The sequence below is a fragment of the Scyliorhinus torazame genome, chromosome 16 (genome assembly GCF_047496885.1).
Source record: "Scyliorhinus torazame isolate Kashiwa2021f chromosome 16, sScyTor2.1, whole genome shotgun sequence".
Lineage (NCBI taxonomy): Eukaryota > Metazoa > Chordata > Chondrichthyes > Carcharhiniformes > Scyliorhinidae > Scyliorhinus > Scyliorhinus torazame.
This window is the reverse complement of record NC_092722.1, coordinates 28,813,782-29,058,781: the sequence shown is the minus strand read 5'-3', so window position 1 is coordinate 29,058,781 and position 245,000 is coordinate 28,813,782. Positions and strand designations below refer to the sequence as shown.

The 245,000-nt window shown below is 51.2% G+C and overlaps 2 protein-coding genes across 2 annotated transcripts; both read right to left on the bottom strand.

Annotated features, from left to right (window-relative positions):
• Window positions 1-2,380: 2,380 nt before the first annotated feature.
• Window positions 2,381-71,340, bottom strand: LOC140392653 (uncharacterized). Its single transcript, XM_072478132.1, has 9 exons — window positions 35,452-71,340; window positions 31,791-31,912; window positions 28,166-28,230; window positions 19,595-19,794; window positions 18,647-18,809; window positions 17,359-17,523; window positions 8,402-8,472; window positions 4,383-4,534; window positions 2,381-4,229 (listed from the first exon to the last, which is right to left on the bottom strand). Exons 1-9 carry the CDS (start codon window positions 71,252-71,254, stop codon window positions 4,179-4,181), a joined length of 36,792 nt encoding a protein of 12,263 aa, XP_072334233.1. The 5' UTR covers window positions 71,255-71,340; the 3' UTR covers window positions 2,381-4,178.
• On the bottom strand, window positions 71,284-202,345 carry LOC140392493 (uncharacterized). The gene is made up of 3 exons (XM_072477729.1): window positions 202,124-202,345; window positions 71,360-89,364; window positions 71,284-71,322 (listed from the first exon to the last, which is right to left on the bottom strand). The coding sequence occupies exons 1-3, from the start codon at window positions 202,206-202,208 to the stop codon at window positions 71,284-71,286; spliced, it is 18,129 nt and encodes a 6,042-aa protein (XP_072333830.1). The 5' UTR covers window positions 202,209-202,345.
• Window positions 202,346-245,000: the final 42,655 nt, after the last annotated feature.

Genomic DNA, 245,000 nt, shown 5'->3' with positions numbered 1-245,000 from the left:
GGCTCCCCCTTTCCGTAGCCTCATTATACATCCTCACCAGCAGTGGCCCAAGTCCCCCACAAACTTCTTATAAAACTCCACCGGGAACCCATCTGGGCCGGGGCCTTCCCTGCCTGCATTACCCCCATGTTCTCCATCACTCCCGCCAACCCAATGGGGGCCCCCAGCCCCTCCACCAGGCCCTCCGCCACCTTGGGAAACTCCAACCCGTCCAAAAACCATCGCATTCCCTCCCCCCCGGCTGGGGCCTCCGACTTGTATAGCTTCCGATAAAACTCCTCTAATACCCCATTCACCCCCACCGGGTCCAGTACCAGCCTCCCCATCCCATCCTTCACTTTTCCAATCTCCCTCACTGCCTCCTGCTTCATAAGTTGGTTGGTATTGCCTTCTCCCTGTACACGCACACTGACCCTCTTTGGCCCTCCGCAATGAAAACTTTTAAATGGCAACAATCGAAAGATGGGTCTTGAAGATTTCCATGACGGAACTATAACTGTTTCATATGCAGTAGAATTTGGATAAGTGTGAGGTTATTCACTTTGGAACCAAAAACTGGAAGGCAGATTACACCCTGAATGGTTGTAAATTGGGAGAGGGGAGTGTGCAGCGGGCCCTGGGTGTCCTTGTGAAACAGTCGCTGAAGGTAAGCATGCAGGGGCAGCAGGCGGTAAAGAAGGCGAATGGTATGTTGGCCTTTGTTGCGAGAGGTTTCGAGTATAGATGTGTTGTTGCAATTGTACAGGGCCTTGGTGATGCCACACCTGGAGTATTGTGTGCAGTTTCGGTCTCCTTCTCTGTGGAAGGGATGTTCTTGCTCTCGAGGGAGTGCAGCGAAGGTTTACCAGACTGATTCCAGGGATGGTGGGACTCTCATATGAGGAGAGATTGACTGGGTTGGGATTGTTCTCGCTGGAGTTCAGAAGAATGAGGGGGGATCTCATAGAGACTTATAAAATTCTAACAGAACTAGACAGGGTAGATGCAGCGAAGATGTTACCAATGATGGGTGTGTCCAGAACCAGGGGTCACAGTCTGAGGATTCAGGGTAAACCATTTTGGACAGAGATAAGGAGACATTTCTTCACCCAAAGAGTGGTGAGCCTGTGGAATTCATTACCGCAGGAAGTAACTGATGCTAAAACCTTGAATATATTCAAGAGGCGGCTGGATATAGCACTTGGAGCGAATGGGATCAAAGTCTATGGGGATAAAGCAGGATTAGGCTATTGAGTAGGATGATCAGCCATGATCGTGATGAATGGCGGAGCAGGCTCGAAGTGCCAAAAGGCCTCCTCCTGCTCCTATCTTCTATGTATCTATGTGTATCTATTTCTTTTGGCAGCTTGTTCCATTGTGGGATTCTCCTTGGGAGAAATGATTGTTGATACACTATCTTGGAAACAAATGGGGTGATATTCTCCATGCCGCCAGCCCCGTTTTCCAGTGCTGCCCACGCCAGCAGCGGGATTCTCCTTCCTGCAGCCGGCCCAATGGGGTGCCACCCCAAGCAGGCGGGAAATGCGCGGGTGTCGGCGCTTTGCTGGAGGGGAGGAGGATACCGCCGACGCAGAATCCCGCAGATGGTCTTTGCAGTTTGTGTGGAGTTCATTGCCGGAGGGCACACGGTCCTTGTTTCTGTCAATTCCCTCCAGCCATTCCATATTTTGTGCCACTTGATCTGTCTGTTTTCTCCCTCCCTTGCTGTGGTGATCCCCATTCCAATTATTTGATCAGGATTGTGACACTGGTGTAATTCCCTTCCTGATTTGTGCAGGATCATGCACAGCGTCTTTGATTGCCTCAATCTTATTGATATATCTTTCATATAAGAATCCTGAACACAACTTGCATACTCCAGGGTCAGAATTGTATGTTGCTTGGGCGGGTGCGTGCCTGACCCGGAAATTGTGTGCGAAGGCGTCGGGCGCGCGTCCCTATGTCGTCACGCATTCACGCAATATTTCCATCGGGAGCTGCGCAGGCGTGTCAGAAGTACGTCCGCTGACAATCAAGCAGGCAAATTAGTCCCTTGATCGGCGAATTGAACACAACTTCGGCCCATCTGCTTTTACAGTTGGCGGTGGGCCAATCGACCGCTTCCAGCCCTCCAAGTGCGTGCGCCCAACAGGCGAAAAGGTCAGGCCCAGGATTGGATGAACAAATGTTTGGAAGCTATAACTCTGATATGTTTGTTGTAATAGCAACAATTCCTCCTCCAAAATTGCCTCATTTAACCCTTATATTCCAAAATCTAAGAATGTCAGGACGAGGTATTCCCACTTTATCAATCCATTGATAATAGTATAATTGTGATACTACTAAAAGTGAGAAAACTGAGGCAGTCACAATGTTCTTGTGAAAGAAGAAGCAAATGCAATTATATAAACACATATTTTATTTATATGTAAACAGTGCAAATGGGAACGTAATAATATTTAATTTATAACAAACATAATGTAATTCAGATAATAAAAGGGTTCAATATTAAATAGATCCTACTTCACCTAAATTTACATAATTTAAATATGCACATTCTGCTCCAGCAGTTGTAAAGCTAAAATCTTTCTGATCCTAAATAGACAATTGATGTACTTTCCCTCAAGCATTCTGCAAAACTGATCGAAAAAAAATTATCATAGAAATTAAATAGACTTCAAAGATATTACTGTAAAATCAAGGGTTTAAATCTCACCCGCCATTTATATAGTCAGATTTCTCCCCTCCTCTTTTGCCCAATTATCCTCTGGTATCTCACCTAAGAGGTAATATTTTGCACATGCATTGAAGCAAAATTCTTTCCTTTTCTTTTGCTGTCCTATATTAAGCAAACTGGGTGAGACCACTTCGGTCCCACATGACCAGTGTCCACATGCTATTTGACTATTGGAAACATCTCGGTGAATCCGATAGTGTCCTTGCTCGCAGAGTAACGATCCTAGCGTGAGGGCCGATTTTTATTTTGCCAGGTACATGGGGCGTCATTCTCCGCCGGCGGGAGTCTCCGTTTTGCCGGCGCCCGGGGGTTTCCCGACGGCGTGGGGCTGCCCCACAATGGGAAACCCCATTGACCGGCCGGTGTTACGGAGACTCCCGCCGGCCGGTCGGCGCAGAAATGTGGCGGGGCGGGTAGGAGAATTTCGCCCATGGTGGCTGACTGTCTTGTGGCAACTGCTGCTCAGTTGGGATCAGGTAAAGAAGCGCAGACTGCGTATAGGATCCAGGGTCCTGATATAACTCAGTATTGCTGAGTTGTGCCTTACCCACTGAGCTACCAGCGAGTGACATTCCTGTTTACTTGTGAATAAATTCTTTTGGGTTATGTTGGATGTCAGTGCACCTATTATTCCCATGAATATTCTCTTACAGCACTGTAGCACAGTGGTTAGCACTGTTGCTTTACAGCGCCAGGGTCCCAGGTTCAATACCGGCTTGGGTCACTGTGCAGAGTCTGCATGTTCTCCCCGTGTCTGCGTGGGTTTCCTCCGGGTGCCCCGGTTTCCTCCCACAAACCCTGAAAGACGTGCTGTTAGGTAATTTGGGCATTCTGAATTCTCCCTCTGTGTTCCCGAACAGGCGCCGGAGTGTGGCGACTCGGGGATTTTCACAGTAACTTCATTGCAGTGTTAATGTAAGCCTACTAGTGACAATATTATTATTAGTCTGTTGAAACTCAGTCTACTGACCCCGACCATATGTGTAGAATGAACTGGAGTTTACAGTAACCAAGCAGTTTTCTCATGGAGTGGTCTATCACCATTACCGCTCTAATGTTTATTATGTACAGGGATTTCAAACAGTCTCTGTTCCCCTTCTATCTGCTTCCAAACGTTGACCATACATTGAATCTCTAACACTCCCATCTACCTAAACATCTATAAGTGCATTATGAAAAGCTAGCAGGCTATTTTGTAGAATTCTGAACTGAGAGAGCCTTGTAACATTCAGTAACAGGAGCCCTGTGTGAATCTTATCAAATAATCACTGAGCTTTCTGTAACTATATAACCCTGAAATATATTTTAGAAGGCTAAATGATAGCAAGTTGCTGAGCAGTAGAATCTTTCTTATTTCTTCGAATAAACAGAAACATTTTTGAACAATTTGACTATGTCCATGTTTTCTAGTTCTTTCAATTCCCTGCAACTAAAACATGTCCTAATCCAGCTGTGTCAATTGTCACTGTTCATTGGGTGAAGGAACTACCAATTCCGGACGCTTGGCTCGTATCTGGCAGGGAGGAAGCACAGCATCAAATGATTGATTTCCATAATAATCCAACTTAAATTCTCACCAATGACCTGGCCAGCATTTAATCCTCAACTATCATCAGTAACATGGGCTATCTGGCCATTAGCCTGTTACATGCATTTTTCAATTTACCTCAGCCCCTGTGTCCACCTTGTCTAAGTTTGGTCTCCAAACACCAGGCCCGAAATCATCTTCAAATGTAAGGTGTTCATCTAGGCTGTATTTTCCTCGCCTCCTTCCCAGGGGCTTCCCAGCATTTAGTGTTGGAGTCACTGCAGTTAGATCTGGAGGATGTGCGAGGGGGGGGGGGGGGGTGGGGGGGGGAACGGATTAGACACATTAATGGTTTTACACAACTTATATAAATGACAAGATAAGACTAGTGAAGGGGAGTTTTGCTTCCAATAAAATTGCATGCTAATAAAAAATAATCAGTTGCTGAAATATGCATTGGCGACAATTAGCTAACACCCAAAACCCCATTTATTGTAACTGAGATAGTGACCCATTGCAAACAGCATCGGTGACAAGGTCTGAGGGGGACCCCCGGACCCCCCACCCCCTGCATTTCACTGAGGCTTCATCCACTGTATGTGGGGTGGGGGAGGGGGTCGCAATTTCTGTCCAACCTCGGAGGCAATCCAAAGTTGCTCAACCTTAGAAAATGCCTGCTGGGTGTAGAGTGTATCAAAGTACCTTTATTCACCGGGACTGCTCCAGGTTGGAGTTCCTCATTCACATACTGCAGCCAAGACTGGTTACATCAACAGGCAGATGCAGTGCACAAGGTATATTTGCACAAAGTGTACTGATGGCTCATTTAAGGCACAACTCTCTGAAAAATGTGTTCCAAATGTGCTAGCGAACGGGAATTGCCGTGAGTTTCCCGGCACTCGGCACAGCGAGGCCAGCAACGCAACTCAATGGTAATTGGTCCACTTAACAAGGCCTCACAGGCTTCTTGCCACAAATGCTGGCTCGCCAGCTGATTCGCCGGGACCCGCGCTCGCCAGCCCCCCGTTAACAAAATCGAACAGCTTTTAAGCTGCACTTGCTCAGCCAACCCAGCCAGCTCACAACAATGGCGCCCAGGAGATGGCCCCAAGATTCGGGGACGCTGATCTGGGGAGGCTCCTGGACTCGGTGGAGGCCAAGAAGGATGTCCTGTTCCCCCGAGGGTCCCGGAGAATGAGCCACAAGGCAGCCAGTGCTGCATGGAATTAGGTGGCGGCGGCTGTCAGCTCGGGGAGTGTGACCAGGAGGACTGGCCTTCAGTCCCAGAAAAAGGTCAATGACCTACACCGGGCAGCACGGGTAAGTAGACACCAATGTCCCCCCGCAACTCCCAAGGGAGCATCCACCCCCCCCAAACCCCCAGGTGACCCCAACCCCCTTAGCGATCCCTAGCACACACTCACCCCCCTCCCCCTCAATCCCCCCCAACCCTCCCTTCACGCCCCCTCTCCCACCTCTGTGAGACACGTGTGTGGCTAATGATGCCCTCTCTTTGTCTCCTCGTGAAAAGCTCTCCCATAATCGGTGGGAGAGGGCCCAGACTGGTGATGGGGTGCTGGACATAAGGATCCTCACTTCATAGAACATTGAACGTAGAAAAATACAGCACAGAACAGGCCCTTCGGCCCACGATGTTGTGCCGAACCTTTGTCCGAGATTAATCATAGATTATCATTGAATTTACAGTGCAGAAGGAGGCCATTCAGCCCATTGAGTCTGCACCAGCTCTTGGAAAGAACACCCTACCCAAAGTCAACACCTCCACCCAACACTAAGGGCAATTTTGGACACTAAGGGCAATTTATCATGGCCAATCCACCTAGCCTGCACATCTCTGGACTGTGGGAGGAAACCGGAGCACCCGGAGGAAACCCACACAGACACGGGGAGGACGTGCAGACCCCGCACAGACAGCGACCCAAGCCGGAACCGAACCCGGGACGCTGGAGCTGCGAAGCAACTGTGCCATCCACAATGCTACCGTGCCGCCCTTAAGAACAAATTAATCTACACTATACTTCCTTTTAGGAGCGGATCCTGGAGGTGACTGGGGTGGCCGAGTACAGGACGGCCATGAACACGAAGACTGGCGGACGCAGCAGAAGTGAGAAATCACTGTGCTCCACCCGGAGGACTTGTCAAACGGGAGTAGTGATTGCCTTCCTGACTGACCCATCCCTCCCACTGACCACATGCCCATTCTCCCACAGGTCTTCCAGCCGACGGCAACGGCTCATCCCGGGCAACACCCTCTCCTGACTCCGAGGGGAACACCTCGGAGGGGAGCTCCGAGGATTGAACAGTTACAGTAGCGCATCCCCGCCCTCCACCAGCGCAGATACACACACCTCGAATTGTAATATTAGTGGCCAGGCTTCTGGGACAGACTGGTGAGCACCGCATTGCTGCTGATGATGTACATCAGGTGGAGGCAGGAACCCCCAGGCAAGACAGCAGTCGGAGGGCTGCTGGATCCCAGGACCCAGCTGGGTCCCAGCCTGATGCTGAGCCTCTGGAACAGTTACCCGGAGCTGATGGAGACGTTAGGGAGCGGCCGGGTTATTCAGAGGGAGATGTCAGCGTCACTCCAGCAGATCCATAGCCACTTGGAGGAGTCCCAGAGGCTACGGGAGCAGGAGATGGCACCGGAAATGATTGGCACTGAGGCAAACACGTAGGGTAGCGACCATAATGCAGAGCTTGGTGCACGACGCAGCACCATGATTGCCGAATCAGCAGTCAGTGGGGGGTCTGGATGATCGGTGGGGAAGGCTGGCAAGGAGAAGGGTTGCCCCCGGAACGGGTAAACACGATCCAGGGTTGACATAGTGGCGTCGCACGAGGTTGCCCCCCCCCATCGCCTATCCCCCACCCCTCCCCTCCATGGATGCCCATCCCTGCGGAAAGTCCCCATCCCAGCTGAGGGACCCCGCCCCCGCTGAGCACTGGGGTGGCAAACCCAGCACCCCCGGGCTCTTTCCCTGTGGGCAAAGATGGCTACTCACCTCCCTGGCTCCCCACAGAAGCCCTTCCACCGGGTTCATGTTATTAAAAAGGAATACTAATCGGCGCCACCGTGAGTGCTTGCTGGGGAGGCCGCTAAATGAAAATCACTTATTTTCACAAGTAGGCTTCAAATGAAGTTACTGTGAAAAGCCCCTAGTCGCCACATTCCGGCGCCTGTTCGGGGAGGCTGATACGGGAATTGAACCGTGCTGCTGGCCTGCCTTGGTCTGCTTTCAAAGCCAGCGATTTAACCCTGTGCTAAACAGCCCCAATAATGATGGGAGGCCGATGGATATGGGATCACTCCCTTTGATTGCATGGAAATAGGGCTTAATTGGTGATAATTAGTTTCTTGCCACGCTATGGCGAGATCCCAATTTCGGCAACGGGAGCGGGCTGGTTGCATCGCAAACTGTTTGGTGCCCGGCGCACATCTAATTTTTAAAAATAAATTTAGAGTACCCAATTATTTTTTCCAATTAAGGGTCAATTTAACATGGCCAATCGACCTACCCTGCACATCTTTTGGGTTGTGGGGGTGATACCTACGCAGACATGGGGAGAATGTGCAAACTCCTCACGGACAGTGACCCGGGGCCGGGATTCGAACCCGGGTCCTCAGCGCCGTGAGGCAGCAATGCTAACCACTGAGCCACCGTGCTGCCCGCAGATCTCATTTTTGGCCTCAACCGCTATTCACCGGCCTCGTTACGGTTGATCGGGAGCGCAACGAGGCTGGAGAATCGGGCCCTATGTGTCTGTATCACCCACTGAGGCACAAAGACACAGAGAAGATAAAGGTCTCTGGCTCAGACCCTATTTGAACTGATTTAACCAATCACTTTCAGGCCGACAGGAGGAAGCCTCGATCTCCCATGGCTGTGACACCTCACAATATTGAAACGTGTCCTTACACACACCGTCCTGGCACCCACTGGGAGAACAGTCAGGTGGGCAAAGTGGCGGAGGACAAACAATAATTACAAAACTGCGGATGAGAGAGGAAAATAAATTGGCGGCTGATAAAACACATACATATAAAGTTATGTACCATCAGACCACCCGGATGATAGGGAAACCATTAAAATCTATTTTCTACATGTCAAACCGAGACACATCTAGGCACAAACCTGTTTGCGGAAATCTGAAATATTCTTCATCTATTGAATACCACTTGACTGAGTCACGATGGTCAGTACGCCTAAGGAGAAAGAGAACAGCTTTTTTAATGACTTTTTCATTCGTTCTCAGGAAGCAGGTATTGTTGGCAAGGCTGGTATTTATTGCCCAGACTTAATTACACTTGAAAGGTGACGGTGACAGTTGCCTTCTCTTTGAACTGTGAAGAACAATGTGGTGAAGGGCGACTACTACAGTGCTGTTAGTTTGGGAATTCCAGGATTTGAACTCCACTATGGTGAAGTAACAGCGATGTATTTCCAAGCAGGATGGTGGTTGACATGGAGGGAAACTTGGAGGAGGTGATGTTCCCATGTGCCTGTGGTCCTTGTCCTTCTAGAGATCACGGGCTGGATTCTCCGTTTTGGAGACTAAGTCCCCACGCCATCATGAAAACTGTGGCCTTTTACCCTAGAAAAACTGGTGTCAAAAGGCCACCGATTCCCCGTTTTGCTGGGAGCTAGCAGGGAACCGTCGTGGAGCTCGCAGCTCTCGCTGCCGATACGGCCCCCCAGCGCTTATGGGTCAGAAGCCCCGCATGTGCACGGTGGCAGCCTGCAGCGGCCGCGCTGTGCTCCATGGCGGACTCAGCCCGCGGACCTGGACCGCTAAAGTAGTGCCACGCATTGGCCGCTCATGCCCACATTGCCCCCAGCCCCAAATGAAGCACCCCCACCCGCCAAAAGGCCCTCCCCCGACTGGACTGAGTCCACAGCCGTTGTCACGCGAGGATCCCGGATGGTGTGAGCACACGTAAGCCACGCCGTGTGCTCGCACCGTCCAGGAACCACGTTGCCGTTGGCAATGGAGCATCGCGTGGTGGGCTTCAGGCAATGGCCTGAGGCGGTGGATACTCGCATACTCCACGAGTACGCCGACTTTCGGGGGGGTGGAGAATTGAAAACTTGGCTCCACTCCCGATTTTGGCGCCAAAATGGATTCTCCGCCCGGTCGCCGAACGCAATTTGGGCGTCGGGAAGTGGAGAATTTGAGCCCTGCAGGTTTGGGAAGTGTTGCTATTCTCCCAATATTGCACATTGCAGACACTGTGCATGGGTGGTGGAGGCAGTGAATTATGGGCTGCCAATCAAGCGGGTGGCTTTGTCCTGGAGGGTGGTGTCATTCTCGAGTGTTGTTGAAGCTGCACTCATCAAGGCAAGTGGGGAGTATTTCATCAAGGAGCACGGTAGCACCTGTTTCCCAGGTTCGATTCCCCGCTGGGTCACTGTCTGTGCGGAGTTTGCACGTTCACCCCGTGTCTGCATGGGTTTCCTCCGGGTGCTCCGGTTTCCTCCCACAGTCCAAAGATGTGCAGGTTAGGTGGACTGGCCATGATAAATTGCCCTTAGTGTCCAAAAAGGTTAGGTGGGGTAGAGGAGTGGGCTTGAGTAGGGTGCTCTTTCCAAGAGTTGGTGCAGACTCGATGGGCCGAATGGCCTCTTCCTGTACTGTAAATGCTATGATCACATCCTGGGGAATGTCTCCTCCATGAGCCGATTTTTCTTTTTTTAAAAAATATTTTTATCAGGGTATTTGCAAGTTTTTATAATAATAACATTAACACGACATAAACATGGTCCAATAAACATTTCCACCCCCATCACAATCTTCACACACCCCAACAATACAACAACAATCCGGCCCTCCCCCCCTTTGGAATTCTGCTTCTGCTGACATTTTAATTTCCCGCGACAAAGTTGACGAACGGCTGCTACCTCCGGGTGAACCCGACCATTGACCCTCTTAAGGTGAACTGTATTTTCTCGAGACTGAGAAACCCAGCCATGTCACTAACCCAGCTCTCGACACTCGGGAGCTTCGAGTCCCTCCACATTAACAAGATCCGTCTCCGGGCTACCAGGGAGGCAAAGGCCAAGACGTCGGCCTCTTTCGCCCCCTGAACTCCCGGCTCTTCCGACACTCCAAAGATCGCCACCTCCGGACTCGGCACCACTCGTGTTTTGAGTACCGTGGGCATTGCCTTAGCGAAACCCTGCCAAAACCCTCTAAGCTTCGGGCATGCCCAGAACATGTGGACATGATTTACTGGGCTTCCCGCGCACCTCGCACACCTGTCCTCTACCCCGAAAATCTTACTCACCCTAGCCGCTGTCATGTGTGCCCAGTGGACTACCTTGAATTGTATCAGGCTAAGCCTGGCACATGATGAGGATGTATTAACCCTGCTCAGGGCATCTGCCCACAGACCCGCCTCTATCCCTCCTCCTAGCTCGTCTTCCCACTTGTCCTTAAGCTCCTCCACCGGAGTTTCCTCCGCATCCAAAAGTTCCGGGTAAATATCTGATACTTTCCCCTTTCCCACCCAGGTACTGGAGAATACTCTGTCCTGTATCCCCATGGCGGCAGCATCGGGAAGGTCGGAACCTGCTTTCTCAAGAAGTCTCGCAACTGCAGATATCTAAACCTGTTGGCAATTCAAATTCATCCTCCAAGGCTTTCAAGCTGGGGTCGCTCCCGTCTATAAATAGATCCCCCATCCTCCTAATTCCTGCCCTTTGCCATCTCCGGAACCCACCATCCAGCCTACCCGGTACAAACCGATGATTATTATAAATCGGGATCCAAGTGGGTTAGCCATGTTGCATCACGGCGCCGAGGTCCCAGGTTCGATCCCGGCTCTGGGTCACTGTCCGTGTGGAGAGTGGTTTCGCCCCCACAACACAAAGATGTGTAGGCTAGGTAGATTGGCCACGCTAAATTGCCCCTTAATTGGAAAAAATTAATTGAGTACTCTAAATTAAAATAAAATAAATAAATCGGAGTCCAAACCGATGCTTCCTCCACTCTCTTATATCTCCTCCATTGGCCCCAGATTCCCAGAGCCGCCACCACCACCGGACTTGAGGAGTATCGGGCCGGTAAGATCGGCAGAGGTGCTGTGACCAATGCTCCCAAGCCTGTGTCTTTACGTGACGCCGCCTCCATCCGCTCCCACACTGACCCCTCCCCCACTACCCACTTCCTAATCATGGCTATATTAGCCGCCCAGTAGTAATTGCAAAGGTTCGGCAGCACCGACCCACCCTCCCCCCGACTGCGCTCCAGCAACACATTCTAAACTCACGGGGTTTTAGCCGCCCACACAAAGCCTGCAATAACCGTATTCACCCGCTTGAAAAAGGTCCTTGGGGTGAAGATGGGGAGGCACTGAAAGACAAACAGAAATCTGGGGAGGACCGTCATTTTCACGGTCTGTACCCTCCCTGCCAGTGATAGCGGGAGCATGTCCCACCTCTTAAAGTCCGAAGAGCCGGGATAGGTTTAACCTGTGAAGTGCCTCCCATCCCCGGGCCACCTGGATTCCCAGATACCAAAAGCTCCTTCCTACCATTCTAAGCGGCAGCTCTCCCAGTCTCTTCTCCTACCCTCTTGCCTGGTTCACGAACATCTCGCTTTTCCCCATGTTCAATTTATACCCCGAAAAATTACCAAATTCCCCAAGGATCCGCATTACTTCCCCCATCCCCTCCGACGGGTCTGAAATATACAAAAGCAGGTCATCTGCGTAAAGCGAGACCCAGTGCTCTCCTCCCCCCCACACACACACACCAAACCAGCCCTTTCCAGTTCCTAGAGGCTCTTAACGCCATGGCCAATGGCTCTATGGCCAGAGCAAACAGTAACGGGGAGAGGGGGCACCCTTGCCTCGTCCCTCGGTGTAGTTTAAAATACCCCGACCTCAGCCGGTTCGTACGCACACTCGCTACTGGTACCCGAGAGAGCAACCGCACCCAGTCAATAAAGTCCTCACCAAACCCAAACCTTCTCAGCGCCTCCCACAGGTAATCCCACTCCACCCGATCAAAAGCCTTCTCCGCATCCATCACTACCACCACCTCCATCTCCCCTCCTTCTGAGGGCATCATAATAACATTTAAAAGCCTTCAAACATTGGCCTTGAGTTACCTGCCCTTTGCAAATCCAGTCTGGTCTTCCCCTATCACCCCCGGGACACAGTCCTCTATCCTTGTGGCCAGTATCTGAGCCAGCAGTTTGGCATCCACATTCAGTCGAGAAATCGGCCTGTATGACCCGCATTGCTCCGGACCCTTCTCCCGTTTCAGGATCAATGAAATCGAGGCCTGCGACATTGTTGGGGGGAGGACTCCCTTCTCTCTTGCTTCATTAAATGTCCTCACCAGCAGTGGGCTCAATATCTCTGAAAACTTCTTATAGAATTCCACTGGGTAGCCGTCCGGCCCTGGGGCCTTGGCCGACTGCATGCCCTCCAGCCCCTCAATTATTTCCTCAATTTCAATTGGGGGTCCCAGCCCTTCCACCAGATCCTCATCCACCCTCAGGAACCTCAACTGACCCAAAACCTGCCTCATCCCCATCACCCCCGCCGGGGGTTCCGACTCATATAATTTGCTGTAAAAGTCCTTAAACACCTCATTCACCCCCACTGGGTCCGGGACCGTGATCCCACCTCTACTCTTTATTCTCCCTATCTCCCTGGCCGCCTCCCTTTTTCTGAGCTGGTGCACTAACGTTCTGCTTCCCTTTTCCCCATACTCATCGATCGCCCCCCTTGCCTTCCTCAGCTGTTCCACCGCTTTCCCTGTAGTCAACAGCCCAAACTCCGTCTGTGACCTCCGCCACTCCCTCAGTAGCCCCGCGTCCGGGGCGTCTGAGTATCTCCTGTCCACCTGGAGTATCTCCTCAACTAACCTATCCCTCTCACACCGTTCCACCTTTTCTCTGTGGGCCCGTATCGAGATTAATTCCCCTCTGACCACTGCCTTCAAAGCTTCCCAAACCGTTGCTGCAGAGACCTCCCCCGTCTCATTTGTTTCCAGGTAGTTCTGGATGGACTTGTTCACCCGCCCACAGATCGCTTCATCCGCTAACAACCCCACATCCAGCCTCCATAGCGGGCGTTGTCCTCTCTCCAGACTAACCCGTAGATCCACCCAATGTGGGGCATGATCCTACACTGCGATTGCCGAGTACTCAGTATCCACCACCCCCGGTATTAGCGCCCTGCTCAGAACAAAAAAGTCGATGCGAGAGTAAACCTTGTGGACATGGGAGAAAAAATAAAACTCCTTCGCCCTTGGCCATGCAAACCTCCATGGGTCTACTCCCCCCCATCTGTTCCATAAACCCCTTCAATTCCTTTGCTGCGGCAGGCATCCTCCCTGTCCTGGATTTTGAGCGGTCCAATTCCGGATCAATGACTGTATTAAAATCTCCCCACATCATCAAGTTATGTGACTCTAAGTCTGGGATCTTACCTAACACCCGCCTCATAAATTCCACATCTTCCCAATTCGGAGCATATATGTTCACGAGTACCACCGGCACCCCCTCCAGCTTCCCACTCACCATTATGTACCTACCCCCCGTGTCTGACACGATTCTCCCTGCCTCAAATTTATTGATCAAGATCGCTACCCTCCTTGTCTTTAAGTCCAGCCCTGAGTGGAATACTTGACCAACCTACCCCTTTCGCAATCTAGTCAGGTCTATAGCCTTTAGGTGTGTCTCTTGTAACGCTGCCATGTCCGCCCTCAGCCCCTTCAAATGCGCAAACACGCGAGCCCTCTTGACCGGCCCATTCAACCCTCTAACGCTCTATGTAATCAGCCTGGTCGGGTGCCCCCCCCCCTCTTCCCTTCCCCCCCGCCGACTAGCCATCACCCTTTTTAGGCCAGCCTCCAGCTCGCGCCCCCGGCCTGCTCGAGCGCCGTCCCCGACCACCCATTTGTCCCCTAGTAACAGTTCCTCTCCTGTCAGCAAAGCAGCTCCCCCCGCTCCCTCCCCCCCCGGTAACAGCACTAGAAACCCAACCCCTCCCCCATATCAAGCTCTAGCTTAACACCTGCTCGCCCCCCACTGTGCTTCCATGAGTCAGCTGACCAAGCTGACTTGATAGCTCCCACCCATAGCACCAAACAGTCTGCCACCCCATTGATATCTCCCCTCTCCCCCCACTTGGACAAACATATTAAAGCATCACATTCCCCAGTAAACAAACATCAGAAAACACAGAGGAAAAACAGCCACAGAAAAAACAACCACAGAAACCATCCCCCCCTCCAACCAGCTCCCAGTAAGACAAAGGTTTAAAAAAAAAATAATTTAGAGTACCCAATTCATTTTTTCCAATTAAGGGGCAATTTAGCGTGGCCAATCCACCTACCCTGCACATCTTTGGGTTGTGGGGGTGAAACCCACGCAGACACGGGGAGAATGTGCAAACTCCACACGGACAGTGACCCAGGGCCGGGATTGAACCTGGAACCTCGGCGCTGTGAGGCAGCAGTGCTAACCACTGCGCCACCGTGTTGCCTCCAGTAAGACAAAGTTAACTTTAACCATTGAAACAGCCTCTTATTGCACATAACACTACTTATTCAAACCAGCACAAAAGTGATTTTCAACAAATCGCCACCACAATACTCTCCAAGGATTCAGTGTCTTTGGTTCACCTCCAGTCTTTTTCCTTGATGAAAGTCCATAAATCGTCTGGTGTTTTGAAGTAAATGTCCTGTTCCTCATATGTGACCCACAGACGGGCTGGGTACAACCTCACGAACTTCACCCCCTTCTTAAAGAGGGCCGTTTTGCCCGATTAACCCCAGCTCGCCTCTTGGCCAAATCCGTGCCCAGGTATTGATAAATGCGCAGCTCACAATTCTCCCACTTGATGCTCCATTCTTTCTTGGCCCACCGCAGAATGTGTTCCTTGTCCAGGAATCGGTGTAAACATACCACCATCGCCCTCGGCGGCTCGTTCGCTCGTGGCTTCTTCGCGAGGGCTCTGTGTGCTCTATCCACTTCCGGGGGCCGAGGGAACACCTCAGCCCCCATCAACCTCTCCAGCATGTTCGTCACATTGGTCCTCGCATCCGATCCCTCACTGCCTTCAGGGAGGCCGACAATTCTCAGATTCTGCCTCCTGGACCTGTTCTCCAGGTCCTCCAGCTTCTCCTGCATTTTTTCTGCCGGTCATTCATCGTCTCCACCTTGGTCTCCAGTAAGGTTAGGTATTCCTCGCGCTCGGACACCTCGTTCTCCACCTCCTGGATCGGTCCGTGTGTTTCTTGATTCTGCACTATCCGATCAATCGAAGCCTTGATCGGGTCCAGCTTGTCCTTCTTAAATTTGGCGAAGCAATCTTCAAAAAACTTCACCAGCTGCTCCGTCGACCACTGCGCCGTCCCCCGCCCTGAGACTCCGCCATGCCTTCCCGCATTGCCAGCTCTGCTCACGTCTTCCTTATAGGACTTTGTCTTCTCACACGGCCACATCTGGTCCAATTCTCCATACACTGGAGGGGGATTTCTCCTCACTGTCTCACTCTTCACCGATTTAAAATCCGGAAATAAACAGGGGAAAAATTCCAAAGGTCTGTCACAGGCGGGAGCTATCAAATGTGTGACCTACTCGTCCATGGCCACCTTCGGAAGTCCCATGTGCCGATTTTCCAACAACCAAACACCTGAAAGCATCAATCATGTTAACCAATGATCTCTTTCGAGATGAGCCACCAAGGTTATTGGTCCAGAGTCTGCATTTCTAAACCCTCCAGAGATTGAAGATCCCTACAAGAGTTAAGTGTGAAACCTTGTTAAGGGAACTTAGAATGTAAGTGATTGGCATCTTGCCATCCCCAAAAACCACCCACGGGAACCCAATCCATACTAGATGCAGATCCATGGAATCCACAAGATATCATGCCAATAACAATGCAAATATGGTTTAGCTGCATGTATCCAGGCCAACCTAATCACCAAAGAAATGTGAAGATATCCTACCAGCTGACATCTCACATTTCTTCGTAACAATCAGAGTGGGCGAACTGACCATTGTGAATGTTCACAAGTTGCAGGGCAGCACGGTGGCGCAGTGGGTTAGCACTGCTGCCTCACGGCGCCAAGTTCCCAGGTTCGATCTCGGCTCTGGGTCACTGTCCGTGTGGAGTTTGCACATTTTCCCCGTGTTTGCGTGGGTTTCGCCCCCACAACCCAAAAGATGTGCAGGGTAGGTGGATTGGCCATGCTAAATTGCCCCTTAATTGGAAAAAATTTAATTGGGTATTCTAAATTTATTACAAAAAAAAATGTTCACAAATTGCCATGTGATCACCAACCATCAAACACCTACATTGGCAATTTCAACAGCTACCATTAAATGTGGGCTTATCAAGAAGCAGACCGAGTGGGCAAACAACTAGAACACTGAGACTAGTCAGTTAATATAACATTGAGGCGGCACGGTGGTTAGCACTCACAACGCCAGGGTCCCAGGTTCAATTCTGATCTTGGGTGACTGCGGAGTTTGCACTTACTCCCCGTGTGTGCGTGGGTTTCCTCCGGGTGCTCCGGTTTCCTCCCACAGTCCAAAGACGTGCAGGTTAGATGGATTGGCCATGATAAATTGCCCAAAAGGTCAGGTGGGGTTACGGGGTTAGGAGTGGGGGATTGGGCCTAGGTCGGGTGTTCTATCGGAGCAAGGGCCAGTGCAGACTTGATGGGCTGAATGGTCTCCTTCTGCACTGTAGGGATTCCATGATTCTATGGTTCCATGATTATAATAACCAAGTCTGTTCGACCTGGGCGCAAATCCAGTTCAGGAATAATGGGATGGAAATCCTGGCTGTAAGGATTCCAAGTTCAATGAGTTGGGCAGTCTCTGGATTTATTTGATGGGACCATGTAGAGAGAACTTTATTCTGTATCTAACCCTTGCTGTACCTGCCCTGGGAGTGTCAATACGACAGTGTCAAAGGAGTTTTACTCTGTATGTAACCCATGTTATAACTGAGCAGGAAGTACTTAATGGGTGCTTGAATGGAACCTTTCCACTCCCCAACATTGATATTCCTCATCAAAATGAACATGAAATATAACTCAAAAAAAATCTCAAGATGAATACATACCAGGATCTCTTTCTCCGACAGCAGAATATAATAGCAATGATGATGACAATTAGGAGGAGCAGGCCAGCTGCTAACACACCAAACAGCACACCATAGAATCTTGAATTCCTTATGAATGTTTCACAATATGTCCCTGTATATTGGTAAAAGGTTTGTGGATAACACCTGTCAGAGCAATTCAGAATGAAAATGGATAAATTATTTGTGGATTTGATTGTCCAATAAATAGAAGATAATCCCAATAACCAGCCTGTGACATCGATGACAACTAATTGAGTAAATAAACAAACAATAGACAGAGGTCAGACTCCACCAATAGTTTCATTGATAAAGGTCTCCCCGGTAAGTTACACAGGCCAAGAAGATCTCCTTTTGATTTTCTGTATTGCGCCGAGTTAGCTAAACCAGACAGTGTGATAGTTAGAGTGTCAGTTTGACATGGGAGCATTCTTGTCTCTGAATCTGAACATCATGGTTCCATTGCCCATCCCTGAGACTTAAACACATAATCCAGGCTGACACATCAATACAGGACTGGAGCGTGCCGTAATGTTGAAGGAGCAGTATAGAGGGACTGCTGCATTGCCGAAGGAGCAGTACAAAAAGGATGTTGGGTGAGCAGGACTAAGGGAATGCTGTACTGTTACAGGGTCAGGATTGATATGTCAAGCTATTAGAGATGTCACCTGCTGAATGAAATATTAAGCCAAAGGACCATCTGACCTTTTGGGCCAATGTTAAAAATTGTACAAAAGAAAAGGGAAGTTCTCCCAGTAGACTGGCCAACATTTATCCCTCAATCCACATTGCGAAGATAGATCAATTGGTTATTTCTCTAATATGCTGTTTCTGGAACATTGGTTGTCAAAGCTTCCCTACATTACAAAATGGTCTACAGTTAATATGTGCTCCATTGACTGTGAAGCACTTTGGACAAGGATGTGAAAGACAATAAAATACATAGCTGCAAGTTCCTTCTTATCAGCCAAGATTCCCATTTCTGGTCAGTCCCTGGTAATGCTTGTTGGAAAGTAAGTGCGTTTGGATGTAAAGTCTCAGGAGGGGTACTCGTGACCTCCTGATCTGCACAGCCCATGCCTGAGGCCAATGTCAGACTCAAAGACTCAGTAAATTACCCATTCACTGCCTAGGTGCACATATGAAGAATGGGCAAATATACCATGTGCTGGAGGATAGTTAGTGCCAGTGGAATCCTATCCCAGGAAGAAATATCACCTTGAGGAGAGGAGGGAAACTCACTGCAAAACAAGGTACAATAGCTACTTACTCGCAAACAGAGCCACCAGCTTGATTGAAACATTGCCCATTATGGCTACAGATTCCGAGATTTCTTTTGCAAGGCCCTTCACATATACAATGATTTCCATTGCTGCAGTTCGCTCTGTATTTGTCAAAGCTGAGAGCACACGTAATATTCAATTCTGTGATATCTAAAGGAGATAATAAATATGGAATATAGCAAGATCAGGAATTTGCACAGTCAGCATGTTGTCTTCTGGTGAGAAGCAATAGTCATGTCCTAACTCTTTACTGAGAGATCCTAGCGAGAGCAGAGGCCCACAGAACATGGCACCATCTAGGTTGAAAAGAATTGAAAGACAGACTAGACAGGTCGGTAAGGTGACACAGTGGTTAGCACTGCTGCTTCACAGCGCCAGGGACCCGGGTTCGATTCCAGCCTTGGGGGACTGTCTGTGGATGTCTGTACGTTCTCCCCATGTCTGCGTGAGTTTTCTCCGGATGCTTCAGTTTACTCCCACAGTCCAAAGATGTGCAGGATAGGTGGATTTGCCATGCTAAATTGCCCCTTAGTGTCCAGGGATGTGCAGGTTACATTATGGGGATAGGGCAGAGGAGTGTGCCTAAGTTGGATGCCTTTTCAGAGGGTAGGTGCAGATCCAATGTCCCTCCTTCCGCACTATAGGGAATTTATGGAGGTCATGGGGCAATGGCTTAGTTAGGCCATGCCACTTTGACCCCTGATTATATTATCTCATTGCTAGGATGTAGTTCCAAAGACAATACCTTCCCGTTCTCCCTGTGTAATCCTAGACCGTGACCATAATCTGGCCGCTCAAATGTGGAGGGTTGCAGGATCCTGCAGGGAGATGTACTCTAGCATGAATCAGCACTTTCAGGAGAGAGACATGGAAGAAAAGGGTAAAAGAAATTCAGTAAGTTTTGCATACTCCATACCTGTGAGCGTAGTACCTACTTTTGATGGGTGGAACTGGAGCATAAACACGGGTGAGAGTCACAGTGTTACCCACCGACTCTGTGAGATTCTTCAGTCTTTCTGACGTGTTAACAATACTGAGCAGCGTTGTTGTTAGGTCATTGTTTAAATAGTTGATTTCTGCCTGATTGTTGCTGTAGTTATACAGTCCACTGCTGTTTGCTACAATGCTTCCTTCTCTATGGAGGAAAACAATCCAGGGTTAGATTACAGGATCTCTTCACCTCCTAGATATCCACAAGGCAGAGGCCCCTGGATCAAAGAACAACATAACACCCTGAGACACAGTAAGGAAAGGAGACCCTGGAGGAAAGGGAATGCAGACCAGCTGGGGATGGGACAGCAGGGCGATGGGAGAGTTAGAAGCAGCCAGAGAGGATAACATCGTACAATTGTTTAAAAAGTGAGAAAGTGATAGACCAAGTTATTTATGGCCAGTCTGTCTGACCTCTGCGGTGAGTAAATTATTGGAAACATTTCTGAGAACTGATTAATTAGAAAGGCATGGATCAATCAAGGACAGTCGGCATGGATTTGTTGAGGGAAGGTCATAGGAACATAGAAGCAGGAATGGGCCATTCAGCCCATCGAGCCTGCTCCACCATTCAATACGGTCATGGTCGATCACCCACTTCAATGCCTTTTCCACCACTCTATCCCCATATCCCTTTACGTGACTAGTATTTAGAAATCTATCAATCTTTGCTTTCAACATATCTAATGACTGAGCTTCCACAGCCCTCTGGGATAGAGAATTCCAAATATTCACAAAGCTCTGCTCATCTCAGTCCTAAGTGTCCTGATTCTATCCTGCACCTGCACCCACCCTTTCAATTATTTTGTAGGTTTCAATGAGATCACCTCTCATTCTTTGAAATTCTAGAGAATACAGACCCAGTTTCCCCAATCTCTCTTCATAGGGTGGTCCCACTATCCCCATCCACCACCTTCAACATTCACTCCCTCCACCACCGATGCACAGTGGCTGTAGTGTGTACGGCGGACAAGATGCACTGCACTTTAAAGAGTTTCAAAATCATGAGGGTTCTGGACAGAGTGGTTTGGGAGAAACTGTTCCCACTCGTGAAGGGATAAAGAACGCGAGGGCACAGATTTAAAATAATTCACGAAAGAAACAAAAGTGATGTAATGAGACTTTTTTCACAGCGAGTGGTTAAGGGCTGGGATGTACTGGCTGAGAGTGTGAAGGCAAAAGGTTCAATCAAAGCATTCGAAAGAGAATTAGACTTGTGATCTGAAAATTAAGAATATGCAAGGTTCTGGGGAGAAGGCAAGTGAATGACACTATGTGAATTGCTCATTCAGAGAACCAGTACAGGCCCGATGGGCTAAATGACCTCCTTCTGCCTATAGCAATTCTGTAACACTGGGAAAAGTCTTGTGAACCTTCATCGCCCTCCTTCTATGGTAATAATATCTTTCCTAAGGTAAGGGGACCAATACTGCACACAGTACTCCAGGTGCAGTCTAACCAAGGTTCCATACAATTGAAGCAAGACTTTGCTACTTCTGTACCCAAATCCTCTTGCTATAAAGGCTTACATACCATGAATAATAATATTCGCTTATTGTCACAAGTAGGCTTCAATGAATTTACTGTGAAAAACCACATTCCGGCACCTGTTCGGGGAGGCCGGCACAGGCATTACAAGCCCGCTGTTTAGCCCACTGTGCTAAACCAGCCCCTATAGCCTTCCTAGCTGCTTGCTGCCCCTGCATGTCTGACTAATTTGGTTGATTGTTTTGAGGAGGTAGTGTGGCTGATGAGCCTGCTGGAATTTTAGAAAGGCTTTTGACAACACCCCACATCACTGACTGGTAAGAAAAGTAAAAACCCACAGGATCCACAGGAAAGTGGCAAGTTTAATCCAAAATTGGTTCAGTGGCAGGGAATAAACAGTTATGGTGAATGGGTGTTTCCAGTGGGGCCCACAGGGATCCATACGCAACCCCTTTCTTATATATATCAATGACTTAAATGATCAAGAACTTTGAAGATGCTACAGAAATTGGCCATGTGATTGATAGTGAGGATGAAATCTGTAGATTGCAGGGAAATATCAGCAGGCTCAGGGTGGAAAAGTGCATATCATAGAATTTACAGTGCAGAAGGAGGCCATTCGGCCCATCGAGTCTGCACCGGCACTTGGAAAGAGCACCCTACGCAAGGTCAACACCTCCACCCTATCCCCATAACCCAGTAACCCCACCCAACACTAAGAGCTATTTTGGACACTAAGGGCAATTTATCATGGCCAATCCACCCAACCTGCACATCTTTGGACTGTGGGAGGAAACCGGAGCACCCAGAGGAAACCCATGCACACACGGGGAGGATGTGCAGACTCCGCACAGACAGTGACCCAAGCCGGAGTGCCAAGTGGCAACTGGAATTCAATCCAGGGAGGTTTGAGGATATGCATTTGCAGAGAACAAACAAGCAAAGGGAATGAACAATAAATGTAGGATTCCTCGAAGTGTAGAAGAACAGAGGGACTTTGGAGAGCATGTCTGGAAAATAACAGGGCAGGTAAAGGCGGTTAAGAAGACACATGGGATATTTGCCTTTATCCGCCGAGACATAGAATATAAGAGCAGGTAAGGAATGCCGGACGTGTACAAATTGTTAATTGGGCCACAGTTCGAGTGCTATGTACAGTTCTGTTCACCACATTACAGGAAGGATGAGGTCAAACTGGAGAGGGTACAGAGAAGGTTGGCAATGTTGTCACCAGGACTAGACAACTTTAGTTATGAAGAATGATTGGATTGGGCGTTGTTTTCTTCGGATAAAGAACAAAGAACAAAGAAAAGTACAGCACATGAAAAGGCCCTTTGGCCCTCCAAGCCCGTGCCGACCATGCTGCCCGACTAAACTACAATCTTCTACACTTCCTGGGTCCGTATCCCTCTATTCTCATGTATTTGTCAAGATGCCCCTTAAATGTCACTATCGTCCCTGCTTCCACCACCTCCTCCGGTAGCGAGTTCCAGGCACCCACTACCCTCTGTGTAAAATTATTTCACCATCTGTAGTGGTGGGATTTGAACCTGGGTCCCCAGAACACCTTGGTTTACTAGTCCAGCGACAATATCACTACGCCACCGCCCCCCACCCCCCCAGGAGGCTGAGGAGAGAGTTCATTGATTTGTATAAAATTATAAGGGGCTTAGATAAGGTGGATAGGAAGGACCTATTTCACAATGAGACTTGACTGAGTACCCAGAAATCCATTATTCTTGTGGGAACACCTGAGCCCTAGAGAAAGCATTATTTGATTGACAGCTCTAATCTCCGATGTTAATTTCACAATGTTTCTTTACACAAGGTTAAGTGGTTTCAAGGGATAGCTGTTTCTGTTCTTGATACTTCAAAGGGCCTGGATGATTGACACTTTTATTGCCATTGTAGTGAAATGACTTTTTAAAAACTTGGTGGAAAGTAATGAATGAATGACTTTAAGCATTTTGTTTTACACACTATCACTCTGGGGTTCATTGGTTCCACACAACGTATAGTGGATCAATGGGCATGGAAGTGCCATAGCATGGCATAGCGGGCATGAGGAGCCATGGTAGAGGCAGGAGTGCTAGCCTGGCACAGAGGTTATGAGGGGCCATGGGGTGTGGAGTGCCATCACTTGGAAATGGGCACATGAGGGGCCATAGGGTATGTGTGTGATGGGGTCCTTGCCTTGACAAAGGAGGCATGAGGGGCCATTGAAGTTGCGTGAGGATCACGAGGCATGGAGAATGCATGGGTGTGTGTGAGGGGTGAGGGCATGATGACGTTTTGTTTAACTTTTAACTAGGACGAAGTCCCACACTGTCAAGGCAGGATTTTTTAAACAGGCCAACGCGGCACCCAGCAGCTTCTGTGACTGTCTCTGCCCTCTTCCCCAGGTTGGCTGGCTCAACTCTAGCCTGCACCCAACTTCTGGCAATGAAGATCCCATCTTTGTGGCCACCTTCTCCTAAGGTGGGCTGGCAGAGCCTGGAAGTTTCTTGACTCCAGTGATGAAAATCCAACCTTATATTTCAAAAGAGTTGGTTGCAAACAGTTTGGGATGTTCTGAGGTTGTGAAAAACTATGTGAAAGTAAATCTTTTTTTCCGTCTTATACCTCTTCCTGCTATCATCTGTCTCCCTTATACCTACCACCTACAGTCATCTCCCCTGACTTGGGCTCTTCATGTGTAAAATATGACTCCCTGGCTCTAATATCCCAAGTTTAACAGGAGTGCCATTGAGCCCAATCCAACCGCACCCAATGTGGGCACAAGGCAGTAGAGAGGGGTGCACAAGGCAGTAGAGAGGGGTGCACAAGGCAGTAGAGAGTGGTGCACAAGGTAGTAGAGAGGGGTGCACAAGGTAGTAGAGAGGGGTGCACAAGGCAGTAGAGAGCGGTGCACAAGGCAGTAGAGAATGGTGCACAAGGCAGTAGAGAGGGGTGCACAAGGCAGTAGAGAGGGGTGCACAAGGCAGTAGAGAGGGGTGCACAAGGCAGTAGAGAGGGGTGCACAAGGCAGTAGAGAGGTGTGCACAAGGCAGTAGAGAAGGGTGCACAAGGCAGTAGAGAGGGGTGCACAAGGCAATAGAGAGGGGTGCACAAGGAGGTAGAGAAGGGTGAACAAGGCAGTAGAGAGGTGTGCACAAGGCAGTTGAGAAGGGTGCACAAGGCAGTAGAGAGGGGTGCACAAGGCAGTAGAGAGGGGTGCACAAGCCAGTAGAGAGGGGTGCACAAGGCAGTAGAGAGGGGTGCACAAGGCAGTAGAGAGTGGTGCACAAGGCAATAGAGAGGGGTGCACAAGGCAGTAGAGAGTGGTGCACAAGGCAGTAGAGAGTGGTGCACAAGGTAGTAGAGAGGGGTGCACAAGGCAGTAGAGAGGGGTGCACAAGGCAGTAGAGAATAGTGCACAAGGCAGTAGAGAGGGGTGCACAAGGCAGTAGAGAGTGGTGCACAAGGCAGTAGAGAGGGGTGCACAAGGCAGTAGAGAGGGGTGCACAAGGCAGTAGAGAGGTGTGCACAAGGCAGTACAGAAGGGTGCACAAGGCAGTAGAGAGGGGTGCACAAGGCAATAGAGAGGGGTGCACAAGGAGGTAGAGAAGGGTGAACAAGGCAGTAGAGAGGTGTGCACAAGGCAGTTGAGAAGGGTGCACAAGGCAGTAGAGAGGGGTGCACAAGGCAGTAGAGAGGGGTGCACAAGGCAGTAGAGAGGGGTGCACAAGGCAGTAGAGAGGGGTGCACAAGGCAGTAGAGAGGGGTGCACAAGGCAGTAGAGAGGTGTGCACAAGGCAGTAGAGAAGGGTGCACAAGGCAGTAGAGAGGGGTGCACAAGGCAGTAGAGAGGGGTGCACAAGGCAGTAGAGAGGGGTGCACAAGCCAGTAGAGAGGGGTGCACAAGGCAGTAGAGAGGGGTGCACAAGGCAGTAGAGAGTGGTGCACAAGGCAGTAGAGAGGGGTGCACAAGGCAGTAGAGAGTGGTGCACAAGGCAGTAGAGAGTGGTGCACAAGGTAGTAGAGAGGGGTGCACAAGGCAGTAGAGAGGGGTGCACAAGGCAGTAGAGAATAGTGCACAAGGCAGTAGAGAGGGGTGCACAAGGCAGTAGAGAGTGGTGCACAAGGCAGTAGAGAGGGGTGCACAAGGCAGTACAGAAGGGTGCACAAGGCAGTAGAGAGGGGTGCACAAGGCAATAGAGAGGGGTGCACAAGGAGGTAGAGAAGGGTGAACAAGGCAGTAGAGAGGTGTGCACAAGGCAGTTGAGAAGGGTGCACAAGGCAGTAGAGAGGGGTGCACAAGGCAGTAGAGAGGGGTGCACAAGGCAGTAGAGAGGGGTGCACAAGGAGGTAGAGAAGGGTGAACAAGGCAGTAGAGAGCGGTGCACAAGGCAGTAGAGAGGGGTGCACAAGGCAGTAGAGAGTGGTGCACAAGGCAGTAGAGAGGTGTGCACAAGGCAGTTGAGAAGGGTGCACAAGGCAGTAGAGAGGGGTGCACAAGGCAGTAGAGAGGGGTGCACAAGGCAGTAGAGAGGGGTGCACAAGGCAGTAGAGAGGGGTGCACAAGGCAGTAGAGAGGGGTGCACAAGGCAGTAGAGAGTGGTGCACAAGGCAGTAGAGAGGGGTGCACAAGGCAGTAGAGAGTGGTGCACAAGGCAGTAGAGAGTGGTGCACAAGGTAGTAGAGAGGGGTGCACAAGGCAGTAGAGAGGGGTGCACAAGGCAGTAGAGAATAGTGCACAAGGCAGTAGAGAGGGGTGCACAAGGTAGTAGAGAGGGGTGCACAGGACAGTAGAGAGGGGTGCACAAGGCAGTAGAGAGGGGTGCACAAGGCAGTAGAGAAGGGTGTGCACAAGGCAGTAGAGAGGGGTGCACAAGGCAGTAGAGAGGGATGCACAAGGCAGTAGAGAAGGGTGTGCACAAGGCAGTAGAGAGGGGTGCACAAGGCAGTAGAGAGGGGTGCACAAGGCAGTAGAGAGTGGTGCACAAGGCAGTAGAGAGGGGTGCACAAGGCAGTAGCGAGGGGTGCACACAGCAGTAGAGAGGGGTGCACAAGGCAGTAGAGAGGGGTGCACAAGGCAGTAGAGAGGGGTGCACAGGACAGTAGAGAGGGGTGCACAAGGCAGTAGAGAGGGGTGCACAAGGCAATAGAGAGGGGTGCACAAGGCAGTAGAGAAGGGTGTGCACAAGGCAGTAGAGAGGTGTGCACAAGGCAGTAGAGAGGGGTGCACAAGGCAGTAGAGAGGGGTGCACAAGGCAGTAGAGAGGGGTGCACAAGGCAGTAGAGAGGGGTGCACAAGGCAGTAGAGAGGGGTGCACAAGGCAGTAGAGAGTGGTGCACAAGGCAGTAGAGAGGGGTGCACAAGGCAGTAGAGAGTGGTGCACAAGGCAGTAGAGAGTGGTGCACAAGGTAGTAGAGAGGGGTGCACAAGGCAGTAGAGAGGGGTGCACAAGGCAGTAGAGAATAGTGCACAAGGCAGTAGAGAGGGGTGCACAAGGTAGTAGAGAGGGGTGCACAGGACAGTAGAGAGGGGTGCACAAGGCAGTAGAGAGGGGTGCACAAGGCAGTAGAGAAGGGTGTGCACAAGGCAGTAGAGAGGGGTGCACAAGGCAGTAGAGAGGGATGCACAAGGCAGTAGAGAAGGGTGTGCACAAGGCAGTAGAGAGGGGTGCACAAGGCAGTAGAGAGGGGTGCACAAGGCAGTAGAGAGGGGTGCACAAGGCAGTAGCGAGGGGTGTACACAGCAGTAGAGAGGGGTGCACAAGGCAGTAGAGAGCGGTGCACAAGGCAGTAGAGAGGGGTGCACAAGGCAGTAGAGAGGGGTGCACTAGGTAGTAGAGAGGGGTGCACAAGGCAGTAGAGAGGGGTGCACAAGGCAGTAGAGAGTGGTGCACAAGGCAGTAGAGAGGGGTGCACAAGGCAGTAGAGAGGTGTGCACAAGGCAGTAGAGAGGGGTGCACAAGGCAATAGAGAAGGGTGCACAAGGCAGTAGAGAATGGTGCACAAGGCAGTAGAGAGGGATGCACAAGGCAGTAGAGAGGGGTGCACAAGGCAGTAGAGAAGGGTGCACAAGGCAGTAGAGAGGTGCGCACAAGGCAGTAGAGAGGTGCGCACAAGGCAGTAGAGAGGTGTGCACAAGGCAGTAGAGAGGTGTGCACAAGGCAGTAGAGAGGGGTGCACAAGGCTGTAGAGAATAGTGCACAAGGCAGTAGAGAGGGGTGCACAAGGCAGTAGAGAGGGGTGCACAAGGCAATAGAGAGGTGTGCACAAGGCAGTAGAGAATAGTGCACAAGGCAGTAGAGAGGTGTGCACAAGGCAGTAGAGAGGGGTGCACAAGGCAGTAGAGGGGGGTGCACAAGGCAGTAGAGAAGCCTGCACAAGGCAGTAGAGAGTGGTGCACAAGGCAGTAGAGAGTGGTGCACAGGGCAGTAGAGAGGGGTGCACAAGGCAGTAGAGAGGGGTGCACAAGGCAGTAGAGAGGGGTGCACAAGGCAGTAGAGAGGGGTGCACAAGGCAGTAGAGAAGGGTGCACAATGCAGTAGAGATAGGTGCACAAGGCAGTAGAGAGGGGTGCACAAGGCAGTAGAGAGGTGTGCACAATGCAGTAGAGAATGGTGCACAAGGCAATCGAGAGGGGTGCACAAGGCAGTAGAGAGGGGTGCACAAGGTATTCGGGAGAGGTAAACAGGTACGGGGCAGGAAGCTCGGCTGATTTTCTCCCTACACTGAGACTAATTGTTTCACCTAACTGCAGCAAGCCCCGATCAACAAATCTAGCACATGGGTAATCAAATTTGCACCCTCCAGCATGTGAAGTGAGTCATTCATTTCCTTTATTTACTGAGGCAGGAGCCTAGATAAACTTCTCTAAATTAGGTCTTTACATGAAACAAAGTATTGGACTGTGAAGTGAAACTTACAGAAGTTGGTAGATATATTAGTTAATTTGTTTAGGTCTTTGTTAGTCCATCGGAAGCACTTCACTGAGGAACTCATTGTCTGAAAAATTGAAAAGATTTTCCAAAACATACCTGAGTTCATTTATTACCACTTTGTGAAAGTGTCTCGGTGAAGCCTTTTTGTACAGTGGGGTCAGCTGTGAGAAACAAAGAAAGAGATTAATTCCAATTAAAACTATGAATATTTGACAAAACTACTGACACTGTAAGAATTGTAATTGATGATTGAATTTGAAAACAAATATAAACAGAAAGTGGATATGGGAGTGAGTTACATGCTGCAACCTAATTGAAGGATTTGTGTGGCCAGTTTAGCTCAGGTGGCTGGACAGCTGGTTTGTGATACAGATCGAGGCCAGCAGCGCAGGTTCAATCCCCGTACCGTTACTCCCGAGGTTATTCATGAAGGTCCCGCCTTATCAACCTTGCCCCTCGCCTGGGGTGTGGTGATCCTCAGGTTAAATCACCACCAGTCAGCTCTCCCCCTCAAAGGGGAAAGCAGCCTATGGTCACCTGGGGCTTTGAGGACTTTATCTGTATAGAACATCAGATACCTGGGAGTGTGTTACATAATCTAATTGAAGAGTTGAAGTGCCTTATATACAGAATAGCAGAAACCCTTCTAATTGAAGGGTTTGAGTAGTCTATGTAGAGAATAGCAGATACCCGGGAATGAGTGACGTGCTGTATTCTGTTTGAATGGTTTATATATAGAACATAGGCATTAGGAGCCCTTCGAGCCTGCTCCACCATTCAATCACATCATGTCTGATCACTTCCTGGTCTCAATTCCACCTCCCCACCTGTTCCCCATATCCCTTTAACCTGATTTTTAAAATCAGAAATATATCTCTCTCCTTCTTGAAACCTTTTAACGACTCCGATTCCACCACAATATGAGGCACCGAGCTCCACAAATTCACCACCCTCTGCGAGAAGCAGTTCCTCCTCATCTCAGTTCGAAATCTACTGCCTTTCAACCTAAAACCATGACCTCTCTTTCTAGATTGCCCCACAAGGGGGAACATTTGGTCTACATTTACTTTATCAATCCCTTCTAGTCTTTTATATACCTCGATCAGATCCAGTCATGCGAATGTCACTTTAAGAAGTGTTTGGCTGCTCATGTTACTGCAGTGATATCAGAGTGTGGGTGGAGCTAAGCTCTGGCTCTACTTTTTAGTTTCACTTTGAGAAAAGCTTGGGTGTGTCTGTGTCTTTTTGGTTTTGTTTTCAGTGTTGGAGCTGAAGCCAGACAAAGCAGTGTACTGCTGTTCTCTCTGCCATGAAAAGACTATCTCTTGATCATTTGGTGAATTCAGAATTATAAATGTTCTCAGTAATGGCTTTAACCTGATGTGCTTCTGTTAAAGGTTATGTTTTTTGTAAGTCTTCTGGATGTTAAAAGGACAGCGTACGCATTACTTAGTGTTGTATTCTTTGGGGGTTGTATTTGAATTGATGGTTGCTAAAATGTTCACTGTATGTTTTATAAAGGTTAACTTGAGTTCATAGAATAAACGTTGTTTTGCTTTTAAAAAATACTTTTCCATTTCTGCTGTACCACACCACAATCTATTAAAAGTTGTGGGTCAAGTGAACTCCATGATACACTTTCGGGTTCTCTAAACCCTGGCCCATAACAATCCCCTCTCGTCCTTCTAAACTCCAGAGAGTATAAGCCCAAACTGTTTAATCTCTCCTCATACGTCAACCCCTTCATCCCCGGAATCAACCTGGTGAACCTCCCCTGAACTTCCTCCAATGCCACCGCATCCTTCCTCAAATACGGAGACCAAAACTGGACACAATACTCCAGATGTGGTCTCACCAACACCCTACATAATTGCAACAACACTTCTCTACTTTTATATTCCAGTCCTTTTGCAATAAACGCTAATATCCCTTTTGCCTTTTTAATTACATGCTATACCTGCAAACCGACTTTCTGCAATTCATGAACAAAGGCACCCAGATCCCTCTGCCCAGAGGCATTTTGAATCTTCTTAACAATTCGATAATAATTTGACTTTCTGTTTTTTCGTCCAAAATGGATAACCTCACGCTTATCGACATTAAACTCCATCTGCCAAATTTTGGCCCAATCTCCTGGCCTATCTATATCCATCTGTAAATTTTTGTTCTCCTCTTCACTGTCTGCTTTCCCACCTATTTTAGCATCATCCGCAAATTTTGCTATGTTACACTCTGTCTCTGCTTGCAGATCATTTATATAGATTGCAAATAGAATAGCAGAATAACAGAATTAACATAGAACACAGAACATAGAACATAGAACAGTACAGCACAGAACAGGCCCTTCGGCCCTCGATGTCGTGCCGAGCATTGTTCGAAACCAAGATCAAGCTATCCCACTCCCTGTCATTCTGGTGTGCTCCATGTGCCTATCCAATAACCGCTTGTAAGTTCCTAAAGTGTCCGACTCCACTATCACAGCAGGCAGTCCATTCCACACCCTAACCACTCTCTGAGTAAAGAACCTACCTCGGACATCCCTCCTATATCTCCCACCCTGAACCTTATAGTTATGCCCCCTTGTAACAGCTACATCCACCCGAGGAAATAGTCTCTGAACGTCCACTCTATTTATCCCCCTCATCATCTTATAGACCTCTATTAAGTCGCCTCTCATCCTCCTCCGCTCCAAAGAGAAAAGCCCTAGCTCCCTCAACCTTTCCTCATTAGACCTATCCTGCAAACCAGGCAGCATCCTGGTAAATCTCCTTTGCACCCTTTCCAATGCTTCCACATCCTTCCTATAGTGAGGTGACCAGAACTGCACACAATACTCCAAATGTAGTCTCACCAGGGTCATGTATAGTTGCAGCTTAACCCCACGGCTCTTAAACTCAAACCCCCTGTTAATAAACGCTAACACACTATATGCCTTCTTCACGGCTCTATCCACTTGAGTGGCAACCTTCAGAGATCTGTGGACATGAACCCCAAGATCTCTCTGTTCCTCCACATTCCTCAGAACCCTGCCGTTGACCCTGTAATCGGCATTCAAATTTTTTCTACCAAAACGAAAATTGCAGATAACCAAGAGTATGTGAAAAATTTAAGGGGTTTGGGTGTTTTATATATAGCAGATACCTGGGAGTGGGTTACAAGCTGGAATTTAACCAAAATTTCAGGACGTACTGAAGAATAAATTCCTGGCAATGAGTTACATGTTGGAATCTAAACCCAGAGCTCAGGTGGATTTCATACAGAAGAACAGATAGCTAGGTGTGAGCTACAGGATAGGGTGTAATTGAACAATTAGTATGGTTTATATGTAGAATAATGGATACTTGGGAATGAGTCACAAGATGAATGCTATAATGGTTCATGGAATGACAGACAACTATCTAAGCCTAGAAACAAACAACAGATTTACTAACAGGTTAAGTTTGAAAAGTTTTTAGGAATCACGACTGCTGTTTGCAGTTTAATATAAAGTTTAGTGATAATGATTATTATTTAAGATGTTTATTCTCAAGGGGCAGTTTTTTTAAGAGAAGTAGCTGTCATGCTTAATTTTTCTGAACAATGTAACATGACAATGTCATCCAAGTTAAACCTGGTCACTGAGTTACAAATAGCATCTCTTTACAAAATTTTATTCATATATATCTGTATATATTTGCAAGAAATATTGGTGAATCTATTTGCAACACATATCGAGACTCACCAATGAAGTTAGGGAACCAGTGAGATTTTTATAGGCCGCAGATGTGGTATTTTCCAGCATTTTATCCCAGGTCTTGTTTATCCAGAATGACAAACTGACTTCCCTCTGTGGTGTGTTTGGGCCTGAAGCAGGAGGGGAACAGGCAAGGCATAAGGGCATTGTATTAATGTCACTGACCAACACACAAATTGGAACATTCATTAATGAACGGCTCAGCTGACTTCAAGTTTTTATTTCTGGGTGGAATTTTCCATTCTGGAGACTCTTGGGTGAGTTTCCGCCTTCCCCCCACCTCATGTTTCTCAGTGGTGGGACGCAGCCCGCCATTGACCGACGACAGGATCTTCTGGTCGCGCTACTGTCAATAGGATTTCCCATTGAATCCACCTCCCACCACTGGAAGACCCCAATTCATTATTTCCAATTAAGGGGCAATTTGGCCACGTTAGTAAATTTGCACATCTTTGGGATGTGGGGACGAAACCCACGCAAACACGGGGAGAATGTGTAAACTCCATACTGACAGTGAGCCAGAGCCGGGATCGAAACTGGGACCTCGGTGCCATGAGGCAGCAATGCTAACCACTGCGCCACCTGCTGCCTTCTTTCTTGGCATGTTGAAGATGACAGTGAAAGTGTTGATGTGTCCCCTGCTTCAAATCATGAAGACAACTGTGTTCATTACAACTTGTCTTCACCTTATTCCTCCTGCAATCTCGTAGATATGAAGCTGTGATGACCACATCTTCCATGTCATTCCCATGCAATGGTCTCCCCACGTGGCTCGTCTGAATCCTCGCTCGCTTTGAATTCAATGTTCTCCTGATCTGAGGGGACATTTTGCTCATCCATGTCTCCCTGTGGCAAAACATTGCCCTTTGCAGTGTAAGTTGTTCAGGGCATAGCAAACAACCAGGATGTGGGACACCCTCGATGGTGAAAGTTGGAGAGTCCCGCCTCATTGGTCCAAACATCGGAAACGTATCTTCGGAGGTCACTAGTCTGCTAAATTACATACCTTATGGCTAATTGTGCTCTTTGCCGATCTGACCTCATCCCTTTTTGAGGCCACCTGTACTCTTACCTTCTAAGTCCCCTGTGGTGATTGTCCCTTTAAGGGCAACACAGCTCATGTGGGGCAGCACAGTGGCGCAATGGTTAGCATTGCTGCCTCACGGCGCCGAGGTCCCAGGTTCGATCCCGGCTCTGGTCACTGTCCGTGTGGAGTTTACACATTCTCCCCATGTCTGTGTGGGTTTTGCCCCCACAACCCAAAGATGTGCAGGCTAGGTGGATTGGCCACGCTAAATTGCCCCTTAATTGGAAAAAATGAAGTGGGTACTCTAAATTTTTTTTTAAAAATTAACACAGGTCATGTGACCCTTACTCTGCTGGTTTGCCGTTAAAGGAACAATCACCACATGGTGATTGCCCTTTTAATGGCAACACAACCCTCCCACTCCAAGAGGACGTGCAATATGCCCTCATGACCTTTCATGTCCCAACTTATAGGCTGGAGATGCCCTGACTGTACCATCTACCTCACAGTACCATGCCTCTAACTCCCAAGACCAAAACTGTTAGGTGACTGACCATGACCTGGACACTCTGCTGTGCATGACCGTCACTGCTCAGAGAGGTCTTCCCCTGTACTAGACAAGACCAAGCCATACATGCTCTGCAGAGGCCTCTAACTTACCAAGTACAGCCCCACGACAGTCCTTTCAATCTGACAGCGCAGCTTCAGCCCCAGGTCATTCTGTTTGACATACCCTTAACAGTGCAGTAACTTATGGGCGCACAGTGGCACAGTGCTTAGCACTGCTGCCTCACGGCGCTGATACCTGGGTTCGATCCCGGCCCCGGGTCAATGTCCTGGTGGAGTTTGCACATTCTCCACGTTCTGCGGGGGCCTCGCCCCCAAAACCCAAAAAGATGTGCAGGGAATTGGCCAAGCTAAATTGACCCTTAATTAGAAAAAAAAGTATTGGGTACTGTAAATTATAAAAAGAACATTGCGGCCATGGAACCAGGATCGTCTCTGACTCTTCCATCGGCAGTCTTACTCTTCCCTTCATTAGTCAACTCCGTTCATTGACCAGCTCCGAGTCCTGCCTTTGTCCAGCTCCTTTCCTCCCCTGTCACACCCAACCCCCAATCCTGCCTCAGTGTTCCCATCTCCAGTGTCCCCCCCTCCCCCCACTGCCCCCCCCCCCCCCCCCCCGCTGTATTGCCTCCTGTGTCGAGTCTTGGTGCCGCTTGTGAGGCAGGCACACTCTCTCAGCAACACACTTAAAGGTGCGCAAAAGCAGCATCTACATACATCAAAGTCTTTGATGAAGTGAAGCTAGCCAAATACACACCACTTAAACACTGTCAAAAGAGGCCATTCTAATTATCTGTTTGTGGGGCACTACATTTGGCGGGGAAACGTGATTCCAGCCAGGTAACATTTTAATGAACATTCATGAGATGCAAAGGAATGGAAGTGTGGCTCCCGACATAGATCAGTGAGAAATCCGACCCGTCTTTAACCCACCATTGAAGTTGTAAGAACAAAATTCCAAACTAATTACCCACCGGCAGGTATGCCAAATCTAGTCCCTGTCTGCCACGATTCCCACCAGTGGAGGGAATGGAAAATTCCACCTTCAATGTCCTCTCCTTTGCCACACCCTTTATCTTGGGATGGGCTACACCTCCAACATTACTTACTGAAAGACCTGGGGCTAAATTCTCCGTTATTGGGACTATGTCCCCAGGCCGGCGTCAAAACTGTGGACTTGCACACCAGAACAACTGCCGTGAAAGGGCCACATATTCCCAGCCCTGCAGGGGGCTAGCACGGACCCAGTGTAAATCTAGCAGCTTTTGCTGAAGATATGGGTGCCCCGCACTTCCGGGTCGGAGGCCGAGCATGCGCATGGCGGCGGCCTCTAGCGGCCGCGCCACCTCCATGGTGGACTCGGACCGCGGAGCCGGACCCTGAAAATTGACCCCCCCGATCGGCCACGTACCCGACCCTGTCTACCCGCACAAACATTTCCTGGCCGCGTAAAAGGCCCCCCTGCCCTCCGATCGGCCCGCCCCAGACCAGGTCTGAGTGCAGCCGCCACGCTAGTTTTCCAACCGGCTAGACCACATTAGATCCACGCCGTCAGGACTTCGGCCGGTCGATGGCGGAGTGGGTCTCCAGCAATGGCCCCAGGTAAGTCTGAGTATGCCGCCATTCGGGACCCGCAGAATCGGGGAACCGGTCCCGATTCCGTGCGGGAAGATGGATTCTCCGCCCCCGCGCCGGTCGCGATTTCAGCATCGGGGTGCGGAGAATCCAGCCCCTGTTCTTCATTTGTGAGCCCAATTAATGATATTGGACAATGGGCAATATCACAAATCCAATCCTCAGCATTCCTGACATCCACACATACAGAGCGTAGCAAAGATCATCAGACAGCAACTAAAAGCAATTCAGTTGGCTGAATTTGGCCCTCCCTACTGCAGAAGCATTGAGACAGTTATATTGCTCCAAGGTTATCCTATAAGTATAGTTAGCAACTCATCTATCAGATTAAATGCCTGTTACATGTTCCACTGTCAGAATATAAAAAAACAACAGAATCAAAACAGTGAAATCCCACAATTTGTAGCAATAGCAACATACTTAGCAAAGCATGGGTGTTATTGTCTCCATTTTGACAATGTTCTCCAAAAGTAAATGGCGGACAATGGCACACACAATGATCTTCTGTTGTAGCACTTGAATTACACATTCCTCCATTTAGGCATGTGCATTTGCTACAGTAGTCCATTGTTGGAGACAAAGTAGAGTTTGTGGGCATTGGATGAGATGTAATTGGCAATGTAGAATTAGCAGAGCTGACAGGATGAATTTGAGCTGAAGTAGTTTCAACGGATGGATACAAAGTTGTTGATCTTTTCTTTTTGAGCGTGGTGGATGAAATAAGGGGTTTGGTAGAAGATCTATCAGGCTGAGACTGAGTGCTTTCTTTCGGCTTGGAACTGGTGGATCTTTGAGGTACAGAAACACTGTGTGATGTCGATTGGGCTAGGGAAGAGCCTTCCTTTGGGGTGGTCATCAAATGTGATTGAGATGGGCTGGTTCTGTGAGCCGGGAAGACTGAAATAGGCATGGAAGAAGGTTTTTGGCTGCCAATAGTTGAATCAAAGGGGGAGGTTGAAGAATGTGAAGTAGCCATATTAGCAGTGACATTGGATGAGGTGCTGGTCACTGCAGTGGAAGGTTGCTGAGATGGGAATGTGGCTTCAGATGTTATAGTTGATTGAAAAGCAGAGGGAGAAAATTGCTCAGTAACAATTGGCAGTTGCTTTGAAGTGAAACCAGAAGAAAATGATCTTGATGATGAAACAGAGCTTGAAATTTTAGTTGCTGTGATGGATGCTACTTGTGTAGATTTGACATAGACACCTGCTGAGGTCACTGTTGGTTGAATGGGTATTGCTGTGGTATGTGATGTACTCTCCTGTATTGAAACATCATGGGGTGCAGATACAGTCTGAGGTACTGAGGATATTTGTGAGTGTGTAGGTAGATTCTCTGATGAAGAAGCACTGTTGGATGCTACTTGCGTTGTCATCCGATTGGCTACTGATGAAGTCTCAGTGATTAATGATATTTGTACAGAGTGTGGCATTGTGTGTGCTGAATTCTCAGTGATGAATGGTAGAATTGTAGTTTGATGTTGTTCCGATGAAGCCTCAGACACTGATGAGACATGTGATGGCAGTGTACCTGTTTCAGATGAACTCGTGGTGCCAGCTGATACATTTGTTGATGCTAGATCGGTTTGAAATGAGGTCTCCGTCACTGAGGACAACAGTGTTGAAGGTGTTTGCATTTCTGATGAAGACTCAGGTGTTGAAGGTACTTGCGTTGCCATTGCAGTTTTTGATGATCCGCGTGTCATTGTTGGATGGGATTGTGAGGAATAATTTGTTACTGATGACAGCTGTGAGCTTCCAGAACTGGTTTCTGAAGCAAATTCAGTTTGTGATGATACTTGTGTCACGATTGGATGGGATTGTGAAGAAGACTGAGATAAAGATGTGTGTGTTGTTGTTGGACTGGGTTCTGGTGAATTCTCAGTTATAGATGACACTCGTGCTGCTGTTGGAGTGCTCACTTCAGAGGATTCAGTGACCAATGATACTTGTGTCATTTTTGTACGCGTTGATGAAGAAAATTCAGATTTCAATGATACTGGTGTGTTTATTGGCTGCGTTTCTGCTGAAGATTCAGCTACAGATGATAGTTGTGTGGTGACTGGACTGGTTTCTGAAGGAGACCCAGTTTGTGATGATACTTGTGTCACAGTTGGATGGGATTGTGAAGGCGACTGAGGTACAGATGACAGTGTTGCTGGTGTATGACTGATTTCTGATGTAGAAGCACTTATTGATGATCCATGTGGTGTTGAAAGGGTTTCTGATGAGGATTCTGCTATTGATGATGGTTGTATTGTTGTTGAATGTGTCTCTGGTGAAGACATTGTTGTTGCTGACACTTGTGTTGGTGTGGAATGCATTTCTGATGTGGCTTCAGTTGTTCTTGATATGTTTGTTATTGTTGGATGGGTTTCTGATGAATGCTCCGTCATTGATGACATTGGTGATGTTGGGAAAGCAGGCTGTGGTGAAGATTCGGTTCTGGATGACAACTGTGTCATTGTTGGTTCTGTTTTTGATGACGATTCAGTTATCAGTGAAACTGGAGTGTTTGCTTGTTCTGTTTGTGAGGATGTCTCAGTGTTCGGTGAAACTTGTAAAATGGTTGGCTGATGCTCTGATGAAGACTGAGTTACAGACGACACATTTGCTGTTGTGGAAATGGTTTCTGAGGAAATCTCAGTCATTGATGACTTTTCTGTTCCTGTTGCAGTGCTTTCAACTGAGGACCCAGTTAGCGGCGATACTTGTGTCATTTCTGTATGTCTTGCTGATGAAGGTTCAGTTACCAATGATACTGGTGTGTTTGTTGGCTGTGTTTCGGCTGAAGATTCAGCTACAGATGACAGTTGTGAGGTTACTGGACTGGTTTCTGAAGGAGACTCAGTTTCTGAGGATACTTGTGTCATTGTTGGATGGGATTGTAAAGAAGACTCCGGTATGGATGAATTTTGCACTGATGTTTGACTGGTTTCTAATGTAGATGCACTTATTGATGGGCCATGTGGTGTTGAATGGGTTTCTGACGAGGATTCTGCTATTGATGATGGTTGTATTGTTGTTGAATGTGTCTCTGGTGAAGACATTGTTGTTGCTGACACTTGTGTTGGTGTGGAATGCATTTCTGATGTGGCTTCAGTTGTTCTTGATATGTTTGTTATTGTTGGATGGCTTTCTGATGAATGCTCCGTCATTGATGACATTTGTGTTGCTGTTGCTGTAGTTTCGACTGAGGACCCAGTTAGCGATGATACTTGTGTCATTTCTGTATGTGTTGCAGATGAAGGTTCAGTTACCAGTGATACTGCTGTGTTTGCTGGGTGGGTTACAGCTGAAGATTCAGCTACAGGTGACAGTTGTGAGGTTACTGGACTGGTTTCTGAAGGAGACTCAGTTTCTGAGGATACTTGTGTCATTGTTGGATGGGATTGTAAAGAAGACTCCGGTATGGATGAATTTTGCACTGATGTTTGACTGGTTTCTAATGTAGATGCACTTATTGATGGGCCATGTGGTGTTGAATGGGTTTCTGACGAGGATTCTGCTATTGATGATGGTTGTATTGTTGTTGAATGTGTCTCTGGTGAAGACATTGTTGTTGCTGACACTTGTGTTGGTGTGGAATGCATTTCTGATGTGGCTTCAGTTGTTCTTGATATGTTTGTTATTGTTGGATGGCTTTCTGATGAATGCTCCGTCATTGATGACATTTGTGTTGCTGTTGCTGTAGTTTCGACTGAGGACCCAGTTAGCGATGATACTTGTGTCATTTCTGTATGTGTTGCAGATGAAGGTTCAGTTACCAGTGATACTGGTGTGTTTGCTGGGTGGGTTAAAGCTGAAGATTCAGCTACAGGTGACAGTTGTGAGGTTACTGGACTGGTTTCTGAAGGAGACTCAGTTTCTGAGGATACTTGTGTCACTGTTGGATGGGATTGTAAAGAAGACTCAGTTATGGATGAAATTTGCACTGATGTTTGACTGGTTTCTAATGTAGATGCACTTATTGATGGGCCATGTGGTGTTGAATGGGTTTCTGATGAGGATTCTGCTATTGATGATGGTTGTATTGTTGTTGAATGTGTTTCTGGTGAAGACATTCTTGTTGCTGACACTTGTGTTGGTGTGGAATGCATTTCTGATGAGGCTTCAGTTGTTCTTGATATGTTTGTTATTGTTGGATGGGTTCCTGATGAATGCTCCGTCATTGATGACATTGGTGATGTTGGGAAAGCAGGCTGTGGTGAAGATTCGGTTCTGGATGACAACTGTGTCATTGTTGGTTCTGTTTTTGATGACGATTCAGTTATCAGTGACACTGGAGTGTTTGCTTGTTCTGTTTGTGAGGAAGTCTCAGTGTTCGGTGAAACTTGTGAAATGGTTGGCTGATGCTCTGGTGAAGACTGAGTTACAGACGACACATTTGCTGTTGTGGAACTGGTTTCTGAGGAAATCTCAGTCATTGATGACTTTTCTGTTCCTGTTGCAGTGGTTTCAACTGAGGACCCAGTTAGCGGCAAAACTTGTGTCATTTCTGTATGTCTTGCTGATGAAGGTTCAGTTACCAATGATACTGGTGTGTTTGTTGGCTGTGTTTCGGCTGAAGATTCAGCTACAGATGACAGTTGTGAGGTTACTGGGCTGGTTTCTGAAGGAGTCTCAGTTTCCGAGGATACTTGTGTCACTGTTGGATGGGATTGTGAAGAAGACTCAGTTATGGATGAAATTTGCACTGATGATTGACTGGTTTCTAATGTAGAAGCACTTATTGATGGGCCATGTGGTGTTGAATGGGTTTCTGACGAGGATTCTGCTATTGATGATGGTTGTATTGTTGTTGAATGTGTCTCTGGTGAAGACATTGTTGTTGCTGACACTTGTGTTGGTGTGGAATGCATTTCTGATGTGGCTTCAGTTGTTCTTGATATGTTTGTTATTGTTGGATGGGTTTCTGATGAATGCTCCGTCATTGATGACATTGGTGATGTTGGGAAAGCAGGCTGTGGTGAAGATTCGGTTCTGGATGACAACTGTGTCATTGTTGGTTCTGTTTTTGATGACGATTCAGTCATCAGTGAAACTGGAGTGTTTGCTTGTTCTGTTTGTGAGGACGTTTCAGTGATCGATGAAACTTGTGAAATGGTTGGCTGATGCTCTGATGAAGACTGAGTTACAGACGACACATTTGCTGTTGTGGAACTGGTTTCTGAGGAAGTCTCAGTCATTGATGACTTTTCTGTTCCTGTTGCAGTGGTTTCAACTGAGGACCCAGTTAGCAGCGATACTTGTGTCATTTCTGTATGTCTTGCTGATGAAGGTTCAGTTACCAATGATATTGGTGTGTTTGTTGGCTGTGTTTCGGCTGAAGATTCAGCTACAGATGACAGTTGTGAGGTTACTGGACTGGTTTCTGAAGGAGACTCAGTTTCTGAGGATACTTGTGTCATTGCTGGATGGGATTGTAAAGAAGACTCTGGTATGGATGAATTTTGCACTGATGTTTGACTGGTTTCTAATGTAGATGCACTTATTGATGGGCCATGTGGTGTTGAATGGGTTTCTGACGAGGATTCTGCTATTGATGATGGTTGTATTGTTGTTGAATGTGTCTCTGGTGAAGACATTGTTGTTGCTGACACTTGTGTTGGTGTGGAATGCATTTCTGATGAGGCTTCAGTTGTTATTGATATGTTTGTTATTGTTGGATGGGTTCCTGATGAATTATCCGTCATTGATGACATTGGTGATGTTGTGGAAGCAGTTTCTGGTGAAGATTCCGTTCTGGATGACAACTGTGTCATTGTTGGTTCTGTTTTTGATGACGATTCAGTTATCAGTGACACCGGAGTGTTTGCTTGTTCTGTTTGTGAGGATGTCTCAGTGTTCGGTGAAACTTGTGAAATGGTTGGCTGATGCTCTGATGAAGACTGAGTTACAGACGACACATTTGCTGTTGTGGAAATGGTTTCTGGGGAAATCTCAGTCATTGATGACTTTTCTGTTCCTGTTGCAGTGGTTTCAACTGAGGACCCAGTTAGCGGCGATACTTGTGTCATTTCTGTATGTCTTGCTGATGAAGGTTCAGTTACCAATGATACTGGTGTGTTTGTTGGCTGTGTTTCGGCTGAAGATTCAGCTACAGGTGACAGTTGTGAGGTTATTGGACTGGTTTCTGAAGGAGACTCAGTTTCTGAGGATACTTGTATCATTGTTGGATGGGATTGTGAAGAAGACTCAGTTATGGATGAAATTAGCACTGATGTTTGACTAGTCTCTAATGTAGAAGCACTTATTGATGGGCCATGTGGTGTTGAATGGGTTTCCGATGAGGATTCTGCTATTGATGATGGTTGTATTGTTGTTGAATGTGTTTCTGGTGAAGACATTGTTGTTGCTGACACTTGTGTTGGTGTGGAATGCATTTTTGATGAGGCTTCAGTTGTTCTTGATATGTTTGTTATTGTTGGATGGGTTTCTGATGGATGCTCCGTCATTGATGACATTGGTGATGTTGTGGAAGCAGTTTCTGGTGAAGATCCAGTTCTGGATGACAACTGTGTCATTGTTGGTTCTGTTTTTGATGACGATTCAGTTATCAGTGACACCGGAGTGTTTGCTTGTTCTGTTTGTGAGGAAGTCTCAGTGATCGGTGAAACTTGTGAAATGGTTGGCTGATGCTCTGATGAAGACTGAGATACAGACGACACATTTGCTGTTGTGGAAATGGTTTCTGTGGAAATCTCAGTCATTGATGACTTTTCTGTTCCTGTTGCAGTGGTTTCAACTGAGGACCCAGTTAGCGGCGATACTTGTGTCATTTCTGTATGTGTTGCTGATGAAGGTTCAGTTACCAATGATACTGGTGTGTTTGTTGGCTGTGTTTCTGCTGAAGATTCAGCTACAGATGACAGTTGTGAGGTTACTGGACTGGCTTCTGAAGGAGTCTCAGTTTCTGAGGATACTTGTGTCACTGTTGGATGGGATTGTGAAGAAGACTCAGTTATGGATGAAATTTGCACTGATGTTTGACTAGTCTCTAATGTAGAAGCACTTATTGATGGGCCATGTGGTGTTGAATGGGTTTCCGATGAGGATTCTGCTATTGATGATGGTTGTATTGTTGTTGAATGTGTCTCTGGCAAAGTCATTGTTGTTGCTGACACTTGTGTTGGTGTGGAATGCATTTCTGATGAGGCTTCAGTTGTTCTTGATATGTTTGTTATTGTTGGATGGGTTTCTGATGAATGCTCCGTCATTGATGACATTGGTGATGTTGGGAAAGCAGGCTGTGGTGAAGATTCGGTTCTGGATGACAACTGTGTCATTGTTGGTTCTGTTTTTGATGACGATTCAGTTATCAGTGACACTGGAGTGTTTGCTTGTTCTGTTTGTGAGGACGTTTCAGTGATCGATGAAACTTGTGAAATGGTTGGCTGATGCTCTGATGAAGACTGAGTTACAGACGACACATTTGCTGTTGTGGAAATGGTTTCTGAGGAAATCTCAGTCATTGATGACTTTTCTGTTCCTGTTGCAGTGGTTTCAACTGAGGACCCAGTTAGCGGCGATACTTGTGTCATTTCTGTATGTGTTGCTGATGAACGTTCAGTTACCAATGATACTGGTGTGTTTGTTGGCTGTGTTTTGGCTGAAGATTCAGCTACAGATGACAGTTGTGAGGTTACTGGACTGGTTTCTGAAGGAGACTCAGTTTCTGAGGATACTTGTGTCACTGTTGGATGGGATTGTAAAGAAGACTCAGTTATGGATGAAATTTGCACTGATGTTTGACTGGTTTCTAATGTAGATGCACTTATTGATGGGCCATGTGGTGTTGAATGGGTTTCTGACGAGGATTCTGCTATTGATGATGGTTGTATTGTTGTTGAATGTGTCTCTGGTGAAGACATTGTTGTTGCTGACACTTGTGTTGGTGTGGAATGCATTTCTGATGTGGCTTCAGTTGTTCTTGATATGTTTGTTATTGTTGGATGGCTTTCTGATGAATGCTCCGTCATTGATGACATTTGTGTTGCTGTTGCTGTAGTTTCGACTGAGGACCCAGTTAGCGATGATACTTGTGTCATTTCTGTATGTGTTGCAGATGAAGGTTCAGTTACCAGTGATACTGGTGTGTTTGCTGGGTGGGTTACAGCTGAAGATTCAGCTACAGGTGACAGTTGTGAGGTTAATGGACTGGTTTCTGAAGGAGACTCAGTTTCTGAGGATACTTGTGTCACTGTTGGATGGGATTGTGAAGAAGACTCAGTTATGGATGAAATTTGCACTGATGTTTGACTAGTCTCTAATGTAGAAGCACTTATTGATGGGCCATGTGGTGTTGAATGGATTTCTGATGAGGATTCTGCTATTGATGATGGTTGTATTGTTGTTGAATGTGTTTCTGGTGAAGACATTCTTGTTGCTGACACTTGTGTTGGTGTGGAATGCATTTCTGATGTGGCTTCAGTTGTTCTTGATATGTTTGTTATTGTTGGATGGGTTTCTGATGAATGCTCCGTCATTGATGACATTGGTGATGTTGGGAAAGCAGGCTGTGGTGAAGATTCGGTTCTGGATGACAACTGTGTCATTGTTGGTTCTGTTTTTGATGACGATTCAGTTATCAGTGACACTGGAGTGTTTGCTTGTTCTGTTTGTGAGGAAGTCTCAGTGTTCGGTGAAACTTGTGAAATGGTTGGCTGATGCTCTGATGACGACTGAGTTACAGACGACACATTTGCTGTTGTGGAACTGGTTTCTGAGGAAATCTCAGTCATTGATGACTTTTCTGTTCCTGTTGCAGTGGTTTCAACTGAGGACCCAGTTAGCGGCAAAACTTGTGTCATTTCTGTATGTGTTGCTGATGAAGGTTCAGTTACCAATGATACTGGTGTGTTTGTTGGCTGTGTTTCGGCTGAAGATTCAGCTACAGATGACAGTTGTGAGGTTACTGGGCTGGTTTCTGAAGGAGTCTCAGTTTCTGAGGATACTTGTGTCACTGTTGGATGGGATTGTGAAGAAGACTCAGTTATGGATGAAATTTGCACTGATGATTGACTGGTTTCTAATGTAGAAGCACTTATTGATGGGCCATGTGGTGTTGAATGGGTTTCTGACGAGGATTCTGCTATTGATGATGGTTGTATTGTTGTTGAATGTGTCTCTGGTGAAGACATTGTTGTTGCTGACACTTGTGTTGGTGTGGAATGCATTTCTGATGAGGCTTCAGTTGTTATTGATATGTTTGTTATTGTTGGATGGGTTCCTGATGAATGCTCCGTCATTGATGACATTTGTGATGATGTGGAAGCAGTTTCTGGTGAAGATCCAGTTCTGGATGACAACTGTGTCATTGTTGGTTCTGTTTTTGATGACGATTCAGTCATCAGTGACACCGGAGTGTTTGCTTGTTCTGTTTGTGAGGAAGTCTCAGTGTTCGGTGAAACTTGTGACATGGTTGGCTGATGCTCTGGTGAAGACTGAGTTACAGACGACACATTTGCTGTTGTGGAACTGGTTTCTGAGGAAATCTCAGTCATTGATGACTTTTCTGTTCCTGTTGCAGTGGTTTCAACTGAGGACCCAGGTAGCGGCGATACTTGTGTCATTTCTGTATGTCTTGCTGATGAAGGTTCAGTTACCAATGATACTGGTGTGTTTGTTGGCTGTGTTTCGGCTGAAGATTTAGCTACAGATGACAGTTGTGAGGTTACTGGACTGGCTTCTGAAGGAGTCTCAGTTTCTGAGGATACTTGTGTCACTGTTGGATGGGATTGTGAAGAAGACTCAGTTATGGATGAAATTTGCACTGATGTTTGACTAGTCTCTAATGTAGAAGCACTTATTGATGGGCCATGTGGTGTTGAATGGGTTTCCGATGAGTATTCTGCTATTGATGATGGTTGTATTGTTGTTGAATGTGTCTCTGGCAAAGTCATTGTTGTTGCTGACACTTGTGTTGGTGTGGAATGCAATTCTGATGTGGCTTCAGTTGTTATTGATATGTTTGTTATTGTTGGATGGGTTTCTGATGAATGCTCCGTCATTGATGACATTGGTGATGTTGGGAAAGCAGGCTGTGGTGAAGATTCGGTTCTGGATGACAACTGTGTCATTGTTGGTTCTGTTTTTGATGACGATTCAGTCATCAGTGACACTGGAGTGTTTGCTTGTTCTGTTTGTGAGGACGTTTCAGTGTTCGGTGAAACTTGTGAAATGGTTGGCTGATGCTCTGATGAAGACTGAGTTACAGACGACACATTTGCTGTTGTGGAAATGGTTTCTGGGGAAATCTCAGTCATTGATGACTTTTCTGTTCCTGTTGCAGTGGTTTCAACTGAGGACCCAGTTAGCGGCGATACTTGTGTCATTTCTGTATGTCTTGCTGATGAACGTTCAGTTACCAATGATACTGGTGTGTTTGTTGGCTGTGTTTCGGCTGAAGATTCAGCTACAGATGACAGTTGTGAGGTTACTGGACTGGTTTCTGAAGGAGACTCAGTTTCTGAGGATACTTGTGTCACTGTTGGATGGGATTGTGAAGAAGACTCAGTTATGGATGAATTTTGCACTGATGTTTGACTGGTTTCTAATGTAGATGCACTTATTGATGGGCCATGTGGTGTTGAATGGGTTTCTGACGAGGATTCTGCTATTGATGATGGTTGTATTGTTGTTGAATGTGTCTCTGGTGAAGACATTGTTGTTGCTGACACTTGTGTTGGTGTGGAATGCATTTCTGATGAGGCTTCAGTTGTTCTTGATATGTTTGTTATTGTTGGATGGGTTCCTGATGAATGCTCCGTCATTGATGACATTGGTGATGTTGGGAAAGCAGGCTGTGGTGAAGATTCGGTTCTGGATGACAACTGTGTCATTGTTGGTTCTGTTTTTGATGACGATTCAGTTATCAGTGACACTGGAGTGTTTGCTTGTTCTGTTTGTGAGGAAGTCTCAGTGTTCGGTGAAACTTGTGAAATGGTTGGCTGATGCTCTGGTGAAGACTGAGTTACAGACGACACATTTGCTGTTGTGGAACTGGTTTCTGAGGAAATCTCAGTCATTGATGACTTTTCTGTTCCTGTTGCAGTGGTTTCAACTGAGGACCCAGTTAGCGGCAAAACTTGTGTCATTTCTGTATGTCTTGCTGATGAAGGTTCAGTTACCAATGATACTGGTGTGTTTGTTGGCTGTGTTTCGGCTGAAGATTCAGCTACAGATGACAGTTGTGAGGTTACTGGGCTGGTTTCTGAAGGAGTCTCAGTTTCCGAGGATACTTGTGTCACTGTTGGATGGGATTGTGAAGAAGACTCAGTTATGGATGAAATTTGCACTGATGATTGACTGGTTTCTAATGTAGAAGCACTTATTGATGGGCCATGTGGTGTTGAATGGGTTTCTGACGAGGATTCTGCTATTGATGATGGTTGTATTGTTGTTGAATGTGTCTCTGGTGAAGACATTGTTGTTGCTGACACTTGTGTTGGTGTGGAATGCATTTCTGATGTGGCTTCAGTTGTTCTTGATATGTTTGTTATTGTTGGATGGGTTTCTGATGAATGCTCCGTCATTGATGACATTGGTGATGTTGGGAAAGCAGGCTGTGGTGAAGATTCGGTTCTGGATGACAACTGTGTCATTGTTGGTTCTGTTTTTGATGACGATTCAGTCATCAGTGAAACTGGAGTGTTTGCTTGTTCTGTTTGTGAGGACGTTTCAGTGATCGATGAAACTTGTGAAATGGTTGGCTGATGCTCTGATGAAGACTGAGTTACAGACGACACATTTGCTGTTGTGGAACTGGTTTCTGAGGAAGTCTCAGTCATTGATGACTTTTCTGTTCCTGTTGCAGTGGTTTCAACTGAGGACCCAGTTAGCAGCGATACTTGTGTCATTTCTGTATGTCTTGCTGATGAAGGTTCAGTTACCAATGATATTGGTGTGTTTGTTGGCTGTGTTTCGGCTGAAGATTCAGCTACAGATGACAGTTGTGAGGTTACTGGACTGGTTTCTGAAGGAGACTCAGTTTCTGAGGATACTTGTGTCATTGCTGGATGGGATTGTAAAGAAGACTCTGGTATGGATGAATTTTGCACTGATGTTTGACTGGTTTCTAATGTAGATGCACTTATTGATGGGCCATGTGGTGTTGAATGGGTTTCTGACGAGGATTCTGCTATTGATGATGGTTGTATTGTTGTTGAATGTGTCTCTGGTGAAGACATTGTTGTTGCTGACACTTGTGTTGGTGTGGAATGCATTTCTGATGAGGCTTCAGTTGTTATTGATATGTTTGTTATTGTTGGATGGGTTCCTGATGAATTATCCGTCATTGATGACATTGGTGATGTTGTGGAAGCAGTTTCTGGTGAAGATTCCGTTCTGGATGACAACTGTGTCATTGTTGGTTCTGTTTTTGATGACGATTCAGTTATCAGTGACACCGGAGTGTTTGCTTGTTCTGTTTGTGAGGATGTCTCAGTGTTCGGTGAAACTTGTGAAATGGTTGGCTGATGCTCTGATGAAGACTGAGTTACAGACGACACATTTGCTGTTGTGGAAATGGTTTCTGGGGAAATCTCAGTCATTGATGACTTTTCTGTTCCTGTTGCAGTGGTTTCAACTGAGGACCCAGTTAGCGGCGATACTTGTGTCATTTCTGTATGTCTTGCTGATGAAGGTTCAGTTACCAATGATACTGGTGTGTTTGTTGGCTGTGTTTCGGCTGAAGATTCAGCTACAGGTGACAGTTGTGAGGTTATTGGACTGGTTTCTGAAGGAGACTCAGTTTCTGAGGATACTTGTATCATTGTTGGATGGGATTGTGAAGAAGACTCAGTTATGGATGAAATTAGCACTGATGTTTGACTAGTCTCTAATGTAGAAGCACTTATTGATGGGCCATGTGGTGTTGAATGGGTTTCCGATGAGGATTCTGCTATTGATGATGGTTGTATTGTTGTTGAATGTGTTTCTGGTGAAGACATTGTTGTTGCTGACACTTGTGTTGGTGTGGAATGCATTTTTGATGAGGCTTCAGTTGTTCTTGATATGTTTGTTATTGTTGGATGGGTTTCTGATGGATGCTCCGTCATTGATGACATTGGTGATGTTGTGGAAGCAGTTTCTGGTGAAGATCCAGTTCTGGATGACAACTGTGTCATTGTTGGTTCTGTTTTTGATGACGATTCAGTTATCAGTGACACCGGAGTGTTTGCTTGTTCTGTTTGTGAGGAAGTCTCAGTGATCGGTGAAACTTGTGAAATGGTTGGCTGATGCTCTGATGAAGACTGAGATACAGACGACACATTTGCTGTTGTGGAAATGGTTTCTGTGGAAATCTCAGTCATTGATGACTTTTCTGTTCCTGTTGCAGTGGTTTCAACTGAGGACCCAGTTAGCGGCGATACTTGTGTCATTTCTGTATGTGTTGCTGATGAAGGTTCAGTTACCAATGATACTGGTGTGTTTGTTGGCTGTGTTTCTGCTGAAGATTCAGCTACAGATGACAGTTGTGAGGTTACTGGACTGGCTTCTGAAGGAGTCTCAGTTTCTGAGGATACTTGTGTCACTGTTGGATGGGATTGTGAAGAAGACTCAGTTATGGATGAAATTTGCACTGATGTTTGACTAGTCTCTAATGTAGAAGCACTTATTGATGGGCCATGTGGTGTTGAATGGGTTTCCGATGAGGATTCTGCTATTGATGATGGTTGTATTGTTGTTGAATGTGTCTCTGGCAAAGTCATTGTTGTTGCTGACACTTGTGTTGGTGTGGAATGCATTTCTGATGAGGCTTCAGTTGTTCTTGATATGTTTGTTATTGTTGGATGGGTTTCTGATGAATGCTCCGTCATTGATGACATTGGTGATGTTGGGAAAGCAGGCTGTGGTGAAGATTCGGTTCTGGATGACAACTGTGTCATTGTTGGTTCTGTTTTTGATGACGATTCAGTTATCAGTGACACTGGAGTGTTTGCTTGTTCTGTTTGTGAGGACGTTTCAGTGATCGATGAAACTTGTGAAATGGTTGGCTGATGCTCTGATGAAGACTGAGTTACAGACGACACATTTGCTGTTGTGGAAATGGTTTCTGAGGAAATCTCAGTCATTGATGACTTTTCTGTTCCTGTTGCAGTGGTTTCAACTGAGGACCCAGTTAGCGGCGATACTTGTGTCATTTCTGTATGTGTTGCTGATGAACGTTCAGTTACCAATGATACTGGTGTGTTTGTTGGCTGTGTTTTGGCTGAAGATTCAGCTACAGATGACAGTTGTGAGGTTACTGGACTGGTTTCTGAAGGAGACTCAGTTTCTGAGGATACTTGTGTCACTGTTGGATGGGATTGTAAAGAAGACTCAGTTATGGATGAAATTTGCACTGATGTTTGACTGGTTTCTAATGTAGATGCACTTATTGATGGGCCATGTGGTGTTGAATGGGTTTCTGACGAGGATTCTGCTATTGATGATGGTTGTATTGTTGTTGAATGTGTCTCTGGTGAAGACATTGTTGTTGCTGACACTTGTGTTGGTGTGGAATGCATTTCTGATGTGGCTTCAGTTGTTCTTGATATGTTTGTTATTGTTGGATGGCTTTCTGATGAATGCTCCGTCATTGATGACATTTGTGTTGCTGTTGCTGTAGTTTCGACTGAGGACCCAGTTAGCGATGATACTTGTGTCATTTCTGTATGTGTTGCAGATGAAGGTTCAGTTACCAGTGATACTGGTGTGTTTGCTGGGTGGGTTACAGCTGAAGATTCAGCTACAGGTGACAGTTGTGAGGTTAATGGACTGGTTTCTGAAGGAGACTCAGTTTCTGAGGATACTTGTGTCACTGTTGGATGGGATTGTGAAGAAGACTCAGTTATGGATGAAATTTGCACTGATGTTTGACTAGTCTCTAATGTAGAAGCACTTATTGATGGGCCATGTGGTGTTGAATGGATTTCTGATGAGGATTCTGCTATTGATGATGGTTGTATTGTTGTTGAATGTGTTTCTGGTGAAGACATTCTTGTTGCTGACACTTGTGTTGGTGTGGAATGCATTTCTGATGTGGCTTCAGTTGTTCTTGATATGTTTGTTATTGTTGGATGGGTTTCTGATGAATGCTCCGTCATTGATGACATCGGTGATGTTGGGAAAGCAGGCTGGGGTGAAGATTCGGTTCTGGATGACAACTGTGTCATTGTTGGTTCTGTTTTTGATGACGATTCAGTTATCAGTGAAACTGGAGTGTTTGCTTGTTCTGTTTGTGAGGATGTCTCAGTGTTCGGTGAAACTTGTGAAATGGTTGGCTGATGCTCTGATGAAGACTGAGTTACAGACGACACATTTGCTGTTGTGGAACTGGTTTCTGAGGAAATCTCAGTCATTGATGACTTTTCTGTTCCTGTTGCAGTGGTTTCAACTGAGGACCCAGTTAGCGGCGATACTTGTGTCATTTCTGTATGTCTTGCTGATGAAGGTTCAGTTACCAATGATACTGGTGTGTTTGTTGGCTGTGTTTCGGCTGAAGATTCAGCTACAGATGACAGTTGTGAGGTTACTGGACTGGCTTCTGAAGGAGTCTCAGATTCTGAGGATACTTGTGTCACTGTTGGATGGGATTGTGAAGAAGACTCAGTTATGGATGAAATTTGCACTGATGTTTGACTAGTCTCTAATGTAGAAGCACTTATTGATGGGCCATGTGGTGTTGAATGGGTTTCCGATGAGGATTCTGCTATTGATGATGGTTGTATTGTTGTTGAATGTGTCTCTGGTGAAGACATTGTTGTTGCTGACACTTGTGTTGGTGTGGAATGCATTTCTGATGTGGCTTCAGTTGTTCTTGATATGTTTGTTATTGTTGGATGGGTTTCTGATGAATGCTCCGTCATTGATGACATTGGTGATGTTGGGAAAGCAGGCTGTGGTGAAGATTCGGTTCTGGATGACAACTGTGTCATTGTTGGTTCTGTTTTTGATGACGATTCAGTTATCAGTGACACCGGAGTGTTTGCTTGTTCTGCTTGTGAGGAAGTCTCAGTATTCGGTGAAACTTGTGAAATGGTTGGCTGATGCTCTGGTGAAGACTGAGTTACAGACGACACATTTGCTGTTGTGGAAATGGTTTCTGAGGAAATCTCAGTCATTGATGACTTTTCTGTTCCTGTTGCAGTGGTTTCAACTGAGGACCCAGTTAGCGGCGATACTTGTGTCATTTCTGTATGTCTTGCTGATGAAGGTTCAGTTACCAATGATACTGGTGTGTTTGTTGGCTGTGTTTCGGCTGAAGATTCAGCTACAGGTGACAGTTGTGAGGTTATTGGACTGGTTTCTGAAGGAGACTCAGATTCTGAGGATACTTGTGTCACTGTTGGATGGGATTGTGAAGAAGACTCAGTTATGGATGAAATTAGCACTGATGTTTGACTAGTCTCTAATGTAGAAGCACTTATTGATGGGCCATGTGGTGTTGAATGGGTTTCCGATGAGGATTCTGCTATTGATGATGGTTGTATTGTTGTTGAATGTGTCTCTGGTGAAGACATTGTTGTTGCTGACACTTGTGTTGGTGTGGAATGCATTTCTGATGTGGCTTCAGTTGTTCTTGATATGTTTGTTATTGTTGGATGGCTTTCTGATGAATGCTCCGTCATTGATGACATTTGTGTTGCTGTTGCTGTAGTTTCGACTGAGGACCCAGTTAGCGATGATACTTGTGTCATTTCTGTATGTGTTGCAGATGAAGGTTCAGTTACCAGTGATACTGGTGTGTTTGCTGGGTGGGTTACAGCTGAAGATTCAGCTACAGGTGACAGTTGTGAGGTTACTGGACTGGTTTCTGAAGGAGACTCAGTTTCTGAGGATACTTGTGTCACTGTTGGATGGGATTGTAAAGAAGACTCAGTTATGGATGAAATTTGCACTGATGTTTGACTGGTTTCTAATGTAGATGCACTTATTGATGGGCCACGTGGTGTTGAATGGGTTTCTGATGAGGATTCTGCTATTGATGATGGTTGTATTGTTGTTGAATGTGTTTCTGGTGAAGACATTCTTGTTGCTGACACTTGTGTTGGTGTGGAATGCATTTCTGATGTGGCTTCAGTTGTTCTTGATATGTTTGTTATTGTTGGATGGGTTTCTGATGAATGCTCCGTCATTGATGACATTGGTGATGTTGGGAAAGCAGGCTGTGGTGAAGATTCGGTTCTGGATGACAACTGTGTCATTGTTGGTTCTGTTTTTGATGACGATTCAGTTATCAGTGACACTGGAGTGTTTGCTTGTTCTGTTTGTGAGGAAGTCTCAGTGTTCGGTGAAACTTGTGAAATGGTTGGCTGATGCTCTGATGACGACTGAGTTACAGACGACACATTTGCTGTTGTGGAACTGGTTTCTGAGGAAATCTCAGTCATTGATGACTTTTCTGTTCCTGTTGCAGTGGTTTCAACTGAGGACCCAGTTAGCGGCAAAACTTGTGTCATTTCTGTATGTGTTGCTGATGAAGGTTCAGTTACCAATGATACTGGTGTGTTTGTTGGCTGTGTTTCGGCTGAAGATTCAGCTACAGATGACAGTTGTGAGGTTACTGGGCTGGTTTCTGAAGGAGTCTCAGTTTCTGAGGATACTTGTGTCACTGTTGGATGGGATTGTGAAGAAGACTCAGTTATGGATGAAATTTGCACTGATGATTGACTGGTTTCTAATGTAGAAGCACTTATTGATGGGCCATGTGGTGTTGAATGGGTTTCTGACGAGGATTCTGCTATTGATGATGGTTGTATTGTTGTTGAATGTGTCTCTGGTGAAGACATTGTTGTTGCTGACACTTGTGTTGGTGTGGAATGCATTTCTGATGAGGCTTCAGTTGTTATTGATATGTTTGTTATTGTTGGATGGGTTCCTGATGAATGCTCCGTCATTGATGACATTTGTGATGATGTGGAAGCAGTTTCTGGTGAAGATCCAGTTCTGGATGACAACTGTGTCATTGTTGGTTCTGTTTTTGATGACGATTCAGTCATCAGTGACACCGGAGTGTTTGCTTGTTCTGTTTGTGAGGAAGTCTCAGTGTTCGGTGAAACTTGTGACATGGTTGGCTGATGCTCTGGTGAAGACTGAGTTACAGACGACACATTTGCTGTTGTGGAACTGGTTTCTGAGGAAATCTCAGTCATTGATGACTTTTCTGTTCCTGTTGCAGTGGTTTCAACTGAGGACCCAGGTAGCGGCGATACTTGTGTCATTTCTGTATGTCTTGCTGATGAAGGTTCAGTTACCAATGATACTGGTGTGTTTGTTGGCTGTGTTTCGGCTGAAGATTCAGCTACAGATGACAGTTGTGAGGTTACTGGACTGGCTTCTGAAGGAGTCTCAGTTTCTGAGGATACTTGTGTCACTGTTGGATGGGATTGTGAAGAAGACTCAGTTATGGATGAAATTTGCACTGATGTTTGACTAGTCTCTAATGTAGAAGCACTTATTGATGGGCCATGTGGTGTTGAATGGGTTTCCGATGAGTATTCTGCTATTGATGATGGTTGTATTGTTGTTGAATGTGTCTCTGGCAAAGTCATTGTTGTTGCTGACACTTGTGTTGGTGTGGAATGCAATTCTGATGTGGCTTCAGTTGTTATTGATATGTTTGTTATTGTTGGATGGGTTTCTGATGAATGCTCCGTCATTGATGACATTGGTGATGTTGGGAAAGCAGGCTGTGGTGAAGATTCGGTTCTGGATGACAACTGTGTCATTGTTGGTTCTGTTTTTGATGACGATTCAGTCATCAGTGACACTGGAGTGTTTGCTTGTTCTGTTTGTGAGGACGTTTCAGTGTTCGGTGAAACTTGTGAAATGGTTGGCTGATGCTCTGATGAAGACTGAGTTACAGACGACACATTTGCTGTTGTGGAAATGGTTTCTGGGGAAATCTCAGTCATTGATGACTTTTCTGTTCCTGTTGCAGTGGTTTCAACTGAGGACCCAGTTAGCGGCGATACTTGTGTCATTTCTGTATGTCTTGCTGATGAACGTTCAGTTACCAATGATACTGGTGTGTTTGTTGGCTGTGTTTCGGCTGAAGATTCAGCTACAGATGACAGTTGTGAGGTTACTGGACTGGTTTCTGAAGGAGACTCAGTTTCTGAGGATACTTGTGTCACTGTTGGATGGGATTGTGAAGAAGACTCAGTTATGGATGAATTTTGCACTGATGTTTGACTGGTTTCTAATGTAGATGCACTTATTGATGGGCCATGTGGTGTTGAATGGGTTTCTGACGAGGATTCTGCTATTGATGATGGTTGTATTGTTGTTGAATGTGTCTCTGGTGAAGACATTGTTGTTGCTGACACTTGTGTTGGTGTGGAATGCATTTCTGATGAGGCTTCAGTTGTTATTGATATGTTTGTTATTGTTGGATGGGTTCCTGATGAATTCTCTGTCATTGATGACATTGGTGATGTTGTGGAAGCAGTTTCTGGTGAAGATTCCGTTCTGGATGACAACTGTGTCATTGTTGGTTCTGTTTTTGATGACGATTCAGTTATCAGTGACACTGGAGTGTTTGCTTGTTCTGTTTGTGAGGAAGTCTCAGTGTTCGGTGAAACTTGTGAAATGGTTGGCTGATGCTCTGATGAAGACTGAGTTACAGACGACACATTTGCTGTTGTGGAAATGGTTTCTGGGGAAATCTCAGTCATTGATGACTTTTCTGTTCCTGTTGCAGTGGTTTCAACTGAGGACCCAGTTAGCGGCGATACTTGTGTCATTTCTGTATGTCTTGCTGATGAAGGTTCAGTTACCAATGATACTGGTGTGTTTGTTGGCTGTGTTTCGGCTGAAGATTCAGCTACAGATGACAGTTGTGAGGTTACTGGACTGGTTTCTGAAGGAGTCTCAGATTCTGAGGATACTTGTGTCACTGTTGGATGGGATTGTGAAGAAGACTCAGTTATGGATGAAATTAGCACTGATGTTTGACTAGTCTCTAATGTAGAAGCACTTATTGATGGGCCATGTGGTGTTGAATGGGTTTCTGATGAGGATTCTGCTATTGATGATGGTTGTATTGTTGTTGAATGTGTCTCTGGCAAAGTCATTGTTGTTGCTGACACTTGTGTTGGTGTGGAATGCATTTCTGATGTGGCTTCAGTTGTTCTTGATATGTTTGTTATTGTTGGATGGGTTTCTGATGAATGCTCCGTCATTGATGACATTGGTGATGTTGGGAAAGCAGGCTGTGGTGAAGTTTCGGTTCTGGATGACAACTGTGTCATTGTTGGTTCTGTTTTTGATGACGATTCAGTTATCAGTGACACCGGAGTGTTTGCTTGTTCTGTTTGTGAGGAAGTCTCAGTGTTCGATGAAACTTGTGAAATGGTTGGCTGATGCTCTGATGAAGACTGAGTTACAGACGACACATTTGCTGTTGTGGAACTGGTTTCTGAGGAAATCTCAGTCATCGATGACTTTTCTGTTCCTGTTGCAGTGGTTTCAACTGAGGACCCAGTTAGCGGCGATACTTGTGTCATTTCTGTATGTCTTGCTGATGAAGGTTCAGTTACCAATGATACTGGTGTGTTTGTTGGCTGTGTTTCGGCTGAAGATTCAGCTACAGATGACAGTTGTGAGGTTACTGGACTGGTTTCTGAAGGAGACTCAGTTTCTGAGGATACTTGTGTCATTGTTGGATGGGATTGTGAAGAAGACTCCGGTATGGATGAATTTTGCACTGATGTTTGACTGGTTTCTAATGTAGATGCACTTATTGATGGGCCATGTGGTGTTGAATGGGTTTCTGACGAGGATTCTGCTGTTGATGATGGTTGTATTGTTGTTGAATGTGTCTCTGGTGAAGACATTGTTGTTGCTGACACTTGTGTTGGTGTGGAATGCATTTCTGATGAGGCTTCAGTTGTTATTGATATGTTTGTTATTGTTGGATGGGTTCCTGATGAATTCTCCGTCATTGATGACATTGGTGATGTTGTGGAAGCAGTTTCTGGTGAAGATTCCGTTCTGGATGACAACTGTGTCATTGTTGGTTCTGTTTTTGATGACGATTCAGTTATCAGTGAAACTGGAGTGTTTGCTTGTTCTGTTTGTGAGGATGTCTCAGTGTTCGGTGAAACTTGTGAAATGGTTGGCTGATGCTCTGATGAAGACTGAGTTACAGACGACACATTTGCTGTTGTGGAAATGGTTTCTGGGGAAATCTCAGTCATTGATGACTTTTCTGTTCCTGTTGCAGTGGTTTCAACTGAGGACCCAGTTAGCGGCGATACTTGTGTCATTTCTGTATGTGTTGCTGATGAAGGTTCAGTTACCAATGATACTGGTGTGTTTGTTGGCTGTGTTTCTGCTGAAGATTCAGCTACAGATGACAGTTGTGAGGTTACTGGACTGGCTTCTGAAGGAGACTCAGTTTCTGAGGATACTTGTGTCACTGTTGGATGGGATTGTGAAGAAGACTCAGTTATGGATGAAATTTGCACTGATGTTTGACTAGTCTCTAATGTAGAAGCACTTATTGATGGGCCATGTGGTGTTGAATGGGTTTCTGACGAGGATTCTGCTATTGATGATGGTTGTATTGTTGTTGAATGTGTCTCTGGCAAAGTCATTGTTGTTGCTGACACTTGTGTTGGTGTGGAATGCATTTCTGATGTGGCTTCAGTTGTTCTTGATATGTTTGTTATTGTTGGATGGGTTTCTGATGAATGCTCCGTCATTGATGACATTGGTGATGTTGGGAAAGCAGGCTGTGGTGAAGATTCAGTTCTGGATGACAACTGTGTCATTGTTGGTTCTGTTTTTGATGACGATTCAGTCATCAGTGACACTGGAGTGTTTGCTTGTTCTGTTTGTGAGGAAGTCTCAGTGTTCGATGAAACTTGTGAAATGGTTGGCTGATGCTCTGATGAAGACTGAGTTACAGACGACACATTTGCTGTTGTGGAAATGGTTTCTGAGGAAATCTCAGTCATTGATGACTTTTCTGTTCCTGTTGCAGTGGTTTCAACTGAGGACCCAGTTAGCGGCGATACTTGTGTCATTTCTGTATGTCTTGCTGATGAACGTTCAGTTACCAATGATACTGGTGTGTTTGTTGGCTGTGTTTCGGCTGAAGATTCAGCTACAGGTGACAGTTGTGAGGTCACTGGACTGGTTTCTGAAGGAGACTCAGTTTCTGAGGATACTTGTGTCATTGTTGGATGGGATTGTAAAGAAGACTCAGTTATGGATGAAATTTGCACTGATGTTTGACTGGTTTCTAATGTAGATGCACTTATTGATGGGCCATGTGGTGTTGAATGGGTTTCTGACGAGGATTCTGCTATTGATGATGGTTGTATTGTTGTTGAATGTGTCTCTGGTGAAGACATTGTTGTTGCTGACACTTGTGTTGGTGTGGAATGCATTTCTGATGTGGCTTCAGTTGTTCTTGATATGTTTGTTATTGTTGGATGGCTTTCTGATGAATGCTCCGTCATTGATGACATTTGTGTTGCTGTTGCTGTAGTTTCGACTGAGGACCCAGTTAGCGATGATACTTGTGTCATTTCTGTATGTGTTGCAGATGAAGGTTCAGTTACCAGTGATACTGGTGTGTTTGCTGGGTGGGTTACAGCTGAAGATTCAGCTACAGGTGACAGTTGTGAGGTTACTGGACTGGTTTCTGAAGGAGACTCAGTTTCTGAGGATACTTGTGTCACTGTTGGATGGGATTGTGAAGAAGACTCAGTTATGGATGAAATTTGCACTGATGTTTGACTGGTTTCTAATGTAGATGCACTTATTGATGGGCCATGTGGTGTTGAATGGGTTTCTGATGAGGATTCTGCTATTGATGATGGTTGTATTGTTGTTGAATGTGTTTCTGGTGAAGACATTCTTGTTGCTGACACTTGTGTTGGTGTGGAATGCATTTCTGATGAGGCTTCAGTTGTTCTTGATATGTTTGTTATTGTTGGATGGGTTTCTGATGAATGCATTGATGACATTGGTGATGTTGGGAAAGCAGGCTGTGGTGAAGATTCGGTTCTGGATGACAACTGTGTCATTGTTGGTTCTGTTTTTGATGACGATTCAGTTATCAGTGACACTGGAGTGTTTGCTTGTTCTGTTTGTGAGGACGTTTCAGTGATCGATGAAACTTGTGAAATGGTTGGCTGATGCTCTGATGAAGACTGAGTTACAGACGACACATTTGCTGTTGTGGAACTGGTTTCTGGGGAAATCTCAGTCATTGATGACTTTTCTGTTCCTGTTGCAGTGGTTTCAACTGAGGACCCAGTTAGCGGCGATACTTGTGTCATTTCTGTATGTCTTGCTGATGAAGGTTCAGTTACCAATGATACTGGTGTGTTTGTTGGCTGTGTTTCGGCTGAAGATTCAGCTACAGATGACAGTTGTGAGGTTACTGGGCTGGTTTCTGAAGGAGTCTCAGTTTCTGAGGATACTTGTGTCACTGTTGGATGGGATTGTGAAGAAGACTCAGTTATGGATGAAATTTGCACTGATGATTGACTGGTTTCTAATGTAGAAGCACTTATTGATGGGCCATGTGGTGTTGAATGGGTTTCTGACGAGGATTCTGCTATTGATGATGGTTGTATTGTTGTTGAATGTGTCTCTGGTGAAGACATTGTTGTTGCTGACACTTGTGTTGGTGTGGAATGCATTTCTGATGAGGCTTCAGTTGTTCTTGATATGTTTGTTATTGTTGGATGGGTTCCTGATGAATTCTCTGTCATTGATGACATTGGTGATGTTGTGGAAGCAGTTTCTGGTGAAGATTCCGTTCTGGATGACAACTGTGTCAGTGTTGGTTCTGTTTTTGATGACGATTCAGTTATCAGTGACACTGGAGTGTTTGCTTGTTCTGTTTGTGAGGATGTCTCAGTGTTCGGTGAAACTTGTGAAATGGTTGGCTGATGCTCTGATGAAGACTGAGTTACAGACGACACATTTGCTGTTGTGGAACTGGTTTCTGAGGAAATCTCAGTCATTGAGGACTTTTCTGTTCCTGTTGCAGTGGTTTCAACTGAGGACCCAGTTAGCGGCGATACTTGTGTCATTTCTGTATGTCTTGCTGATGAAGGTTCAGTTACCAATGATACTGGTGTGTTTGTTGGCTGTGTTTCGGCTGAAGATTCAGCTACAGGTGACAGTTGTGAGGTTACTGGACTGGTTTCTGAAGGAGTCTCAGTTTCTGAGGATACTTGTGTCACTGTTGGATGGGATTGTGAAGAAGACTCAGTTATGGATGAAATTTGCACTGATGTTTGACTAGTCTCTAATGTAGAAGCACTTATTGATGGGCCATGTGGTGTTGAATGGGTTTCCGATGAGGATTCTGCTATTGATGATGGTTGTATTGTTGTTGAATGTGTCTCTGGCAAAGTCATTGTTGTTGCTGACACTTGTGTTGGTGTGGAATGCATTTCTGATGTGGCTTCAGTTGTTCTTGATATGTTTGTTATTGTTGGATGGCTTTCTGATGAATGCTCCGTCATTGATGACATTTGTGTTGCTGTTGCTGTAGTTTCGACTGAGGACCCAGTTAGCGATGATACTTGTGTCATTTCTGTATGTGTTGCAGATGAAGGTTCAGTTACCAGTGATACTGGTGTGTTTGCTGGGTGGGTTACAGCTGAAGATTCAGCTACAGGTGACAGTTGTGAGGTTACTGGACTGGTTTCTGAAGGAGACTCAGTTTCTGAGGATACTTGTGTCACTGTTGGATGGGATTGTGAAGAAGACTCAGTTATGGATGAAATTTGCACTGATGTTTGACTGGTTTCTAATGTAGATGCACTTATTGATGGGCCATGTGGTGTTGAATGGGTTTCTGATGAGGATTCTGCTATTGATGATGGTTGTATTGTTGTTGAATGTGTTTCTGGTGAAGACATTCTTGTTGCTGACACTTGTGTTGGTGTGGAATGCATTTCTGATGAGGCTTCAGTTGTTCTTGATATGTTTGTTATTGTTGGATGGGTTTCTGATGAATTCTCCGTCATTGATGACATTGGTGATGTTGTGGAAGCAGTTTCTGGTGAAGATTCCGTTCTGGATGACAACTGTGTCATTGTTGGTTCTGTTTTTGATGACGATTCAGTTATCAGTGAAACTGGAGTGTTTGCTTGTTCTGTTTGTGAGGATGTCTCAGTGTTCGGTGAAACTTGTGAAATGGTTGGCTGATGCTCTGATGAAGACTGAGTTACAGACGACACATTTGCTGTTGTGGAAATGGTTTCTGGGGAAATCTCAGTCATTGATGACTTTTCTGTTCCTGTTGCAGTGGTTTCAACTGAGGACCCAGTTAGCGGCGATACTTGTGTCATTTCTGTATGTCTTGCTGATGAAGGTTCAGTTACCAATGATACTGGTGTGTTTGTTGGCTGTGTTTCGGCTGAAGATTCAGCTACAGGTGACAGTTGTGAGGTGACTGGACTGGTTTCTGAAGGAGACTCAGTTTCTGAGGATACTTGTATCATTGTTGGATGGGATTGTGAAGAAGACTCAGTTATGGATGAAATTAGCACTGATGTTTGACTAGTCTCTAATGTAGAAGCACTTATTGATGGGCCATGTGGTGTTGAATGGGTTTCCGATGAGGATTCTGCTATTGATGATGGTTGTATTGTTGTTGAATGTGTCTCTGGCAAAGTCATTGTTGTTGCTGACACTTGTGTTGGTGTGGAATGCATTTCTGATGTGGCTTCAGTTGTTCTTGATATGTTTGTTATTGTTGGATGGGTTCCTGATGAATGCATTGATGACATTGGTGATGTTGGGAAAGCAGGCTGTGGTGAAGATTCGGTACTGGATGACAACTGTGTCATTGTTGGTTCTGTTTTTGATGACGATTCAGTTATCAGTGAAACTGGAGTGTTTGCTTGTTCTGTTTGTGAGGATGTCTCAGTGTTCGGTGAAACTTGTGAAATGGTTGGCTGATGCTCTGATGAAGACTGAGTTACAGACGACACATTTGCTGTTGTGGAAATGGTTTCTGAGGAAATCTCAGTCATTGATGACTTTTCTGTTCCTGTTACAGTGGTTTCAACTGAGGACCCAGTTAGCGGCGATACTTGTGCCATTTCTGTATGTCTTGCTGATGAACGTTCAGTTACCAATGATACTGGTGTGTTTGTTGGCTGTGTTTCGGCTGAAGATTCAGCTACAGATGACAGTTGTGATGTTACTGGGCTGGTTTCTGAAGGAGTCTCAGTTTCTGAGGATACTTGTGTCACTGTTGGATGGGATTGTGAAGAAGACTCAGTTATGGATGAAATTTGCACTGATGATTGACTGGTTTCTAATGTAGAAGCACTTATTGATGGGCCATGTGGTGTTGAATGGGTTTCTGACGAGGATTCTGCTATTGATGATGGTTGTATTGTTGTTGAATGTGTCTCTGGTGAAGACATTGTTGTTGCTGACACTTGTGTTGGTGTGGAATGCATTTCTGATGAGGCTTCAGTTGTTATTGATATGTTTGTTATTGTTGGAGGGGTTCCTGATGAATTCTCTGTCATTGATGACATTGGTGATGTTGTGGAAGCAGTTTCTGGTGAAGATTCCGTTCTGGATGACAACTGTGTCATTGTTGGTTCTGTTTTTGATGACGATTCAGTTATCAGTGACACTGGAGTGTTTGCTTGTTCTGTTTGTGAGGAAGTCTCAGTGTTCGGTGAAACTTGTGAAATGGTTGGCTGATGCTCTGATGAAGACTGAGTTACAGACGACACATTTGCTGTTGTGGAAATGGTTTCTGAGGAAATCTCAGTCATTGATGACTTTTCTGTTCCTGTTGCAGTGGTTTCAACTGAGGACCCAGTTAGCGGCGATACTTGTGTCATTTCTGTATGTCTTGCTGATGAAGGTTCAGTTACCAATGATACTGGTGTGTTTGTTGGCTGTGTTTCGGCTGAAGATTCAGCTACAGATGACAGTTGTGAGGTTACTGGACTGGCTTCTGAAGGAGTCTCAGATTCTGAGGATACTTGTGTCACTGTTGGATGGGATTGTGAAGAATACTCAGTTATGGATGAAATTTGCACTAATGTTTGACTGGTTTCTAATGTAGAAGCACTTATTGATGGGCCATGTGGTGTTGAATGGGTTTCTGACGAGGATTCTGCTATTGATGATGGTTGTATTGTTGTTGAATGTGTCTCTGGTGAAGACATTGTTGTTGCTGACACTTGTGTTGGTGTGGAATGCATTTCTGATGAGGCTTCAGTTGTTATTGATATGTTTGTTATTGTTGGATGGGTTTCTGATGAATGCTCCGTCATTGATGACATTGGTGATGTTGTGGAAGCAGTTTCTGGTGAAGATTCGGTTCTGGATGACAACTGTGTCAGTGTTGGTTCTGTTTTTGATGACGATTCAGTTATCAGTGACACTGGAGTGTTTGCTTGTTCTGTTTGTGAGGAAGTCTCAGTGTTCGGTGAAACTTGTGAAATGGTTGGCTGATGCTCTGATGACGACTGAGTTACAGACGACACATTTGCTGTTGTGGAACTGGTTTCTGAGGAAATCTCAGTCATTGATGACTTTTCTGTTCCTGTTGCAGTGGTTTCAACTGAGGACCCAGTTAGCGGCGATACTTGTGTCATTTCTGTATGTCTTGCTGATGAAGGTTCAGTTACCAATGATACTGGTGTGTTTGTTGGCTGTGTTTCGGCTGAAGATTCAGCTACAGGTGACAGTTGTGAGGTTATTGGACTGGTTTCTGAAGGAGACTCAGTTTCTGAGGATACTTGTATCATTGTTGGATGGGATTGTGAAGAAGACTCAGTTATGGATGAAATTTGCACTGATGTTTGACTAGTCTCTAATGTAGAAGCACTTATTGATGGGCCATGTGGTGTTGAATGGGTTTCCGATGAGGATTCTGCTATTGATGATGGTTGTATTGTTGTTGAATGTGTCTCTGGCAAAGTCATTGTTGCTGCTGACACTTGTGTTGGTGTGGAATGCATTTCTGATGTGGCTTCAGTTGTTCTTGATATGTTTGTTATTGTTGGATGGGTTTCTGATGAATGCTCCGTCATTGATGACATTGGTGATGTTGGGAAAGCAGGCTGTGGTGAAGATTCGGTTCTGGATGACAACTGTGTCATTGTTGGTTCTGTTTTTAATGACGATTCAGTTATCAGTGACACCGGAGTGTTTGCTTGTTCTGTTTGTGAGGATGTCTCAGTGTTCGGTGAAACTTGTGAAATGGTTGGCTGATGCTCTGATGAAGACTGAGTTACAGACGACACATTTGCTGTTGTGGAAATGGTTTCTGGGGAAATCTCAGTCATTGATGACTTTTCTGTTCCTGTTGCAGTGGTTTCAACTGAGGACCCAGTTAGCGGCGATACTTGTGTCATTTCTGTATGTCTTGCTGATGAACGTTCAGTTACCAATGATACTGGTGTGTTTGTTGGCTGTGTTTCGGCTGAAGATTCAGCTACAGATGACAGTTGTGAGGTTACTGGACTGGTTTCTGAAGGAGACTCAGTTTCTGAGGATACTTGTGTCATTGTTGGATGGGATTGTAAAGAAGACTCCGGTATGGATGAATTTTGCACTGATGTTTGACTGGTTTCTAATGTAGATGCACTTATTGATGGGCCATGTGGTGTTGAATGGGTTTCTGACGAGGATTCTGCTATTGATGATGGTTGTATTGTTGTTGAATGTGTCTCTGGTGAAGACATTGTTGTTGCTGACACTTGTGTTGGTGTGGAATGCATTTCTGATGAGGCTTCAGTTGTTCTTGATATGTTTGTTATTGTTGGATGGCTTTCTGATGAATGCTCCGTCATTGATGACATTTGTGTTGCTGTTGCTGTAGTTTCGACTGAGGACCCAGTTAGCGATGATACTTGTGTCATTTCTGTATGTGTTGCAGATGAAGGTTCAGTTACCAGTGATACTGGTGTGTTTGCTGGGTGGGTTACAGCTGAAGATTCAGCTACAGGTGACAGTTGTGAGGTTACTGGACTGGTTTCTGAAGGAGACTCAGTTTCTGAGGATACTTGTGTCACTGTTGGATGGGATTGTGAAGAAGACTCAGTTATGGATGAAATTTGCACTGATGTTTGACTGGTTTCTAATGTAGATGCACTTATTGATGGGCCATGTGGTGTTGAATGGGTTTCTGATGAGGATTCTGCTATTGATGATGGTTGTATTGTTGTTGAATGTGTTTCTGGTGAAGACATTCTTGTTGCTGACACTTGTGTTGGTGTGGAATGCATTTCTGATGAGGCTTCAGTTGTTCTTGATATGTTTGTTATTGTTGGATGGGTTTCTGATGAATTCTCCGTCATTGATGACATTGGTGATGTTGTGGAAGCAGTTTCTGGTGAAGATTCCGTTCTGGATGACAACTGTGTCATTGTTGGTTCTGTTTTTGATGACGATTCAGTTATCAGTGAAACTGGAGTGTTTGCTTGTTCTGTTTGTGAGGAAGTCTCAGTGTTCGGTGAAACTTGTGAAATGGTTGGCTGATGCTCTGATGAAGACTGAGTTACAGACGACACATTTGCTGTTGTGGAAATGGTTTCTGGGGAAATCTCAGTCATTGATGACTTTTCTGTTCCTGTTGCAGTGGTTTCAACTGAGGACCCAGTTAGCGGCGATACTTGTGTCATTTCTGTATGTCTTGCTGATGAAGGTTCAGTTACCAATGATACTGGTGTGTTTGTTGGCTGTGTTTCGGCTGAAGATTCAGCTACAGGTGACAGTTGTGAGGTTACTGGACTGGTTTCTGAAGGAGACTCAGTTTCTGAGGATACTTGTATCATTGTTGGATGGGATTGTGAAGAAGACTCAGTTATGGATGAAATTAGCACTGATGTTTGACTAGTCTCTAATGTAGAAGCACTTATTGATGGGCCATGTGGTGTTGAATGGGTTTCCGATGAGGATTCTGTTATTGATGATGGTTGTATTGTTGTTGAATGTGTCTCTGGCAAAGTCATTGTTGTTGCTGACACTTGTGTTGGTGTGGAATGCATTTCTGATGTGGCTTCAGTTGTTCTTGATATGTTTGTTATTGTTGGATGGGTTTCTGATGAATGCTCCGTCATTGATGACATTGGTGATGTTGGGAAAGCAGGCTGTGGTGAAGATTCGGTTCTGGATGACAACTGTGTCATTGTTGGTTCTGTTTTTGATGACGATTCAGTTATCAGTGAAACTGGAGTGTTTGCTTGTTCTGTTTGTGAGGACGTTTCAGTGATCGATGAAACTTGTGACATGGTTGGCTGATGCTCTGATGAAGACTGAGTTACAGACGACACATTTGCTGTTGTGGAACTGGTTTCTGAGGAAATCTCAGTCATTGATGACTTTTCTGTTCCTGTTGCAGTGGTTTCAACTGAGGACCCAGTTAGCGGCGATACTTGTGTCATTTCTGTATGTCTTGCTGATGAACGTTCAGTTACCAATGATACTGGTGTGTTTGTTGGCTGTGTTTCGGTTGAAGATTCAGCTACAGATGACAGTTGTGAGGTTACTGGGCTGGTTTCTGAAGGAGTCTCAGTTTCTGAGGATACTTGTGTCACTGTTGGATGGGATTGTGAAGAAGACTCAGTTATGGATGAAATTTGCACTGATGTTTGACTAGTATCTAATGTAGAAGCACTTATTGATGGGCCATGTGGTGTTGAATGGGTTTCTGACGAGGATTCTGCTATTGATGATGGTTGTATTGTTGTTGAATGTGTCTCTGGTGAAGACATTGTTGTTGCTGACACTTGTGTTGGTGTGGAATGCATTTCTGATGAGGCTTCAGTTGTTATTGATATGTTTGTTATTGTTGGATGGGTTTCTGATGAATGCTCCGTCATTGATGACATTGGTGATGTTGTGGAAGCAGTTTCTGGTGAAGATCCAGTTCTGGATGACAACTGTGTCATTGTTGGTTCTGTTTTTGATGACGATTCAGTTATCAGTGACACCGGAGTGTTTGCTTGTTCTGTTTGTGAGGAAGTCTCAGTGTTCGGTGAAACTTGTGAAATGGTTGGCTGATGCTCTGATGAAGACTGAGTTACAGACGACACATTTGCTGTTGTGGAAATGGTTTCTGAGGAAATCTCAGTCATTGATGACTTTTCTGTTCCTGTTGCAGTGGTTTCAACTGAGGACCCAGTTAGCGGCGAAACTTGTGTCATTTCTGTATGTGTTGCTGATGAACGTTCAGTTACCAATGATACTGGTGTGTTTGTTGGCTGTGTTTCGGCTGAAGATTCAGCTACAGATGACAGTTGTGAGGTTACTGGACTGGCTTCTGAAGGAGTCTCAGTTTCTGAGGATACTTGTGTCACTGTTGGATGGGATTGTGAAGAAGACTCAGTTATGGATGAAATTTGCACTGATGTTTGACTAGTATCTAATGTAGAAGCACTTATTGATGGGCCATGTGGTGTTGAATGGGTTTCCGATGAGGATTCTGCTATTGATGATGGTTGTATTGTTGTTGAATGTGTCTCTGGCAAAGTCATTGTTGTTGCTGACACTTGTGTTAGTGTGGAATGCATTTCTGATGTGGCTTCAGTTGTTCTTGATATGTTTGTTATTGTTGGATGGGTTTCTGATGAATGCTCCGTCATTGATGACATTGGTGATGTTGGGAAAGCAGGCTGTGGTGAAGATTCGGTTCTGGATGACAACTGTGTCATTGTTCGTTCTGTTTTTGATGACGATTCAGTTATCAGTGACACTGGAGTGTTTGCTTGTTCTGTTTGTGAGGACGTTTCAGTGATCGATGAAACTTGTGAAATGGTTGACTGATGCTCTGATGACGACTGAGTTACAGTCGACACATTTGCTGTTGTGGAACTGGTTTCTGAGGAAATCTCAGTCATTGATGACTTTTCTGTTCCTGTTGCAGTGGTTTCAACTGAGGACCCAGTTAGCGGCAATACTTGTGTCATTTCTGTATGTCTTGCTGATGAACGTTCAGTTACCAATGATACTGGTGTGTTTGTTGGCTGTGTTTCGGCTGAAGATTCAGCTACAGATGACAGTTGTGAGGTTACTGGACTGGTTTCTGAAGGAGACTCAGTTTCTGAGGATACTTGTGTCACTGTTGGATGGGATTGTGAAGAAGACTCAGTTATGGATGAATTTTGCACTGATGTTTGACTGGTTTCTAATGTAGATGCACTTATTGATGGGCCATGTGGTGTTGAATGGGTTTCTGACGAGGATTCTGCTATTGATGATGGTTGTATTGTTGTTGAATGTGTCTCTGGTGAAGACATTGTTGTTGCTGACACTTGTGTTGGTGTGGAATGCATTTCTGATGAGGCTTCAGTTGTTATTGATATGTTTGTTATTGTTGGATGGGTTCCTAATGAATTCTCCGTCATTGATGACATTGGTGATGTTGTGGAAGTAGTTTCTGGTGAAGATTCCGTTCTGGATGACAACTGTGTCATTGTTGGTTCTGTTTTTGATGACGATTCAGTTATCAGTGACACTGGAGTGTTTGCTTGTTCTGTTTGTGAGGATGTCTCAGTGTTCGGTGAAACTTGTGAAATGGTTGGCTGATGCTCTGATGAAGACTGAGTTACAGACGACACATTTGCTGTTGTGGAAATGGTTTCTGGGGAAATCTCAGTCATTGATGACTTTTCTGTTCCTGTTGCAGTGGTTTCAACTGAGGACCCAGTTAGCGGCGATACTTGTGTCATTTCTGTATGTCTTGCTGATGAAGGTTCAGTTACCAATGATACTGGTGTGTTTGTTGGCTGTGTTTCGGCTGAAGATTCAGCTACAGGTGACAGTTGTGAGGTTATTGGACTGGTTTCTGAAGGAGACTCAGTTTCTGAGGATACTTGTATCATTGTTGGATGGGATTGTGAAGAAGACTCAGTTATGGATGAAATTAGCACTGATGTTTGACTCGTCTCTAATGTAGAAGCACTTATTGATGGGCCATGTGGTGTTGAATGGGTTTCCGATGAGGATTCTGCTATTGATGATGGTTGTATTGTTGTTGAATGTGTTTCTGGTGAAGACATTGTTGTTGCTGACACTTGTGTTGGTGTGGAAAGCATTTCTGATGAGGCTTCAGTTGTTCTTGATATGTTTGTTATTGTTGGATGGGTTCTTGATGAATTCTCCGTCATTGATGACATTGGTGATGTTGTGGAAGCAGTTTCTGGTGAAGATTCCGTTCTGGATGACATCTGTGTCATTGTTGGTTTTGTTTTTGATGACGATTCAGTTATCAGTGAAACTGGAGTGTTTGTTTGCTCTGTTTGTGAGGAAGTCTCAGTGTTCGGTGAAACTTGTGAAATGGTTGGCTGATGCTCTGATGAAGACTGAGTTACAGACGACACATTTGCTGTTGTGGAAATGGTTTCTGTGGAAATCTCAGTCATTGATGACTTTTCTGTTCCTGTTGCAGTGGTTTCAACTGAGGACCCAGTTAGCGGCGATACTTGTGTCATTTCTGTATGTCTTGCTGATGGAGGTTCAGTTACCAATGATACTGGTGTGTTTGTTGGCTGTGTTTCGGCTGAAGATTCAGCTACAGGTGACAGTTGTGAGGTTATTGGACTGGTTTCTGAAGGAGACTCAGTTTCTGAGGATACTTGTATCATTGTTGGATGGGATTGTGAAGAAGACTCAGTTATGGGTGAAAGTTGCACTGATGTTTGACTGGTTTCTAATGTAGATGCACTTATTGATGGGCCATGTGGTGTTGAATGGGTTTCTGATGAGGATTCTGCTATTGATGATGGTTGTATTGTTGTTGGATGTGTCTGTGGTGAAGACATTGTTGTTGCTGACACTTGCGTTGGTGTGGAATGCATTTCTGATGTGGCTTCAGTAGTTGTGGATATGTTTGTTACTGTTGGATGGCTTTCTGGGGAATTCTCGGTCAATAATGACATTTGTGTTGCTGTTGCTGTAGCATCTACTGAGGACCCAGTTAGCGATGATACTTGTGTCATTTCTGTATGTGTTGCTGATGAAGGTTCAGTTACCAGTGATACTGGTGTGTTTGTTGGCTGTGTTTCGGCTGAAGATTCAGCTACAGATGACAGTTGTGAGGTTACTGGACTGGTTTCTGAAGGAGACTCAGTTTCTAAGGATACTTGTGTCACTGTTGGATGGGATTGTAAAGAAGACTCAGTAATGGATGAAAGTTGCACTGATGTTTGACTGGTTTCTAATGTTGATGCACTTATTGATGAGCCTTGTGGAGTTGAATGTGTTTCTGATGAGGATACAGCTACTGATGCCAATGGTATTGTTGTTGGCTGTGTCTCTGATGAAGATATTGTTACTGCTGACATTTGTGTTGGTGTGGGATACTTTCCTGAAGAGGTCTTAATTTTTGCTGATATTTTTGTTATTGTTGGATGGGTTCCTGATGAATGCTCCGTCATTGATGACATTTGTGATGATGTGGAAGCAGTTTCTGGTGAAGATTCAGTTCTGGATGACAACTGTGTCATTGTTGGTTCTGTTTTTGATGAAGATTCAGTTATCAGTGAAACTGGAGTGTTTGCTTGTTCTGTTTGTGATGAAGTCTCAGTGATCGATGAAACTTGTGAAATGGTTGGCTGATGCTCTGATGAAGACTGAGTTACAGACGACACATTTGCTGTTGTGGAACTGCTTTCTGAGGAAATCTCAGTCATTGATGACTTTTCTGTTCCAGTTGCTGTGGTTTCCACGGAGGACCCAGTTAGCGGCAAAACTTGTGTCATTTCGGTATGTCTTGCTGATGAAGGTTCAGTTACCAATGATACTGGTGTGTTTGTTGGCTGTGTTTCGGCTGAAGATTCAGCTACAGATGACAGTTGTGAGGTTACTGGACTGGCTTCTGAAGGAGTCTCAGTTTCTGAGGATACTTGTGTCACTGTTGGATGGGATTGTGAAGAAGACTCAGTTATGGATGAAAGTTGCACTGATGATTGACTGGTTTCTAATGTAGAAGCACTTATTGATGAGCCATGTGGTGTTGAATGGGTTTCTTTTGAGGATTCTGCTATTGATGATGGTTGTATTGTTGTTGGATGTGTTTCTGGTGAAGACATTGTTGTTGCTGACACTTGTGTTGGTGTGGAATGCATTTCTGATGTGGCTTCAGTTGTTCTTGATATGTTTGTTATTGTTGGATGGGTTCCTGATGAATGCTCCGTCATTGATGACATTGGTGATGTTGTGGAAGCAGTTTCTGGTGAAGATTCGGTTCTGGATGACAACTGTGTCATTGTTGGTTCTGTTTTTGATGACGATTCAGTTATCAGTGAAACTGGAGTGTTTGCTTGTTCTGTTTGTGAGGAAGTCTCAGTGTTCGGTGAAACTTGTGAAATGGTTGGCTGATGCTCTGATGACGGCTGAGTTACAGACGTCACATTTGCTGTTGTGGAACTGGTTTCTGAGGAAATCTCAGTCATTGATGACTTTTCTGTTCCTGTTGCAGTGGTTTCAACTGAGGACCCAGTTAGCGGCAAAACTTGTGTCATTTCAGTATGTCTTGCTGATGAAGGTTCAGTTACCAATGATACTGGTGTGTTTGTTGGCTGTGTTTTGGCTGAAGATTCAGCTACAGATGATAGTTGTGAGGTTACTGGACTGGTTTCTGAAGGAGACTCAGTTTCTGAGGATACTTGTGTCACTGTTGGATGGGATTGTGAAGAAGACTCAGTTATGGATGAAATTTGCACTGATGTTTGACTAGTCTCTAATGTAGAAGCACTTATTGATGGGCCATGTGGTGTTGAATGGGTTTCTGATGAGGATTTTGCGATTGATGATGGTTGTATTGTTGAATGTGTCTCTGGCAAAGTCATTGTTGTTGCTGACACTTGTGTTGGTGTGGAATGCATTTCTGATGAGGCTTCAGTTGTTCTTGATATGTTTGTTATTGTTGGATGGGTTTCTGATGAATGCTCCGTCATTGATGTCATTGGTGATGTTGGGAAAGCAGGCTGTGGTGAAGATTCGGTTCTGGATGACAACTGTGTCATTGTTGGTTCTGTTTTTGATGACGATTCAGTTATCAGTGACACTGGAGTGTTTGCTTGTTCTGTTTGTGAGGACGTTTCAGTGACCGATGAAACTTGTGAAATGGTTGGCTGATGCTCTGATGAAGACTGAGTTACAGACGACACATTTGCTGTTGTGGAACTGGTTTCTGAGGAAATCTCAGTCATTGATGACTTTTCTGTTCCTGTTGCAGTGGTTTCCACTGAGGACCCAGTTAGCGGCAATACTTGTGTCATTTCTGTATGTCTTGCTGATGAACGTTCAGTTACCAATGATACTGGTGTGTTTGTTGGCTGTGTTTCGGCTGAAGATTCAGCTACAGATGACAGTTGTGAGGTTACTGGACTGGTTTCTGAAGGAGTCTCAGTTTCTGAGGACACTTGTGTCACTGTTGGATGGGATTGTAAAGAAGACTCAGTTATGGATGAAAGTTGCACTGTTGATTGACTGGTTTCTAATGTAGATGCACTTATTGATGGGCCATGTGGTGTTGAATGGGTTTCTGACGAGGATTCTGCTATTGATGATGGTTGTATTGTTGTTGAATGTGTCTCTGGTGAAGACATTGTTGTTGCTGACACTTGTGTTGGTGTGGAATGCATTTCTGATGTGGCTTCAGTTGTTCTTGATATGTTTGTTATTGTTGGATGGGTTCCTGATGAATTCTTCGTCATTGATGACATTGGTGATGTTGTGGAAGCAGTTTCTGGTGAAGATTCGGTTCTGGATGACAACTGTGTCATTGTTGGTTCTGTTTTTGATGACGATTCAGTTATCAGTGACACTGGAGTGTTTGCTTGTTCTGTTTGTGAGGAGGTCTCAGTGTTCGGTGAAACTTGTAAAATGGTTGGCTGATGCTCTGATGAAGACTGAGTTACAGACGACACATTTGCTGTTGTGGAACTGGTTTCTGAGGAAATCTCAGTCATTGATGACTTTTCTGTTCCTGTTGCAGTGGTTTCAACTGAGGACCCAGTTAGCGGCGATACTTGTGTCATTTCTGTATGTGTTGCTGATGAAGGTTCAGTTACCAATGATGCTGGTGTGTTTGTTGGCTGTGTTTCGGCTGAAGATTCAGCTACAGGTGACAGTTGTGAGGTTATTGGACTGGTTTCTGAAGGAGACTCAGTTTCTGAGGATACTTGTGTCACTGTTGGATGGGATTGTGAAGAAGACTCAGTTATGGATGAAAGTTGCACTGATGTTTGACTGGTTTCTAATGTAGATGCACTTATTGATGGGCCATGTGGTGTTGAATGGGTTTCTGAGGAGGATTCTGCTATTGATGATGGTTGTATTGTTGTTGGATGTGTCTGTGGTGAAGACATTGTTGTTGCTGACACTTGCGTTGGTGTGGAATGCATTTCTGATGTGGCTTCAGTAGTTGTGGATATGTTTGTTATTGTTGGATGGCTTTCTGGGGAATTCTCGGTCAACAATGACATTTGTGTTGCTGTTGCTGTAGAATCTACTGAGGACCCAGTTAGCGATGATACTTGTGGCATTTCTGTATGTCTTGCTGATGAACGTTCAGTTACCAATGATGCTGGTGTGTTTGTTGGCTGTGTTTCTGCTGAAGATTCAGCTACAGATGACAGTTGTGAGGTTACTGGACTGGTTTCTGAAGGAGACTCAGTTTCTAAGGATACTTGTGTCACTGTTGGATGGGATTGTAAAGAAGACTCAGTAATGGATGAAATTTGCACTGATGTTTGACGAGTCTCGAAAGTAGAAGCACTTATTGATGGGCCATGTGGTGTTGAATGGGTTTCTGATGAGGATTCTGCTATTGATGATGGTTGTATTGTTGTTGGATGTGTTTCTGGTGAAGACATTGTTGTTGCTGAGACTTGTGTTGGTGTGGAATGCATTTCTGATGAGGCTTCAGTTGTTCTTGATATGTTTGTTATTGTTGGATGGGTTTCTGATGAATGCTCCGTCATTGATGACATCGGTGATGTTGGGAAAGCAGGCTGTGGTGAAGATCCAGTTCTGGGTGACAACTGTGTCATTGTTGGTTCTGTTTTTGATGACGATTCAGTTATCAGTGAAACTGGAGTGTTTGCTTGTTCTGTTTGTGAGGAGGTCTCAGTGTTCGGTGAAACTTGTGAAATGGTTGGCTGATGCTCTGATGAAGGCTGAGTTACAGACGACACATTTGCTGCTGTGGAACTGGTTTCTGAGGAAATCTCAGTCATTGATGACTTTTCTGTTCCTGCTGCAGTGGTTTCAACAGAGGACCCAGTTCGCGGCAATACTTGTGTCATTTCTGTATGTCTTGCTGATGAAGGTTCAGTTACCAATGATACTGGTGTGTTTGTTGGCTGTGTTTCGGCTGAAGATTCAGCTACAGGTGAGAGTTGTGAGGTTACTGGACTGGTTTCTGAAGGAGACTCAGTTTCTGAGGATACTTGTGTCACTGTTGGATGGGATTGTGAAGAAGACACAGTTATGGATGAAAGTTGCACTGGTGTTTGACTAGCCTCTAATGTAGAAGCACTTATTGATGAGCCATGTGGTGTTGAATGGGTTTCTGATGAGGATTCTGCTATTGATGATGGTTGTATTGTTGTTGAATGTGTTTCTGGTGAAGACATTGTTGTTGCTGACACTTGTGTTGGTGTGGAATGCATTTCTGATGTGGCTTCAGTTGTTCTTGATATGTTTGTTATTGTTGGATGGGTTTCTGATGAATGCTCCGTCATTGATGTCATTGGTGATGTTGGGAAAGCAGGCTGTGGTGAAGATCCAGTTCTGGATGACAACTGTGTCATTGTTGGTTCTGTTTTTGATGACGATTCAGTTATCAGTGACACCGGAGTGTTTGCTTGTTCTGTTTGTGAGGACGTTTCAGTGACCGATGAAACTTGTGAAATGGTTGGCTGATGCTCTGATGAAGACTGAGTTACAGACGACACATTTGCTGTTGTGGAACTGGTTTCTGAGGAAGTCTCAGTCATTGATGACTTTTCTGTTCCTGTTGCAGTGGTTTCAACTGAGGACCCAGTTAGCGGCGATACTTGTGTCATTTCTGTATGTGTTGCTGATGAAGGTTCAGTTACCAATGATACTGGTGTGTTTGCTGGCTGTGTTTTGGCTGAAGATTCAGCTACAGATGACAGTTGTGAGGTTACTGGACTGGTTTCTGAAGGAGTCTCAGTTTCTGAGGATATTTGTGTCACTGTTGCATGGGATTGTGAAGAAGACTCAGTTATGGATGAAATTTGCACTGATGATTGACTGGTTTCTAATGTAGATGCACTTATTGATGGGCCATGTGGTGTTGAATGGGTTGCTGACGAGGATTCTGCTATTGATGATGGTTGTATTGTTGTTGAATGTGTTTCTGGTGAAGACATTGTTGTTGCTGACACTTGTGTTGGTGTGGAATGCATTTCTGATGAGGCTTCAGTTGTTATTGATATGTTTGTTATTGTTGGATGGGTTCCTGATGAATTCTCCGTCATTGATGACATTTGTGATGATGTGGAAGCAGTTTCTGGTGAAGATCCAGTTCTGGATGACAACTGTGTCATTGTTGGTTCTGTTTTTGATGACGATTCAGTTATCAGTGACACTGGAGTGTTTGCTTGTTCTGTTTGTGAGGATGTCTCAGTGTTCGGTGAAACTTGTGAAATGGTTGGCTGATGCTCTGGTGAAGACTGAGTTACAGACGACACATTTGCTGTTGTGGAACTGGTTTCTGGGGAAATCTCAGTCATTGATGACTTTTCTGCTCCTGTTGCAGTGGTTTCAACTGAGGACCCAGTTAGCGGCAAAACTTGTGTCATTTCTGTATGTGTAGCTGATGAAGGTTCAGTTACCAATGATGCTGGTGTGTTTGTTGGCTGTGTTTTGGCTGAAGATTCAGCTACAGATGACAGTTGTGAGGTTACTGGACTGGTTTCTGAAGGAGACTCAGTTTCTGAGGATACTTGTGTCACTGTTGGATGGGATTGTGAAGAAGACTCAGTTATGGATGAAAGTTGCACTGATGTTTGACTGGTTTCTAATGTAGATGCACTTATTGATGGGCCATGTGGTGTTGAATGGGTTTCTGATGAGGATTCTGCTATTGATGATGGTTGTATTGTTGTTGGATGTGTCTGTGATGAAGACATTATTGTTGCTGAGACTTGTGTTGGTGTGGAATGCATTTCTGATGAGGCTTCAGTTGTTATTGATATGTTTGGTATTGTTGGATGGGTTCCTGATGAATTCTCCGTCAATGATGACATTGGTGATGTTGTGAAAGCAGTTTCGGGTGAAGATTCCGTTCTGGATGACAACTGTGTCATTGTTGGTTCTGTTTTTGATGACGATTCAGTTATCAGTGACACTGGAGTGTTTGCTTGTTCTGTTTGTGATGAAGTCTCAGTGTTCGGTGAAACTTGTGAAATGGTTGGCTGATGCTCTGATGAAGACTGAGTTACAGACGACACATTTGCTGTTGTGGAACTGGTTTCTGAGGAAATCTCAGTCATCGATGACTTTTCTGTTCCTGTTGCAGTGGTTTCAACTGAGGACCCAGTTAGCGGCGATACTTGTGTCATTTCTGTATGTGTTGCTGATGAAGGTTCAGTTACCAATGATACTGGTGTGTTTGTTGGCTGTGTTTCGGTTGAAGATTCAGCTACAGATGACAGTTGTGAGGTTACTGGACTGGTTTCTGAAGGAGACTCAGTTTCTGAGGATACTTGTGTCACTGTTGGATGGGATTGTGAAGAAGACTCAGTTATGGATGAAAGTTGCACTGATGTTTGACTAGTCTCTAATGTAGAAGCACTTATTGATGACCCATGTGGTGTTGAATGGGTTTCTGATGAGGATTCTGCTATTGATGATGGTTGTATTGTTGTTGAATGTGTCTCTGGTGAAGACATTGTTGTTGCTGACACTTGTGTTGGTGTGGAATGCATTTCTGATGTGGCTTCAGTTGTTATTGATATGTTTGTTATTGTTGTATGGGTTTCTGATGAATGCTCCGTCATTGATGACATTGGTGATGTTGGGAAAGCAGGCTGTGGTGAAGATTCCGTTCTGGATGACAACTGTGTCATTGTTGGTTCTGTTTTTGATGACGATTCAGTTATCAGTGACACTGGAATGTTTGCTTGTTCTGTTTGTGAGGACGTTTCAGTGACCGATGAAACTTGTGAAATGGTTGGCTGATGCTCTGATGACGACTGAGTTACAGACGACACATTTGCTGTTGTGGAACTGGTTTCTGAGGAAATCTCAGTCATTGATGATCTTTCTGTTCCTGTTGCAGTGGTTTCAACTGAGGACCCAGTTAGCGGCGAAACTTGTGTCATTTCTGTATGTGTTGCTGATGAATGTTCAGTTACCAATGATATTGGTGTGTTTGTTGGCTGTGTTTCGGCTGAAGATTCAGCTACAGATGACAGTTGTGAGGTTACTGGACTGGTTTCTGAAGGAGACTCAGTTTCTGAGGATACTTGTGTCACTGTTGGATGGGATTGTGAAGAAGACACAGTTATGGATGAAAGTTGCACTGATGTTTGACTAGTGTCTAATGTAGAAGCACTTATTGATGAGCCAAGTGGTGTTGAATGGGTTTCTGATGAGGATTCTGCTATTGATGATGGTTGTATTGTTGTTGAATGTGTCTCTGGTGAAGACATTGTTGTTGCTGACACTTGTGTTGGTGTGGAATGCATTTCTGATGAGGCTTCAGTTGTTATTGATATGTTTGTTATTGTTGGATGGGTTCCTGATGAATTCTCCGTCATTGATGACATTTGTGATGATGTGGAAGCAGTTTCTGGTGAAGATTCAGTTCTGGATGCCAACTGTGTCATTGTTGGTTTTGTTTTTGATGATGATTCAGTCATCAGTGACACTGGAGTGTTTGCTTGTTCTGTTTGTGAGGCAGTCTCAGTGTTCGGTGAAACTTGTGAAATGGTTGGCTGATGCTCTGATGACGACTGAGTTACAGACGACACATTTGCTGTTGTGGAACTGGTTTCTGAGGAAATCTCAGTCATTGATGACTTTTCTATTCCTGTTGCAGTGGTTTCAACTGAGGACCCAGTTAGCGGCAAAACTTGTGTCATTTCTGTATGTCTTGCTGATGAAGGTTTAGTTACCAATGATGCTGGTGTGTTTGTTGGCTGTGTTTCGGCTGAAGATTCAGCTACAGGTGACAGTTGTGAGGTTATTGGACTGGTTTCTGAAGGAGACTCAGTTTCTGAGGATACTTGTGTCACTGTTGGATGGGATTGTGAAGAAGACTCAGTTATGGATGAAAGTTGCACTGATGTTTGACTGGTTTCTAATGTAGATGCACTTATTGATGGGCCATGTGGTGTTGAATGGGTTTCTGAGGAGGATTCTGCTATTGATGATGGTTGTATTGTTGTTGGATGTGTCTGTGGTGAAGACATTGTTGTTGCTGACACTTGCGTTGGTGTGGAATGCATTTCTGATGTGGCTTCAGTAGTTGTGGATATGTTTGTTATTGTTGGATGGCTTTCTGGGGAATTCTCGGTCAACAATGACATTTGTGTTGCTGTTGCTGTAGAATCTACTGAGGACCCAGTTAGCGATGATACTTGTGGCATTTCTGTATGTCTTGCTGATGAACGTTCAGTTACCAATGATGCTGGTGTGTTTGTTGGCTGTGTTTCTGCTGAAGATTCAGCTACAGATGACAGTTGTGAGGTTACTGGACTGGTTTCTGAAGGAGACTCAGTTTCTAAGGATACTTGTGTCACTGTTGGATGGGATTGTAAAGAAGACTCAGTAATGGATGAAATTTGCACTGATGTTTGACGAGTCTCGAAAGTAGAAGCACTTATTGATGGGCCATGTGGTGTTGAATGGGTTTCTGATGAGGATTCTGCTATTGATGATGGTTGTATTGTTGTTGGATGTGTTTCTGGTGAAGACATTGTTGTTGCTGAGACTTGTGTTGGTGTGGAATGCATTTCTGATGAGGCTTCAGTTGTTCTTGATATGTTTGTTATTGTTGGATGGGTTTCTGATGAATGCTCCGTCATTGATGACATCGGTGATGTTGGGAAAGCAGGCTGTGGTGAAGATCCAGTTCTGGGTGACAACTGTGTCATTGTTGGTTCTGTTTTTGATGACGATTCAGTTATCAGTGAAACTGGAGTGTTTGCTTGTTCTGTTTGTGAGGAGGTCTCAGTGTTCGGTGAAACTTGTGAAATGGTTGGCTGATGCTCTGATGAAGACTGAGTTACAGACGACACATTTGCTGTTGTGGAACTGGTTTCTGAGGAAGTCTCAGTCATTGATGACTTTTCTGTTCCTGTTGCAGTGGTTTCAACTGAGGACCCAGTTAGCGGCGATACTTGTGTCATTTCTGTATGTGTTGCTGATGAAGGTTCAGTTACCAATGATACTGGTGTGTTTGCTGGCTGTGTTTTGGCTGAAGATTCAGCTACAGATGACAGTTGTGAGGTTACTGGACTGGTTTCTGAAGGAGTCTCAGTTTCTGAGGATATTTGTGTCACTGTTGCATGGGATTGTGAAGAAGACTCAGTTATGGATGAAATTTGCACTGATGATTGACTGGTTTCTAATGTAGATGCACTTATTGATGGGCCATGTGGTGTTGAATGGGTTGCTGACGAGGATTCTGCTATTGATGATGGTTGTATTGTTGTTGAATGTGTTTCTGGTGAAGACATTGTTGTTGCTGACACTTGTGTTGGTGTGGAATGCATTTCTGATGAGGCTTCAGTTGTTATTGATATGTTTGTTATTGTTGGATGGGTTCCTGATGAATTCTCCGTCATTGATGACATTTGTGATGATGTGGAAGCAGTTTCTGGTGAAGATCCAGTTCTGGATGACAACTGTGTCATTGTTGGTTCTGTTTTTGATGACGATTCAGTTATCAGTGACACTGGAGTGTTTGCTTGTTCTGTTTGTGAGGATGTCTCAGTGTTCGGTGAAACTTGTGAAATGGTTGGCTGATGCTCTGGTGAAGACTGAGTTACAGACGACACATTTGCTGTTGTGGAACTGGTTTCTGGGGAAATCTCAGTCATTGATGACTTTTCTGCTCCTGTTGCAGTGGTTTCAACTGAGGACCCAGTTAGCGGCAAAACTTGTGTCATTTCTGTATGTGTAGCTGATGAAGGTTCAGTTACCAATGATGCTGGTGTGTTTGTTGGCTGTGTTTTGGCTGAAGATTCAGCTACAGATGACAGTTGTGAGGTTACTGGACTGGTTTCTGAAGGAGACTCAGTTTCTGAGGATACTTGTGTCACTGTTGGATGGGATTGTGAAGAAGACTCAGTTATGGATGAAAGTTGCACTGATGTTTGACTGGTTTCTAATGTAGATGCACTTATTGATGGGCCATGTGGTGTTGAATGGGTTTCTGATGAGGATTCTGCTATTGATGATGGTTGTATTGTTGTTGGATGTGTCTGTGATGAAGACATTATTGTTGCTGAGACTTGTGTTGGTGTGGAATGCATTTCTGATGATGCTTCAGTTGTTATTGATATGTTTGGTATTGTTGGATGGGTTCCTGATGAATTCTCCGTCAATGATGACATTGGTGATGTTGTGAAAGCAGTTTCGGGTGAAGATTCCGTTCTGGATGACAACTGTGTCATTGTTGGTTCTGTTTTTGATGACGATTCAGTTATCAGTGACACTGGAGTGTTTGCTTGTTCTGTTTGTGATGAAGTCTCAGTGTTCGGTGAAACTTGTGAAATGGTTGGCTGATGCTCTGATGAAGACTGAGTTACAGACGACACATTTGCTGTTGTGGAACTGGTTTCTGAGGAAATCTCAGTCATCGATGACTTTTCTGTTCCTGTTGCAGTGGTTTCAACTGAGGACCCAGTTAGCGGCGATACTTGTGTCATTTCTGTATGTGTTGCTGATGAAGGTTCAGTTACCAATGATACTGGTGTGTTTGTTGGCTGTGTTTCGGTTGAAGATTCAGCTACAGATGACAGTTGTGAGGTTACTGGACTGGTTTCTGAAGGAGACTCAGTTTCTGAGGATACTTGTGTCACTGTTGGATGGGATTGTGAAGAAGACTCAGTTATGGATGAAAGTTGCACTGATGTTTGACTAGTCTCTAATGTAGAAGCACTTATTGATGACCCATGTGGTGTTGAATGGGTTTCTGATGAGGATTCTGCTATTGATGATGGTTGTATTGTTGTTGAATGTGTCTCTGGTGAAGACATTGTTGTTGCTGACACTTGTGTTGGTGTGGAATGCATTTCTGATGTGGCTTCAGTTGTTATTGATATGTTTGTTATTGTTGTATGGGTTTCTGATGAATGCTCCGTCATTGATGACATTGGTGATGTTGGGAAAGCAGGCTGTGGTGAAGATTCCGTTCTGGATGACAACTGTGTCATTGTTGGTTCTGTTTTTGATGACGATTCAGTTATCAGTGACACTGGAATGTTTGCTTGTTCTGTTTGTGAGGACGTTTCAGTGACCGATGAAACTTGTGAAATGGTTGGCTGATGCTCTGATGACGACTGAGTTACAGACGACACATTTGCTGTTGTGGAACTGGTTTCTGAGGAAATCTCAGTCATTGATGATCTTTCTGTTCCTGTTGCAGTGGTTTCAACTGAGGACCCAGTTAGCGGCGAAACTTGTGTCATTTCTGTATGTGTTGCTGATGAATGTTCAGTTACCAATGATATTGGTGTGTTTGTTGGCTGTGTTTCGGCTGAAGATTCAGCTACAGATGACAGTTGTGAGGTTACTGGACTGGTTTCTGAAGGAGACTCAGTTTCTGAGGATACTTGTGTCACTGTTGGATGGGATTGTGAAGAAGACACAGTTATGGATGAAAGTTGCACTGATGTTTGACTAGTGTCTAATGTAGAAGCACTTATTGATGAGCCAAGTGGTGTTGAATGGGTTTCTGATGAGGATTCTGCTATTGATGATGGTTGTATTGTTGTTGAATGTGTCTCTGGTGAAGACATTGTTGTTGCTGACACTTGTGTTGGTGTGGAATGCATTTCTGATGAGGCTTCAGTTGTTATTGATATGTTTGTTATTGTTGGATGGGTTCCTGATGAATTCTCCGTCATTGATGACATTTGTGAGGTTGTGGAAGCAGTTTCTGGTGAAGCTCCAGTTCTGGATGCCAACTGTGTCATTGTTGGTTTTGTTTTTGATGATGATTCAGTTATCAGTGACACTGGAGTGTTTGCTTGTTCTGTTTGTGAGGAAGTCTCAGTGTTCGGTGAAACTTGTGAAATGGTTGGCTGATGCTCTGATGACGACTGAGTTACAGACGACACATTTGCTGTTGTGGAACTGGTTTCTGAGGAAATCTCAGTCATTGATGACTTTTCTATTCCTGTTGCAGTGGTTTCAACTGAGGACCCAGTTAGCGGCAAAACTTGTGTCATTTCTGTATGTCTTGCTGATGAAGGTTTAGTTACCAATGATGCTGGTGTGTTTGTTGGCTGTGTTTCGGCTGAAGATTCAGCTACAGATGACAGTTGTGCGGTTACTGGACTGGTTTCTGAAGGAGACCCAGTTTCTGAGGATACTTGTGTCACTGTTGGATGGGATTGTGAAGAAGACTCAGTTATGGATGAAAGTTGCACTGATGTTTGACTAGTTTCTAATGTAGAAGCACTTATTGATGACCCATGTGGTGTTGAATGGGTTTCTGATGAGGATTCTGCTATTGATGATGGTTGTATTATTGTTGAATGTGTTTCTGGTGAAGACATTGTTTTTGCTGACACTTGTGTTGGTGTGGAATGCATTTCTGATGTGGCTTCAGTTGTTCTTGGTATGTTTGTTATTGTTGTATGGGTTTCTGATGAATGCTCCGTCATTGATGACATTGGTGATGTTGGGAAAGCAGGCTGTGGTGAAGATTCGGTTCTGGATGACAACTGTGTCATTGTTGGTTCTGTTTTTGATGACGATTCAGTTATCAGTGAAACTGGAGTGTTTGCTTGTTCTGTTTGTGAGGAGGTCTCAGTGTTCGGTGAAACTTGTGAAATGGTTGGCTGATGCTCTGATGAAGACTGAGTTACAGACGACACATTTGCTGTTGTGGAAATGGTTTCTGAGGAAATCTCAGTCATTGATGACTTTTCTGTTCCTGTTGCAGTGGTTTCAACTGAGGACCCAGTTAGCGGCAAAACTTGTGTCATTTCTGTATGTGTAGCTGATGAAGGTTCAGTTACCAATGATGCTGGTGTGTTTGTTGGCTGTGTTTTGGCTGAAGATTCAGCTACAGATGACAGTTGTGAGGTTACTGGACTAGTTTCTGAAGGAGACTCAGTTTCTGAGGATACTTGTGTCACTGTTGGATGGGATTGTGAAGAAGACTCAGTTATGGATGAAAGTTGCACTGATGTTTGACTGGTTTCTAATGTAGATGCACTTATTGATGGGCCATGTGGTGTTGAATGGGTTTCTGATGAGGATTCTGCTATTGATGATGGTTGTATTGTTGTTGGATGTGTCTGTGATGAAGACATTATTGTTGCTGAGACTTGTGTTGGTGTGGAATGCATTTCTGATGAGGCTTCAGTTGTTATTGATATGTTTGGTATTGTTGGATGGGTTCCTGATGAATGCTCCGTCATTGATGACATTGGTGATGTTGGGAAAGCAGGCTGTGGTGAAGATTCCGTTCTGGATGACAACTGTGTCATTGTTGGTTCTGTTTTTGATGACGATTCAGTTATCAGTGACACTGGAATGTTTGCTTGTTCTGTTTGTGAGGACGTTTCAGTGATCGATGAAACTTGTGAAATGGTTGGCTGATGCTCTGATGAAGACTGAGTTACAGACGACACATTTGCTGCTGTGGAACTGGTTTCTGAGGAAATCTCAGTCATTGATGACTTTTCTGTTCCTGTTGCAGTGGTTTCAACTGAGGACCCAGTTAGCGGCGATACTTGTGTCATTTCTGTATGTGTTGCTGATGAATGTTCAGTTACCAATGATATTGGTGTGTTTGTTGGCTGTGTTTCGGCTGAAGATTCAGCTACAGATGACAGTTGTGAGGTTACTGGACTGGTTTCTGAAGGAGACTCAGGTTCTGAGGATACTTGTGTCACTGTTGGATGAGATTGTGAAGAAGACACAGTTATGGATGAAAGTTGCACTGATGTTTGACTAGTGTCTAATGTAGAAGCACTTATTGATGAGCCAAGTGGTGTTGAATGGGTTTCTGATGAGGATTCTGCTATTGATGATGGTTGTATTGTTGTTGAATGTGTCTCTGGTGAAGACATTGTTGTTGCTGACACTTGTGTTGGTGTGGAATGCATTTCTGATGAGGCTTCAGTTGTTATTGATATGTTTGTTATTGTTGGATGGGTTCCTGATGAATTCTCCGTCATTGATGACATTTGTGATGATGTGGAAGCAGTTTCTGGTGAAGATTCAGTTCTGGATGCCAACTGTGTCATTGTTGGTTTTGTTTTTGATGATGATTCAGTCATCAGTGACACTGGAGTGTTTGCTAGTTCTGTTTGTGAGGCAGTCTCAGTGTTCGGTGAAACTTGTGAAATGGTTGGCTGATGCTCTGATGACGACTGAGTTACAGACGACACATTTGCTGTTGTGGAACTGGTTTCTGAGGAAATCTCAGTCATTGATGACTTTTCTATTCCTGTTGCAGTGGTTTCAACTGAGGACCCAGTTAGCGGCAAAACTTGTGTCATTTCTGTATGTGTTGCTGATGAAGGTTCAGTTACCAATGATGCTGGTGTGTTTGTTGGCTGTGTTTCGGCTGAAGATTCAGCTACAGGTGACAGTTGTGAGGTTATTGGACTGGTTTCTGAAGGAGACTCAGTTTCTGAGGATACTTGTGTCACTGTTGGATGGGATTGTGAAGAAGACTCAGTTATGGATGAAAGTTGCACTGATGTTTGACTGGTTTCTAATGTAGATGCACTTATTGATGGGCCATGTGGTGTTGAATGGGTTTCTGAGGAGGATTCTGCTATTGATGATGGTTGTATTGTTGTTGGATGTGTCTGTGGTGAAGACATTGTTGTTGCTGACACTTGCGTTGGTGTGGAATGCATTTCTGATGTGGCTTCAGTAGTTGTGGATATGTTTGTTATTGTTGGATGGCTTTCTGGGGAATTCTCGGTCAACAATGACATTTGTGTTGCTGTTGCTGTAGAATCTACTGAGGACCCAGTTAGCGATGATACTTGTGGCATTTCTGTATGTCTTGCTGATGAACGTTCAGTTACCAATGATGCTGGTGTGTTTGTTGGCTGTGTTTCTGCTGAAGATTCAGCTACAGATGACAGTTGTGAGGTTACTGGACTGGTTTCTGAAGGAGACTCAGTTTCTAAGGATACTTGTGTCACTGTTGGATGGGATTGTAAAGAAGACTCAGTAATGGATGAAATTTGCACTGATGTTTGACGAGTCTCGAAAGTAGAAGCACTTATTGATGGGCCATGTGGTGTTGAATGGGTTTCTGATGAGGATTCTGCTATTGATGATGGTTGTATTGTTGTTGGATGTGTTTCTGGTGAAGACATTGTTGTTGCTGAGACTTGTGTTGGTGTGGAATGCATTTCTGATGAGGCTTCAGTTGTTCTTGATATGTTTGTTATTGTTGGATGGGTTTCTGATGAATGCTCCGTCATTGATGACATCGGTGATGTTGGGAAAGCAGGCTGTGGTGAAGATCCAGTTCTGGGTGACAACTGTGTCATTGTTGGTTCTGTTTTTGATGACGATTCAGTTATCAGTGAAACTGGAGTGTTTGCTTGTTCTGTTTGTGAGGAGGTCTCAGTGTTCGGTGAAACTTGTGAAATGGTTGGCTGATGCTCTGATGAAGGCTGAGTTACAGACGACACATTTGCTGCTGTGGAACTGGTTTCTGAGGAAATCTCAGTCATTGATGACTTTTCTGTTCCTGCTGCAGTGGTTTCAACAGAGGACCCAGTTCGCGGCGATACTTGTGTCATTTCTGTATGTCTTGCTGATGAAGGTTCAGTTACCAATGATACTGGTGTGTTTGTTGACTGTGTATCTGCTGAATATTGAGATACAACTGACAGTTGTGTGGAGCCAAGACTGGTTTCTGACGGAGACTCCGTTTTTGAGGATACTTGTGTCACTGTTGGATGGGATTGTGAAGAAGACTCAGTTATGGATGAAATTTGCACTGATGATTGACTGGTTTCTAATGTAGATGCACTTCTTGATGAGCCATGTGGTGTTGAATTGGTTTCTGATGAAGATTCTGATATTGATGATGGTTGTATTGTTGTTGGATGTGTTTCTGGTGAAGACATTGTTGTTGCTGACACTTGCGTTGGTGTGGAATGCATTTCTGATGAGGCTTCAGTTGTTCTTGATATGTTTGTTATTGTTGGATGGGTTTCTGATGAATTCTCCGTCATTGATGACATTTGTGATGATGTGGAAGCAGTTTCTGGTGAAGATTCGGTTCTGGATGACAACTGTGTCATTGTTGGTTCTGTTTTTGATGAAGATTCAGTTATCAGTGGAACTGGAGATTTTGTTGGTTCTGTTTCTGCTGACGTCTCAGTGATTGATGAAACTTGTGAAATTGTTGGCTGGTGCTCTGGTGACGACTCAGTTGTAGACGATACATTTGCTGTTGGTGAACTGGATTCTGAGGAAGTCTCAGTCATTGATGACTTTTGTGATGCTGTTGCTGTGGTTTCTATCGAGGACCCAGTTAACGATGATAATTGTGTCATTTCTGTGTGTGTTGCTGATGAAGGTTCAGTTACCAATGATACTTGTGTGTTTGCTGGGTGGGTTACAGCTGAAGGTTCAGCTACAGATGACAGCTGTGTGTAGCCAGGACTGGTTTCTGAAGGAGACTCAGTTGTTGTGGATACTTGTGTCATTGTTGAATGGGATTGTGAAGAAGACTCAGTTATGGATGAAATTTGCACTGATGTTTGACTGGTTTCTAATGTAGAAGCAATTATTGATGAGCCATGTGGTGTTGAATGGGTTTCTGATGAGGATACAGCTACTGATGCCAGTGGTATAGTTGTTGGCTGTGTCTCTGACGAAGACATTGTTATTCCTGACATTTGTGTTGGTGTGGGATACATTTCTGAAGAGCTCTTAATTTTTGCTGATATATTTGTTCTAGTTGGATGGGTTCCTGATGAATTCTCTGTCATTGATGACATTTGGGATGTTGTGAATGCAGTTTCTGGTGAAGATTCAGTTCTGGATGACAACTGTGTCATTGTTGGTTCTGTTTTTGATGACGATTCAGTTATCAGTGACACTAATGAATTTGTTTGTTCTGTTTCTGATGAAGTCTCAGTGTTCGGTGAAACTTGTGAAATGGTTGGCTGATGCTCTGATGAAGACTGAGTTACAGACAACACATTTGCTGTTGTGGAACTGGTTTCTGATGAAATCTCAGTCATTGATGACTTTTCTGTTCCTGTTGCAGTGGTTTCAACTGAGGACCCAGTTAGCGGCAATAGTTGTGTCATTTCTGTATGTGTTGCTGATGAACGTTCAGTCACCAATGATACTGGTGTGTTTGTTTGCTGTGTTTCGGCTGAGGATTCAGCTACAGATGACAGTTGTGAGGTTACTGGACTGGTTTCTGAAGGAGTCTCAGTTTCTGAGGATACTCGTGCCGCTGTTGGATGGGATTGTGAAGAAGACTCAGGAATGGATGAAAATTGCACTGATGTTTGACTAGTTTCTAATGTAGATGCACTTATTGATGGGCCATGTGGTGTTGAATGGGTTTCTGATGAGGATTCTGCTATTGATGACTGTTGTATTGTTGTTGGATGTGTCTCTGATGAAGACATTGTTGTTGCTGAAATTTGTGTTGGTGTGGAATGCATTTCTGATGTGGCTTCAGTTGTTCTTGATATGTTTGTTATTGTTGGATGGCTTTCTGATGAATTCTCCGTCATTGATGACATTGGTGATGATGTGGAAGCAGTTTCTGGTGAAGATTCAGTTCTGGATGACAACTGTGTCAGTGTTGGTTCTGTTTTTGATGATGATTCAGTTATGAGTGAAACTGGCGATTTTGTTTGTTCTGTTTCTGCTGAAGTCTCAGTGATTGATGAAACCTGTGAAATTGTTGGCTGGTGCTCTGATGAAGACTTGGTTACAGACGACACATTTGCTGTTGTGGAACTGGTTTCTGAGGAAATCTCAGTCATAGATGATCTTTCTGTTCCTGTTGGAATGGTTTCGACTGAGGACCCAGTTAGCAACGATGCTTGTGTCATTTCTTTATGTGTTGCTGATGAAGGTTCAGTTTCCAATGATACTGGTGTGTTTGTTAGCTGTGTTTTGGCTGAAGATTCAGCTACAGATGACAGTTGTGAGGTTACTGGACTGGTTTCTGATAGAGACTCAGTTTTTGAGGATACTTGTGTCACTGTTGGATGGGATTGTGAAGAAGACTCACTGATGGATGACAGTTGCACTGATGTTTGACTGGTTTCTAATGTAGATGCACTTATTGATGATCCATGTGGTGTGGAATGCATTTCTGATGTGGCTTCAGTTGTCATTGATATGTTTGTTATTGTTGGATGGGTTTCTGATGAATTCTCCGTCATTGATGACATTGGTGATGTTGTGGAAGCAGTTTCTGGTGAAGATTCCGTTCTGGGTGACAACTGTGTCATTGTTGGTTCGGTTTTTGATGAAGATTCAGTTATCAGTGGAACTGGAGATTTTGTTGGTTCTGTTTCTGCTGACGTCTCAGTGATTGATGAAACTTGTGAAATTGTTGGCTGGTGCTCTGGTGACGACTCAGTTGTAGACGATACATTTGCTGTTGGTGAACTGGATTCTGAGGAAATCTCAGTCATTGATGACTTTTGTGATGCTGTTGCTGTGGTTTCTATCGAGGACCCAGTTAACGATGATAATTGTGTCATTTCTGTCTGTGTTGCTGATGAAGGTTCAGTTACCAGTGATACTGGTGTGTTTGCTGGGTAGGTTACAGCTGAAGATTCAGCTACAGATGACAGTTGTGAGGTTACTGGACTGGTTTCTGAAGAAGACTCAGTTTTTGAGGATTCTTGTGTCACTGTTGGATAGGATTGTGAAGAAGACTCACTGATGGATGACAGTTGCACTGATGTTTGACTGGTTTCTAATGTAGATGGACTTATTGATGGGCCATGTGGTTTTGAATGTGTTTCTGATGAGGATGCAGCTACTGATGCCAGTGGTATTGTTGTTGGTTGTGTCTCTGATGAAGACATCGTTACTGCTGACATTTGTGTTGGTGTGGGATACATTCCGGAAGAGGTCTTAATTTTTGCCGATATGTTTGTTATTGTTGGATGGGTTTCTGATGAATTCTCCATCATTGATGACATTTGTGATGTTGTTGAAGCAGTTTCTCCTGAATATTTAGTTCTGGATGACAACTGTGTCGTTGTTGTTTCTGATTTTGATGAAGATTCAGTTATCAGTGAAACTGGAGTGTTTGTTGGACCGGTTTCTGATGAAGTCTCAATGATCGATGAAACTTGTGAAATTGTTGGCTGGTGCTCTGATGAAGAGTGAGTTACAGGTGACACATTTGCTGCTGTGGAACTGGTTTTGGAGGAAATCTTAGTCATTGATGACTTTTCTGTTCCTGTTGCAGTGGTTTCAACTGAGGACCCAGTTAGCGACGATGCTTGTGTCATTTCTGTATGTGTTGCTGATGAAGGCTCAGTTACCAATGACACTGGTGTGTTTCCTGATGTAGACGCACTTATTGATGGGCCATGTGGTGTTGAAAGGTTTTCTGGTGAGGATTCTGATATTGATGATGGTTGTATTGTTGTTGGATGTGTCTCTGACGAAGACATTGTTGTTGCTGACACTTGTGTGTGTGTGGTATGCATTTCTGATGAGGCTTCAGTTGTCATTGAGATGTTTGTTATTGTTACTTGTGTCATTTCTGTATGCGTTGCTGATGAAGATTCAGTTAACAATGATACTGGTGTGTTTGCTGGCTGCGTTACTGATGAAGATTCAGCTACAGATGACAGTTGTGTGGTGACAGGATTGGTTTCTGAAGGAGTCTCAGTTTGTGATGAGTTTTGTGTGGGATTTGTACTGCTTTCTGATGAATGCTTGCTGGTGGAAGATATTTTGAAGTTTGTCAGTGCTGGAGAAGGAACTTCCATTGGAGCATAATCTTCTGCTGTGAACTCTTGTTGCGATGTGGCATTGGATATTATGGAGTGATCAGACGTCACGTTCATTTTCTGTGTACTATTTGTGTGGTGATTTTTTGGCAGCTGTGTCACCATGTTGTTTGTCGAAGTAGGTGGTGAAGTCTCTTTAAAGTCTTTATTTGTCGTCTGTTCTGTTGAGGAGGCTTCAAAACCTGTGGATGAAGCAGAGTTTACAGTCAGTTGCCATGTTTGCTTGGAATTGGTAGATGATAAAGACTCTAAGATTGGAACTATAATTACCAAAGATAAAATGCTGGGAAATCTCTGCAGGTCTGGCAGCATCTGTAGGGAGAGAAAAGAGCTAACACTTCGAGACCCTTTGACAAAGGGTCATCTGGACTCGAAACGTTAGCTCTTTCCTCTCCCTACAGATGCTGCCAGACCTGCTGAGATTTTCCAACATTTTCTCTTTGGTTTCAGATTCCAGCATCCGCTTTTATTGGAACTACATTAGTTGTAGATGAATATGTTTTCAATTACGTTTTCACTACTGTTACACCTGAGTACAAGGCATTAGTTGGAGAAACTATAAAAACATAGAAAAGTTATGGTGCAGAAAGAGGCCATTCAGCCCATCATGTCTGCATGGGCCAAAAAAGAAACTCGCCGCTCATTTTAATCCCACTTCCCACCACCTGGGCCGTAGCCTTGCAGGGGATACAGCACGTCAGATGCAGATCCAAGTACCTTTTAAATGAGTTGGCCACCAATTTAGGCAATAAATTCCAGATGCTGACCACCCTCTGGGTGAAAACATTTTTTCTCATTACCCCCCTAATCCTTCTACCCATCACCTTAAATCTATGTCCTTTGGTCATTGATCCTCAGCGCGGGGGAAACAAGTCTTTCCTGTCTACCCTGTCCAGGCCGCTCACAGTTTTGTACATCTCAGTTAGGTCCTCAGCCTCCTCTGTTCTTAGGAAAACAATCTTCGCCTCTCTGATCTCTCCTCATAGCTGCAATTTTCAAGCCCCAGCGACACACTTGTAAATGTCCTCTGCAAGGAATTTTACATTTCGCTGCTGTGAAAAATCTGAGTGAATGACCTTGCCCTTGCTGTTATATTACCTTAAGTGGTATTCGTGCTTCGAAATTTGAATTGCGTATTTATTTTTCTTACTAGATCCTCACTAAACTATCTAACTAGCTACAGTCGACACGCTGGTACCATGTTACATTACCTTTGGTGGTAATATGTCATTGTTCTTTGCCTTTTGATCCAGAATGGTCTGTTGAGTTGATGACAAAGAAACCACCAATCTTTAGATTGAATCAAAACTATTTATTGGATAACGATTAATTAAATGAAGTTCGCACACGCTACTGAGCTATAACTAGTAATAAAGTAATATTGAATCTGTCTAGCAATAATCAATAATCTAGAAGTCACTGCTGATATCCTCGTGTTAACTCTCTCGAATCTAAACTACTCCACGTGCTGTTATCAGTCTTTCTCCTTTGCTAACTACCCAGCATTCCCTGAGGTCTGATATTCACACTGAGAAATGATGGTGCCCTCTAGTGTTTGAATTACACTGAGATGTAATAATTAACCCTTCACTGGCGTACCTATATACATATCATTTGACTTGCTTTGCTACATTTTAACATTGGTAGAAAGGCGGCATTTAAGATTGAGGTTTTTGTTGGTCTTCAGCCCACAGTGGGTGAAGAAAGGTTCAGGTTATTTGGTCTACTCAGTCAGAAGTGTGGAAGATGTTCTCTGAAAAAGCAGAGAAGGAGAACCTGGAAATTTATGTTAGGAGAGAAAGTTTGAATTCTTTGGGATAATTGTGCTATTGACCCTTTGAGACACAGGAACCATGTGAGCAATTTTATGGGTTTCAGGGATGTTAGTTGGGAAGGTGAGAAACTGTCTAATTGGTAATTCGATACAAATAAGGGATTGCCCATTAAAGACAGAGATGGGGAGAATTATTTTATCTCAGAAGGTCTTGAGTCTTTGGAACCCTTTACCTCAAAAGCCGAGGGCGGGATTCTCCATTAGCAGGATCCTCCGCTTCGCCGGAAGCGCACTCACGCCCGCGGATTGCTCGACGTTGTGGGGGTGGCCACAATGGGTAACCCCATTGGCCGGCTGCCGGGATGGAGGTTCCCACTGCTGGCGGGGGCGCGCCACTCCAGAAAACGGATCTGGTGGGATGGAGCATCCCGCCCAGAACCTTTTTAAGTAATCAAGGTGGTGAAACGTTATTCAGAGTAGGCAGTAATATGGAGTTGTGGTTACAACCAGATCAGCCATGATTTTATTTAATGGCAGTGCAGGCTCGATGGGCTGAGTGGCCTACCCCTGCTCCTGATTGGTCTGTTGTATGTATATGATTGATATGAGCTACTTCTGTGAACTGAAGCGACTGCAACATGTGAGCTTCTGTGAGAATGGGTGTTCAGAAAGGTTGATGGTGTTAATGGTAATTGTGGTACAGTATGGATCAACAGTGTGCTGGAATGTGAAACGCATTTTGAAAAGAGTTGTACCATGAAGATGGATGAAGCAGTGTGTAAAGCCACTTGTGACAACTCTGAAGGTGAGATACACGTGTTTGATGTAAGATAAGATGAGCTATTTTCCGAGATGGATGTTACGTGTATTGGAAGAATTCATGATGTGTCGTCAGGGTTAACTGAAGACTCCTTTGTGAACTTGATTGAAGAGACAGAGCTTGTTTCCTGAGTTACAGGAGACATTGCGTTACAAGTTTCAACTAAAGCAGTTCTGTTCCTGAGGTGGTTTCCATTGGTATAGCACAGAGATGTGACAATGTGCCACACTGTATTGGAGAGACCATTGTAGGTGAACTGTGAAACTTTGAGCTGGAGGGGATAAAGGAATGACTGACTGAGTTATTTCTTCAGATGAAGCGGTCGGCACGTTGGCACAGTGGTTAGCACTGCTGCCTCACAGCGCCAGGGGCCCGGGTTCGATCTTCCCTTGTCTGCGTGAGTTTCCTCCAGGTGCTCCGGCTCCCTCCTACAGTCCAAAGATGTGCAGTTTAGGTGGATTGGGCATGCTAAATTGCCCCTAGGTGCAATTACGGGGATAGGGTGGTTATTGGGCCTAGGTAGTGTGCTCTTTCAGTGGGTTATGCAGACTCGATGGGCCGAATGTCCACCTTCTGCGACTGCAACAGGTGACCTTCTGTGAGAATGGGTGTTCAGAAAGGCAGCACGGTGGCACAAGTGGCTAACACTGTGGCCTCACAGCGCCAGGGTCCCAGGTTTGATCCCCCGCTGGGTCACTGTCTGTGTGGAGTCTGCACGTTCTCCCCGTGTCTGAATGGGTTTGCTCCGGGTGCTCCGGTTTCCTCCCACAGTCCAAAGATGTGCAGGTTAGGTGGATTGGCCATGCTAAATTGCCCTTAGTATCCAAAAAGGATAGGAGGGGGTATTGGGTAACGGGGATAGGGTGGAAGTGAGGGCTTAAGTGGGTCGGTGCAGACTCGATGGACCTAATGGCGTCCTTCTGCATTGTATGTTCTCTGTTCTATGTTCTGCGTGGGTTTCCTCCGGGTGCTCCGGTTTCCTCCCACAAGTCCCGAAAGACGTGCTGTTAGGTAATTTGGACATTCTGAATTCTCCCTCCGTGTACCTGAACAGCGCCGGAATGTGGCAGCGTTAATGTAAGCCTACTTGTAACAATAAAGATTATTATTATTATTATTGAAGACTTATCAATTGTAAATTAAAATGTGGTGTTGCTTTTAGGATTTGAAGATATATGTGTCAATGTTGAGTTTCTAAAGAGGTCTTGGAGATAGATGATTCTTCTCTTGAATACACTGAAGAGCAAATGATCCTCATAGATTCTTGAGAAAAAGAAACAGTGTAAGTGGGTGCATTAATTTTGTGTGTTAAATTATTTGAGGTTGTGTGTTTTTTATGCTCACATTGCTCTCCTTTGTTGTCCCAGTAAGAGAGGCAGTGGGAATAGAATTACCTTTTTCTCTGCTACAAGAAAATTGAGGTGGACTTGTAACAGTTTTCTCTGTTACTGTGGGTGGACTGTCGAATTGAGATTACAGAATGTTCCCGGTTGACGATGGGCACTTGGGAATTTCCTGACATTTCAGAACTTGGGGGAAAAGGATATCCTTAGTGTAACATAGGCAGACGTGCTGGTATCCGGAATGGAAAGTTGATGTGTGGAAGGGATTTGTGGAGGAGTCAGAGGAATATTTAATGACTTGAATCATGCAGAATAGGTCAAAAGGGGGATAAGGATATTTATCGGAGACTGAACGTTGGGAGCAGTTGAGGTTTTTTCACAGAAGTTCTACAGTGCAGAAGGAGGCCGTTTGGCTCATTGAGTCTGCACTGACTCTCTAGTCTCACTTCCCTGCCTTGTAACCTTGCACGTTTTTCTTTTCAGATAGAAAGCTAATTGCCTTTCGAATATCTCAATCAAACCTGCCTCCACCCACCCACTCACAAAGCTCATTCCAGACTCCAAAACCCTCTGGGTGGAAAATTTATGACAATGATGAGGATGAATGAGGAATTCCCACTATATGACCAGAATGGTCGTCCCACTAAAAGAGATGCTTAGAGCAGAACTCTAGACTTCTGTGTCAAGAGACATTTAAGTCATCGACAATGTCAATTCTTCTGATGTTAATTCTGAATGTGCCATAATGTTGGATTTGTTTGAAGTGGGTTGCGAAAATGATACTCCAGCAGGTTGTTGGCAGGTCATAAAAGGGATTGTGTCACTGAATCAGAAATAAGAAGCTGAACCTGATGTGACGGAGTGGAAGTTAAATGGATTGCTGACTCTGATGTGAATTATATTGGAGAGGTACCAGCTTAGGAACAACAGTTTTGCATGTTCAATATGGCGGTGAGTGGCTAAAAGTGAACCGTTCCACAGATGCTTTTGTCATGTGCGGCGCTGGTAGACTGCTTTTCTCACACAGAAGAGCAGTGGGACCAGTGATAGCCTTGCTATGTCGAGACTGAGTAATTGGCAGCATTGTTTCTTCTGATGTGAATGCTAAATCGGATGCAATGGAACTTGAAATTGGCATCACCCAGAGTTTTCTGTTTAATGTGGGTAAAATAGAGGAGGAAGAATGCTTTTTGACTTTGAATAGTGAAAAGAAGATGTCTTTGATGTAACGGAGTATGACGCACTGCTTTGGGCTCTGGAAGGTAGTCATGTGGAAGTTGAAAGTACAATTGTATTAGAAACAATTGTTACTTCTGATATATATCTGAGGAAAGAGAGTGAATGAGCTCTTTGACTGGTAAGAGAGAGGAACACCGTGGCTTGTTTGGTATGACCTTGGCTGAATCAAAGTGTGTTCCACTAGCACACGTGGTTTGTTTGGCCTCCTGTCGTTAGCAGGCAAAAGTTAATGTTTGGATTTCTGTGTTCTGAAAAATTGGGTTGTTGATGAATTTGTTGGAGCGTCTGACATTAAAACTGAACATGGTACTGACTTTGAACTTTCATGGGCAGAAGTTGAAATTAAGACTTTTTATTGGGTAATGAACAAAGCAGGCAAAGTGGTCACTTGTCCTGTCGAAGAGGTGGATCAAACAACATGGGGTGAAATATGAGCTCCTGGAGTGGAAGAGTGTTTCCCCTGAAAGAGTCCATGAGGACCTGTGAAGCCAATTGATGATTCTAATGGGGAATATAACACAGAGAAAAAGAGCTGATTTTGTGAGAGCTAGGAATATCATGGGAGATTTTATTGATATCATAATTAAGAGGAGAGCTTTTCATTTATAGTGGTGCAGTATCTGATAGTGGTGGGTGGGGTTAGTCTTCCTGGAGAGGAGAAGCTTGGGATTTGTGTGCTGAGAAAAGATGACATCTCAAAACCTTCTGATATTAATGCCAAGTGTGGAGTAGTGTCTCAGGATGTTATGGGGAACTTTGAAACTGACATTCTAAGTTCTTCTTGACTAACAATTGAATTGGAGGAGACAGATAATGGGCGGGATTCTCCGCCGGCGGGATCCTACGCTTCGCAAGCAGCGCACTCAAGCCCCCGGATTTCCCGACGGCGTGGGGGTGCCCATAATGGGGAACCCCATTGGCCGGCAGCCGGGACAGAGGATCCCACTGCCGGTAGGGGTGTGCCACACCAGATAACGGGTTAGGCAGGAAGGAGAATCCCGTCCAATGGTTTTGTTAACTCTGAAATAAAAGATTAATGCAGGATGAGCAGCTTGATTCTGGAACAAAAGATACAAAAGGGGAGGTTGAAGAAGAATTAGTAGGTTGCAGAGTTGGGAGAGCTAGAGCAGTTGCAACTACCGAAAGGGAATGGGTTTTGGTATCTGCAAGTTCGGCACTTTGTTAGGAAGGAGTTGGTCACATTTCCGAAGTTACCATCCTCGGAGCTGCAAGATAAAATTTTGTCAGAGGACGGGATTGGGGTGAGAAGGATTTCAGACATATATGGTTGACGGAGAGGGGGTGGTTTTCGGTGGAGGAAATAAAACGGAAATGTGGAGAGGAGCTGAGGGAGGTGGCTGTAGACGCCGGGCTATGGAGTGAGGCCCCGCGGAGGGTAAACGCGTCTCCCTCATATGCGAGACTGAGTCTCATTCAGTTCAAGGTGGTGCATCGGGCGCACATGGTGGTGTCAAGGATGAGTCGGTTCATTCCAGGAGTAGAGGATAGATGTGGGCGGTGCGCAAGGGGACCAGCGAATCACGTCCACATGTTTTGGGCATGCCCGAAGTTGGAGGAGTTTCTATGTCAAAGGTGCTGAGGGTGAAGGTGGCTCCGAGCCCGTGAGTGGCAATATTTGGAGTTTCAGATGATCTGGGAGTGCAGGTGGGGAGAGAAGCTGATGTGTTGGCCTTTGCATCCCTGATAGCCCAGAGGTGAATACTGTTAGGATGCAGGGGACCTGGAAAAGATAAAGTTTGCAATCAGAGGCACAGATGAGTTGTTCTTCTCAAGGGGAGATTGTTCATCGACTTCTTTGGAGAGTGGTGGAATGTCAGTGAGGGGGGGGCGTGTTCTTTAGTTATCATAATAGGCAGGGCTGAGACGGAAGGGTTTTGGGTGTTTGGAATATGATTTGTGAAGGTTATTTTTTTGATGTTATTTTTTCTGTATTAAATTGAAAATGCTTTGAATAAAAATACTTTGAAAAAAAATTAGTATTAGGGGCAGTTTTTATTTTTCCTGTGGAAAATATCAAATGTGGCGTTGATATTTGAAACATTTGGGATACAGGGATAAGAGGAGGAATTTTCTGTTACCTTGTTTGCTGCTGACAAAAATGGAGGAAATGGTTTTGGGTCCCTTTGGCCCTCGTACACGCTCCTCCAATGGAACATGTTGGATGAAGGTGAAGCCTTCCGGTATCGGAAAGTATGGAGTCTCCATCTGTCCAAAGTTCTGAATTGTTTTCCTGTAAAACTTTATCAAATAAAACCCCCCCTGAACTTGTAAAAAAATAAAAATAAAATGAGTTAAAAAAAATGAATAAACCCCCCCCCCGAACTTGGAAAATAAAATGAATAAAATAAATTTAAAAAAAAAAAATTTAATGAATAAAATAAATGAATAAATGAATAAAAACCACTACAGAACTTGAAAAGCAAAAAGCTGCAACCGTTTAAAAAAAATAGCGGCCGCACTGCGCATGCGTGCCAAATGCGCATGCGTGCCCAATTACCGGCGCGCATGCGCAATGGGGCCAAATTTATTTTTAAACATGTTTGCGGTCGGCGTTATGAAAAGCCGGCTGCTGCGCGGGGATTTGCGCGATCGGGAGCGCCGCGGACAACGGCTCCGCGACCCTCCCGACACCTGCCTGTGACCCACCCGCGGGTCACGCCCCCGACTTTGAAGAACACTGGTCTAACTAGCCCCATTCCCCGCCCTATCTCCGTAACCCCATCCCTAACCTGTACAACCCTGGACACTAAGGGCAATTTATCATGGCCAATCCACCTAATCTGCAAAATTTTGGACTGTGGGAGGAAGCCGGTGCACCCAGGAGAAACCCACGCAGCCACGGGGCGAACGTGCGAACTTCACACAGACACCCAAGGTTGGAATTGAGCCCCGGTCCCTGGCACCGTGAGGCAGCAGTGCTAACCACTGTGCCACCGTGCCCATATTATAGTATTAAATTATTACATCTTTTATTAAACAAGTAAAACTCTTGAGCCATTCCTCACAGCTTCATTGATTTATACAGATAGGAATGTTATAACGTGTAATACACAATGTATTATGGTGCTGCTAAGGTGTCCACTGATCTAACCCTTTAAGGCTAAAGCGTCATTCTAGAGGGACCTGTGAGCTGAATTTGAGGGTAACTATTGGTGCTGGAAGTTTTTAGATTGCGAAATTCTCCAGGTCAGGAAACACCAACAGGAGAACATTGTTTTGCATCTTTGACAGCCTTTTGGCGGGTGGGAGATGGCTACCATTTCTGGACAGAGAGGGATAGAATGAGAAAGAGAGAAGAAGGTGTACTGGACTAATATACACAATATAACAGCAGTCCAAAGCACAATGCCACTGTTAGTAACTTTAATATTATTTGCATTTTCTGATAACTCCTTTGTAAGAAACAAAACCCTCAAAGTAATTTTTTTAATATCTGAAGGAATGGAACAATATTTGTGTCAAGAGCTATTTATATCTGCATAAATATAAAGCAAGGTCTCAGCTTCATAATCACAACTTCCAATTGAATTCAAATTTCTATGAAGACTGGATGAAATGGAACAGAAAATTTAAATGCTCCCTAATGGGAATTGGCTTTACAAAACTATAGACAACACTTGACTGAAATTGAGGTTCACTGGTTTGTGGTGAATGAATCATATCTTGTTTCAATTACCTCAGGTTCCAGAATTTTGATCAGTGGTTCTCGGATCACACAGTGATTCTATTCACCTTTCCACAAAAAGCAGTGACCGTATTTCAACTGACCATGGGGGTAATTATGAGGAATATAATTAAACCAGAATGTTCAGACAATAGAGAGTGACGTTGAAATTGGGAATTCAACAGTGAAATCAAAACAGAAACTGCAGGAATAGATATGCAGGTCAGTAAATACCTGATAAGGGAAAGCAACAAGGTGACATTTCAGATTACAGTCTTTCATCAGAAGTGAAACGGAGAGGTAGTCACACCCCTTCCTAGGGAGGCAAGTGAAAAGCGAGGGAGAGCAGAAATTCCAGTCACAGGGAGGCACTTTAATGGGTTGAATTCCTGCAAATTGCTTCATCGGAGAGGCGCAGGTTGTTGGTTTTAAAGATTATTTCCCCCCCCCCTCCTTGTCTCCAGGAAATAAGTGAAACAAAATCTCCAACTTTGTCCGATTCTGAGGAAAGACCGTTGATCTGGAACGTTGACTCTGTTTCCCTCTCCATCGATGCTGCCAGCTTGCTGAATGTTTCAAGCAGTTCCAGTTTGTAATTGAACAATCATTTCGCGTTCTTAACAAACTCACTTCCTAAGTTGTTTCAACACATGGCGCCCTGCCTGGCTGACAGGTAACCCAAGCAGCACAGGGAAGGGCACTGACCCATGGCTGGTCAGAAAGGGCACCCAAAGTACCTTACCAATGGAGGGGGCTTCCCAGTCGAGCCTCTGGGTGCGAAATCTCCAAGAAGAAAGACCCTTCCTCACTGACTAGGGGCTTTTCACAGTAACTTCATTGAAGCCTGCTTGTGACAATCAGCGATTAGTATTATTATGGTGGCACAATGGTTAGCACTTCTGCCCCACAGCGGCGGGGTCCCGGGTTCAATTCCAGCCTCGGTTGACTGTCTGTGTGGAGTCTGTACGTTCTCCCCGTGTCTGCGTGGGTTTCCTCCGGGTGCTCCAGTTTCCTCCCACAGTCCAAAGATGTGCAGGTTAGGTGGATTGGCCACGCTGAATTGACCCTAGGTGGGGTTACATGGATAGGGTGGGGGATTGGGCCAAGGTAGTTGTGGTCTTTCAAAGGGCCGTTGCAGACTGGGTGGACCAAATGGCCGCCTTCTGCATTGTCGGGATTCTGTGAGCCTATGATGATTCAAAGGGGAATCTTAAAATCGTGTTCTTATCCAAATGTCCGGATGGATGGTTTCTGCTTGGCTACAATCACAATTAAACAGAAACACTTCATCCCAAAGATCACTCACTCTTAATGTGAAAATTCAAAAGACTAAACATGTGCAGCTGCTCAGAGTTCGATTTCACTTTCTGTAGATGCAAGACATCCTTGGAATTTGTCACCGGTTATGCTTTGCTGGACGTTTCCCTCACCGCATGCATTCTTTATTTTTCACCCCTTGCACTAAATGCTTGCTGCCAGAGGGTGGCAGCACTGCCTTCTCACTTGTCATTCCATAGCTGATCAGAACCAACAAAACTTTGTTATTCTGAAAAGACATTCCTTTCGCCCCCCCACCCCCCTCTCCCCGCCCCACAGCAGCGGGGTGAGTCATAGAATAGTCAAAGCTGACAGTACCAAAGGTAACCATTTGGCTCATTGGGTCTGTGTTATCCGGCCCAATTCCACTGTGTGGTCTGTGAGCTACCACGAATCCAGAGCATCTTCAAGTGTTTGTTACCTGTGATGACAGCTTCTGCCTGAAACCCAGTGAATTGCAGATATCCCCCACCCTTCCCTCTAATTCCCTCCAATTCATTTGAATCGATGACCCCTGATTATTGACCACTCTACTAAGATGAATCATAGAATCACTGCAGTGCAGAACGAGGCCATTCGGCCCATCCAGTCCACACCAACCCTTGGAAAGGGGACCCTACCCTATCCCAGCAACCCCACTTAACCTATTGGACACTAAGAGGCAATTTAGCATGGCCAATCCACCTAACGTGCACATCTTCGGAATGTGGGAGGAAACTGGAGCAGACACGGGGAGAAGGTGTAAACTCCACCAGCCACTCGAGGTCGGAATTGAACCCGGGACCCTGGTGCTGTGAGGCAGCAGTGCTAACCACCGTGCCGCCATGGTCCTTCCTATCTATTTTATCCAGGCACCTCGTAATTTCATACACCTCAATTAAATCTCCCCTCAGCCTCCCCTGCTCCAAAGAAAACAATGCCAGCCAATCTAATCTTTCCTCATAACTAAAATGTTCCAGTCCTGCCAACATCACTGTGAATCTCTGTACTCTCACCGCGGTGCGCAATCACATTCTGCCTGTAATGTAATGGCCAGAACTGTTTCAAATACTCCAGCTATGGTCTAATGAGTGCCTTATACAGTTAGAGCATAACATTCTTCCACTTATATTTTGTGCCCTGGTTAATAACGGCAAGAATCCCGCTTGCCTTCTTGACTACCTTATCTGTCTGTCCAGCCACCTTCAGGGATCTGCGGACTCACATTCCAAATTTTCTCTGTTCCTCGACACTTCTCAGTATCCCACTATTTATTGTGGATTCTCTTGTCTCATTAGTCTTTCCCAAACGCATTACCTCACATTTCTCTGGATTGAACTCCATTTCCCACTTACCCGCTCATCTGACCAGTCTGAAGCTTTCTTCCCTCAGTCTTCAGCTCTCTCTCACTCATTGTCAACCACACGAGTAATGGTGTAATCACGATCCCCCATTTAAGTCTAAATACTCGTCACACACCATGAAAAGCAAGGGACCCAGGACGGAGCTTTGCAGAATCTCAATTGAAAGGGTCTTTCAGTCACAAGAAGACCACATACCAGAACCTTTTGCTTCCGTCCACTCAGCCAGTTTTGGTCCAACTTATCACTTCCCTTGGCTCCCAGGGCCATTTATCTTTCTGACCAGTCTGGCATGAGAAACCTTTTCAAAAGCCTTACTAAAAGACATGTAGACTACAGTACATCAGATCCAAGAAAGGACCCTATTGGATAGTGATCTATAAACACAGATTCTCTCATCCGAGTGTTCATTTGTCACATGTTCTTTAGTCAGTGACTACTGGTGGATTATAATACCTTCCCATTCTGGTATAAAATAATTTACCCAGACAATTATCAATAGTCAGGTGTGTGTTACAGACTAGAACCTAATTGAGGAGTTAGTGTGATTTAGATATAGAATAACCAACACTGAGGAGTGAGTTACAGGCTGCAATCTGATTAACGGTTTAATTTTGAAATGAACAATACGAGGAATGAGTTACAGGCTGGAATCTGATTAATGGCTTAATATGTAAATGGACAATACGGGGAAGTGAATTACAAGCTGGAATCTAATTGAGGGGTTTATATACAGAATAGCAGATATCCAGGAGTCTAACTGAGGGTTTCAGACGACAGCAGAGTCTGCCAAACTCAAACTGCTTAAAATTTGAATGTACCTCTTGTCAAATGTAAACTCTTTCATTGAGGAAGCCTGAAATTCTACAGCTCTTCAAACCTTATTATTGATAATAATGATGAAGTTTTAAAATAGTTTGTTTCTGTGACTCTTGGCCTTCTTTCCTTCTCCTGAGGCTGTAAGTTAGGAACCAGGCAAGCAGGGGGTTTTGCAATTGTGGTTCAACCTTAAGCTGTACGTGTGTCAAGAATGGTTCCACAACAGATTTTCATAGTCCCAGCCCTCACTTCACCAACCTTCAGCCCCCGACGTGGGGTCACTCTTGATACAATGGCAGAGCGATGAAATCCTTTGAGGCACAAGAGGACAGAGTGGAAGAGTGTAGGGGCCTCAAAGAGTTTCAGGGCTGGAGGAGATTACAGAGATGGTGAGGCAATGGAGGGACTTGAAAACAAGGATGAGAATTAAAAAATTGGGGCGGAGCTTTTCGATTGACGAGCTCAGGTGAATAGGACTTTGATTGAGGCAGGATGCAGACCACAGAGTTCATGTTTATAATAATCTTTATTAGTGTCACAAGTAGGCTTACATTAACACTGCAATGAAGTTACTGTGAAAATCCCCTAGTCGTCTGTTTGGGTACACAGAGGGAGAATTCAGAATGTCCAATTCACCAAACAGGCATGTCTTTCAGGACTTGTGGGAGGAAACCGGAGCCACCCGGAGGAAACCCACACAGACAGGGGAAGAACGTGCAGACTCCGCACAGACAGTGACCCAAGCCGGGAATCAAACCTAGGTCCCTGGTGCTGTGAAGCAACAGTGTTAACCACTATGCCACTGTGCTGTCCTGATGGTGAACTGGAGGTGTGTGGTAGAGGGGTGGGGGGGGGGGGCAAATATCACACCCGGGTTGCAAACAGCTTGGTTCAACTTCAGTCAGTAAGCAGGGATGGAGTCAGTGGTTAGGGACTGGCAGTAACTGAAGGCATCTCGTTGAAGGACATTTCTGTTCATTCAATGCTGCAGAGTGACTCCTCACACAGAAATTCTGGGAAGATTTGCGCAACACTGAATGAATTAAATTTTCTCTGTTATCCCCATGGCAATTTTGCTGAAAGGCTGACCCAGCCCTACCAACAGGTTGATGTTGCCAATTTGACTTATTAGGTCTGGAATGAAGAAACCTTGTTTCCTGGAACTCGTCGATTGGGGGATCTTGCATAATTCATATTGGCACAGAATTACTCATTTAACCTGGGTACAGAGCTGGCTGACGACAGAGAAAGCTACCAGAAGAAAGCTCTCCCTGACCACAAACACAATGGAGTCTGACTCCAGAATCCCAATCACACATTGCAATCTACATTCTTCAACCGCAGCATTCAGTGAATGGTTATGCTGAGTGTGTGCGTGCCTCGGCACTCTTAGGGAATGTGACCATCATTGGTTACACAAGCTAACCAGGTTTCAATAGACCCATTGCCTGTGGTACCAGTGTTCCTAATTACAGGAACAAGTGCCATAAGCTTGGTTTATATTCCTTTGAATCTTCATGGTGGGTTGTTGTTGGTGAGCTTATCACGCTGTTTAAAATGAGAAAGGAATTTGATAGGGCTGATATCGAAAAATGATTTCCTCCAGAATGAGGAGGGGTAATCTTAAAATGAGAGCTAAGCCATCCAGAATCAAGATCAGGAAGCATTCCTTCACACATATTGGAAATCTGGAACTTGCTCCCCCAGACGGCTGTGCATCCAGGGAACATAATTGGAGCCATCAAGACAGGGACTGGTCTTGCTTCAGGAGACAAAGAATATGGAACAAAGCCAGGCAAAGGGAGCTGAGGCACAGCATGACATTCAAAGATATGGGCTGAATGGTCTCCTCTTGATCCTACACATATTGTAACAAATATAAGGTAAATGGTGATGGTCGCTTCTCAGCCTATTGGCTGATATCAAGCGTAGGATCAGGTGTAATGGCTGTTCTTGTCCGCTTGGATCTAGTTTGCCTCTTTTGCGAGGGCCATGAATTGGATTCAATTTGGATTTTAATTGTGTTTTTAAAATATATTTTTATTAGAGATTTTCCATGTTTACAAAGAACGCAAAAAAAACCCCAAGATTGGCACAGCGCAGCATAAATGCCTCCGCATCCATAAATACAGAAAAAGACAGGGAGCAACACCACAGCTTAATGAGGAAACCCTCAGAGGAATAATATGCCAAATCGGAGCCCGTATCAGCACCCAAGTAAGGAAAGGAAAACCCAAAAAGAGAGGAACTCCAGGATTAGCCAAAGAACGTTAGGCAAGGTCCGGTACCGTACACCTTCGCAAAAAGGATACCGGAGTGAACAATGTAGTCTCGCAAAAAACAGGACACTGCCTCCCCAGGGGAGCTCAGGCCTCAAGAAGGAGGGCAACCTGGAAGTCTCTAGATAAGACCACTTGGAGGAGGGTGCCTAACTCCCCCACTCAGCCTACCCTCCAATCGAAGAAAGATTCCCAACAACACTGACCCACAGCACTCAGAACCTGCAGCCCACAGGTTACTACCTCCCCAGTGGAACCCGATCTCGCGAAAGAGAGCAGGCCAGGAGCCCCCAAGAGGGGACAACTCGGAGAAGAGTAACCTACTCCTCCACCCAACGTACCCTCCACCCAACCCAGGTAACCACAGTTACAACTGCCTTGACCTACTCAATCAGGCGACCACTGCTACGACCCACGCAGCCAAGTTAATGTTGAAGACCAACCCAGGGAAGACTAGCCAATCAAGGATGAACTGACCACACCTGGGCGTGCACCATTATATATTTCCCCCGACCCTAACAACATCAGAGACATCAACCACAAAGAAGAATCATAAGCAACCCAGTCCTCGCTAGGATACATAATCTCTCCGCACTTCAAAGGAGGTAAGCATGGATTCCACAACCCCAAAATAACAAAAATACAAAAGAAAAATACTCTAATAGTTCTAACTGAGGGTGTTCCTCACCCACCATCAGGACTTACATGGCCACGTCAATCACCTCCACATCTACCGTCACCCAGCTGTGGCCCCACACACCTTCTCTGTAAACAAGGTGAAGGGCACCTGAAATGTTCTCCCTTCCTCTGCACGCAAGCATTACAGCACAAATAAAATAAAACAAAACTGGGTAAAGACTGCACAACCATCATGTCACACTACCAACTCAGTATGACTTTTGCCCTATAACAGGATAACACGTGGCAGCCGCCTCTGTGTTCATATATCGTACACCCTCATTTATCCTACAGTGTCACCTGGGCATTCGGGCAGTGCCAGGCTGGTACCCATGTGGCACTTCCAGGGTGCCCAGATGGCACTGTCAGGGTGCCAAGCTGTAAGTGCCAAGATGCCCATGTGGTACCAGCAGTGCCAGGGTGCCACCCTGCCCTGAGGCCAACCACCTGGGGGCCTCCGATCACCTGGAAGACCCCCCCCCCCTCAGGTACTGTTCCACCTGGTGCCCATTTGTGGGGACCAGTACTGAACGGTGCCTAGCTGGGGCGAGGCCGATAGATGCTGGGTGGCCGGTCGATCCAGCGTCAGCAGAGCTAAGTGGGTTCTTAAATCCACAGCCCTGTGAGACTGGATCCCTAACAGTTGCTGGGAATCCTGGGGGAGGCCTCTCCCGGGAGCTACTGGCTGCCCCACCCTGATTCCATTGTGTCTGTTGCAGTAATGTTATTAAAAGAATTTGGGTTACGGTATTGAGATTATATGTCTGGTAAAGCTGTGATTAGGTGTTAACAGCTAGGCAGGATGTGATGTCACTTATGGGAGGGGCTGGGTCTGTTTTTAGTTTCATTTTCAGCCCTGCCCCGTGTCTGTTGTTTTTAGTTTCATTTTTACAGTTCTGCCCTGGTTTCTGAGGAAAGAAGGTGTGTTTCTCAGACTGACTTCTGAAAGCTTCTCTCCCAAGGACTTTGTGCATAAACCTGTAAGGCACGGATTGTTAGCTTTCGGCACGATTCACCTAATTGGGAACAAAGTCCCATAGCAGCAACGTTTCGCTGTGTGTTTCCCGGCAGGGCACCCAGATGGCACCAGCAGTATCAGGGCACGTACCCTGCCCAAAGAGCAGACAGCCGGTGGCCTCCAATCCCACGAGTGCCGTTCCGTCTGTCCCCCATTTGTGGAGACCAGTACCAACCAGCACTCCCCCCAGGTCTCCGAGATGAAGGGGATAAATCCGAAAGCCTCGGGTACCTTGGGAATCTGCACATTGGAGTGAGACTACCTGTCTCACTTATGTGCAGATTTTCCAAAAGGTGGGCGGGATTACATCACAATACCTTGCAAGATCACATTAGATTTCACAAGGTGTTGTGTGCTGGGTAGATCCCAGGGTCTCCTGGCTTTTATCGGCCATGCTGCACTGCGGCGAGCTGTATTTCAGGCGCAGTGTCGCAATTTGATCACGCCCTTTATTAATAAGTGGCATTTGATCTGTGTGCGCGGATTTTGCAACTCTTATCCAGACACTCTCCCCACACTGACCCCCCAGACACTCTCCCCACACTGACCCCCCAGACACTCTCCACACACTGACCCCCCAGACACTCTCCCCACACTGACCCCCAGACACTCTCCACAAACTGACCCCCAGACACTCTCCACAAACTGACCCCCAGACACTCTCCACACACTGACCCCCCAGACACTCTCCCCACACTGACCCCCCAGACACTCTCCCCACACTGACCCCCCAGACACTCTCCCCACACTGACCCCCCAGACACTCTCCCCACACTGACCCCCCAGACACTCTCCCCACACTGACCGCCCAGACACTCTCCACACACTGACCCCCCAGACACTCTCCACAAACTGACCCCCAGACACTCTCCCCACACTGACCCCCCAGACACTCTCCACAAACTGACCCCCAGACACTCTCCCCACACTGACCCCCCAGACACTCTCCCCACACTGACCCCCCAGACACTCTCCACAAACTGACCCCCCAGACACTCTCCCCACACTGACCCCCCCAGACACTCTCCACACACTGACCCCCCAGACACTCTCCACACACTGACCCCCCCCAGACACTCTCCCCACACTGACCCCCCATACACTCTCCACACACTGACCCCCCAGACACTCTCCCCACACTGACCCCCCAGACACTCTCCACAAACTGACCCCCAGACACTCTCCCCACACTGACCCCCCAGACACTCTCCACACACTGACCCCCCAGACACTCTCCCCACACTGACCCCCCAGACACTCTCCACAAACTGACCCCCAGACACTCTGCCCACACTGACCCCCCCAGACACTCTCCACACTGACCCCCAGACACTCTCCCCACACTGACCCCCCCCAGACACTCTCCACACACTGACCCCCAGACTCTCTCCCCACACTGACCCCCAGACACTCTCCCCACACTGACCCCCCAGACACACTCCACACACTGACCCCCAGACTCTCTCCCCACACTGACCCCCAGACACTCTCCCCACACTGACCCCCAGACACTCTCCCCACACTGACCCCCCAGACACTCTCCCCACACTGACCCACCAGACACTCTCCACACTGACCCCCCAGACACACTCCACACACTGACTCCCCAGACACTCTCCCCACACTGACCCCCCAGACACTCTCCCCACACTGACCCCCCCCAGACACTCTCCCCACACTGACCCACCAGACACTCTCCACACTGACCCCCCAGACACTCTCCCCACACTGACCCCCCAGACACTCTCCCCACACTGACCCCCCAGACACTCTCCCCACACTGACCCCCCAGACACTCTCCCCACACTGACCCCCCAGACACTCTCCACACTGACCCCCCAGACACTCTCCACACTGACCCCCCAGACACTCTCCACACACTGACCCCCCAGACACTCTCCACAAACTGACCCCCCAGACACTCTCCACACACTGACCCCCAGACACTCTCCCCACACTGACCCCCCAGACACTCTCCACAAACTGACCCCCAGACACTCTCCCCACACTGACCCCCAGACACTCTCCCCACACTGACCCCCCAGACACTCTCCCCACACTGACCCCCCAGACACTCTCCCCACACTGACCCCCCCCAGACACTCTCCCCACACTGACCCCCCAGACACTCTCCCCACACTGACCCCCCCCAGACACTCTCCACACACTGACCCCCCAGACACTCTCCACACACTGACCCCCCAGACACTCTCCCCACACTGACCCCCCAGACACTCTCCCCACACTGACCCCCCAGACACTCTCCACACTGACCCCCCAGACACTCTCCCCACACTGACCCCCCCAGACACTCTCCCCATACTGACCCCCCAGACACTCTCCCCACACTGACCCCCCAGACACTCTCCACAAACTGACCCCCAGACACTCTCCCCACACTGACCCCCCCAGACACTCTCCACAAACTGACCCCCAGACACTCTCCCCACACTGACCCCCCAGACACTCTCCACAAACTGACCCCCAGACACTCTCCACACACTGACCCCCCAGACACTCTCCCCACACTGACCCCCCAGACACTCTCCACAAACTGACCCCCAGACACTCTCCACAAACTGACCCCCCAGACACTCTCCACACTGACCCCCCAGACACACTCCACACACTGACTCCCCAGACACTCTCCCCACACTGACCCCCCAGACACTCTCCCCACACTGACCCCCCAGACACTCTCCACACTGACCCCCCAGACACTCTCCACACACTGACCCCCCAGACACTCTCCACACTGACCCCCCAGACACTCTCCACACTGACCCCCCAGACACTCTCCACACACTGACCCCCCAGACACTCTCCACACTGACCCCCCAGACACTCTCCACACTGACCCCCCCAGACACTCTCCCCACACTGACCCCCCCAGACACTCTCCCCACACTGACCCACCAGACACTCTCCCCACACTGACCCCCCAGACACTCTCCCCACACTGACCCCCCAGACACTCTCCCCACACTGACCCCCCAGACACTCTCCCCACACTGACCCCCCAGACACTCTCCACAAACTGACCCCCAGACACTCTCCACACTGACCCCCCAGACACTCTCCACACACTGACCCCCCAGACACTCTCCCCACACTGACCCCCCAGACACTCTCCCCACACTGACCCCCCAGACACTCTCCCCACACTGACCCCCCAGACACTCTCCCCACACTGACCCCCCAGACACTCTCCCCACACTGACCCCCCAGACACTCTCCCCACACTGACCCCCCAGACACTCTCCACAAACTGACCCCCAGACACTCTCCACACTGACCCCCCAGACACTCTCCACAAACTGACCCCCAGACACTCTCCACAAACTGACCCCCCAGACACTCTCCCCACACTGACCCCCCAGACACTCTCCCCACACTGACCCCCCAGACACTCTCCCCACACTGACCCCCCAGACACTCTCCCCACACTGACCCCCCAGACACTCTCCACAAACTGACCCCCAGACACTCTCCACACTGACCCCCCAGACACTCTCCACAAACTGACCCCCAGACACTCTCCACAAACTGACCCCCCAGACACTCTCCCCACACTGACCCCCCAGACACTCTCCCCACACTGACCCCCCAGACACTCTCCACAAACTGACCCCCAGACACTCTCCACACTGACCCCCCAGACACTCTCCACAAACTGACCCCCAGACACTCTCCACAAACTGACCCCCCAGACACTCTCCCCACACTGACCCCCCAGACACTCTCCCCACACTGACCCCCCAGACACTCTCCCCACACTGACCCCCCCAGACACTCTCCCCACACTGACCCCCCCAGACACTCTCCACAAACTGACCCCCCAGACACTCTCCCCACACTGACCCACCAGACACTCTCCACACTGACCCCCCAGACACTCTCCCCACACTGACCCCCCAGACACTCTCCCCACACTGACCCACCAGACACTCTCCCCACACTGACCCCCCAGACACTCTCCCCACACTGACCCCCCAGACACTCTCCCCACACTGACCCCCCAGACACTCTCCCCACACTGACCCCCCAGACACTCTCCACAAACTGACCCCCAGACACTCTCCACACTGACCCCCCAGACACTCTCCACAAACTGACCCCCAGACACTCTCCACAAACTGACCCCCCAGACACTCTCCCCACACTGACCCCCCAGACACTCTCCCCACACTGACCCCCCAGACACTCTCCACACTGACCCCCAGACACTCTCCCCACACTGACCCCCCCAGACACTCTCCACAAACTGACTCCCAGACACTCTCTTCACACTGACCCACCAGACACTCTCCACACTGACCCCCCAGACACTCTCCCCACACTGACCCCCCAGACACTCTCCCCACACTGACCCCCCCAGACACTCTCCACACACTGACCCCCCCAGACACTCTCCACAAACTGACCCCCCAGACACTCTCCCCACACTGACCCCCCAGACACTCTCCCCACACTGACCCCCCAGACACTCTCCCCACACTGACCCCCCAGACACTCTCCCCACACTGACCCCCCAGACACTCTCCACACACTGACCCCCCAGACACTCTCCACAAACTGACCCCCAGACACTCTCCCCACACTGACCCCCCAGAAACTCTCCACAAACTGACCCCCAGACACTCTCCCCACACTGACCCCCCAGACACTCTCCCCACACTGACCCCCCCAGACACTCTCCACACTGACCCCCCAGACACTCTCCACAAACTGACCCCCAGACACTCTCCACAAACTGACCCCCAGACACTCTCCACAAACTGACCCCCAGACACTCTCCACACACTGACCCCCCAGACACACTCCACAAACTGACCCCCAGACACTCTCCCCACATTGACCCCCAGACACTCTCCCCACACTGACCCACCAGACACTCTCCCCACACTGACCTCCCCAGACACTCTCCACAAACTGACCCCCAGACACTCTCCACACACTGAGCCCCCAGACACTCCCCCACACTGACACCCCCAGACACTCTCCACAAACTGACCCCCAGACACTCTCCGACACTGACCCCCCAGACATTCTCCCCAAACTGACCCCCCAGACACTCTCCACACACTGACCCCCCAGACACTCTCCACAAACTGACCCCCCAGACACTCTCCCCACACTGACCCCCCATTCTCCATAAACTGACCCCACAGACTCTCTCCCCACACTGAGCCCCCAGACACTCTCCCCACACTGACCCCCCAGACACTCTCCACAAACTGACCCCCCCAGACACTCTCCACACTGACCCCCCAGACACTCTCCCCATACTGACCCCCCAGACACTCTCCACAAACTGACCCCACCGGACACTCTCCCCACACTGACCCCCCCAGACACTCTCCACACTGACCCCCCCAGACACTCTCCCCACACTGACCCCCCAGATACTCTTCACAAACTGACCCCCCCAGACACTCTCCCCACACTGACCCCCCAGACACTCTCCCCACATTGACCCCCAGACACTCTCCCCACACAGACCCACCAGACACTCTCCCCACACTGACCCCCCCAGACACTCTCCACAAACTGACCCCCAGACACTCTCCACAAACTGACCCCCCCGACACTCTCCACACACTGACCCCCCAGACACTCTCCACAAACTGACCCCCAGACACTCTCCCCACATTGACCCCCAGACACTCTCCCCACACTGACCCCCCAGACACTCTCCCCACACTGACCCCCCAGACACTCTCCACAAACTGACCCCCAGACACTCTCCACAAACTGACCCCCAGACACTCTCCACACACTGACCCCCCAGACACTCTCCACAAACTGACCCCCAGACACTCTCCCCACATTGACCCCCAGACACTCTCCCCACACTGACCCACCAGACACTCTCCCCACACTGACCCCCCCAGACACTCTCCACAAACTGACCCCCAGACACTCTCCACACACTGAGCCCCCAGACACTCCCCCACACTGACACCCCCAGACACTCTCCACAAACTGACCCCCATACACTCTCCCCACACTGAGCCCCCAGACACTCTCCCCACACTGACCCCCCAGACACACTCCACAAACTGACCCACCCAGACACTCTCCCCATACTGACCCCCCCAGACACACTCCACACTGACTCCCCCAGACACTCTCCACAAACTGACCCCCAGACACTCTCCCCACACTGACACCCCAGACTCTCTCCACAAACTGACCCCCCAGACACTGTCTTCACACTGACCCCCCAGACACTCTCCACAAACTGACCCCCCAGACATTCTCCCCACACTGAGCCCCCAGACACTCTCCCCACACTGACCCCCCCAGACACGCTCCACATACTGACCCCCCAGACACTCTCCCCACACTGACCCACCAGACACTCTCCCCACACTGAACCCCCAGACACTCTCTCCACACTGACCCCCCAGACACTCTCCCCACATTGAACCTCCCCAGACACTCTCCACAAACTGACCCCCCAGACACTGTCTTCACACTGACCCCCCAGACACTCTCCACAAACTGACCCCCCAGACCCTCTCCCCACACTGAACCCCCAGACACTCTCTCCACACTGACCCCCCAGACACTCTCCCCACATTGAACCTCCCCAGACACTCTCCACAAACTGACCCCCCAGACACTGTCTTCACACTGACCCCCCAGACACTCTCCACAAACTGACCCCCCAGACACTCTCCCCACACTGACCCCCCCAGGCACTATCCACAAACTGACCCCCCAGGCACTCTCCACAAACTGACCCCCAGATACTCTCCCCACACTGACCCCCCCAGACACTCTCCCCACACCGACCCCCCAGACATTCTCCACAAACTGACCCCCCAGACACTCTCCCCACACTCACCCCCCAGACACACTCAAAACACTGCCCCCCCAGACACTCTCCACAAACTGACCCCCCAGTCACTCTTCCCACACTGACCCCCCCAGACACTCTCCACAAACTGACCCCCCAGACACTCTCCCCACACTGACCCCCAGACACTCTCCCCACACTGAGCCCCCAGACACTCCCCCACACTGACACCCCCAGACACTCTCCACAAACTGACCCCCAGACACTCTCCGACACTGACCCCCCAGACATTCTCCCCACACTGACCCCCCAGACACTCTCCACAAACTGACACCCCAGACACGCTCCACAAACTGACCCCCCCCAGACACTCTCCCCACACTGACCCCCCAGACACTCTCCCCACACTGACCCCCCAGACACTCTCCCCACACTGACCCCCCAGACATTCTCCACAAACTGACCCCCCAAGACACTATCCCCACACTGACCCCCCAGACACTCTCCACAGACTGACCCCCCCAGACACTCTCCTCACACTGACCCCCCCAGACACTCTCCACACTGACCCCCAGACACTCTCCCCACACTGACCCCCCAGACACTCTCCCCACACTGACCCCCAGACACTCTCCACACACTGACCCCCTAGACACTCTCCATACACTGACCCCCCAGATAATCTCCCCACACTGACCCCCCCAGACACGCTCCCCATACTGACCCCCCAGACACTCTCCCCACACTGACCCCCCAGACACTCTCCCCACACTGACCCCCCAGACACTCTCCCCACACTGACCCCCCAGACATTCTCCGAAAACTGACCCCACAGACATTCTCCCACACTGACCCCCCAGACACTCTCCACACACTGACCCCCCAGACACTCTCCCCACACTGACCCCCCCCAGACACTCTCCCCACACTGACCCCCCAGACACTCTCCCCACACTGACCCCCCAGACACTCTCCACAAACTGACCCACCAGACACTCTCCCCACACTGACCCCCCCAGACACTCTCCACACACTGACCCCCCAGACACTCTCCCCACACTGACCCCCCCCAGACACTCTCCCCACACTGACCCCCCAGACACTCTCCCCACACTGACCCACCAGACACTCTCCCCACACTGACCCCCCAGACACTCTCCCCACATTGACCCCCAGACACTCTCCCCACACTGACCCACCAGACACTCTCCACAAACTGACCCCCAGACACTCTCCACAAACTGACCCCCCCGACACTCTCCACACACTGACCCCCCAGACACTCTCCACAAACTGACCCCCAGACACTCTCCCCACATTGACCCCCAGACACTCTCCCCACACTGACCCCCCAGACACTCTCCCCACACTGACCCCCCAGACACTCTCCACAAACTGACCCCCAGACACTCTCCACAAACTGACCCCCAGACACTCTCCACACACTGACCCCCCAGACACTCTCCACAAACTGACCCCCAGACACTCTCCCCACATTGACCCCCAGACACTCTCCCCACACTGACCCACCAGACACTCTCCCCACACTGACCCCCCCAGACACTCTCCACAAACTGACCCCCCAGACACTCTCCCCACACTGACCCCCCAGACACTCTCCCCATACTGACCCCCCCAGACACTCTCCCCATACTGACCCCCCCAGACACTCTCCCCACACTGACCCCCAGACACTCTGCCCACACTGACACCCCAGACTCTCTCCACAAACTGACCCCCCAGACACTGTCTTCACACTGACCCCTCAGACACTCTCCGCACACTGACCCCCCAGACACTCTCCACACACTGACCCACCAGACACTCTCCACAAACTGACCCCCAGACACTCTGCCCACACTGACACCCCAGACTCTCTCCACAAACTGACCCCCCAGACACTGTCTTCACACTGACCCCCCCAGACACTCTCCCCATACTGACCCCCCCAGACACTCTCCACACTGACCCCCCAGACACTCTCCCCACACTGACCCCCCAGACACTCTCCCCACACTGACCCCCCAGACACTCTCCCCATACTGACCCCCCCAGACACTCTCCCCATACTGACCCCCCCAGACACTCTCCCCACACTGACCCCCAGACACTCTGCCCACACTGACACCCCTCAGACACTCTCCGCACACTGACCCCTCAGACACTCTCCGCACACTGACCCCCCAGTCACGCTCCACAAACTGACCCCCCAGACACTCTCCACACACTGACCCCCCAGACACTCTCCCCACACTGACCCCCCAGACACTCTCCCCACACTGACCCCCCAGACACTCTCCCCACACTGACCCCCCAGACACTCTCCCCACACTGACCCACCAGACACTCTCCCCACACTGAACCCCCAGACACTCTCTCCACACTGACCCCCCAGACACTCTCCCCACATTGAACCTCCCCAGACACTCTCCACAAACTGACCCCCCAGACACTGTCTTCACACTGACCCCCCAGACCCTCTCCCCACACTGACCCCCCAGACACTCTCCCCACATTGAACCTCCCCAGACACTCTCCACAAACTGACCCCCCAGACACTGTCTTCACACTGACCCCCCAGACACTCTCCACAAACTGACCCCCCAGACACTCTCCACAAACTGACCCCCCAGACACTCTCCCCACACTGACCCCCCAGACACTCTCCACAAACTGACCCCCCAGACACTCTCCCCACACTGACCCCCCCAGGCACTATCCACAAACTGACCCCCCAGGCACTCTCCACAAACTGACCCCCAGATACTCTCCCCACACTGACCCCCCCAGACACTCTCCCCACACCGACCCCCCAGACATTCTCCACAAACTGACCCCCCAGACACTCTCCCCACACTCACCCCCCAGACACACTCAAAACACTGCCCCCCCAGACACTCTCCACAAACTGACCCCCCAGTCACTCTTCCCACACTGACCCCCCCAGACACTCTCCACAAACTGACCCCCCAGACACTCTCCCCACACTGACCCCCAGACACTCTCCCCACACTGAGCCCCCAGACACTCCCCCACACTGACACCCCCAGACACTCTCCACAAACTGACCCCCAGACACTCTCCGACACTGACCCCCCAGACATTCTCCCCACACTGACCCCCCAGACACTCTCCACAAACTGACACCCCAGACACGCTCCACAAACTGACCCCCCCCAGACACTCTCCCCACACTGACCCCCCAGACACTCTCCCCACACTGACCCCCCAGACACTCTCCCCACACTGACCCCCCAGACATTCTCCACAAACTGACCCCCCAAGACACTATCCCCACACTGACCCCCCCAGACACTCTCCACACTGACCCCCCAGACACTCTCCCCACACTGACCCCCCAGACATTCTCCCCACACTGACCCCCCCAGACACTCTCCACACTGACCCCCAGACACTCTCCCCACACTGACCCCCCAGACACTCTCCACAGACTGACCCCCCCAGACACTCTCCCCACATTGACCCCCAGACACTCTCCCCACACTGACCCACCAGACACTCTCCCCACACTGACCCCCCCAGACACTCTCCACACTGACCCCCAGACACTCTCCTCACACTGACCCCCCCAGACACTCTCCACACTGACCCCCAGACACTCTCCCCACACTGACCCCCCAGACACTCTCCCCACACTGACCCCCAGACACTCTCCACACACTGACCCCCTAGACACTCTCCATACACTGACCCCCCAGATAATCTCCCCACACTGACCCCCCCAGACACTCTCCCCACACTGACCCCCCAGACACTCTCCCCACACTGACCCCCCAGACACTCTCCCCACACTGACCCCCCAGACACTCTCCCCACACTGACCCCCCAGACACTCTCCACACACTGACCCCCCAGACACTCTCCCCACACTGACCCCCCCCAGACACTCTCCCCACACTGACCCCCCAGACACTCTCCCCACACTGACCCCCCAGACACTCTCCCCACCCTGACCCACCAGACACTCTCCCCACACTGACCCCCAAGACACTCTCCACAAACTGACCCCCCAGACACTCTCTTCACACTGACTCCCCAGACACTCTCCACACACTGACCCCCCAGACACTCTCCCCACACTGACCCCCCAGACACTCTCCACAAACTGACCCCCCAGACACTGTCCCCACACTGACCCCCCAGACACTCTCCCCACACTGACTCCCCAGACACTCTCCCCACATTGACCCCCAGACACTCTCCACACTGACCCCCCAGACACTCTCCCCACACTGACCCCCCAGACACTCTCCACAAACTGACCCCCCAGACACTCTCCCCACACTGACTCCCCAGACACTCTCCCCACATTGACCCCCAGACACTCTCCACACTGACCCCCCAGACACTCTCCACAAACTGACCCCCCAGACACTCTCCCCACACTGACCCCCCAGACACGCTCCACAAACTGACCCCCAGACACTCTCCCCACATTGACCCCCAGACACTCTCCCCACACTGACCCCCCAGACACTCTCCACACACTGACCCCCCCAGACACTCTCCCCACACTGACCCCCCAGACACTCTCCCCACATTGACCCCCAGACACTCTCCCCACACTGACCCCCCAGACACGCTCCCCACACTGACCCCCCCAGACACAATCCCCACACTGACCCCCCAGACACGCTCCCCACACTGACCCCCCAGACACTCTCCACACACTGACCCCCCAGACACTCTCCCCACACTGACCCCCCCAGACACTCTCCCCACACTGACCCCCCAGACACTCTCCCCACACTGACCCCCCAGACACTCTCCACACTGACCCCCCAGACACTCTCCACACACTGACACCCCAGACACTCTCCACAAACTGACCCCCAGACACTCTCCCCACACTGACCCCCAGACTCTCTCCCCACACTGACCCCCCAGACACTCTCCACACACTGACCCCCCAGACACTCTCCACAAACTGACCCCCAGACACTCTCCCCACACTGACCTCCTCAGACACTCTCCCCACACTGACCCCCCAGACACTCTCCCCACACTGACACCCCAGACACTCTCCACAAACTGACCCCCAGACACTCTCCCCACACTGACCCCCAGACTCTCTCCCCACACTGACCCCCCAGACACTCTCCACACACTGACCCACCAGACACTCTCCACAAACTGACCCCCCAGGCACTCTCCACACTGACCCCCCAGACACTCTCCCCACACTGTCCCCCCCAGACACTCTCCCCACACAGGCCCCCCCAGACACTCTCCACACACTGACCCCCCAGACACTCTCCACAAACTGACCCCCCAGACACTCTCCCCACACTGACCCCCCAGACACTCTCCACAAACTGACCCCCCAGACACTCTCCCCACACAGGCCCCCCCAGACACTCTCCCCACACTGACCCCCCAGACACTCTCCCCACACTGACCCCCCAGACACCCTCCCCACACTGACCCCCCAGACACTCTCCCCACACTGACCCCCCAGACACTCTCCCCACACTGACCCCCCCAGACACTCTCCCCACACTGACCCCCCAGACACTCTCCCCACACTGACCCCCCAGACACTCTCCCCACACTGAGCCCCCAGACACTCTCCCCACACTGACCCCCCAGACACTCTCCACAAACTGACCCCCCAGACACTCTCCACACACTGACCCCCAGACACTCTCCCCACACTGACCCCCCAGACACTCTTCCCACACTGACCCCCAGACACTCTCCCCAAACTGACCCCCCAGACACTCTCCCCCACATTGACCCCCTAAACACTCTCCCCACACTGACCCCCAGACAATCTCCCCACACTGACCCCCCCAGACGCTCTCCCCACACTGACCCCCCAGACACTCTCCCCACACTGACCCCCCCCAGACACTCTCCTCACATTGAACCCCCAGACACTCTCCCCACATTGACCCCCTAGACACTCTCTCCACACTAACCCTCAAACACCCTTCCCACACTGACCCCTCAAACATCCGTCCCTGACACTGAACCCCCTGAGATTGACCCCACCGATAGTGACCCCTGACATTGACCCTTCCTCACACTTATCCCTACTCATACTGACCCCTTTGATACTGACCCTACTGACACTGACCCTCGACACACTGAACCCCCCTCATGCTGACCCCACCTCACACTGACGCCCATCCAATGGCCCCCCTGACACCGCCCCCTCACACTGACCCCTCCTTCACACTGACCCCCCCCCTCACACTGACCCCCCAACACTGACCACCACCACCGCATAACACTGACCTCCCCATCCCCACCCTGCCCCTCCTCACGGTCCCATCAAACACTCCCAGGCCAGGTACAGCACAGGTTAGACACAGAGTAAAGCTCCCTCTACAGTGTCCCCATCAAACACTCCCAGGACAGGTACAGCACGGGGTTAGATACAGAGTAAAGCTCCCCCTACACTGTCCCCATCAAACACATCCAGGACTGGTACAGCACGGGGTTAGATACAGAGTAAAGCTCCCTCTACACTGTCCCCATCAAACACATCCAGGACAGGTGCAGCACGGGGTTAGATACAGAGTAAAGCTCCCTCTACAGTGTCCCCATCAAACACTCCCAGGACAGGTACAGCATGGATTTAGATACAGAGTAAAGCTCCCTCTACACTGTCCCCATCAAACACTCCCAGGACAGGTACAGCATGGGGTTAGATACAGAGTAAAGCTCCCTTTTCACTGTCCCCATCAAACACATCCAGGACAGGTACAGCACGGAGTTAGATACAGAGTAAAGCTCCCTCTACACTGTCCCCATCAAACACATCCAGGACAGGTACAGCACGGGGTTAGATACAGAGTAAAGCTCCCTCTACACTGTCCCCTTCAAACACTCCCAGGACAGATCCAGCACAGGGTTAGATACAGAGTGAAGCGCCCTCGACACTGTCTCCATCAAACACTCCCAGGACAGGTACAGCACGAGGGTAGATTCAGAGTAAAGCTCCCTCTATACTGTCCCCATCAAACACTCCTAGGACAGTGTGGTGGTATGTATTAGGGGTAATACGGTACACCACGTGTCGACAGGCTATTGGTGGAAGGATGCCAGGTTCTGATAGGATCTGCCACCTACTGGACTCCACCCAGAAATGCCAGTCTAAGAACCCAGTTTTTCGCTCCATTTCCCTCAGCAGTTGCATTCTGTAACCACGCTGCTGGGGATAAAGTTCTGCTTAATAAAGCCTTCAATTGACATTATCTCAACCTGCCTCGCGTCATATTGACGGTGCTACAGACAGGGAGAGCACGGGGTTAGATACAAAGTAAAGCTCCCTCTATACTGTCCCCATCAAACACTCCCAGGACAGGTACAGCATGGGGTTAGATACAGAGTAAAGCTCTCTCTACACTGTCCCCATCAAACACTCCCAGGACAGGTACAGCATGGGGTTAGATACAGAGTAAAGCTCCCTCTACACTGTCCCCATCAAACACTCCCAGGACAGGGACAGCACGGGGTTAGATACAGAGCAAAGCTCTCTCTACACTGTCCCCATCAAACACTCCCAGGACAGGTACAGCATGGGGTTAGATACAGAGTAAAACTCCCTCTTCACTGTCTTATTAAAAATTCCCAATTAGGAAAGCCAAAGCTGGTTTCAGCCCTGAGTAAATCAAGAGTCTTCTCACATAACAACAGGCATGAATCAGCAGCTTTTATCCTGCGGGGTGAGTCTGACAACCCCAGCTCCTGCAGATACAAGGGAAATCTGCAGTGCCACCCAGTTTTAGTTCAGCTTGTAACTTGTTTACAACATGAGAATGATTTGGCAAAAATCGTCCACATGCAATTGCTTTAATGGTGATTAGTTTATTGATTCTGTAGAACACATTTGATATTGAGGACCAGTTATGAGCCATGGCTTGTTTATATCACTTTCCCCTACAGGTCAGAAAATTATGGGTTCAAGTCTCCATCCAGAGATTTTAATAACCTAGGCTGACTCTCCCGTGCGGTATTGAGGGGTGCAGCACTGTCGGAGGTGCTGTCTTTCATGATGAGATGTTAAACTGAGGCCCAGAGTACCCTGTCAGATAGATATTAAGGATTCAAGGCACTATTTTCAAGCAAAGCAGGAGAATCCTCCTTGGTGATCTGGTCAAGATTTATTTTTCAACCAGTAAACAGACTTTCTGGTCATTTCTCACATTGCTGTTTGTGGGATCATGCTGTGCACAACTTGTTGCCACATCGCCTACATTACAACAGTGACACGCTTTGAAGGAACAGTTCTCAATTGGCTGTAAATCACTGAGGTTGTGGGGCTGCTGGGACACAAAGCAGGTATTGAACTGCGAAAACAGTGGCAGGTGGTAACAGTGGGAACCCATGTCATCGTCATTTCACAATAACGTTCTGTCAGATGGGAAAACACCCCAGCTAACAGGTTGCATCCAACAAGCTTTGAACTGGCCCTGGATGAAAGCAGAATATCAGAGGGACAATGTTTGATGGACCGTATGCAAAACTAGTGAGTTCCACATGCTCACCATTCTCTGGGTATTCTCTTGAATACCTCATTGGAATTAACTTATATACCTTATGGCTACCTTATATTTTCTGGTCTTGGCCGCAGGTGAAAACATCTTCTCTGCATCCACCCTGTCAAACACTTTCATAATCTTAAAGACCTCTAATAGTTCACCCCTTTGCTTTCAGCTAGTAACTGAGCACAGCTTCACTAAGGGGGACCAGTTTGGAGGAATAGCAGGAAAATGGGGATCAGGGGCCGGACAATTAAAGAGATACCATCGGCACTGTGGGTTGGCGTTCCTGATTCAGTACAATCAATGGGCAAGTCTTAAATCACGACTAAATTCCACAGCTCAAACTTGCTGCTTGTCTCTCTCTCTCTCTCGGACGCAAACAATTCGCAAGCTCATCGAGAAAAGACTGTCAGCTTCTGAGACGGGAAAATAAATTTAAAAGGTTAAACAAAGAGTGCAATCATCCTCACAGCAGCAAGAGCTTCAGAAATGAGTAATTCTACTCATATTAATAGCAAAAGGCAGCGGGAGCGAGAAACAACAGGTGCAATGGATCGCTGATGAACCAACCTTTTGCTTGGCAATATTAATCACATGCAGTCAGAGATCAATAGCCACTCCGTCATTTATCAGCTCATTTTGGTACAAAGAAATGTCAAATTTCATCTTTCCATCTTTTTGCCTCTTTATTTGTTTCTTTTAATAACTCTAACTGTTTCTGCATAACCTCCTTTGACTGTCACCCATATTATAACAGCGAATACACCTCAACAGCAGCTTAAATACCTATAGCCTCGCTCAATGTAACTAAACATCACAGGATCATTTTCAAACAAATTTTAACAGTGAGCCACATGTTCATTGGCCTTGAAACATTTTGGGACAATCTGTGAAAGGTGCAATTTAAATGCATTTCTTTAGAGTCTCTCTTGTGTATTAACCACAGGACAATTATCATTTTAAGGGTTCATCCAGCAATGGACTCATTACTGGAACATGCAATTTAATTCTGGTGCCTGTTCTTGAATATAACGGTGATGGAAGTTGAGGAGCTTATTCCATGTTCTTTTCAAACAACCTTGATTGAAATATTCCTGATGGGGATCATCATTGATAAAAAATGCTTTGCGCATAGAGTGCAGGCTTTCAGAATTAACAATCAATAATATTGATTTTTATAAAAAGTAAGTTGATAATCTGTTTACTACTCCTCCACCATCCTCCCTTCATTGCTGGAGACATCAAACTCAGGTTAGGATCTGTTCTCATTGCGCACTTTAGGACTGCGGTTACTGGATGGCGACCAGGGGTGGAACCTGGGCTAGTTTCTACCTCACGGATGCTGAGGCCCAATTGTAACATTCCTAAAACTGACATTAGCAATTTGACACAGACCTGCCTGATCTGCATGGCCCAGTATTCAACCATCTAACATCTGAGCCATTCTGTGGACCCTTTGTTGAATGTAACTTTATTCAGGGAAGGAGAAAATTGTTTAACATTGAGAAGATTGGAGGAGTGTTTGTGCAGGGGGTCGGGACTGAAAGCACTAGCAACAGATCCGCTCCCGATAGTTCCGGGGAAATACTCAGGGAGTCCGGTAATAATAGCTTCATTGAAAGTCAGGAGGCACTTTCGCCAACAATTCGGGTTGGGGGCAGGGTCAAGGGAAATGCCAATTCGGGGGAACCACAGATTTGAGCCAGGGAGGTGGGATGGAAATTTTCAGAAATGGGAAGAGAAGGGGATTAAGACGCTAAAAGATTTGTTTCTTAGGGGTCGGTTTGCAGGATTGAAGGAGCTGGAAGCGAAGTATGGGCTGGAGCAGGGAGAAATGTTTAGATACATGCAAGTTTGAGATTTTGCCAGAAAGGAGATACAGAGCTTCCCGGAGGAACCGGCCTCCACATTGCTGGGGGAGGTGCTGACGACAAGGGGACTGGAGAATGGGGTAATGTCAGCGGTGTAGGGAGCTATTTTGGAAGAGGATAAGGCACCACTGGAAGGGATCAAAGCAAAGTGGGAGGAAGAGCTGGGAGAGGTTATAGAGGAGGGGGTCTGGTGTGAGGTGCTCTGGAGAGTAAATGCCTCCACCTCATGTGCGAGGTTGGGGCTGATACAGCTGAAGGTGGTATACAGAGCACACCTCACGAGGGCGAAGATGAGCCGATTCATTGAAGGAGTAGAAGATGTGTGTGAGCGTTGCGGGGGGGGGGGGGGGGGGGGGGGGGGGGGGGGGGGCGCTAATCACTTTCATATGTTTTGGTCCTGTCCAAAGCTAGATTACTGGAAGAAGGTTTTTAGGGTAATTTCCAAAGTGGTGCACGTGAAACTGGACTCGGGCCCCCGGGAGGCCATATTCGGGGTGTCGGACCAGCCAGGGTTGGAAACGGGAGCGGAGGCAGATGGTGTAGCCTTCGCTCGTTGATCACCCAAAGGCGGATCCTGTTGGGATGGAGAGCAGCCTCTCCACCCTGTGCCCTGGCGTGGCGGGGGGACCTGTTGGAATTCGTGACTCTTGAGAATGTTACGTTTGAACTGAGGGGAAGGACGGAGGGGTTCTACAAGTCATGGGCATTATTCATTGTGCACTTTCAAGAACTGGATAACATCGAACATTAGTTGGGGGGGGGGGGGGGGGATGGGTGGGAGGGTTGGGGGGCTGTGTGTATTAAGGGTAACTCTGGGTAATCCCTGATTCCTTTTTGTCATTTGTTTATGTAAACATGCGGGCTAATGTTTGGGGTTTGGTGGGAGGATGGGATCGTTGTTATTGATATGGGGATTGACATATTTGTTGCTGATTATTGTTTATTGTTGGTGGGTGTAAATTTGGAAGAAAATGTGAAAAAGGAGGAGAATAAAAAAATATATATTTTTAAAAAAACATTGAAAAGACATCCTCAGGCCCCAGGGTGACCTTCTCCAAACTTCCTTTATACTAACCCCCCCTCCTCCTCAGGTCACAGTTGGGTATTAAAGCTTGGGTTTTCTGACCTGTCAGTGAACCTCCGTTCCTATCACAGCCAATCAGTATGTAAAAAACCTGGTGCGAGTCCCCCTTTCATCCCCCCAGTGGAATTGAAGACTGCAATGCTGCACATACAATGCCCCACTCACTCTCCCTTCTCTCTGCATTGTCACCATCCTCCCATGTGGAAATGAACATTCCCCACACTGTCTCCAACTCTTAACTCTTACTTCCCCAAAGACCCTCGCTCCCTCCTTCCAGCAATAAGAGGCCATTAAAAACCAATTCACCCGGGCAATATGTTGTGATTGCACCTCCTTCTCTCTCACCTTTCATCACGGTGTTACCCTGCAGGCTGTACTGTGGTTCTTCTCTTTGCTTCCCCAATGAAAAACTGATGCAAACAGACAAAAAGTTAAATACAAAGGCGACTGAAGGGGAAGTTGGGCGACTTCAGTGTGACCCTGAGAGTCTGTGGTCATCCCCACTTGGACAATGGTGGCTCAGTGGGGGTTGCCATATAAATAGCAATTCAGCTTTTACAGCTCCTACCTCCTGGAGGAATGCAAGTACATGCTTAATTTCACCAAGGATACCTCATAAATGTTAGAAAGGGGGAGCTGAACCCCAGTGAGATTCAGCACCTTCAGGAGAGGAGGGGGAGCTGAACCCCAGTGAGAGTCAGCACCTTCAGGAGAGGAGGGGGAGCTGAGCCCCAGTGAGATTCAGCACCTTCAGGAGAGGAGGGGAGCTGAACACCAGTGAGAGTCAGCACCTTCAGTAGAGGAGTGGAGCGGAACCCCAGTGAGAGTCAGCACCTTCAGGAGAGGAGGGGCAGCTGAACCCCAGTGAGAGTCAGCACAGTCAGGAGAGGAGGGGGAGCTGAACCCCAGTGAGAGTCAGCACCTTCAGGAGAGGAGGGGGAGGGACAGAAGTGTAAAACAATTGGAGGAAGTAATGGGAGAGATCAATTTCCAAGACCCCTTCAAAATTGTAGCCTCTCTACTCTGCAGGACTTACTCTCTCCTCTACCTCAGCTGGGGTATTACGTCCAGTTCTGGGAAACATACTTTTGGAAGGGTGTCCATGCCTTAGAGAATGCTCAGAAGAGATTTACTGGAATGCACCCTGAGCAAAGAGATTTTAGTTATGTGGAGAAGCTGGGGCAATTTGCCTTAGAGAAGGGAAGGTTTAGTGGGGAGATTTAATTGTGCTGTTCAAAATCATGAACGCTTTTGATAAATAGGGAGAGACTGTTTCCAGTAACAGAAGGGTTGGTAACCAGACAACATAGATTCACGGCAATTGACAAAAAAAAACCCAGAAGTGATAAGAGGAAACATTTTTTATATGCTGCAAGCTGTCATATAATGGAATGTATAACTGGAATGGTGGTGAAAGCTGATTCAATTGTAATTTCAAAAGAGTGTTGTATAAATAATTGAAAGGTTGTGGGGGAAGACCAGGGGCATGGGACAAATTGTGTAAACTCTTTCAAAGAGCCAGCACAGTGGGTCGAATGGCCTCCTTCTGTGTTGTACCATTTAACGATTCAACAGTACGTTTGGAATTATTAATGACATGGATCAATCTTCCCCCAATTCTCTTTAAATACCAATGTCAAGTTTTCCAAATGGCAAAAGGCTTCAACACAAGTGGAGAGATTTGATGAAGATTTATCCATAAAACCAGAGGCCCCTGCTCTTCATAAATGTTATATTGGAATAACTTTCTCAGTAAGATTTATTTAACACACTCCCAAAGACAGATTCAGAGCGACAGACTCCGAGCGACAGACAACGAGCGACAGATTCCGAGCGACAGACTCCGAACGACAGACCGAGCGACTGACAACGAGCGACAGACTCCGAGCGACAGACAACGAGCGACAGACTCCGAGCGACAGACAACGAGCGACAGACTCCGAGCGACAGACAACGAGCGACAGACAACGAGCGACAGACAACGAGCGACAGACAACGAGCGACAGACTCCGAGCGACAGACCGAGCGACAGACAACGAGCGACAGACTCCGAACGACAGACTCCGAACGACAGACCGAGCGACTGACAACGAGCGACAGACTCCGAGCGACAGACAACGAGCGACAGACAACGAGCGACAGACTCCGAACGACAGACTCCGAACGACAGACCGAGCGACTGACAACGAGCGACAGACTCCGAGCGACAGACAACGAGCGACAGACTCCGAGCGACAGACAACGAGCGACAGACAACGAGCGACAGACTCCGAGCGACAGACCGAGCGACAGACAACGAGCGACAGACTCCGAACGACAGACCGAGCGACTGACAACGAGCGACAGATTCCGAGCGACAGATTCCGAGCGACAGACAACGAGCGACAGACTCCGAGCGACAGACCGAGCGACAGACAACGAGCGACAGATTCCGAGCGACAGATTCCGAGCGACAGACAACGAGCGACAGACTCCCAGCGACAGACAACGAGCGACAGATTCCGAGCGACAGACAACGAGCGACAGACTCCGAGCGACAGACCGAGCGACAGACAACGAGCGACAGATTCCGAGCGACAGATTCCGAGCGACAGACAACGAGCGACAGACTCCGAGCGACAGACTCCGAGCGACAGACAGAGCGACAGACCGAGCGACAGACAACGAGCGACAGACAATGAGCGACAGACTCCGAGCGACAGACTCCGAGCGACAGACAACGAGCGACAGACTCCGAGCGACAGACTCCGAGCGACAGACAACGAGCAACAGACTCCGAGCGACAGACTCCGAGCGACAGACTCCGAGCGACAGACAACGAGCGACAGACTCCCAGCGACAGACTCAGAGCGACAGACCGAGCGACAGACAACGAGCGACAGACTCCGAGCGACAGACAACGAGCGACAGACTCCCAGCGACAGACCGTGCGACAGACAACGAGCGACAGACAACGAGCGACAGACTCCGAGCGACAGACTCCGAGCGACAGACAACGAGCGACAGACTCCCAGCGACAGACCGTGCGACAGACAACGAGCGACAGACAACGAGCGACAGACTCCGAGCGACAGACAACGAGCGACAGACTCCCAGCGACAGACCGTGTGACAGACAACGAGCGACAGACAACGAGCGACAGACTCCGAGCGACAGACTCCGAGCGACAGACTCCGAGTGACAGACAGAGCGACAGACAACGAGCGACAGACAACGAGCGACAGACTCCGAGCGACAGACTCCGAGTGACAGACCGAGCAACAGACAACGAGCGACAGATTCCGAGCGACAGACAACGAGCGACAGACTCCGAGCGACAGACCGAGCGACAGACAACGAGCGACAGACTCCGAGCGACAGACTCCGAGCGACAGACAACGAGCGACAGACTCTCAGCGACAGACCGAGCGACAGACAACGAGCGACAGACTCCGAGCGACAGACTTCGAGCGACAGACTCCGAGCGACAGATTCCGAGCGACAGACTCCGAGCGACAGACTCCGAGCGACAGACTCCGAGCGACAGACTCCGAGCGACAGACTCCGAGCGACAGACTCCGAGCGACAGACAACGAGCGACAGACTCCGAGCGACAGACAATGAGCGACAGACTCCCAGCGACAGACTCCCAGTGACAGACTCCCAGCGACAGACTCCCAGCGACAGACTCCCAGCGACAGACTCCCAGCGACAGACTCCCAGCGACAGACTCCCAGCGACAGACTCTGAGCGACAGACTCTGAACGGCAGACTCCAAGCGAGAGACTCTGAACGACAGACTCCGAGCGACAGACTCTGAGCGACAGACTCTGAGTGACAGAAGGATCCTTCCTCTGTGTTCCCTGATTTCCCCTTTCTTTATTTTGCCGTTAAATATTTGATCCATGGATGATTAATTGACATTTTTTTTCAGGCAAGCAGTCTGTGTCTTTAATTCAAGCAGAAGAATCCAGAAGCAGGAGTGATCACGCTGCTAGTCTGTGCTGGTTTAAACAGGAGATCACAGACTTGCTGACACTGGTGAGAAAGATGGGCTGGGACTGCTGTAATGCCTGTCTCTCTCTCCAAAAAGATCCATCTAACTCTCTCCGGAAAGCCTGCTGTCAGGGCTGTCCCTCACTCTCTCCAGAAAGCCTGTGGGTGGTGGGTTCCTGAAGCTACAGAGGCCTGAAGACAAACCATGAGCTTCAAGAAAAGTTTGATTAAAGAAAGACTCTGCCTCTCCAGGAAAGTTGTGAGTACACGATTTCTAAACCACAAGAAAGGCCATAGCAGGCTACAAACCAAAGACTTTAATCTGCAGGCTTACTGCAAAGAAAGTTTGCTAAGAAGCATCACATTTTGCCAACAATCTTTACCCCTTTCCACCCCTCTGTGTTTGTCTGTCTTATGTGTGTGTAGAGGGTGGGAGGCAAGTTGAAGTGGAAGTTAGGTATTAGTTAATAGTTGACCAACTGTAACTGCTGCATATTACAGAGGGGGCTCTGTAATATAATTACATAATTTGGGGGCTCGGGACCGGGATCTTTGGAACAGTAGATGCCCAGTATTTACAGTCACCAGGGGCGGGATTCTCCGCAAACTGGCACGATGCCCGCTACCCCGCACCAAAGACAGCGCGGATCACTCCGGCGTCAGACCCCCCAAACATCGCTAATTCTCTGGTCCCGGATGGGCTAGCAGCGGCATGACGCCATTCACGATGGCTCACTCGGCGTGATGGCTCAAAAGACGCGCTGCTCCCCCACCCGACCAGAAGACCCGACTGGATGGCCGCCCGCCGCGCAGCCCCGAGGTTCCAGGACCGCGACATCGAGGCGCTCCTGGACGCAGTGGAGAAGAGGGAGGCCTTGTACCCCGGACACGGCCGCAGGATCGCCCCACACCTCAGCCGGCGTCTGTGGAGGGAGGTGGCAGAGGCCGTCAGCGCTGTGGCCCTAACACCACGGACAGGCACCCAGTGCCACAAGAAGGTGAACAACCTTGTCAGGGCAGCTAGGGTGAGCCCCCCCCACCCGATATCCATATCCCCCTCCGCCATATCCCTCCTCCCCCACACACACCCTCCCCCATATCCCCCTCCCCATATACCCCCTCCTCCATATTCCCCATCCCCCATTACCCCCATATCCCTCCTCCCCCACACCCCCCTCCCCATATACCCCCTCCCCCATATCCCCCCTCCCCCATATCCCCCTCCGCCATATCCCTCCTCCCCCACACACCCCCTCCCCCATATCCCCCTCCCCATATACCCCCTCCTCCATATTCCCCATCCCCCATTACCCCCATATCCCTCCTCCCCCACACCCCCCTCCCCATATCCCCCTCCCCATATACCCCCTCCCCCATATCCCCCTCCCCCATATCCCCCCTCCCCCATATCCCCCTCCCCCACACTCCCCTCCCCATATCCCCCTCCCCATATACCCCCTCCCCATATCCCCCCTCCCCCATATCCCCCCTCCCCCATATCCCCCCTCCCCTACATCCCCCATATCCCCCCTCCCCCATATACCCCCTCTCCCATATACCCCAGGTGAAATCAACCCTAACCCTAACCTCTGCAATGTACGCGCAACCGATGGCGTGCATTCATATACCTGTCTAACACTGTTGCCATTTACCCCTGCCACCCCCCCCCCCCCCCACCGGGAGAAGCGCGCGCACAACAATAGGGAGCATGAGAGGACTGGAGGGGGCCCAGCTGATGAGAGGCCACTCGCCGTACATGAGGAAAGGGCCCTGGAACTGGCTGCCGGACCTGGGGACCGGGAGATTGCCGATGCAGAGGTCGGGGGCCCACCAGTAAGTAAGCCACCGACAGCCCGTCCCCATATCCCCCCTCCCCTATATCCCCCCTCCCCCATATCCGCCCTCCCCCATATCTCCCCTCCCCCATATCACCTGATCACCGCCTGCGTGTCTAACCATGCATGCTTCATTGTGTATCGCAGGAGCAAATGTCGAGGCACCCATCCCCGCAGATGCCGACCGCCCGCAGGATGCCCCACGGCGACCATGGGCGATGGAGAGACCCGGACCCTCTGGCACGCGACGCCCGCAGGATGCCCCACGGCGACCACGGGAGACGGAGAGACCTGGAGCAACAGGGAGACGACGCCCGCAGGATAGAACATAGAACATTACAGTGCAGTACAGGCCCTTCGGCCCTCGATGTTGCACTGACCTGTGAAACCACTCTAAAGCCCATCTACACTATTCCCTTATCGTCCATATGTCTATCCAATGACCATTTGAATGCCCTCAGTGTTGGCGAGTCCACTACTGTTGCAGGCAGGGCATTCCACGCCCTTACTACTCTCTGAGTAAAGAACCTACCTCTGACATTTATCTTATATCTATCTCCCCTCAATTTAAAGCTATGTCCCCTCGTGCTGGACATCACCATCCAAGGGAAAGGGCTCTCACTGTCCACCCTATCCAATTCTCTGATCATCTTGTATGCCTCAATTAGGTCACCTCTTAACCTTCTTCTCTCTAACGAAAACAGCCTCAAGTCCCTCAGCCTTTCCTCATAAGATCTTCCCTCCATACCAGGCAACAATCTGGTAAATCTCCTCTGCACCCTTTCCAATGCTTCCACATCCTTCCTATAATGCAGCGACCAGAATTACACGCAATACTCCAAATGCGGCCGCACCAGAGATTTGTACAGCTGCAACATGACCTCATGGCTCCGAAACTCAATCCCTCTACCAATAAAAGCTAACACACCGTACGCCTTCTTAACAACCCTCTCAACCTGGGTGGCAACTTTCAGGGATCTATGTACATGGACACCGAGATCTCTCTGCTCATCCACACTGCCAAGAATCTTACCATTAGCCCAGTACTCTGTCTTCCTGTTATTCCTTTCAAAATGAATCACCTCACACTTTTCTGCATTAAACTCCATTTGCCACCTCTCAGCCCAGCGCTGCAGCTTATCTATGTCCCTCTGTAACTTGTAACATCCTTCCACACTGTCCACAACTCCACCGACTTTAGTGTCATCTGCAAATTTACTCCCTTCTACGCCCTCCTCCGGGTTATTTATAAAAATGACAAACAGCAGTGGCCCCAAAACAGATCCTTGTGGTACACCACTAGTAACTGGACTCCAGTCTGAACATTTCCCATCAACCACCACCCTTTGTCTTCTTCCAGCTAGCCAATTTCTGATCCAAACTGCTAAATCACCCTGAATCCCATGTCTCCATATTTTCTGCAGTAGCCTACCGTGGGGAACCTTATCAAACGCGTTACTGAAATCCATATACACCACATCAACTGCTTTACCCTCATCCACCTGTTTGGTCACCTTCTCAAATAACTCAATAAGGTTTGTGAGGCACGACCTACCCTTCACAAAACCGTGTTGACTATCTCTAATCAAATTATTCCTTTCCAGATGATTATACATCCTATCTTTATAAACCTTTCCAAGATTTTGCCCACAACAGAAATAAGGCTCACTAGTCTATAGTTACTGGGGTTGTCTCTACTCCCCTTCTTGAACAAGGGGACAACATTTGCTATCCTCCAGTCTTCTGGCACTATTCCTGTAGACAAAGATGACTTAAAGATCAAAGCCAAAGGCTCAGCAATCTCCTCCCGAGCTTCCCAGAGAATCCTAGGATAAATCCTATCCGGCCCAGGGGACTTACCTATTTTCACACTTTCCAGAATTGCTAACACCACCTCCTTATGAACCTCAAGCCCTTCTAGTCTAGTAGCCTGAATCTCAGTATTCTCCTCGACAACATTGTCTTTTTCCTGTGTGAATACTGACAAAAAATATTCTATTAGCACCTCTCCTATCTCCTCGGACTCCAAGCACAACTTCCCACGCCTGTCCTTGACTGGCCCTACTCTTACCCTAGTCATTCTGTTATTCCTGACATATCTATAGAAAGCTTTAGGGTTATCCTTAATCCTACCTGCCAAAGACTTCTCATGTCCCCTCCTGGCTCTTCTTAGCTCTCTCGTTAGGTCCTTCCTAGCTAACTTGTAACTCTCGAGCGCCCTAACTGAGCATTCATGTTTCATCTTTACATAAGCCTCCTTCTTCCTCTTGACAAGTGTTTCAACTGCTTTAGTAAACCACGGTTCCCTAGCTCGACCACATCCTCCCTGCCTGACAGGTACATACTTATCAAGGACACGCAGTAGCTGTTTCTTGAAAAAGCACCACATTTCCATTGTGCCCATCCCCTGCAGTTTTCATCTCCATCCGATGCATCCTAAGTATTGCCTCATCGCATCATAATTGCCTTTCCCCCAGATATAACTCTTGCCCTGCGGTATATCCCTATCCCTTTCCATCACGAAAGTAAACGTAATCGAATTGTGGTAACTATCACCAAAGTGCTCACCTACCTCCAAATCTAACACCTGTCCTGGTTCATTACCCAGTACCAAATCCAATATGGCCTCGCCTCTCATTGGCCTGTCTACATACTGTGTCAGGAAACCCTCCTGCACGCATTGGACAAAAACGGACCCATCTAAAGTACTCGAACTATAGCGTTTCCAGTCAATATTTGGAAAGTTAAAGTCCCCCATAACAACTACCCTGTTGCTTTCGCTCCTATCCAGAATCAACTTTGCAATCCTTTCCTCTACATCACTGGAACTTTTCGGAGACCTATAGAAAACCCCTAGCAGGGTGACCTCTCCTTTCCTGTTTCTAACCTCAGCCCATACTACCTCAGTAGACGGGTCCTCATCAAACGCCCTTTCTGCCACCGTAATACTGTCCTTGACTAACAATGCCACCCCTCCCCCTCTTTTACCACCTTCCCTGAGCTTACTGAAATATCTAAACCCCGGCACCTGCAACAACCATTCCTGTCCCTGCTCTATCCATGTCTCCGAAATGGCCACAACATCAAAGTCCCAGGTACCAACCCATGCCGCAAGTTCACCCACCTTATTCCGGATGCTCCTGGCATTGAAGAAGACACACTTTAAACCACCTTCCAGCCTGCCGGTACACTCCTGCAACTTTGAAACCTTACTCATGACCTCACTACTCTCAACCTCCTGTATACTGGAACTACAATTCAGGTTCCCAAGCCCCTGCTGAACTAGTTAAGCCCTCCCGAAGAGCATTAGCAAATTTCACCCCCAGGATATTGGTACCCCTCTGGTCCAGGTGTAGACCATCCCGTTTGTAGAGGTCCTACCTACCCCAGAATAAGCCCCAATTATCCAGAAATCTGAAACCCTCCCTCCTGCACCATCCCTGTAGCCACATGTTCAACTCCTCTCTCTCCCTATTCCTCATCTCGCTATCACGTGGCACGGGTAACAACCCAGAGATAATAACTCTGTTTGTCCTAGATCTAAGTTTCCACCCTAGCTCCCTGAATTCCTGCCTTACATCCCCATCCCTTTTCCTACCTATGTCGTTGGTACCTATGTGGACCACGACTTGGGGCTGCTCCCCCTCCCCCTTAAGGATCCCGAAAACACGATCCGAGACATCACGCACCCTGGCACCTGTTGGCAACACACCAACCACGAGTCTCTCGTTCCCACAGAATCTCCTATCTATCCCCCTAACTATGGAGTCACCAATGACTAATGCTCTACTCCTCTCCCCCCTTTCCCTTCTGAGCAACAGGGACAGACTCTATGCCAGAGACCTGTACCCCATGGCTTACCCCTGGTAAGACGTCCCCCCCAACAGTATCCAAAGCAGTATACTTGTTACTAAGGGGAACAACCACAGGGGATCCCTGTACTGACTGCTTCCTCCCAGCCCCTCTCACCGTCACCCATCTATCTTTATTCTTCGGAGTAACTACAACCCTGAAGCTTCTATCTATGACCACCTCTGCCTCCAGAATGATCCAAAGTTCATCCAGCTCCCTAATGCGGTTTCTGAGGAGCTGGAGATGGGTGCACTTCCCACAGATGAAATCAGCAGGGAAACTGAGGCGTCCCTCACCTCAAACATTCTGCAGGAGGAACATTGCACTACCTTCTCTGCCATCCCCTCTAGATACTAAAAGAAAAAGAAAGAAAGAGCTTACCTCTTATTCACTCCCCTTCTCAGCAAGCACTCACTCAGCAACCTTTGCGCCCCACACGATAACACCTGAGGGAAAAGAAAAGAAAAACTACTTACCAGTCACCAGCCAATCCCTTACCTGCAGGCTGTGACATCACGGTTGAACTATTTTTTACTTCTCCCTGCCCTCGAGCCTTCCCCTTGATCCTAACAGCAGTTGGGTTTTTTTGCTTAGAGGAGGGGGTAGGGAGAGAAACACTGAAGAAGTGTTTCAGGTTCAAGTGTCACTTGACAACAGCTCCTCCACAAACTACCTTCAAGTTAGGGTGAGCACACGGACGTATGCAAATTTCTCCCGCAATAGCCAATCAGGAGCTCCGCTCTACTGCCCTCTGCTGGATGCTTGTCTTCACTTGAACAGCTAGGGTCTCTTGCTCAGGTACACCTTCAAGTTAGGGTGAGCACACAGATGTATGCAAATTTCCCCCGCAACAACCAATCAGCAGCTCTGCTCTACTGCCCTCTGCTGGATGCTTGTCTTCACTTGAACAGCGAGGGTCTCTTGCTCACGTATACCTTCAAGTTAGGGTGAGCACACAGACGTATGCAAGTTTCCCCCGCAACAGCCAAACAGCAGCTCTGCTCTACTGCCCTCTGCTGGATGCTTGTCTTCACTTCAACAGCTAGGGTCTCTTGCTCAGGTACACCTTCAAGTTAGGGTGAGCACACATACGTATGCAAGTTTCCCCCGCAACATCCAATCAGAAGCTACGCTCTACTGCCCTCTGCTGGATGCTTGTCTTCACTTGAACAGCTAGGGTCTCTTGCAAGTTAGAGTGAGCACAATGGACGTATGCTAATTTCCCCTGCAACAGCCAATCAGCAGCTCCGCTCTACTGCCCTCTGCTGGATGCTTGTCTTCACTTGAACAGCTAGGGTCTCTTGCTCAGCTACACCTTCAAGTTATGGTGAGCACAACGGACGTATGCAAATTTCCCCCGCAATAGCCAATCAGCAGCTCCGCTCTACTGCCCTCTGCTGGATGCTTGTCTTCACTTGAACAGCTAGGGTCTCTTGCTCAGGTACACCTTCAAGTTAGGGTGAGCACAACGGACGTATGCAAATTTCCCCGCAACAGCCAATCAGCAGCTCAGCTCTACTGCCCTCTGCTGGATGCTTGTCTTCACTTGAACAGCAAGGGTCTCTTGCTCAGGTACACCTTCAAGTTAGGGTGAGCACAACGGACGCATGCAAATTTCCCCCGCAACAGCCAATCAGCAGCTCCGCTCTACTGCCCTCTGCTGGATGCTTGTCTTCACTTGAACAGCTAGGGTCTCTTGCTCAGGTACACCTTCAAGTTAGGGTGAGCACAATGGACGTATGCAAATTTCTCCCGCAATAGCCAATCAGGAGCTCTGCTCTACTGCCCTCTGCTGGATGCTTGTCTTCACTTGAACTGCTAGGGTCTCTTGCTCGGGTACACCTTCAGATTAGGGTGAGCACACGGACATAAGCAAATTTCCCCCGCAACAGCCAATCAGCAGCTCCACTCTACTGCCCTCTGCTGGATGCTTGTCTTCACTTGAACAGCTAGGGTCTCTTGCTCAAGTACACCTCTACTGCCCCACGGCGACCACGGGAGACGGAAAGGCCTGGAGCAACAGGGAGACGACGCCCGCAGGATGCCACACGGCGACCACGGGAGACGGAGAGACCTGGAGCAACAGGGAGACGATACCCGCAGGATGCCCCACGGCGACCACGGGAGACGGAGAGACCTGGAACAACAGGGAGACGATGCCCCCGTCTCGTGCGGGTGAGGCGACGCAGGCGTGTGCCACCCAGCGGCGAGGGGAGCAGCCACAGACCCCCGTCGCAGCCGAGCCACATAGCTACAACCCAGGACAGCCCTACCCAGGACAGCCCTACCTAGGACAGCTCTACCCAGGACACCCCTACCCAGGAGACACCTACCCAGGACACCCCTATCCAGGAAACCGAAATACAGGACAGTGACACAGAGTGGATGGGTGGAGACGAACCGCCACCCCAAAGTACCATGGACTCAGAGTCGGACGATGCGCACGACACAACGCCACTACTGTCTCCAACACCCTCCGCCATGGCAGATACACTCGCCTCGGTTGGGCACTTTAGTGATGAGGTGTCTGGTACACTCACTGGTGCGCACAACACAGCCGTCCCGGTACAGCAGGTGGAGGTAGGAGCAGCAGAGGGGCCAGGAGGTCGGAGGGCAGCCCGGCGCAAGCAAACATCTGCCATCCAGATGGATCCCGGGTTCCTGGAGTTACCGCACCCACCCATAGCCCCGATGCAACCACTGAACCTGGGACGAGCGAAGACGGTGACGGCCGGTTTGCAGCGGCTGCAGTCGTAGGTGGAGGAGTGCACCCGCGTCCAGGAGCTGGGAGTGATGCCGGTCATGCGTGCCACCCAGGCCGACACTGCACGGGTGGCGTCCGCGGTGGAGGTAATGGGTGCGACGGTGTCAGACATGGGAGCAGTATGCGAGGCCTGGGGCATTCCGTGCAGGCGGCATCTGTGGCCCAGGACATGGCTGCCGTCTCACAGGAAGCCATGAGCCAGACCCAGCGGCAGATGGCAGAGGCGCTCAACGCTGTGGCCCTGTCTCAGCAGGCCATGGCCCAGTCTCAGCAGGCCATCACTGAGGGCATCGCCGCCATTGCCCATGTGCTAGCCGACGTCGCAAAGTCACAGACAAGGATGGGCAACTCCCTGAGCTTCATGGCTGCAAACCTGCAGACCCTTGTCGATACCAGCACGGGCCTCCAGGACTGGCAGCGCCAGGTGTCGGAGGGGCATCGGATGGCCAGTCCGTTCGCATCCCCCACCCATGTAGAGGCCCGGGGGCCATCGGGCACCCCGAGGGAAGAGGAGGTGTTGGGGCCCGTCCCGGTTCCCCCTGTAGGGGAGGTCCCGGAACACCGCGACACCTCAGACTCCCCCCCTTCCGTCCCAGGTGCATCGGGTGGGCAACGGGCAGGACAGGCTGGCAGGTTGCCATCCCAGTCGCCCGGGCCGCAGCCTGGCCCATCTAGGCCAGGACGCCACAGGAAACGGCCGCCAAAGGAATCCCGAGTCAGAGGGCAGGAATCGCAGGAGTCCGCCTCCAGTTCTGCTGTACCGTCTGGGGAACCACCTAGGCATAGTCAAAGGGCCCGTAAGGCCAAACAATTAGACACTGAGTAAGTTGGCACGGGTGCAGGGCACAGATGAGTTTTAGGGGCTAGGACACGTGAATGTACTGTTTTTGTCATTAAAATCAATTTTACACCTACAGAAACTGCCTTTGTGCTCTGTCCGAAGCGTGCGGAGGTGTCATGTACATTGAGCGCCAGTGTGTGTGTGAGGGGTGGTCTTACGTCAGCCTCAGGTGAGTCTTCGCCCTGGGCCTCCCTCACCATCCCCCCGGGCAGAGGACGGGACCGTGCGCTGCAGTGTCACAGCTACATGCAGGGATGGTCCGGGTGGATGGTGGTACTGTGGCCATGGGTCAGACATCATCCAACAATAAGGAGCCAGGAGCTCATCGCAGAGCGGGTTGTCATCATCCTCCATGGTCTGCAATAGACACGCTTCCACCGGCGACTGTGTGAGTCCGGCCCGTTGTGTCACAGGTGGATCTGCAATGGAGGGGTGGTGTGCATGCGGGTCGGGTGGGTGTGGTTGGGGGGGGGGAGGGGGGTGAGGGTGCTGGGTGGGTGGATGGGTGGTGGGGTGAGGGTGTTCGGGTGTTGCCATGGTGTGCGGTATGTGGCCATACTCGCCGATTCCCACGCCCCCTAGTCAGTGAAGTGGACATCTATCAGCCTGTCCTGTGCCCACTGGCCCAGCCGGTAATGGTGGACAGCCACCCGCCTGTGTCTAGCCCGTCTGCCCTGACCATTGCCCCCATCTCCCTCATCTGGGGAGGACTGCGCCTCTTCCTGCTGCTCCTCCACTCCGCCCTCCTCTGCCTGCGGCACATCGCCCCTCTGTTGGGCTATGTTGTGCAGGACACAGCGCACCACAATGATGCGGCCGACCCTATCTGACGGATACTGGAGGGCGCCCCCTGAGAGGTCCAGGACCCTGAAATGCATTTTGAGCACGCCAAAGCACCTCTATATCACACCCCATGTCGCTGCATGGGCATCATTGTAGCGGTTCTCTGCGTCATTCTGTTGCCTCCGTATAGGCGTCATCAGCCACGACCGCAACGGGTAACCCCTGTCGCCCGCAACCAGCCCCTCAGCCGGGGATGGCGTCCCTCGTACATGCCGGGGATACAACACGTATGAGTCATGTACACTTCCTGGGTACCGGGCGCAGACGTCCAGGATAATCATGTGGTGATTGCAGACCACCTGGATGTTCATGGAATAGGTCCCCTTCCTATTGGTGAACACGGCCCTGTTATCTGCAGCTGGCCGCATGGCGACGTGTATCCCATCGATCGCGCCCTGGACCATGGGAAACCCGGCCACGGCAGAGAAGCCCACGGCCCGGGCAGCCTGGCTGGCCCGGTCCACAGGGAAGCGGATGTAGCGTCCGCAATGGCATATAGGGCGCCTGTCACTGCCCGGATGCACCGGTGCACCGATGTCTGCGAGATGCCGGACAGGTCCCCACCTGGCGCCTGGAATGACCCCGTGGCATAAAAGTTCAGGGCCACCGTAACCTTGACGGACACGGGGAGAGGGTGTCCCCCCCCCCCCCCAGTGCCACATGGTGACAGGTGTGCCAGCAGGTGGCAGATGTGTGCCACAGTTTCCCGGCTCATCCGGAGTCTCCTCCTGCATTCCCGGTCCATGAGGTCCTGGTATGACAGCCGGGGCCGGTACACACGGGGCCTCCTGGGTGCCTCCGTTGCCGTGGCGCCGCGACGTCCTCCTCCCCCTACTCGTGTTCCTCCTCCACCATGTGCTCCTCCTCCTCGTCCTGTCGGGCGGGTGTCTCTCCAGCCTGGGCGGCTGCCGCCTGCCCATTTGGGGCAGCCTCCGCCACCTCTCTGGCACGCTCCTCCTCCTCCTCCAGGGCAACATGGAGAATAGCGGCTGCCACCTTGGCAGTCAACATCGCTGGCTGATCCGAAAACATGACGGCCTGCAGGGGGACAACGACAACGACGACATGTCATCATTGCCCGTACCCCCCCTCCCCCAGCCAGGTGGCATGGACCGCATGGACGCGACTGTTGGAGGATGGCACCTGGCCAAGCAGACAAACTCCCTTGCCCTTGCACCCCCCCCCCCCCCGACACGCACCCCCACCGCCCCCGGCACTCCCCCCCCCCCCCCCCCGGCACTCACCCCCTCGCCAGCACTCCCCCGAAGCCCCTCCCCCCGGCCGCACACACACCCACACACACCTCTCCCCCACACACACACAGACTGTGGCCACGCCATCACCTCTCCTGCGGCCACCCCCCCCGGCCGTGACCTACCTCCACGCTGGACGGCGTCAACCATCCGCACTGGTTGACGCCTTTCAAAAGGTGTTTTGATTTACGTCGACGGGACCCATGGTCCCGTTGGCGGGACTTCGGCCCATCCGGACGGGAGAATATGGGCAGCCCGGGAGACCATTGTCTTGCTCCCGCCCCTGCCATTCTCCGAGGTGGGCGGCGCGATTGACGGCGCGCCGACCTTTCACCCTTCGGAGAATTCGGCGGGCGGCGGGGGTGGGATTTACGCCCCCCCCAGCGATTCTCCGACCCCCCGCCCCAGGTTTGTAAACGTAAACACAATTACTATTTATTTACAAGAACCATAATGTAATACAGTAGATGGCGATGTTTATGTTACTGTATCAATTAAAAAGTGACACCAGGTTTGTAGCGATATAACAGGATGGGCCTGGAAGCTGCTATGCATTTTCTTCAGGTAGACGACTTATCTCTGGTTTATTTAATAGCGCTTCACAAAGACAAGCTAATCGAATTGAGAGGTGAATTAGAAATAGGGGCACCAGCTAGAGCTAGGCAGGTGGAGGTACTTGAAGCAATTACTCAGCATTTAAATTTGAAAGAGACCTAGGAACACAAGCGAACCCAGGAGGCAGTGCAGCATCAAAGCCATGTTCTGGTGGGGTACTGAGCTGGAGAGAGGTTGGTTGCAGTTAAAGCATGAAAGGGAATTAAAAAGAATAGAAATGGAGATGCAGCAAAAGGAAATGGAGGTGAAGGGAAAAGAAATGTAGCTGAGGCAAAAAGAAAAAGAAATGGAGATGGAAGTGAGGAGGTTGGAATTAGAGAGAGAGGAAAATCAAAAAAAAGAAGGTTTTTGATGAAGGCACCAGAAATTAGAGGGAAGCTGCCAGGATGAAGAGGGGAGCTTAATCCTCGAGCGACAGACTCCGAGTGAAGGACTGCGAGCGATGGACTGCAGGCGACATCATAGAAAGTCATTATTTTACAAATGGAAGAGGTGGATGCGATTCCAAAGCTCAGTTGTTAGACTTTCTTCTGCTTGTACAGGGTGTAATGTTCTTTACATAACCTTGTGCTTACAAACATCAGCCTTTGTTGTTGCAACTATTATTACTGATCTGAGCGTCATACTATATTTGAGGGGCATTAGTCACCTCTCTGTCATTGTTGCTGTGATTCAGGTGATTGCTGACCTCAGCCTGACCCATTTATTGTCAAAATGTAGAATTAAAAGCATCATTTTGCCTTTTAGGTGATAGTATGAAATGGGTGATGTGGGATGACTTGCTCCTTGTCTATCTTTTCAAATTGCCATTGATGTCAATTCTCCCAGAGTCAAAATTACCCCAATAGAATTATAGAAGTTTATCACTCAAAAAGAGACATCTGTCCCCCTTCTCCGAGCATTATCAATCTTATCCTGCTGCCCTGCTTGTTACCTTAGATTTTCCTCTGCTTCAAATATTGATCTAATTTTCCGCCAACAGATCTTTTCCTCAGCTCGTTCCTGTGACAGAACACTCCATGGGCTCCAGCAATGCTCCATAGAACATAGGACATAGAACATAGAAATCTCTCCCAACCTCTCACGTCATTCTCTCAGTGATAGTTTGAAATTGATGGCATCTTACTCATTGCTGACTGACTCCCCAACTGGAAGGAATTGTAAAGCAAAGTGGCGATTTGGATAACATCGTGAAGATTGAGTCAGGAGGGACAGAGAGCTTAATAACCGCAAACGGGGCATTATCTGCTAAAGCCACATCAGAGCAAAATAGTGAACGGTTAAAATTGAAGGCTCTATTTCTGAGGACACAGCGCATTCAAAACAAAATAATTAATTACTGGCACAAATTGAGATAAATGGGTCTGATCTGCCGTTACTGAGATGTGGTTGCATGGTGACTGGGATTTGGAATTCCTGGATGCTTCGAAAGGGTAGAAAAAATGGAAAGTAGAAGGGTTAGTTCCGGATAAAGTACAAGATAAAGACATGAGAGATAAAAGGATCTTATCCTGCAAAATCAGTATGTAGAATCTGGATGAGGGCTAAGAAATAGTCAAGTGCAGAAAATACTGATGGGAGTGGTTTACTGGCCCCTTAGCAGTAATTGTAGTGTTAGGCAGAGTATAAATGTGGACGTAATGTAACAATGTGATCATCGTGAGGGACTTTAATCTTTATATAAACTGAGCAAACAATTGGCAAATTTATATTGGAGCACATGTTCATGAAACACGTTTGAGGCAGTTTTCTAGAACAATGAGTTGAGGAATCAACTCGAAAACAAGCTATTTTCAGATCTAATATGGTTCAATGAAACAAGATTAATTGATAATCTTACAGGCTCAACAAGCAATTAGGAAAGTAAATGATACGTTAGCCTTTATTGCAAGGGGTTTGGAATACAAGAGTCAGAAGGTTTTGCTACAATCATAGAGGGCTTTGGTGAGGCCACATCTGGAGTAATGTGTACAGCTCTGTTTTCCTTATCTACTGAAGAATATACTTGCCTTCGAAGGAAAGGAATAATAATAATAATCTTTCTTTAAAAATAAATAAATTGAGAGTACCCAATTCATTTTTTCCAATTAAGGGGCAATTTAGCGTGGCCAATCACCTACCGTACATCTTTTGATTTGTGGGGGCAAACCCCACGCAAACACAGGGAGAATGTGCAGACTCCACATGGACAGTGACCCAGAACCAGGATCGAAGCTGGGACCTCGGCGCCATGAGGCAGCAGTGCTAACCACTGCGCCACCCTGCTGCCCATAATAATCTATTTTAGTGTCACAGTAGGCTTGCATTAACACTGCAATGAAGTTACGGTGAAAATCCCCTTTCGCCACACACTGGTGCCTGTTCGGGCACACAGAGGGAGAATTCAAAATGTCCAATTCACCTAACAAGCACGTCTTTGTGGACTTGTGGGAGGAAACCGGAGCACCCGGAGGAAACCCATGCAGACACAGGGAGAACGTGCAGACTCTGCACTGACTGTGACCCAAGTCGGGAATTGAACCTGGGACCCAGGCACTCTGAAGCAACAGTGCTAATGGTTCCTGGATGAAAGGGTTGTCCTGTAAGATGTAGAGCAGAATGGACCTATACTCTCTCGAAGAATGAAAGGTGACCTTATTGAAATTTCTCTGAGGGCTGAACAGGGTAGATGCTGAGAGGTTTCCCCTGGCTGGTGAGTCTATAATTAGAGCTCCTAGAGTCTTATATTATGACACACTGGGCAAGGCGTGTGGGGCAAGGTGTGTGGTCAATTCCAGCCACACCCGTCCTGGATTCACAACACAAGTGAACGAACCAGTAATTCTGATAAAAAGACCCCAAGTCTTTGGCCCATAGCTGCCCAATAATTACAGACACACGGGGCGAAATTCTCCCCCAACGGCGCGATGTCCGCCGACTGGCGCCAAAAACGGCGCCAATCAGACGGGCATCGCGCCGGCCCAAAGGTGCGGAATGCTCCGCATCTTTGGGGGCCGAGCCCCAACATTGAGGGGCTAGGCCAGCGCCGGAGGGATTTCCGCCCCGCCAGCTGGCGGAAATGGCATTTGTTGCCCCGCCAGCTGGCGCGGAAATGCGGCGCATGCGCGGGAGCGTCAGCGGCCGCCGACAGTTTCCCGCGCATGTGCAGTGGGGAGAGTCTCTTCCGCCTCCGCCATGGTGGAGGCCGTGGCGGAGGCGGAAGGGAAAGAGTGCCCCCACGGCACAGGCCCGCCCGCGGATCGGTGGGCCCCGATCGCGGGCTAGGCCACCGTGGGGGCACCCCCCGGGGTCAGATCGCCCCGCGCCACCCCCCAGGACCCCGGAGCCCGCCCACGCCGCCTGGTCCCGCCGGTAAATACCAGCTTTGATTGGGACAGGCAATTTCTGGGCGGGACTTCGGCCCATCCGGGCCGGAGAATTGAGTGGGGGGTCCCGCCAACCGGCACGGCCCGATTCCCACCCCCGCCCAATCTCCGGTACCGGAGACTTCGACAGGGGCGGGGGCGGGATTCACGGCGGCCAACGGCCATTCTCCGATCCAGCGGGGGGTCGGAGAATGACGCCCACGGTTTGTAATTTTAAACACAATTACTGTTTATTTATAATGAAATATGCAGCAAATACAGTATGTTAAGTATTAATAAATACCTAACTCCTACTTTAACTCGCCTCTCCACCCTTTACACATACACACAAGACGGACAAACACAGTGGGTGGAAAACATAAGCGAAAGATAAAAGAGTCTTTGCTTCAGATGATGGTCCCCAGCATGCTTTCCTCACAGTCAGCTTGGAAATCACAGTCATTCTTTCGCAACCTGGACTGGTTTTCCTGCAGTTTTTAAAAACACCAAATTTACACCTTTCCGAGTGGGGCTGAGACTTTGGGCGGGATTCTCCATCGGCAGGTGACAAAATGGGGAAAGGCGATTCGGCGGAGAATCGGTTTTGATGCCAAAATTGTGGCGGGCGCTGGGTTCACGTCAAATCGCAATTCTCCGGTGCCTCGACCGTGGCGTCAATGTGTTCCACTCCTCACATAGAGTAATCGCAGTTTGCAAATCATTAGCGAGCCTGACCCGGTATTCCCCGGGGCCTCTACGATTCTCCGCCTAACCGGGGGGGGGGGGGGGGGGATTCCCGACGGCGAGGTTCACTTGTGCTTTCAAAAACCATGAAACAGGCACCGTGTCTGCCAAGGGGGAGAGGGGATACGGAAAGTGTCCAACATCGCCATAGTGTGCCGACAGTTGTGTCACTGGCTGTGGGGCTTCTGCCAGGGTCAGGGGAGGTAGCGGGTGGTGGCCAGGAGGTTGGCTGTGGGGCAAGGGTGGATGGGCACAGAACACCTTTGCTGCAGCCTGCAAGGTAGCCATGCAGTTGCACACGCCGCTGAGAACTTATTGCCACATGTGGTGTGGGCGTCCTCCAGGCCACCCCTCCTGGGCGCCCTCTGGCCCTAGCTGACCCATCAACAGGACGGATGCACTCCATTACAACCAGAGCCATCTTGTTGGCTGGGATGAGTGTGTGTGGGAAGTGTAATGTGTATGTGCGGCTGCAGCTTGTCAGCCTCCTGAGTGTCAATCAGAGACGCGGTGAATCAGACACCGTTTTTCACTGGAATCGATTGTGTTCCACGTGGTGCAGGCGCGAGCCCCTCAATGGTCGCTGAATCAGTCCAGGTGCGGCACCAGTTTACTTGTCGTAGAAGTCCACGAATCCTGCCCCAGCGTCAACACTTAGTCACAGGAACGGAGAATCCGGGCGATTATTTCATCAAACCCTGCTTTCAGTTTGTGGTTCATCTTCAGGCCTCTATAGTTTAGAAGATGCAGTATGCACAGGGAGCAGGCCTTCTGGAGAAAGATAGTCAATTCTGATTTTCTGGGAGAGTTAGTAGATCCTGGACTTTGCCTGCACAGCCTGTAATGATTCTCCTGTAAATAGATTAATCCAGGCTCTCTGCCAGGTCAGAAGAGCCTTTTTGGTGAAAAGCAGAGTAGGGCCTTCCCCGGGGCTACCAGGAGTCAGACTGGAACCAAACTGAAAACCTTCTGACTCTGAACCATCCCACAGGGATAAGGTCCAATCACCACTCGTTACCGATCAAAGCACAGCCTTTGGCCAAATCAATCAAACCAAGCCAATCTCTGCCATTGATGTCAGTCAGTTTATAACTCCAGGTTAAACCAGAACAGACTTCTGCTTGAATTAAAGGCACAGGCCACTTTCCTTAAAGACACATGTCCATTAATCATCCATGGATTAAGAATGCAACAGCAAAAAAAAAGAAAGAACAAAGTGAATAAACAGGGAAGGGCCCCTACACTTATGATATGGATAGAACCATTTAGGACTTTGATGAAAATAATTTTCTTCACTTGGAGGGTTGTGCACCTTTGGAATTCTTTATTACAGGAGTACAGCAGATTGAGAGTATTTACAAAATGGATGCCGATGGATTTGTGAGTGCAAAGGGAATCAAGGAATATAGTAACAGGGTAGGAAAGTGGAAATGATGTCCCATCCCAACCCCACCCCATCCCAATCTACATCCTCTCCCTCACCCCCACCCCCACCCCAATCAGCATCGTCAACCCCAACCTCACCCCCCCTCACCCCATCCCAATCTGCAGCCTCTCCCTCACCCCCACACCCACCCCCATCCCAATCTGCATCCTCACCACCAACCCCATCCCAATCTGCATCAACACCGAAACCCCACCCCCATCCCAATCTGCATCCTCACCCCCAACCCCACCCCATCCCAATCTGCATCAACACCGAAACCTCACCCCCACCCCAATCTGCATCCTCACCCCCAACCCCACCCCCATCCCAATCTGCATCCTCACCCCCAACCCCACCCCATCCCAATCTGCATCCTCACCCCCAACCCCACCCCATCCCAATCAGCATCCTCACCCCCAACCACACCCCCATCCCAATCAGCATCCTCACCCCCAACTCCACCCCATCCCAATCAGCATCCTCCCCCCCAACCACAACCCCACCCCATCCCAATCAGCACCCTCACCCCCAACCCCACCCCATCCTAATCTGCATCCTCACCCCCAACCCCGCCCCATCCCAATCTGCATCCTCACCCCCAACCCCACCCCATCCCAATCTGCATCCTCACCCCCAACCCCACCCCATCCCAATCTGCATCCTCACCCCCAACCCCACCACACCCCCATTCCAATCTACATCCTCACCCCAACCCCACCCCATCCCAATCTGCATCCTCACCCCCAACCCCACCCCAACCCCATCCCAATCTGCATCCTCACCCCCAAACCCCACCCCATCCCAATCAGCATTTTCACCCCCAACCCCACCCCACTCCCATCCCAACCTGCATCCTCACCCCCACCCCCACCCTAATCTACATCCTCACCCCCAACCGCACCCCCATCCCAATCTGCATCCTCAACCCCACCCCATCCCAATCTGATTCCTCACCCCCACCCCACCCCAATCTGCATCCTCATCCCCAACCCCACTCCCATCCCAATCTGCATCCTCACCCCCACCCCATCCAAATCTGATTCCTCACCCCCAACCCACCCCAATCTGCATCCTCACCCCCACCCCCACTCCCATCCCAATCTGCATCCTCACCCCCAACCACACCCCCACCCCAATTTGCATCCTCACCACCAACCCCACCCCCATCCCAATCTGCATCCTCACCCCCAACCCCACCCCCACCCCCATCCCAAACTGCATCCTCACCCCCAACCCCAACCCCATCCCAATCTGCATCCTCACCCCCAACCGCACCCCCACCCCAATTTGCATCCTCACCACCAACCCCACCCCCATCCCAATCTGCATCCTCACCCCCAACCCCACCCCCACCCCCATCCCAATCTGCATCCTCACCCCAACCCCAACCCCATCCCAATCTGCATCCTCACCCCCAACCCCACCCCCATCCCAATCTGCAACCTCACCCCCAACCCCACCCCATCCCAATCTGCATCGTCAACCCCAACCCCACACCCACCCCCATCCCAATCTGCATCCTCACCCCCAACACCATCCCAATCTGCATCAACACCGAAACCCCACCCCCATCCCAATCTGCATCCTCCCCCCCAACCTCACCCCCACCCCATCCCGTTCTACGTCCTCACCCCAACCCCACCCCATCCCAATCAACATCCTCATCCCCAACCCCACACCACCCCTATCCCAATCTGCATCCTCACCCCCAACCCCACCACACCCCATCCCAATCTACATCCTCACCCGCAACCCCACCCCCACCCCATGCCAATCTACATCCTCACCCCCAACCACACCCCATCCCAATCAGAATCCTGCCCCCCAACCCCACCACACCCCCATCCCAATCAGCATCCTCCCCCCCAACCCCACCCCCACCCCATCCCAATCTACATCCTCACCCCCAACCCCACCCCATCCCAATCAGAATCCTCACCCCCAACCCCACCACACCCCCATCCCAATCAGCATCCTCCCCCCCAACCCCACCCCCACCCCATCCCAATCTACATCCTCACCCCCAACCACACCCCATCCCAATCAGAATCCTCACCCCCAACCCCACCACACCCCATCCCAATCTGCATCCTCACCCCCAACCCCACCACACCCCATCCCAATCTGCATCCTCACCCCCAACCCCACTCCCATCCCAATCAGAATCCTCACCCCCAACCCCACAACACCCCCATCCCAATCAGCATCCTCCCCCCCAACCCCACCCCCACCCCATCCCAATCTACATCCTCACCCCCAACCACACCCCATCCCAATCAGAATCCTAACACCCAACCCCACCACACCCCATCCCAATCTGCATCCTCACCCCCACCCCCGCTCCTATCCCAAACTGCATCCTCACCCCCACCCCATCCCAATCTACATCCTCACCCCCAACCGCACCCCATCCCAATCTGCATCCTCACCCACACCCCCGCTCCCATCCCAATCTGCATCCTCACCCCCACCCCACCCCACCCCCATCCCAATCTGCATCCTCACCCCCAACCCCACCCCCATCCCAATCTGCATCCTCACCCCCCCAACCCCATCCCAATCTGCATCCTCACCCCCACCCCACCCCAATCTACATCCTCACCCCCAACCCCACTCCCATCCCAATCTGCATCCTCACCCCCACCCCCATCCCAATCTGATTCCTCACCCCCACCCCACCCCAATCTGCATCCTCATCCCCCACCCCACCCCAGTCTGCATCCTCACCCCCACCCCCACTCCCATCCCAATCTGCATCCTCACCCCCAACCCCACCCCAATCTGCATCCTCACCCCCAACCCCACCCCAATCTGCATCCTCACCCCCAACCCCACCCCAATCTGCATCCTCACCCCCAACCCCACCCCAATCTACATCCTCACCCCCGAACCCCACCCCACCCCAATCTGCATCCTCACCCCCAACCCATCCCAATCTGCATCAACACCGAAACCCCAACCCCATCCCAATCTGCATCCTCACCCCCAACCCCATCCCAATTTGCATCCTCACCACCAACCCCCACCCCCATCCCAATCTGCATCCTCACCCCACACCCCCACTCCCACCCTAATCCGCATCCTCACCCCAACCCCACCCCATCCCAATCTGCATCCTCACCCCCACCCCCACCCCATCCCAATCTGCATCCTCACCCCCACCCCATCCCAAACTGCATCTTCACACCCAACCCCACCCCATCCCAATCTGCATCCTCACCCCAACCCCACCCCATCCCAATCTGCATCCTCACCCCCACCCCCACCCCATCCCAATCTGCATCCTCACCCCCACCCCAATCTGCATCTTCACACCCAACCCCACCCCATCCCAATCTGCATCCTCACCCCAACCCCACCCCCATCCCAATCTGCATCCTCACCCCAACCCCACCCCATCCCAATCTGCATCCTCACCCCCACCCCCATCCTAATCTGCATCCTCACCCCCAACCCCACCCCCATCCCAATCTGCATCCTCACCCCCAACCCCACCCCATCCCAATCTGCATCCTCACCCCCAACCCCACCCCACCCCATCCCAATCTGCATCCTCACCCCCACCCCACCCCCACCCCATCGCAATCAGCTCCCTCACCCCCAACCCCACCCCATCCCAATCTGCATCCCCTCCCGCAAGCCCACCCCCATCCCAATCTGCAACCTCACCCCCAACCCCACCCCATCCCAATCTGCACCCTCACCCCCAACCCCGCCCCATCCCAATCTGCATCCTCACCCCCAACCCCACCCCATCCCACTCAGCGTCCTCACCCCCAACCCCATCCCAATCTGCATCATCACCGAAACCCCACCCCCATCCCAATCTGCATCCACACCCCCAACCCCACCCCATCCCAATCTGCATCCTCATACCCAACCCCACCCCATCTCAATCAGCATCCTCATACCCAACCCCACCCCCCTCCCAATCAGCATCCTCACCCCAAACTCCACCCCCATCACAATCAGAATCCTAACACCCAACCCCACCACACCCCATCCCAATCTGCATCCTCACCCCCACCCCCGCTCCTATCCCAAACTGCATCCTCACCCCCACCCCATCCCAATCTACATCCTCACCCCCAACCGCACCCCATCCCAATCTGCATCCTCACCCACACCCCCGCTCCCATCCCAATCTGCATCCTCACCCCCACCCCACCCCACCCCCATCCCAATCTGCATCCTCACCCCCAACCCCACCCCCATCCCAATCTGCATCCTCACCCCCCCAACCCCATCCCAATCTGCATCCTCACCCCACCCCCACCCCACCCCAATCTACATCCTCACCCCCAACCCCACTCCCATCCCAATCTGCATCCTCACCCCCACCCCCATCCCAATCTGATTCCTCACCCCCACCCCACCCCAATCTGCATCCTCATCCCCCACCCCACCCCAGTCTGCATCCTCACCCCCACCCCCATCCCAATCTGCATCCTCACCCCCAACCCCACCCCAATCTGCATCCTCACCCCCAACCCCACCCCAATCTGCATCCTCACCCCCAACCCCACCCCAATCTGCATCCTCACCCCCAACCCCACCCCAATCTACATCCTCACCCCCCAACCCCACCCCACCCCAATCTGCATCCTCACCCCCAACCCATCCCAATCTGCATCAACACCGAAACCCCAACCCCATCCCAATCTGCATCCTCACCCCCAACCCCATCCCAATTTGCATCCTCACCACCAACCCCCACCCCCATCCCAATCTGCATCCTCACCCCACACCCCCACTCCCACCCTAATCCGCATCCTCACCCCAACCCCACCCCATCCCAATCTGCATCCTCACCCCCACCCCCACCCCATCCCAATCTGCATCCTCACCCCCACCCCATCCCAAACTGCATCTTCACACCCAACCCCACCCCATCCCAATCTGCATCCTCACCCCAACCCCACCCCATCCCAATCTGCATCCTCACCCCCACCCCCACCCCATCCCAATCTGCATCCTCACCCCCACCCCAATCTGCATCTTCACACCCAACCCCACCCCATCCCAATCTGCATCCTCACCCCAACCCCACCCCCATCCCAATCTGCATCCTCACCCCAACCCCACCCCATCCCAATCTGCATCCTCACCCCCACCCCCATCCTAATCTGCATCCTCACCCCCAACCCCACCCCCATCCCAATCTGCATCCTCACCCCCAACCCCACCCCATCCCAATCTGCATCCTCACCCCCAACCCCACCCCACCCCATCCCAATCTGCATCCTCACCCCCACCCCACCCCCACCCCATCCCAATCAGCTCCCTCACCCCCAACCCCACCCCATCCCAATCTGCATCCTCTCCCGCAAGCCCACCCCCATCCCAATCTGCAACCTCACCCCCAACCCCACCCCATCCCAATCTGCACCCTCACCCCCAACCCCGCCCCATCCCAATCTGCATCCTCACCCCCAACCCCACCCCATCCCACTCAGCGTCCTCACCCCCAACCCCATCCCAATCTGCATCATCACCGAAACCCCACCCCCATCCCAATCTGCATCCACACCCCCAACCCCACCCCATCCCAATCTGCATCCTCATACCCAACCCCACCCCATCTCAATCAGCATCCTCATACCCAACCCCACCCCCCTCCCAATCAGCATCCTCACCCCAAACTCCACCCCCATCACAATCAGCATCCTCCCCCCAACCCCACCCCACCCCATCCCAATCTACATCCTCACCCCCAACCCCACCCCATCCCAATCAGCATCCTCACCCCCAACCCCACCCCCACCCCATCACAATCAGCATCCTCACCCCCAACCCCAGCCCACCCCCATCCCAATCTACATCCTCACCCCCAACCCCACCCCATCCCAATCAGCATCCTCACCCCCAACCCCACCCCACCCCATCCCAATCTACATCCTCACCCCCAACCCCACCCCATCCCAATCAGCATCCTCACCCCCAACCCCACCCCAACCCCATCCCAATCTGCATCCTCACCCCCAACCCCACCCCATCCCAATCAGTATCCTCACCCCCACCCCCACCCCAGTCTGCATCCTCACCCCCACCCCCACTCCCACCCCAATCTGCATCCTCACCCCGAACCCCACCCAAATCTGCATCCTCACCCCCAACCCCACCCCCATCCCAATCTGCATCCTCACCCCCCACCCCCATCCCCATCTGCATCCTCACCCCTAACTGCACCCCCATCCCAATCTGCATCCTCACTCCCACCCTAATCCGCATCCTCACTCCAACCCCACCCCATCCCAATCTGCATCCTCACCCCCAACCCCACCCACATCCCATTCTGCATTCTCACCCACCCCCCCCCACCCCCACCCCAATCTGCACCCTCACCCCCAACCCCACCCCATCCCAATCTGCATCCTCACCCCTAACACCACCGCCACCCCAATCTGCACCCTCACCCCCAACCCCACCCCATCCCAATCTGCATCCTCACCCCTAACACCACCGCCATCCCAATCAGCATCCTCAACCCCACCCCGATCCCAATCTGCATCCTCACCCCCACAGCCACCCCATCCCAATCTGCACCCTCACCCCCAACCCCACCCCATCCCAATCAGCATCCTCAACCCCACCCCCATCCCAATCAGCATCCTCACCCCCAACCCCACCCCATCCCAATCAGCATCCTGCCCCCCAACCCCACCCCCACCCCATCTCAATCTACATCCTCACCCCCAACCCCACCCCAATCAGCATCCTGCCCCCCAACCCCACCCCCACCCCATCCCAATCAGCATCCTCACCCCCAACCCCACCCACATCCCAATCAGCATCCTCACCCCCAACCCCACCCCATCCCAATCAGCATCCTGCCCCCCAACCCCACCCCCACCCCATCTCAATCTACATCCTCACCCCCAACCCCACCCCATCCCAATCAGCATCCTGCCCCCCAACCGCACCCCCACCCCATCCCAATCAGCATCCTCACCCCCAACCCCACCCCCATCCCAATCAGCATCCTCACCCCCAACCCCACCCCATCCCAATCAGCATCCTGCCCCCCAACCCCACCCCCACCCCATCTCAATCTACATCCTCACCCCCAACCCCACCCCATCCCAATCAGCATCCTGCCCCCCAACCCCACCCCCACCCCATCCCAATCTGCACCCTCACCCCCAACCCCACCCCCATCCCAATCAGCGTCCTCACCCCCAACCCCACCCCATCCCAATCAGCATCCTGCCCCCCAACCCCACCCCCACCCCATCCCAATCTGCATCCTCACCCCCAACCCCACCCCATCCCAATCAGCATCCTCAACCCGAACCCAACCCCACCCCATCCCAATCTGCATCCTCACCCCCACCCCCCGCTCCCATCCCAAACAGCATCCTCACCCCCAACCCCATCCAAATCTGCATCCTCACCCCCACCTCCATCCCAATCTGCATCCTCACCCCCACCCCACCCCAATCTGCATCCTCACCCCCAACCCAACCCCACCCCAATCTGCATCCTCACCCCCACCCCACCCCAATCTGCATCCTCACCCCCAACCCCACCCCAATCTGCATCCTCACCCCCACCTCCACTCCCATCCCAATCTGCATCCTCACCCCCAACCCCACCCCCACCCCAATCTGCATCCTCACCCCCAACCCCACCCCAATCTGCATCCTCACCCCCACCCCCACTCCCATCCCAATCTGCATCCTCACCCCCAACCCCACCCCCATCCCAATCTGCATCCTCACCCCCAACCCCACCCACACCCCAATCTGCATCTTCACCCCCACCCCCACCCCAATCTGCATCCTCACCCCAACCCCACCCCATCCCAATCTGCATCCTCATCCCCACCCCCACCCCCACTCCCATCCCAATCTGCATCCTCACCCCCAGCCCCACCCCATCCCAAACTGGATCCTCACCCCCAACCCCATCCCCATCCCCATCTGCATCCTCATCCCCACCCCCATCCCAATTTGCATCCTCACCCCCAGCCCCACCCCTATCTGCATCCTCACCCCCACCCTCACCCCATCTGCATCCTCACCCCCACCCCCACCCCCACCCCATCTGCATCCTCACCCCCACCCCCACCCCATCCTAATCTGCATCCTCACCCCCAACCCCACCCCATCCCAATCTGCATCCTCTCCCCCAAACCCACCCCCACCCCAACCTGCATCCTCACCCCCAACCCCACCCCCATCCTCATCCCAATCTGCATCTTCACCCCCAACCCCACCCCCACCCCATCCCAATCTGCATCCTGATCCCCACCCGCACACCCATCCCAATCTGCATCCTCACCCCCAACCCCACCCCATCCCAATCTGCATCCTCACCCCCAGCCCCACCCCATCCCAATCTGCATCCTCACCCCCAACCCCACCCCATCCCAATCTGCATCCTCACCCCCAACCCCACCCCATCCCAATCTGCATCCTCCCCCCCAACCTCACCCCCACCCCATCCCAATCTACGTCCTCACCCCAACCCCACCCCATCCCAATCAACATCCTCATCCCCAACCCCACACCACCCCTATCCCAATCTGCATCCTCACCCCCAACCCCACCACACCCCATCCCAATCTACATCCTCACCCGCAACCCCACCCCCACCCCATGCCAATCTACATCCTCACCCCCAACCACACCCCATCCCAATCAGAATCCTCACCCCCAACCCCACCACACCCCCATCCCAATCAGCATCCTCCCCCCCAACCCCACCCCCAGCCCATCCCAATCTACATCCTCACCCCCAACCCCACCCCATCCCAATCAGAATCCTCACCCCCAACCCCACCACACCCCATCCCAATCTGCATCCTCACCCCCAACCCCACTCCCATCCCAATCTGCATCCTCACCCACACCCCCGCTCCCATCCCAAATTGCATCCTCACCCCCACCCCATCCTAATCTACATCCTCACCCCCAACCGCACCCCATCCCAATCTGCATCCTCACCCACACCCCCGCTCCCATCCCAATCTGCATCCTCACCCCCACCCCACCCCACCCCAATCTGCATCCTCACCCCCAACCCCACCCCCATCCCAATCTGCATCCTCACCCCCCCAACCCCACCCCAATCTGCATCCTCACCCCCCCAACCCCACCCCAATCTGCATCCTCACCCCCACCCCCAATCCCATCCCAATCTGCATCCTCACCCCCAACCCCACCCCAATCTGCATCCTCACCCCCCCAACCCCACCCCAATCTGCATCCTCACCCCCAACCCCACTCCCACCCCAGTCTGCATCCTCACCCCCAACCCCATCCCAATCTGCATCCTCACCCCAACCCCACCCCCATCCCAATCTGCATCCTCACCCCCAACCCCACCCCATCCCAATCTGCATCCTCACCCCAACCCCACCCCATCCCAATCTGCATCCTCACCCCCAACCCCACCCCATCCCAATCTGCATCAACACCGAAACCCCACCCCCATCCCAATTTGCATCCTCACCACCAACCCCACCCCCATCCCAATCTGCATCCTGACCCCCAGCCCCATCCCAACCTGCATCCTCACCCCACACCCCCACTCCCACCCTAATCCGCATCCTCACCCCAACCCCCTCCCATCCCAATCTGCATCCTCACCCCCACCCCCACCCCATCCCAATCTGCATCCTCACCCCCACCCCCATCCCAATCTGCATCCTTACACCCCACCCCACCCCATCCCAATCTGCATCCTCACCCCAACCCCACCCCATCCCAATCTGCATCCTCACCTCCAACCCCACCCCATCCCAATCTGCATCCTCACCCCAACCCCACCCCCATCCCAATCTGCATCCTCACCCCAACCCCACCCCCATCCTAATATGCATCCTCACCCCCACCCCCACCCCCACCCCAATCTGCATCCTCACCCCCAACCCCACCCCATCCCAATCTGCACCCTCACCCCCAACCCCACCCCCATCCCAATCTGCACCCTCACCCCCAACCCCACCCCCATCCCAATCTGCACCCTCACCCCCAACCCCACCCCCATCCCAATCTGCATCCTCACCCCCAACCCCACCCCACCCCATCCCAATCTGCATCCTCACCCCCACCCCACCCCCACCCCATCCCAATCAGCACCCTCACCCCCAACCCCACCCCATCCCAATCTGCATCCTCTCCCGCAAGCCCACCCCCATCCCAATCTGCAACCTCACCCCCAACCCCACCCCATCCCAATCTGCACCCTCACCCCCAACCCCGCCCCATCCCAATCTGCATCCTCACCCCCAACCCCACCCCATCCCACTCAGCGTCCTCACCCCCAACCCCATCCCAATCTGCATCAACACCGAAACCCCACCCCCATCCCAATCTGCATCCTCACCCCCAACCCCACCCCATCCCAATCTGCATCCTCATACCCAACCCCACCCCATCTCAATCAGCATCCTCATACCCAACCCCACCCCCCTCCCAATCAGCATCCTCACCCCCAACTCCACCCCCATCACAATCAGCATCCTCCCCCCCAACCCCACCCCACCCCACCCCAAGCTACATCCTCACCCCCAACCCCACCCCATCCCAATCAGCATCCTCACCCCCAACCCCACCCCCACCCCATCCCAATCAGCATCCTCACCCTCAACCCCAGCCCACCCCCATCCCAATCTACATCCTCACCCCCAACCCCACCCCATCCCAATCAGCATCCTCACCCCCAACCCCACCCCACCCCATCCCAATCTACATCCTCACCCCCAACCCCACCCCATCCCAATCAGCATCCTCACCCCCAACCCCATCCCAATCAGCATCCTGCCCCCCAACCCCACCCCCACCCCATCTCAATCTACATCCTCACCCCCAACCCCACCCCAATCAGCATCCTGCCCCCCAACCCCACCCCCACCCCATCCCAATCAGCATCCTCACCCCCAACCCCACCCCCATCCCAATCAGCATCCTCACCCCCAACCCCTCCCCATCCCAATCAGCATCCTGCCCCCCAACCCCACCCCCACCCCATCTCAATCTACATCCTCACCCCCAACCCCACCCCATCCCAATCAGCATCCTGCCCCCCAACCCCACCCCCACCCCATCCCAATCAGCATCCTCACCCCCAACCCCAGCCCACCCCCATCCCAATCTGCACCCTCACCCCCAACCCCACCCCCATCCCAATCAGCGTCCTCACCCCCAACCCCACCCCATCCCAATCAGCATCCTGCCCCCCAACCCCACCCCCACCCCATCCCAATCTGCATCCTCACCCCCAACCCCACCCCATCCCAATCAGCATTCTCACCCCCAACCCCACCCCCACCCCATCCCAATCAGCATCCTCACCCCCAACCCCAGCCCACCCCCATCCCAATCTACATCCTCACCCCCAACCCCACCCCATCCCAATCAGCATCCTCACCCCCAACCCCACCCCACCCCATCCCAATCTACATCCTCACCCCCAACCCCACCCCATCCCAATCAGCATCCTCACCCCCAACCCCACCCCAACCCCATCCCAATCAGCATCCTGCCCCCCAACCCCACCCCCACCCCATCTCAATCTACATCCTCACTCCCAACCCCACCCCAATCAGCATCCTGCCCCCCAACCCCACCCCCACCCCATCCCAATCAGCATCCTCACCCCCAACCCCACCCCCATCCCAATCAGCATCCTCACCCCCAACCCCACCCCATCCCAATCAGCATCCTGCCCCCCAACCCCACCCCCACCCCATCTCAATCTACATCCTCACCCCCAACCCCACCCCATCCCAATCAGCATCCTGCCCCCCAACCCCACCCCCACCCCATCTCAATCTACATCCTCACCCCCAACCCCACCCCATCCCAATCAGCATCCTGCCCCCCAACCCCACCCCCACCCCATCCCAATCAGCATCCTCACCCCCAACCCCAGCCCACCCCCATCCCAATCTGCACCCTCACCCCCAACCCCACCCCCATCCCAATCAGCGTCCTCACCCCCAACCCCACCCCATCCCAATCAGCATCCTGCCCCCCAACCCCACCCCCACCCCATTCCAATCTGCATCCTCACCCCCAACCCCAGCCCACCCCCATCCCAATCTGCACCCTCACCCCCAACCCCACCCCCATCCCAATCTGCATCCTCACCCCCAACCCCACCCCATCCCAATCAGCATGCTCAACCCGAACCCAACCCCACCCCATCCCAATCTGCATCCTCACCCCCACCCCCGCTCCCATCCCAAACAGCATCCTCACCCCAACCCCATCCAAATCTGCATCCTCACCCCCACCTCCATCCCAATCTGCATCCTTACCCCCAACCCCACTCCCATCCCAATCTGCATCCTCACCCCCACCCCACCCCAATCTGCATCCTCACCCCCAACCCAACCCCACCCCAATCTGCATTCTCACCCCACCCCCACTCCCATCCCAATCTGCATCCTCACCCCCACCCCCACCCCACCCCAATCTGCATCCTCACCCCCAACCCCACCCCCACCCCAATCTGCATCCTCACCGCCAACCCCACCCCATCCCAATCTGCATCCTCACCCCCAACCCCACCCACACCCCAATCTGCATCCTCACCCCCACCCACCCCCACCCCAATCTGCATCCTCACCCCCACCCACCCCCACCCCAATCTGCATCCTCACCCCCAACCCCACCCCCACCCCAATCTGCATCCTCACCCCCAGCCCCACCCCATCCCAAACTTGATCCTCACCCCCAACCCCATCCCCATCCCCATCTGCATCCTCATCCCCACCCCCACCCCAATCTGCATCCTCACCCCCACCCCATCCCAATCTGCATCCTCACCCCCAACCCCACCCCATCCCAAACTGGATCCTCACCCCCAACCACATCCCCATCTGCATCCTCATCCCCACCCCCATCCCAATCGGCATCCTCACCCCCACCCCCACCCCCACCCCATCTGCATCCTCACCCCCACCCCCACCCCATCTGCATCCTCACCCCCACCCCCACCCCATCCTAATCTGCATCCTCACCCCCAACCCCACCCCATCCCAATCTGCATCCTCTCCCCCAAACCCACCCCCATCCCAACCTGCATCCTCACCCCCAACCCCACCCCCACCCTCATCCCAATCTGCATCTTCACCCCCAACGCCACCCCCACCCCATCCCAATCTGCATCCTGATCCCCACCTCCACCCCATCCCAATCTGCATCCTGATCCCCACCCGCACACCCATCCCAATCTGCATCCTCACCCCCAACCCCACCCCATCCCAATCTGCATCCTCACCCCCAACCCCACCCCCACCCCCATCCCAATCTGCATCCTCAACCCCACCCCGATCCCAATCTGCATCCTCACCCCACCCCCACCCCCATCTCAATCTGCTTCCTCACCCCCAACCCCACCCCCACCCCCATCCCAATCTGCATCCTCAACCCCACTCCCACCCTAATCCGCATCCTCACCCCCAACCCGACCCTATACCAATCTGAATCTTCACCCCCACCACCACCGCAATCTGCATCCTCACCACAACCCCTTTCCATCACAAACTGCATTCTCACCCCCAGCCCCACCCCATCCCAACCTGCATCCTCACCCCCAACCCCACTCCCACCCTAATCCGCATCGTCACCCCAACCCCACCCCATCCCAATCTGTATTCTCACCCACAACCCCACCCCATCCCAATCTGCATCCTCACCCCCACCCCACCCCATTCCAATCTGCATCCTCACCCCCACCCCGACCCCACCGCTATCTGCATCCTCACCCTCAACCCCACGCCAATCTGCATCCTCACCCCCCATCCCAATCTGCGTCCTCACCCCCACCTCCACCCCCACCCAATCTGCATCCTCACCCTCAACCCCACCCCATCCCAATCTGCATCCTCACCCCCACCCCCACCCCCATCCCAATCTGCACCCTCACCCCCAACCCCACCCCATCCCAATCTGCATCCTCTCCCCCAAGCCCACCCCATCCCAATCTGCACCCTCACCCCCAAACCCGCCCCATCCCAATCTTCATCCTCACCCCACCCCCACCCCCACCCCCATCCCAATCTGCATCCTCACCCGACCCCCATCCCAATCTGCATCCTCAACCCCAACCCCACCCCCACCCCCATCCCATTCTGCATCCTGATCCCCACCCGCACCACCATCCCAATCTGCATCCTCAACCCCAACCCCACCCCCACCCCATCCCAATCTGCATCCTCACTCCCACCCCCACCCCATCCCAATCAGCATCCTCACCCCCACACCCACCCCCATCCCAATCTGCATCCTCACCCCCAACACCACCCTCACCCCCATCCCAATCTGCATCGTCCCCCACAACCCCACCTCCACCCCGATCCCAATCTGCATCCTCACCCCTAACCCCACCCCCATCCCAATCTGCACCCTCACCCCCAACCCCATCCCATCCCAAACTGCATCCTCTCCCCCAAGCCCACCCCCATCCCAATCTGCACCCTCACCCCCAACCCCGCTCCATCCCAATCTTCATCCTCACCCCACCCCCACCCCCACCCCCATCCCAATCTGCATCCTCACCACCAACCCCACCCCCACCCTCATCCCAATCTGCATCCTCACCCCCAACCCCACCCCCACACCATCCCAATCTGCATTCTCACCCCCACCCCCACCCCATCCCAATCAGCATCCTCACCCCCATCCCCATCCCATTCTGCATCCTCACCCCCACCCCCATCCCAATCTGCATCCTCACCCCCATCCCCATCCCAATCTGCATCCTCACCCCCAACTCCACCCCATCCCAATCTGCATCCTCACCCCCATCCCCATCCCATTCTGCATCCTCACCCCCAACTCCACCCCATCCCAATCTGCATCCTCACCCCCACCCCCATCCCAATCTGCATCCTCACCCCCATCCCCATCCCAATCTGCATCCTCACCCCCATTCCCATCCCAATCTGCTTCCTCACCCCCAACTCCACCCCATCCCAATCTGCATCCTCACCCCCATCCCCATCCCAATCTGCATCCTCACCCCCAACTCCACCCCATCCCATTCTGCATCCTCACCCCCAACCCCACCCAAATCTGCATCCTCACCCCCATCCCCATCCCAATCTGCATCCTCACCCCCATCCCCATCCCATTCTGCATCCTCACCCCCACCCCCATCCCAATCTGCATCCTCACCCCCAACTCCACCCCATCCCAATCTTCATCCTCACCCCAACCCCACCCCTACCCCCATCCCAATCTGCATCCTCACCCCACCCTCATCCCAATCTGCATCCTCACCCCCACCCCCACCCCATCCCATTCTGCACCTCACCCCCAACCCCACCCCCACCCCATCCCAATCTGCATCCTCACCCCAACCCCCACCCCAATCTGCATCCTCACCCCAACCCCACCCCCACCCCCATCCCAATCTGCAACCTCACGCCTGCCCCCAACCCCATCCCATTCAATCTGCATCCTCAACCCCACCCCCATCCCAATCTGCATCCTCACCCCCAACCCCACCCCCACCCCAATCTGCATCATCACCACCAACCGCACCCTCATCCCAATCTGCATCCTTAGCCCCAACCCCACCCCCATCCCAATCTGCATCCTCACCCCTAACCCCACCCCCATCCCAATCTGCATCCTCAACCCCACCCCAATCCCAATCTGCATCCTCACCCCCACACCCACCCCATCCCAATCTAACACCTCACCCCCACCCTCATCCAAATCTGCATCCTCACCCGCAACACCACCCCCAACCGCACCCCATCCCGATCTGCACCCTCAACTCCAACCCCACCCCCAACCCGATCTGCACCCTCACCCCAACCCAACCGCCATCCCAATCTGCACCCTCACCCCCAACACCACCCCCAACACCATCCCATTCTGCAGCCTCACCCCCAACCCCACCCTCACCCCATCCCAATCTGCATCCTCACCCCACCCCATCCCAATCTGCATCCTCACCCCCCTCCCCCCTCCCAATGTGCATCCTCACCCCCATCCCCACCCCAATCTTCATTCTCGCCCCCAACCCCGCCCCAATCTGCATCCTCATCCCCACCCCACCCCATCCCAATCTGCATCCTCACCCCCACCCCCACCCCATCCCAATCTGCATCCTCACCCCCACCCCACGCCAATCTGCATCTTCACCCCCACCCCCACCCCAATCTGCATCCTCACCCCTAACCCCACCCCCATCCCAATCTGCACCCTCACCCCCAACCCCACCCCATCCCAATCTGCATCCTCTCCCCCAAGCCCACCCCATCCCAATCTGCACCCTCACCCCCAACTCCGCCCCATCCCAATCTTCATCCTCACCCCACCCCCACCCCCACCCCCATCCCAATCTGCATCCTCACCCGACCCCCATCCCAACCTGCATCCTCACCCCCAACCCCACCCCCACCCTCATCCCAATCTGCATCCTCACCCCCAACCCCACCCCCATCTCAATCTGCATGCTGATCCCCACCCGCACCCACATCCCAATCTGCATCCTCACCCCCAACCACACCCCCACCCCATCCCAATCTGCATTCTCACCCCCACCCCCACCCCATCCCAATCAGCATCCTCACCCCCACGCCCAGCCCCATCCCAATCTGCATCCTCACCCCCATCCCCATCCCCACCACTACCCCCACCCCAATCTGCATCCTCACCCCCAACCCCACCCCCACCCCAATCTGCATCCTCAACCCCACCCCATCCCAATCAGCATCCTCACCCCCAAGCCCACCCCCACCCCAATCTGCATCCTCACCCCCAACCCCACCCCCACCCCAATCTGCATCCTCAACCCCACCCCATCCCAATCTGCATCCTCACCCCCAACCCCACCCCAATCTGCATCCTCAACCCCACCCCATCCCAATCTGCATCCTCACCCCCAACCCCACCCCCACCTCAATCTGCATCCTCACCCCCATCCTCATCCCCACCACTACCCCCACCCCAATCTGCATCCTCACCCCCAACCCCACCCCCACCCCAATCTGCATCCTCAACCCCACCCCATCCCAATCAGCATCCTCACCCCCAAACCCACCCCCACCCCAATCTGCATCCTCAACCCCACCCCATCCCAATCTGCATCCTCACCCCCAACCCCACCCCCACCCCAATCTGTATCCTCACCCCCAACCCCACCCCCATCCAAATCTGCATTCTCACCCCCAATCCCACCCCAATCTGCATCCTCAACCCCACCCCATCCCAATCTGCATCCTCACCTCCAACCCCTCCCCCATCCCAATCTGCATCCTCACCCCCAACCCCACCCCCATCCCAATCTGCATTCTCACCCCCAACCCCACCCCAATCTGCATCCTCACCCCCACCCCACCCCAATCCCAATCTGCATCCTCACCCCCAACCCCACCCCATCCCAATCTGCATCCTCACCCCCACCCCCACGCCAATCTGCATCCTCACCCCCACCCCCATCCCAATCTGCATCCTCACCCCCCAACCCCACCACCACCACCATCCCAATCTGCATCCTCACCCCCAACCCCACCACCACCACCATCCCAATCTGCATCCTCACCCTGTCCCCATCCACATCCCAATCTGCATCCTCACCCCCCAACCCCACCACCACCACCATCCCAATCTGCATCCTCACCCTGTCCCCATCCACATCCCAATCAGCATCCTCACCCCCAACCCCACCCCCATCCCATTCTGCATCCTCACCCCCAACCCCACCCCATCCCAATCTGCATCATAACCCCCATCCCCACCCCATCCCAATCTGCATCCTTACCCCCAACCCGACCCCATCCCAATCTTCATCCTCACCCCCAACCCCACCTCCATCCCAATCCCCGTCCTCAACCCCTATCCCCACCCCAATCTGCAGCATCATCCCCAACCCCACCCCATCCCAATCTGCATCCTCACCCCCAGCCCCACCCCATCCCAATCTTCATCCTCACCCCACCCCCACCCCCACCCCCATCCCAATCTGCATCCTCACCCCCACCCCCATCCCAATCTGCATCCTTAGCCCCAACCCCACCCCATCCCAATCTGCATCCTCACCCCTAACCCCACCCCCATCCCAATCTGCATCCTCACCCCCAACCCCACCCCAATCTGCATCCTTAGCCCCAACCCCACCCCATCCTAATCTGCATCCTCACCCCTAACCCCACCCCCATCCCAATCTGCATCCTCACCCCCACCCCGATCCCAATCTGCATCCTCACGCCCACACCCACCCCATCCCAATCTGCCACCTCACCCCCACCCTCATCCAAATCTGCATCCTCACCCGCAACACCACCCCCAACCGCACGCCATCCCGATCTGCACCCTCACCTCCAACCCCACCCCATCCCAATCTGCATCCTCACCCCACCCCATCCCAATCTGCATCCTCAGCCCCACCCCCCTCCCAATGTGCATCCTCACCCCCATTCCCACCCCAATCTTCATTCTCGCCCCCAACCCTCCCCCAATCTGCATCCTCACCCCCACCCCCATCCCAATCTGCATCCTTAGCCCCAACCCCACCCCATCCCAATCTGCATCCTCACCCCCCACCCCCACCCCATCTAAAATCTGCATCCTCACCCCCACCCCCACGCCAATCTGAATTCCCACCCCCACCCCCACCCCAATCTGCATCCTCACCCCCCAACCCCACTCCCACCACCATCCCAATCTGCATCCTCACCCCAACCCCACCCCCACCCCAATCTGCATCCTCACCCCCCAACCCCACTCCCACCACCACCCCAATCTGCATCCTCACCCCAACCCCACCCCCATCCCATTCTGCATCCTCACCCTCAACCCCACCTCCATCCCAATCCCTATCCTCAACCCCTATCCCCACCCCAATCTGCAGCATCATCCCCAACCCCACCCCATCCCAATCTGCATCCTCACCCCCAGCCCCACCCCCACCCCAATCTGCATCCTCACCCCCAACCCCACCCCATCCCAATCTGCATCCTCACCCCCAGCCCCACCCCCACCCCAATCTGCATCCTCACCCCCAGCCCCACCCCCATCCCAATCTGCATCCTCATCCCCAACCCCACCCCATCCCAATCTGCATCCTCACCCTCAACCCCACCTCCATCCCAATCCCTATCCTCAACCCCTATCCCCACCCCAATCTGCAGCATCATCCCCAACCCCACCCCATCCCAATCTGCACCCTCACCCCCAAACCCGCCCGATCCCAATCTTCATCCTCACCCCACCCCCTCCCCCACCCCCAGCCCAATCTGCATCCTCACCCGACCCCCATCCCAACCTGCATCCTCACACCCAACCCCACCCCCACCCTCATCCCAATCTGCATCCTCACCCCCAACCCCACCCCAATCCCATCCCAATCTGCATCCTGATCCCCACCCGCACCGACATCCCAATCTGCATCCTGATCCCCAACCCCACCCCCACACCATCCCAATCAGCATCCTCACCCCCACACCCACCCCCATCCCAATCTGCATCTTCACCCCCACCCCCACCCCAATCCTAATCTGCATCCTCACCCCCACCCCCACCCCAATCCTAATCTGCATCCTCACCCCCAACCCCACCCCAATCTGCATCCTCACCCCTAACCCCACCCCCATCCCAATCTGCACCCTCACCCCCAACCCCATCCCATCCCATCCTGCATCCTCTCCCCCAAGCCCACCCCCATCCCAATCTTCATCCTCACCCCACCCCCACCCCCACCCCCATCCCAATCTGCATCCTCACCCGACCCCCATCCCAACCTGCATCCTCACCACCAACCCCACCCCCACCCTCATCCCAATCTGCATCCTTAGCCCCAACCCCACCCCCACCCCATCCCAATCTGCATCCTGATCCCCACCCGCACCGACATCCCAACCTGCATCCTCACCCCCAACCCCACCCCCACCCCATCCCAATCTGCATTCTCACCCCCACCCCCACCCCATCCCAATCTTCATCCTCACCCTCAGCCCCACCCCCATCCCAATCAGCATCCTCACCCCCACGCCCAGCCCCATCCCAATCTGCATCCTCACCCCCAACCCCACCCCCACCTCAATCTGCATCCTCACCCCCATCCCCATCCCCACCACTACCCCCACCCCAATCTGCATCCTCACGCCCAACCCCACCCCCACCCCAATCTGCATCCTCACCTCCAACCCCACCCCATCCCAATCTGCCTCCTCACCCCAACCCCACCCCATCCCAATCTGCATCCTCACCCCCATCCCCACCCCAATCTTCATTCTCGCCCCCAACCCCACCCCATTCTGCATCCTCACCCCAACCCCACCCCAATCCCAATCTGCATCCTCACCCCCACCCCACCCCATCCCAATCTGCATCCTCACCCCCACCCCCACGCCAATTTGCATCCCCACCCCCACCCCCATCCCATTCTGCATCCTCACCCCCAGCTCCACCCCCATCCCAATCTTCATCCTCACCCCACCCCCACCCCCACCCCCATCCCAATCTGCATGCTCACCCCAACCCCACCCCATCCCAATCTGCATCCCCACCCCCATCCCCACCCCATCCCAGTCTGCATCCTCACCCCCAACCCCACCCCATCCCAATCTGCATCCTTACCCCCAACCCCACCTCCATCCCAATCTTCATCCTCACCCCCAACCCCACCTCCATCCCAATCCCTATCCTCAACCCCTATCCCCACCCCAATCTGCAGCATCATCCCCAACCCCACCCCATCCCAATCTGCACCCTCACCCCCAAACCCGCCCCATCCCAATCTGCATCCTCACCCCCAGCCCCACCCCCATCCCAATCTGCATCCTCACCCCCAACCCCACCCCAATCTGCATTCTCACCCCCACCCCCATTCCAATCTGCATCCTCACCCCCATCCCCATCCCAATCTGCTTCCTCACCCCCATCCCCATCCCAATCTGAATCCTCACCCCCATCCCCATCCCAATCTGCATCCTCACCCCCATCCCCATCCCATTCTGCATCCTCACCCCCAACCCCACCCCATCCCAATCTGCATCCTCACCCCCATCCCAACCCCCATCCCAAACAGCATCCTCACCCCCAACCCCCACCCCAATCAGCATCCTCACCCCCATCCCCATCCCGTTCTGCATCCTCACCCCCACCCCATCCCAATCTGCATCCTCACCCCCATCCCCATCACAATCTGCATCCTCACCCCCATCCCCATCCCATTCTGCATCCTCACCCCACCCTCATCCCAATCTGCATCCTCACCCCCACCCCCACCCCATCCCATTCTGCACCCTCACCCCCACCCCCACCCCAATCTGCATCCTCACCCCAACCCCACCCCCATCCCAATCTGCAACCTCACGCCTGCCCCCAACCCCATCCCATTCAATCTGCATCCTCAACCCCACCCCATCCCAATCTGCATCCTCACCCCCAACCCCACCCCCACCCCAATCTGCATCCTTAGCCCCAACCCCACCCCCATCCCAATCTGCATCCTCACCCCTAACCCCACTCCCATCCCAATCTGCATCCTCAACCCCACCCCAATACCAATCTGCATCCTCACCCCCACACCCACCCCATCCCAATCTGCCACCTCACCTCCACCCTCATCCAAATCTGCATCCTCACCCGCAACACCACCCCCAACCGCACCCCATCCCGATCTGCACCCTCAACTCCAACCCCACCCCCATCCCGATCTGCACCCTCACCCCCAACCCAACCCCCATCCCAATCTGCACCCTCACCCCCAACACCACCCCCAACACCATCCCATTCTGCAGCCTCACCCCCAACCCCACCCTCACCCCATCCCAATCTGCATCCTCACCCCCAGCCCCACCCCATCCCAATCTTCATCCTCACCCCACCCCCACCCCCACCCCCATCCCAATCTGCATCCTCACCCCCACCCCCATCCCAATCTGCATCCTTAGCCCCAACCCCACCCCATCCCAATCTGCATCCTCACCCCTAACCCCACCCCCATCCCAATCTGCATCCTCACCCCCAACCCCACCCCAATCTGCATCCTTAGCCCCAACCCCACCCCATCCTAATCTGCATCCTCACCCCTAACCCCACCCCCATCCCAATCTGCATCCTCACCCCCACCCCGATCCCAATCTGCATCCTCACGCCCACACCCACCCCATCCCAATCTGCCACCTCACCCCCACCCTCATCCAAATCTGCATCCTCACCCGCAACACCACCCCCAACCGCACGCCATCCCGATCTGCACCCTCACCTCCAACCCCACCCCATCCCAATCTGCATCCTCACCCCACCCCATCCCAATCTGCATCCTCAGCCCCACCCCCCTCCCAATGTGCATCCTCACCCCCATTCCCACCCCAATCTTCATTCTCGCCCCCAACCCTCCCCCAATCTGCATCCTCACCCCCACCCCCATCCCAATCTGCATCCTTAGCCCCAACCCCACCCCATCCCAATCTGCATCCTCACCCCCCACCCCCACCCCATCTAAAATCTGCATCCTCACCCCCACCCCCACGCCAATCTGAATTCCCACCCCCACCCCCACCCCAATCTGCATCCTCACCCCCCAACCCCACTCCCACCACCATCCCAATCTGCATCCTCACCCCAACCCCACCCCTTCCCCAATCTGCATCCTCACCCCCCAACCCCACTCCCACCACCACCTCAATCTGCATCCTCACCCCAACCCCACCCCCATCCCATTCTGCATCCTCACCCTCAACCCCACCTCCATCCCAATCCCTATCCTCAACCCCTATCCCCACCCCAATCTGCAGCATCATCCCCAACCCCACCCCATCCCAATCTGCATCCTCACCCCCAGCCCCACCCCCACCCCAATCTGCATCCTCACCCCCAACCCCACCCCATCCCAATCTGCATCCTCACCCCCAGCCCCACCCCCACCCCAATCTGCATCCTCACCCCCAGCCCCACCCCCATCCCAATCTGCATCCTCATCCCCAACCCCACCCCATCCCAATCTGCATCCTCACCCTCAACCCCACCTCCATCCCAATCCCTATCCTCAACCCCTATCCCCACCCCAATCTGCAGCATCATCCCCAACCCCACCCCATCCCAATCTGCACCCTCACCCCCAAACCCGCCCGATCCCAATCTTCATCCTCACCCCACCCCCTTCCCCACCCCCAGCCCAATCTGCATCCTCACCCGACCCCAATCCCAACCTGCATCCTCACACCCAACCCCACCCCCACCCTCATCCCAATCTGCATCCTGTTCCCCACCCGCACCGACATCCCAATCTGCATCCTGATCCCCAACCCCACCCCCACACCATCCCAATCAGCATCCTCACCCCCACACCCACCCCCATCCCAATCTGCATCTTCACCCCCACCCCCACCCCTATCCTAATCTGCATCCTCACCCCCACCCCCACCCCAATCCTAATCTGCATCCTCACCCCTAACCCCACGCCCATCCCAATCTGCACCCTCACCCCCAACCCCGCTCCATCCCAATCTTCATCCTCACCCCACCCCCACCCCCACCCCCATCCCAATCTGCATCCTCACCCGACCCCCATCCCAACCTGCATCCTCACCACCAACCCCACCCCCACCCTCATCCCAATCTGCATCCTTAGCCGCAACCCCACCCCCACCCCATCCCAATCTGCATCCTGATCCCCACCCGCACCGACATCCCAATCTGCATCCTCACCCCCAACCCCACCCCCACCCCATCCCAATCTGCATTCTCACCCCCACCCCCACCCCCACCCCATCCCAATCAGCATCCTCACCCCCACGCCCAGCCCCATCCCAATCTGCATCCTCACCCCCAACCCCACCCCCACCTCAATCTGCATCCTCACCCCCATCCCCATCCCCACCACTACCCCCACCCCAATCTGCATCCTCACGCCCAACCCCACCCCCACCCCAATCTGCATCCTCACCTCCAACCCCACCCCATCCCAATCTGCATCCTCACCCCAACCCCACCCCATCCCAATCTGCATCCTCACCCCTATCCCCACCCCAATCTGCAGCATCATCCCCAACCCCACCCCATCCCAATCTGCATCCTCACCCCCAGCCCCACCCCCATCCCAATCTGCATCCTCACCCCCAGCCCCACCCCCATCACAATCTGCATCCTCAATCCCAACCCCACCCCATCCCAATCTGCAACCTCAACCCCACCCCCATCCCAATCTGCATCCTCACCCCCATCCCCATCCCATCCCAATCTGCATTCTCACCCCACCCCCATCCCAATCTGCATCCTCACCCCCAACCCCACCCCCACCCCAATCTGCATCCTCACCCCCAACCCCACCCCCATCCCAATCTGCATCCTCACCCCCATCCCCATCCCATCCCAATCTGCATTCTCACCCCACCCTCATCCAAATCTGCATCCTCACCCCTAACCCCACCCCCATCCCAATCTGCCACCTCAACCCCACCCTCATCCAAATCTGCATCCTCACCCCCACCCCCACCCCATCCCAATCTGCATCCTCACCCCACCCCCATCCCAATCTGCATCCTCAGCCCCACCCCCCTCCCAATGTGCATCCTCACCCCCATCCCCACCCCAATCTTCATTCTCGCCCCCAACCCCACCCCAATCTGCATCCTCACCCCCACCCCAACCCCATCCCAATCTGCATCCTCACCCCCACCCCCACGCCAATCTGCATCCCCACCCCCACCCCAATCTGCATCCTCACACCCACCCCCACCCCATCCCAATCTGCATCCTCACCCCCACCCCCACGCCAATCTGCATCCTCACCCCCCAACCCCACTCCCACCACCATCCCAATCTGCATCCTCACCTTGTCCCCATCCCCAACCCAATCAGCATCCTCACCCCCAACCTCACCCCCATCCCATTCTGCATCCTCAGCCCCACCCCCCTCCCAATGTGCATCCTCACCCCCATCCCCACCCCAATCTTCATTCTCGCCCCCAACCCCACCCCAATCTGCATCCTCACCCCCACCCCACCCCCATCCCAATCTGCATCCTCACCCCCACCCCCACGCCAATCTGCATCCCCACCCCCACCCCAATCTGCATCCTCACCCCCACCCCACCCCCATCCCAATCTGCATCCTCACCCCCACCCCCACGCCAATCTGCATCCTCACCCCCCAACCCCACTCCCACCACCATCCCAATCTGCATCCTCACCTTGTCCCCATCCCCAACCCAATCAGCATCCTCACCCCCAACCCCACCCCCATCCCATTCTGCATCCTCACCCCCAACCCCACCCCATCCAAATCTGCATCCTCACCCCCATCCCCACCCTCATCCCAATCTGCATCCTCACCCCCAACCCCACCCCATCCCAATCTTCATCCTCACCCCCAGCCCCACCCCATCCCAATCTGCATCCTCACCCCCAGCCCCACCCCCATCCCAATCTGCATCCTCACCCCCAGCCCCACCCCCACCCCAATCTGCATCCTCACCCCCATCCCCACCCCCATCCCAAACAGCATCCTCACCCCCAACCCCACACCAATCTGCATTCTCACCCCCACCCCCATCCCAATCTGCATCCTCACCCCCAACTCCACCCCATCCCAATCTTCATCCTCACCCCACACCCACCCCCACCCCCATCCCAATCTGCATCCTCACCCGACCCCCATCCCAATCTGCATCCTCACCCCCACCCCCACCCCATCCCATTCTGCACCTCACCCCCAACCCCACCCCCACCCCATCCCAATCTGCATCCTCACCCCCAACCCCACCCAGACTCCCATCCCAATCTGCATCCTCACCCCACCCTCATCCCAATCTGCATCCTCACCCCCACCCCCACCCCATCCCATTCTGCACCTCACCCCCAACCCCACCCCCACCCCATCCCAATCTGCATCCTCACCCCCACCCCCACCCCAATCTGCATCCTCACCCCAACCCCACCCCCACCCCCATCCCAATCTGCATCCTCACGCCTGCCCCAACCCCATCCCATTCAATCTGCATCCTCACCCCCAACCCCACCCCATCCCAATCTGCATTCTCACCCCACCCCCATCCCAATCTGCATCCTCACCCCCACCCCAATCCCAACCCGCAACACCACCCCCAACCGCACCCCATCCCGATCTGCACCCTCAACTCCAACCCCACCCCCATCCCGATCTGCACCCTCACCCCCAACCCAACCCCAATCTGCATCCTTAGCCCCAACCCCACCCCATCCTAATCTGCATCCTCACCCTAAACCCCACCCCCATCCCAATCTGCATCCTCACCCCCACCCCCACCCCCATCCCAATCTGCATGCTCACCCGACCCCATCCCAATCTGCATCCTCACCCCCACCCCCATCCCAATCTCCCACCTCACCCCCACCCTCATCCAAATCTGCATCCTCACCCGCAACACCACCCCCAACCGCACCCCATCCCGATCTGCACCCTCACCTCCAACCCCACCCCCATCCCAATCTGCATCCTCACCCCACCCCCATCCCAATCTGCATCCTCAGCCCCATCCCCACCCCAATCTTCATTCTCGCCCCCAACCCCCCCCCAATCTGCATCCTCACCCCCACCCCACCCCAATCCCAATCTGCATCCTCACCCCCACCCCCACGCCAATCTGAATTCCCACCCCCACCCCAATCTGCATCCTCACCCCCCAACCCCACTCCCACCACCATCCCAATCTGCATCCTCACCCCAACCCCACCCCCACCCCAATCTGCATCCTCACCCCCCAACCCCACTCCCACCACCATCCGAATCTGCATCCTCACCCCAACCCCACCCCCATCCCATTCTGCATCCTCACCCTCAACCCCACCTCCATCCCAATCCCTATCCTCAACCCCTATCCCCACCCCAATCTGCAGCATCATCCCCAACCCCACCCCATCCCAATCTGCATCCTCACCCACAACCCCACCCCATCCCAATCTGCATCCTCACCCTCAACCCCACCTCCATCCCAATCCCTATCCTCAACCCCTATCCCCACCCCAATCTGCAGCATCATCCCCAACCCCACCCCATCCCAATCTGCATCCTCACCCCCAGCCCCACCCCCATCCCAATCTGCATCCTCACCCCCAGCCCCACCCCCATCACAATCTGCATCCTCAATCCCAACCCCACCCCATCCCAATCTGCAACCTCAACCCCACCCCCATCCCAATCTGCATCCTCACCCCCATCCCCATCCCATCCCAATCTGCATTCTCACCCCACCCCCATCCCAATCTGCATCCTCACCCCCAACCCCACCCCCACCCCAATCTGCATCCTCACCCCCAACCCCACCCCCATCCCAATCTGCATCCTCACCTCCATCCCCATCCCATCCCAATCTGCATTCTCACCCCACCCTCATCCAAATCTGCATCCTCACCCCTAACCCCACCCCCATCCCAATCTGCCACCTCAACCCCACCCTCATCCAAGTCTGCATCCTCACCCCCACCCCCACCCCATCCCAATCTGCATCCTCACCCCACCCCCATCCCAATCTGCATCCTCAGCCCCACCCCCCTCCCAATGTGCATCCTCACCCCCATCCCCACCCCAATCTTCATTCTCGCCCCCAACCCCACCCCAATCTGCATCCTCACCCCCACCCCACCCCCATCCCAATCTGCATCCTCACCCCCACCCCCACGCCAATCTGCATCCCCACCCCCACCCCAATCTGCATCCTCACACCCACCCCCACCCCATCCCAATCTGCATCCTCACCCCCACCCCCACGCCAATCTGCATCCTCACCCCCCAACCCCACTCCCACCACCATCCCAATCTGCATCCTCACCTTGTCCCCATCCCCAACCCAATCAGCATCCTCACCCCCAACCCCACCCCCATCCCATTCTGCATCCTCAGCCCCACCCCCTCCCAATCTTCATTCTCGCCCCCAACCCCACCCCAATCTGCATCCTCACCCCCACCCCACCCCCATCCCAATCTGCATCCTCACCCCCACCCCCACGCCAATCTGCATCCCCACCCCCACCCCAATCTGCATCCTCACACCCACCCCCACCCCATCCCAATCTGCACCCTCACCCCCACCCCCACGCCAATCTGCATCCTCACACTCCAACCCCACTCCCACCACCATCCCAATCTGCATCCTGACCTTGTCCCCATCCCCAACCCAATCAGCATCCTCACCCCCAACCCCACCCCCATCCCATTCTGCATCCTCACCCCCAACCCCACCCCATCCAAATCTGCATCCTCACCCCCATCCCCACCCTCATCCCAATCTGCATCCTCACCCCCAACCCCACCCCATCCCAATCTTCATCCTCACCCCCAGCCCCACCCCATCCCAATCTGCATCCTCACCCCCAGCCCCACCCCCATCCCAATCTGCATCCTCACCCCCAGCCCCACCCCCACCCCAATCTGCATCCTCACCCCCATCCCCACCCCCATCCCAAACAGCATCCTCACCCCCAACCCCACACCAATCTGCATTCTCACCCCCACCCCCATCCCAATCTGCATCCTCACCCCCAACTCCACCCTATCCCAATCTTCATCCTCACCCCACCCCCACCCCCACCCCCATCCCAATCTGCATCCTCACCCGACCCCCATCCCAATCTGCATCCTCACCCCCACCCCCACCCCATCCCATTCTGCACCTCACCCCCAACCCCACCCCCACCCCATCCCAATCTGCATCCTCACCCCCAACCCCACCCAGACTCCCATCCCAATCTGCATCCTCACCCCACCCTCATCCCAATCTGCATCCTCACCCCCACACCCACCCCATCCCATTCTGCACCTCACCCCCAACCCCACCCCCACCCCATCCCAATCTGCATCCTCACCCCCACCCCAATCTGCATCCTCACCCCAACCCCACCCCCACCCTCATCCCAATCTGCATCCTCACGCCTGCCCCAACCCCATCCCATTCAATCTGTATCCTCACCCCCAACCCCACCCCCACCCCAATCTGCATCCTTAGCCCCAACCCCACCCCATCCCGATCTGCATCCTCACCCCTAACCCCACCCCCATCCCAATCTGCATCCTTACCCCCACCCCAATCCCAACCCGCAACACCACCCCCAACCGCACCCCATCCCGATCTGCACCCTCAACTCCAACCCCACCCCCATCCCGATCTGCACCCTCACCCCCAACCCAACCCCCATCCCAATCTGCACCCTCACCCCCAACCCCACCCCATCCCAATATGCATCCTCACCCCACCCCCATCCCAATCTGCATCCTCAGCCCCACCCCCCTCCCAATGTGCATCTTCACCCCCATCCCCACCCCAATCTGCATCCCCACCCCCACCCCCACGCCAATCTGCATCCCCACCCCCACCCCAATCTGCATCCTCACCCCCCAACCCCACTCCCACCACCATCCCAATCTGCATCCTCACCCACAACCCCACCTCCATCCCAATCTGCATCCTCACCCCCATCCCCACCCCCATCCCAATCTGCATCCTCACCCCCAACCCCACCCCCATCCCAATCCCTATCCTCAACCCCTATCCCCACCCCAATCTGCAGCATCATCCCCAACCCCACCCCCATCCCAATCTGCATCCTCACCCCCAACCCCACCCCCATCCCAATCTGCATCCTCACCCCCATCCCCACCCCCATCCCAAACAGCATCCTCACCCCCAACCCCACCCCAATCTGCATTCTCACCCCCACCCCATCCCAATCTGCATCCTCACCCCCAACTCCACCCCATCCCAATCTTCATCCTCACCCCACACCCACCCCCACCCCCATCCCAATCTGCATCCTCACCCCACCCTCATCCCAATCTGCATCCTCACCCCCACTCCCACCCCATCCCATTCTGCACCTCACCCCCAACCCCACCCCCACCCCACCCCAATCTGCATCCTCACCCCAACCCCACCCCCACCCCCATCCCAATCTGCATCCTCACGCCTGCCCCAACCCCATCCCATTCAATCTGCATCCTCAACCCCACCCCCACCCCAATCTGCATCCTTAGCCCCAACCCCACCCCATCCCGATCTGCATCCTCACCCCTAACCGCACCCCCATCCCAATCTGCATCCTCACCCCCACCCCAATCCCAACCCGCAACACCACCCCAACCGCACCCCATCCCGATCTGCACCCTCACCCCCAACCCCACCCCCATCCCGATCTGCACCCTCACCCCCAACCCAACCCCCATCCCAATCTGCACCCTCACCCCCAACACCACCCACAACACCATCCCAATCTGCATCCTCACCCCCACCCCCACCCCATCCCAATCTGCATCCTCACCCCGCCCCATCCCAATCTGCATCCTCACCCCCACCCCCACCCCATCCCAATCTGCATCCTCACCCCCACCCCCCTCCCAATGTGCATCCTCACCCCCATCCCCACCCCAATCTTCATTGTCGCCCCCAACCCCACCCCAATCTGCATCCTCACCCCCACCCCACCCCATCCCAATCTGCATCCTCACCCCCACCCCCACCCCATCCCAATCTGCATCCTCACCCCCAACCCCACGCCAATCTGCATTTTCACCCCCACCCCCATCCCAATCTGCATCCTCACCCCCCAACCCCACTCCCACCACCATCCCAATCTGCATCCTCACCCTGTCCCCATCCCCAACCCAATCAGCATCCTCACCCCCAACCCCACCCCCAACCCAATCTGCATCCTCACCCCCAACCCCATCCCCACCCCAATCTGCATTCTCACCCCCATCCCCACCCCCATCCCAATCTGCATCCTCACCCCCATCCCCACCCCCATCCCAATCTGCATCCTCACCCCCACCCCCACGCCAATCTGCATCCCCACCCCCACCCCAATCTGCATCCTCACACCCACCCCCACCCCATCCCAATCTGCATCCTCACCCCCGCCCCCACGCCAATCTGCATCCTCACCCCCCAACCCTACTCCCACCACCATCCCAATCTGCATCCTCACCTTGTCCCCATCCCCAACCCAATCAGCATCCTCACCCCCAACCCCACCCCCATCCCATTCTGCATCCTCAGCCCCACCCCCCTCCCAATCTTCATTCTCGCGCCCAACCCCACCCCAATCTGCATCCTCACCCCCACCCCACCCCCATCCCAATCTGCATCCTCACCCCCACCCCCACGCCAATCTGCATCCCCACCCCCACCCCAATCTGCATCCTCACACCCACCCCCACCCCATCCCAATCTGCACCCTCACCCCCACCCCCACGCCAATCTGCATCCTCACACTCCAACCCCACTCCCACCACCATCCCAATCTGCATCCTCACCTTGTCCCCATCCCCAACCCAATCAGCATCCTCACCCCCAACCCCACCCCCATCCCATTCTGCATCCTCACCCCCAACCCCACCCCATCCAAATCTGCATCCTCACCCCCATCCCCACCCTCATCCCAATCTGCATCCTCACCCCCAACCCCACCCCATCCCAATCTTCATCCTCACCCCCAGCCCCACCCGATCCCAATCTGCATCCTCACCCCCAGCCCCACCCCCATCCCAATCTGCATCCTCACCCCCAGCCCCACCCCCACCCCAATCTGCATCCTCACCCCCATCCCCACCCCCATCCCAAACAGCATCCTCACCCCCAACCCCACACCAATCTGCATTCTCACCCCCACCCCCATCCCAATCTGCATCCTCACCCCCAACTCCACCCCATCCCAATCTTCATCCTCACCCCACACCCACCCCCACCCCCATCCCAATCTGCATCCTCACCCGACCCCCATCCCAATCTGCATCCTCACCCCCACCCCCACCCCATCCCATTCTGCACCTCACCCCCAACCCCACCCCCACCCCATCCCAATCTGCATCCTCACCCCCAACCCCACCCAGACTCCCATCCCAATCTGCATCCTCACCCCACCCTCATCCCAATCTGCATCCTCACCCCCACCCCCACCCCATCCCATTCTGCACCTCACCCCCAACCCCACCCCCACCCCATCCCAATCTGCATCCTCACCCCCACCCCCACCCCAATCTGCATCCTCACCCCAACCCCACCCCCACCCCCATCCCAATCTGCATCCTCACGCCTGCCCCAACCCCATCCCATTCAATCTGTATCCTCACCCCCAACCCCACCCCCACCCCAATCTGCATCCTTAGCCCCAACCCCACCCCATCCCGATCTGCATCCTCACCCCTAACCCCACCCCCATCCCAATCTGCATCCTCACCCCCACCCCAATCCCAACCCGCAACACCACCCCCAACCGCACCCCATCCCGATCTGCACCCTCAACTCCAACCCCACCCCATCCCGATCTGCACCCTCACCCCCAACCCAACCCCCATCCCTATCTGCACCCTCACCCCCAACCCCACCCCATCCCAATATGCATCCTCACCCCACCCCATCCCAATCTGCATCCTCAGCCCCACCCCCCTCCCAATGTGCATCTTCACCCCCATCCCCACCCCAATCTGCATCCCCACCCCCACCCCCACGCCAATCTGCATCCCCACCCCCACCCCAATCTGCATCCTCACCCCCCAACCCCACTCCCACCACCATCCCAATCTGCATCCTCACCCACAACCCCACCTCCATCCCAATCTGCATCCTCACCCCCATCCCCACCCCCATCCCAATCTGCATCCTCACCCCCAACCCCACCCCCATCCCAATCCCTATCCTCAACCCCTATCCCCACCCCAATCTGCAGCATCATCCCCAACCCCACCCCCATCCCAATCTGCATCCTCACCCCCAACCCCACCCCCATCCCAATCTGCATCCTCACCCCCATCCCCACCCCCATCCCAAACAGCATCCTCACCCCCAACCCCACCCCAATCTGCATTCTCACCCCCACCCCATCCCAATCTGCATCCTCACCCCCAACGCCACCCCATCCCAATCTTCATCCTCACCCCACACCCACCCCCACCCCCATCCCAATCTGCATCCTCACCCCACCCTCATCCCAATCTGCATCCTCACCCCCACTCCCACCCCATCCCATTCTGCACCTCACCCCCAACCCCACCCCCACCCCACCCCAATCTGCATCCTCACCCCAACCCCACCCCCACCCCCATCCCAATCTGCATCCTCACGCCTGCCCCAACCCCATCCCATTCAATCTGCATCCTCAACCCCACCCCCATCCCAATCTGCATCCTCACCCCCAACCCCACCCCCACCCCAATCTGCATCCTTAGCCCCAACCCCACCCCATCCCGATCTGCATCCTCACCCCTAACCGCACCCCCATCCCAATCTGCATCCTCACCCCCACCCCAATCCCAACCCGCAACACCACCCCAACCGCACCCCATCCCGATCTGCACCCTCACCCCCAACCCCACCCCCATCCCGATCTGCACCCTCACCCCCAACCCAACCCCCATCCCAATCTGCACCCTCACCCCCAACACCACCCACAACACCATCCCAATCTGCATCCTCACCCCCACCCCCACCCCATCCCAATCTGCATCCTCACCCCGCCCCATCCCAATCTGCATCCTCACCCCCACCCCACCCCATCCCAATCTGCATCCTCACCCCCACCCCCACCCCATCCCAATCTGCATCCTCACCCCCAACCCCACGCCAATCTGCATTTTCACCCCCACCCCCATCCCAATCTGCATCCTCACCCCCCAACCCCACTCCCACCACCATCCCAATCTGCATCCTCACCCTGTCCCCATCCCCAACCCAATCAGCATCCTCACCCCCAACCCCACCCCCAACCCAATCTGCATCCTCACCCCCAACCCCATCCCCACCCCAATCTGCATTCTCACCCCCATCCCCACCCCCATCCCAATCTGCATCCTCACCCCCATCCCCACCCCCATCCCAATCTGCATCCTCACCCCCACCCCCACGCCAATCTGCATCCCCACCCCCACCCCAATCTGCATCCTCACACCCACCCCCACCCCATCCCAATCTGCATCCTCACCCCCACCCCCACGCCAATCTGCATCCTCACCCCCCAACCCCACTCCCACCACCATCCCAATCTGCATCCTCACCTTGTCCCCATCCCCAACCCAATCAGCATCCTCACCCCCAACCCCACCCCCATCCCATTCTGCATCCTCAGCCCCACCCCCCTCCCAATGTGCATCCTCACCCCCATCCCCACCCCAATCTTCATTCTCGCCCCCAACCCCACCCCAATCTGCATCCTCACCCCCACCCCACCCCCATCCCAATCTGCATCCTCACCCCCACCCCCACGCCAATCTACATCCCCACCCCCACCCCAATCTGCATCCTCACACCCACCCCCACCCCATCCCAATCTGCACCCTCACCCCCACCCCCACGCCAATCTGCATCCTCACCCCCCAACCCCACTCCCACCACCATCCCAATCTGCATCCTCACCTTGTCCCCATCCCCAACCCAATCAGCATCCTCACCCCCAACCCCACCCCCATCCCATTCTGCATCCTCACCCCCAACCCCACCCCATCCAAATCTGCATCCTCACCCCCATCCCCACCCTCATCCCAATCTGCATCCTCACCCCCAACCCCACCCCATCCCAATCTTCATCCTCACCCCCAGCCCCACCCCATCCCAATCTGCATCCTCACCCCCAGCCCCACCCCCATCCCAATCTGCATCCTCACCCCCAGCCCCACCCCCACCCCAATCTGCATCCTCACCCCCATCCCCACCCCCATCCCAAACAGCATCCTCACCCCCAACCCCACACCAATCTGCATTCTCACCCCCACCCCCATCCCAATCTGCATCCTCACCCCCAACTCCACCCCATCCCAATCTTCATCCTCACCCCACACCCACCCCCACCCCCATCCCAATCTGCATCCTCACCCGACCCCCATCCCAATCTGCATCCTCACCCCCACCCCCACCCCATCCCATTCTGCACCTCACCCCCAACCCCACCCCCACCCCATCCCAATCTGCATCCTCACCCCCACCCCCACCCCAATCTGCATCCTCACCCCAACCCCACCCCCACCCCCATCCCAATCTGCATCCTCACGCCTGCCCCAACCCCATCCCATTCAATCTGCATCCTCACCCCCAACCCCACCCCCACCCCAATCTGCATCCTTAGCCCCAACCCCACCCCATCCCGATCTGCATCCTCACCCCTAACCCCACCCCCATCCCAATCTGCATCCTCACCCCCACCCCAATCCCAACCCGCAACACCACCCCCAACCGCACCCCATCCCGATCTGCACCCTCAACTCCAACCCCACCCCCATCCCGATCTGCACCCTCACCCCCAACCCAACCCCCATCCCAATCTGCACCCTCACCCCCAACCCCACCCCATCCCAATATGCATCCTCACCCCACCCCCATCCCAATCTGCATCCTCAGCCCCACCCCCCTCCCAATGTGCATCTTCACCCACATCCCTACCCCAATCTGCATCCCCACCCCCACCCCAATCTGCATCCTCACCCCCCAACCCCACTCCCACCTCCATCCCAATCTGCATCCTCACCCCCATCCCCACCCCCATCCCAATCTGCATCCTCACCCCCAACCCCACCCCCATCCCAATCCCTATCCTCAACCCCTATCCCCACCCCAATCTGCAGCATCATCCCCAACCCCACCCCCATCCCAATCTGAATCCTCACCCCCAACCCCACCCCCATCCCAATCTGCATCCTCACCCCCATCCCCACCCCCATCCCAAACAGCATCCTCACCCCCAACCCCACCCCAATCTGCATTCTCACCCCCACCCCATCCCAATCTGCATCCTCACCCCCAACTCCACCCCATCCCAATCTTCATCCTCACCCCACACCCACCCCCACCCCCATCCCAATCTGCATCCTCACCCCACCCTCATCCCAATCTGCATCCTCACCCCCACTCCCACCCCATCCCATTCTGCACCTCACCCCCAACCCCACCCCCACCCCACCCCAATCTGCATCCTCACCCCAACCCCACCCCCACCCCCATCCCAATCTGCATCCTCACGCCTGCCCCAACCCCATCCCATTCAATCTGCATCCTCAACCCCACCCCCATCCCAATCTGCATCCTCACCCCCAACCCCACCCCCACCCCAATCTGCATCCTTAGCCCCAACCCCACCCCATCCCGATCTGCATCCTCACCCCTAACCCCACCCCCATCCCAATCTGCATCCTCACCCCCACCCCAATCCCAACCCGCAACACCACCCCCAACCGCACCCCATCCCGATCTGCACCCTCACCCCCAACCCCACCCCCATCCCGATCTGCACCCTCACCCCCAACCCAACCCCCATCCCAATCTGCACCCTTACCCCCAACACCACCCACAACACCATCCCAATCTGCATCCTCACCCCCACCCCCACCCCATCCCAATCTGCATCCTCACCCCACCCCATCCCAATCTGCATCCTCACCCCCACCCCCACCCCATCCCAATCTGCATCCTCACCCCCACCCCCCTCCCAATGTGCATCCTCACCCCCATCCCCACCCCAATCTTCATTGTCGCCCCCAACCCCACCCCCATCCCAATCTGCATTCTCACCCCCATCCCCATCCCATTCTGCATCCTCACCCCCAACTCCACCCCATCCCAATCTTCATCCTCACCCCACTCCCACCCCCACCCCCATCCCAATCTGCATCCTCACCCGACCCCCATCCCAACCTGCATCCTCACCCCCAACCCCAACACCACCCCCATCCCAATCTGCATCCTCACCCCACCCTCATCCCAATCTGCATCCTCACCCCCACCCCCACCCCATCTCATTCTGCACCTCACCCCAACCCCACCCCCACACCCACCCCATCCCAATCTGCATCCTCACCCCCACCCACACCCCATCCCAATCTGCATCCTCACCCCAACCCCACCCCCACCCCACCCCATCCCAATCTGCAACCTCACGCCTGCCCCCAACCCCATCCCATTCAATCTGCATCCTCAACCCCACCCCCATCCCAATCTGCATCCTCACCCCCAACCCCACACCCACCTCAATCTGCATCCTCACGCCCAAACCCACCCCCATCCCAATCTGCATCATCACCCCCAACCCCACCCCACCCCAATCTGCATCCTCAGCCCCAACCCCACCCCCACCCCAATCTGCATCCTTACCCCCAACCGCACCCCCACCCCAATCTGCATCCTCACCCCTAACCCCACCCCCATCCCAATCTGCATCCTCACCCCTAACCCCACCCCCATCCCAATCTGCATCCTCACCCCCACCCCAATCCAAATCTGCATCCTCACCACCACCCCCACCCCATCCCAATCTGCATCCTTACCCCCAACCCCACCCCCATCCCAATCCCCATCCTCAACCCCTATCCCCACCCCAATCTGCAGCATCATCCCCAACCCCACCCCATCCCAATCTGCATCCTCACCCCCAACCCCACCCAATCCCAATCTGCATGCTCACCCCTATCACCACCCCCATCCCAATCTGCATCCTCACCCCCACCCCGATCCCAATCAGCATCCTCAACCGCACCCCATCCCGATCTGCACCCTCACCCCCAACCCCACACCCATCCCGATCTGCACCCTCACCCCCAACCCAACCCCCATCCCAATCTGCACCCTCACCCCCAACACCACCCACAACACCATCCCAATCTGCATCCTCACCCCCACCCCCACCCCATCCCAATCTGCATCCTCACCCCACCCCATCCCAATCTGCATCCTCACCCCCACCCCCACCCCATCCCAATCTGCATCCTCACCCCCACCCACCTCCCAATGTGCATCCTCACCCCCATCCCCACCCCAATCTTCATTCTCGCCCCCAACCCCACCCCAATCTGCATCCTCACCCCCACCCCACCCCATCCCAATCTGCATCCTCACCCCCACCCCCACCCCATCCCAATCTGCATCCTCACCCCCAACCCCACGCCAATCTGCATCTTCACCCCCACCCCCATCCCAATCTGCATCCTCACCCCCCAACCCCACTCCCACCACCATCCCAATCTGCATCCTCACCCTGTCCCCATCCCCAACCCAATCAGCATCCTCACCCCCAACCCCATCCCATTCTGCATCCTCACCACCAACCCCACCCCATCCCAATCTGCATCCTTACCCCCAACCCCACCCCATCCCAATCTTCATCCTCACCCCAACCCCACCTCCATCCCAATCCCCATCCTCAACCCGTATCCCCACCCAATCTGCATCCTCACCCCCAGCCCCACCCCATCCCAATCTGCATCCTCACCCCCAACCCCACCCCCACCCCAATCTGCATTCTCACCCCCATCCCCACCCCCATCCCAATCTGCATCCTCACCCCCATCCCCACCCCCATCCCAATCTGCATCCTCACCCCCAACCCCACCCCACCCCAATCTGCATTCTCACCCCAACCCCCATCCCAATCTGCATTCTCACCCCCATCCCCATCCCATTCTGCATCCTCACCCCCAACTCCACCCCATCCCAATCTTCATCCTCACCCCACTCCCACCCCCACCCCCATCCCAATCTGCATCCTCACCCGACCCCCATCCCAACCTGCATCCTCACCCCCAACCCCAACACCACCCCCATCCCAATCTGCATCCTCACCCCACCCTCATCCCAATCTGCATCCTCACCCCCACCCCCACCCCATCTCATTCTGCACCTCACCCCCAACCCCACCCCCACCCCCACCCCATCCCAATCTGCATCCTCACCCCCACCCACACCCCATCCCAATCTGCATCCTCACCCCAACCCCACCCCCACCCCACCCCATCCCAATCTGCAACCTCACGCCTGCCCCCAACCCCATCCCATTCAATCTGCATCCTCAACCCCACCCCCATCCCAATCTGCATCCTCACCCCCAACCCCACACCCACCTCAATCTGCATCCTCACGCCCAAACCCAACCCCATCCCAATCTGCATCATCACCCCCAACCCCACCCCACCCCAATCTGCATCCTCAGCCCCAACCCCACCCCCACCCCAATCTGCATCCTTACCCCCAACCGCACCCCCACCCCAATCTGCATCCTCACCCCTAACCCCACCCCCATCCCAATCTGCATCCTCACCCCTAACCCCACCCCCATCCCAATCTGCATCCTCACCCCCACCCCAATCCAAATCTGCATCCTCACCACCACCCCCACCCCATCCCAATCTGCATCCTTACCCCCAACCCCACCCCCATCCCAATCTTCATCCTCACCCCCAACCCCACCTCCATCCCAATCCCCATCCTCAACCCCTATCCCCACCCCAATCTGCAGCATCATCCCCAACCCCACCCCATCCCAATCTGCATCCTCACCCCCAACCCCACCCAATCCCAATCTGCATGCTCACCCCTATCACCACCCCCATCCCAATCTGCATCCTCACCCCCACCCCGATCCCAATCAGCATCCTCAACCCCACCCCCATCCCAATCTTCATCCTCACCCCCAACCCCACCCCCACCCCAACCCAATCTGCATCCTCACCCCCACCCCACCCTATCCCAATCTGCATCCTCACCCCCACCCCACGCCAATCTGCATCTTCACCCCCACCCCATCCCAATCTGCATCCTCACCCCCCAACCCCACTCCCACCACCATCCCAATCTGCATCCTCACCCTGTCCCTATCCCCAACCCAATCAGCATCCTCACCCCCAACCCCACCACCATCCCATTCTGCATCCTCACCCCCAACCCCACCCCTATCCCAATCTGCATCCTTACCCCAACCCCACCCCATCCCAATCTTCATCCTCACCCCCAACCCAACCTCCATCCCAATCCCCATCCTCAACCCCTATCCCCACCCCAATATGCAGCATCATCCCCAACCCCACCCCATCCCAATCTGCATCCTCACCCCCAGCCCCACCCCATCCCAATCTGCATCCTCACCCCCAACCCCACCCCCACCCCAATCTGCATCCTCACCCCCACCCCCACCCCATCTCATTCTGCACCTCACCCCCAACCCCAACCCCACCCCATCCCAATCTGCATCCTCACCCCCACCCACACCCCATCCCAATCTGCATCCTCACCCCCACCCCCACCCCATCTCATTCTGCACCTCACCCCCAACCCCACCCCCACCCCATCCCAATCTGCATCCTCACCCCCACCCACACCCCATCCCAATCTGCATCCTCACCCCAACCCCACCCCCACCCCACCCCATCCCAATCTGCATCCTCACGCCTGCCCCCAACCCAATCTGCATCCTCACCCCCAACCCCACACCCACCTCAATCTGCATCCTCACCCCCATCCCCATCCCCACCACTACCCCCATCCCAATCTGCATCCTCACCCCAACCCCACCCCATCCCAATCTGCATCCTCACCCCCATCCCCATCCCCACCACTACCCCCATCCCAATCTGCATCCTCACCCCAACCCCACCCCATCCCAATCTGCATCCTCACCCCCAACCCCACCCCAATCTGCATCCTTACCCCCAACCCCACCCCCACCCCAATCTGCATCCTCACCCCCAACCCCACCCCACCCCAATCTGCATCCTTACCCCCAACCGCACCCCATCCCAATCTGCATCATAACCCCCATCCCCACCCCCATCCCAATCTGCATCCTTACCCCCAACACCACCCCCATCCCAATCTTCATCCTCACCCCCAACCCCACCTCCATCCCAATCCCCATCCTCAACCCCTATCCCCACCCCAATCTGCAGCATCATCCCCAACCAGACCCCATCCCAATCTACACCCTCACCCCCAACCCCACCCCATCCCAATCTGCATCCTCACCCCTAACACCACCCAATCCCAATCTGCATCCTCACCCCCACCCCCATCCCAATCAGCATCCTCAACCCCACCCCCATCCCAATCTGCATCCTCACCCCCAACCCCACCCTCACCCCAACCCCAATCTGAATCCTCACCCCCACCCCAACCCAATCTGCATCCTCACCCGCACCCCACCCTATCCCAATCTGCATCCTCACCCCCAACCCCACCCCCACCCCAACCCCAATCTGCATCCTCACCCCCACCCCCACCCCATCCCAATCTTCATCCTCACCCTCAGCCCCACCCCCACTCCAATCTGCATCCTCACCCCTAACCCCACCTCCACCCCAATCTGCATCCTCAACCCCAACCCCACCCCATCCCAATCTGCATCCTCACCCCCAACCCCACCCCATCCCAATCTGCATCCTCACCCCCACCCCATCCCAATCTGCATCCTCACCCCCAACCCCACCCCCATCCCAATCTGCATCCTCACCCCCAACCCCACCCCCACCCCAATCTTTCATCCTCACCCCCAACCCCACTCCATCCCTATCCTCATCCTCACCCCCATCCTCACCCCCATCCCAATCTGCATCCTCACCTCCAACCCCATCCCCACCCCCAACCCCGCCCCATCCCAATCTGCATCCTCACCCCCATCCCCACCCCCAGACCTGCCCCCACCCCAATCTGCATCCTCACCCCCACCCCCACCCCATCCCAATCTTCATCCTCACCCCCAACCCCACCTCCACCCCATTCTGCATCCTTACCCCATCCTCATCCCCAACCCCACCCCCACCCCCATCCCATTCTGCATCCTCACCCCCAACCCCACCCCCATCCCAAACTGTATCCTCACCCCGAACCCCACCCCAATTTGTATTCTCCTACCCAACCTCATCCCCATTCCAAGATGCATCCTCACCCCCCCCTCCCCCTCCAAGGCGTGGCAATGCCATAGTGATAATCTCACTGGAATGGACTGGTGATCCAGAGACGCAGGTTAATACTCTTCGAACCCTGGTTCGAATCCCGCCAAGGCAGAGGGCGGAAATTGAATCCATTACATATCTGGAATTAAAGGTGTAATGACCGTAAAACCATTGGTTCACTAATGCCTTTCGGGAAGGAAATCTGCCGTCTGGCCTACGTGTGACACCAGATCCACAGCAATGCGGTTGACTCTTAACTGTCCTCTGAAATGGCCGAGCAAAGCAATAAATTGTACCAAACTGATACAAAGTCAATAAAAAGTAAGAAACCGTATGCACCACCCGAAATGGTAACTGCAAACCAGGCCCTGTCAACCTGCAAAGGCCTCCTTACTAACACCTGGGCCTTGTGCCAAAACTGGGAGAACTGTGTCACAAACTAGTCTAGCAGGAGCTTAACAGTCATACTCACGGAATCATACTTTACAGACACCACGATCACCAACCCTGGATATGTAATGTCCCGTTGGCAGGATAGACCCAGCAGAGATGGCGGACAGTGGTATACAGTCGAGAGGGAGTTGCCCTGGGAGTCCTCAACATTGACTTTGGAACCCATGAAGTCCAATGGCTTCAGGTCAAGCATGGACAAGGAAACCTCCTGCTGATTGCCACGTACGGTACGGATCCTGGCCGAGTGTGGCGGCGCAGGACACAGTCCGCAGCCGGCATGCCGGGTTCACGATTTGTGGGACCACACGTGTCTCATGCCATCAGGAACTCGGCCCATCCAGGGCGGAGTATTGCGAGTGGGCCGGTTGATGAGCCGCCAACGGCATTGTGACTGCGCGTGGCGGGCGTCATGATGACACCGGTTTGGAGGGGGCAAAGAATCGTAAACCGGTATCAAACCGGTGCAGGCCCGATTCCAGCGTCGTAATCGATTCTCCGCTCGATCACCAATTATGACTTTGGCATCCTGCAATGGAGAATCGCGCCCACTAAACCTCATCCTCACCAAACTGTCTGCCCATGACAGTATCGCACTGTCGGAGTGACCACCGCACATTCCTTGTGGACATGAAGTCTCGTCTTCACATTGAGGATACCCTCCATCGTGTTGTGTGGCACGACCATCATGCTAAATGGGATAGATTTACAACAGATCTAGTAACTCAAAACTGTGTATCCATGAGGCGCTGTGCCATCAGCACAGCAGAATTGTACTCAGCCACGACCTAACTTCATAGCCCGGCATACCCTACCACTCTACAACACAGGACCACCTGCGTGCCAAACAACATAAACAGCAAGTGATAGACAGAGGTAAGCGATCCCACATCCAACGGATCAGATCTGAGACACGGAGTCCAGTCACATCTAGTCGTAAATAGTGTTGGACAATTCGAACAACTCAATGGAGGAGGAGGCTTCACAAATATCCTCATCCTCAATGATGGACGAGCCCAGCACATCAGTGCAATAGACGAGGCTGAAGCATTTGCAACAATCTTCAGCCAGAAGTGTAGAGTGGATGATCCATATCCATCTCCTCCAGAGATCTCCATAGAAAAGATGCAGCACAGAAGGAGGCCATTCGGCCCATCTTGTCCATACCAGCCGAGGACACCCAGCAGCCTTTTCTAACTCCACATTCCTGCACCCAACCCATAGCCGTGTAGCTTACAGCACTTAGGGTTCAGATCCAGGTACTTTTTAAAAGGATTCAAGGTCCCTGCCTCCACTCCAACTCAGGCAGCGAATTCCAGACTCTCACTACCCTCTGGGCAACATGGTGGAGCAGTGGTTAGCACCGCTGCCTCATGGTGCAGAGGACTCTTGTTCTATCCCGGCCCTGGGGTCACTGTCCGTGTGGGGTTTGCACACTCTCCCCGTGTCTGTGTGGGTCTCACCCCTACATCCCAAAGATGTGCGGGTTAGGTGGATTAGCCGCGCTAAATTATCCCTTAATTGAATTTTGTTTTTAATTTGAGAAAGTTCTTCCTCATGTCACCTCTACATCTTCTGCCACTTATCTTGAATCTATGTCCCCTGGTTCTAGAATTCCCCGCCAAGAGAAATAATTTTATCCTGTCCACTCTATCTCTTCCCCTTATAATTCTGTACACCTCAATCAAATCACCCCTCAGCCTTCTTGGCTCCAAGGAAAATAACCCCAACCTATCCAATCTCTCTTCATAGCTACACTTTTCCAGCCCTGGCAATATTCTTGAAAACCTCTTCTGCACTCTCTCCAGAGCAATTACGTCATTCCTGTAATGTGGGGCGAGATTCTCCGATTTTATGTTTAAGTGTTGACGCCGTCGTGGGAACTATTGCATTTTATGACGCCAAAATTGGCAAGGAACCCTCCCCGATTCTGGGACCAGTGAGGAGTTAGCAGCGGCACCGGGTAAAACTCCCGCTCCCGTGGCAAAAATGACCAGGGATGGTTGGGTCCTTGGCCGCTCATGCGCATTGCGACGACCTGCAGCAGTCCTGCCGTACAACATGGTGCCAGCCACGCGCAGACCTGACCTGCCAGATAGCGTCCCGCTGGACTCCCCCCATCGCCACCTCCGGACCACCCCTCACTAGTCCCCCCAGCCCTCGCCGAAGCCCCCCCCCCCCTGGCATGGCTGCCCTCCCCCCCCCACCCCCCGCCCCGACTGTGACGGCGCTGAACACAATCCGCAGCCACCACACGAGGTTGACGAAAACTGAGAGCACAAGTGATTCGCGCTGTCGTGAACTCGGCCCATCGGGGGCGGAGCATCAGGGGAGGGCCTTCAGGTGACGTCCTGAGGCCGCCCCAACGGCGTGCGGCGTACTCGCCGATGATGCCCTTTTGGAGGGGGCGGAGCATCCAAAACAGGCACCACCCTCGATTCGATCTTAAAAAGGGATTCTCCGCCCAATCGCCGATTACGATATAGGCGCCGGGCAACGGAAAATCCCACCCGTGGTGTCCAGAACTGCACACAATTCTCCAGTTGTGGCTTCACCAGCATTTTATACAATTCCAACATTATATCCTTACTTTTATATTGTATACCACTGCTAATGAAGGACAGCATTCCATATGCTTTCTTAACAACCATGTCTACTTGAACCCGTAAGAGACCTGTGTACTTGTACACCAAGATCTCTCACTTCATCAACCCCTCTTAGTATATTCCCATTTATTATGTGCTCTCTTTAACTGTTTGACCTCCCTAAATTCATAACTTCACACCTCTCTGTTAAATTCAATCTGTCACTTTACCGTCCACTCCACCAACCCATCTATATCATTTTGGAGATTATTGCTATCCTCTACACTATCCACTACTCGGCTAATCTTTGCGTAATTTGCAAATTCCCAATCATGCCCCCACATCACGTCCACATCATTAATACATGACACAAACAGTAAGGATCCCAACACCACTTGAAAAAACTTTCCATTTGCAAAGCAGCCATCGACATTACCCTTTGATTCCTGTTACTAAGCCAACTTTTTGTCCAGTTCGCCACATTGCCCTGTATCCCATGGACATTTACTTTTTTGACCAATCTGCGATGTGGGACCTTGTCAAACACCTTTCTAAAATCCATATAAACAACATCCACTGCACAACCTTCATCAACCCTTCTTGTCACTTCCTCAAAGAATTCAATCAAATTTGTGAGGCAAAACCTTCCTTTAACAAATCCATGCTCAATCAAGAGTTAACTGAAGGCACTGGATTCTGCAAAGGTTATGGGCCCTGACAATATTCCAGCAATAGTACTAAAGACTTGTGCTCCAGAACTTGCCAAACCCCTAGCCAAGCTGTTCCAGTTTAGCTACAACACTGGCATCTACCCGGCAATGTGGAAAGTTGCCCAGATGTGTCCTGTGCACAAGAAACAGGACAAACCCAACCCGGCCAATTACTGCCCTATCAGTCTACCCTCCATCATCAGTGAAGTGATGGAAGGAGGCATCAACAGTGCTCTCAAGTGGCACTTATTTAGCAATAACCTGCTCACTCAGCAGGGTCACGTCAGTGTCACTCAGCTCCTGACCTCATTATAGCCTTGGTTCAAACATGGACAAAAGAGCTGAACTGCAGAGGTGAGGCGAGAGTGACTGCCCTTGACATAAAGGGAACATTTGATTGAGTATAGCACCAAGGAGCCCGAGCTAAACTGGAGTCAAAAGGGATCAGGGTTAAAATTCTCCGCTGGTTGGAGTCAAAACTAACACAAAGGAAGATGGTTGTGGTTGTTGGAGGTCAGTCATATCAGTCCTGGGAAATCAATGCAGGAGTTCCTCAGGGTAGTGTCCTAGGCCCAACCACCTTCAGTTGCTTCATTAATGACCTTCCTTCCAACATAAGGTCAGATGTGGGGATGTTCACTGATAATTGCACAATGTTCAGCGCCATTCGTGACTCCTCAGATAATGAAGCAGTCCATGTGCAAATGCAGCAAGACAATATCCAAGCTTGGGCTGACAAGTGGCAAGTAACATTCACACTACACAAGTGTCAGGCAATTACCATCTCCAATAAGAGAGAATCAAGCCATCACCCCTTGACACTCATTAGCATTACCATGACTGGATCCCCTATTATCAACATTCTGGGTGTTATCATTGATCAGAAACTGAACTGGACTAGTCACGTAAATACTGTGGCTAAAAGAGTAGGTCAGAGTCTAGCAATCCTGTGGGTAGTAACTCACCTTTGACTCCTCAAAGCCTGTCCACCATCTACAAGTCGGGAGTGTGATGGGATACTCCTCACTTGCCTAGATGAGTGCAGTCCAACAACACTCAAGAAGCTCAACACCATCCAGGAAAAAGCAGCCCGCTTGATTGGCACCCCTTCCACAAACATTAACTTCCTCCACCACTGATGCAGTGTCAGTAGTGTGTACCATCTACAAGATGCACTACAGAAGCTCATCAAGGCTCCTAAGACAGCATCTTCCTAAGCAATGAACACTCCCATCCAGAAGGACAAGGGAGATACATAGAAACATCACCACCTGCAAATTCCCCTCCAAGTCACTCACCATCCTGATTTGGAAATAAATCAGCCATTCCTTCACTGTCATTGAGTCTAAATCCTGGAACTCCCTAGTAGCACTGTACCCACACCACATGGACTGCAGCGGATCAAGAAGGTAGCTCATCACCACCTTCTGAAGGGCAATTATGAATAGGCAACAAATACCAATCTGCATCCTGACCCCAGACCCACCCCATCCCAAACTGCATCCTCACCCTCATCCCATGCTCTACCCTCACCCCCAACCCTACGCCATCCCAAGCTCTACACTCACCCCAACCTCATTCCATCCCAAACTGCACCTTCACCCCCCTCACCCCATCCCAAACTGCATCCTGACCCCCGTCCCCCACCCCACCCACATCACAAGTCTCACCCCCATCTGAACACCGCAGCCACTTTGTAAATCCTTCGTACGTTTTTGCATCTCCCACTCGATTTGGAACTAGGTTCATTCTGCAATTGGCATACTGCCACAACCGGCCCAGACACTATCTCCCTGGCTGTACTGTCATGTGAGAGCGCCTTTAAGAAATGGATGTTTACGCAATGTACCTTTAAGAAAATGCAGTGATGTCAGAGTGTGGGTGGAGCTGGGCTTTAGATCAGCCATTTTGAAGTTTCAGTTTGGAGGAAAAGAGCTTGGGGAGTGTCTGTGTTTTGCAGTGAGCTGGATTTGCTGTGATCTCTATCATGAAAGACTATCTCTGGATCATTTGGGTGATTTAAACTCATAATAGTAAAGCCTTTAACCTGATGCGATTTTGTTTATAGGTGTTAAGTCGCTTGGAAGTTTGAAGGAACATTTTGAGGAATTATTTACTGTTGCAATATTTTCGGAGTTATCTTTGAAGTAAGGGGTGTTAAGAGATCCAATGTTTATTTAAGATGTTAAGTTGGGTTCATGGAATAAACATTTTTTTGTGTTTAAAATCCCACGTGTCCATAATTGTTATTCCGCACCGTGGGAACAAGCCGTGTGCTAGGAAAAGCAACAATACATTAAAGGGGGAGGTTGGTTGAACTCGATGATACATTTTGGGGTTCTTAAAATGCCTCGCCCATAACAATTGGGGGCTCGAGGCAGATAAAAGTCTATCTATTGGATTGGCTTTTGTGAACTTAAAGACAGTGAAGGATTGTTGCTTTTCTGGTGTGGTATTTTAGTTTAAGTGGGGAGAGTGTTGTGGACAATGGCTCTTTCAGAGGCTCAGAAGTTTTTGGGGGTGGAGACTGTCACACGCAGTACTTTACGGACAGAGACAAAAGCAGACTGTTGGATCTGGCAAAAACATTGCAGTTAACATTACCTGACAAAATGCGAAAAGATGAGGGCAATATGGCGGTGGTTAAGCATTTAAAGTTGCCTGAGATAGAGTTTGACTCATGGGAAATGGCAAAAATTCAGTTGCAAATTAATCAAATGGAACATGAGAAAAAATTAAAGCGGCTTGAATATGAAAGAGAGAGAGTGGAAAAAGAAAGAGATAGAGAGGAAAAAGAAAAGGAGAGAGAAGAAAGAAACAAAGAAAGAGATAGAGAGGAAAGGGAAAAAGAGAGAGAGTTTGAACTTTGGAAAATGGCTCTGAAACATGAAAATCAGTTCAAACTGGCAGACGCAATGGGACACATACAGTTGGAGGAGATGGATGAGGATAATGAGACAGAGGGTCATAGTCGAAGACGTGGTGGGGATCTATTTAAATATGTCCAAGCATTGCCAAGGTTTGACGAGAAGGAGGTAGAAGCCTTTTTCATTTCATTTGAGAAGGTAGCTAAACAAATGCAATGGCCACAGGACATGTGGGTATCACTGATTCAAACAAAGCTGGTAGGTAGGGCAATTGAAGTGTTTGCATCACCACCCGAGGAGGTACCTGGAACGTATGAGGAGGTGAAGAAATCCATCTTAAGTGCATATGAGCTAGTGCCTGAAGCTTACAGACAAAGGTTTAGAAATTTAAGGAAAGAATTTTGTCAAACATACATGGAGTTGAAAGGCTCAAACAGAGTAATTTCGATGGGTGGATATGGGCTTTGGAAATAGACCAAACGTATGAAGCTCTCAGAGAAATTATACTTTTGGAGGAGTTTAAAAATTCAATTCTTGATGTAGTGAGAACTCATGTGGAAGAACAGAGGGTTAAAACTGCGAGATTAGCAGAGGAAATGGCAGATGATTATGAATTAGTTCATAAATCAAAGATTGGTATCCGTCATCAGTTTCAGCCGGTGAGGGATAGAAACTGGGGACATGAGAAATACTCAAGTGGTAAAGGTGAAGGTCATCTGATGGGAGACAATAAAGAGAGTGTACCTCAGATTAAAAAAGAAATCCAGGAGGGTGGAAAAAATATGAAAAGTTTCATATGTTTTCACTGTAATAAACTAGGCCATGTAAAGTCACAGTGTTGGTGGTTGAAGAAAAGCACTGGGACGGCTGATGTGGTAAAACAGGATAAGACAGTGGGGTTTGTTAGAGTGGTAAAGGAAAGCCCAAGGGAAGCGAAGGAGGTGCAAACAATTGTACAGCCTGTTCAAGAAGTAATTGTTAAGAAGGTGCCAGATGTATTTAAAGAATTTACTTGTGAGTAAAGTTTACTCATGTGTATCAGGAGGAGCAGGTAAAGAAGTCACAATTTTAAGAGAAACAGGGGCTAGTCAATCTTGGTTAGAGACGAAGAATTATGTAGTTTGGGAAGAATGTTGCAAGAAAAGGTGGTGATATGTGGAATTCAGGGTGAGAGGAGTAGCGTTCCATAATATATGGTAAGGTTGGAAAGTCCAGTGAAGAGTGGTGAAGTGGTAGTAGGAGTAATAGATAAACTATCTTGTCCAGGAATACAGTTTATTTTAGGTAATGATATAGCTGGATCGCAGGTGGGAGTGATGCCTACTGTGGTTGATAAGCCAGTGGAAAATCAGACAACTGAAGGGTTGAAGGACGAATATCCTGGGATTTTTCCGGATTGTGTCGTAACAAGGTCGCAAAGTCACAGGTTACGACAAGAGGAGAAATCAAAGAGTGAAGATGAAGTTCAAGTGCAATTATCAGAAATGATTTTTGATCAGATGGTTGAAAAAGAACAAGAACAGGTGGAGGATGAGGCGGTTATTTTTAGTTCAGGAAAATTGGCGGACTTAGAACAGAAAGATGTAGAAATAAAACGGATATATCAGAAAGCATATACGGAAGAGGAATCTGAGGGTATACCAGAGTGTTATTACTGTAAAAATGATATCTTGATGAGAAAATGGAGACTGTACATATGCAAGCGGATGAAAAGTGGGCAGAAGTTCATCAAGTAGTATTGCCGGTAGGGTATAGAAAGGAGGTGTTGCGAGTTGCACATGAGATACCAGTGGGAGGTCATTTGGGAATAAGGAAAATTCATGCTAAAATCCACAAACATTTTTATTGGCCTGGATTACACAAAGATGTAGTTACATTTTGTCAACCATGTCACACATGTCAAGTGATAGGGAAACCTCAAGCAGTGATAAAACCAGCGCCCGTAATACACATTCCAGCATTTGAGGAACCTTTTACAAGGGTCATAATTGATTTTGTAGGACCGCTTCGTAAAACAGAAAGTGGGAATCAATATCTTTTGACTATAATGGATTTATCTACTAGGTTTCCAGAGGCCATTCCAGTACATAATATTACAGCTAAAAGGATTGTGGAGGAGTTACTTAAATTCTTTACTAGATATGGATTACCCACAGAAATTCAATCGGATCAAGGAACAAATTTTACTTCAAAGTTATTCAAAGAAGTTATGGATAGCTTAGGAATAAAACAATTTAAATCAACTGCGTACCATCCAGAATCGCAGGGAGCGTTAGAAAGGTGGCATCAGACATTAAAGACAATGCTGAGGGCGTATTGTCAAGATTATTCAGAGGATTGGGATAAAGGAATTCCATTCATATTGTTTGCAATTAGGGATGCATCTAATGAGTCTACCAAATTTACTCCTTTTGAACTGATTTTTGGCCATGAGGTAAGAGGACCACTTAAATTGATTAAGGAAAAATTGGTGGGTGAGAAATCGGAAATTACATGATTGGATTACGTGTCAAATTTTAGGGAATGATTAAATAGAGCAGGTGAATTGGCTAGACAACATTTGAAAGTTGCACAAAATGTGATGAAATGGGTAGCGGACAAGAAATCCAAAGTTCGTAGTTTTGCCAGTGGAGATCAAGTTTCAGTGTTGTTACCAGTGGTAGGTGAGCCTTTAAAAACTAGGTTTTGTGGACCATATCAGATTGAAAGGAAATTAAGTGAGGTGAATTATGTGGTAAAAACACCAGATAGAAGGAAGACTCACCGAGTGTGTCATGTGAATATGCTTAAAAGGTACTTTGAAAGGGAAGGAGAGAAAAAGGAGATTTTAATGACTCAAAGTGATGAACCAAATCCAGATGACTGTGAATTTGAATTAAATTGGAAAATGAGGATGTTCTTAAAAATTGGGATGAATTGCTAAGTTACCTGCCAGAGGAAAAACGAACTGACCTGAAAAAGTTATTGTTATCACATGGGCAAGTTTGTAGAGATAAATTGGGAAGTACTAAAATGGCTCTACATGATGTAGATGTGGGAAATGCTGTTCCTATCAAACAACATCCATATAGACGTAATCCTTTAAAATTGGCACAGGTTAACAGAGAGATTGAGAGTATGCTGAAGAATGGCATAATTGAAGTGGGTTGCAGCCAATGGAGCTCACCCATAGTGATGGTACCAGACGATACCCAACGGTTGTGTGTGGACTACAGAAAGGTGAATGCAGTTACAAGACCGGACTCTTATCCTATCCCACATTTGAGGGACTGCATTGAGAAACTGGGACAATCTGCTTTTATTTTCAACTTCCAGACATGGAAAGAACATTTAAAACATTGTATGAAGTTCTTCGATCAACTTCAGGAAGCGGGTTTGGTGATGAACTTAGCCAAAAGTGAATTTGGAGAAGCCTGAATCACTTTCCTTGCGGAGTTTCCGACACCCTCAAGACAAAGGGAAATAATGTGATTTCTTAGCATGAGTGGATTTGATCGAACATTTGTGCAAATGTTTTGTGGCGTGATTATTCCACTGATGGACTCGCTAAAGAAACGTCAAAAATTTCAAGGGACAGCAGACTTTCAACAAGCATTTGACTGCCTGAAAGCTGTGATCACCAATGTTCCTGTTTTGGATAATTGCAAGGGGCTCTATGATCAGATTGAACTAAATTATCTGATTCTGAAGAGAAATGTCGAGGAGTAGAGGAATGGATGGATCGTGCAGAGACTTTGTTCAAAGAGACTGACAATCGAGAAGGATTTTGGTTGGAGGAAGAAGAACAAAGACAAATGGACTATATTATTATGCCTGTTTGTGTGTGTTATTATTTTTTTTAAACAAAAAGGTATATTTACTGTGTACATTTCTTAGTGGATGGTGCAAAAATGAAAAATGAAACCATCTTGCAGTTGATGGGTTTTTTTTTCTTGGGGGGAGGTGTCATGTGAGAGTGCCCTTCAAGAAATGGATGTTTATGCAATGTACCTTTAAGAAAATGCAGTGATGTCAGAGTGTGGGTGGAGTTGGGCTTTAGATCAGCCATTTTGAAGTTTCAGTTTGGAGGAAAAGAGCTTGGGGAGTGTCTGTGTTTTGCAGTGAGCTGGATTTGCTGTGACCTCTGTCATGAAAGACTATCTCTGGATCATTTGGGTGATTTAAATTCATAATAGTAAAGCCTTTAACCTGATGTGATTCTGTTTAAAGGTGTTAAGTCTCTTGGAAGTTTGAAGGAGCATTTTGAGGAATTATTTACTGTTGCAATATTTTCGGAGTTATGTTTGAAGTAAGGGGTGTTAAGAGATCTATTTGTTTATTTAAGGTGTTAAGTTGAGGTCATGGAATAAACATTGTTTTGTGTTGAAAAACCCACGTGGCCATAATTGTAATCCCACACCTAGGGAACAAGCCGTGTGCTAAGAAAAGCAACAATACATTAAAGGGAGAGGTTGGTTGAACTCCATGATTTTGGGGTTCTGAAAACGCCTCACCCATAACACTACACTCATCCCTGGAGCATCTCGACAACAAGGACTCCGACATTAGACTCCTATTCATTGACTACACCTCCATAATCCCAGCCAAGCTCATATCAAAGCTCCAAAACCTAGGACTTGGCTCCTCACTCTGCAACTGGATCCTAGACTTTCTGACCCATAGACCACAAGCAGTAAGGATAAACAGCAACACCTCCTCCACGATAGTCCTCAGTACCAGGACCCTGCAAGGCTGCATACTTAGTCCCCTACTATACTCCCTATACACATACGACTGCATGCCAAAATGTGGCTCCAACTTCATCTACACGTTTGCTGATGACACAACCGTAGTGGGTCGGATCTCGAACAACGATGAGTCAACACAGGAGGGAAATAGAGAACCTAGTGAAGTGGTATAACAACAATAATCTTTCCCTAAATGTCAGCAAAACTAAAGAGCTGGTCATTGACTTCAGGAAGCAAAGTATCGTACACACTCCTGTCTGCATCAATGGTGCCGTGGTGTGGATGGTTGACAGCTTCAAATTCCTAAGTGTGCACATCACCAACAATCTGTCCTGGTCCACCCATATTGAGGTTACGGCCAAGAAAGCACAACAGCGCCTATACTTTCTCAGGAAACTAAGGAAATCCGACATGTCCACATTGACTCTTCCCAACATTTACAGACGCACCATAGAAAGCATCCTATTGGGCTGCATCACAGCCTGGTATGGCAACTGCTCGGCCCAAGACTGCAAGAAACTTCAGAGTTGTGAACACCGCCCAGTCCATCACACAAACCTGCCTCCCATCCATTGACTCCATCTACACCTCCCGCTGCCTTGGGAAAGCAGGCAGCATAATTAAAGATCCCTCTCACCCTATTTACTCACTCTTCCAACTTCTTCCATCGGGCAGGAGATACAAAAGTCTGAGAACACGCACTAACAGATTCAAAAATAGCTTCTTCCCTCCTGTTACCAGACTCCTAAACGACCCACATATGGACTGATCTGATCTCTTCATACATCTTCTCTACTGAGTATACTCCTGTATGCTTCACCCGATGCCTGAGTCTATGTATTTACATTGTGTATTTTATGTACACTGTGTATTTTATGTACAATGTGTATGTTATGTTTACCCTATTATGTATTTTCTTTTCATGTATGGAATGATCTGTCTGAGCTGTACGCAGAACAATATTTTTCACTGTACCTCGGTACACGTGAGAATGAAGAAATCCAAATCCAATCTTTAGCATTTCAGAAGTGGTAAGGGTATAACTTGGGTGGAGTAAGTAGATTTTCTGTCAGTTTGGCAGAGTTTAGTCAGGGTTTAGTCATGATGACCCCCTTTGCATAAAATAATTCAGACTTAAGCTTGCAGTGGGGGGGGGGGGGGGGGTTGATTGGCATTGATATGGTCATTCAGTCTGTGTGATTACGCTGTCTGTGGTTCAGTAAAGAACAAGATGCCAATACAGCAAGTATGGCAGCATTAGACAGCCAGCATGACACACACACACACAAGACTACCTGTTAAGCACCCATTCAATATTGCCAGCTTACAACCATTACTTACTAACCTGGCACAGCCCAACAATTCCATTCATTATCCTTCATCTGATTTTGGCCAAATGTAAAATCTAATGCATTAAATGTTCAAAGATTGAACTTTGACCAATACAGAACCTACAAAAATGCAATTTTAACATCCAAAATGCTAATTTGGCAATTGTTCGGAAATGCAGTTAATGTATAGCGTCATCCATAATGCTGGAGGCTGCTTTGAATGGGAAGTTGATTGTTATTTGTAAATTCTAACAGAGCTTTGAAATACATCTCATTGCTAAAGTGTAGGCACCTATTCTTTTTATATGTCAGTTTTAATATTAAAACATATTGGGTTGGCGGGGGGGGGGGGGGGGGGAATTTTAGAGTTTGTACTTTCAACAGTAAATCCTAAACACAAAATAATTTCATCTTCGCTGCCTGGCTGGTAATCAAATCATAACGACCCCCCCCCCTCCCCCCCCCACCCCTCCTCCACTATCCCCAACTGTCTCAGTGTAACTCAGTGGCTCTGAATGAGTAGGTTCAAGCCCATTCCAGAGATATGAACAGATAATCCAGGCTGCTGAGGGGGTGCCACAATATTTAACCGAAATTACCTCATGGCATTATTCTGAAGAGGAGCAAGGGAGCCCTCCCCCGGTCAACATTTATCATTCAACCAATATCACTAAAAAAATAGATTAAACCATAGAAAGGTTACAGTGCAGAAAGAGGCCATTCAGCCCATCGTGCCTGCGCCAGCCAAAAAAAAGAACGAAGACACCAGCCGTTCATTTTAATCCCCCTTTCCAGAACCTGGTTCATAGCCTTGCATTTTAGAGGCAGATCCAGGGACATTTTAAAATGAACTGAGTGTTTCAGCCTCAACTCAATTTAGGCAGTGAATTCCAGACGCCCATCACCCTCTGGGTGAAAACGTTTTTCCTCGTATCCCCTCTACCAATTGATCTGGGTACTTATCACATTGTTATCAGTGGGAGCTCGGGGCACATACATTTACTTTTGCCTTTCGTGTCATTGCGACACCAAATTATTTCATTGGCTGTAAAACACTTTGGGATGTTCTGCGACCCAGAGGAAGGTCATTCTTTTATTCTTTCAAGAATTCCATTTCATCCTGGCAGGTTTTCTAATGGCCGTGAAATGTGCTCAACCAGATTTCGGCTCAGCAAAGTGAAGACAATCTGACCTCACAAGTCTGTCCACGGCGCCACCTCGGATCGTCCAGGCGGGAGGTGGAACGGAATTGCCATCTGGGCCTATTGCGCATTCTGCTGGGTGGATATGGGGACAGTGCCGCCCCCCCCCCCCCCCCCCTCCTCACCCCATGCCTCCAATACACCCAGCCTGAGGCAGCATGTGCACTTGGCTCCCACACATTGCTAACAGCTCCAATGGGGCTTTGGGGTGGCGAGGTGTGAGGAGATGTTGGGTGGAGGAGTGGGGTGGGGGGAGCTAGATTAAGGCCAAGAGTCCCATGCGAATAAATTCCATCACAACAACAACTCACATTTAAATAGAACCTTCAAGGCAGTAATAACAAATTGAGGGGCTTCACTGAGCCATTATTGAACACAATTAGTCATGGAGCCACATTATCGACCAAAAGCTCCATGGGGGGGGGGGGGGGTAAGTTTCAAGGATTGCGTTCAACTAGGAGAGGATAGAGAGGCTGAAGAGGGAATTCAGGAGTTTCGGCTCCAGTCAGCTGAAGGCAGGGTCACCAATGGTCAAGTGAAGGAAATGGAGGACGTGCCAGAGGCCAGAACTGGAGGAGAGGGCAGTCAGAGGTTTGGAAGATGTCAGAGACAGGGAGGAATTGGTGACCGGGATGGGGGATTGTAAAACCGCCTGTTGAACAGATTCATGCAGCAGCCAGATGAACCCTAGCCGGGTCCGTTACAAAGGAGCCCAATGTAGATAGAAAAAGATCCATCGTTTGATCCAGGCAAATGCTGGGCTGCCCTCCTGGCAACAGAGCCCCTGTGAAAGAGGGCGTGCACCCAGCATGTGCGTTAACCGAATGGCCAGACCACCCAGCTCCGTTAACATTTAGGAGGTCCTGATAGCGTCCTGGAATCGACAGAGATCACAGGAGAAATGCTCCTTCACCTTTCTGACCTTTCCCTCCCTGCTCTAGAATTCAGGGTCGCTACCTGGGGCGGGTATTTGAATCTCAATCTTGCAAATCCCAGCATGAAATCCCAGGCATGTGATTAATATCGGATCATCTGAGTGAATTGGTGTGATTGATTGCCCATTGAGACGCTGTACCCCAGCCAAATGGTTACAGAAATATCCACAAACACTGGCACATAAAGTGTACAAAGGTGTTTAGATAAGTTAGCCCGAATGGGCGAAATACATATTCTAATGCCCTACCGATTGCTATAGATCTATAACATATTAAATATCTACACACTTCCGGGCAACTTTTCCCATTGAAGGTCCTCTCCCCGCAGACTAAACTTTTATATAATGCAAATATATATCATTGTAGCCCCGGTATCCGGGGAACCGTTGCCCAGCGAACCCTTCCCTCAAGTAACACAATTTTCACTGGTTAATAAAGTACACACTGACAGAGAAACGCGTCTATGTCCTTTACCTGTTAGCTGGGCTGGGGGGATAATCAGAATAAAGAGGATTAAAGTTCTCCACCTCTGTCCCATTCTCTCCATTTTCAACCTCATTTTAGTCTCAGCCCTCCGCCCTCATGCTCGGAGGGAGCAGGAGACCTGGGTCTGCGAGTGGATTGATTCTCTTTAAAGCCCTCACTTGGCCCCGTTGTTGATGCACCGACCGACAAGGCAAGTTATCTATCTGTCCCGCACAGTCGCAGCCCCTCTCCCTCAGTTCCTGGTTCAACACTTTAACCAATTCGAGAGCTGCGCGGGTTTGGGATCCTCGCCCCGATTGTGGGCTCCGTCTCGTGGACGATGGGGCAATTAGGAAGAAGGTTTCGCTTAGTCCCACCTTGGACAAAGAAACCCTGCAATAACTGTACACACACTTCCCAACACAGTAACCAGTCATGTGTCAACACATAACGATATGCTTTTAGATGTGTTCCTGATGACTAAAAAATATATACACAATCATTAATTAGGTTATTGGTTTTAAGCCAAGTGACCAGGGCGGTCTTCCAGGTATAAATTACCTTTACTGCACTGTTCCATCAATCACTGGGGTTGGTTTAATCTTTGCCATGCTCCGTCTATTTTTATACACGTTTTCCAAATAAGTTTTTTGTTCTGATCACTTGCAGCGAGACGTTCTCTCTGCTTTAATGATGTGCGTTAAATCACACACAGGAATTTGGCAGGGGTACGTTCCCTAACGCATCACCCCGAGATTTTCCTCAGGCCGGCTAGCGCGCTGGAATGGTTGTTGTCAGGGTGACATTCCGCAAGGCTCTCCTCATTTCTCTAACAGGGTTTATTTCGGGAGGACAGGGACTTAACAAGATCGCCGGTGTCGCTGACACTTTAATCGATCACTGGGGAGGGCAGGGTAAAAAAATCTCAAACACTGAGGCGAAATTCCTCACACGACAAGGGAAGCTGGTTTGGCGGGAAACTCGAGGTTGGGTTTTGATGTTCAACTCCCTGGGGTCTGGTGACAATCGCTATTTGTGCTGGAACGGTGGAAAGCTGAGAGCAGAAAAAAAAACACACCATCTTGAGGGGGGCGGGGGGGGGGGGAGACAGATCTTGAGGGATTTACAGAGGTTGGACACGTGAAGAATTCATTTAATCTAAGACAGAAACCCGAAGGTGTTAAAAAACAAAAGCGAGAAACAACAGCAAAAACGTCATGAAAAGAGTGCAACTAAAGAATGTTTTTTTTAGAGGCAGAGAAGACAAAGACAGCAAGAAAAGGTTTTCCACTCATGTCAGTAATAGAAGGAAGAACAAAGAATGGGTGGGTCGGCTGCAGGATAAATTGGGTAACGGTATCCTAGGTGACCAGGATATGTGTTGAAAGAATTCGTCAGGTCAGGTTTCACAAAGGAGGGCTCTGGACAGACTCCCCAGAGACTAGAAATAGGCCAGTCGGCCCGAATGGTTTATTCTGTCTATCTCCCTCCACCCCACAATAAGCCTTCACGCTTCTTCTGCACCAATCCGCAGATCCTTCCAATCTTTTATCTTGCTCGAGTTTACCCAGCTTCCCCTAAGTACATCCATGCTCACAGCCTCAACTCCCCCTTGGTAGCATGTTCCACTTTTCAACCGCAATCTGGTGAAAGAAGTTTGTCTCGAGTTCCTCATTGGGTTGACTCATGACTATCACATTTATGATCCATAATTTTGGGTTGGCCACAAGTGGAAACGTCTTCCCTATGTCTATCCTATCAAACTCCTTTGTAATTAAAAACAAAAACTTCCATTAAATCGCCCCCTCAGTCTTACCTTTTCAAATTTGTTCACTTCTCAATTCAATATATTTTCTATAACATGGAGACCAGATCTGTGCACAGTACTCTTAATTGTGGAATAACTCAAGGTTCAATAAATGTTTGATCTAACTTCTCCATATTTCAATTCTAGCCATGATTTGTGGACATCCAATACTTAAGGAACTCTGAAAATGTGCCTGTACTATTTATTGTGGGTTCCAGTTCTTGAGGGCTGCAGCATAGTAAATATAATTCCAATACTCAAAGGAAGAGTGAGGCTCAAATATGCTAACCTTGTCAAAGACATCTACAGGATGCTTTCAATGGATATCACACAGAGCAGTCATTGCCATTTTCATGCTAAAGATGATTGATTGGATTTTGTAGTCGGGGCTTTACTCTGTATCTAACCTAGCACAAGAGTATTTGATGGGACAGTGTAGTGGCCGTGGTAGATGTTGAGAGGTTGTTTCCCTGACTGGCAAATCTAGAGCTCCGAGTTATCATCTCGGGGAAGGAGTTGGCTATTAGAACTGAGATTTCTTCACTCAGAGAATTTGGAATTCTTTACCCCAGAGAGCTCTGGATGCTCGACCAATCAATATATTCAAGACTGAGATCAATAGGTACCAAGGCAGTCAAAGACAAGATGTTGACATACAGGTTCAGCCATGAGCGTATGGAATAGCAGAGCAGTTTCCGTGGTCTGTATGGCCTGCAACGGTTCTTATTTGGTGGCGACTGTGTACGGGGAGGTGTACTCAGTATCTAACCCTGTGCTGTACCTGTCCTGGGAGTGTTTGATGGGGACAACATAGAGGGAGCTTTACTCTGTATCTAACCCTGTGCAGTACCTGACCTGGGAGTGTTTGATGGGACAGTGTAGAGGTAGCTTTACACTGTATCTAACCCCATGCCGTGCTGTACCTGTCCTGGGAGTGTTTGATGGGACAGTGTAGAGGGAGCTTTACTCTGTATCTAACCCTGTGCAGTACCTGCCCTGGGTATGTTTGATGGGGACAGTGTAGAGGGAGCATTTTTCTGTATCTAACCCCATGCTGTACCTGTCCTGGGAGTGTCTGATGGGGACAGTGTAGAGGGAGCTTTACTCTGTATCTAACCCTGTGCAGTACCTGCCCCGGGTATGTTTGATGGGGACAGTGTAGAGGGAGCATTTTTCTGTATCTAACCCCATGCTGTACCTGTCCTGGGAGTGTCTGATGGGGACAGTGTAGAGGGAGCTTTACTCTGTATCTAACCCTGTGCTGTACCTGTCCTGGGTGTGTTTGATGGGGACAATGTAGAGGGTGCTTTACTCTGTATCTAACCCTGTGCTGTACCTGTCCTGTGTGTGTTTGATGAGGACAGTGTAGAGGGAGCTTTACTCTGTTTCTAACCCTGTGCTGTACCTGTCCTGGGAGTGTTTGATGAGAACAGTGTAGAGGGAGCTTTATTCTGCATCTAACCCTGTGTTGTACTTGTCCTGTGAGTGTTTGATGGAACAGAGAAGAGCAAGTTCTAATTTGGCAAAAATAGTTGAAGAAAAGCTCAAATTCGCAAGACCAAGTCCATGAGCGATAAGAAATGGGTAGATTGTCAGATCGTCTCTGTGTTTCTATGAGCTGGTTTGTTAGTTGAACAGAAACCGAGTTGAAATCCCAAGGCTGTGTATCCATAGCCTGAACACAACCCTAAATATTTTTATGAACTTTCTAGTATTATCAGCCAGAGGGAATTCATAAATGTGGTTAGATGTTGCTCTGAATTTTGGCAAGAGATTAAAAGCAAGCGAAGATAAATGAAAGTGGGAGTAATCATATGGAAGTGACATGTACACTAGGAGAAATGAAAATCAGACCGAGGTGAAGAATTGCGCAGTTTCTAGCTTCTGGGAAAAGGCAGGTTAAATAAGAGAGGATAAGTTAATTGTTTTGTCAACGTCCTCAAGTTAAAGGGAGGAGACAGAGTGCAACTAAAGGGAAGCATTTGTGTCTGATGTAACTTTACACAGATAGATGTTAAACTTACAACATGGTCCCAGTATTTGACTCGAACAATCCACCGGGTCATGGTATCATTATTCTCTCCTGGACTAATAATCTCGGCAATCTGAGTGAATATGCCACTATTGCAGTTTAAGGTTAATAAATACTTGAAGAAAAGAATACTTCTAAAAATGATCACAAAGCTATCAGATTGTTGTAAAGACCAACTGGTTTACTAATGGCCTTCAGGGAGAGTAAACAGCCATTCTTATCCACCTGACCAATATGTGACTTGATGCCGATGGAGCTGACTTTTAGATGCCCTCTGAACTGTGCTAGCTAGTTGCATGGAGCTGCTATGGCAACCTGGGTGGGGCAATAAATATCAACCTTGCCAGCAACACTCATATCCAAAAAATTTGTTTTAAAATGTTGGTGTCTATCCTCCACCTGAGTAATTCTACTGTCTTGTTTCTATTTACCCATCTTTCCTCCTCTACCTCCCTCATTTATTCTTCAATGTTAATGTGCCCCCTGCCTCAATCATTAATTCTGGCTGTGAGTTTCACAACCTCACCGTCCCCTGAGTAAAAGGGTTTCTCTAGTTTTCTGCCCTATATCTCTCCCTTTTATCATATATCCATGTTTATTCTGTGAACCATTGACACACCTGTGGACCGGTGTATCTGTTCACCCTGTCCCATCCCTTCATAAACACCTCTATCCAACCACTCATTTATTCATTTATTCTCGAGAGTGGTTTGCATGTGGAACTTGCTGAATCACAAGGAGGAGTTGAGATGTTTTTCTTTTGGGAGTGTGGGGGGGGGGGGGGGGGGGGGGGGGGGGAGATAGATACTCAAGATGGAGAAGGGAATAGAAGGCTGTGTTGAGAGGGTTAGACGAAGGGCAGAATTTCCGACTCTGCAAACCTGGCTCGGGAGAAAGTACCCAGACAGTCGATTTTATTCCGAGGGGGCGTGGATTTTAACTGGCGTCTGGTTGGATTGTGCCCGAGGTAAGCTGTTTAAAGGGTCCACCTCGGTGCCCGAGGTCTTCATTCCAGCTGTAAAAAGAAAACTATAAAACCAAACCCTCACCCGCCACATCGGCTCCCCCCCCCTCCCCCACACACATTCCCCATGCCCCAGCTGTGCCAACTCATGCCACCTTTGGGTGGATGCAAGGACACCTTTGTCCTTGCACCCACCATGCCAACTCACCCAGTATTCACCATGGGCATACCTCAGGAGCCACGTTGAGATTAACTAAAATAAAGTTCTACGTGTCTATTGGTAATGACGATTTTAAAAAATACACATTAATAAAACCCATTCAATACCTCTCCTAAAGGGTACTTCACCTTTCCCAAAGGAGTCTCTGGACCGCATCAGAAAGGTATTCTATCTCTCTAACTGACTCCATCAGCTTTAAACCTTTGTACCATGCAGTATACCGATGTAACTGTGCTGTTCCTTGTCAGTTGCCACAATATTCCTCCTATAGCGGCAACCTATAACTACACACTCTCTCCAACTGTGGTTTTACTAGGGATTCTGTGAAGATGAACTGTTTTCTAACAAGTAAGAGATGACCAGAGACACAAATAGGCAGTGTGTCTACCAGCCATGATTTTACAACTAAATCAAAGGAGAATCCAAGGCAGGACTGAGCAGTGTTAGTGTTAGCTCTGTACAGAGCTCCAGGGCTTCTAGCTAACAACCTACAAAGAAGAAACTTAACTCGGGAATAAAGCTGTGCAAAGTTGATTTCTTAAAGTATGGTTTTGTCAATTGTGCCAATGCAAATAAGGATGCAAAGCCAATGTGTGTTATATGCAGGGAAGTACTGGCAAATGAGAGGAAAAGTTTCAGATTTTGGAAGTGAAGTGGTGGATAAAAAATTCCTTTTGAGGTTGAGAGCCCAGTGTTGGTTATTAACTTTTAGCTGACTCCAAATGAAAAGACTACGCTGCTGTACCTGACCTGTGATAGCACATTAAAAACACGCCAAATGCACATGAGGCTGTCAGCAGTCTGGAGTAGCATCTCCCAGGAGTATCCAGTGCTGAGTAAAAGAAGCATTTTATTGCCCTTCACGAGAAACCTACATGTGTGAGGTTGGGTTTTCCGTTCTCACAAAGGTGAAGATGGCACAAAAGGAACTGGCTAATGTCTGAACCCGTTTGCGCATTGCCCTCTCCTCCTGTGAACCTGATTGGAGTGAGATCATGAGGAGCAAGCAGGCTCACCTTTCGCATTAAAGATAAGAAAATGTGGCGTGTGTCACGAAGGTCGGCCGGTTGGCAAAAGTGGGTCCCAGGAAATAAAGTTTGAAAAACACTCCTCTACCACTTTCCATAGAAGCCTAATCCAGGTGAGATGCGGCTTTTAATGTCTTGTGAACATGAATACCCAAATCCCTCTGCTCTTTGACATCACTCTTCACTCATTTAAAATATAGTTGTTATAATTTTTAACCAAAATGTATGACATTGAATTTTATCTGTCGCCTTTTTGTCCATTCCAGCAACTTATTCATTCTCGGGGCATGGCCTCTGCTGGTAAGACTCACATTTATTGTCTATTCTGAGTTGCACTAAGACAGTGGAGATGTGCCTCTCCTTTGTGGTGTGATACAACTGGTGGCGGTTCCTCCAGAGGACTGAAGTGTCTTGTACTGAACATCATGTGGCCAACATTTGGAATAAGAGTAGTCAGTGGTATTTTCTATTGAGTGACCAGCATCTGAGGGATGGAGGAGAGTCTCATTAGTCAGCACACATGAGAGCAGAGTGCCCTCACTCCTCACCTATAGGTGTGGATGAGACCCACAGATCGCAACAGCTGGAGAACTAGACTAAGCATCTTGTGATTCTCCATAATCTAACAGTGTGATTGCTCTTGGCACTCCTCCGAGGAAACTGATTAATAGCCAGTCCATTTAGGCATAAAGATATCTTCACATGTTGTAAAGTGGGCCAGTATCCAGTCTTCAGCAAAGGCCCATTTGGTTGCTAAGCAAAGCAAAGCCATAAAAAAATACCTGCAAACAATATGAAAATGACTCAGGCACCATAAAGCAATGATTCTCAAGCTTTTCTGTTTAAAAAAAAATCATTTATGCGATTTTGCCGTTACTGGCTCGGCCTGCATTCATTGCCCATCCCTAATTACTCTTCTGAAGGCGGGACTGACCTGTCTTATTAAACAACTGCAGTCTATATGGTGCAGGTATACCCACAGTGCTGGTAGAGCGGAATTTGACCCAGCAACTGTGAAAGAACAGTGGTACATTTCCAAGTTAGGATGGTGAGCGACTTGGAGGGGGACTTCTAGGTGGCGCTGTTCCTATGTATCTGCTGCCCATGTCCTTCGAGATGCATGTGGGTTTGGAAGGTGCTGCCCAAGGAGCCTTGGTGATTTGCTGCAGTGCATCTTGTAGATGATACACACAGGGCTGCCACAGTGCATCGGTGATGGAGGGAGTGAATGTTTGTGGAAGGGGTGCCAAGCAAGCTGGCTGTTTGATTGATGGACCCCTTTTTATTTGAATTAGCAATCATTAGTCCCCGGCTAAATTATTATACCATATAACACTCGTACAACAGAGGTCTTGTGGCAGTGGGTCGCGTCCCTGCCCATTGTCGTCAAAATGCTGACCGTCATGTACAATGGCCCTTAATTCTGGAAATCTGCTGCCCGCCACCTTGGAGCGAGCAGACCCTCTACATAAGGCCTCGCTACTGGCAAACCGCCTCAGCGGCAGCAGCACAGAGGGAAGCTGTCCTATCGCAGCTCCCCACTATTTTACTAATCCTCCTGTCAGATGGTAATATTTTGTCCAAATGTTAAATGTAAGGAAGCAGGTACAATGGTGACGTTTAAGGGGCGTCTTGACAAATACATGAATAGGATAGGAATAGAGGGATATGGGCACTGGAGGTGTGGAGGGCTTTAGGTTAGATGGGCAGCATGGTCGGCGCAGGCTTGGAGGGCCGAAGGGCCTGTTTCTGTGCTGTACCTTTCTTTGTTTTTCATTCTTTGTAACTCCACCACCATTCAAGTGCATGGCCACTGAAGTGATTTTAACGTGGTTAAATATTGCCTGTTAATGGTATACAAAACAGTTCAGAGGTCACATTCAATACGGACAGCTATTGGTCAGATCAGTATTATTAGCAGTCTCACCACATTCAGATGATTAACAGCCTCACAGCAGGTTATCATCCTCATATCAAAAGAAAATTCCCATAAAAAGACCAGTTTTCCCCTTTCCATTGTATTAGACTATTCAGTTAACTGTGACATTCTGGGGAATGTTTCAAAGCGCTGTGCAAACCCAGTCCGATTTCTCAATGCTATTTATTCATTCAAGGAGGGAATATTATGGAAGATTAAAGTAAGTTAAGCCGGCAGCTTTTTTTTACAATTGCAAGAATCAAACCAACAAGGGATCAATATAAACATGTTAGATTTACTCAGCAGGGCAGGGATCATTATAATTGGCACCTCTCATTGTGTGAGCCCAAATTGAATGCACCCTGGTTTCAAGGCAGTGGTTGATCCCCCTACCTCTCCCCTGCTGATGAAGGTAATAAAAGTTTGCTGCTGTAAATCTTGGCGGCCAAGGTGCCCATCACTGCGAAGAAGGCTGGGTATTCAGGAGGTTTCAGGGTAGACATTTTGCCAGCTACTCATCTGGAACTAAAACTAATGATTGTTCATTTATACACAGCAAGAGGCTTGTCTTTTTTTTACCCTTTTCCTCCCTTGTATATTGCCTGATCTGGTGGCTCAGTGGGTAGCATCCCCACCTCTGGGCTGGAAGCTCTGGGTTCAAGTCCCACTTCAGGACATGGTGGTCATGGAAAATGTGTGCCTAACGTGGGCAGACAGGTTGATTATTAGCCTGTAAATCCGCCCAATACATCTGACCACAGGAAGCAAGAACGGGAGAGTTGCCTGGTTATCTGTACTGCAGAAGGTAATGGCAAACCACTGACGTACTTTGGCAGGCATCATCATGGACCAATCCAATGGAAGTCCGTAGTTACCAGTGCCCTCTTTGGGGCACCGTACCTAAAGGAGAAGGTTTCTCCCTCGCCCATTAGAAAGAGAATTTTGTGGACCCACTGGAAAGTCTCCATGAACCCTCAGGAGTCCGCAGGCTCCAGCTTAAAAATCACTGTTGTAAGAAAGCATCAAGTTGAGTGCGATTTTCTACCATTCAGCGTGCGTGCCTTGGGAATTCGTCATACTCAGCTCCTTTACGCAGGGTCACAAAGAGACCGGAGCAGTACAGCAAGTTAAATATCCGTACTACAAGGGGGTAAGTCCTGTGGAGTTTCTCCCCACCTTCTACCTAACTTCAGAAGAGGCTGCAGAAACTCTCAGGAAATAATGCATGGTGGCATTTTTCCAGAGTTTCTGTTGCTCTGCAGACAATTAGGAGAACTCCCTTAAGAATTCACCCCCTCCATCGCTGGGTCTGGATTCACACCCACTCAGGGAGATACAAACTTATGGATTTGGAGCAGGAGTTGGCCATTAAGCCCCTTGAGCCTGATTTGCCATTGGCTAAGATCTTGGCTGATCTCATTGGCGGTCTCTGCTTTCCCTGGTACCCCTTGATTCCCTTGTCAGTCAAGGAGATGGGATGGTGGTCTTTACAAGCTGGGTGAATGGAAGAGTTTGGGGCAATTTCCAAACAGTTCCTAGTGGGCTTGGGCCACGTGAAGACACCTCGCGTGATTGGACATTATTCAGTTACCACACTGAACAAAGCCGCAGTAACGTTTGTTTGGGAAATGGCAAGTGGTTCTGACCCGAGGTCAGGACAAAGTAGAAGGAGCATTGCTCTGCACCCCACCGGGAAGTGCTTGACACTGGTGTCTGAGATGGAAAAGTTTCCATCCCCAGGAATGACATCCTTCGACTTGGTGGATACAAAAAAACATCAGTTACAGAAATAAATAAAAGTGTCCAATTGGCTCTGCCCTGATTCTCTCCACCTGGTGTGTGTGTATGTCAGCATCAACTCCAATAAACTGATAGCTTCATGGTCTCTCCAGCAAGGGATGCTGATACTTAAAAGAAAAGGGAATATACCTTTTAGTAATTACTGTATAAATGACAGACATCTTCCGCAGGAACAGAGTATGTCTCTTGGCACTAGATGAAAACTAATGTCGACTCAAAACTGATTTAAATCCTTAGCGACACTCTTAATTCTGTCAACATTGAGGAGGCTGGAGAGTGATTTATTGTTTTGGACAGAATCTACGTGATTAAATCTGATTATAAGTTCTGGCCTGTCACCTCACGTTACGTTTGTATGTTTATCTAAGATCATTATATTACGGTGCTGATCTGGCTTCTAATCATTTTAACAATCATAGGTCAGCAACAAATGATCTGTTTATTGCTGCAAATAGCTCCTGGCATGTATTCTTGGAATTGTAGAGCAGAATTCTGCAGTAAATCCTGCCGATAATCATCCCACAGTATCATATTCATTATTCATTTCCATAAACCTGCAAAATGTTTGTACCCGTGTGGGATTGGAATCATCCAGATTTGCATTGGGCATGTTAGTTCTTTCAGTGGGTGGTCTGAAAATTTCCAAATTAGATATCAAACAAAATAATTCCAGGTTTCTCATTTGGTTTTGTGCTCCATCCCTCAGATATGTTATTTACTGACGTTTGTAATGTTACTGATAGATTTTCATGATCAACAAAGCACAGCTCACCTCTCAGCATCAGGGACATGCGTCATTCCTGATGTGTTGGGTGCTCTGGATCCGTGGAACACATACAGGTCACCAACACTTAAAATAGTGCCACACTATTTTATTAAGTCAGAAACTATTGAACATACTTTCGCTGTGGGTTAACACAATATTAGATTGAACTAAAGACCTATGCCTTGTCCTAACTAGTCTATGCACTCAGCACATGGTGAAGCTCTGTGCTGCAGGCTGTGAGCTCTGACCTACTAGGAGGCTGCAGCTCGAATGAGCGGGAACTCTGATGCCCCCTGTCTTTATATTGCGTGTGCTCTAACTGGTGATTGGCTGCGGTGTTGTGTGTGTTGATTGGTCCCGCTGTGTGTCCATCAGTGTGTTTGTATCTGCACCATGATATACTGGTGTATATTATGACAATTCCCACTCCACAGGCACGATTCAACGGACTCATCGAGATGTTGTGATCTTGCTCCTGCTGGGCGAGGTCCAGATCAGCATATTTAAATGAGCCATTAGGCTAACCTAATATGCATTCACCAAATTCTCTTGGTGCCCGGCATTCAACAGCCACGCCTGGGAGACCTCGCACTGGTCCACACAAATGTGGACCAGTCGTAAAGTCACAGGTGGTCAGCATTGGGCAGGGTGGCACATTAGCACTTCTACTGGCTCCCACGCACCTTGGCATTGCTAGCTTGGCATCTTGGGGTTGCACTGCCGCGGTGCCTGGATGGAACTGCCAGGCTGGCAAAGGTCCTGCCCAGGTGCCAGTATGTCAGTGCCAAGGTGCCTAGATGCCAGGTTAGCAATGCCAAGGGTCAGGGCCTGAGGGGGGGGCATGCCCATGAAAGAAAGGGGTGAGGGGGTATGAAGAGTGCAGGTGTGAAGGGGTATGAAGGGACCTCATAAAAGTTGGGGATGGTGATGAGTTCCTGAAAGGAGGGGAGTGAAAAGGGGGGGCGGGGGGGGGGGGGGGGGGGGGGGCCTGAAAAGGGGAGGCCCTCAGCCACCCTCATGGCGGGGTATCCTCACTTAGTGGGAAGGGGGTAATGTCCATGTCGCACTGGCCATGGGTGGGGGACCCTCAAGCGCAGTTAGACATTGGGGCACCCTTTCAAAATGACGCTCTGATCTCTGAGCAGCTGGTCTTGCCGATGCGTTCAGCTCCCCATTGCTGAAAAAACATCCTACGGGTGGGCTGATCCGGGCAGAAACTCACCAAGGCTCAAACAAATGGCCGTGTGGATAAATACCGGTGCGGATCTCACCCAGAAAGGTGGGAAATATCCTGCCAAACTCACTAAAAATGACACAGCTAGGATGCGATACTCTGGAAAACAAAATTCCTTGGGCGGGATTCTCCCTGGGCTGGCACCACAATTGCAAAACACGATTGGGCGGAGAATAGGTTCCGATGCCAAAATTGCACGGGTGCCGATTTGACACTTCAATTCTCTGTCACCACGACAGTGACGTCAATGCAGTCTGGAACCCAAGTGCAGTAAACACCATTTGTATGTCATTAGCGGGCCTGACCCGGTATTCTCCGAGGCCTCCGCGAATCCCCGCCTCCGATGGGCCGAGTTCCCGACGGCCCGGTTCACTTGTACTTTTAAAAATCGTGAAACTGGCGTGGTGGCTGCTGAGGGAAAGAGGGGATACGGAAAGTGTCCAACATCGCCAGAGTGTGCTGACAGTCGTGTCACTGGCTGGGGGGTTTCTGCGCAGGGGGTGGCCAGGGAGTGGGCTGTGGGATCAGGATGGACAGGCATGGAACACCATTGCTGCGCATACCGCTGACAGCCCCTGTGAACCTAGTGCCAGGGGTTGTATAGGTGTCCCCCCAGGCCACCCCCCCTAGGTGGCCTCCCCCCCAGCCGACCCATCAGCAGTATGGGCACACTCCAGTTTGCACAGCAAAGTGACTTCTCATCAAGGAATTCATAAGAAATTTAGATTGTCTGTTCTGCAGGATCGTTATGTGCTGAAAACCAGCCCATATCACTCTTATCATTTATAGATTATTGTCAACCTCCGGCGGGTTCTCACTCAGTGGCGTGTACAGTGTTGTCAGCAGTGCAGATGGTAGACCAAGCTCTCCTGAACCTTCCCCAATGCTTCAGTCTTACTTTCAGATCAGCCATTCAATTCAATATTTATAATATAAATTTAGAGTACCCAATTATTTTTTTTGCCAATTGAGGGGCAATTTAGCGTGACCAATCCACCTACCCTGCACATCTTTGGGTTGTGGGGGTGAAACCCACGCAGACACGGGGAGAATGTGCAAACTCCACACGGACAGTGACCCAGGGCCGGGATTTGAACCCGGGTCCTCAGCGCCGCAGTCCCAGTGCTAACCACTGCGCCACGTGCCGCCCTTTATTCAATTCAATTCTTTCCCTGGCAGTACTGAAATCATTTTACACTGGGGGAGAAATTGGGTGGACGTTGTTTTTTTTGTGTAAAATAGGAGGAAAGCACACCAGTCCATCAATAGGACAGTCTCATGCGCCCAATCTCCACAGACGCTGCTCCCACTGCATTCCAGCTTGATGCTTCAAAGGCCTGTTAAGCCCCTTAAGCATGTAAATAAGAGGTTTATCACTTATTGAAGGATCCCTTATTCCACACAGGTTACCACAGCAACTTTGCAGGCATCAACGAGAGGCGTGCTCAAATGGCATTTCGTTTTTTTATTTAACAAACATTTTATTAAGGCAGTTATGGTTTTATAACAACAAGAGATACAAATACAAATGCAAACATAATTCAGCGCGTAACATCCCCCCCCCCCCAACCAACAACAACCATACCCTGCCAACATAGCTTATACACACAATCCCCAAATCGCTCTGTCTCTTCTCGCTGAACCTGCCTAAATTGAACTAAACTAAACTGAACTAACCCCACCTGCCCCCCTAATTCGCTAACCACCCCCCTTATTGAATCTGCTGACAGGTTAGTTTTCCCCGAAGAAGTCGATAAACGGCTGCCACCTCCGGACGAACCCCAACACATATCTTCTCAGGGCAAACTTAATTTTCTCAAGCTTCAGAAACCCAGCCATGTCGCTAACCCATACCCCCGATTTCGGGGACTCCAGGTCCCTCCAGGATAATAGGATCCGTCTCTGGGCTACCAAGGAGGCAAAGGCCAAAATGTCAGCCTCTCTCGCCCCCAGGACTCCCGGGTCTTCCGACACTCCAAACATCGCCATCTCCGGACTCGGCGCCACCCTTGTTTTTAGCACCATGGACATGACATCGGCAAATCCCTGACAGAATCCCCTCAGCTTCGGACATGCCCAAAACATGTGGACATGCGGGCCCTCCTGCACACCTCACACACCTGTCCTCTACCCCAAAAAACCTGCTCATCCGGGCCACCGTCAAGTGTGCCCGGTGAACCACCTTGAATTGTATCAGGCTGAGCCTGGCACATGATGAGGACATGTTGACTCTGCTCAGAGCATCCTCCCATAGGCCCGCCTCTAACTCCTTACCCAGCTCATCTTCCCACTTGCACTTTACCTCACCTATCTGGGTTCCCTCCCACTCCATGAGCTCTTTATAAATTTCCGAGACCTTCCCTTCCCCTACCCCCGTTTTTGAAACAACCTTGTCCAGTATCCCCTGTGGCGGTAGAAGCGGAAAGATCGAAACCTGCCTTCGCACGAAGTCCCTCACCTGTAGATACCAAAACCCATTCCCACTCAGCAATTCGAACTCCTCTTCCAGATCCTCCAAATAAATCTCCCAGTCTCTCAATACCACCTCCGAAACCCTCCATCCATCCTCCCCAGGACAAACCGGTGATTACCACAAATTGGAGCCCACACCAACCCTCCCTCCACTCCCATATGCTTCCGCCACTGTCCCCAAACTCTCAGGGCCACCGCTACCACTGAGCTTGTGAAGTACCGGGCCTGCAAGAACGGCAGAGATGCCGTAACCAGTGCTTCTAAAGTTGTGCCCATACGTGATGCCACCTCTACCCGCTCCCATACCGACCCCTCCCCCACTACCCATTTACTGATCATAGCTATATTTGCTGCCCAGTAGAAATTCCGTAAAGTTCAGTGGGGCCAACCCTTCCCCCTTGGCTCCGCTCCAATAACACTTTCTTTACTCGTGGGGCTTTACTCGCCCACACAAAACCAGAGATCACCGCATTAATCCACTTAAAAAAGGCCTTTGGTATAAAAATAGGGAGACATTAGAAAACAAACAAAAAATCTCGGGAAGACCATCATTTTTACGGTCTGTACCCGCCAGTGACAACGGGAGCATGTCCCACCTCCGAATGTCCTCCTTCAACATACCGGGCTCAACTAACCGGACCAGATTTAATTTATGTAACTGCTCCCATCTCCGTGCCACCTGAATACCCAAGTATCGAAAACTCCCTCCCATCACTTTGAACAGCAACTCAGGTGAAGGAAGGAGCAGCGCTCTGAAAGCTAGTGACATTGAAACAAACCTGTTGGACTTTAACCTGGTGTTGTAAGATTTAGTAGGGAGATTGGTCTGTATGAGTCACATTGTTCTGGGTCCTTCTCCCGCTTCAAAATCAATGAGATCGAAGTCTCATTGTTGGGGGAAGAACACCTCGCTCCCTTGCCTCATTAAAGGCCCTCACCAGCAGCGGGCCCACCACCCCAGAAAACGTCTTAAACAATTCCACTGGGTAACCGTCTGGTCCCGGGGCCTAGCCTGACTGCAAGGCCTCCAATCCCTCTACGACTTCCACAATCCCAGCCCCTCCACAAACCCTTCCTCCACCTTCGGAAACTCCAAACGCTCCAAGAATTGCTTCATCCTCTCCACCCTAGCTGGGGGCTCCGACTCTTATTGGTAAAATTCCTGGTAACACCCCATTCACCCCCTCTGGCTCCAAAATCATGTTCCCCCCTCTATCCTTCACTCTTCCTATCTCCCTGGCCGCCTCCTTTTTCCTGAGCTGGTGTGCTAGCATCCTACTGCCTTCTCCCCATAATCATATACCGACCCCCTCGCCTTCCTCAACTGCCCCACCGCCTTCCCTGTGGATATTAGCCCAAACTCCATCTGCAGCTTCTGCCGCTCCTTCAACAGTCCTGTCTCCGGGGCTTCCGAGTATCTTCTATCCACCTGGAGTATCTCCCTAACCAGCCTCTCCATCTCTGCCCACTCCACCTTCTCCCGATGAGCCCGTACTGAAATCAGCTCCCCCTAATCACTGCCTTCAGCGCTTCCCATACCACTGCTGCCGAAACCTCCCCCGTGTCATTTATCTCCAAATAATTCTGGATGGCCTCCCTCACCCGCCCACACACCTCCTCATCCGCTAGCAGGCCGACATCCAATCTCCATTGCGGGCGCTGGCCCCCCTCCTTGCTCACCTGTAAATCCACCCAGTGTGGGGCATGGTCCGACACAACAATCGCTGAATACTCAGCATCCACCACCCCTGACAGCAAAGCCCTGTTCAAAATGAAAAAATCAATCCGGGAGTACACTTTCTGAACAGGGGAGGAAAAAGAAAATTCCTTCGCCGTTGGTCGTCCGAACCTCCACGGATCTACCCCCCCATCTGTTCCATAAACCCCTTTAGCTCCTTTGCCGCGGCTGGCACCCTCCCTGTCCTTGAACTCGACCGATCCAGCTCGGATCTATAACCGTATTACACCCCTAGTTTTAGAGTCCAGCCTCGAATGAAATACCTGCCCCACCCACCCATTCCTCAGCCTAGTCTGATCCACTACCCTCAGGTGTGTCTCCTGTAGCATTGCCACGTCCATCTTCAAACTCTTCAAATGCGCGAACACGCAAGCCCTCTTGCCTGGTCCATTCAGCCCTCTCACGTTCCATATGATCAGCCTGGTTGGGGGACATCCCCCGGCCGATCAACCATCACCCTTCTTAGGTCAGCCTCCAGCCCGTGTCCCGCCCCTCCTCAGGCCCGCCCTCGGGCGCCTACCGTCATCGAACTCCCAATTTGTCTCCACGCGTCAGTCGCTCCCCTGTCAGCAGATCAATACCCCCCTCCGTCCCCTCCCCCCATAACAAAATAACCATCTCAACCCCCCTCAACAAACTGATCACCTGCTTGCCCCCCACTGCGCTTCTGTGAGTTAGCCCGCTGAGCTAGCCTGGTAGCCCCCGCCCATGGCGCCAGGCATCCTGCCCCCACTGATCTCCCTCCCCCCTGCTCAAACATACATATGCAAACATCACAATCCCCAACAAACACAAAGAAGAAAATTCAACCCACCATCCCCCATTAAGAACAAAGTTAGCCCGCATACAAAACTGAGCCATGGCCCAAAACTTAGAGAAAAACAACACATACAAAACCAAAAAAGAAAAAAACGTAATAAGAACATAGCTACTTGCCCCCAAGTTCAATGTCCTGCATCACCTGCCCGTCCCCTGTCCTTAACAAAGTTCATCGCTTCATCTGGCGATCCAAAATAAAGTTCTTGGCCTTCAAAAGTGACCCACAAACGAGCTGTCTACGACATGCCGAACTTCACCCACTTCTTGAAGAGGCCGATTTAACTTTATTGAAGCTCGCCCTTCTTTTGGCCAGATCTGCACCCAAGTCCTGGTAAATACCCAGCTCGTTATCTTCCCATTTGCAGCTCCTCGTCTGTCTGGCCCACCTCAAGATCTGTTCCTTGTCCAGGAACCGGTGCATTCGCACCATCATCGCCTTCGACGGCTCAGTCCTCAGCAGCTTTCTCATCAATGCTCTGTGCACCCTGTCCACTTCCAAGGGTCGAATAAATGAACCTTCCCCCAGCACACCCCATATGTCCCTGTATCCGATCACTCGCTGCCCTCCGAGAGGCCAACAATCCTGAGGTTCTGCCTGCGCGACCTGCTCTCCAGATCCTCCACTTTGTCTTGCAGCCTCTTCTGGTGGTCGTTCAACAGCCCCATCGCCGCCCCCATCGTAGGGGGCTGGTCATCATGCTCAGCAACCGCCTCCTCCACCTTTTGGATCGTCTGGCCCTGGGCTTCCATCTCTGCTCCACACAGTCAACCTCCGTCTTAATCGGATCCAGGTATTCCTTTGATTGCTGAGCAAAGTTCTCCTGGAGAAAGGCCACCAGCTGCTCCGTTCCCCTCTAGGCCGGCAATTTTGGTCCCTGGCCCTCAGCCATATTTTTCTGTGCTGCAGACTCCACTCCCTTCTTCAACCAACGATCTCTCCTTGTCAGACCACTTCTGGGCCACGAATCCATACACCGGTGGGGACTCCTACTCCACTACCTCACCAATCTCCTGTTTTATCGATCAAATTCCCCATAAATCAGTGAAAAAGGTCCCAAAGGTCCACCACGAGCGGGAGCTACCAAATAAGCGATACTCACCTTCGTAACTGACCCAGCCCCCGGTTTCATTTAAAAAAATCATTGCCTGCAGGAGGAACACGCCTGCTGTGGAAACCTCTGTTTTTTAATTGATACTGGGAAGGGCAGGTACAAAAGTGGGTCTACGTCTAACTTCTGTAGGGGAGGTTGTTAACAGGCATTTCGCTGGCAGGTCTTTAGTGAGGAACAGAGGAAATAGGCCTGGAGCAGGCCAGTCGGATCCTCGAGCCTGCTCCACCATTCGACTAGATCATGCCTGATCACCCACGTCAATGCTGCTTTTGTGAACTCTCCCCAGATCATTAACACTTTGAAGCCTATTGACCTCTACATTGAATATTCTCAATGATTGAACTTCCACAGCCCTCTGGGGTTGAAAATTCAAAGATTCACTACTCTCTGTCTGAAGAACCTCTCCACATCTCAGTCCTAAAAGGCCCACCACCACTCATTTTGAAATTGTTTTCCCTGGTTCTAACGCCTCCAAGCCAGGGAAAACATCCTTTCTGTATCTACCCTGTCGAGCCCTGTAAGAATTTTGTATATGCCAATTGATTCACCTCGTTCTTTTAGACTCGAGAGAATATCGGCCCAGTTTCCCCAATCTCACTTCATAGGACAATCCTGCCATTCCAGGGATAAATCTCGTGCTTGACCCTTTGGCACATATCAGGGGTGTTAGTCAGTAAAGTGTCTGCAGTATCGACAGCACACCAGCCTGCAGTACGCCAACCTGCAGTACACCAGCCTGCAGTACACCAGCCTGCAGTACGCCAGCCTGCAGTACGCCAGCCTGCAGTACACCAGCCTGCAGTACACCAGCTTGCAGTACACCAGTCTGCAGTACGCCAGCCTGCAGTACACAAGCTTGCAGTACACCAGTCTGCAGTACGCCAGCCTGCAGTACACAAGCTTGCAGTACGCCAGTCTGCAGTACACCAATCTGCAGTACACCAGTCTGCAGTACACCAGCTTGCAGTACACCAGCCTGCAGTACACCAGCTTGCAGTACACCAGTGTGCAGTACGCCAGCCTGCAGTACGCCATCCTGCAGTACGCCAGCCTGCAGTACACCAGCCTGCAGTACACCAGCTTGCAGTACACCAGTCTGCAGTACGCCAGCCTGCAGTACACCAGTCTGCAGTACGCCAGCCTGCAGTACACCAACCTGCAGTACACCAGTCGGCAGTACGCCAGCCTGCAGTACACCAGTCTGCAGTACATCAGCCTGCAGTACACCAGTCGGCAGTACACCAGCCTGCAGTACACCAGTCTGCAGTACATCAGCCTGCAGTACACCAGTCGGCAGTACACAAGTCTGCAGAACACCAACCTGCAGTACACCAGTCGGCAGTACACCAGCCTGCAGTACACCAGTCTGCAGTACACCAGTCTGCAGTACACCAGCCTGCAGTACACCAGCCTGAAGTACACCAACCTGCAGTACACCAGTCTGCAGTACGCCAGCCTGCAGTACACCAACCTGCAGTACACCAACCTGCAGTACACCAGTCGGCAGTACACCAGCCTGCAGTACGCCAGCCTGCAGTACACCAGCCTGCAGTACACCAGCCTGAAGTACACCAACCTGCAGTACACCAGTCTGCTGTACGCCAGCCTGCAGTACACCAGCCTGCAGTACACCAGCCTGCAGTACACCAACCTGCAGTACACCAGCCTGCAGTGCACCAATCTGCAGTACACCATTCTGCAGTACACCAGTCTGCATATACCAACCTGCAGTACACCAGTCTGCAGTACACCAGTCTGCAGTACACCAACCTGCAGTACACCAGCCTGCAGTACACCAGCCTGCAGTACACCAGTCTGCAGTACACCAGTCTGCAGTACACCAGCCTGCAATACGCCAGCCTGCAGTACACCAGTCTGTAGTACACCAACCTGCAGTACACCAGCCTGCAGTACACCAGTCTGCAGTACACCAGTCTGCAGCACACCAGCCTGCAGTACACCAGTCTGCAGTACACCAGTCTGCAGTACACCAGTCTGCAGCACACCAGCCTGCAGTACACGAGCCTGCAGTACACCAGTCTGCAGCACACCAGCCTGCAGTACACCAGTCTGCAGTACACCAGTCTGCAGCACACCAGCCTGCAGTACACCAGTCTGCAGTACACCAGTCTGCAGCACACCAGCCTGCAGTAAACCAGTCTGCAATACGCCAGCCTGCAGTACACCAGTCTGCAGTACACCAACCAGCAGTACGCCAGCCTGCAGCACACCAGCCTGCAGTACACCAGTCTGCAGTACGCCAGCCTGCAGTACACCAGCCTGCAGTACACCAGCCTGCAGTACACCAGTCTGCAGTACACCAACCTGCAGTACGCCAGCCTGCATTACGCCAGCCTGCATTACGCCAGCCTGCAGTACACCAGCCTGCAGTACACCAGTCTGCAGTACACCAGCCTGCAGTACACCAGTCTGCAGTACACCAACCTGCAGTACGCCAGCCTGCAGTACACCAACCTGCAGTACACCAGCCTGCAGTACACCAGTCTGCAGTACGCCAGCCTGCAGTACACCAACATGCAGTACACCAACCTGCAGTACGTCAGCCTGCAGCACACCAGCCTGCAGTACGCCAGCCAGCAGTACACCAGCCTGCAACACACCAGCCTGCAGTACGCCAGCCTGCAGTACACCAGCCTGCAGTACACCAACCTGCAATACACCAGTCTGCAGTACGCCAGCCTGCAGTACACCAACCTGCAGTACGCCAGCCTGCAGTACACCAGTCTGCAGTACACCAACCTGCAGTACACCAGTCTGCAGTACACCAGCCTGCAGTACACCAGCCTGCAGTACACCAACCTGCAGTACACCAGCGTGCAGGACACCAGCCTGCAGTACACCAACCTGCAGTACGCTAGCCTGCAGTACGCCAGACTGCAGTACACCAGCCTGCAGTACACCAGTCTGCAGTCCGCCAGCCTGCACTACGCCAGCCTGCAGTACACCAGTCTGCAGTACACCAACCTGCAGTACACCAGCCTGCAGTACGCCAGACTGCAGTACACCAGCCTGCAGTACGCCAGCCTGCAGTACACCAACCGGCAGTACGCCAGCCTGCAGTACACCAGCCTGCAGTACACCAACCTGCAGTACGCCAACCTGCAGTACGCCAGCCCGCAGTACACCAGTCTGCAGTACGCCAGCCTGCAGTAGGCCAGCCTGCAGTACACGAGCCTGCAGTACGCCAGCCTGCAGTACACCAACCTGCCGTACACCAGCCTGCAGTACACCAGCCTGCAGTACACCAGTCTGCAGTACACCAGTCTGCAGTATGCCAGCCTGAAGTACACCAGCCTGCAGTGCACCAGCCTGCAGTACGCCAGTCTGCAGTACACCAGCCTGCAGAACACCAGCCTGCAGTTCGCCAGCCTGCAGTACACCAGCCTGCAGTACACCAGCCTGCAGTACACCAGTCTGCAGTACGCCAGTCTGCAGTACGCCAGTCTGCAGTACACCAGCCTGCAGTGCACCAGCCTGCACTACGCCAGCCTGCAGTACGCCAGCCTGCAGTACACCAGCCTGCAGTACGCCAGTCTGCAGTACACCAGCCTGCAGAACACCAGCCTGCAGTTCGCCAGCCTGCAGTACACCAGCCTGCAGTACACCAGCCTGCAGTACACCAGCCTGCAGTACACCAGTCTGCAGTACGCCAGTCTGCAGTACACCAGCCTGCAGTGCACCAGCCTGCACTACGCCAGCCTGCAGTACGCCAGTCTGCAGTACACCAGTCTGCAGTACGCCAGCCTGCAGTATGCCAGTCTGCAGTACACCAGCCTGCAGTACACCAACCTGCAGTACACCAGCCTGCAGTACACCAGCCTGAAGTACACCAACCTGCAGTACACCAGTCTGCAGTACGCCAGCCTGCAGTACACCAACCTGCAGTACACCAACCTGCAGTACACCAGTCGGCAGTACACCAGCCTGCAGTACGCCAGCCTGCAGTACACCAGCCTGCAGTACACCAGCCTGAAGTACACCAACCTGCAGTACACCAGTCTGCTGTACGCCAGCCTGCAGTACACCAGCCTGCAGTACACCAGCCTGCAGTACACCAACCTGCAGTACACCAGCCTGCAGTGCACCAATCTGCAGTACACCATTCTGCAGTACACCAGTCTGCATATACCAACCTGCAGTACACCAGTCTGCAGTACACCAGTCTGCAGTACACCAGTCTGCAGTACACCAACCTGCAGTACATCAGCCTGCAGTACACCAGCCTGCAGTACACCAGTCTGCAGTACACCAGTCTGCAGTACACCAGCCTGCAATACGCCAGCCTGCAGTACACCAGTCTGTAGTACACCAACCTGCAGTACACCAGCCTGCAGTACACCAGTCTGCAGTACACCAGTCTGGAGCACACCAGCCTGCAGTACACCAGTCTGCAGTACACCAGTCTGCAGTACACCAGTCTGCAGCACACCAGCCTGCAGTACACGAGCCTGCAGTACACCAGTCTGCAGCACACCAGCCTGCAGTACACCAGTCTGCAGTACACCAGTCTGCAGCACACCAGCCTGCAGTACACCAGTCTGCAGTACACCAGTCTGCAGCACACCAGCCTGCAGTAAACCAGTCTGCAATACGCCAGCCTGCAGTACACCAGTCTGCAGTACACCAACCAGCAGTACGCCAGCCTGCAGCACACCAGCCTACAGTACACCAGTCTGCAGTACGCCAGCCTGCAGTACACCAGCCTGCAGTACACCAGTCTGCAGTACACCAACCTGCAGTACGCCAGCCTGCATTACGCCAGCCTGCATTACGCCAGCCTGCAGTACACCAGCCTGCAGTACACCAGTCTGCAGTACACCAGCCTGCAGTACACCAGTCTGCAGTACACCAACCTGCAGTACGCCAGCCTGCAGTACACCGACCTGCAGTACACCAGCCTGCAGTACACCAGTCTGCAGTACGCCAGCCTGCAGTACACCAACATGCAGTACACCAACCTGCAGTACGTCAGCCTGCAGCACACCAGCCTGCAGTACGCCAGCCAGCAGTACACCAGCCTGCAACACACCAGCCTGCAGTACGCCAGCCTGCAGTACACCAGCCTGCAGTACACCAACCTGCAATACACCAGTCTGCCGTACGCCAGCCTGCAGTACACCAACCTGCAGTACGCCAGCCTGCAGTACACCAGTCTGCAGTACACCAACCTGCAGTACACCAGTCTGCAGTACACCAGCCTGCAGTACACCAGCCTGCAGTACACCAACCTGCAGTACACCAGCGTGCAGGACACCAGCCTGCAGTACACCAACCTGCAGTACGCTAGCCTGCAGTACGCCAGACTGCAGTACACCAGCCTGCAGTACAACAGTCTGCAGTCCGCCAGCCTGCACTACGCCAGTCTGCAGTACACCAGTCTGCAGTACACCAACCTGCAGTACACCAGCCTGCAGTACGCCAGACTGCAGTACACCAGCCTGCAGTACGCCAGCCTGCAGTACACCAACCGGCAGTACGCCAGCCTGCAGTACACCAACCTGCAGTACACCAGTCGGCAGTACACCAGCCTGCAGTACGCCAGCCTGCAGTACACCAGCCTGCAGTACACCAGCCTGAAGTACACCAACCTGCAGTACACCAGTCTGCTGTACGCCAGCCTGCAGTACACCAGCCTGCAGTACACCAGCCTGCAGTACACCAGCCTGCAGTACACCAACCTGCAGTACACCAGCCTGCAGTGCACCAATCTGCAGTACACCATTCTGCAGTACACCAGTCTGCATATACCAACCTGCAGTACACCAGTCTGCAGTACACCAGTCTGCAGTACACCAACCTGCAGTACACCAGCCTGCAGTACACCAGCCTGCAGTACACCAGTCTGCAGTACACCAGTCTGCAGTACACCAGCCTGCAATACGCCAGCCTGCAGTACACCAGTCTGTAGTACACCAACCTGCAGTACACCAGCCTGCAGTACACCAGTCTGCAGTACACCAGCCTGCAGTACACCAGTCTGCAGTACACCAGTCTGCAGCACACCAGCCTGCAGTACACCAGTCTGCAGCACACCAGCCTGCAGTACACCAGTCTGCAGTACACCAGTCTGCAGCACACCAGCCTGCAGTACACCAGTCTGCAGTACACCAGTCTGCAGCACACCAGCCTGCAGTACACCAACCAGCAGTACGCCAGCCTGCAGCACACCAGCCTGCAGTACACCAGTCTGCAGTCCGCCAGCCTGCAGTACACCAGCCTGCAGTACACCAGTCTGCAGTACACCAACCTGCAGTACGCCAGCCTGCATTACGCCAGCCTGCATTACGCCAGCCTGCAGTACACCAGCCTGCAGTACACCAGTCTGCAGTACACCAGCCTGCAGTACACCAGTCTGCAGTACACCAACCTGCAGTACGCCAGCCTGCAGTACACCAACCTGCAGTACACCAGCCTGCAGTACACCAGTCTGCAGTACGCCAGCCTGCATACACCAACATGCAGTACACCAACCTGCAGTACGTCAGCCTGCAGCACACCAGCCTGCAGTACGCCAGCCAGCAGTACACCAGCCTGCAACACACCAGCCTGCAGTACGCCAGCCTGCAGTACACCAGCCTGCAGTACACCAACCTGCAGTACACCAGTCTGCAGTACGCCAGCCTGCAGTACACCAACCTGCAGTACGCCAGCCTGCAGTACACCAGTCTGCAGTACACCAACCTGCAGTACACCAGTCTGCAGTACACCAGCCTGCAGTACACCAGCCTGCAGTACACCAACCTGCAGTACACCAGCGTGCAGGACACCAGCCTGCAGTACACCAACCTGCAGTACGCTAGCCTGCAGTACGTCAGACTGCAGTACACCAGCCTGCAGTACACCAGTCTGCAGTCCGCCAGCCTGCACTACGCCAGCCTGCAGTACACCAGTCTGCAGTACACCAACCTGCAGTACACCAGCCTGCAGTACGCCAGACTGCAGTACACCAGCCTGCAGTACGCCAGCCTGCAGTACACCAACCGGCAGTACGCCAGCCTGCATTACACCAGCCTGCAGTACACCAACCTGCAGTACACCAGCCTGCAGTACACCAGCCTGCAGTACACCAGCCTGCAGTACACCAACCTGCAGTACGCCAACCTGCAGTACACCAGCCCGCAGTACACCAGTCTGCAGTACGCCAGCCTGCAGTAGGCCAGCCTGCAGTACACGAGCCTACAGTACGCCAGCCTGCAGTACACCAGCCTGCAGTACACCAGCCTGCAGTACGCCAGCCTGCAGTACGCCAGCCTGCAGTACGCCAGCCTGCAGTACACCAACCTGCCGTACACCAGCCTGCAGTACACCAGCCTGCAGTACACCAGTCTGCAGTACACCAGTCTGCAGTATGCCAGCCTGAAGTACGCCAGCCTGCAGTACACCAGCCTGCAGTGCACCAGCCTGCAGTACACCAGCCTGCAGTACGCCAGTCTTCAGTACACCAGCCTGCAGAACACCAGCCTGCAGTTCGCCAGCCTGCAGTACACCAGCCTGCAGTACACCAGCCTGCAGTACACCAGCCTGCAGTACACCAGTCTGCAGTACGCCAGTCTGCAGTACACCAGCCTGCAGTGCACCAGCCTGCACTACGCCAGCCTGCAGTACGCCAGCCTGCAGTACACCAGCCTGCAGTACGCCAGTCTGCAGTACACCAGCCTGCAGAACACCAGCCTGCAGTTCGCCAGCCTGCAGTACACCAGCCTGCAGTACACCAGCCTGCAGTACACCAGCCTGCAGTACACCAGTCTGCAGTACGCCAGTCTGCAGTACACCAGCCTGCAGTGCACCAGCCTGCACTACGCCAGCCTGCAGTACGCCAGTCTGCAGTACACCAGTCTGCAGTACACCAACCTGCAGTACACCAGCCTGCAGTACACCAGCCTGAAGTACACCAACCTGCAGTACACCAGTCTGCAGTACGCCAGCCTGCAGTACACCAACCTGCAGTACACCAACCTGCAGTACACCAGTCGGCAGTACACCAGCCTGCAGTACGCCAACCTGCAGTACACCAGCCTGCAGTACACCAGCCTGAAGTACACCAACCTGCAGTACACCAGTCTGCTGTACGCCAGCCTGCAGTACACCAGCCTGCAGTACACCAGCCTGCAGTACACCAACCTGCAGTACACCAGCCTGCAGTGCACCAATCTGCAGTACACCATTCTGCAGTACACCAGTCTGCATATACCAACCTGCAGTACACCAGTCTGCAGTACACCAGTCTGCAGCACACCAGCCTGCAGTACACGAGCCTGCAGTACACCAGTCTGCAGCACACCAGCCTGCAGTACACCAGTCTGCAGTACACCAGTCTGCAGCACACCAGCCTGCAGTACACCAGTCTGCAGTACACCAGTCTGCAGCACACCAGCCTGCAGGAAACCAGTCTGCAATACGCCAGCCTGCAGTACACCAGTCTGCAGTACGCCAGCCTGCAGTACACCAGCCTGCAGTACACCAGTTTGCAGTACACCAGCCTGCAGTACACCAGTCTGCAGTACACCAACCTGCAGTACGCCAACCTGCAGTACACCAACCTGCAGTACACCAGCCTGCAGTACACCAGTCTGCAGTACGCCAGCCTGCAGTACACCAACATGCAGTACACCAACCTGCAGTACACCAACCTGCAGTACGTCAGCCTGCAGCACACCAGCCTGCAGTACGCCAGCCAGCAGTACACCAGCCTGCAACACACCAGCCTGCAGTACGCCAGCCTGCAGTACACCAGCCTGCAGTACACCAACCTGCAATACACCAGTCTGCAGTACGCCAGCCTGCAGTACACCAACCTGCAGTACGCCAGCCTGCAGTACACCAGTCTGCAGTACACCAACCTGCAGTACACCAGTCTGCAGTACACCAGCCTGCAGTACACCAGCCTGCAGTACACCAACCTGCAGTACACCAGCGTGCAGGACACCAGCCTGCAGTACACCAACCTGCAGTACGCTAGCCTGCAGTACGCCAGACTGCAGTACACCAGCCTGCAGTACACCAGTCTGCAGTCCGCCAGCCTGCACTACGCCAGTCTGCAGTACACCAGTCTGCAGTACACCAACCTGCAGTACACCAGCCTGCAGTACGCCAGACTGCAGTACACCAGCCTGCAGTACGCCAGCCTGCAGTACACCAACCGGCAGTACGCCAGCCTGCAGTACACCAGCCTGCAGTACACCAACCTGCAGTACACCAGCCTGCAGTACACCAGCCTGCAGTACACCAACCTGCAGTACGCCAGCCTGCAGTACGCCAGCCCGCAGTACACCAGTCTGCAGTACGCCAGCCTGCAGTAGGCCAGCCTGCAGTACACGAGCCTGCAGTACGCCAGCCTGCAGTACACAAGCCTGCAGTACGCCAGCCTGCAGTACGCCAGCCTGCAGTACGCCAGCCTGCAGTACACCAACCTGCCGTACACCAGCCTGCAGTACACCAGCCTGCAGTATGCCAGCCTGAAGTACACCAGCCTGCAGTGCACCAGCCTGCAGTACACCAGCCTGCAGTACGCCAGTCTGCAGTACACCAGCCTGCAGAACACCAGCCTGCAGTTCGCCAGCCTGCAGTACACCAGTCTGCAGTACGCCAGCCTGCAGTATGCCAGTCTGCAGTACACCAGCCTGCAGTACACCAACCTGCAGTACGCCAGCCTGCAGTACACGATCCTGCAGTACACCAACCTGCAGTACACCAGTCTGCAGTACGCCAGCCTGCAGTACGCCAGCCTGCAGTACACCAGCCTGCAGTACACCAGCCTGAAGTACACCAACCTGCAGTACACCAGTCTGCAGTACGCCAGCCTGCAGTACACCAGCCTGCAGTACACCAGCCTGCAGTACACCAACCTGCAGTACACCAGCCTGCAGTGCACCAATCTGCAGTACACCATTCTGCAGTACACCAGTCTGCATATACCAACCTGCAGTACACCAGTCTGCAGTACACCAGTCTGCAGTACACCAACCTGCAGTACACCAGCCTGCAGTACACCAGCCTGCAGTACACCAGTCTGCAGTACACCAGTCTGCAGTACACCAGCCTGCAATACGCCAGCCTGCAGTACACCAGCCTGTAGTACACCAACCTGCAGTACACCAGCCTGCAGTACACCAGTCGGCAGTACAACAGCCTGCAGTACGCCAACCTGCAGTACACCAGCCTGCAGTACACCAGCCTGAAGTACACCAACCTGCAGTACACCAGTCTGCTGTACGCCAGCCTGCAGTACACCAGCCTGCAGTACACCAGCCTGCAGTACACCAACCTGCAGTACACCAGCCTGCAGTGCACCAATCTGCAGTACACCATTCTGCAGTACACCAGTCTGCATATACCAACCTGCAGTACACCAGTCTGCAGTACACCAGTCTGCAGTACACCAACCTGCAGTACACCAGCCTGCAGTGCACCAATCTGCAGTACACCATTCTGCAGTACACCAGTCTGCATATACCAACCTGCAGTACACCAGTCTGCAGTACACCAGTCTGCAGTACACCAACCTGCAGTACACCAGCCTGCAGTACACCAGTCTGCAGTACACCAGTCTGCAGTACACCAGCCTGCAATACGCCAGCCTGCAGTACACCAGTCTGTAGTACACCAACCTGCAGTACACCAGCCTGCAGTACACCAGTCTGCAGTACACCAGTCTGCAGCACACCAGCCTGCAGTACACCAGTCTGCAGTACACCAGTCTGCAGTACACCAGTCTGCAGCACACCAGCCTGCAGTACACGAGCCTGCAGTACACCAGTCTGCAGCACACCAGCCTGCAGTACACCAGTCTGCAGTACACCAGTCTGCAGCACACCAGCCTGCAGTACACCAGTCTGCAGTACACCAGTCTGCAGCACACCAGCCTGCAGGAAACCAGTCTGCAATACGCCAGCCTGCAGTACACCAGTCTGCAGTACGCCAGCCTGCAGTACACCAGCCTGCAGTACACCAGTTTGCAGTACACCAGCCTGCAGTACACCAGTCTGCAGTACACCAACCTGCAGTACGCCAACCTGCAGTACACCAACCTGCAGTACACCAGCCTGCAGTACACCAGTCTGCAGTACGCCAGCCTGCAGTACACCAACATGCAGTACACCAACCTGCAGTACACCAACCTGCAGTACGTCAGCCTGCAGCACACCAGCCTGCAGTACGCCAGCCAGCAGTACACCAGCCTGCAACACACCAGCCTGCAGTACGCCAGCCTGCAGTACACCAGCCTGCAGTACACCAACCTGCAATACACCAGTCTGCAGTACGCCAGCCTGCAGTACACCAACCTGCAGTACGCCAGCCTGCAGTACACCAGTCTGCAGTACACCAACCTGCAGTACACCAGCCTGCAGTACACCAGCCTGCAGTACACCAGCCTGCAGTACACCAACCTGCAGTACACCAGCGTGCAGGACACCAGCCTGCAGTACACCAACCTGCAGTACGCTAGCCTGCAGTACGCCAGACTGCAGTACACCAGCCTGCAGTACACCAGTCTGCAGTCCGCCAGCCTGCACTACGCCAGTCTGCAGTACACCAGTCTGCAGTACACCAACCTGCAGTACACCAGCCTGCAGTACGCCAGACTGCAGTACACCAGCCTGCAGTACGCCAGCCTGCAGTACACCAACCGGCAGTACGCCAGCCTGCAGTACACCAGCCTGCAGTACACCAACCTGCAGTACACCAGCCTGCAGTACACCAGCCTGCAGTACACCAACCTGCAGTACGCCAGCCTGCAGTACGCCAGCCCGCAGTACACCAGTCTGCAGTACGCCAGCCTGCAGTAGGCCAGCCTGCAGTACACGAGCCTGCAGTACGCCAGCCTGCAGTACACCAGCCTGCAGTACGCCAGCCTGCAGTACGCCAGCCTGCAGTACGCCAGCCTGCATTACACCAACCTGCCGTACACCAGCCTGCAGTACACCAGCCTGCAGTAGGCCAGCCTGCAGTACACGAGCCTGCAGTACGCCAGCCTGCAGTACACCAGCCTGCAGTACACCAACCTGCCGTACACCAGCCTGCAGTACACCAGTCTGCAGTACACCAGTCTGAAGTACACCAGTCTGCAGTATGCCAGCCTGAAGTACACCAGCCTGCAGTGCACCAGCCTGCAGTACACCAGCCTGCAGTACGCCAGTCTGCAGTACACCAGCCTGCAGAACACCAGCCTGCAGTTCGCCAGCCTGCAGTACACCAGTCTGCAGTACGCCAGCCTGCAGTATGCCAGTCTGCAGTACACCAGCCTGCAGTACACCAACCTGCAGTACGCCAGCCTGCAGTACACGATCCTGCAGTACACCAACCTGCAGTACACCAGTCTGCAGTACGCCAGCCTGCAGTACGCCAGCCTGCAGTACACCAGCCTGCAGTACACCAGCCTGAAGTACACCAACCTGCAGTACACCAGTCTGCAGTACGCCAGCCTGCAGTACACCAGCCTGCAGTACACCAGCCTGCAGTACACCAACCTGCAGTACACCAGCCTGCAGTGCACCAATCTGCAGTACACCATTCTGCAGTACACCAGTCTGCATATACCAACCTGCAGTACACCAGTCTGCAGTACACCAGTCTGCAGTACACCAACCTGCAGTACACCAGCCTGCAGTACACCAGCCTGCAGTACACCAGTCTGCAGTACACCAGCCTGCAATACGCCAGCCTGCAGTACACCAGCCTGTAGTACACCAACCTGCAGTACACCAGCCTGCAGTACACCAGTCTGCAGTACACCAGTCTGCAGCACACCAGCCTGCAGTACACCAGTCTGCAGTACACCAGTCTGCAGTACACCAGTCTGCAGCACACCAGCCTGCAGTACACGAGCCTGCAGTACACCAGTCTGCAGCACACCAGCCTGCAGTACACCAGTCTGCAGTACACCAGTCTGCAGCACACCAGCCTGCAGTACACCAGTCTGCAGTACACCAGTCTGCAGCACACCAGCCTGCAGTAAACCAGTCTGCAATACGCCAGCCTGCAGTACACCAGTCTGCAGTACACCAACCAGCAGTACGACAGCCTGCAGCACACCAGCCTGCAGTACACCAGTCTGCAGTACGCCAGCCTGCATTACGCCAGCCTGCATTACGCCAGCCTGCAGTACACCAGCCTGCAGTACACCAGTCTGCAGTACACCAGTCTGCAGTACACCAGCCTGCAGTACACCAGTCTGCAGTACACCAACCTGCAGTACGCCAGCCTGCAGTACACCAACCTGCAGTACACCAGCCTGCAGTACACCAGTCTGCAGTACGCCAGCCTGCAGTACACCAACATGCAGTACACCAACCTGCAGTACGTCAGCCTGCAGCACACCAGCCTGCAGTACGCCAGCCAGCAGTACACCAGCCTGCAACACACCAGCCTGCAGTACACCAGCCTGCAGTACACCAGTCTGCAGTACACCAGCCTGCAGTACGCCAGCTTGCAGCGAACCAGCCTGCAGTACACCAACCTGCAATACACCAGTCTGCAGTACGCCAGCCTGCAGTACACCAACCTGCAGTACGCCAGCCTGCAGTACACCAGTCTGCAGTACACCAACCTGCAGTACACCAGCGTGCAGGACACCAGCCTGCAGTACACCAACCTGCAGTACGCCAGCCTGCAGTACGCCAGACTGCAGTACACCAGCCTGCAGTACGCCAGCCTGCAGTACGCCAGCCTGCAGTACACAAACCTGCAGTACGCCAGCCTGCAGTACACCAGCCTGCAGTAGACCAAACTGCAGTACACCAGCCTGCAGTACACCAGCCTGCAGTACACCAACCTGCAGTACGCCAGCCTGCAGTACGCCAGCCTGCAGTACGCCAGCCTGCAGTACACGAGCCTGCAGTACGCCAGCCTGCAGTACACCAGCCTGCAGTACGCCAGCTTGCAGTACGCCAGCCTGCAGTACACCAACCTGCAGTACACCAGCCTGCAGTACACCAGTCTGCAGTACACCAGTCTGCAGTACACCAGTCTGCAGCACACCAGCCTGCAGTACACCAGTCTGCAATACGCCAGCCTGCAGTACAGCAGTCTGCAGTACACCAGCCTGCAGTACGCCAGCCTGCAGCACACTAGTCTGCAGTACACCAGCCTGCAGTACACCAGTCTGCAGTACACCAGTCTGCAGCACACCAGCCTGCAGTACACCAGTCTGCAGCACACCAGCCTGCAGTACACCAGTCTGCAGTACACCAGTCTGCAGCACACCAGCCTGCAGTACACCAGTCTGCAATATGCCAGCCTGCAGTACACCAGACTGCAGTACACCAACCGGCAGTACGCCAGCGTGCAGCACACCAGCCTGCAGTACACCAGTCTGCAGTACACCAGCCTGCAGTACACCAACCTGCAGTACGCCAGCCTGCAGTACACCAACCTGCAGTACACCAGCCTGCAGTACACCAACCTGCAGTACGTCAGCCTGCAGCACACCAGTCTGCAGTACGCCAGCCTGCAGTACACCAACATGCAGTCCACCAACCTGCAGTACGTCAGCCTGCAGCACACCAGCCTGCAGTACGCCAGCCAGCAGTACACCAGCCTGCAACACACCAGCCTGCAGTACGCCAGCCTGCAGTACACCAGCCTGCAGTACACCAGTCTGCAGTACACCAGCCTGCAGTACGCCAGCTTGCAGCGAACCAGCCTGCAGTACACCAACCTGCAATACACCAGTCTGCAGTACGCCAGCCTGCAGTACACCAACCTGCAGTACGCCAGCCTGCAGTACACCAGTCTGCAGTACACCAACCTGCAGTACACCAGTCTGCAGTACACCAGCCTGCAGTACACCAGCCTGCAGTACACCAACCTGCAGTACACCAGCGTGCAGGACACCAGCCTGCAGTACACCAACCTGCAGTACGCTAGCCTGCAGTACGCCAGACTGCAGTACACCAGCCTGCAGTACGCCAGCCTGCAGTACACCAGCCTGCAGTACACAAACCTGCAGTACGCCAGCCTGCAGTACACCAGCCTGCAGTACACCAACCTGCAGTACACCAGCCTGCAGTACACCAGCCTGCAGTACACCAACCTGCAGTACGCCAGCCTGCAGTACGCTAGCCTGCAGTACACCAGTCTGCAGTACGCCAGCCTGCAGTACGCCAGCCTGCAGTACACGAGCCTGCAGTACGCCAGCCTCCAGTACACCAGCCTGCAGTACGCCAGCTTGCAGTACGCCAGCCTGCAGTACACCAACCTGCAGTACACCAGCCTGCAGTACACCAGTCTGCAGTACACCAGTCTGCAGTACACCAGTCTGCAGCACACCAGCCTGCAGTACACCAGTCTGCAATACGCCAGCCTGCAGTACAGCAGTCTGCAGTACACCAGCCTGCAGTACGCCAGCCTGCAGCACACTAGTCTGCAGTACACCAGCCTGCAGTACACCAGTCTGCAGTACACCAGCCTGCAGTACAGCAGTCTGCAGTACAGCAGTCTGCAGTACACCAACCTGCAGTACGCTAGCCTGCAGCACACTAGTCTGCAGTACACCAGCCTGCAGTACACCAGTCTGCAGTACACCAGTCTGCAGCACACCAGCCTGCAGTACACCAGCCTGCAGTACACCAACCTGCAGTACGCCAGCCTGCAGTACGCCAGCCTGCAGTACACCAGTCTACAGTACGCCAGCCTGCAGTACGCCAGCCTGCAGTACACGAGCCTGCAGTACGCCAGCCTGCAGTACACCAGCCTGCAGTACGCCAGCTTGCAGTACGCCAGCCTGCAGTACACCAACCTGCAGTACACCAGCCTGCAGTACACCAGTCTGCAGTACACCAGTCTGCAGTACACCAGTCTGCAGCACACCAGCCTGCAGTACACCAGTCTGCAATACGCCAGCCTGCAGTACAGCAGTCTGCAGTACACCAGCCTGCAGTACGCCAGCCTGCAGCACACTAGTCTGCAGTACACCAGCCTGCAGTACACCAGTCTGCAGTACACCAGTCTGCAGCACACCAGCCTGCAGTACACCAGTCTGCAGCACACCAGCCTGCAGTACACCAGTCTGCAGTACACCAGTCTGCAGCACACCAGCCTGCAGTACACCAGTCTGCAATATGCCAGCCTGCAGTACACCAGTCTGCAGTACACCAACCGGCAGTACGCCAGCCTGCAGCACACCAGCCTGCAGTACACCAGTCTGCAGTACACCAGCCTGCAGTACACCAACCTGCAGTACGCCAGCCTGCAGTACACCAACCTGCAGTACACCAGCCTGCAGTACACCAGTCTGCAGTACGCCAGCCTGCAGTACACCAACATGCAGTCCACCAACCTGCAGTACGTCAGCCTGCAGCACACCAGCCTGCAGTACGCCAGCCAGCAGTACACCAGCCTGCAACACACCAGCCTGCAGTACGCCAGCCTGCAGTACACCAGCCTGCAGTACACCAGTCTGCAGTACACCAGCCTGCAGTACGCCAGCTTGCAGCGAACCAGCCTGCAGTACACCAACCTGCAATACACCAGTCTGCAGTACGCCAGCCTGCAGTACACCAACCTGCAGTACGCCAGCCTGCAGTACACCAGTCTGCAGTACACCAACCTGCAGTACACCAGTCTGCAGTACACCAGCCTGCAGTACACCAGCCTGCAGTACACCAACCTGCAGTACACCAGCGTGCAGGACACCAGCCTGCAGTACACCAACCTGCAGTACGCTAGCCTGCAGTACGCCAGACTGCAGTACACCAGCCTGCAGTACGCCAGCCTGCAGTACGCCAGCCTGCAGTACACAAACCTGCAGTACGCCAGCCTGCAGTACACCAGCCTGCAGTACACCAACCTGCAGTACACCAGCCTGCAGTACACCAGCCTGCAGTACACCAACCTGCAGTACGCCAGCCTGCAGTACGCCAGCCTGCAGTACACCAGTCTGCAGTACGCCAGCCTGCAGTACGCCAGCCTGCAGTACACGAGCCTGCAGTACGCCAGCCTCCAGTACACCAGCCTGCAGTACGCCAGCTTGCAGTACGCCAGCCTGCAGTACACCAACCTGCAGTACACCAACCTGCAGTACACCAGCCTGCAGTACACCAGTCTGCAGTACACCAGTCTGCAGTACACCAGTCTGCAGCACACCAGTCTGCAGCACACCAGCCTGCAGTACACCAGTCTGCAATACGCCAGCCTGCAGTACAGCAGTCTGCAGTACACCAGCCTGCAGTACGCCAGCCTGCAGCACACTAGTCTGCAGTACACCAGCCTGCAGTACACCAGTCTGCAGTACACCAGTCTGCAGCACACCAGCCTGCAGTACAGCAGTCTGCAGTACACCAACCTGCAGTACGCTAGCCTGCAGCACACTAGTCTGCAGTACACCAGCCTGCAGTACACTAGTCTGCAGTACACCAGTCTGCAGCACACCAGCCTGCAGTACGCCAGCCTGCAGTACACCAGTCTGCAGCACACCAGCCTGCAGTACACCAGCCTGCAGTACGCCAGCCTGCAGTACACCAGCCTGCAGCACACTAGTCTGCAGTACACCAGCCTGCAGTACACCAGCCTGCAGTACACCAGTCTGCAGTACACCAGTCTGCAGCACACCAGCCTGCAGTACACCAGTCTGCAGTACACCAGTCTGCAGCACACCAGCCTGCAGTACACCAGTCTGCAATACGCCAGCCTGCAGTACACCAGTCTGCAGTACACCAACCGGCAGTACGCCAGCCTGCAGCACACCAGCCTGCAGCACACCAGCCTGCAGTACACCAGTCTGCAGTACGCCAGCCTGCAGTACACCAGCCTGCAGTACACCAGTCTGCAGTACACCAACCTGCAGTACGCCAGCCTCCTGTACGCCAGCCTGCAGTACACCAGTCTGCAGTACACCAGCCTGCAGTACACCAGTCTGCAGTACACCAACCTGCAGTACGCCAGCCTGCAGTACACCAACCTGCAGTACGCCAGCCTGCAGCACACCAGTCTGCAGTACGCCAGCCTGCAGTACACCAACATGCAGTACACCAACCTGCAGTACGCCAGCCTGCAGCACACCAGCCTGCAGTACGCCAGCCTGCAGTACACCAGCCTGCAACACACCAGCCTGCAGTACGCCAGCCTGCAGTACACCAGCCTGCAGTACACCAGTCTACAGTACACCAGCCTGCAGTACGCCAGCTTGCAGCGAACCAGCCTGCAGTACACCAACCTGCAATACACCAGTCTGCAGTACGCCAGCCTGCAGTACACCAACCTGCAGTACGCCAGCCTGCAGTACACCAGTCTGCAGTACACCAACCTGCAGTACACCAGTCTGCAGTACACCAGCCTGCAGTACACCAGCCTGCAGTACACCAACCTGCAGTACACCAGCCTGCAGGACACCAGCCTGCAGTACACCAACCGGCAGTACGCTAGCCTGCAGTACGCCAGACTGCAGTACACCAGGCTGCAGTACGCCAGCCTGCAGTACGCCAGCCTGAGGTACACCAACCTGCAGTACGCCAGCCTGCAGTACACCAACCTGCAGTACGCCAGCCTGCAGTACACCAGTCTGCAGTACACCAACCTGCAGTACACCAGCCTGCAGTACACCAGCTTGCATTCCACCAGCCTGCAGTACACCAACCTGCAGTACACCAGCCTGCAGTACACCAGCCTGCAGTACACCAACCTGCAGTACGCCAGTCTGCAGTACACCAACCTGCAGTACGCCAGCCTGCAGTACACCAACCTGCAGTACACCAGCCTGCAGTACACCAGTCTGCAGTACGCCAGCCTGCATACACCAACATGCAGTACACCAACCTGCAGTATGCCAGCCTGAAGTACACCAGCCTGCAGTGCACCAGCCTGCAGTACACCAGCCTGCAGTACGCCAGTCTGCAGTACACCAGCCTGCAGAACACCAGCCTGCAGTTCGCCAGCCTGCAGTACACCAGCCTGCAGTACACCAGCCTGCAGTACACCAGCCTGCAGTACACCAGTCTGCAGTACGCCAGTCTGCAGTACACCAGCCTGCAGTGCACCAGCCTGCACTACGCCAGCCTGCAGTACGCCAGCCTGCAGTACACCAGCCTGCAGTACGCCAGTCTGCAGTACACCAGCCTGCAGAACACCAGCCTGCAGTTCGCCAGCCTGCAGTACACCAGCCTGCAGTACACCAGCCTGCAGTACACCAGCCTGCAGTACACCAGTCTGCAGTACGCCAGTCTGCAGTACACCAGCCTGCAGTGCACCAGCCTGCACTACGCCAGCCTGCAGTACGCCAGTCTGCAGTACACCAGTCTGCAGTACGCCAGCCTGCAGTATGCCAGTCTGCTGTACACCAGCCTGCAGTACACCAACCTGCAGTACACCAGCCTGCAGTACATCAGCCTGAAGTACACCAACCTGCAGTACACCAGTCTGCAGTACGCCAGCCTGCAGTACACCAACCTGCAGTACACCAACCTGCAGTACACCAGTCGGCAGTACACCAGCCTGCAGTACGCCAACCTGCAGTACACCAGCCTGCAGTACACCAGCCTGAAGTACACCAACCTGCAGTACACCAACCTGCAGTACACCAACCTGCAGTACACCAGTCTGCTGTACACCAGCCTGCAGTACACCAGCCTGCAGTACACCAGCCTGCAGTACACCAACCTGCAGTACACCAGCCTGCAGTGCACCAATCTGCAGTACACCATTCTGCAGTACACCAGTCTGCATATACCAACCTGCAGTACACCAGTCTGCAGTACACCAGTCTGCAGTACACCAACCTGCAGTACACCAGCCTGCAGCACACCAGTCTGCAGTACACCAGTCTGCAGTACACCAGCCTGCAATACGCCAGCCTGCAGTACACCAGTCTGTAGTACACCAACCTGCAGTACACCAGCCTGCAGTACACCAGTCTGCAGTACACCAGTCTGCAGCACACCAGCCTGCAGTACACCAGTCTGCAGTACACCAGTCTGCAGTACACCAGTCTGCAGCACACCAGCCTGCAGTACACGAGCCTGCAGTACACCAGTCTGCAGCACACCAGCCTGCAGTACACCAGTCTGCAGTACACCAGTCTGCAGCACACCAGCCTGCAGTACACCAGTCTGCAGTACACCAGTCTGCAGCACACCAGCCTGCAGGAAACCAGTCTGCAATACGCCAGCCTGCAGTACACCAGTCTGCAGTACGCCAGCCTGCAGTACACCAGCCTGCAGTACACCAGTTTGCAGTACACCAGCCTGCAGTACACCAGTCTGCAGTACACCAACCTGCAGTACGCCAACCTGCAGTACACCAACCTGCAGTACACCAGCCTGCAGTACACCAGTCTGCAGTACGCCAGCCTGCAGTACACCAACATGCAGTACACCAACCTGCAGTACACCAACCTGCAGTACGTCAGCCTGCAGCACACCAGCCTGCAGTACGCCAGCCTGCAGTACACCAGCCTGCAGTACACCAACCTGCAATACACCAGTCTGCAGTACGCCAGCCTGCAGTACACCAACCTGCAGTACGCCAGCCTGCAGTACACCAGTCTGCAGTACACCAACCTGCAGTACACCAGTCTGCAGTACACCAGCCTGCAGTACACCAGCCTGCAGTACACCAACCTGCAGTACACCAGCGTGCAGGACACCAGCCTGCAGTACACCAACCTGCAGTACGCTAGCCTGCAGTACGCCAGACTGCAGTACACCAGCCTGCAGTACACCAGTCTGCAGTCCGCCAGCCTGCACTACGCCAGTCTGCAGTACACCAGTCTGCAGTACACCAACCTGCAGTACGCCAGACTGCAGTACACCAGCCTGCAGTACGCCAGCCTGCAGTACACCAACCGGCAGTACGCCAGCCTGCAGTACACCAGCCTGCAGTACACCAACCTGCAGTACACCAGCCTGCAGTACACCAGCCTGCAGTACACCAACCTGCAGTACGCCAGCCTGCAGTACGCCAGCCCGCAGTACACCAGTCTGCAGTACGCCAGCCTGCAGTAGGCCAGCCTGCAGTACACGAGCCTGCAGTACGCCAGCCTGCAGTACACCAGCCTGCAGTACGCCAGCCTGCAGTACGCCAGCCTGCAGTACGCCAGCCTGCAGTACACCAACCTGCCGTACACCAGCCTGCAGTACACCAGCCTGCAGTACACCAGTCTGCAGTACACCAGCCTGCAGAACACCAGCCTGCAGTTCGCCAGCCTGCAGTACACCAGTCTGCAGTACGCCAGCCTGCAGTATGCCAGTCTGCAGTACACCAGCCTGCAGTACACCAACCTGCAGTTCGCCAGCCTGCAGTACACGATCCTGCAGTACACCAACCTGCAGTACACCAGTCTGCAGTACGCCAGCCTGCAGTACGCCAGCCTGCAGTACACCAGCCTGCAGTACACCAGCCTGAAGTACACCAACCTGCAGTACACCAGTCTGCAGTACGCCAGCCTGCAGTACACCAGCCTGCAGTACACCAACCTGCAGTACACCAGCCTGCAGTGCACCAATCTGCAGTACACCATTCTGCAGTACACCAGTCTGCATATACCAACCTGCAGTACACCAGTCTGCAGGACACCAGTCTGCAGTACACCAACCTGCAGTACACCAGCCTGCAGTACACCAGCCTGCAGTACACCAGTCTGCAGTACACCAGTCTGCAGTACACCAGTCTGCAGTACACCAGCCTGCAATACGCCAGCCTGCAGTACACCAGCCTGTAGTACACCAACCTGCAGTACACCAGCCTGCAGTACACCAGTCTGCAGTACACCAGTCTGCAGCACACCAGCCTGCAGTACACCAGTCTGCAGTACACCAGTCTGCAGTACACCAGTCTGCAGCACACCAGCCTGCAGTACACGAGCCTGCAGTACACCAGTCTGCAGCACACCAGCCTGCAGTACACCAGTCTGCAGTACACCAGTCTGCAGCACACCAGCCTGCAGTACACCAGTCTGCAGTACACCAGTCTGCAGCACACCAGCCTGCAGTAAACCAGTCTGCAATACGCCAGCCTGCAGTACACCAGTCTGCAGTACACCAACCAGCAGTACGACAGCCTGCAGCACACCAGCCTGCAGTACACCAGTCTGCAGTACGCCAGCCTGCATTACGCCAGCCTGCATTACGCCAGCCTGCAGTACACCAGCCTGCAGTACACCAGTCTGCAGTACACCAGTCTGCAGTACACCAGCCTGCAGTACACCAGTCTGCAGTACACCAACCTGCAGTACGCCAGCCTGCAGTACACCAACCTGCAGTACACCAGCCTGCAGTACACCAGTCTGCAGTACGCCAGCCTGCAGTACACCAACATGCAGTACACCAACCTGCAGTACGTCAGCCTGCAGCACACCAGCCTGCAGTACGCCAGCCAGCAGTACACCAGCCTGCAACACACCAGCCTGCAGTACACCAGCCTGCAGTACACCAGTCTGCAGTACACCAGCCTGCAGTACGCCAGCTTGCAGCGAACCAGCCTGCAGTACACCAACCTGCAATACACCAGTCTGCAGTACGCCAGCCTGCAGTACACCAACCTGCAGTACGCCAGCCTGCAGTACACCAGTCTGCAGTACACCAACCTCCAGTACACCAGCGTGCAGGACACCAGCCTGCAGTACACCAACCTGCAGTACGCCAGCCTGCAGTACGCCAGACTGCAGTACACCAGCCTGCAGTACGCCAGCCTGCAGTACGCCAGCCTGCAGTACACAAACCTGCAGTACGCCAGCCTGCAGTACACCAGCCTGCAGTAGACCAACCTGCAGTACACCAGCCTGCAGTACACCAGCCTGCAGTACACCAACCTGCAGTACGCCAGCCTGCAGTACGCCAGCCTGCAGTACACCAGTCTGCAGTACGCCAGCCTGCAGTACGCCAGCCTGCAGTACACGAGCCTGCAGTACGCCAGCCTGCAGTACACCAGCCTGCAGTACGCCAGCTTGCAGTACGCCAGCCTGCAGTACACCAACCTGCAGTACACCAGCCTGCAGTACACCAGTCTGCAGTACACCAGTCTGCAGTACACCAGTCTGCAGCACACCAGCCTGCAGTACACCAGTCGCAATACGCCAGCCTGCAGTACAGCAGTCTGCAGTACACCAGCCTGCAGTACGCCAGCCTGCAGCACACTAGTCTGCAGTACACCAGCCTGCAGTACACCAGTCTGCAGTACACCAGTCTGCAGCACACCAGCCTGCAGTACACCAGTCTGCAGCACACCAGCCTGCAGTACACCAGTCTGCAGTACACCAGTCTGCAGCACACCAGCCTGCAGTACACCAGTCTGCAATATGCCAGCCTACAGTACACCAGCCTGCAGTACACCAGTCTGCAGTACACCAGCCTGCAGTACACCAACCTGCAGTACGCCAGCCTGCAGTACACCAACCTGCAGTACACCAGCCTGCAGTACACCAGTCTGCAGTACGCCAGCCTGCAGTACACCAACATGCAGTCCACCAACCTGCAGTACGTCAGCCTGCAGCACACCAGCCTGCAGTACGCCAGCCTGCAGGACACCAGCCTGCAACACACCAGCCTGCAGTACGCCAGCCTGCAGTACACCAGCCTGCAGTACACCAGTCTGCAGTACACCAGCCTGCAGTACGCCAGCTTGCAGCGAACCAGCCTGCAGTACACCAACCTGCAATACACCAGTCTGCAGTACGCCAGCCTGCAGTACACCAACCTGCAGTACGCCAGCCTGCAGTACACCAGTCTGCAGTACACCAGTCTGCAGTACACCAACCTGCAGTACACCAGTCTGCAGTACACCAGCCTGCAGTACACCAGCCTGCAGTACACCAACCTGCAGTACACCAGCGTGCAGGACACCAGCCTGCAGTACACCAACCTGCAGTACGCTAGCCTGCAGTACGCCAGACTGCAGTACACCAGCCTGCAGTACGCCAGCCTGCAGTACACCAGCCTGCAGTACACAAACCTGCAGTACGCCAGCCTGCAGTACACCAGCCTGCAGTACACCAACCTGCAGTACACCAGCCTGCAGTACACCAGCCTGCAGTACACCAACCTGCAGTACGCCAGCCTGCAGTACACGAGCCTGCAGTACGCCAGCCTGCAGTACACCAGCCTGCAGTACGCCAGCTTGCAGTACGCAAGCCTGCAGTACACCAGCCTGCAGTACACCAACCTGCAGTACACCAGCCTGCAGTACACCAGTCTGCAGTACACCAGTCTGCAGTACACCAGTCTGCAGCACACCAGCCTGCAGTACACCAGTCTGCAATACGCCAGCCTGCAGTACAGCAGTCTGCAGTACACCAGCCTGCAGTACGCCAGCCTGCAGCACACTAGTCTGCAGTACACCAGCCTGCAGTACACCAGTCTGCAGTACACCAGTCTGCAGCACACCAGCCTGCAGTACACCAGTCTGCAGCACACCAGCCTGCAGTACACCAGTCTGCAGTACACCAGTCTGCAGCACACCAGCCTGCAGTACACCAGTCTGCAATATGCCAGCCTGCAGTACACCAGTCTGCAGTACACCAACCGGCAGTACGCCAGCCTGCAGCACACCAGCCTGCAGTACACCAGTCTGCAGTACACCAGCCTGCAGTACACCAACCTGCAGTACGCCAGCCTGCAGTACACCAACCTGCAGTACACCAGCCTGCAGTACACCAGTCTGCAGTACGCCAGCCTGCAGTACACCAACATGCAGTCCACCAACCTGCAGTACGTCAGCCTGCAGCACACCAGCCTGCAGTACGCCAGCCAGCAGTACACCAGCCTGCAACACACCAGCCTGCAGTACGCCTGCCTGCAGTACACCAGCCTGCAGTACACCAGTCTGCAGTACACCAGCCTGCAGTACGCCAGCTTGCAGCGAACCAGCCTGCAGTACACCAACCTGCAGTACACCAGTCTGCAGTACACCAGCCTGCAGTACACCAGCGTGCAGGACACCAGCCTGCAGTACACCAACCTGCAGTACGCTAGCCTGCAGTACGCCAGACTGCAGTACACCAGCCTGCAGTACGCCAGCCTGCAGTACGCCA

Excerpts from the sequence above, each read along its gene's own strand:
- LOC140392493 (XM_072477729.1), bottom strand. The coding sequence starts at position 202,208 with ATGAGGTTGAAAATGGAGAGAATGGGACAGAGGTGGAGAACTTTAATC. Across the intron at positions 89,365-202,123 it reads CCCCCCAGCCCAGCTAACAG|GTTTTGAAGCCTCCTCAACA; the intron begins GTAAAGGACATA and ends CTTCATCCACAG. Across the intron at positions 71,323-71,359 it reads CTCCTTCAGAAACCAGTCCA|CCGAAACACAGCCAACAAAC; the intron begins GTAACCTCACAA and ends CTGAATCTTCAG.
- LOC140392653 (XM_072478132.1), bottom strand. The coding sequence starts at position 71,254 with ATGACACAAGTATTGCCGCTAACTGGGTCCTCAGTGGAAACCACTGCA. Across the intron at positions 31,913-35,451 it reads TAACACCCATGCTTTGCTAA|GCCCAAACACACCACAGAGG; the intron begins GTATGTTGCTAT and ends CTCCTGCTTCAG. Across the intron at positions 4,535-8,401 it reads TTTCAGATTTCCGCAAACAG|ATCTAACTGCAGTGACTCCA; the intron begins GTTTGTGCCTAG and ends CACATCCTCCAG.